At 35.4% G+C, this 246,072-nt stretch overlaps 1 protein-coding gene across 39 annotated transcripts; it reads right to left on the bottom strand.

Moving 5' to 3' along the window:
* Positions 1-22,998: 22,998 nt before the first annotated feature.
* On the bottom strand, positions 22,999-219,916 carry CLASP2 (cytoplasmic linker associated protein 2). 39 transcript variants are annotated; one of them, XM_079114191.1, is made up of 41 exons: positions 219,456-219,910; positions 202,381-202,459; positions 195,922-196,025; positions 193,213-193,304; positions 192,013-192,088; positions 190,168-190,265; positions 177,694-177,761; positions 153,586-153,732; positions 142,053-142,135; positions 136,346-136,438; positions 131,225-131,370; positions 129,558-129,693; positions 125,703-125,773; positions 121,886-121,945; positions 120,655-120,732; positions 119,834-120,001; positions 117,629-117,684; positions 116,655-116,828; positions 109,307-109,330; positions 106,713-106,730; positions 104,639-104,740; positions 98,615-98,785; positions 95,682-95,789; positions 90,827-90,889; positions 89,802-89,908; positions 87,946-87,969; positions 86,354-86,598; positions 83,682-83,745; positions 71,813-71,976; positions 70,540-70,618; positions 70,357-70,407; positions 64,173-64,316; positions 59,873-60,016; positions 58,651-58,757; positions 55,983-56,049; positions 52,630-52,858; positions 43,916-44,109; positions 43,084-43,212; positions 41,358-41,564; positions 26,793-26,909; positions 22,999-24,717 (listed from the first exon to the last, which is right to left on the bottom strand). In XM_079114191.1, exons 1-41 carry the CDS (start codon positions 219,648-219,650, stop codon positions 24,631-24,633), a joined length of 4,569 nt encoding a protein of 1,522 aa, XP_078970317.1. In that variant the 5' UTR covers positions 219,651-219,910; the 3' UTR covers positions 22,999-24,630. The 39 variants fall into 39 exon arrangements, with proteins under 39 accessions (XP_078970317.1, XP_078970311.1, XP_078970322.1 ...); XM_079114185.1 differs by having other exon boundaries at positions 55,983-56,136; positions 219,456-219,908; XM_079114196.1 differs by having other exon boundaries at positions 55,983-56,136; positions 142,053-142,132; positions 219,456-219,908.
* Positions 219,917-246,072: the final 26,156 nt, after the last annotated feature.

The following is a 246,072-nucleotide window of genomic DNA, read 5'->3' as shown; positions in this document are numbered from 1 at the left end:
GACCGCACAGGAGGAAGCGTTTGGAGGCACTGCTTCCGGGGGTTCTTTGCTCCTCTGGAATATTTCCCGATAGTCTCTGCTTTTGCACTGTTTAGTGAGAGACAACAGCTCAACTCACATATAGGGAGTGAAAGACTCGGTGTGCAGAAAATCTTGATCCGCATTAGAGTGAGCTAAACAACCCTCCCGAGAAAGCACGGTGAAGTCTTCCCCAACAGCTGTATTGCCGCGAGCAGGATAGAAAGCCTGAGTTACACCAAGTTTTGGCCATAATAACCGTAGACATTCTGCTGACCCTGTAGAGCTCCGAACCATTAGGAAACGCCACTGTAATCGCTTCGCTCCTCGGATCTCCCTCTGTGCTCAACCTGGGCACTCGCCACCCGGGCTGAAGCACGGAAATTTCTTTCCCCAGAAGCGAAAGAGGGAAGAGGCAGAGGCTGATTTACAAAAACCGCGTACGGATAAGAGCTGCAGAATACCTACCCAAGAGCACAAGGCCTGGATCGCGCCTATTTTCTCCAAATAAGGCCCAGAGGCCAAGCATTAGCCCTCCGCCCCATTTTGCCAGTTTAAATGCAAAAACAGATTTAACCAAATTTCAGCCTAATAAAACTTGCTTTCAGCCAGAAGAAATCATGCTTGCAGATTGTTTCTTTTTACGAAACATTTTTGTAGTCATTCCATTTGCTACAATTTCTGCAGTAGATACAAGTTAATGTCTTAACACATGAGGAAACTCAGGTACAAACATGTGAAATGATCTGCCCAAAGTCTCACAGGCAGGACTTTGACTAATCCAGATTTCTGAATTCCAGGTCAAATCATAGATCATTATTTCAGAAACTCAGTTCACCTATTACAAATTTCCACAACCAATCGTGCAGTCAGTGGAAACTCTCCTGTGCTTTCTAATCAGGGTCTTGATTATGACTTCATTACGTGGACAAATTCAGTGATCTTGCCTCACTCCCATAAACTAGTCTATAGCAAGATTGGTCAGATCTATTATTAATTGTTGGAAAATATGGAAAAGTAGGATGGGGGAAAGGGTCATTCTCTGATTCTTGGGATGAATGTAATATTCATCCCAAATTGTCATCAAAGTTTAAAACCAGTGTGTGTACCCTAAAGAAGTACCCAAGCACACATTTAGAAGTAGGGCTTCAGAAATCTAAGAAAGTACCAATTGTACTCAAGAGGTTGGAAAAACAACACAGGCTGTTGATTCCATCTTCAGAGCTATGTCAGTGGCTGAGGAGAAAAAGTTGATATGAGAAGCTAATGGGAAACAAACTATAAAAGACCCCTGAAGTGATTGAAAGTGGTTGGATCTTGGACTGAGAATGTGGCTCAGTGGTTAAGTGCCCCTGAGTTCAATCCCAGTACCAAAAAAATCCCAGTGACTCCAGAGGCTGAGGCAGGAGGCTTGAAAGTTAAAGGGTAGCCTCAGCAATTTACTGAGGCCCTAAGCAACTTCTCAAGACCCTCTCAAAATAAAAAATAAAAAAGGATGGGGACTTAGCTCCGTGGTGGGGTGTGCCCCTGGGTTCAATGCCTGGTACCAAAAAATAAAGAAAAACAGCATTAACCAAGTATTGATAGCATAAGGATAGAGCTTGATCTTGCAAGAATGAAGAGGATATAACAGTATTTGTCAGTCCCATACTGTTTCACTTGCCCTTCTATACCCTGAGGAAGACAGTGTTTAAAAGAAAGGAAGGGAAAAGGCTGTGGAGATTCCTTAAGGGACCAGATAAACACTAACTGCCTGAGGGAGCAGCAAAGCTGAGGTCTTAACATTAATGCTTCTCTCCAGAAACACAGAGCTATCCAAGATACCCATAACTAAAAGAATATGCAGTGAGAAGTTGGACTTGGGTCTAGTAATGCATTCATAAGTTGATAAGAATTGGGTTATTTCCACTTTTTTTTTTAACAATTGGTTTTTTTTTTAATTTTTTTATATGTTGGCAGACCTTTATTTTATTCATTTATTTATATGTGGTGCTGAGAATCAAACCTAGTGCCTCACACATGCTAGGCAAGTGCTCTAACACTGAGCCACAGCCACAGCCCCTATTTCCACTTTTTGACAAATAAAAATTATGCTGCTATGGGCATGTATGTAGAAGGTTTTTGGAAACATATGTTTTCCATTCTGTTGCTTATACACCTAGGAGTGGAATTATTGGTTTATATGGAAACTCTATCATAAACTTTTTGAGAAACTTCCAGACTTTATCAGAGCTCAAGCCTGTATTGTTTGAACCCAGATAGTCTGAGTCTATAGCCATCCCAGTTTAAAAAAAAAAAAAAATCTGTGTGTGGTGGCACATGTCTATAATTCCAGCTACTCACTGAGGCCAGAGGATCACAAGTTTGAGGTCAGCCTGGGCAGTTTAGCGAGACCCTGTCTCAAAAAAGACTTGGGGGGCTGGGGAGATAGCTCAGTTGGTAGAGTGTTTGCCTAGCAAGCACAAGGCCCTGGGTTCGATCCCCAACACCACCAAAAAAAAAAAAAAGGACTCGGGATGTGGCTCAGTGGTAGAGTGCCCCTGTTTCAATCCCCAGTATTGGAGGAAAGGAGGAGAGGGGGAGAAAAGAAAAAAGGGATGAACCACCTAATTTTGGAGGTGGGTATCAAATGTTCAAGGTCAAGGACAGTAGTGCACACCTATAATCCCAGTGACTCCAGTAAGGTGAGGCAGGAGAATTGCAAGTTCAAAGTCAACCTCTGTAACTTAGACCCTGTCTCAAAATAAATAAAACAAAAAGGGTTGGGGATGTGGCTGTGGCTCAGTGGTTAAGCACCCCTGGGTTCAATCCCTGGTACCAAAAAAAAAAAAAAAAAAAAAAATTCAATTCAAGGAAAGACAGTCCCTGTAATATAAATGGTTGTAGAAAATTAAAAAGGAGAAGAAAATCTGTCCACTTCACTTTTTAAAAACATTTTTTGGGGGCTGGGGAGATAGTTCAGTCGGTAGAGTGCTTGCCTTGCACTCAAGGCCCTGGGTTCGATCCCCAGCACCCAAAAATATATATATATATTTTTTTAGTTATAAGTGGACACAAAACCTTTATTTTATTTTTCTTACTTTTATGTGGTGCTGAGGATCAAACCCAGTGCCTCACACGTGCTAGCCAAGTGTTTTACCACTGAGCTACAGCCCCAGTACTGTCCACTTTACTTTATGAGGCCAGAATAGCCCTGGTTTTAAAAAGATCAAATAAACACCACATTTACTAATACATATAGATGCAAGATATTTAATTATAACATAATTGCATGAAATTTTAATGAAAATTACAGAAGCTTTTAGAGGAACTTGACAATAAAATTCAACACATCCTTTAGTAGTGCACTAGGAGAGTTGAACCACTCTTTCCAAAGTCAACTACAAAAGTTAGACAAAATGCAGAAAGCAACTCCTTATTAACAAGAAAGACCTAATGAGATACTGAGGAATTACCAAGATGGAAAACAGGGGAAAATATAAGAGCACAAACAAGCGAACTTAAGCAACTTAGCAACTTCTATCCTGAAGGCATTTCCTTATCCAGAAGAGGCAGCTGAATAGGGATAGTAAGTGGGACAGGGGGTTAGAGAACTGGGACTATCTAAAGCAAAGAGATTGGAGACTCATCCTCCTCACCTAGTTTTGCCCTGAAGCTATGTGTCAAAGGTGGGAAAGAATTTTGCCCAGACATGGAGCTGGAGCTTTGGGTTTAGTAATAAATTCCAGACAAAGAAAAACCTTAAAGTAGCACCTCTCTCTGGGGAGGAAACCAGAAGATGCACTCTGAAAAGTGAGAGTACAGAACTGTCCAAGGGGTCGTCTTTGATGCAAACTTGTTAGTGGCTTCAGGATTCTGCAAATAAACAAAAATTGTTCTAGAAGAAGATAACAAAATCCTGATCCTCAAATTATCTCTGAGAATACATATTTTTTATACAATATACAGCCCAAAGTGAAAGATTATAAAGAAATAAACTAACCTATCAAGAACCAATAAAGAAGCCAGGCACGGTCGTGCACTCCTATAATCCCAGCAGTTTGGGAGGCTAAGGCAGGAGGATCACAATTCAAAGCCAGCATCAGCAACTTAGCAAGGCTCTAAGCAACTCAGCAAGACTCTGTCTCTAAATAAAATATAAAAAAGGGCTGGGGATGTGGCTCAGTGGTTGAGCACCCCTGGATTCAATCCCCAGTACTGAAAACAAACAAATAAAAAACTGAAAAAGAACCTCATACATCCATACTATGATATAATTATATTTAACATGTCCATGGAACTTAATTTTTTTGTCAGCATGGAACCGGGCTGTGATTTAAAAGTTTTTTTTCCCCCAATCCAAAATTGAAATATAATCCCCCATGCAACAGTATTAAGATCTGGTGGGGCCTTTAGGAACCCACAGCCTCACAAGTTAGGCAAGCACTCTACTTCTAAGTAAGATACCCTACCCCGCTCCTCTAGACCTCTTCAAATTTCTCATTCCATAACAGCATCGAGCACAAGTTAGGGTCCAGGATCTTGTGAGGTCCTAGAGCAGGGTAGACTCTTTAACTCCCTGAATGATTCCTCTTCATGTGAAGATCTGTAATTAAAAAGTAAAGAAACCAGCCTCAACCACCACCATATACATCATATGTAATGGGGGAAAGGCAGAGAAAACTGCCATTGACATTTCCTTTCAAAGAATGGTGTTAAACAAAACTCTAGAGACTGAGGCTCCTCCAAAATAAATCAATTGAGCTTTTAGATGCTAAACAGAAAAAGACTAGGGAATCGAACCCAGTGCCTCACACATGCTAGACAAGTACTTACCACTGAGCCACAACCCCAGCACAGCACTAGCTCTTTACTTGGGCTTGCAAGCATACAAATTTAACATCTCTGACTCCATTTTGCACCCATCTCCCTTGCTCTGAGACAGTCACTTTGGATTCTAGGAACAACAGGTCTGATGATAAACATCTTACAAGGAGCTGAAATTATCCTTCTCCACCCTGGGAAACCCCAACTTTCTTATTGCAGCTGATCCCCCACTCCTACCCTACACTGTCTGACCAATCCTGAGGTAATGAGCAAGCCACAGTTTGACTGCATTTGTCCTTGGACGAGTTCTTTTGTGGTGCTGGGGATCGAACCCAGGGCCTTGTGCTTGCAAGGCAAGCACTCTACCAACTGAACTATCTCCCCAGCCCTGTCCTTGGACAAATTCTATAGCTACCAGCAGCAAGGCAAGAAGGCAGTTGGAAATATGTCTACCAGACCCAAAAGCCAAGAGCATTTTTATAATGAAAATTTGGGAAAAGGAAAGCATAAATTTTTTACATTGCTCCATATTGGTTATAGATAAGAAGAGCATAAAAATGCAAAGACAAATTTGGGATAGGAGGACAGTCCCTAAGGAGAAGTACCTGCTGCTCCTGGATTGGTTGGAATTAATAATCCAGAAAGCTCATTCATAAAATAGATGATGGTGGTCAACTGCCTGGGGTTATAAGTCAAGATTTTAACATAAAATCAGGAATGTGGAACAGTCTTTTGTTGATTTGGCCCACAGCTGCTAAATAATTCACCTCTTCTACATCTCCTCCCCTCCATCTTCCACACCTTAAAATTAAATTTAGGGCATCTCAGAATTTTTCTTTTATCAGGAGGAAGATGGAAGGTGTATGGCAGTTCAAAGTTTATAGAAATTCTGAAATTCAGTTGGATAGTTGATAGTTCTTTGATTAGGATTCTCTTATTTCCCCTGGACTCTGGGGTCTACCCTCTGAGTTATTCTTCCAGTTCCATAAAAAGTAGCACAGATTTACAGGTAGTTTTCTCAGCTCTTTCCAGTCTGTAATTGCACACTGTCTGAAGTCCTTTTTTCATTTTGTCCTGTCTATCCCTTTGAGTCCAAGCTGTACTGTCTGTCCCTTTGAGTGCAAACTGATACAATTAGTTTTTCAACATTGTGGAGATGTTGTGAATTCACTGATAATTATTCCAATAGACAAAAGCTGCAACAACACACATATCCTTGAGATAAGACCTTTTCTAATTTGGGATCCATTAAGACAATGCTTTAAGATTTTTAGAAGGCTGCTGAGCACAGTGGTGCATACCTGTAATCCCAGCAGTATGGGAGGCTGAGGTAGTAGGATCCCAAGTTCAAAGTGAGCCTGAGCATCTTAAAATAATAAAATGAAAAGGGCTAGGGGATGTAGCTTAGTGACAAATATATGAGGCACATGCCTAAAATCTCTAGAAATTTTTGTTTGACAGAGTCTCTGAAGTACCACTTTCTGAGGTCTTAACAAACGATCTTATTGTCCCACCCTAGATTTGATCTTCTTTTCTGGGAGTCTTTTTTTTTTTTTTTTTTTTTTTTTTTTTTTGAGACAGGGACTCAGTATATTTTCCAGGTGGGTCCCAACCTCCATGGCTCAAGTGACCTCCTTGCCTCAGCTTCCCAAGCAACTTGGTCTACAGGCACGTTACGTCCTCACTTTTCTTTTTTTTTTTTTGTACTGAGGATGAAACTGAGGGGCACTTAACCACTGAGCCACATCCTCAGCCCAAGATCCAACCACTTTCAATCACTTCAGTGGTCTTTTAGCGTTTGTTTCCCATTAGCTTCTCATATCATTTTTTTTCCTCAGTCACTGAGATAGCTCTGAAGTTGGAATGAGTACAAAAGTGTTTTGTAAAAAGCCACATCCCCAGCCCTTTATAATTTCTTTCTTATTTTCAGGCAGAGTTGCTTAGCACCTTACTAAGTTGCTGAGGTTGGCTTTGAATTTGGGATCCTCCTGCCTCAGTCTCCTAAACTGGGATTACAGGCGTGCACCACCATGCCTGGCTAGAAGACATTTCTGAATCTGAAAATTTCTTGTCATCTGTTGAGGGAGTGAGAAATAGTTTATCAACAATTTATCAAAACCATCAATGGGCTGGGGCAGTGGCTCAGTGGTAGAGCACTTGCCTAGCATGTGTGAGGCACTGGGTTTGATCTTTAGCACCATATAAATAAAGATATTGTGTCCATCTACAACTAAAAAAATACATATTAAAAAAATCAAGAAGTTCTGGTTCCTTTATATTTCCTCTAAATATTCCTTGAAAACTGAAGTGTTACTTTTTTTTTTTTTTTTTTTTTTCCCTCATCTCATTCCTCTTCTTATCAGAGTTTAGGCCAGAGACTGACTCTGAGGTTCTCAACAAATCAGGTCTGGCCACTGTCTCCAAAATCCAAACAAAAAGTAATGGGGAAAAGCAGGAAAGGAACTTCAGTCAGTATAGTTACACCAGAAGACAAAGGGACCAGCATTTTCAGCCTTGTCTTCAGGGGTACTGACATGAGCTCTCAGATTATAGACCAGGAGGATGAAGCATGCAGTAAGGAGGTCTTGGTCAAACTGTGGCTTGCTCATTACCTCAGGATTGGTCAGACAGTGTGGGGTAGGAGTGGGGGATCAGCTGCAATAAGAAAGTTGGGGTTTCCCAGGGTGGAGAAGGATAATTTCAGCTCCTTGCAAGATGTTTCAGACCTGTTGTTCCTAGAATCCAAAGTGACTGTCTCAGAGCAAGGGAGATGGGTGCAAAATGGAGTCAGAGATGTTAAATTTTTGTTTGCAAGCCCAAGTAAAGAGCTAGTGCTGTGCTGGGGTTGTGGCTCAGTGGTAAGTACTTGTCTAGCATGTCTGAGGCACTAGGTTTGATTCCCTGCACCACATAAAAAAAAAAAAAAAAATCAATGCTTGTAGCAAAGTGACCTCTAAATTCTTGGTACACTCTCACACTGAATCACGGGAAGTAGGAAGAAGCCAGATGGTACACTGAAAATTCTTCTTAGCTAGATCATTGACTTCATTAGTTCAATTTCCTTTTTTTCCACATTATCCAAGGCAACTGTGCTGCCCAACTTGCTACATCTACATAGCAAGGATTACTGTACAGTAACATTTTCCTCATTTCCTTTAAATCCCAAACTAAGAACTCCCACAATCTCCCTTGGGATCCCATTAACGTTCTCCTCAAAGCTTTTTATGTCTTTAGGAACATTCTCTTTTAGGATCGTCCAGCTTCCACTGCCTATTCCCAAAGCCAGCACCATAGGCTTTATATTTCTCTTCTAGCAACATCTGGATTCCAGGTACCAAAATCTATTGCTGTGATTTACTGTCATTTATAATTATGTAATAAATCACTCAAAAGCTTAGCGGCTTAGAATGATAATAATGTTACTGTTACTGTTTGTGGTTGTAGGGATTGACTGCAATCTACTAAGTAAATCTCACTCAGCGTTCCTCATGCAATTAAAGTTGCATTATGGCTGGTGGCTGGGGTTACAGTCATCTCAAAGGCTTCTATACTCATGTGCCTGAAGGTGAATGTCAACCGTCAGCTGGGATTCAGCTAGGGTGTCAACTGGAACACTTCAATGTGGCCTGGAATTCCTGAAAGTGTGGCTACTGGATTCAATGAAAAAACATTTCCAGAGACAGGAAGTAGGAGTTGCTATTTTTTGTTTGTTTGTTTGCTTTTTGCATTGGGCCAGGTTGGGGGTGGGGAGGTGGTTGCTGGAAGGGCAAGGGTCAGGGGTGGTATTGGGAATTGAACCCAGGAATATTTTACTACTGAGCTACATCCACAACCTTTTTTAAAATTTTGAGACACGGTCTCTTTATGTTTTAGGCCTTGCTAAGGCTGGCCTTGAATTTGCAATCCTCCTGCCTCAGCCTCCTGAGTGCCTCAGATTATAAGTGTGCACACTGGTGAAGCTCCTGTTTTTCAAAGGTCTGTGCCTAGAAACTGTCAATCATTACTTTTTCCATATTACATTGTTCAAGTCGTGACCAACCATCTACAACAGAGGGAACATACAAATTCCATCTCCTCAAGGGAGAATTATCAAAGAATTTGGAGTCCTTTTTTTTTTTTTTTTTTTTTACTGGGGATCGAACTCAGGGCCTTGTGCTTGCGAGGCAAGCACTCTACCAGCTGAGCTATCTCCCCAGCTGGAGTCCATTTTTTAAAACTACAACACAGAAAGCTAAAAAAAAAAAAAGAACAAAACTAAACAACTTCTAAAGGAATAAACTGAGTCAGCGTGCATTTCAGTTCTTGCACAATGAGGATGGTAAAGTTTCACATTCAATTTTGGGAAGGATGCATGCAGTACTTTTTAGGATGACAACTTAAGGAAAAGAGGTACAATAAAAGGAGGAATAAAGAATAAGAAAAATGCCCAACTAATCTAAAGAATGGAGAGAAAAGAAAGAAAAATAATGCAATGGGGTTAGACAAATGTAAGTTACATAGGAATACAATATAGTTAAATGAAGTACATAATTATATTCACTTATAAAAATTCTAACAAATTCCTAGTTTCAGTCTATAGCATATCTCTGTTTAATTTCTGAGTATAGTGTGAAGTACAAGTTAAGGATAATCTTTCCCCTTGTGGATCTCCAGTTGCTCTAGCAAGAATTGTTTAAAAGATTTTTCTTTCCCCTACTGAATCACTTTCATCACTTGATGGAAAAATCACTTTGCCATATATGCTCGGGTTTATTTCTGGTCTCTTTATTGCATTCCCTTGGTCTTTATGTTTGTCCTCACACCTGTATCTCGGTTAATTGTTATACTTAAGTAAATCTTGAAATCAAACACTGGTCGTTCCCGATTTACTATGGTTCAACTTACAGTTTTTCAAGTTTAAAGTGGTGCAAAGGTGATATGCATTTAGTAGAAACTGTACTGAGGGTTTTGGATTTTAATCATTCCCCAGGTAGCAACATGCAATCAATATTCTCTCACAATGCTGGGCAGCAGTAGTGGGCCGCAGCTCCAAGTTGGCCATACGAGATACTCAACACTTTATTATCAAATCAACTTAGATGACGTGTTAGATGATTTTTCCCAGCTGTAGGCTAATGTAAATATTCTGAGCTAGGCTAAGCTATGATATTTGGTAAGTTAGGAGTATTAATTGCATTTTGACTTATGATACTTTCAATTTACATAGGCTTATCAGGATATAACCACATTGCTAGGTTGAGGAACATCTATATTGCAATTTTCCATAGTTATTTGGGTTCCCTTATACACATATAAATACTAGAATTAGCTCGTAATTTTTTTTTTTTTTTTTTTTTTCCATGCTGGGGATCGAACCCAGGACCTTGTGCTTGCAAGGCAAAGCACTCTACCGACTAAGCTATCTCCCCAGCCCAGCTTGTAAATTAGTATCAAAAATCTGCTGGAATTTTGACCAGGTCTGCATTGAATCTATAGGTAAGTTTGGGAGAGCTGGCACCTTTTTTTTTTTTTTTAATTTTCTCTAGTTGGCAGTGGACCTTTATTTTATTAATTTGTTTGTGGTGCTGAGAATCGAACCCAGTGCCTTGCACATGGTAGGCAAGCACCCTGCCACTGAGCCACAACCCCATGCCGAGAGCTGGCACTTTAATGAGTCCTCTAATCCATTAACATGGATTTAATCAGATTTGATCATTTATTTAAATCTTCTTTCTTTTCTCTCATCAATGGCAATTTTTCAGTATATAAATCTTGTGCATATTTTTGGTACACTCATTCTTAAGCATTTTATGAGAACGAGTGTACCATTCTTAAGCATGAATGTTTTATTCTTCCGTAAAGGTATTTGTCTTTCAATTTCCCATTCCTTTGTTGCTAATACATTGACATACAACTGATTTGTATCTCAGTTTCTCAAAGTCAGGAAACAGGGAGCAGCTTAGCTGGAGTGTTCTGGTTTAGGGTCTCTCATGAGGTTATAATCAAGGTGTCAGCTGGGGCTATAATCATCCAAAGGCTTGCCTGGAGCAGGAAGATACACTTCCAAGCTCACTTATGTGACTCTTGACCAGATGTCTCAGTATCTCAACATGTGGAACTGTAGGACTGCTTGAGCATCTCAAGCAGTTGCCATGTTTTAAGGACAAGCAAACCAAGAGAGGGAAAAGAAGTTGTAGTGCCTTTATGACCTGGTTTCCAAAGTCACACACCATCCTTTCCACTTCATTTCTGATTGATAGAAGCACGTCTCCTAGTCCAGCCTCCATTCAAGAAGAAGGGAGTTAGGCTCTGTTTTTTGAAGATAGGAGTGTCAAAGAACTTTTGGACATGGTGCTAACTAGCACAGTCACGTTCCTCAGGTCACTTAATAGTTTTTAAAGGCACCAAACAATACAATTATCCTCCAAAGAATTTAGAATATAAAAATGAGAAAGGAGAAGTTTAAAATGATTACTGTTTATATGTTCTTATACTTGGGAAGCAAGTCAAAAAGAATCAATCATGACAGGATTAAAAAGATAAAACACCTAGGAACTAACCTAGTGTGAAATATAAAGAGGTATACCGGGAAAAATTATAAATGTTCAAAACGAACACAAAAGTACACTGAATATTATAATGATAGTTCTCCACAGCTGACTAATGCATTTAATGTGATTCCAATGAAAATAGCAACAGAATTTTTTAAAATGTATTTTTTTAGTTGTCAGTGGATCTTTTGTTCAATTTTATTTATATGTGGTGCTTAATTCCGAACCCAGGGCCTCGCACATGCCAGGCAAGCACTCTACCACTGAACCAAAATTCCAGCCCCCAGAACTTTTAAAATTGGGTAAATTTATTTTAAGATTAATATTAAAAAGTGAATGAGCAAAAATAGTTAAAAATGAAAAATATATTACAATATTATAAAACAAATATTTAAAGAAGTCTGTATGGGTGAATGAATATATGAGCAAAGGAAGAGAAAGAAAAATTCTAGGAACAGATTGATATGCATATGGAAATTTATTATTCAATTGAAAGCTGCAATAGAGTTATACAATAAAACTGTATCTCAAAATCAGTGGAGTATTCAACTAATCGTTTGAATATCAACATTTAACCATTTGGAAACCTCATATCAAACTACAGTCCAGTGGTACAGTCAGCGTACCAGGGATTGAACCCAGGGGCACTTAACCACTGAGTCACATCCCCTGCCCTTTTTTATTTTTTATTTTGAGACAGCAGCTCACTAAATTACTCAGGGCCTAGTTGAGTTGCTGAGACTGGCTTTAAACTTGCAATCCTCTTGCCTCAACCTCCTGAGATGCTAGGATTACAGGCATGTGTCACCATGCCCAGCCCCCAAAATATTTAAAACAACAAAACAGAAAAAGCAAAATCAGAAAATGCTAGAAGAAAATATGGGAGAAAAATTTTAGAAATTCAGAAGGAAGAAGGCTTTTTAAAAATATGATGACAAATCTAGAAATTTTAAGGAAGCAATACATTTGACTACATAAAACTTTACATTTCTTCATAGCAAACATCAGAGTATTAGTCCTTTTTTACTAATATAGGTATGTAAGGCAGGCTCAGTTTATAAAGAAAAGAGGTTTACTTAGTTTAGTTTATAGTTATAGAGGTTCCAAGGGCAAGGTACCAGCATCAGTTCTTCTCTGGTCTGGACAGTGTGGTGGACAGCGCCACAGTAGATGGAGCATGTGGAAGAGGGAGAGATCACACAATCAAAATGGAAGCTAGAGAACGATTTAGGGGTCAGACTCGGACTTTTATAACAACATGCTGTCTCGAGAACTGACTCAGAGTCCCACAAGAACTACCTTATCCCCTTGCAAGAGCATACCCCTAATAACCGAATCTTGGGCTCTACCTTTTAAAAAAAAGTTCCACTACTTTGACACTGCCACCCTGAGGACCACGCTTCCAAAGCAGAAATGCTTCAGGGACAAACCACTTCAGACTACTTCAGGGCAAGATCAAGAGAACAGGGAAAATGAAATTCTTTACAATATAGTGGGCAAACACACATTTCATTTTCCCCAGTAAAGAGTTCCTATAAATAGATTAAACAAAATACAGTGAAAATAGCATTTGAACACTGCAACCCCGAAGAACATACAAGTAAAAGGCATCTTTTTTTTCTTTTTGTACCAGGGATTGAACCTAGGGGCACTTAACCACTGAGTCACATCCCCAGCTCCTTTTTGTGTTTTATTTTGAAACAGGGACTTGCTAAAGTTGCTGAGGCTGGCTTTGAAACTGAGATCCTCCTGCCTCAGCCTTCTGAGTCACTGGGATTACAGGCATGCAACACTGTGCCCGGCTTGAGGGCATCTTTTTAAAATACACCCACATCGAAATTTTCACTGGGAAGAGCAACTAAGATGAGGAGCTGACTCTGGCAGGATAGTCTGAAACTTCACCACTAAAAATTCATGTTGCCAGTAATGGTGAAGATTAGCTGCATTTGAAGAACAGTCTGTTCCTGCTGTTTGCAAAATTGTGAAAGAAACTGATACAGACTTCACACAAAGGCTGCTATAGCCATTTTCAAGATCCCATCACTACCATTTTGTCCCAATTATATTTGACCCTGAGAATCAGCGAAAGGAAAAACTGCTCTCTGTACAGAGCCTTTGTCCAGTTAGCATTTAGTTACAGGGAGTGAACCACAAGATATTGCTCATAAACAGGAAGAACTCTTCATAGAAAAAATTAATTTTGTGTGTGTTGGTACTGGGGATTGAACCACAGGGAAACTTTACCACTAAGCTACATTCTCAGCCCTTTTTAAAATTTTGAGACAAGGTTTTGCTATCTTGCTTAGGGCCTTGTTAAGTTGTTGAGGCCAGTGTCAATCTTGCCATCCTCCTGTCTCGGCCTCCTGAGTTGCTGGGATTACAGGTGTGCACCACTGTACCTGGATGAAACATCAGGTTTTCCAAAAATGTTTACATTTGACTTCTGGGATTAAAAAACACCACCTCCTTGGATTTCTGTGCAATTTTTTCCTTCAAGAGAAGTTAATGATAAATGGTATAGTTTTCAAATGCTGACAAGTAGTAAAGATGCCTTTGTTTTTTAAAATGATTAAAAAAATTTTTTTAAGTTGTAGATGGACACAATATTTTACTTATTTTCACATGATGCTGAGGATCGAACCCAGTGCCTCACACATGTGAGGCAAGCGGGCTACCACTGAGCTACAACCCCAGCCCCAACCTTTGTTTTCTTTCCAGACTATGGGTTTGTCCATTGTAGACTGGGTTACGTTTGTGGAGCACTCCTTTTTGGAACAGTACCCATTTCCTTGGTATCTACAATATCACCTTTCTTGTTGGTTCACATGTATGTAGCCAAAGGAGCAACTCCATATTTCCTTTAAGGCCTAAAATATAATAATCAGGTGCCTCTCCTCTTCTGTGTTCACCATTTGGCAAGTTACTGGAAGACTATGGGGGCAGATAAGAGACAGCAAAGATGCTTTCTATATTGTGCTTTGTTCAACAATTTAAAAACATCAATTCTTTCAGTTTCTGTTTGTTAAGAAACAAGTCCTTGGGATACCTAGTATACTTTTAGGACATGACAAGGTTGTTGAAAAGCCAGCACAAAATATCCAATGAGCCAGAGAGTCATTTAGCTTTTGCTGGGTAACCAATCACCTCAGAATTTAGTGACCTCCAAACCCCAACCATCTATTTCATTCATGGGTATATGAGTGAATGGTACTGGATCATATGGTCTCTGACTAGTTCAGGCTTATTCTCTTGACAGTTGCAGAGATTCATGAGAGAGGCAGGGTGTAAGTTCTCAGTGCAGAACTGAGAACACTATAGCTGCCGCTGAATTCTCTTGGTCAAAGAAAGTCGCAACACCAGTCCAGATCTAAGAGATGGAGAAATAGTCTTTACCTCTTGATGGAAGGAGATACCAAAGCACATTACAAATACCATGTGGATATAAATGCTGATCAGGAGCAAAGATGCTTTCTGCTGAGGGGTTTTGAAAGACTTAATCATGACAAAATAGACATTTTAAAGGGTTTTCTCTGCCAAGAGAAATGAGGCAGGGGTTGGGAAATTGTGGTCATTTTTATAAATGATATATCAAAATTGTATAGACAGGAAGGTTTTTGAACTGCTTCAAAATACAAACTTGTTCCTAGAGTCATTAACAAATTTTCTCATTCTGAGGTTGGTGGATAAAGAAATCATTGGGTGGGGTTAGCTAAAAATAACTTTGCCTTTAAAAAGAGAATATTGGGTTGGAGATGTAGCTCAGTGGTAGAGCTAAGAATAGGCAAGGATCTGAGTTTGATCCCAGGATCACAAACAAACATAAATAAATAATATGATAATGTTAAATTCCTAGTTCTCTTTGTAGATGGGGAGAATGCCCTGCAACTGGATTTTGAGAATTGGGACTGTGACAAAAAGAATAAGAATGTCAGGTAGATTGCATAACCACAAATAAGGGTCAGGTACATTGGATTTTTTTGTTTTTGTTTTATCGTTTTTGGTGTTTTTGAGACAAGTGTCTTGCTATATTGTCTAGGGAGGCCTTGAACTCATATTCCTCCTGCCTCAGCCTCTGGAGTAACTGGGATTACAGGCTGCACCACCATGCCTGTCTCAGGTGGTCATTTTTTTGTGTGTTCATGTGTGTGGTACTGGGGATTGAACCCAGGGGTCCTCTACAGCTGAGTTACATTCCCAGCCCTTTTTATGATTTGAGACAGGGTTTCTCTAAATTGTCAAGGCTGGCCTTGAATTCGAAATCCTCCTATCCAGACTCCTGAGACACTGGGATTAAAGCTATGTGCCACCACTCCATGCTGCTCTTTTAGACAGTAGTTAGACTGCGTAGGTAGATTACCTGGGTTCAGATTCCAGGTCCGTTAATTATTAGTGTGTGATCGAAGATCCTCTTTACTTCAATTTCTTCAACTATAAAAAGAGATAATAGCATATCTTCCTCATGATACTTACATGGAATAAGTTTAGAACTCTAGCCAGAAATCCTTATGTGTTTGCTATTAAATGATAACGTAGACTATGAAGAACATTTAGCCATTTAGCTATCTCATCAAAAAGGAGTTGTCTTGGGCTAGGGATGTAGCTCAGTAATAGGGTGCTTCTCTAGTAGCCATGAAGTCCTGGTTCAACCCCAAAAACCACACAAAAAAATAGATTGTATATATTTAAAATGTTTTGTCTTGAGATGTCTTCTTTGCTCCATATGTTTAGAAGTATTTTGTTTAATCTTCAAATATTTGGGTATTATCCAGTATTGATTTATTTTGGTCCAAGAATAAACTTTGTATGATTTTATTCTTTTTTTTTTTTTTGGATATTGGGCATTGAACTCAGGGGCACTCGACCACTGAGCCACATCCCCAGCCCTATTTTGTATTTTATTTAAAGACAGGGTCTCACTGAATTGCTTAGCACCTTACTTTTGCTGAGGCTGACTTTGAACTTGCCATCCTCGTGCCTCAGCTTCCCTAGCTGCTGGAATTACAGTTGTGCATCACTGCACCTGGCTTGTATGATTTTATTCTTTACATTTAAATCTGATTATAGGGTTGGGGATATAGCTCAGTTGGTAGAAGCATGCCTTGCATGTACAAGGTCCTGGGTTCAATCCCCAACAGCACAAAAACAAAACATAAATCTGATTACAGTTTTAACTTGCATTTGTAATTGACAGTTCCACTGAATAATTCATTCTCTTTACTACTCTGCTACTTTACCTCTGTTGGGGAGGTGAGGAAATTCATGAGCTAGATACCAAGTCCTTGATGCAACCGAAGACCAAGCATGACAACAAGAAGTAGAGGGTAATGAATCCATTTCCCGTGTGAACCTTAAAGGAGATAGGGTTTAGATTCTATGTGCCAGATATGATACAACTCCAAGAGAGATCAGTGGTGAAGTCAGAATCAGTGAGTCTGACATCAGGGACAAAGTGAACCAAGAGGAAGTGAGAGAGGAAGCAAAGATCGAAATGTCGCAATTCCTGTGGGTAGGGACTCTCAACACAGCCTCTTTTCTTTTCCTTTTTTAAATAATTTTTAGTTGTAGATGAACACAATATCTTTAGCTTATTTATTTATTTTTATGCGGTGCTGAGGATCAAACCCAGTGCCTCACACCTGCTAGGCCAACGCTCTACCACTGAGCCACAACCCCAGCCTCAACACAGCCTCTTTTCAAGAAGAGTTGCTTTTCTGTTCTGTCATCTATATAGATATTGCATGTATTATCTATCTCGATATATTTACATATTACCAATCATTCACAGTCATCAGGTGGTAAGCAGGGTTCTAATCACAAGTTGAGCTGATTTTATTTTTATTTTTCTGCCATATTGGGGATCAAACCCAGGGCCTCATCTACATAAGTCCTGTACCATGGAACTACATCCCCAGCCTCTGAACTCATTTTAATGACCGAATCTAAACAAAATAATTGTAACGATATTAACCATCTTAATAAAGTATACAGCTCATACTGTTGGGCAGCCATTATTACCATCCATCTCCAGAATGTTCTCTACCATCCCAAACAGGAACTCTCTTTCACCTTCTTCCCAGCCCTTGGACCCCCTGGTAACCACTGGTTTCTTTTCTCTCTCTGACTTTGGCTACTCTAGGTACCTCATACCAGTGTAATCAAACAGCACTCAAACGACTGTTGAAGGTTTAGTACTGACCGACCAACCCTGAGCACATTCTTCTGGGTCTCCCCTGGTCCCCTACATGGCTGACCTTGGGTAAACCTCACTATAAGAAAATTCTCTGGCCTCTGGGACTTGCACGTCAATTTTCTGAAATACAAACCACCATTTCTTTTCATGAGAGCAAAATTTAAGAGACTAAACTAGTATTAAAGTGAAACTTCAAAATAGAATAAGCTGTGGGAAGAAAATGAGTAGAGTTTGGGTTGAGTTGGGACTCAATGATGTGCTTTGAATGTTTGGCATGTAAGTTTATATGTGTTCAAAAATGAGAAAATTTATCCTAAAAATCATGTAGTGAGAAGTGAGCTCTGGATTGTCCACTCTATTCAATAGTAGTGTGATAATTGATTGACTGCTTTTAACCCAGGCTGTATTGCCACAGAGGATCGTCTATGGCAACTCCTCTGCTTTAGGGCAATCTGGCCATTACTGCCATTTGAGGCAGATGATTCTTTGTTGTGGGGAGCTGTCCTGTGTATTTTAGGAAATTTAGTGGCCTCTTTGGCCTGTACCCACTAGGATGCTAGTAGTACCCCACATTAAACCAAGAACATCTCCAGATATTGCCAAATGTCCTCCCGTGAGCAAAAATTGTCCCCAGTTGCTTTATGAGAAGAAAAAAAATCATGCTTCTTGCTTCACTGAAGTAATCTAACTCTGAATTGAAGTTTCCACTCTGACCTAAAAACTTTGGTAATAACAAATGTTTTAAATTTGGCTTTAAACAATGACTAGCAAAACTGATTTTCAAGCAGTCTTTACACACTTCTGATAAATGACTTTTTTTTTTTTGCAGTGCTGGGGAATGAACCCAGGGCCTTGTGCTTGTGAGGTAGGCACTCTACCAACAGAGCTATATCCCCAGCCCTGTTTTACTTTTTTAAGGAAAAAAATACTGCTCTGTGTCTGATATTAACATTGAATACAAGGATGACTGACAAGAAGCAGCATCCCTTGCACTCTCTTACCCTGAGTACCAGGCCACCCCTCCAGCACCATTCCCACTTCTGAAGACACGTGAATGCATTTCTCCCATCATCAGATTCACTACGTATTTACAGCACGCAGATTTTAGGGATGTCAGATGCAATAGTGGGTACTTAAATATTTAATAATTGAATAAAGGAAATCAGAACCAAGTTAATTGAGGCCAATATGTTAAAAAAATGTAGCCTAAAAGTACTTCACTTCTGAAGCTTTCTGACTATGTATGTGATTTTTTTGGGGGGTGGGGTTAGTACTTGGTATTGAACCCAGGGGAACTTTACCACTGAGCGACATTCCCAGCCCTTTTTCTTCCCTTTTTTTTTTTTTTGGGTGGGTGGCGGGGTACCAGGGATTGAATTCAGCGGCACTCGACCCAGACTGAGTCACCCCAACCCTATTTTGTATTTGTTTAGAGACGGGGTCTCACTGAGTTGCTTTGCGCCTTGCTTTTGCTGAGGCTGGTTTTAAATTTGATATTCTTCTCTCTGTCTCCTGAGCTGCTGGAATTACAGGCTTGCACCACTAAGGCCAGCCCCAGCCCTTTTTATCAGGCACTTGTGATCCTCCTGCCGCAAATCATTGAGATTACAGGTATATCAGGCCTCTGTGCCTGACAGTGTTCAGACCATGTAAAACTGCAGCGTTTTACACTTCATGGTATAAAACGTTGCATGGTGGTGCATGCCTGTAATTTCAGCAACTCTTGGGAGGCTAAGGCAGGAGGAGTACATGTTCAAGGCCAGCCTTAGCAACTAAGCAAGGCCCTAAGCAACTTAGTGAGACCCTGTTGCAAACTAAAAAGACAAAATTGGCTGGGAATATGGCTCAGTGGTAAAAGGACCTGAGTTCAATCCCTAGTATAAAAAAAAAAAAAAAAAAAAAAAAAAAAAAAAAAAAAAGCTGGGTTTGTGTGGCCTGTACTCCCAGTTAGCTACTTTGGAGGCTGAGGTGGGAGTCTCACTTGAGTCCACCAGTTAAAGACCAGTCTGGGCAACATAGTGAGACCCCATCTCTCTCTCTCTCTCACACACACACACATACCCACTCACTCCCCCTTCTCTCAAAAATAGCTGGGTATAGTGATATGGGCTTGTAAGCTCAGCTCAGCTGTTTAGGATGTTGAGGCAGGATTGCTTGAGCAATCCTGAGCAACTGGCAAGACCCTGTCTCAAAAAAAGAAAAATCCGCAACAAAAAAAGTTAATCTGGAGTCAGATGCACTACCATTGAGCCATGAAAGCCCTCGCTTTTGCTAAGGCTGGCTTTGAACTCTCAATCCTCCTGCCTCAGCCTCCCGAGCTGCTGGGATTACAGGCGTGCCACTGCGCCCAGCCCACATTGACTTTTTAAAAAGCTTTCCCAGTGATGAATTTTTGCAGGCATATTTTCTATATTTATTGCCTGATCTGTTAAATAGATCTAATGTCAGGTTAGGACATTGGTTGTAAATCAATGCGATCCCTGCTTTAAGCATCCATTTGTGGTTTGATTCCTTAAAAGTTCTAATAATTCTTAAAGCTCTTAAAAACATAATTACAGTAGGAACATTTTAATTACTAAGGTGGTATTTTCAGACAATTACAAGATTTCGAAAAAGAATGAAAAACTTTTCAGAGCAAAATCCAGTAGGATCTTAATAATACTGGGCACACAAACTTAAACTCACACTGATTTGAGTAGCCTGGTTGACATTTCTGTATGCCTTTACACCTTGTTGGGAAAGCACTATACACCCTACAGCATGTCTTATATTATCTTATAATATCTTTTACCACCCAGGCATATTTGACCTGTGCAAGGAATGAACAATGATTACAAAATTAATAACGGGGGGGGGGGCGTTTAAAAGTTTGCAATTCTGTTTACCAACAATAAAAATGCAGACTGAAGAAGTCTAAAAAAAAAGTTAATCTGTGTATACAAGAAAACATGGGTATAGTTTCTTTCAGTGGTTTGTATTTGAAGTTTAAACTGTTCAATTTGCTTTTTAAAACTGAGCACAGCACTTTGTCTCCCCCCAACTGGTCATCATTACAGATTGGTTTTTATTTTGAGATAGGGTCTTGCTAAGTCACTGAGGCTGACCTCGAATTTGCAATCACTCCAGCCTCCTGGGTTGCATGGGATTTCGGGCATGTGACACTGCAATATGGCTCAACTTACCTTATTACACTTATGAATGGTTCAAAGAGTTCCACTGACAAAGTTCTAATGCTTCTGGCTACTTTATACATCACTGCCTTGCTACTTGTTTCCTTGGCTCTCCCAACACTGTGCCCCTCAATGCCTTCATGCTAAGCACCACTTTTTCTAGGAAGTCTTCAATGATGACTTTATGGGTACCTTTTCTCCCACCCCATTACAATGCCCTTTGTTTTTCTATCATAGCATGGATCACGCTGTATTATTTTATATCCTTTATATTCACACCTTGAAGGTGTGAATGTTGCAGATGAATGCAGATAATTCGAAATACTGAAAAATATGATAGGTATAAAGTAAATAAATCTTGCTTTATTTTCCTGTTCTATTTTAGATTACTATTAAAAGAATATCTTAAAACCAGCAATTTAAACAACTAGTATCTTCAAACAATGGTTTTCTGTATTTAGCAATTTCATATTAAAAACTTCTAAAAAAATGCCTACTATGAAAGAATGGGAGATTTGCTGAAGACATAGCTATTTGCTATAAAAATATTCAGTGAATAGCAACCATCCAAGTTTGCTGAACACATATAATGAAAAACTTGGCTGCCATTAGAAAAACAAATGAGGATTGACATATTCAAAAGTATCGAACACACCCATAAAAGAAAAGCATTCAAAATGTTAGCCAATTCTATTACTCTCATGTTTCTGTTTAACAAAATTTGATGTTTCCTTATAGTGTTCAGTATTAAATCAAATTCATTATTCGCAAAATGGCAATAAAGATGATCAAGTGGTGATTTTAGAGGTAATTTTTTTCTTATGTTTTTCAAATATTCTACAATAAAGGAGATAACTTTTTTTCTCAGCTGTATTTTAGAACTTTTATATAGTTGTGAAACTGTATTTACTGTAATAAAATGATCTGAAATACAGAAAGGTAAAACAATGTAAGAAAAAAATGTTATTGGAATTATGTACTAATTTGCGTTTTTATTGACTGTTAATGTTACTCTAAACTAATAATTATAAGACATGGTTGATTTACAAGTAGAGTTGGACTGATAAGATTCTAGTGTTTTATTTATTATAAGACCTAACTTGATGGTGTAGTCATTTTGATGTAAAATATTTAAGAATAATAAACGAAGGGACACTGCAGATTAACTCCAAATTGAAACCTGTTTTAAACCATATTTACTTGAAATGTCAGTAGTCTATTACTACTGAGAAGAGTTCAAGGTTTAAAATTATACATACATATATATATAATATTATATATACATATATATATATATATTTTTTTTTTAAAGAGATCTCACTATATTGCCCAGGCTGTCCTCCAAATCTTGTGCTCAAGCAATCCTCCTGCCTCAGTTTCCCAAGCAGCTGGGATTATAGGCGCATACCACATGACAGCCTATAATAATTCTTTTAATTATTTCTCAGCAGTGCAGTAAATGAATGACATTGATAATTGGTTTGGAGGAGAAAGCAGGAGGAAAAAAATTTTAAACAGGTGCTTTTTATGACCATTCTTTAATAGCTGACATCTAAGCATGGTTCTGGAATGAACAATTAAAGGTATACTGCATGTAGTGATTTGAATAATCAATAACTTTCTCATAGTCTTATCAAATGAAATTATAGAATTTTATTCATTATTTATTTATTTAGCAGTGCTGGGGATCAGACCCAGGGCCTTGTGCATGCTAGGCAAGTGCTCTATCTCTGAGCCACATCCCCAGCCCTGAAATTATAGAATTTTCAAGTTTATATACATTTGCTTTCATTTAGACACATTAAAACATACTTTTCTGTTATGTAGTTCATTAATTTCTTCAGTGCCTGCTGTTAGATGCCAGGTACTTGACCTACTTTTTCAGTTAGTGTTATTATTTAGCTTAAGTCATTCTACTTAGTTGTCAACAGTTAGAGCAATATCTTAAAGCAGAGGTCAAAATTAAATCAATACTCTGATTCAAAATAATAATAAAATATATCAAAGGTCATGGTACATAAAACACTACTGAGAAGAGTTCAATGTTTAAAATGCCTTTTCTTCTTAAAGATAAGCCATAATATATATATACACATGTGTAAATAGCTATGTACATTGGATTGTGGTTCCTACTCCCGATCTTTTCTCCTCAGATGCACTTACAAAATTCTTGAGAATATCATTGATACAAGACCTTCTAAAGTCAGAAAAACCCCATAATCTTTGTGACTTATTACACAGTAAGACAGAAAAACAGCTGTTATACATTATTAACTTTTTCAAGTAATGTTATGTACAGTTTTATTGCCAGTATATGCACAACAGTAAGCATAGAACTATAAATACACAATGTAATTAACAGTAGAAAACAAAATTGTTACAGGTAAGGGGGAGAGGAGATAGAGAAATTATTCTGTTGCTGCTAAAACAGAAACAAAGAAAGGGAAAAGCCTATGACAAATCATCCATTCAGTACTCTTGTCTTAAATTCTTTACATATATTTCTACAGTTTTTTTCATTTAAACAAAGTACAGATAACTGTAACAACAGCAAATTGCTTCCCTAGTAGCCATTTGCCTTTCCAGTCAAATTCACTTGATGTTACGATTAAAAAAAAAAAAAAAAAAAAAAAAAAAAAAAGTCATTAGTATCCTGGTTCCATATGATCTAATTTGGCCTTTCACCCAAACTGGTAATCTTAGAAAGTTGGCTGCACATGAAAAGAATAGTAATAGCAAAAGGTGATTGAAATTTTTGTTATAAAGTAACAGATAATCACCCTTTAAATAGTTTTCCAAAAGACATTACAGGCAGCAGCTCAGTTAAAGATATTAGCCCTGAAGAGGTAGAGAATTTGCGCCCATTATACAAGATAGCCTTGGCACCATCTTCTCTCTCATCAGGATCATGTTTTCAAGTAAGATAATTGCACGGTCAAAGGAAACCAGGTTCCACCATTTAGGTGCTGATCGACTCACGTGTCTCAATAATCAGTCTGTTTATTAAATGAGAAACAGAATACAGTCAAAGACACACACGCACTTGATTTTTTTGTCTATTTCCATTATCAAGTTTATTCATAAGTGAATTTGATATTAATAAATACAAAAAAGCATCATTCACAACAAAGATAACCAAAAAACCCTGCAATGAAACCTTCTATTTTAATAAGTATCAAGAAAAAACCAGGCAGATGATTTGGTGGAGCTTTCTTAAAGGATCATAGAGGGATGTGGTTTTAAATAAAGATGGCAAGATCAATAACCAACAAACAATATCAGTTTTACAGAACTGGCTGATTCTGTAACATTTCTCTTTGAGGTCTTAGTTTTAAACTACAGATCACCCCAAAGAATTTGCAACTAATGACATGTATCACCACCACACCAACAGAGTCTGGCTGAAGTTCAAATTAGTCTTGCTTTGTTTCACATCATTTTCAATATTTCTAGCATAGGACATGATACAGAACAAAACTCAAAGAAGCAATAAAATATTATTCTGCAGTTGAATAAAGGCAAAAAAATGTTTTAGACTGTTGAACTTTTAAAGCTTTAAGCATTCCTGTTTAACCAGCATTTAAAAAAATTTATACAATCATAACACTGGCAAAGGTTAATGGGAAGACAAAGAAGTACAAACATGTGAAAAGATGAATTAGATTTAAAAATTACTTTGTATTGATCAATTGATGTTAATACTGTTTCTTCTTGAATTTGGAATAACTATCATAAAAGTTACATGCAGACTGAGGATAGCCCTCTGTTACAGAAAATATAAAACAAAACAAGACAAAAAACTAAACTGGGAAACAATGGTTATGTTTCATAAGATGTATTTGAGAATTTCCTTTCATTGATGAGGGTAGTCTGTCTGTCCTTTCTCAGAGATTCCTGGTGACTTTGATGAACTTTACTAACTTTGTCCAGAAACGTCAGTAGTGGGATCAGCTCCTCCAGAACCTGTTTGTGCACGTTTGATGTAAAGATTCAGTAGCTTCATCTGTGGATTCAAGTCATAGTATGTCATTTGAGCAAGTTGCTCTAAATTATGATAAGACATTCATTAAAATGATTATATACCTACATGTGAGCTTTGAAGGACAGATTTTAGGCTGGGGGTAATTATAATGCCCAAGCTAGTACTGATAAAAAGGTTGTAGTGGTACCACATAAAACATTAAACCTTGGGTTCAATCCCCAGCACCGCAAAAAAAGAAAAAGAAAAAAAAAAAATTAAACTTATAAGAAATCACCATTGAAACAAAAATGGCAAACAACTGGGCACTCCATGCTATTTCATTTGCTAACTGCTTTATATTATCTCTTTATTTTCACATTTTATAGATGAGGCAATCAATATACAGAATGGGTAAGTAACTGCCTAAGGTCTTAGGGGTGGGTAAGAAGTGGGTCAGGAGGGGCTGGGGATATAGCTCAGTTGGTAGAGTACTTGCCTCACAAGCACAAGGACCTGGGTTCAATTTCCCAGCACCCAGATAAACAAACAAAAACAAAACAAAAAAACTCAAAGAAGTGGGTCAGGACAGAAATCATGGCAAATTGGTCCAGGACCCAAGATCTCAGGCCACTATGCCACTGACATCCTAACAAAAATGTTTTGATGTTTCAATGTCATTTTGTAGTTTTTACCTATATGAGATCAGATTTATGTGAAATTTGTAATCAACACATATATAATTCTGTTACATGTTTTTCATATAATGTTATTTAAAACCTACCTACTTTCTTCATATGTAACGTTATTTCTGGCTGCTTAATATTATGATCAAGTACTAAATTTTAATTGTTTAAAGTCTGTGTGCATGTGTGTGTACATACTGGGGATTGAACTCCGGGGTGCTTTATAATTAATCTACATCCCCAGACCTTCATATTTTTTATTTTGAGACAGAGTTTCACTAAATTGCCAAGGGTGGCCTCAAACTTGTGATGCTCTTGCCTCAGCCTCCTGAGTAGGTGGGATTATAGGTGCCACTATGCCTAGCTCCTTTGTCTGTATTTTAATTCTGCCTTTTTGGTATTTAAAAAAAAAGTGACCATGGTAATGGCAATCATTATGATTGTGGGAAACCATAAATGAAGGTGAATGCCTCCTGTTAGCTGGTTCAGTTCTGTCTTTTTTTTTTTTTTTTTGGGTGCTGGGGATCGAACCCAGGGCCTTGTTCTTACCAGGCAAGCACTCTACTGACTGAGCTATCTCCCCAGCCCCTGTTAGCTGGTTCAGTAACCATAATTCAACTATTAATGCTGCCAGGTGCAGCAGCATAAGCCTGTAACACCAGTGACTCAGGAGATTAAGGCAGGAGGATCACAAGTTTGGGGACAGCTTTGGCAATTTAGTAAGACTTTGCCTTAAAAAGAAAAAAAGGTGAAGGCTGGAATGTGGGTTAGTGGTAGAGTGATCCATGGTTCAATCTCCAGTACTGCAAAAAACACAAAAACAAAAAATAAACATGATTTATTCTCAACCCCTAGAATATATTCCAAAGTTCTGGTGGTACCAATAAAAGGAGGAAAGCAAGTCTTATTTTTTTTTTTAAGTTTTAAGGACTAATCAGAAATTTTTATGATACCAAGTCAAAGTTGCACATTAATCTGGTTCATAAGAATAAAGAGAGATCGAATATTTGATTATTACAGTTCTTATGGGGAAATCAGAGAAACTTTCAAGTGTGCCACATTTTGGGAGATAAAGAGTAATTCATGAATATATAACCATGACAATTTATTTATTCTTAAATAGTCCTTGGAGAGAAAGACTTGAGTGAGGGAAAAGAAAAGGAGTTGGTTAGCAGTTATAAATAACCAGAACATGTGGGTTTTTTTCTCTCACAGTAATCTGTCGACAACCCTGCCAAACTGCTGACCTTACCTGAGTGACAGATATTAGGAGCAGAAACAGCTAAAAGGCAAATTAGAAGGACTATGGGCAAGGTGTACGCAAAGCCTGATTTATTAAAAGCTGAGCAACAAATTTCCCCTTTAACACACACAGAAATGAATTTTAAAGAATGCACCACCACTACCACTTTAAATCCACGCAGCACCACTTACTTTACTGCCAGTGAGCTGACTGAGATGTGGTTTCAGTTCATCACCGATTACCGCATGAACAGCTACAAGGCAGAAGACACAAGCTTTCCGAACACTGCTCTCCGAATTATCATAACCCTAGGGAGAGAGCCCATTGTTAGTACTCCTGAGGAATCTGAGAGAATACCTTTGCAACAGAAGATGCAACTCAAAAATGACATCCTAAGAATACAGAGGTGAGAAAACTGCTGACCTAAGTTAATTTTTCGACCTCTGCAGACAAAGATACAACCTTCTCTCCTACTTCACGGCACTCTGCTCTACTCCTAGCTCATTATCAGTTTTTTTTCCTGATAGGCTGCATTTCTCTGATTCTGAGGTTGCCCCTTTGCCTACCACCTGACAAAAAGTCTCCAGATGAGCCTTAAAGAACTTACCTTCAGGGCAGCCATGGCCCTTCACTATCTAATAAAACATAAAATTCATTGTTTTGGCAGTCAGGGTACTCCTATGATCCAAGGCTAAGAATGTTTTACATCTGTCCCATCCCTGCGATTAACTTTGCAAATAAATCCCATCTATGTAAACTAATTCCCCTATGCTTTTTAAAATTCGTTCTTTCTAGATATACGACAGTAGTGTGTTTTGACATATTACACATACATGGAGAACAACTTCCCATTCTTTTTAAAAAATTTTTGTTTTTTAGTTGTAGATGGACACAATACTTTTACTTACTTGTTTATTTTACGTAGTGCTGAAGATCAAACCCAGTGCCTCACACATGCTGGCAAGCACTCTACCACTGAGCTATAATTGCAGCCCCCACTTCCCATTCTTGTCGTTGAACATTTGTACATGATGTGGAGTTAGTCTTGTATTTATATATGAGAACAGGAAAGTTATATCAGATTCATTCTACAGTCTTTCCTATTCCCATTCCCCCTGACTTCCATTCATTCCTGTGTCTAATCCAATGAACTTCTATTCTTCCCTCCCTCACCCTTATTGTGTGTTAGCATATCAGAGAGAACATTTGGTCTTTGGTTTTCTGGGGATTGGCTCATTAGCATGACAGTCTCCAGTTCCATCCATTTATAAGCAAATGCCATAATTTCACTCTTCTTTATGGCTGAGTAATATTCTAGTGTATATATACCACATTTTCTTTATCCATCTGTCAAAGGGCACCTAGGTTGGTTCCACAGCTTAGCTATTGTGAATTGAACTGCTATAAACACTGATGTGGTTGCATCACTATAGTATGCTGATTTCAAGTTCTTGGGGTATATACTGAGGAGTGGGATAACTGGGTCAAATGGTGGTTCCATTCCAAGTTTTCTGAGGCATCTCCAACCTGTTTCTCACAGTGGTTACACCAGGCTGCAGTCCCACCAGCAGTGTATGAGTGAACCTTTTTCCTCACAACCTCGCCAACATGTACTGCTGCTTGTATTTTTCTTTTTCTTTTTTTTTTTTTTTGTGGTACTGGGGATCGAACTCAGGGCCTTGTGCTTGCAAGGCAAGCACTCTACCAACTGAGCTATATCCCCAGCCCTGCTGCTTGTATTTTTAATAATTGCCATTCTGACTAGAGTGAGATGAAATCTCAGTGTAGTTTTTAAAAAAATATATAATTTTTAGTTATAGGTGAACACAATACCCTTATTTTATTTCTACGTGGTACAGAGGATCAAACCCAGGGCCTCACAAATGCTACCACTCTACCACTGAGCCACAACCCAGCACTTCAGTGTAGTTTTAATTTGCATTTCTCTAACTGTTGGAGATGGTGAACATTTTTTCATGTATTTGTTGACCATTTGTATTTCTTCTTTTGTGAAGTGTCTGTTCAGTTCCTTTGCTCATTTATTGACTGGGTTATTAGTTTAGTTGGTGTTAAGTTTTTTGAGTGCTTTATATGTCCTGGAGATTAATGCTCTATCTGAGGTGCAAATATCTTCTCCTGTTCTGTAGGGTCTCTCTTCACGTTCTTGATTGTTTCCTTTGCTGTGAAGAAGTTTTTTAGTTTGAATCCATCCCATATATTGATCTATTTGAATTCTTGTACTTTAGGAGTCTTGTTGAGGAATTTGGTTCCTAAGCTGACATGGTGGAGAGTTGGGCATTTTCTTCTAGTAGGCACAGGGTCTCTGGTCTAACACCTAGACCCTTGATCCTTAAAAATATGGAATGCTTCCAGAATTTGCATGTCATTCTTACGCAGGGGCCATTCTCTGTATCGTTCCAATTTAGTATATGTGCTACACACATATACTAAAATAAGCACTCCACCATGCTTTTGATTACAATAGCCCATAGTAATCTTATTCATAAAGTATTTTTGAGCCAGGCGCAGTGGCGCACGTCTGTAATCCCATCAGCTAGGAAGGCTGAGGCAAGAGGATCGTGAGTTCAAAGCCAGCCTCAGCAATTTAGTGAGGCCTTAAGCAACTCAGTGAGACCCTGTCTGTAAATAAAAAAATAATAGAGCTGGGGATGTGGCTCAGTGGTTGAGTGTCCCTGAGTTCAATCCCTGGTGCCCACCCCACCAAAGAAAGTATTTTTCAACAATTATCTGAATGTATATGCACATTTTATATAGGGGAAAAACAATCTCTATTAAAACCCTGATATTTTATTATTCTAAAAGAACTAAACTTACATTAAAATGTCAATATCAATAGATATGCAGCTAAAAGAAACCCCTTTTTTTTGGTGGTGTTGGGGACTGAACCCAAGGTCTCAAGATGTGCTATCACCCACACCCCTAACTTAAGAAATATATTCTTCATAAGTCATGATATTAAACAGTGTTCATTTAATTTTCTCTCATCACTTTGCTATAATAAAATTAATTGTTCTACATAGTCTTAATAATGATATAAGGTATTCATTTTGTACATATCCTTATTTAACCATTCTATAGTTGTAAACTGTTGTAGTGCTGGGAATGAACCTAGGGCCTCATGCATGCTAGGCAAGTGCTCTACCACTGAGCTACACCTCCAGCCCTACTGTTGTTAACTTTAAGTTTTCTCCCTGACAACTTTTTTTTTTTGGTACCAGGGATTGAACTCAGGGGCACTTAACCACTGAGCCACATCCCCAGTCCTTTTTTTGTATTTTTTAAAATTTAGAGACAAGGTCTCACTGAGTTGCTTGGGGCCTCACTAAATTGCTGAGGCTTCCTTTGAACTCACAATCCTCCTGCCTCAGCCTCCTGAGTCACTGGGATTACAGGTATGTGCCGCTGTGCCTGGCCACAACCTCCCTCTTGATATTACAAATAGCAGCGCAAAGAATATTGCATTTGATGTTCCAATATTTAATTATTTGCTATATGCAAAAACAGGCCACATAAATAACGTTCAGTGTCTATGTCCTATGAGATAAAAAGTAACCCTCCCAGAAAAGTTATGGAATCACATGGCCAGGATGGAGTGGGATAGGAACGTGATAATCAGAAAATACTTTACAAAACTGGGCATGGTGGCATGTACCTATAATCCCAGAATCATTGGAGGCTGAGGCAGGAGGATTGGGAGTTCAAAGATAGTCTGAGCAATTTAGCAAGGTCCTGAGCAACTTTGTGGGACTCTGTCTCAAAATGAAAGATAAGAAGGGCTGGGGATGTGGCTCAGTTGTTAAGTACCCCTGGGTTCAATCCCTAGTACCAAAGAACCAAAAATGAACAAAGAAAATACTCTGCAGAGACAAGTTAAATGGAGACCTGAGGATAAGAATAAATTAAGACTAAGGAAGGTGAGAATGAGTGTCCCAGACAGAGAGGAACATTTGCAGTCACCTCAAGAGACAGTTCAGTGATTTGCTTTCTCTTTCTTTCTTTCTTTTTTTTTTAATATATATATTTTAATTGTCAATACGTCTTTATTTTTCATTTATTTATATGTGGTGCTGAATAGCGAACCCAGGGTCTTGCACATGCCAGGCAAGTGCTCTACCACTAAGCCACAACTCCAATCACAGTTCAGTGCTTCCTATGAATGAAAAAATCATTATAGGAGCTCATAAAGTAGGAGGGAAAGTAAACAGGAGCCAGCTGAGACAACTGCAGCAAGACATATGGGCATATCAGTACTCACTCTTCTTTATGGCTGGATAATATTACATTGTATGGGTACTGTTTTGCTTATTCATTTATCAGTTAATGATCATTTCCACCTTTTGGCTATTATGAATTGTGCAGTTCTAAATATCTATGATAGCTAAGTATTTGCTCTGACTTCTTTTGGGTATGCACGTATGAATGGAATTGCTGGATTAAATGATGATTTTACATTAATTTTAAAAATTTGCTTTATTTATTTATTTCTGTACTGGTGATTGAACCTAAGGCCTCATGCATAGTAAGCAAGCAAAGCACTCTACCTCTGAGTTACATCTCCAGCACTTCATTAACTTTTTAAGGAATGGTTAAACTGCTTTTCATAACAGCTGCACTACTTTTCATTTCTATCAGCAATGTATAAGGATTTCAACTTCTGTACATCCTCACTAACACTTGTTTATTTTGTGTGATAGTCATCCCAGTGTGTGTGATGTCATAGAACATTTTTGTTTTTGGTACTAGGGATTGAACCCAGGGGCACTTAACCACTGAGCCATATCCCCAGCCCTTTTTCTTATATTTTATTTTGAGATAAGATCTCATTAAGTTGCTTAGGGCTTTGCTAAACTGCTGAGGCTGGCTTTGAACTCATGATCCTCCCATCTCAGCCTCCTAAGCCACTGGGATTATAGGCATGTGCCACCAAGGTCGGTTTATTACGGTCGGTTTATTATGGCTTCAATGCACATTTCTGCAACAAGCATTTTTTGATATGCTTGTTGGTCATTTGTGTATCTTCTCTGATGAAATGTCTATTCAAGTCCTTTGTCCATTTAAAAACTGCTGTTTTGTTAAGTTAGAACAGTTCTTTATATTCTAGATAGCAGACTCTTATTAAGTCCATAATTTGCAAAAATCTTTTCTTCAACTCTACGGGTTGTCTTTCCACTTTATTCTATGATGATATTATTGCAATGCTGGGCATCACACTCAGGGCCCTGTGCATACAAGGCATCACTCTACCCCTGAGCTACATTCCCAGCCCTAAAGTTATTAATTTTAATGAAGTCCAATCAATCTACTCTTCATTAATGCTTTGGGTGTCAAATCTAAGAATCCACTGCCATACCTAAAGTAAGAAAGATTTAACCCTGTTTTTTCCTAAGAGTTTTATAGTTTTAGCTCTTACGTCACTGACTCACTTCAGTTATTTTTATACATGGTGTATAGTCACTGAGATCTCTATGTTATCTCAGCAATCAGTAACCTGACTGAGATTCCTTAAGTGCCTAGAGCCAAAAACCAAATATTCTCCCAGTCTTTGAGAATTGTCTCTGAGTTGCAGTACACAGTCAATGCAAATGACATGATTTTGTACTTCTTTATGACTCAATAATTCTCCATTGTGTATACATACCACATATTTTTTATTCATTCATCTGTTGCCAGATACCTAGCTGATTCCATAACTTGGTTATTGTGAATTATGCCACCATAAACACAGGCATGTTCCTATCTCTAAAGTATGCTGACTTTAACTCTTTTGGCTAAGTACTGAGGAGTGGTGTAGTTGGATCAATGGCAGTTCTATTTTCAGTGTTTCTTTTTTGGTACTGGGGATTTAACCCAGGGGCACTTTGCCAGCAACCTAAATCCCCAGCCCTTTTTATTACTTATTTTGAGACAGGGTCTCACTAAGTTGCTTAGGACCTCACTAAATTGCTGAGGCTGGCCTTGAACTTGCAATCCTCTTGCCTCAGTATCTCATGTTGCTGGAATTACAGGCATGTGCCATCATGCCTATTTTAGTTTTTTTGAGAAATCTCCATACTGATTTCCATAGTGGCTATACAAATTTATATTCCCATCAACAGTGTGTAAGGGCTCCTTTCTCCCTGCATCCTCACCAGCATTTATTATTTTTTGTATTCTTGATGAGAGTCATTCTGGGGTGAAATGTATTTCCTTCTTTTTTTTCTATTTTCACCCTTTAATCAAAACACAAAGCAACATTACAGTTTTAGGACATTAAATAAACAAATTAAGTGATAAAGTGTTAACAAAAAGCATGATCTGAATTCTGAGAGTTAATTGGTTTTCTAGTTCAGAGAGAAGGAGAGAAAACAGGAGCAAGATCTCCAAAGGGGAAGAGAATCATTTAACTCAGTGAGTCACCAAAGGTTTTTGGCTTCAACTCATTATGGGCAAGAAGGAATGCCAGTCCTGATGTTTATCAAAGCAAATCATAAACTCCAATTTTTTTCAAACTAATTACAGACAGGAGAGAAAGTAACTCCAAACTGACTGACTGACTGGTCTGGATGACTACTTAAGTATTCTACATTCATGAGTTAGTAAAAATCTTCAGAGTGACTGTTAGAGAAAGGGGCCTTTTCATGTTTATGTGTTCCCAGTTGTTCTAGTCTGTTAAGTGTTAGGCCAGACAAACTTGTGCCACCTCTCAAAGACCACGTGTGTACTTATACGACGCTCCTGTTGTGGTTCTGGCTGGTACTGTGTCAAGGTCATCTTCTGCACCTCACCATTTCTCAATAGTAACACTAACTGCACTACAAAGCATAGCCAGAGAACCTAGAGTATTAGCCTGAAGTGCACATTGCCCAGTTAGTCACCATACTCAAAATCTGTACATTTCTTGGTTTGGATCAGGTCATGTTCTGGGTTTTCTTCGATCCTACTTGAAGACCATTCACTATTCCAAATACAATTCATGTCAAGCAACACCCTTCAATGGTAAGGAAGGCTAGTTCAAATCTGTCCTGAGTCTTATTAGCTTTAGTTGGTAAAACTCTTCTATTTTCTGAACAAGATATCATGGATCCACACTTAAATGGAGACAGAGGGTTCATACCAGTTAGTGGGATGCCAGCAAATCTGCATACAAGTAAACTGCTCTAATGGCTCTGAAAATAAATGGTTAACTCCCCTATGGCTTTGTCACCACTTCCCCTGCTGCATTCCATGGTGTCACAGCAAACCGTCATGGTCTTCCTGCCGCCTCCTCAGGCCAGGGTCATGTGCTTGGCTGTTGCTCCACTGTACCTGTGGAGTAGTCTTACTTCCTTTGAGAAGTGTCTGTTCAGGTCATGTGTTCATTTACTGATTCGGTCGTTGTTTTCAGTGTTAAGATTTTGAGTTCTTCTGATTTAATATTAATCATTTGTCAGAACAATAGCTGGCAAAGAATTTCTCTCATTCTGTAGGCTGTCTAATCACTCTGATTATTGACTCCTTTGCTGTAGAGAAGCCTTTTGATGCCATTCCATTTGTTGATTCTGGCTATTATATCCTGAGTTACTGGAGGCCTATTCAGGAAGTTGCAGCCTGTGCCTGTCTTGAAGTTTCCCCTAAATCTTCTTGAAGGAGTGTCAAAGTTTTGGGTCTTACATTTAAGTCTTTGATCCATTTTGAGTTGATTTTTGTGCAGCACCACTTGTTAAAGAGGCAGTCTTTCTGTAATATATATTTTTGGCATCTTTGTCAAAAATTGGATGGCTACAGGGCAAGATGGTATATACCTATAATCCCAGCAACTTGAGAGGCTGAAGCAGGAGGATTGCAAGTTCAAGGCTAGCCTAAGCAACTTAGCAGGACTCTGTCACCAAAACAAAACAAAACAAACAAACAAAAATAAATAATTAAAAATGGGCAGGGAAATGTAGCTCAGTGTTAAAGCAATCAACACCAAGAAAAACGGGGCTCTTTTGTTGCTATGGCTCTCTTGCATATTTTGAAATTAGGTATTGGGATGTCTCCAGCATTTTTTTTTTCTTTTTTCTTGAAGTAGGGATTGAACCCAGGGGTCCTTTACCAGTGAGCTACACCCCTAGACTTTCTTATATTTTAAAGTTTGAGATAGGGTCTTACTACGTTGCTGAGACTGGCTTTGGACTTGTGATCCTGCCACAGCTTCCCAAGTCCTGGGACTACAGGTGTATGCCATCATTCCTGGCCTCCAGCAGTACGTTTTGCTCAGGACTATTTTGGCTATTTGGGGTCTTCATTGCTTCCATATGAATTTTAAGACTTTTTTTTTTCTCTAGTTCTGTGAAGAATGATATTGGTATTTAGGTGTGAATTTATTAAACCTATAGATTACTTTTGGTCACGTGGCCATTTTAATGACATTAAATCTGCTGATCCATGACATGGGAGGTGTTTTCATCTAGTGTTTCTTCAATTTCTCTCTTCACTGGTTTATAATTTTTGCTGCAAAGGTCTTTCATCTCCTTCGTTATCTCTTATCCCTAGGTATCTTATTTTTTTTTAAGGCTGTTGTGAATGGTCTTGCTTTTCTAATTATTTAATATTGAATTTGTTTCCTGCTACTTTGCTGGATTTATTAGTTCTAAGTCTTTTGGTAGAATATATATGACTCTATCTTCCAAGTATAGAGTCATATAATTTGTAAACAGGAATAATTTGATTTCTTCCTCACCTGTTATTTGTATTCCTTTTATTTCTTTTCTTGCCCAAATGTTCTGACTAAAATTTCAAGGTCTACATTGGATCTAAGTGGTGAGAGTAGAAACCCTTGTCTTACTCCTGATTACACAGGAAATGCTTTCAGTCTTTCCCTAATCAGTATGATGTTGGCTATGGGTTTGTCACATACAGCCTTATGTTGAAATGTCACTGAGTCACACTGCTGGATCTTTTTATTTTTTATTTTCCTATAGGGTATTGCTAGGTTGCTAAAGGCCTCAGTAAGTTGTTAAGGCTGGCTTTGAACTTGTGATCCTGCTGCCTCAGCCTCTAAAATTGGTGGGATTACAAGTGGGTGCTACCACACCTCATCTTATTCATGCTTTTTATTAGCTTTTATTGTTTCCTACATTTACCCCTTTGTTTTCTTAAATTCAGGTTTAGGTTTTCATTTGGTTTGTGTCTACATTTTTCTAGTGTACCTAGAAAAACAGGTATACTGGATACCCTACAGATCATTACTTCTTCCTCTTTTTTGAAAGGGAGGGATATATACTTGTAATCCCAGCAACTTTTTTTTTGCGGGGGCGGGGCATGACCTACAACCCTTTTGTCATTTACATGTAAATGAAATGGGATTTTGTATATTCTATATTTAAAGCGAAGTCTTCTATTTAAGGTTTGGAGTGGGGCTATAAAAGCTTTTTAAGCACTACTGCTATAGAACTGCCTCTTCCTATTTACTAAAGGTATTAAAAATACAGCCTTTCTGTGAAGCTGCATCTCCCACACTATTGCTATGATGCTCAGTTTGGTGAGTGTCATATATCAAGGAGATTTTTGTAGATGAGGAGCTCTTTCTGGAAGATAATTTCTTTCTTTTCATTTAAATTGAAATTCATTTGATTCTTGTTCTCTCCCTCTCCTGCATCTTTCTCTTCCACTCCCTTCTCTCTCCTCTCTTTCTCTTCCACTTTTTTTTTTTTCCTTGATGGTACTGGGAGATTGAACCCAGGACTCTTATCACTGAGCTACATTCCCAGTCCTTTTATTTTTACACAGGGTCTTGGTAAATTGCTTAGGCTTGCAATCTTCCTTCCTCAGCCTGTGAGTACCCGGGATTATAGGAGTGTGCTACCACACCCAGCTATTTTATTTTTTAATTTGTTCTAATTAGTTATACATGACGGTAGAATGCATTTTGACACATTGTACACAAATGGAGCACAACTTCTCATTCCTCTGGCTGTACATGGTGCAGTCACACTGGTAGTGCAGTCATACATGTATACAGGATAATAAAGTCCATTCCATTCCACTGTCCTTCAGATCCCCACACCCCCTCCCTTTTCCACCCCTCACTCCCTTCTGCCCCCCTCAAAATTCTTTCATTCTTTCTACCACTTCTCCTCTGCCCTTATGGTTCAGTATCGGGTTATCAGAGAAAACATTCAGTCTTTGTTTTTTTGGATTTAGCTTATTTTGCTTAGCATGATATTTTCCAGCTCCATTCATTTACCTACAAATGCCATGATTTCATTCTTCTTCTTGTTTTAGAGGTGGGTACCAGGGATTGAACTCAGGGGCACTCGACCACTGAGCCACATCCCCAGCCCTATTTTGTATTTTATTTAGAGACAGGGTCTCACCGAGTTGCTTAGTGCTTTGCTTTTGCTGAGGATGGCTCTGAATTTGAGATCCTCCTGCCTCAGCCTCTCTAACTGCTGGGATTACAGGTGTGCGCCACTGGGCCCAGGCAATTTCATTTTTCTTTGAGGCTGAGTAATATTCCATTGTATATATGTACCACATTTTCTTTATCTATGAATCTGCTGAAGGGCATCTAGGTTGGTTCCACAGTTTAGTTATTGTGAACTGAGCTGCTATAAACATTGATTGTGATTGTGATGTGATTGTTGTCACAGTATGCTGATTTTAAGTCCTTTGGGACAGCTGGGTCAAATGGTGGTTCCATTCCAAGTTTCCTGAGGAATTTTCACACCATGTTCCATTACAGTTGCATCAATTGGTATTCCCACCAGCAGTCCTTTTTTCCCCCACATCCTTGCCAACACTTACTATTGCTTGTATTCCTTTTTTTTTTTTTTTTTGGCAGGGTGCTGGGGATCAAACCCAGGGCCTTGTGCTTGCAAGGCAAGCACTCTACCAACTGTGCTATCTCCCCAGCCTGCTTGTATTCTTGATAATTGCCATTCTGACTGGAGTGAGATGAAATCTTAGTTTTGATTTACATTTCTCTAATTGCTAGAGATAATGAACATTTTTTCCTGTTTGTCGATCAATTGTGTTTCTTCTGTGAAGTGTCTATTCAGTTCCTTAGCCCATTTATTGATTGGGTTAATCGTTTTTTTGGTGTTTTCTGAGTTCTTTATATATCCTGGAGATTAGTGCTCTATCTAAGGTAAGTGTGGTAAATATCTTCTCCCAATCTGTAGGCCCTCTCTTCATGTTCTTGATTATTTTCTTTGCCGAGAAGAAGCTTTTTAGTTTGAATTAATCCCATTTATTGATTCTTGATCTGAATTCTTGCACTTTAGGAGTCCTGTTAAGGAAGTCAGGTCCTAAGTCAACATGATGAAGATTTGGACCTAGTTTTTCTTCTGTTAGGCACAGGGTCTCTGTTCCAGTGCCTATTTGATCCACTTTGAGTTGAGTTTTGGGCAGGGTGAAAGATAGATAGAGGTTTAATTTCATTTTGCTACATTTCCAGTTTTCCGAGCAACGTTTGTTGAAGAGGTTATCTTTCCTCCAACGTATGTTTCTGGCATCTTTGTCTAGTATGAGATAACCGTATTTATGTGGGTTTGTCTCTGTGTGTTCTATTCTGTACCATTGGTATACAAGTCTATTTTGGTACCAATACCATGCTGTTTTTGTTACTGTTGCTCTGTAGTATAGTTTAAGATCTGATATTATGATGCCTCCTGCTTTACTCTTCTTGCTAAGGACTGCTTTGGCTATTCTGGGTCTCATTTTTTCAAATGAATTTCATGATTGCCTTTTCTAGTTCTCTGAAGAATGTCATTGGGATTTTCATAGAAATTGCATTAAATCTGAATAACACTTTTGGTAGTATGGCCATTTTGACAATATTAATTCTGCCTATCCAAGATCATGGTAGATCTTTTCATCTTCTAAAGTCTTCTTCAATTTTCTTTCTTTAGTGTTCTGTAGTAGAGGTCTTTCACCTATTTTGTTAGACTGATTCCCGGGTTTTTTCTTTTTCTTTCTTTTTTTTTTTTTTGAGGTTACTGTGAATGGGGCAGTTCTCCTAATTTCACTTGCAGTGGATTCATCACTGATGGTACAGAAATGCATTTGATTTATGGGTACTGATTTTATATCCTGCTACTTTTCTGAATTCATTAAATAGTTCTAGATGTTTTCTGGTGGAATTTTTTGGATCCTCTACATATAGAATCATGTCATTGGCAAATAGTAATAGTTTGAGTTCTTCTTTTCCTATTCATATCCCTCTACTTTCTTTTGTCTAACTGCTCTAGCTAGAGTTTGAGGACTATGTTGAATAGAAGTGTTGAAAGAAGGCATCCCTGTCTTGTTCCAGTTTTTAGAGGGAATACTTTCAATTTTTTTTCCACTTAGAATGATGTTGGTCTTGGGCTTAGCATTAATAGCTTTTACAATGTTGAGGTATATTCCTACTATCCCTACTTTTTCTAGTGGTTTGAACATGAAGAGGTGCTGTATTTTGTCAAATACTTTTTCTGCATCTATTGAGATGATCATATCATTCTTGCCTTTTAGTCTATTGATAAGATGAATTACTTTTATTGATTTCCATATGTTGAATCAATCTTGCATCCCTGGGATGAACACCACTTGATTGTGGTGCGCTACCTTTTTAATATTTTTGTATGTGATTTGCCAGAATTTTATTGAGAATTTTTGCTTCTATGTTCATCAGGGATATTGCACACCCTGTTACTTTTGCAAAGTATTTCAAAGAGTCCTGAGGATTCAGACCACCCCAGCATAATCCTCCTTGCCTGTAGAATTCATGCTTCCACCACAACCTTTCCTCAGCATTCTGAGAATGGGGACCTCTATTGTAGGGACAAGAATTTATGTGATTCTCTGGCTCCAAGGTCGTAAAAGTTGACTTTTGGTTTTTCTTTATACTCTTCTAAACCATAGGATCCAGACAGTAACCTACTGGTGGTGGTGATCTGGCTCTCCCTGCTTGCTTGTATTTTGGGGTTCAGTGGGGTATCTTTCCCTAATTGTGTTGAAGATGTTTTCATGTTTTCTTATATACAATCCTAGGTGCTCAGTGAGATGATGTTTTTGGTCAAAAAATTTAGAGAGATTCAGAAACTGTATTGTTATTGTCTCTTGCCTTTCTTTGTTCTTACCCTAATACCTGTAAAGCCTAACTTCAATGGTTTACGGAAAAAAAAAAGTTGAAATTTAAATTAATTTGAGTTCTTGTACTTTTTCAGGAATGTTCCCAATAATCATGTACACTATAAGATTTTTGCACCAAGCAGATAAGAGGAAATAAGAAATTCACAATTACTTAAAGCCAGAAGCACACTTTGCTAGTATTTTCATATTCAAAGTTATTCATCCTGTAAAATTTATTTGGCATTCATAATATCTATGAAATATACATACTACATAAGCTCTGTGCTTAAGTACCAAAACATAAATAAAAAAGAAAGAGATTTGAATTTTATTTTAGGACCTCACAATTTAGTAAGTAATAAGTTAGGACAGGGCAACAAATACAGTATTATAGATGTACAAAGAAATGAATGATTAATTTTCTTTAGGACCGTTCTTTTCTTTTTGGTACTAGGGATTGAACCCAGGGGCACTTAGCCACTGAGCCACATCCCCAACCCTTTTTTATATTTTATTAGACAGTGTTTTGCCGAGTTGCTTAGGGCCTTGCTAAGTTGCCGAAGGTGGCTTTGAATTCTTGATTCTCCTGCTTCAGCCTTTTGAGTCACAGGGATTACAGGCGTGTGCCACTGCACCTGGTTTAGGATGGTTCTTAGTATACCCTATGTAATATTAGCCAGCAATTAAAATTACATTGTAGAACATTATTCATTGGGTGAAAAAACTTCACAATGTATAGCTAAGTTAAAGCACATTACAAAATATTATCCCACTTTTGCTTAAATGCTTATATGCATGGGGATGGGTACACAGACAAAAAGAGATTACATCTATGACTAAATTAGTACAACTACGCTGGAGAGAAATCAGGTAACATCTAGAAACTCTGCTTCTAGATATATACATGTAAGTATAAGAAGATATTATAAGGAAGTGCACTGCAATATTTACACTAATTAAAAAACAGTAAACAACCCAAATATTCATCAACAGATGGACAGATAAACAAATGTAGGGCTGGGGAGATAGCTCAGTCGGTAGAGTGCTTGCCTTGCAAGCACAAGGCCCTGGGTTCAATCCCCAGCATGGCAAAAAAAAAAAAAAAAAAAAAAGAAAACAAAAAACAAATGTAGTATGTACCTAAATGGTATATTATTCAGCCATAAAAAGAAAGGAAATTCTGATACATGTTATAACATGAATGAACTGAAAACATGTTAAATGAAACAAGCCAGACACAAAAGGAAAAAACATTTATGATTTCACATATAAAGAAATCTAGAATAGATAAATTTTTAGAGACAGAAAATAGAAGAGAGATTTCTGTGGGCTGAGAGGGAGGGAGGAATGGGATATTATTGCTTACTGGGTACAGTGTTTTGTTTTGGGATGATGGAGAAGTTCTGGATATGGACAGTATTGATGGTTACACAAACCTGAGAATGTATTTAATGCCATTAAATTATATACTTAAAAATGGCTGAGCAGTGAATTTCATGTTATGTATATGTTACCACAACGATACACCCACTTACACCCACACCCCTAGTTATGGAAATACTGTCCTGAACAATGTAGACAGCAGGAAGGCTGGGTCATGCCACTAGTGCTGCTTGGAAAGTACCTAAAATAGCTGAATTACAAATGTATCATAGCTTATTCTTTCAAGCTTTGTTGCTTACCTGTATTAAGCCTGGCATTATCTCTGGCAAAAGCAGATTAAGAGTTTCCTTGGATACTCTTTCTATCACTTTTGTTTGCATTTTGATTGCAGCCAGATTAATTGGGTAATCTGCAGTTTGGATGATAGGACAAAGTACTTTGATGCACTGCTCTGGACTAATGGAAGTAGCCAATACTGATGCAGCTTCCTCAGCAGATCTCACCACCTAAAACAAATAGGAAATTAAGCCAGGAAGTAATTTTTAAAATCTTATAATACGTACTAAAATTATAAACTTTAGGAATATTTACTATGACATGAAATTTGAGGTTCACTCTGAAAATACTAAGTGAGTAATACTAAGTTAGTAATACTAAGTGAAAAAAATAAGTGAGAATAAAGATAAACAAATTAGCAGATGGCAATAACTTTTGAAGCTAGATGACGAATGCATGGGGCTTTATTTCACCATTCTCCCTTCTTCTGTGTTCTTTTACTCTTGGTTAAAGCAGTGCTAATTAGTTATTTATTTTTTTTGAGAAAGAGTCTATGTTATATTGCCCAGGCTGGTCTGGTGATCCTCCCACCTCAGCCTTCTGAGCCGCTGGAACTACAGGTGTGTACCACCATGCCTGGTTAAAGTAGTTTTTAAACTATACTAGTTTTGCTAAGGTGTGGAGGTTCTATTTACCTAGACTGCAATGTGAATGATGTTCCCTCCAATAGCCACAGTGAGGTCCTACTTATTATTTGGTAACCTTAATTGTTGATTTCTTTTCACTGTTGAGTTCTAGAAGTACTTTATACATTACAACTTGTCCCTTATCAGATACATGGTCTGCAAAAAATTTCTCCCATTCTGTACACTGCCTTTTCATTTTCCTGACAGTGGGTTTCTTTGTTTTGGTACTGGGGATTGAACTACGCAGTGCTTAACCACTGAGCCACATTCCCAGACCTTTTTAATATTTTATTTAGAGACAGGGTCTTGCTGCGTTGCTAAGTGCCTAAGCTGCTGAGGCTGGTTTTGAACTCTCAGTCTTCCTGTCTCAGCCTCCCTAGCCGCTGGGATTACAGGCATGCACCACCACACCTGGCCTGATAAGTTTTTTGAAGCACTAAAAATTTAATTTTGATAAAATCCAATTGACCTGTTTTTTTCCATTAGTTTCTTCTGCTTTTGGCATTATATTTAGAAACTACTGCCTAATCCAATGTAACAAAAATTTAGACCTTCACTTTCTTCTGAGTGTTTTATAGTTTTAACTCTTGCATTTAGCTTTGATTCATTAGCCTTAAAAACGAAATCAAATAAAGTATTTTCTAGAGTAGTCCTATTTTAGGTGAAAAGGCCATAATATTACCATAATTCATGTAACAGAAAAGCATATATGCTTCCATCTTCCCCCAGTGCTGGGGACTGAACCTAGACAATTGCACATGCTGGGCAAACATTCAACCACTGACTTGTATCTCCAGTCTATATGCCTGTATCTTAATTATGTATTACTTTGAATATAGAAAGCAAATGATTAATAAGGATGCTTTTAATACAATGCTTAGATGGTTTATGCAATAAAATGAGAAAATAATAATTTGTCTGATAACTTCTTTTTATACATGCATATATTTTTCGTTACAGATGGACACAATACCTTTATTTATTTCTGAGGACTGAACCAAGTGCCTCACATATGCTAGTCAAGTTCTCTACCACTGAGCCACTATCCCAGCCCATAACTTACTTCTTTATGAGGATCTTTGTGTGCTTCCAATGTTTTCATGACAGTCAGTTCTGCATAGTTTTTAAATCTTGCTGGTTGATGCCTTAAGATTTCTCTTAAAACCTTTAATGCCAAAGCCCTGATTGTAGGCTATGAAGAAACATATAATGTTTTTAATATTTTATGTGATAATGACAGACAATTTTCAACCTTTATTTTTTGTACTGGGGATTGATCCCAGGGGCACTTTACCACTGAGCCACATCCCCAGCCGTTTTTAAATGTTTTATTTAGAGACAGGTTCTTACTAGGTTGCTAAGGGCCTCACTAATTGCTGAGGCTGTCCTTGAACTAGTGAGCCTCAGCCTCTTGAGTTGCTGGGATTATAGGCATGAGCCACTACAACTGGAAACACTTTCAATTTCTACAACTTTAGCACCTTAATTTTGGGGAAATGGAAACTGTAGACAACTCTATGAAGTATGTAAGGATTTTACATCATTTTAGAATCTATAATTGAAAATTCATATCACACTTTTTATATTTGTTAAAAAAAAGTCAAGAAACAACTACGATGTGACTATTAACAGGATATTTTAATTCTGAATGACTAATTCATATTTGCAAAATAAGAATTCATTCTGTAATCTTTCATTTTTATTGTTGTCACCTGCTCAAAACTGTTGAGCTCTGGTTTAGAATAAAAAGTAATTTATGTTGAAAGTTTTATACAGAGAATGGCAGCAGAATAGACTCATTTTCCCAATTTCTGAACATGGGTAGTACCTGATTAATAGACAATCTGAAAGAGACAGGAAGGACAGAGAGCAGGTTTATGTATTCTGCCGTTTACCTCTTTATCACCAAGGGTTTCAAGCAATAAAAGCAATATTGTTTTGAAGTGTTCATCCCAAACACTGAAAGATTCTTCCTGTGTTAGTTTCATGAGTTCATAGAGGGCAATTTTTCTTTCTTCTACACGTTCATTATGGTTGGACAGCTCCTTCAACAACTCGGCAACTAGGTCAGAATGGTCTAGGGAAAGATCTGTCAAAGGGACACAATATTAATTTTTTTTTTTAATAGATCGTTTTCACAAGTATGGGAATGACAATTTTATAACATGAAATCCAGACATGATCAAGGTTGGTTTGTAGAAAAGACATTAATTTTCTTTTCAAAATTTTCATTCCCCAAACACCAGTGTTATTTAAACACTTTTTATAATAAAAACACTCAATAGTGTAATGAACTCCCATATACCCATTACCCAGATTTAATAATTACAAGATTTTACTATTCTTATTTCTTTCTCCCCTCCTTTTTCCTGAAGTAAATCCAAACATGTCTCTTCCTCCTGATGTATTTCAGTATGCAAGTCTACACTGTCAGATCAAGAGGCTCTTTATGTCTCTATATTTCACTTTCAGTGATGCTAATAACCATCACTGGATTTAAGTGGTGACAACCTGATCCCATCATTTTAAAGTGCCCCCCCCATCAACATTAACCTTCTAATTAAATGGTTTTGCACACTGATTGTTGCTCAATCAATGACCAGATTGAGAGTTAAAAATGGTAATCATCTAATCACAATATTCCTTCCACGGACCAGAATTCCTCCATAGAGAGTAACTTCATTAACTAGAGCTATTTTGATTACACTGAAATACAGTTTGCTAGAAAAGATAGAATAAATGCTTAATATACTTATCTTTTAGTTTCAAAGTGAAGAGTTGAACCCAGTGATTACCTAGGAGTTTTGATTTGCTTTTGCTTAAGTATGAACTCATGGATTGTGAGTGTTAAAGGACACTTACTGCTTATTTTTCAAAGACAGTAATCAAAATAGTGCTTTGAAGCATTTTTTAGGAAAATCTGAAGGTTGCACTAGAACACTGCAAAGTACCAGAATTCCTCCTGAATTCTTTTGACAAACAAGACACTGGAGGACCCAGGCAGTGGCCTGAGCTTATGCCTCAGACTCACTTTTCTTTCCTAACTCCTCTGGAATAAATCCACCACAAAGCATGCTGCACACCATTATTACAATACTGCTGACTTAACAAGAACTACTGCACCAAGATAAACATATCCATAAATCCTATAAAAATCACCCTAGAAAGTCTATCAAACTCTCACAGGTGTCAGAGGATCGTCAATGCAATTCACAAGAGAATACTTTTCAAAGGAAGACTTTTCCATGAAAATAAGTTTATAATTGCTCTAAGCAGATCTTTAGAAATTACTAAACAGATGACTGAAAAGAAAATAATTTACACTAGAGAAACCAAGAAGTTATTTGTTATCAAACTGAACTATTTATATCACACAAATGTGATAACTTTAAGATACTAATTTTTGGGGCTGGGTTATATATCTCAGTGGTAGAGCGCTCACCTAGCACATGTAAGACACTGGGTTCGACCCTCAGAACCACATAAAAAATAAATAAATAAAATAAAGGTATAAAAAAAGATACTAAATTTTTCCTTTTCTGACACAGTAGGGCACTGGGGTCAAGGGCAAAGAACAAAGGTTTTGTGGTTCACCAAACCTCTGCCTCTTACCCTCTAGTATGGCTGGGACATGTACTTATTTATTGCTGAGGTTGATTTCATATTAGTAAAATGGGAAAATATCATCCACCTCTTGGGGTCATGATTAAAACTTAGGTCTGAACTACAGTAAACATAATTTTATTAATTTTACATGGGTCCTTCTGACAGATATTGGAACATCTAGAATTCTGGTAGTATTTTTGTGAATGAAATGAAAATATACAATAAATGAAGACATGAGCTCTATGAAGCTTGGAACAATTACTATCATGGTTTAACTGAGGGCTTATCCATCTTTAGAAGGTGTTTATGGAACTTAAAACGGTGGCTTATGTTTCAAAAGTTAGTCAAGCATTATACTGTAATAATGTTCTTGAGATAAAAAAGACTCTACCTAGTTAATGTTTCAGTTATATAGTTTCCAAAGAAGTTTTTCAACAAAAGGAAAACATGATCTTTAGAAACAGAGAAGAAAATTAGACAAATAAGGGGGCAGGTGATCTTACTGAGGTATCATAAATTTGGCTCTGTAATGTTTGTGATATAGTGTCTTGACAGGAGAAGTTGGTAAAAATATGATTCCTCAACTTCACTGGTGATCAAGGAAATACAAAGAAAAACAAATGAAGGTATCTTTTCATTCATCAGAGTTACAAATAACCAGGAATGGGGTCACAGATTTCTGAGTCGAGTAAGGAAGAAAAGAGGGAGAGTATGGGTTTTCAAAGCCCAAGTAGAAAAGCAGCTTGTGCACATGGAGTGGCAATTGGGTGTGAGCTGTTGGAGCCCAACTGTAATGACAATGGCATCCATGGCTTTGGGTGAGGGTAGAATGGCAGAGGCCAGTAGGATGAGGTGTTCATCTGTGCAAGTAAGGAGGTGGTAGTGGAGATGAAGACTGGGTACATACAGGAGGATTGACCAAACAAGTAAATATATTAAAGATAATGGAAGCTAGGTTTTTTCCTGTCAGAAAAAGGGGTTAGCAGTATGGAAAAGAAGGAAACTAGAATTAACACCATATGCTTACAATGGAATTGAAGCTACTGACATAAATACGGGGCTGTTAACAGATATTCAAAGAAACAGAGATGTTAAGTTAATGTAAGTATATATTCCCTAGGTAAGGTCACTGAGAGGTTTGGAGAAGAGTTATATCCCATTAGCAAAGAGTACAGCTAATATCCAGTAGACTTTAAACATTGTTTTTCATTAAAAGGAACAATGGATCTTCAGAGAAATGGTTGATTCCAGGATTGAGGCAATAACAATACAACATGTTATTAGCCAGAATGCAAGGATGGGGACATTGGACAAAGAACACCAAAAGCTAGTTTAAACGGGGTCTTGCTGCTCATATCAAGGGCAATTTGAACATCAAAAATAAATAACAATAGTTACAAATTAAAAGCTACTGAATACAATAGGAAACTATAAGTACATACAGTAATCAATATGTACACCAAAAATTCTTTTTTTCCCCCCCATGTGGTGCTGGAGATTGAATTAAGGACCTCATGTATGCCAGGCAAAAAATTCTTAAATAAATAAATTTTAATTTAATGAGGTACAGGGATATTTACACTGAGTATTTCCTGATAAAACACCTCCTTTTTTTTTTTTTTTTTTGAGAGGGGATCTTGTAATTAATTAATTAATTAATTAATTAATTAATTTTTTTGGTGGTGCTGGGGATTGAACCCAGGGCCTTGTGCTTGCAAGGAACCTCTTGATTAAAGGAGAAAAACTAACTTCACAGTAAAGAAGTCTGTTTAAACACCACTGTAATCAAGTGAACAAAGTTAATATCACCATTTATGAAACACTGAAATTATGTGTTATTTGGTAGGGTGTAATGAAAAGAATGTACAATTGCATCTATGATACTGATGCAAGAATGCATAACCCGATTCTAAATAAGAGAAAATAGGTGGGTGTGGTGGCACATGTCTATAAACCTACAGATCAAGAGGCTGAGGCAAGAAGATCACACATTCAAGGCCAATCTTAGCAATTTAGTAAGGCCCTATCTCAAAATAAAAATGGGGGATGTAGTTCAGTGGTCAAGCACCCCTGGGTTCAATCCCCTGTACTAAAAAAACAAAAAAAAACCCCAAAACTCAAAAACCAAAAAAACTACCACCACCAACAAGAAAACATTAGACATATTTAAGCTGAATGAAATGCTACAAAATAACTGGTTTCTGACCTTCAGATGTGCCTTGGTCATGAGAGCCAAGGAAAGATTGAACGCTGGAGAATAGAAACATGATGACTGAAAGCAATGTGTGATTCTGAACTGGATCCTTGAGCTGTAAGATACTATAGTGAGGGAATCTGGAAAGACGGTGGAACAGGAAGTACCTGCAATCTGTCTTTTCACTTAGTAAACAATTGCAATGGTACTGTATTTGATTTACCTATTTTGAAGGCTTTCGACTTCCATTAATGGTTTGGATGGTAAAGTGTGTTTAAGTTTGATTAATTCCAACTCTTCACACAGTAGCAACAACCCATCCTCCACTCCCAGTTCCCTAGCAAGCACTTGTGGAGCATTTTGTGAACAGATTGTAGAAGGAAGGGGTAGGCTGAAAGGATCTTGTCCTCCAAACAGTGATGCTCTGTGCTCTCATCACTGCTGTTAAAGATCACAGGGGTGAAGACAAAGAGGTGGACAGCCGCTACTGTTGCACGTCTTCCCATTATTGTAAGCCCCTCACCCATATGGCTGAAGTGACTTTCAGAGAACTTAGAGGACTGGCACTCTTTTCCATCTTCACTCATTTTCCTCTTTTTTCACTTTTTGGGAGTCAAATATTAAAGAAAAGGATAATGAAAGAAAACAACTGTACATAAAGAAAAAATTAAAAAGTGACCTAGTATGCTCACGGAAAGGCTTGGACTCAGAAAAGATCTTAAGTTTATACCTCAGGCTAATTCTTGACCTAGAGACAACATAAAATAATCAATAAAACAAAAACAAAAACATATTAATAAAAGCAACAAAGACAGCAAACCCTAGGTTAGGGAAGAACTTGATTTCTAGAGTTACCCATTAGATTCATATGAACAGTTTTTGACATTAGAAAATCATAAGACATATAAAGAAATAGGAAAGTAGAGCAAATATATGAAGCAAAAACTGATAGAATTAAAGGGAGAAAGAGTTCCATAATAATAAGCGGAACTCTCACTACTGGATTCTCATTCTCAATAATGGATAAGGAAACAGGATTTAAACAACACAATAAACCAACTAGATCTAACAGATAAATACATAACACTAACCAACAAGAGTATACATACTGATCTCAAGCACACACAAGGTATTTCCCAGGATAATCCATATGTTAACTATAAGTTAAGTCTCAACAGATTCTAAAAGGCAGATGACATCATAGAAAGTATCTTCTCTCACCACACCATAAAGTCAGAAATCAATGACAAAAGTAAAACTGGAAAATTCACAACTTTGTGGAATTTAAGAAATCACAAAGGAAACTCTAACCATACTTAGAGACAATTAAAAAACAAAAACACAAGGTACCAAAACTTATGGGAGACCATGAAAACAGTGCCAAGGTGGAAATATACACCTATAAATGCCTACATTAAAAAACAAGAGCTGGAGGCTAGGGTTGTAGTTCAATGGTAGAGAGCTTGCTTACCACGTGTGAAGCACTGGGTTTGATCCTTAGCACCACATAAAATGAACAAATAAAATAAAGATATTGTGTCCATTTACAAGAAAAAACAAGAAAAAATAAGAGCTAGGTTCAGTAGTGCATGCCTGTAATCCCAGAGACTTGGGAGGCTGTGCCAAGAGGATCACCAAATTTGAGGCCAGCCTGGGTAACTTAACAAGATTGTAAGCAACTTACTGAGAACTTGTCTCAAAATATAAAAGGATAGGGATGATATGGCTCAAAGGTAAATGCCTCTGCATTCAATGCCCGGTACCAAACCACACTAAACAAAACAATAAAGATCTCAAATTAAAAAACTAACTTTAAACTTAAAGAGCGAGGTAAAGAAGAACAAACTAAACCTAAAGTTAGTAGAATGAAATAATAAAGATTAGAGATAAACAAAATATAGAGTAGAAAAACAAAAGTCAATGAAATAAAAAAAACTGTTTCTTTGAAAAGATTAAAATTGGTAAGCCTTTCGCTTGATGGACTAAGATGAAAAGAGAAGTCTTTCAAATTTCTGAAATCAGATATGAAAGTGGAGATATTACTTATGATTCTATAGAAATAAAAACAATTTTAATAGAGCACTGTGCACAACTGTATGCCAACAAATTCAGTATCTGAGATGAAAAGGACAAATTCCTAGAAACATAGAACCCTCCAAGCTGAAATCACAAAGAAAGAGAAAATCTGAACAAACTTATTTAACTATAAAGACACTGAATCAACAATCAAAACTCTACTGACAAAATTAAGTCCTAGACCTAAGGGCTTCACTGGTGAAAATTCTACCAAACATTTAGTCACTACTAATCCTTTTCAAACTTTTTCAAAAAATTGAAGAAAAAGGAACATTTTCTAATTCATTCTATGAGAACAGTATCACCCTGACACTGAAGCCAAAGACACTCTTTAAGAAAAGGAATTTGCAGACCATTTAATATTCCTTATGAACATTCATAAAAAATCCTCAACAAAATAGTAGCTAACTGAATTAAGCAACGTATTAAAAGGATTATGGTCAAGTGGGATTTATTCTTGGAATATAAGAATGGTTTAACAGGGGTTGGGGTTGTGGTTAAGTTGTAAAGCACTTGCCTAGCATGTGTGAGGCACTGGGTTTGATCCTCAGCACTGCATATAAATAAAATAAAGGTATTTTGTCCATCTACAATTAAAAATATTTAAAAAAAAGAATGGTTTAACATACAAAAATCGATTAATGTACACACATTAATCAAAGGGAAAAACCCATATGATTTTGATTTCTGCAGAAAAAGTGTTTTATAAAATTCAACACCTCTTCCTGAGTCCTAGCACCAAGCTAGACTTAGAAAAAACTATGTTTGCTTATTTATTTTGCAGTGCTAAGGATTGAACCCAGGGTCAATCTAACTGTATGCTAAGCAGTCATACTACCACTGACCTTTATTCCAGTCTGGTCAAAGGATTTTTGGCAGTGATGCTAAGTAGATTCAATGAGGAAAGGACAGTCTTTGAAACAAATGATACTAGGAAAACTGGGTATCCACATGAAAAAGAATTAATTTTAACCTCACCTCACACCACAAATACAAAAATTGACTCAAAATGGATCAAAAACCTAAATCTAAGACCAAAAAGAATAACACTCTTAGAAGAAAAATGGCAAATGCTTCACAACATCAGATTTGGCAATGGTTTCATGGATATGACAGACAGACAAGCAAAGCATGGTGGTATATGCCTATAAGCCCAGGGACTTGGAGGCTGAAGTAGGAGGATTCCAAGTTTGAAGCCAGCCTCAGAATAAAAACTATAAAATACAGGGGATGCAGCTCAGTGGTAGAGTTCCCCTGGGTTCAATTCCCACTTAAAAAATTTTTTCTTAAAATAATTATTTTAAAATAAAAAAAAATACATACATTGTGCAGTTGATCCAAGAAATGTCAATGGGCCCAATTCAGTCTGCCACTTTGTGACCCATGTGCATCAAAAATTTTTAAATGATGTAAAGCTGCTGAAGCTAAGTCTGAATTCACCAGGCTGTTGCTACTACATAGTGTTCCACAGATACTTTCTTGATGATCCAATTTATTCACTACTGTTATACTGATGTCATGACTAAACCTCAGTAACACAGTCAAATATTTGTGACAATTAGATTAAAACACATCAAAATCCATGAATGTGGCAATTTTATACATCCATATACAATTTAGACTTAAAACGATTGCTCAACCTCATGTCCATTCATCAAAATTACAAAAATCAAAAATTTTTTTCTAATTTCTCAATCTACTTAATAATCAAAGAAACACATTAGGATGGCCTATTTCGTATCCAACACAATCATAAAAAATTAAAAACATTCAAACATTCTGTGTTGGTGAGGAAATCAACACTGTTTAAACTGGCCAAACTTTAAATTCACATATCCCTTAATTAAACAACTCCATGTTTATAAATCTCTTAGGTGTGAATTACTTGTATAATGATAATTAAAAAGTTTATGCAAAAATATATTCACTGACAGGAATACTATGGGAATAAGAAAAATGAACTACTTAAATGGAGACTCATGGAATAATGCTGAGTGGGAGATTATCAAGTTGAAGTCTACATACAGTTATATATTGCTGGAATCATTAAAAAATGAATTGATTATATAATTCAGGGAGAAAAAATATAATTCCTTATTATTAAGTTTCCTAGAGGTGAAAACGGAGACTTAAGAGGGTCGACCATCTTACCAGGTAATGCAGCTTAGCTAGCGTCAGAACTTAGACCTAAGGCCACTTCACCTTACTTCACTAGAATTGACAGTTTTTCCTATATTTGGTCCTTAAATGTTTCTTCTTAATAAAATTTTATTTACACTTAGAGGGTCATTATAAAGAATGAGTAGTTCCTCAAAAGGTTTTGTCAAAAGGTTTGTTTGTGGTATAAAAATTGATGACTGAATAAACTGTGAATAGAGATAAACTAAATTTATAAGCTACAATTAGTTTGAATTGTTTCTAGGAGGATATTATTATTATTATTGCTGTGCTGGGGATTGAACCCAGGGCCTTGTGCTTGCAAGGCAAGCACTCTACCAATTGAGCTTTATCCTCAGCCCTATTATGATTTTCTTGATGATGATAACCCTATTTCTCATTCTGGGGAAGAAAACTATCAAACTAGGAATGAGCTCCTAAAAGATGGGAGAAAACATTTTCATTCCAAAGATCCTTACATTTTAGGGAGTTACAATAAAAGATTTGGAGGGCTGAATCTTTTATTGTAACTCCCTCCAAAAACACAGTGTAGTAGCAGCATGACCCAGAACATACCATCAGGAAACTGGTCAGCGTCATCATCAAACATGGCTTCCTTGAGGGCAGACTTGTTGAAGGGACTGATGCTATCTGAATAGTTATAGGGATTATAGTCTCGAGAGCGTGGAGAGGAGTGAACAGGCATCGGGTGGAGCAACGAAGCTTTATTATCAAGAGTTGTTTGGCTTGAGTCAGTAGCATCACCTCCTGCTCTTGGGTCTGACATCCCAGGACCACCACACATCTATTGATAGGAAGGGGAAGGCACAGTAAATTGACTTATTTTAATATATCTCTGTAACGTTCTCAAAAGAGGTTTTCCTACTGTTTAAAAGGCTATTTAAGAAAGTAACAATAACCAACTGAAAAAAAATCAATGACAGTCAATATAATTTAAAAATATATTTGAAATGACAAAGCTTAAATAAAGATGTAAAGAAACCACAACTGTGAGGGCAAATAAGAAACTATGAAAGAATGCTGTCTCCAATGATTATTGCAGTTCCTTTGCCAATGGTTTGACCAAATAATACATACAGTGTCATTAGTAATACTTTCTCCACGCTAGCTAAAAATGTGAAAGGACTTCATCACTACACAGAATTAGCTGCCAGATGCTACTGTCAAGGTAGTAAATTTTACAATGAAAAGTATGTTAACAAAGCCTAAGAAAAACATACTTTAAAAAGGCCTGCTTTAAAAAACAATTTTTTAAAAGAAGGCTTAAAAATCCTACATAACTTTTGGAAGGATGCCAACAGAGTTGAGTGACATTATCGCACTTGCCAAAAATATCAAAAATAATAATGATGCAGATACTAGTATTAAAATCATTACTGCCGTAAGTATCACCATCATTAGTCTACATACAACATAGTCTACTGAGTGACTATGTGCAAGGCCTTTTTCTAGACATTTCACAAATATTCTTCACATATTTAGTGTGCCAGTCATTGTTCTTGACCCTGGGACTAGAGTAGTGAATCAAAGAGAGAATGATGTACATCCTCATGGAGTTTACATTCCAGTGGAGGGTCAGAAACAATTTTAAAAAACGTAATGAGTAAAGTATATGGTATGGTAAAAGGTGATTAGTGGTTGAAAAAAAAGAATAGGTAGTGCAGTATTAAAGGATCATGAGTGCTGAGGTGGGAGAACAGGGTTGCAGGGGTCCACTGAGAAGCCATGAGAGGGAAGACTGGAAGAATGTGAAGGAATTAGCCAGGGGGCTATCTGGAAGAGTATTTCAGGCAGAGGAAACAGTCAAGCAAGGACCCTAAGGCAGGAACATGCAGAGTAAGTTCAAGGAACAGCAAGGAGACCTGTGTAGCAGGCACTGAGTGAATAAGGAGAAAAGTAGTAGGAGATGAGACCACAGAGGTAGTAGCAAAAAGAGCTTATTAAATAAAGCCAAGGGTAGAATCAAAGAAGCCAATTATATGCCTATTTTAATAACCTAGGGGAGAGAACTGATGATGATGGCTTGAATCAGATAGGCAGTGTTCAGAAGTGGGTGTATTCTAAAGGTAGAGCCAACAAGTTTCCTGATAGACTGGGCATGGATGATGAGAAAAAGGGAAGATTCAAAGACAACTCTTTGTCTAAGGTTTTTGCTGAGCAACTAGTGCTGCCATCAACCAAGATAGGGCAAAGTAGTCTCGGGGATAAAACCAGGATTTGAAATGGGTAGTTGAAAGTATCAACATGGACCTCAGGAGAGAGATCTGGGCTGGAAAAAACCATATGATGTTTCATATTTGCAACAACTTTTCAGGTAGATAGCAATATTCCTAATGTACCCAGTGAAGACCCTGAGGCTTAGAAATAATCCTCTCACTATCTAATAACTACTGGGAACTGGGATTTGAATTCACTTTTATCACATCCACTCTCTGAATTTTCCACCTTATACCATGATGTCTGAAAAAACAAAATGAGCCTGAATGTCAAATAAACCATCACTCTTACTAACCTGTTGTTGCTACAATATGTAACTTTTAGGATAGGGAGCCTCAAATAGGAATGCTAAGTTGGCTTTTTGCAGCCAGTTTATTAGCCCTAATACAAGTTAGCTCTGCTACAGGCATAGGACAAAATCAATAGTGGGAAAGGAGTCAGGAAAGCAGAAGAGAGCCCTCTATAGAATTGTGCCAAAATACTACAATGTTCTGCAACTTTGCAAACACTGAGAAACAATGAATTCCATAAGAAATAGTGTGATGGCTCTTTTAAAAGAAAAGTTGAAGTCATCAGAGAAAAGTCGAAGAAGAAGCAAAGTGAAAAACAACTACCCTGCCAGACACAGTGGTGCACACCAGTAATCCCAGCACTCTACAGGCTGAGGCAGCAGGATGATGGAGTTCAAAGCCAGACTCAGCAACTTAGCAAGGCCCTAAGCAACTCAGTGAGACTCTGTCTCTAAATAAAATATAAAAAAGGGCTGGGGATGTGGCTCAGTGGTAAAGCACCCTGGTACCAATAAATACATAATAATTAAAAACATATAAATAAATAAATAACCAACTACCCTTTTATAATGGAACAGGCAATCAATTAAATAATAATATTCACCTATGTCAAGAAAGACAGGTTGTAAGTCATTATTAATTACTATAATTAACAGAAGAAAAAATCATTTTAAACTCCTTATTTTATCTTACAAGACTCATGTGCTATATGGTCCATGTTCTACTACTTCTTTTATTCATAATGCTCCAACTACACTGGCTTTCTTCAACGTCTTCAAGTTTGCTCCTGTCACTGCACATGCCAATTCTGTCATGGAATTCTCCTCTACATTTTGTGTGGCTTTATTTAAATTAAATGCAAACATAATCTCCTGAAAGATGCCTTTCTTGACTCACACTAAAACAGATTCATTTTCTTCCAAGGAACGTTCTAAATTAAGACTCCACAGTAATCAACTCTATGCCAACATCTAAAAGGGACTTGAGGGCTACACATGGTGGCACACACCAGTAATCCCAGATAAGGCAGGAGGCTCACAAGTTCAAAGTCAGCCTCAGCAACTTAGAGAGACCCTGTTCAAAATAAAAAAATTTTTAAAAAGGCTGGGGATGTGGTTCAGTGGTTAAATGCTCCTGGGTTTATTTTCTGATACCAACAAACAAATAAACAGATAAATAAATAAGTAATAAAAGGGACTTGGAGGCAGCCACTTTTCTTGTAACTCTGACACATAAAATAGTGCCTGACACAGTAGATACTCAGTAAATAATTGTAGAGAGACATATCCCTAGAAAACCATGTTTGAAATGTCAGAAAACATAGTAAAACAAACAAGCAAACAAAACCAAATCTTAATGGAAACTAAATAGTCTGCAAAATAAGAATATTCAAATACTCACTGAATCACCATCGTCCTTTTTAGAATCCCTTTTCAATGGCTCATTCATGTCTTCTTGACTACGGAAGCTGAAATTTTGGATTGCTTCAGTGACACCTCTAAGAGAGCTATAAATATCTTCAGAGTTCATATTTTCTGTGTCATAATCAAATGCACTATGAAAAAGATAACACTAATTTTTATTTCTCTATAGTTTTATAATTCAAACACATTTGAGGAGATTATGTAGGATATAGTCAGAATTAGAGAATGCATATCCCCAAAACATCATTAATAAAATGTGGCAGGTATAAATGGTAAAGTACATGTCCCATTGTTCCCCAGCAGGGACTGCTTACAATGACTCTGGATTGTACAGCTTTTAACAACTAATTTATCTTCAGAAATGTTCTGTTTAATATTGGCCAAATTTTGTTATATTGTATGCATGTTATGAATGTGAAAGAACAACAAAAAAATCCCATCACTATGTACAACTATAATGCACCAATAAAAAATGTGGAAAGAGAAAAATAAATGTTCTAATTAATCTGGGACAGTAAACTATGGATAGCCTGCACGCTAAGAATATTTTTTACATTTTAAACGGCTGAAAAAAAATCAAAAGAATATCTTGACACATTAAAAATATATAAAATTTAAATTTCAGTGTACATCAATGGGATTTTGTTGAAACACAGTCATGCTTATTTATTTAGGTATTGTCTATGATTGCTTTTGTACTATAAAAGAAGAGTTAAATCGTGGTCACCAAGATGACATGGCTTAAAAAGCCTAAAATATTTACCCCTTGCCCTGTATAAAAATTCTTCAAATTCTCACAATCAACTCAAAAGAATGGTACTATGCTTGAAAAGGAAATAAGTGTATTTATACAAGTATTTAAGAAGTTATAGAACTTCCCTTCCTCAGAGGTGCCAGGGATTCGAACCACTGACTCTGTGCTTGCGAGGCAAGTGCTCTACAATAGGAGCTATTGCTTCAGCTCCAAAGTTAGAGAACTTTAAATATGGAACATAAATGTTAATGAAATGAATTCTATAATCAAAACTCAAAATTCAATTGAGGCTTAAGTTTAGCTATAAATTGTCTCATATGCATGTATAATATGGAAGAAATAGGCTACACAATAAGTTTGCAATATATTTTTCATTCTTAGATGCTGATATTATACCTACAATTTTAATAAATAAGCTGATAAAGCAAGCTATGGTATATAGCTAACAAAATCAAGCTAATAACTGTAAACATGAACTACTATTCAAAATCTTTAAATTTTGTTTTTTAGTTTAGATGGACACAGTACATTTATTTTATTTATTTATTTTTATGTGGTGCTGAGGATGGAAACCAGGCTTCACACGTGACAGTCAAGCACTCTACTACTGGGCTATAACCCCAGCCCCTGCAAATTCTTTTTTTTTTAATATATTTTTTAATTTGTTCTAATTAGTTATACATGACTGTAGAATTCAATTTGACACATCATACATAAATGGAGTATAACTTCTCATTTATCTGGTTGTACATGATGTAGAGTTACACAGGTCATGTAATCATATATGCACATAGGGTAATAATGTCTGATTCATTCCACTATCATTCCTACCCCAGCAAATTCTTTAGCAAAAGGCCAAGAAAAGGGAAAAAATAATACTCTACTAATGAATCCATAATTTAATCTGACATACTGCCCCATGCTTGAACTGCAAAGTGTAGAAAAATTACACATCTTATTTTCTGTATTAAGGATTAATCTCTCAGTGACAGGTTTTTTCTCAGAACTATATATAATGTCATTATACATACTTTGTATATTTAACATTTCCCTATTTGTTCTTCTTTTTATGCTTTATCTACAAGTTTAATTTCCCTGCCTCCTACTTTTAGAGGTGATTGGTCAATACTGGATCTAAATATCCATCATTTTAATTGACCTCATCATTTATACTGAGTGGTAGGTTATAAACAAAGATACAATTTACAATTTGCTAGGTTTACATATATCTATGACAAATACAACTATGCAATTTAATAAAACAAAAACTCAGTAAAAAAATCAGTAGTTTTACTTTTTCCTTCAAAAATTTCTATATCCAATACATTATCTTTTATTTTTTATTTTTTTGGGGTACTAGAGAATTGAACCCAGAGGCACTTTACTACTGAGCCACAACCCCAGTCCTTTTTATTTTTATTTTGAGACAGAGTCTTGCTAAGTTGTTTAGAGCCTTGCTTAGATGCTGAGTCTGGCTTCAAACTTACGATCCTCCTGCCTCAGCCTCCCAAGGTGCTGGGATTATAGGCACTCACCACCATGCCTGGCAAAACATTATCTTTTAAAGGGTTAGCTTTTGCATAAACTTAAAAAAATATTTTTCTTTTTTTTGGCAGTACTGGAAATTGAACCTAGGGATGCTACCACTGAGCTACATTCCCAGCCCTTTATATTTTGGGATGGGTCTTGCTAAATTGCTGAGGCTGACCTTGACCTTGTGATCCTCCTGCCACAGCCTCCTGAGTAGCTGGGGTTACAGGTATGCACCATTGCACCTGGCTCTGTTTCTACTATTTTAAGACCTTTCAAATCAAGTGAAATTATATTAACACTTTACTAAGAGTGAAAATTAGCAAATATAAAACATGATGGAAAGTTATCCTTTTATTACCTTGGCGATAAAGTATTTTGTGATGTATTGGTAGGAGAAGTAAGAGGACTGGACCAGTTGGCTGGTGATCGTGGTGTTGGTCTTGTCAAAGGACTCCCCATGGAACTCTGATGGAGGGAGTCAAATAAATATTAACAAATAATAAGTAGGTTCAGGTAAAAGGCTCTTAAGAAAGTGATACAATTGTGAGATAGGACACATGAAATAGCCACAGTGATGGGTCAGTATTTTAAATATTCATGTATTTTTATCTGGTTTCTGGGGGAAAGTTTTTCTCCTCATTTAGAAATCTAAATCTTTAGTCTTTACATCTTTTCTCCTTACCTGCTTCCTTCTCTCAAATATTATCAATATTCTTTCTTTTAAGAATTCAACAGGTTCCTAAACTAAAATTTTAAATGGGCTTTCTATTTTGAGATAATTATCTACCTACAACAATTACTAAGGTTCAAATTTTATTCCTCTTAGTCTGCTATGCAAATGATTTTCACAAAGACACCAATGGAGTAAAACGTGGTCATTTTATTAATTTATGTCTTATGATATAATGAAGCAATCCTTTTAAAATAATAACCAATTCACAAAAAAATATTCTCAAACTATTTTTCAACCTTAGACTTTGCCTCAAGTCTGCCATTGAGTGCCTCTACATTTTCTATATCTGTTATCAAAGATCTCTCTAAAATGTTAGTCTAATTCTTCAGATTTAATATATGAAAATTACTTATATACATATATATATCTTTATTTCAATGTTTTATTTACTCACACCTTTTTTCCTCAAAACAAAATCCAAGCACATATGAACTGACAAGCCTATAATTATTATGCACTACCCTCTTCAACCTTATTTGTTAACTGTGGAATAAGTCATCCCTGCTAATACTGAAGTAAGGATTGGTTCATCGGAAGAGCATATTTAATTTCCAATGGTTTCCAAAGCTGGTGTCCTCATACACATTCTGCTCACAATTGGCTTTCCTTATTCATAACCTGGTCAACATTCACCAATGCCCTAATGTACACAAATTATAATGTAAACATAGCAAGCTTAGGGCCTCTGTTGTTGTTTCCAAGACAATATATAGTTTTGCTCAGGAAACGCTGGCAAATGCAGATGCAAAAATCATATATTAGGACCAAGTTTATTTCATGTAAAGGAAAACAATTACTGTTAAACCATCACATTATACAGTAGCCAAGAAAGTAAGCCAAGAAATACCTGGGTTCCATTGCCAGTGTTTCGAAGGTGATTATGAAGAAGTTTGGTAGCACCATCTTGAAAAGTTTTTGGTAAAGCTCCTAGTAACATTGTAAACTCTGGGGTATTGAGTTCAAATAAAGAAATCAGCACTGATTGTGCTGCCTTAAAAAAAAAAAAGGCACAGTAAAGTCAATGAATGAACTTTGGTCATGCAAAGATGAGTTTTCTTCTCTTATATTTCTTTTTTTTTTTCAGTGCTGGGGATTTGAATCCAGGGCCTTGTGCTTGCGAGGCAAGCACTCTACCAGCTGAGCTATATCCCCAGCCCTTCTCTTACATTTCTATTCAATAGCTGGAGGCTACACTATCCCAGGTTAAAGGAAAATGTTCTTATTTAATTTCAATTTTTTTTTTTGGAAGGACGGGTTGGCTAGAGCATTTGCCTAGCACATTCAAGATTCTGGGTTCCATCTCCAGCACTGAAAAACAAAAGCAAACAAACAACAACAAAAAACAAAACACCCCTACTGTTTTGGAAAGATAGAAACAATCTACTACTTAGCTACATTCACAGCTCCAGGAAGGGATAAGAAATATTTAACCTACCATTTATTTATTTATTTATATATTGTTGTATACAGATACACAATACCTTTATTTTATTTATTTATTTTTATGTGGTGGTGAGGATCAAAACCAGTGCCTCCTATGTGCTAGGCAAGCACTCTACCACTGAGTCACAATCCCAGCCCCTACCATTTATTTTTTGAAATTAAAAGAGGATACAAAAAGTTTAACAAGAACAGAGGCAAAAGATAACCAGACCCTTTCTTCCCAAGCCTGTAATGCCACCTACTTAAGAGGTTGAGGCAGAAGGATTGCAAATTCAAGCAATTTAGTGACGCTCTGTCTTAAAATAAAAAAGGGATGGGGATAGTATTCAGTGGAAAAACACCCTTGGGTTCAATTCCCATTACAAAGGAAGAAAAAAAAAGTTAACCAGATACTTTCTATCAATATATATTACTACTTCAGTTTTCCTAATAAATGATTATAAGGAATAACAATATTTCAAATCCTACTTTCTCAATATGTGAATCTTAAATAAATCAACAGTATCTAGACTCTCAAATAGCTAGTCTAACAAATTCTACAATATGAAGAAGTTAAGCTATGGCTAACGTTTTGTGGAAATGGGCCAAAAAAAAAAAAAAAAAAAAAAAAAAACTACTCAGATTTGTTAAGAAATCTTATATCTTTCTTCTCCTGAGGTATCAACCGAGTTATTAAAAGACAAATACTAAAATTCACATTATATAGAAACTTAATTGAAAGTTCTGGAACTGTTCTGACACAATTCTATAAAAAGTACCAAGTGTTTTCATATTTACAGCATCTGAATATACAACAATGGGGGAATGGTTAAATTATGTTATATTGAAACCATGAAATATTACACTATACAGCAGTGGAATATAATGTAGGCCTATTTATACAGAAACCCAGAGTGGTCTGTTATATGCTGATTAAGGAGAATACATAAAATAGTGATAACACAAGTTCATTTTATTAAAAACAACAAAGCATACATTATATGGGAATATGCTTCAATACATTAGTTAATTTTGTGTGAACAAATTGATTATTAAACATAATTTACTCCAGCTATAGTTTATTTTGGTTTAGAGATTAACCTTCATCTCTTCATCTCTTATGGACAACTAAACTGTTCCCAAATTATTTACTGATGAGTACATCCTTACTTCATGATTTTAGGTGATACTCTTACCATGGACCGATATCCTACATAAATCTTTATTTCTAGACCATTCTTTATGTTCCATTGATATTTGTTTCTATACTAACATCATAAGATTTTAATTGCTATAGCTTTAGTATATTTTGATCAAGTCCTTTATTTCTGTTACTTTAAAAATCTTCTCTCATGTTTTACCAGATAAATTTAAAATTAATTTTCAACTCTTTACCCAGATGTGTTGGCACACACTTGTAATCCTAGTGACACAAGAGGCTAAGGCAGGAGGATCACAAGTTTGAGGGCAGCTTCAGCAACTTAGCAAGACCTTGTCTCAAAAGAAAATGAAAAGGGCTAGCTCAGTGGCAAAGCACCCCTGGATTCAATCCCCAGTACCAAAAGAAAGAAAGAAAAAAAAAAAATTCAGGTTTTTAAATCAAAGCAATATGCACATATGAGTTTTTTTAAAACCCATATTATAGAGAAGGTTTTTTGTATTCCTTAACTCCTCTTTGCAATGCTTGTTTTTACTGTTGGGCATTCACAGGTTTATATACTAATTTCTTATTAGCTTGAGATATTTTCTAGTGATTTTCTATAATACATGAGAACTTATGTTCTAAGCCTACCCTTTTCACTCTTTTCCCATTTATTTAAAACACCAACAAGAACATTTTTGTCACATTGGCTAGTATTTAAAAACATGAATCGTATCACATAATTCTCTTAATTAAAAATGTGCTAATGGGGCTGGGGCTGTGGCTCAGTGGTAGAGTGCTTGCCTAGCATGTTTGAGGCACTGGGTTTGATCCTCAGCACCACATATACATAAATAAAATAAAAGTCCATCAACAACTAAAAAAAATATTTAAAAAATGTGCTAATGATTTCCTTTTCTTCTGTGTGAGTGGTGCTGGGATAGAACCCAGGGCCTCATGCATGTAGGCAACTACTCTACCACTGAGTCACGTCCCAAACCCCCAAAATGAGCCAATGGTTTCTATAAGTCATTTTCTCTTGGTGAAGTTGGCTGACTTCCCCAAAGAACCAGCTTTTGGTTTCATTGGTTTCCTCTAATATTTTCCTTTTCTCATTTTGATTAATTTCTTTTTTAATCTTTTATTGGTTTCAGATAACCTTTTTTCCAATGTCTCAAGGTAGTGTGTTAGGTTACTAATTTGAGATCTTTCTTTTTCAGTATAAACATGAATAGCTATAGTTTTCTCTAAGCACTGCTTTAGATGCTATCCCATTTTGTTAGGTCACGTTTTTATTTTTATTATCGCAATGCATTTTATAATTCTCTTTTAATTTCTTCTTTAACCAAGAAAACACTGCAAACAGTAGCCAGGAGGTGATTGCCAGGCTGTGAATAAAGTCTTGAATTGTCAGTGTCATTGAGAATGGAAAGGAAGAAATTAAAATTAAAAAGGCTAATTAAAAAAAAAAAAAAAGGTGTGTTGATTAGGGACCATTTGACTCTTTTAAAATACTCACATTCAAAATAAGCCAATCTCAAAAAACCAAAGGTCAAATATCCTCTCTGATATGCAGATGCTAACACAGAGTAAATGGAGGGATAGAAGTTCATTGGATTAGACAAAGGGGAATGAAGGGATGGGGGGAAGGGAATAAGAAAGACAGTGGAATGAATGAGACATAACTTTCCTGTGTTCATATATGAATATATGACCAATGTAATTCTACATCATGTACAACTACAAGAATGGACAGTTATGCTCCATGTATGTATAATATGTCAAAATATGTTCTACTGTCATTTAAATCTAAAAAAAAACCAAATAATAATAAAAAATAAAATATTCTTTCAGAAAAAAAAAAAAAAAAAAAAAAGAAAGGAGACAGCAGCAAACCACTTGGTGTAAGAGTATACCTGTATAGCCAAATGTAAATCTTTTCTATTGACTACCAATAACTGAGTTATTAAGTATTTTGAAGATTATGGGGAAGGATACAGGAAAGTATGTGGGAAAGACGTGAAAGTTAAGTCCTCACGAAGATAGATAAATGTGTCCACATTTATCAACAGATTAATAAATAATGCTTAAAATGGATAAACCAAGAAACGGCATCAGCTCTTGTTTGAAATACATAGGTAAATGCAAGGAGAACAATTTGGAATATTTTGAATGGTTGAGGTTGGGAGAATTGTAGCAAAGACAGTTATTTTTTATTCTAATTTAAATAATTATGCTCATATTAACTGGATAAAATTTAAGATAATTTAAAAGAAGATTTTTTTTTAACCTTTATTTTATTTCTATGTAGTGCTGAGGATTGAACCCAGTGCCTCACACATGCCAGGCAAGCGCTCCACCACTGAGCCACGACCCAACTCCCTAAAAGATGTTTAAGAATAGTCCTTCATAACTCATTGCTAATTGGGTAGAATTCTAAAATATTCTTCCTTCACTGGCAATCCAAAACTATTAACTTGCTTTTTCAGCTCATCTTTTTCTTGTTTGTGGTGGTAGGCATTGAACCCAGGGCCTACAACCCGAACCCTCCATTAGATCTTTTAAACCTTATGTGAAAACATACCTTCCGAACATCAGAACTTTTGGGTTCTGTAGTCCAAGTGATGACCCTAGACACTGCCAGGCGAGTTTCACTGGAATTTATAAAATCTCCTGGATCCATTTGTTTGGCCAGAGTTTCTATGTATTTAAGGATGGCAACCTTTACCTGCAGAGGTAAACAAAATAAGACAGGATGATAAGATGGTCATTGTGAGGCACTGGAATAAGCTTCAGAAATAATCACAAGACTATTTTTGACAAGAAGAAAACAAACAATAAAAGAGATAATACAACTACCTACCTACCTGAGGTACAAATGTATGATAAGGTGATATTTTTGTTTTCACACATATTAGAACTTTTAGGTCCCAGGTATATCATTCCCCAACTATGAAAACTGCTGCAAACTTTCTTGACAAGACAATAAACTTTGCATGGTATCTATCTTTGCAGTGTGCAGCTGACTCTTAGCTAGACTCACCGGGAGTCGTATCAACTCAGTCATTTCATTTTTGGTGAAATGAACCCAAGTATTTGAAAATGAGGTATGGTAAATTCAGTCTATCAAGGCTGCAATTACGGTGGGCAATATAGTTGTTACTGTTTGTTTTTTTTTGGGGGGGGTGTAAAATAGGATAAAACTCACAAAATGAGATCAGGTTCTTTTTTATAAGTCCACCAACTGTTTGAACTGCCTTCCAAATGAAAAGTCACAAAAATATTTTAAATAAGTATCACTGGAGAAAAGATACTTATTTGCAAAAAGAAGTTACCATATGTAGGTATAAAAAGTCTCATTCTTGATGTGTGGGTGCATGAAAGATAGATGTGTGGTGGGATGAAAACTTCAAAATCAGCAGAAAATACAGTTATTTCCAAAGTACATATTCTTCTTTCTAGATTCAGCCATTTTTATCCTTCTGATAAACCACTATTAAAGTATATTCCTTCTCTCACATATGCTGGGGTGATAAAAAGGTTGAGAATCACTGTATTTAAAGTCATGTATTGCAACATTCTAGAATTTCTAATGATGGTTTTCTCAGACTTTATCTGCATACTTTATTTTTTAAAAAACTTATTTGTTTTGTGTGTGTGGTCCTAGGTATGGAACCCAGGACCTTATGCATGTTAGGCAAGCGCTCTACCAGTGAGCTACACCCCCAGCCCAATTTACTCTTTTAACTGACAAATAACAATTGTATATATTTAGGGTATATAATAAGATATTTTGAAATATTTATACATTGTGGAATGGTTAAATTGAGCTAATTACATTTGCTTTACTTCACACTCATTTTTTGAGGGTAGAACCCTTAAAATCTCTCAATTACTTTGTACATAGTGAAATGATTACTACAGTCAAGGAATGAACAAATACCTCATCTTACAGGGTTACTCCTTTTGTGTACAGGTGTGAAGAATACCTAAAATCAATTCTTATAGCAAAATATCTCAGTAACTATAGTCCTCCTATTGTTCATTACATATCTAAACTTATTCATCCTACATTATGTGGAAGTTGATATTCTTTCACTTTTATCTTCCCATATCCCCTTACTCCATTAGTACTTGCCCACTGTGTACAATCTTATTTATCACCACGTTATACCTGTGATAACTTTAGAAATAGCATGTGATATAGTAGTGCATAATTCTTGAATTCAGCAGATGCTAAACACATATTAAGGGCTGATTTGCTAACTCAGAAAGAGGAAAAAGTTTAAATGCATGACTAAAACAACTTGAGCCAGGCACCAGTAATCCCGGCTGGTCAGGAGGCTCAGGCAGGAGGATTGCAAGTTTAAGGCCACCCCAGGTAATGCAGCGAGACACAGAGGTCTCTGAAACAAAAATAAGCTATGCCCACCTGTAATCCCAGTGACTTGGGAGGCTGAGGCAGGAGGATCACAAGTTCAAGGCCAGCCTCAGCAATTCAGCAAGACCCTGTCTCAAAATAAAAAATAAAAGAACTGGGGATGTAGCTTGGTGGTAAAATGCCCCTGGGTTCAATCCCCAGTACGAAAAAATAAAACAAATAAAAAATCCCAAACCCTACCAATCTGAAATACTGTCCAGATTAATGCAATCTATTTTGCTATGTTCTTTCTTTCTTCCCTTATGGATTTCAATGTCATTTTTTATCACTCAGGCCAAGTATCTCTTGGAAATCTCTCATGCCAAATTAATAGGTAGAAAAGAAAATATCGAAATAAAGTTCTGCCTCTTATACATTTTCCCTTTCCTACTTCTAGTAACAAAAAAAGGGGACTATCAAGTTACGTTCTTCTTTCATAAGGAATAAACATTGAGATTTATAATTTTATATAGGCTACAAAAATAAAAATAGCAAACGGGAATACATTAAACTAAAAAAAATTCTTTTACACAGCAAACAAACAACAGAACAAAGCAACAACCTACAGAATGAAAGAATATTTTTGTGAAGCCACACATTTGATAAAGAATGAACATCCAAATATATAAAGACCTCAACTTAAACAGACCCCTAAATAACCTGATTTAAATGGCCAAATAACCTGAATAGACATTTCTCAAAGGAAAACATACAAAAGGCCAATAGCAAAATGAAAAAATGCTCAACATTAAAAATCATCATGTAAATGCAAATTAGAACCATAATGAGAGATCACTTCACCAAATGGCTATTATACAAAAGATAAAAGGTTAAGTGTTGGTGAAGATGTAGAGGAAGGGGATCATCTGCACACCACTGATATGAATGTAAATTAGTACAGTCATTATGGAAAACAGTATGCTTCCGTGAAAAATTAAAATAGAATACCATGTGATCCAGTAGTTCTAATAGGGAGTAACTATCTAAAAGACAATGAAAATTAGTATGGTGAAGAGCTATCTGTACTCTCATGTATTATGGCAGCGTTACACATAATAGCCAAGATATAAATCAATTTAAGTGTCCATCAAAGGTTGAACAGATCTTTATCTGTTTTATGGTATATATACACAATGGAATACTATTCATACTTATGGAAGGAAACCCTGCCATTTTGTGACAATACAGGTGAACCTGGAGGACAATATATTATGTGAAATAGGCCACATAAAGAAAGACAACTATTACATGATCTCACTTATATGTGGAGCATGACAAAGTCAAACTCAGAAACAGAGAGCAAAGTGGTAGTTACCTGAGGCTGGGGAATTAGAGAAAGACTGGTTGAAGGACACAAAATTTCAGTTAGATAAAAAGAATAATTTCAAGAGACCTAAGTACATCACAGGGTCCTAAGTACAGGATCCTAAGTACAATCTCCAGTACCCACCCCCCGACCTGGTACTGGAGATTGAACCCAGTATTGCTCTACCACTGAGCTACATTCCCAGCCCTTTTTATTTTTTATTTTGAGACAAGGTCTCAAAAAATTGCCCAGGCTAGCCTCCAGCCTGCCTCAGGTTCCCAAGGAGCTGGGTGTGCACCACCTGCCTGGTTATCATATACATATTAAATATTTAAAACTGCTGAGATGGGATTCTAAGTTTTTACCACACACACACACACACACACACACACACACACACACACACACGGTATGTGAGGTAATACAAATGTTAAATAGTTGATTTAGTCATTTCACAATCTATTTATCTACCTACCTACCTACCTACACACATACCAAAACATGTTGTATACTCTAAATACATACAATTTTTACTTATTATTTTAAAAAATGAATTGTAACTTTTAATATAAGACGTGGTAATTTTGTAGCAGCAGGCCCACCTAAATTATGGTAGCACATAATAATTCTGGATTCTTGAAGCCATGTACCCTCTGTCAGTGTGAACAGTGGAAAGATGACTATGTTAAATAAATAAATTAACAATGTATTCTTTTAAAGTTACCAACACAAATAACTGCATATACTGCTGGGGATAGTAGCAGATATTGGTATTCCCAGCTACTCAGGACACCAAGGCAAGTTCAAGGTGAGTCCAGGAAATTTAGTGAGACTCTATATTAAAATAAAAAGGGCTGGGTGAGGTGGTGCATGCCTGTAATTCCAGTGACTCAGGAGGGTGAGGCAGGAGGATTGCAACTTGGAGGCCAGTCTGGGCAATGTCTCAATACCCTGTCTCAAAATAAAAAATAAAAAGGGCTGGGAATGTAGATGGGTGGTAGAGCATATGATTAGCATACACAAGATCCTAAGTTCAATTCCCAGTAGAGAAGGGGGAAAAAAAGCAAACATTTATTTGCACTCTGTGAGATTCAATTGGTGCAGTGTCTTGGCAATTTATAGAGTCATCCAAAGTCTTAAAAATGTTTTACAGAACAGGCATATTTAAGAATAGACAAAATAATACACATATAATAATTTGAATTGTATATTTAAGTAGGATATTTTATGAGGTTCTATACAGTCTATAATTTCAATTATGCAAATACATACTCTTTCAGAGAAGGAAAAACAACTCAGTTACTAAGTATGTGTGATTCTTCAATGTTTGTGAAAGCCAGAAACTTCAGCAAAAATTACATTTATGTAAAAACATTAGTGATTCAAATTAAAATTCCTGATTTTATATTGTTATTTCCCTCACTGCTTCCTTTTTGATGTCTGATTACATGATAATCCACGAGAGAGATCAAATTTTATATGAACACCTTTTTTTTAATCTGAAAGATCATTTCTCAATAAAGATTTTTTTCAAGGTCTTTTTGCTAGATCTAGAACAAGTTATTTGTGTTTTTCTATAGCCTGCTAAGATTTTTAAACTTAACCCTGTCATCCACGTGAAAGTTGTTTTTACTTTTGCATAAAAACATAACTTCTCCCTGCTATCCTAATATATCTACTTAACAAAGAGTGATTTCTTCATATGGCTTTGCTACTGAAACTATACTTATATTAAATGTATATTTATAAATAATTTAGGCTTTTAGAGAAATAGTCTGGGATTCCAGTCTCCACTTTCCGAAAGGAAAGTCAATTTTAATTGTCTGTTTCCCATTTCACTATTCCCTTTAATTGTCTTCTTCAGGTCTTCAGCGACTTTATTCTGTCCCTCAAGTTACCTCTTATCCTTATTTCTTACGCTGGTGATTTTCCTTTGCACTGGCCCATGAAACACCTCTATATACATTTCAACAGCACTTGGAAATCTACCACAGGTAGATATATTTTATAGGTTATCATGTATTGTAGAAAATGATGATATAATTATAAGTTTTATATTCCCAGGAACACTGAGCACGATGCCTTGGATATGAGTTCAAAAACATTTATCACTAATATCAAGAAATTATTCTTCTGCAGGTCACTTTTCAAAGTAAAAACAGATGAAACCCCTTTCACAAAGTAATTCTGAGAAAATAACATTATGTTGAATGTATGTCCACCCTGGTAAGAAACATAATTGTGATTCTGAGACACAACCACATTCAGAAACGTAGGGGAAAATCAATCCTGGGCAGTAATGCTTGTGGAAATGTACTTCGTGCAGAATAGAGCAGAAGATAAAAGACTTATGGAAGCACATATGCTTGTTATTTCCCTGACTTTAATCTCATTTGATAAAGCTCACTAAAAAAAACACCGTTAGCAATATATTCAGGGGGATCTTCTTTAATATTAAGTAATTTTTTCTTTTATATTAAATTTCATCATTTAAAATCACAAATTAGAATCCATCTAGTTTTCACAAAAATTAACTGGAAAATGTGTGCAAATAAAAACTGAGAAAATTAATCCTGATTATAAATTTTGTGCACATCAGAAATATCACATTGCAAAAATAGTTATTTCAGTTACGGGAAATAGTACTGATTTTGAGATTTACTTGTTTATTAAAATATGCACTTAGGCAAAACTGGTATTTTGTTCAAAATACCGATTAAAACTCCTAGGATTACAAATAAGAAAAAAAAGTATTGGGAAATCACAAACATAAAATTAGGTTAAGACTTTATAAAGCAAGTTTGCATTACCAGCTTAGGGTTAGATGGCCATACTTGTGATGCCTTCTAAATGTCTATCCCCACCAGTAAGCTTCTCCAAAGATAGTGAGACATTTGAATAACATTTGAAATCAAATATGTGCATGCGTAAAAGGCTTACAAAGGTTAGTACTGGAATATAGATGCATACAAACATTATCTGAAACACTGCAGAGAGAGTTAAGAAAAGAAATAATGCAGATTAAAACAAAACAAAAAAAACCTTGGAGCTCCAAAAAGAGTGAAGATGGTCCCGAAGTGCTGGCTTGACTGTCTGAAAGTTCATAAAAACAAAACCCACTGATTGAACTGCTTCTTATGTGACAGAAATACAAATATTAACTTAACTTTATTCATAAAATACTTCAATTCCTTACAATGTTTTCAAAAGACCTCAATTTTTTACCTTCAGGCTTGGTGTTTGAGTCTGATCAACTGTAAATCTCATTAAAATATTAAACTGAAGATCATTTGGAAAAGATTCTCTGAAATAAAAACAAAGCAAACAAAAAAAATTAAGTCAACAAGTATGCATTTAACAAATTTCATGCAAAAAACTGCTTAATGTCAAAACAATGTCATATGATGTACTATACATCTATGGTACAGTTTATAATAAGAGCATTCCCAGATTACAAACATTTGAATTTATAATCAGTATTGGATTAAGAAGCAACATTATAGTAAATATCTATCTTGTAAATAGTAAATAGTCTATTCTTGCCTCAATTACAGATTCAACAAGAAAAATGTTAGAAAGTTCAGTAGTTTCTGACATTTTCCTCCACACCCAAAATCTAAATTTCTGATTCATTTCACCTCAGAAAATGGACATTTTGAAATAAAGTCACTTCAACAATATACATAGGAAAGAACTGGTTGGAAATCTTCTAAGAGGAGATTGTGAATATTCAGATGCATACTATATTTTTTAACACTTAGGAAATGATTTTATATTTATATTAGATAAAATTAATCTTCAGCCCAACTTTGCAGATATATCTATAGTTGATCTTTAGTCAAAAGGCCATGCTGCAACTATAGGTATTTTATTTTGGGTGTGGGGGAGTACTAGAGACCGAACCCAGGGGTGCTTAACCACTGAGTCACATCTCTAGCCCTTTTTTACTTTTTATTTTGAGATAGGGTCTCGTTAAATTGTTTAGGTCCTTGCTTAGTTATGGAGGCTGGCCTCAAACTTGAGATCTTCCTGCCTCAGCCTCCTGAACCACTGGGATTATAGGCATGTGTCACTATCACTATGACCAGCTTTTTCTTTTTCTTTTTCTTTTTTTTTTTTTTTTTTGAGATGGAATCTCACTGTTGCCCAGGCTGGTTTTGAACTACTGGGTTCAAATGATCCTCCTGCCTCAGTCTTCCCAGTTGTTGGGACTATAGGTGCATGCACGATGCCTAGTTCTAGATTAGTACTGATTAAGATAAAATACAATCTTGAATTACTTGAGCCAATAAAATTTTTATAAAAGAAATAAAAGATTTGATCTAAGAAAGAATGTGGCAATAAATATGCCACGTGATTGGTCAAAATTAACAATTTTCAAAGGTGCTTCGGCAGAATAAATTATTTGAAAGAACTCAGAAATCTAAACTTTTAATATAGGGACTAAATATTACTTATAATTATTAGGTAAATTTGAAATACATGCAGAAAATATTACCTTGTAACATCTAGGGCTTTCTGAACTTTTGCCTGAACAGACCCAAGCAAATCAGCACCCATTTTTTTAAGTAGCTGTGTCAGCAGTACAAATAACCAGTCTTGAAGATCATCTTTGTGGACTTGTATGAAGTCTACTAGAGTCTCCAAAAACATGCTGAATACCTATAATTGATAAAGGGGAGAGGTGGGAAGAAAAAGGAGGAAATATTGACCTTTATGCTCAGTTCAGAACTGAAATAGAAGGGAATACAGGAATCAGAGGCACAGCGATTGGCAGCCAAGCGGAAAAACAATCTCTCTTGCTTTTCATTGGACTCTGTGATACAAGAGTACATTTGAACCGTTATCCAACTTCTGCAGAAGTTCAACAATTAGCTATTCCATGCAGCATCACTTGGTAAAGAAACTTTGGCCATAATGGCTGGCACACCTAATGTAATCAACAATGTCACAGCTTAAGCTGTTCAAACTGAAATCCATTATTTATAAAATGTAGGGAAAGGATCTATAGTCTCACTAACTCTCAGTTTTTTGTAAGAGTGGCATTGAATAAATTAGAGGACGACAATACTAATAGCTACCTTAAGGTATAAAATTTACCTAACATAATGGACTAATTAGAGAATTCTCAGATTTCTCAAAATGACACTTGTCACAAACTTTCTGGCATGAGATGTTATTATTAAAACTGCCCCAAAAGTAATTTTAATTGACCTGTGATAACTAAAACTGTACCTAAAGTCAAATAAATTCAAGATAAAAATCTACATCTAAATTTTAGTGGATTGTTAAAAGGTCCTAGATGGCTTGCCATTAGTCTTCATTTATACTGTGTGTGTGGGGGGGGGGGGGGGAGGCTTTATTATCAGTTCTAACATTTATCTACCAATTTAAACAATTTCTAAAGCTGAAAAAAATTTTAAGGTGAAGAGAAACAACTATCCAAGAGGGATGTATCTCATGGAGGTATTTATGAAAAGCAACCTAACTAAGGTTATATCTCTTTACAAGAAATTCAATATCATACTGAAAAATTTATTTTTAGATAAGAGGAAAACACTGTTAACACTCTCAGTCATGCTGACTTGAGACAGATTATATCAAAACAGATGATTAAAAATATGGTTTTTGAAATAATCTCAAAAGTAACTATGCTAATTTGAGAATTAAAGAGTTTGACTTTCAATGTATTTTTCATTTCTTGAATTTCCTTCATATAGTCATACATGAAGTCTTTTCCTCTTCTAGAAATGAAGGATTTCTCTATTAGAACTATAACTAAGCTTTAACATTTGAATCTTAGTTAAAAATAAACTTTATCTATTTGCTTAAGCAGCTCTACATTTTTAAAAGCACAAAGTATGACTATCAAATGAGAAGTACTCAGGAAATTTGTGAAGTGTTCGGTAGCTTGAAATCAGCTGCAAGTAGGAGTCATCTACACTTTAGACATTGGCAAAACCTTGATTTATATCAAGGTCTCTTCTCTCCCAAAGCTAGTTTACCAATAGGCAACATTTTTTAAACATTTTTGTTTTAGTTGTAGGTGGACACAATTCCTTTATTCTATTTTTATGTGGTGCTGAGGATTGAATCCAGGGCTTCACGCATGCTAGGTGAGTGTTCTACCACTGAGTCACAACCCCAGTCCCATAAATGCTTTTTATTCTTTGGATCACTTGCACTCTTGTTTAAACTCTTCCCTGTTTTCTTTAGGATTCCAACCTGAAATTTTCCCATATGGAAACCCATTTAGAAAATAACAAGATATAAAAATACCTAAGTCGACTCTCCCATTTTATGTACAAGGAATTAGAAAACTAGAAAATTAAGTGACTTACCCAGTTTCACTGCTAGTCAATGGCTGGGTCAAAACTTAGCTAGGTCGCTTGGTTTTTCAGTTGTGTTTTACCTACTCTATTATGAAACTTGAGCGGCTCTTCCCTCAATTTCATTTCCTCTAACCCTAATGTTCTGATAATTATTTCTCTAAGAAAGAGTCAAATTTGTAAGACTAACTTTTCAGTTCCATATTTTTGCTCTCTAAAGTGTGGTCTCCTCTACTATATTTACTCTTCCATTTTCTACCTAGATCCTTTACTGACAGATGCAGAAGACACCATCCCAGTAGCTTCTCTTTCAGCTTCCACCCTATTGCTCCCACTACTTATATTCTAATTATAGTATGCAAATAGCTTATTCTTAAGTTCAGTATGGCTGGCCATTCTGTAGCTTGACACTGCTTGCCTCTTATTATTTCCCTTCTTTCTTTCTTTCTTTTTCTTTTTGTAGGCACTGTCCGTTTGCATCCTAAATGTTTTCATTCTGATTCGTTTTTCATCCCAAGTATGACCTCCTTCATTAGGTCTCTGATTCTATGAGGCTCCAGAATCTCCAGAACTGCTCTCTCTTTTGGCCTCCCCCAAATCTGTTTATCATAGCACTATTGTAGGCACCAAGCATTTCTGATTTTATGTATGGATTACTACAGTAGTCTGACCTTAGTCTTTATACTTCCTATATACCAAGGGTTATCAGATCATTTCTGTAACAGGCCAGATGGTATATATTTGAGGCTTTACAAGTGTAAGGTCTTGTAACTACTCAACAATATTATAGCATAGCCATAATTGTGGTCCAGTAGAACTTTACTTACAAAAAAAGGCAGCAGGACAGGTTTGCCCAGTAGGTTGTGTTTCTCAACTCATGCTTCTTTCTTACCATCAGATTGTGATAGTTTGTGATAGAAACAAAATTTTTAAATGTCTCTCACTGCCTATAGGATAATGTCTCAAACCCTCATATAAAGTTCTAACTCTAAACTAGACTATCCAGTAACATAAGACTCTTTATTCCTCTACTTTCATTCACATCTCACAGGAGTCCAATTTTCTACTACTGCTCCTTGACCTCCTGCTCACTTAAAAGTATGTGATTCCTTACTCAAGCTCCAGTCAAGAAACTTCTTAGGCTACTTTAGATCCCATCGTGGGATTAGCTATTTACATTATCATCCCGTCTGGAACATACAGTGTTATAGAATAAAGACTATAGTTTTATACAATTTTGTATCATCAACTGGAACCAAGCCCAAAGTTACCTAGTAGATGAAAACTCAATAAGAAGTTTTTCAATGAAAGTAAGGATTTTCTCTTAAGTAAAATTTACCCCGTAATTGGTAGTAAACACTTTTTCCTCCTAGAATCAAGACTTTCCATTAATTCTAGTCAAGATTAACTTGGTTTTTCTTTCCTACAAACGTTTTGGCACTAACCGCTTTCTTCATTGGACTCAGGCTAGCCATTTCTGGAAGGCCCTTTCTTCTCATGCTGACATAGCCAAGGTTTAAGTTTCCATCAAGATCTTAACTGTCATTTCCTTCAAGAGGACTTCTCTGAGTGTCTGAAGTGGAATTTTTTTTTTTGGTTAGATATAATGTGAGTAGCTGAATAAAAATGTTGACATGGGCTGGGGTTGTGGCTCAGTGGTAGAGCACTTGCCTAGTATGAATGAGGCACTGGGTTCGATTCTCAGCACCACATAAATAGAGGCATTGTGTCCATCTACAACTAAAATAAAAATTAAAAAAAAAAGTTGACATGGTATTTAAAGCATTCTACATATAGAATTTTACCATTACCTTTCAAAAATATTTATATTCTATAATAGTACTTAATAAATGATCATGTATACACATACATATAGATGTATATCCATATGCCTAATATATTGGAAATTTTACACAAAATTTTTTATTCCATTGCCCTAACATAAAGAGTTCCTCTCAGGTATTGATATTCTCCCATTTCTTTACCTAGAAATAAAGGAGAATGCTGAAAATCAGTTCTCCAAAAACTGCTGTTTGTTTTTATGAAATGACATTAACAGAATATTAAGAAAGTACATATGGGAACTTAGGGCCTAATGTTTTTTAAAAATAATTGTGAAATTTGGAAATTATTTTTTAACCTTCAATGGAATCATTTTATAATCCTATGTATCTCACATCTGTAATTTACTGAGAAAGGATTAAATATCTCAGCTATTACAATTGAGGCAGCCTTTTCCTAAACTCACTTATATCTTAGGTGTGCCAGTCAAAAAAAGAACAGAAGAACATGATCAAATTAGATTAATTAGTAGATTAAAAAAGCACATCTCCAAACAGAATGACAGTTTGCATATAGCATTTCGTGGATTGCAAAGGGTCCAACACTGCATGAACTCTTTGGGAGAGAAAACAGAGAAAAAGGGTTAATTTCACAGTCATGCAGTAAAGTTAGGTTTCCAACAAATATTGAACCAACTTACTCTCTATTGAGAGTTCCAACACAGGGGACAGCATGCAAAAAGAAAAAAAGAAAAAAAAGAAAAACACACAAATTAGTCGCCATCAATGCAAAGTTCCTGTATGGAAGAAAAACACTTAGAAAATAAAAAGTGACAAATGTTTTTCAAAGTTTTATGATAAACTCAAAATAGGTTTGGAAAACAAGAATTAAATGAATAGCATGGGAGAAGAATATGATTTTCCTGTGTTTCTCTTTTACCTCTTTGCAAAGGAAATTTAAGAAATAGAAACAAAAGCTCTTCTTTTGTACATCCTTCTAATCTTGAGGTTCAACAACTGGGAAAGAACCCAAGAATCACAGAAACTCATTCCCATTTCTGAAAAGTGTCAACAGTCTAGAATTTTTTCTCTTTCTTTTCTTATATCCTTTCCCCCCAGAATAAGTACTCTCGTAAGTTAAGTAATTTCTGTAAGGATCTGCATCAATTACTACTGTCTGGAGGTAAAAAAGGGGAACTGTTCATACTATCAATTTTTTAATTCCTCAGGTAAGATGTGTGACGGTCTCCTGCTCCAAAGACTATGAGAGCAGCTGTAGCTGCCTAGAATATTTATCAGAAGACCAGATGTGACCTTCTACGTAAGGTACTCAACTATGCCCCAGTTTAGTAGTAACAGAGTAAATTTCCTAGCAAGCCAAGACTTGAGGCATGATTCAAGAGGCAGAATCACAAAGACCATAAAAATCTAATTCATATAATACACCTCAGTGATGAAGGTGGCTCTTTTTTTCTTTTGGGGTACCTGGGATTGGACTTAGAAGCACTTAACCACTGAGCCACATCCCCAGCCTTATTTTATATTTTTATTTAGAGACAGGATTTCACTGAGTTGCTTAGTGCCTCACTGATGCTGAGGCTGGTTTTGGATTCTTGATCTTCCTGCCTCAGCCTTCCAAACGGTAGGATTATGGGTGTGTGCCACCATACCCGGCCATGGTGGTTCTTTTCAAAAAGATCTACCTCAGTTAAATTCAAGAACCATATGGGGTAACTTTTAGCATCTGATAATGCTTATACTTACAGGGGAACAAAATGTGTCCAAACCAGTCAAAATAAAAATCTGCTCTGAATGTCTTAATTTTTAGAACTACTATGGTACTGGTATATTCTAATGTCTTTATATGTATTAACTCATTTAATCATCATCACAACCTTATGAGGCATATATTACTATAAATTCTGTTTTACAGATTAAGAAACCAAGGCACACACTGCTAATAAGTCCTGGAGACAGAATTTGAACTTACCAGAATTTGAACTTAGGTTATCTAGCTCTATATTCATACTTGTTATGTGTTGCACTGTCTCTCTTATAAAAATATCAAAAAGGTTTTAATTAATATATTTGCTACTTTGTGATCTGCTACTATCCTTACATATACCATTGGTTAGACAACTAATCTTCATATCTGCAGGTCCTCTGAATCCACAGGATCCACATCAGTGGATTCAACTAACTGTGAACTGAACATATTTGGTGAAAAAAACCTGTATCTGTACTGAAGGTGTACACATTTTTCCCTTGTCATTATTCCCTAAATAATAGAGTGTAACAACTATTTACACAGCATTTACATTGAATTCATTATTATAAGTAAGCTAGAGATAATCTAAAGTGTTTGGATGTATGTAGGTTATATGCAAATACTGTGCTGCTTTATATAAGAGACTTAAGCATTTACATATTTTCCAATCTACATAATGCCCTGGAACCAATTCCCTATAGATACTGGGGGACAAATATACATAAGGTAAAAAGTTCATTTATCGAATTACAGACATTAAAAAAATGTCAACTTGCAAATTGCATTTACTATTTGCATTAATCCTATTCCAGGAAATATCCTGCCTCTGTATTTAGAAACAATTCTTTTCCAGGTGTTCCTTTCTGGGATCTCAGTACTGTACACCTAATATTCTGGTTGGATATAGATCTTTGGTCTGAAAAACAATAAGGGAAATATTATGGTGGCTGGAGCAGGAGGTCCTAACTGAAAGGATAAGAAGTGCTACTCACAACTTTGTTCTTTAAGTGTCCTGTTGCTGTTAAGGAAAAAAAGGTGGTCTCAACCATGTTGGGCAAATGTGAGAACAACTTTCACTTATGGAGGAAGCCTGCAACTCTAGAACCTGCTAACAAAGAATGAAATACTGACTTAAGCCTTAAAGGACATGGGGAAATTCACCCAACCAATGCTCATGTATAAGGTATAACCCAAATACACATAAAGGGGCAAGGCTTTATAAAGTTTCTGCCTGTGAGCTTTTGTGATAGTTGAAGTTACAGAGAAGCAATTCCAATTCAGAGTGGTGATCTACCACAGGCTTGAAGAAGATGTGCTAAGCAGAGTCTTAAGGATGCTGGGTTGAGGAAGAAAAGGATATGTCTCCGATAGTGTATTTCAAGCAATAAGGAAAAGTACAAGGCACATTTGGGAAAATGAACACAGTTCAGGCTGGGTTGAGAGTGAAGAGGGAATATAAGCAAAAATGATAAGCTTTGTTTGGCCATTTCCTTAAGGATTTTAACATAGTAGAGAAGATAATGCTTTTTAGAAAGGTTACTAGGGCATGCCATGTGGAGGATAATTTAGGGATAGGAGTGAGGGAGGTGGTACAGATGGCAAAAGGTGTGTCCTGAATAGCAATGAGAATGGAGAGAGATTCAGAGATGAATCAAGAGGATCCAGTGATATTTCTAGAATAATGACAAATTCCTCACTTGAATAATGGTGGTATCACCTAATCAGATAAAGCAATGCAGGAGGAAGAGTAGTTTTGAGGCTGAAGATACAGTAGGTTCTCTGGGTCTGTGGATTCTGCATCTATGGATTCAATCAACAATGGATCAAAAATATTTGGAAAAAACTGCTTCTGTACTGAACGTGTACAGACATTTTTTTCCTTGTCATTCCCTAAACAATAAAGTATAACAATTATTTACCATATTGCATTGTAATCTGGGGATGATGTGAAGTATATGGGAGGATCATATAGGTTACATACAAACACTATTCCATTTTAAATCAATGACTTGAGCATATGTGGATTTTGGTATCCAAGGGGTTGGGGTGGGGTGTGGAGCTGGTCCTGGAACCAATACCACACAGAAACTAAGGGATGAATGAAACTAATAGGTTTGTGATTAAGTACAGGAGAAAAACATGGGCTGGAAATACATCACATATCTGGTAGCCACTATGAAAGCATGTAACAGAAGTCTCATATAAGGGAGAGAGCAAAATTCTACATAACACCAACATTAGGGGAAAAAAAAAGAGGAACATAGGTATTTGAAAAGAAGAGTAAAAAAAAAAAAAAAAAAAAAAATGGCATGAGGGAGACTGGATTAAGTGTAACAGAAAACATACTTTTCCTCCTACCCCATACCCTTTCTTCCTTTCCTCCCTTCTTTCCACAGAAAACATACCTTTCCTCTCCTATTCCATACCTTCTTCCTCCTTGTATGTGTGTGTGTGTGTGTGTGTGTGTGTGTGTGTTACAACGGATTGACCCCAGGGCCTTACCACTTAGCTACATCCCCAGCCCAACCCATTCCTTAAAATGATAGAAAACGTACAACTGGATAAAAAAATAAACTCATTATGAAATTGAAAAATAACAAAAAAGGAAGTCAGTCAGTAACTTGAAATTTGAGGAATTCAGGAAATGAAGCAGATGAAACCATAATAGCAAGTGACAAGAATCATTTATGGTAGTTAACAATGCAGTTTCAAGGTGAGACCTCCTTCCATCTCAAAAGGAGAAAAGGTATAAAGAAGGAGTTGGGGATTCCGTCTTTGGGTCCCCTTCTTCCACCCGGGAGAAGTCTGCTTTTACTTTTCTGTAATAAAGCTTATATTCTACTCTTAAAAAAAAAAAAAAAAAAAGGAGAAGGAGTTGATGTGCAATTAAGCTTGTTGGTTGGAGGCAGGAAATGGGAGCTTCTGCTAGATGACTATTCTTGGTAAGCTACTCTAGAGGCAGGATATATGCTGGGACATGAGATGGGTGGGAGGTAAAGAGGGTTAAGGTTTTTAGGAGACAAAGTATCTATCAGTTTCCATGGAGGATAGAAGAAAAATCTGAAAGGTGGAAAACTATCAGGATGCACTGAGCACTCAAACAACAATCACAGATCTGATGCGGTGATTGCAGGAATAGGTGGGGATGTGTGCTTTCACCTATCGGGCCAGTATTACCACTTCCCTTCAGTAGTCCTGCTCTTCAACCAGGGGCATGAGCTGCAAGAGTACAGGTTCCTACTTATCTTTTCTTGTTTTAGTGTCAATGACAATGAGCGGATCATAAAGAATAGGGACAGCGAATTATGAACTTCAAGCTAAGAATTGTAGGGTGTGCCAGGCTAGCTCAGGCGCAGGTAAGAGCCGACGGAGTCATAACGCAGACCCCAGGAGTTGGGTAAAAGCAGGCTTGTGTGGGTCAAATCCATCACTGATATTAACACCAGTCATCTCAAGGTGTCGAAATAACTGGTGACTTTAATTTTCTCCTCCTTGTCTTGGTGTATTTCCTAGATTTTCTATAGTCACTATGTATTAGTTATAAGAAAAAAAATTAATTTTTAGTAAACTTTACGTATATAGAAAGTTTTAATACCTTTTTCCCTGCTTGTGGTGCTGGGGATCACACCCAGGGCCTTGTGGATGCTAGGCAAGTGCTCTACCAGTGAGCTACATTCCCAACCCCATTTTAATACTTTAATAAAGATATAATTATACAGAACTATAAGTTGACTTTATAATTACTTTATTACTATTATTGTTCTCAGAATAGTGACACTTCCATACTTTGACATCTACACATACATTTTATATACACACACATAATAGCTAGCTTTGAGAACTTGAAAAAAATATACATAGAGATTGTAAGCTTTTGGTAAAAGTTATAAATGAGTGTATCACCCTTTCATAATTGCTTAATAAATCCTAACTATCCTCTTAAAAAAAAAAAAAAAAAAAGGCAGGCTTGTGGCGAGCAACCTGCAAACTTGTGTATTGCAGGAGAAACCATACATTTTATAGACTTTTAACCCAATCACAAGGTGCAACGGAGGATCAAACCACCAGGCCCCTATACAGGTTCCCTTGGCAACACTAGGTAAATTTGGGGACAGTTGTTTCCTTTCCTAAGTGACCAGAGTGGAATGCTCCTCTCTGTAGGTATTCTTGACGGGTGAATGTGTGAAGGTTTTCCTTACACACTTGAGACATTCACAGCTGCTAGCCAAGACTTAGGATTTCTCCCAACAAAGAATAATTTTTGTAATTTTAAATGGTTTAAAAAACAAGACTAGGGACACATGAAAATTATATGAACATTCAAGTTTCAATGTTCATAAATAGTTTTATGGCAACCCAGTTGTGCTCCTGTGTCTACACATTGTCTATTAGGAATGACATGCTAAAATGGCAGACTTAAATAGCTGTGGGACAGAGACCATAATGGCCTGAAAAGTCACAAATATTTATAGAAATTAACAAATGATCCCTGATAATGAACAACAATGCATTTGGAAAGAAAAGAAAGGTTTTCTGTTGCTATTGTTGTTGTTTTATTTTGTTTTTTAAGTTGTTGGATCCTGAAGATGGAATTGGTGGTACTTAATTGTCAGAGTCAATGATGGACAATCACCAAACAAAAACTAAACAAAACCAAAAATTTTTCTATTACATCTGTCTTCATTGAACTGACTAAAAAAATCTAAATACCAAACAAACATACAAATAAAACCAGATGGGCCAGTAAGAATTTTATATTATTATACAACCCTAAGAAGAAAAACCAAAAGTCACCTTTCTGATTCAGTTCTAAGGAGAAGTATATAGCTAGTTCTCCCTAGGGAGAACCAACAACTGTTAACGGAGGCCAACATCTGTGTTCTGTTCAGTTCCTTTACCAGTGTCAAACAGCATTCCTATTTGATCTTTTAAAAAATTTTTTTCTCTATTACTGCATAGACACTGGCATTCAACTAACTTGCATTATTACCATAAAAAAATGGTCAAAAATAAATAAATAAATAAATTCAGCCTTGGTCTTATACTTTCCAGTAACAACAAATTAAGTCACTTACTAAAGATAGTTACCTGAATTTTCAAAATTGAATACACAGTTAATTAAAATATTCCTTAAGGAAAAAGGCTCATCCAGATAATTATCTTCTCTTTTGGCTTATATTGCCAACTACAATGACTAAAAAGTTAATTTATTTAGAATTTATAGAAATTTTTAGATTAAAGCAAGACCTACTAACTATAATTAGTGGTGGTAATATCAATATAAAATGGTAGAATTATCCAGTTTGTTTGAAAATTACAAACTTTAAAACACTTTAGTAAACAAATTGCTTATTAAATGTATTTTCTTTCTTTTTTTTGGGGGGTGCTGGGGATCGAACCCAGGGCTTTGTGCTTACAAGGCAAGCACTCTACCGACTGAGCTATCTCCCCAGCCTCTTCATTTTTATTTAATGGGATCTTTTATCCTCAGATAAAATAAAAATACCCCTGACAAAGGAGAATCTTTTTAAAATACTATTTTAAAGTATAAGCAATTTACTTAAATAAGTATATACACAATTGGATTTAATCTTTAGTTAGATTTTAGTTCATGTATAAAGTGGGATTTTAATATCTTTAAGGAGTGACACAAATAATGAAAATATCAAAATAAAAACAAAATGAAATGATGTATATAAAAATGAAGTGAAGATAATTAGAAAAAAACAATAAAGTAGAAGTCATTACTATTTTTCTTATAATTTCCTTGGTACATCTGTCATTAAGGTTAGAAATACACCTGCAGACACTTGACATCCTAAAGGAAGATACTTATAAACATAAGTTTACCACAGTCAAACACATTTTCTAGAAATAGAATAAGTAAACACATTTTTATAATAGTATTATTCATCAAGATAAACCAAAATTTCATGGTACACATGCCAATTATGCTTAAGTACTTAAATACATTTAAATCAACATTAAAAAGTAAACAAAGTTCTGAAAATTATGATTTTTATTCAATGTATAAAATGTTTCACTTTTATATTACTATCAAACTAACTATAATCATATTTTATGCTTTTATATTATTTAATGGCAATTCTCTTATAAAACTGTTCTTTCAAGAAAAGAATGTTTAAATTATGGTTTTAATAATCATAGAAGAAAATCAAATGAACTATCAGAAACTTTCTTAAACTTACCCCAATCACATTCTTTACAAATACTGAAATATTCTTAGTAGTACAAAATATACTCACCCTGGCTAAATTATTATCTTACTCTCAGACAATCTCTTTGGAGAAGTGCAAACGGTTACCAAAGAGCAATTTTTAAATTATGTATGATATCAAACACTTAATTATGTTTAAAAAATCACTACCATTTTGGGGTAATGATAAAACAAAAATGGTTACAGTTTTCTACTATTTTACTTCTTTTGGGGGTATATATGAGTAAATAATCTTAAATATTAAAACATACCTTGCCATGAGGATCAGCAAACATTCTTGTAAAAATTTCACATAATCTTTTCAGTTCAACTCGACTGCAAAATTAATAAAATGGATAATGAATATCTCTTCATAAAATGAAATCATCTTAAAGTAACCTTCCATATAATTAAATTTCTTAAGAACAACAAAAAGGTTAAGGGAAATAGCTATCAAAAATTTGAAATTTGTGGGATTTACAAGTTGGGGCTAAATACAAAGTTATCAAATTTGGCATTTTGCTATAACCTACGCTAGTTTTAAGTTGGAAGTTATGAAAAGAAGTACAAATGTATTTCATATCATGACAGGGAAAATACATGTGATATTCCTAATAAATGATTTTAGTTACTTAAGGGCTAAAATCTTTCTAAACTCTGCTTACTTTCTCTCTTTTTTTAATAAAATTCTTTTGTTATTAAATATTTCTTAGTTGTAGATGGACACAATACCTTTATTTTATTTATTTATTTATTTTTATTTATTTATTTTTTTGCGGTGTTGGGGATCGAACCCAGGGCTTTGTGCTTGTAAGGCAAGCACTCTACCAACTAAGCTATTTCCCCAGCCCTATTTATTTATTTTTATGTGGTGCTGAGGATCGAACCTAGTGCCTCACATGTGCTAGGCAAGTGCTCTACCACTAAGCCACAACCCCAGTCCCCTCTGCTTACTCTTTTACTACTTAAAATGACAGTGAACCTAATATTAAACTAATCTCGATGGGTCTGAGAATAATATTATGATGATTTACTTCAGTGAGGCATGAGACTGGATATAGTTACATTTGGTAATACGTAAATATTTATTTAAAATCATACAGGTCTAATACTTCCTAAACTAAATACACGACAGATATATCAAACCCTGATTTCAAAGGCATCAAGTCAGAAAGTAGCCCTCTATATTCTTTTTTTTTTTTTAATTGTAAACAAATGGGATACATGTTGTTTCTCTGTACATGGCATAAAGGCATACCATTTGTGTAATCATAAATTTACATAGAGTAATGTTGTTTGATTCATTCTGTTATTTTTTCCCTTCCCCCACCCCTCCCACCCCTCTTTTCCTTCTATACAGTCCTTCCTTCCTCCATTCCTGCCCCCCCTCCCTAACCCTAACACTAACCCTTCTCTCCCCCCATTATGTGTCATTATCCACTTAGTAGCGATATCATTCGTCTTTTGGCTTTTTGAGATTGGCTTATCTCACTTAGCATGATATTCTCCAATTTCATCCATTTGCCTGCAAATGCCATAATTTTATCATTCTTTATGGCTGAGTAATATTCCATTGTATATATATATACCACAGTTTCTTTATCCATTCATCAATTGAAGGACATCTAGGTTGGTTCCACAATCTGGCTATTGTGAATTGAGCAGCTATGAACATTGATGTGGCTGTATCTCTGTAGTATGCTGATTTTAAGTCCTTTGGGTATAGGCCAACGAGTGGGATAGCTGGGTCAAATGGTGATTCCATTCCAAGTTTTCTAAGGAATCTCCACACTGCTTTCCAGAGTGGCTGCACTAATTTGCAGCCCCACCAGCAATGTATGAGTGTACCTTTTTCCCCACATCCTCGCCAACACCTGTTGTTGCTTGTATTCTTGATAATCGCCATTCTAATCGGGGTGAGATGGAATCTTAGGGTGGTTCTGATTTGCATTTCTCTTATTACTAGAGATGTTGAACATTTTTAGCCCTCTATATTCTACCATACTCAGAACCTATGATATTATCTGAAGACAGGTTTTGTTTTGTTTTGTTTTAAATACCAGGGATTGAACCCAGAGGCACTTAACCATGAGCCACATCTCCAGCCCTTTTTTATTTTTTATTTTGAGACACGGTCTTGCTAAGTTTCTTAGGGCTTCACTAAAGTTGCTGAGGCTGGCTTTGAACTTGCACCTGCCTGCCTCAGCTTCCTGAGCCACTGAGCTTAAGATAGGTTTTTAAAGGGGCCAACTGTGAAAGTTTAAAACATCACACGAACAAAGACAATGAAAGATATGGGGAGGGATGGGGGAGCAAGATAAATCCAGTGGGAAAGGAAAAGAACCCCAAATCCCAGAGTCAAAATAAACTTTTGTCCTTAGAGAAATTCACTCCAATTTTATTTTACATTCTATCTCATATTACACAAAGAATCATACTTCCATGAACACTAAGAATATATCTTCATTTTGGAATAAACACAAGTATTCTTTCCTTTCACTGAAAGTTTATTAGGAATAAATTTTGATATACCAGTAAACTTTACTATTATACACTAATAATTATATACTAACAAATAGTTTATTATTTTTTCATTCTTTTTCTTTTGGCAGTTTTGGGGATCAAACAAACCCAGGGTTTTACATAGATTAGACAAGTGCCCACAAATCTACACCCCCCAGGACTAATTTTTTAGTTTCCAACACCACTTTTATGCAACCTTTTTTTTTTTTTTTTTTTTTTTGGGTGCTGGGGATCGAACCCAGGGCCTATGTGCTTACAAGGCAAGCACTCTACTGACTGAGCTATCTCCCCAGCCCCTTATGCAACCTTTGAATACAGGATACCTCTTTCTACACTAGTATCTTTAAACTGTTGTTTAAAAAAAGTAAAGATAAAAAGTCTGAACCTGACACAATAATTATTTTAAGACAACTCATCTCACCTTAGTGTTCTCTGATTTTTTAATAAGTTCTGCAGTCCCAGAAGGCCTTCCTTCCTTTCTGACCAATTGGAACTAGCACATCTATTGAGGACTTCTGCCACATCTTCTGTCTGCCTCATATAAGTAGGAATACTACCATTTCGAGAACTGTAGGAGCGTTCTGAACAAGCACTAGAAGCATCACTGTTGGCATCATCATCTGAATGCATTCCATATGATTCATATCTTCTTCGAGCAGGTTTTTTCTGTTACATATAAAGAATCTCATTAGCAGTAATTAAAAACATATATTGGTATTTCATAATATTTACTGACCACAAAAGGATTGAGTTTGGTCTTAAAATCAGTGCAAAGCATGCTACTAAATATTGTAATAAACAAATGCCAATAATTAAGTTTTTGTTTAGGAAACATGTTTTATAAGTTAGCATAAAGTGAAATATTCTTTAACTATGGGAAGTGGTAGAAGCAGAATAAGACCATATGGAAGTTCAGATGTGTAAAGTGAGAATTGTTAAAAAAATTTGGGTTTTCCTCCCATATCCTTTTCATGGAAAACCACGAACTACTAAAATGAAATTAATAGAAACTATTCTAGAAATTCAAATTGGTAAGAAGAAAATATGATCTTTTTAGAGTAGGATACAATGGATCAGAAAATGTTTGATTTCCCCTATGCAAAATCCCATTTTTTCCTGTCTCTACACCTTCTCTTTGTTATTCTCCTTTTACTTCCACTACCACTTTCCTTGCCACATTTCCATCCCTTGTATCCAATCCTGATGTCTCCTAGAAAAGTAAAATACAGAAAAAAATATGATGAGAAACTGTTTTTGCTCACTATTATTTTTAGGAGGAAATATCCTTTAGGGCCCTCCACATATTTCTCAATGTATCCATACTATTTCAATAAATAAGAGAAATCATGTATGGAGTCTTTTGATTTCTTTACTTCTAAGGTTTATATTTTAATATATGTAACTGGCAATTATACCTTGCATATTAGAAATGACATCAGGAAGAATGAATAGCTCATTTGAAATTTCCTTGGAAGAATCAGAAACAAATCTATGCAATCTGATATTTGGACTTGGGCTGGTAAGTGGTGAAGATATTTCTATGAAATATTAAGTGCAATAATTTAAAATAGTTCCAAAGTAGCTATAAGTTCTCCACAGTCTAAAATCTATAAGAAATATAATTTAAGCTTAAATCAAATTAGCTTTAAAATGATATTTGACACTAACTGACCTCATATTAACCTAGAGATACCAACCTAATTTAGAAAAGGGCAATACTGTGATGTTTCCTATGTTGGGCTCCAGGATCAGTTTTATTATAGAAATCAGTATAAATGACCTCATCTCATTTGTATAAAGTAGGTGGGCTGAAAAAACTAGTAACCCCGCAAGACATTCTATTCAAGCAGTATCTCCTTCTTGATAATCACAGTCACAGAAAAACAGATGTATGCCTAAGGATTTCATTACTTCTACTTTAATTTGTTATAGATGACCATCATCTGTTAAATTGATGGAGCAAAGAAAAAAGTTACGGTATCATAAGATGTCAGAAAATAGCAATGTTTATACCTTAGTCCGTATGTCTCCTAAGAGCTGAGAGCAGTGGATTTTTAAAGAGAAAAATTGAAAATAATGAAGAACATTTTGCTAAATGGCACAGTGAAAAGGCATTAATAATGCCCATGATCAGAAACATTGTTTTTTATCATACAGACACAAAAGAACTGCTTACTAGCAGGCTATATCTTTAGTCTTGTCAACGTCCTTTAGTTCACAGAGAAAATCTAAGCTACAAAAATATTCCCATAGCCAGTTTTCCCAAAGAATCTCAAATATTCTTTCTATTTGCATTCGTTTGCCATTCCCAAACTTAACTGTATTTCTCTGATTTTTCCTGGGTCCAAATTACACTTAAAGTTGGAATTTTTTTTTTCTTAAAAACTGACAGTAGCAACTGGAGTGTCTGTGCACTATGTAAATAATGAAAATAGAATCACATTACTAGGATTCATATTTAGTCTTCATGGTTAAATATTCCCATAATTCAAGCCTATCATCTTAGTATTACAAGCAATAGTTCAAGAATAACCCAGTTGGTTCATAAAATTGATAAGCAGAATTTAACTAGTAAATCATCCAATTAAAAAATTAGAAAATATGATTTATGAAATAGAGATAAGGAATAAATAGTAAACTTAAAAAACACCCAACTGATTAAACATTCAACATAAAAAAATTTGATTTTCATCATAAAAAGATTTGATCAATATATCCCAGGCCCAAGAGAACAAAGCCCTTAGTTATATTAAATGTATTTATAAAAAATAATCAAATGACTGAGGTAAAGGGAAAATTCAGCACAGACTGTTAAAGTGATGCCCAATAAATTAAAGCTATTACTAATGAACATTTTAAAAAACTTGTATTTCAAATCTACTGCAAAAATTGTATTGTGTCAACACTTGTTAAGATGTGACCCACATTTTTAGGGGCCATATATATTTATATATTTGTTTATATATAAATTTTTGTTTACTTCAAAATAAAGGTGAGACCATTTGTAAATTCTGGGTAAAAAAATCTGCATAGTCCAGGTTTCAATCCCTAATACTCTCTCCCACCAAAAACTGAGTAAAAGCTTCACAGACAGGGTTAATACTATAATTTATATTTTGATAGAGGAAGTATCATACTGAATTGACTTGGGAAATTAGCAAAATTATCCACATCATTTCAAAAGAATCTTCTTTCATAATTTCTTTCTTTTTTTTTTTGGTGGTGCTGGGGATTGAACCCAGGGCCTTGTGCTTGTGAGGCAAGCACTCTACCAACTGAGCTATATCCCTAGCCCTCTTGCTCTCTTCTTTCATAATTTAAGTGAGAAAAACAGTAGTGATATACGTACAGTACTCTTCTGACAAAATACTAAGAATCTGTAGAATGTTTTCAAACCTGTTTCTTATATTAGGCACAAAGAACCAGGACCTTAATTTTGTTTTGAGACTGTACTTTCTCTCAGCTCAAAAAATAAAAAATCCAACTCCAAACTAAAACAACCCATATGCACTCAAGGTTAAGCCAGCCTTGAAGTTTCACGCTCTTAAGTACCCATACTTACATACTAATCTATCTGCCCTTACATTCAGTATACTGCAGTGCATAAAACACATTACTATATTAAAGACATCAAAATTTTGTTCCTGACACCCAATCAGTACTATTGGCCCTGGCTTAAAATTCTCAGTAATAATAAGGCTCAAGAATTAATTATACTGCTCTGCTTTTTACATTGTTCACATTTTATCTTCCTAGATTTAATCCAGAAGAATTTTTTCATCTCCTTTCCCACACAGGGGGACTAGCTCACTCAGACATTTGTTTCATAATGGCAACATTTATAATGACAAGGAAATGGAGCAGGGTACCAAGGCATCTGCTACTGCCTCCTCCACGTCAGAACCTGTGTTCAGGACTCTCATGGCACTGACAGAAGATGATAGTCGACTTGACTGGCTGATTCCATAACCTGGACCTAATTCACCAAAAGAAGGAAAACCATTTTGAGAAAGTCATAAATATAAAAGTATCAGGTTGGAAAACTTCAAGATCCCTGGGGGTGGGGTAGGGGCAAAAAAACCAATGGGGCAAAGCATTTTAAAAGCAATATTGTACTTTTGGGCACACTGAGTTTTTGGTCAAATGAAAGGGTAAAAACAAAATTATTAATAATGAGTGGAAAACAAATTTCAAGAACAGTAGTATTATTCTTTATGACAAGATTGAAGAAAGCACAGCTGGCAAACTAAGGGCTTGTATATCTATAGCCCTGTAATCAATTCATCCAGCTCTGTCAGTTCAGGCAAATCTCTCCATACAGGTGAACCACAAAGTAAACCAGAACAAAGGGAGATCAATGAAGCCACACCAGGATTTCACTAGGAAGAAAAGTTCCAATTATAATATATCCTTGAAGATAGGTTAATTTTATTCTACGATAACTAAGACAGATTATTCAATGTCTGTTAAGTGGCTACTATGTGCCCAACATTCTGAGAAAACAAACCACAGATGAATTCTCCCCCTCAACTGCTTTGAATACCATCATTTACAATTAAAACACTTCATCCACCATTTTGGTTTTTTTTTTTTTAAACATATATACAAAGATGGAGTACATAAGTGAGAACATAAAACAACTCTATATTTCAAAATGACATAACGGGTTATACAAAAGAAAAACATCCATCTGCCAATGAGGGAAATGCTCAGTAAGGTTAAAGGGGAAAAAGTTACTTGGGGGAAAAGAAAGAAAATACAAGTGATTTATTTTCCAACAAATAAAATTTAAATAAAAACAAATTTTAAAAAATGAATATTATTCAGTGAAAACTGTAAAGAACAAAACTGAAATGAATGCATAGATGATAGTGAAAAGGTACTCATCCTTCACCTGAGGCCCCATACACATCGGGGGCGTAGAGGGCACCAGTAGATCTGGAATGGTGTCTGGAGGCTGGAATAACAGGACCATACAAACCTCATCTATTACCACAGAAACAAGGAATAGTGGCAGCACTACTGTCAGGCAAGGAGAGTTAGTTAACACTGGTGTTACTCTTATAGTTAATGATCAGAATATCGCCAAATATGGCAATGGAACATTAACACTGAAAGATCATCCCTGACACACAAATACAGCTTACACCTAAGTGGACAGACATAGGCCTACAGGAGACAAAAGAAAAAAAAGCAGGTATTCAAATGGAGGGAAATGTCAAAAATACAAGCATGAAAACAAACAAACAAAACAACAACAACAACAACAAAAAAAAAACCAAACACTGTTGTTAAAAAAAAACCACTATGGTAACTAGTAATTAATAATAATTTTACTTTCTTTAATCTTGGCACTCAATGAAGCAGCTATTACTATTCAATTTGATAGGTCTAAATATTTGTTACCCTCCACAGACTCATATGTTTAAAGCCTAATCCCAAGGATTAGGTAGTGGGAAGGTCCTTTGGGAGGCAATAAGGTCAAGGCGAAAGCTTCGTGATTGGGATTAGTGTAGTTATAAAGGAAACTCCAGAGAGTCAGGTAGCTAGCTCCTTCTAACATGTGAGGACACAGCCACAATCATGTATCAACCAGGACACCAAATCAGATACCATATCTGCTAGTGCCTCTATCTTGGACTTCCTAGCCTCTTAAACGTGAGAAATAAATTTCTGTCATTTGTAAGTTCCCAATCTGTGGTATTTATTACAGTAGCCTGAATAGATTAAGACGGATGAGGAAATTAGAGCACAGAAAAATCTTAATTTATATGACCGACACGGGACTACTAGAAAGTGATAAACCTCAGTAATTGTACTCTTTTAAGGCCTCTGCTCTACAGGAGTATACATATTACCTTCACATTGTTAAAAAGATAATATACCTTATTTTTGTTACCATAAGCATTTTTATTAATGGCTCACAAAATATAAATTTTACATTCAGTAATTATGTAAATATCAAAGCACATTTGAATACCAAATGTATCAATAATCTAAACAAAAAACCCTAAAAATTTGTGACATGTCTCTCTATATCTTGTTCTAGAATCTGAATGTCAGATGTTGCATTTTAGATCTTAAAATCCTAATTTTCATAACACCATAAAATCAATTTTTCTGACATATAAAAATAAGTTGCCAGGGAAAATCTATTTTAATATATATTATTATATGATTTAATATTCAAATATGTTACTTGTATTTTAAAAGTCTTCCTCAGCTATATTAATTAGAGCAGTTAAAATACTTTACTAGATAAATCTTTGCTAAAGGACAACCTTAAGGAAAATAATCAAAAAACTTGAGACAAAGAAGGATTTAAACAGAGAGAATGCTGTTCAAAATAGTCAAGTCCTGAAAGGTGATGAGTAAGTATTATTAACAAACTATACTAGTACACAGTTTTAATTTTACCTAAGGGAAATACTTTTTCTATTTTCAATTTTTAAAAAAAGAAATAATTTTTAAAATGGTGAAAAGGGCTTGAGCAAATCTGAAAAAGCCTAGCGGATGAAAATCTTTTAAAACTGTAAGGACTCAGTAGCTACCTGTGGTTGGAGATAAAAAGTAAGAGGCACCAGGCATGTGTTTGTCATAAAGTAAGCCTTTTTTAAAATTTTAGTTCCAGAAATAAATGAAAACTGAAGGGCGTAAGTTTCAGAGAATTTCAATTTTGCTCAGCTCTGATTTCTTTCTAATGCTTCAGGACTCACCCTGTCCTTGTGATATAAGCAGATGCATAACATGCTACAGTATTCATGTGCTAAATACCAATATTCTAAGTCAAAGATGACAAAAAGATTCCACCAAGTAAGGATACATAGTAACAACTGGAATTTGCAAGCAAATGTAGCGGAAAATGGGAATGGTGAGGACAAAACTGAAATCTCTGAAAATGCCACTCTCCACTCCTGTGAAACACACTGGGCTAACAACCTTACACCTCTGCTATGCAAAATCCTATGTAAATAAAAGACTCATTAAAAAACCCACTCCAGCAAATTGATCAAGGGATTGAAAAAAGTATCAGTTTTTATAACACTACATGATTAAAAGGTTTAATCATCTTTACCTCAACAAGTTTTTTTTTTTTTTTTTTTTGGGGGGTGCTAGGGATCGAACCCAGGGCCTTGTGCTTACAAGGCAAGCACTCTACTGACTGAGCTTTCTCCCCAGCCCCTCAACAAGAAGTTTTACGAGGGCTGGTGTTGTGGCTCAGTGGTAGAGTGCTTGCCTAGGATGTGTGAGTCATTGAGTTCGATTTTCAGCACCGCATATAAATAAATAAATAAATAAATAAATAAATAAATAAATACATACATACATACATAAACAAAATGTCCATTGACAACTAAAATATATTAAAAAAGAAGTTTTATGAGAAAGCTACTTCCCTTAATAATAAAATTTAAACTGTCAAATAGAAACTTTGAAATGAATTTAGAAAATTAGTGAATTGGTAATATTTCTCTTTAAAACTGGCTTTTTGGGCTGGGATGTCGCTCAGTGGTACAGCCTTGCCTAGCACACGTGAGGCACTGGGTTTGATCCTCAGCACCAAAATAAATAAATAAAATAAAGATATTGCGTCCATCTGCAACTAAAAAAAATTTTTTTTTAAAAAACTGGCCCATTAACTGCTTACATTTTAAGTGATTAGTAGTTGATTATAAATCTCCTCTAATCTCTATACACAGGTTTAAAAAGGTACAGAAACATTTTAGTTTCTTTTTGATATGTTTTCTAGTAATTCTCTTTGTACTAGCAATATGTAAATGCAGGCGTGTGACATCCTTGCTGTTAAAGCCTGGTTGGGGGAGAAGCAGCAGCAGCAGAGATGGCAATAATGATGACCACATGACCATGGCAATTAAATGCTCACTGTGCCACGCCCGGTCCTGAGGGATTTTTGTTTTGTTTTGTTTTCATATATTTTCTCTTTCTGGAGGGTTGGGGACTGAACCCAGGACCTCACACATGCTCAGTAAGTGCTCTATCACTGAGCTACATCCCTAGCCTTCATGTATTTTCTCACTGATAGAGCTAAAGAATCCTAAGATGTATGTGTTACTAGTTTCCTTATCTTACAGATGAAGACACACAGGTATAGAATGATTACAGAACTGGACCATATGACCCTAAAGCATATGTTCTTAAACCATCACATGTGCACTACTTCTCTCGGCTTCTCAACATGACATGCTTATTTTATATGAATGTAGGATTTATTTCTTTATGAACATATCTATGAGGATACATATGTGTGTGTGTATGTGCATATTTTCCTGCAAGTGCATATACAGAAATTCTATAGACTTAAGTATTTTAGATGAACTAAAAACATCTCTGGCAAAATAGTAACCACTTGACCTTAGTGATGCAGACTTCTTTCTATCTTGGCACCTTCCTATAGGGGAAAGAGAAAGTGAGAAACTCTCTGGTACCTAATGCCAGAACATGAACAAAGGTTGAGAATTTCCTTATATATCCCTAGCTAATGGAGTTTCTCAGATCAGTGCAGGTCAGCTCAGGGGTATATTATAGCCAAATGGACCCACAGAATTAGGAATTAATCATTAGACATTCTATATTAACATGTCTATTTAAAGAAATAAAAATTCTAATAGACAACTGGTAGAGCTGTGTTATACTTAATCATTCCAAACTTCTAAAGAGCAGCTTTCTTAGTACTACAGTTTACTATATGTGTCAAGGAAAAAAAATGTGAAATGGTTATAGGAATGTCACATATAAACAAAGTACCAGTTAAAATGCTGAAGGACTGCCAGGTGCATAGTACATGTCTGTTACCCAGCCACTCAGGAGGCTGAGGCAGGAGGATCCCAAGTTGGAGGCTGTACTCAGCAACCTAGTGAGACCCTATCTTAAAAAAAAAAAAAAAAAAAAAAAAAAGTGTGTGTGTGTGTGTGTGTGTGCTAGGAATATAGCTCAGTGGTAAAGTGCCCCTGGGTTCAAGTCCAACTATGAGAAAAAAGGAAGACAACAACAACAATAACAAAACAAAACGAAACAAAAAAAGCTAAAGGATCATGAAGAAATTCTAAAGATTCTCAATGAAAAAATTATGCCTCTCAGGTTTTACTAAAAATACTAAAGAATTTTTAAAAATATTTAATACTTTAATAAATGAGGTAAGTATAGTATTATAATCAAGGTTATGATACCACCTCTATTCTTAGGAACAAAAAAGTTTTATACCAGTGACAGAACATGGGTTAATAAATAGGAAATGACTATTAAACTGTAAAATACTATAAAAATTTAGTCCCTCCTACTGATAATAAGTTGTTCGCATATTGTTTTATAGCATTCTTTCTACTAATCAATGTTAAATGATCTAAGTTGAAAAAAGTCAAGAAAAGGATAAAATGTATCAAACCAAACAGTTCACATTTCACTTGTGATTATTTAAATATCATCTTTAAATTCTGTAGGTTTATTTATTAAGAAAACTCTTAGAGGTTTAGAACTATGTTACTTAGTTAGTTGTTTATGAAAGCATTTTTGTTTATGCAATGACTGACCTCTTCATTTAAGTTAAGTCCATAAGGTCAAAGGTATTTCCCAAACATACCATTTCCTTTTGACTCGTTCCTCAAAATGACAGAAAAGAAGGGCAAAGACACAGTAGATTGAAAAACGCTAAACTTCAAGTATACTGAGGTCATCATATAGTGGTAACACAAAGAGAAGGCAATGTACCTCACATCTGCCTAAATGCTTACCGAGGGGCTGAAAAGAGCGAACAGGACTAGTGTCCCTACTACTCTCCCGACTAGCTTCCCGGCTGCATCCTTGACTCACACTTGGTCGAGGAATACGACTGCTTCGAGCTGGTAGAAAGAAAACAGGCATGGCAAGGGAGAAAACAGGAGACAGTTTAACATATTTTTAAATTTTGGTTTTATTTTTTTTTTGAAACTGATCGATAACTTTAAAGAAAATTTTTTTTGTAGTTATAGATGGACAACATGTCTTTATTTTGTTTATTTTTATGTGGTGCTGAGGATCAAACCCAGTGCCTCACACATGCGAGGCAAGTGCTTTGCCACTGTGCTACAGTCCTAGTCCCATAAGTTTTTTAAAGTTTTTAAGTTTTTTAAAGGTTAAAAAGATATTGCTCTTGATGAAACATTACTAGGAATACAGTTAAATTTCTTAGATTATACTCAGTCTGTAGGGGATTAGAAGGCTGCAAGTAAAAAAGGAGACTTACATATAACATACACAATAAGACAATTTTTCTCTTAACTATAGACTCCTATCACTTTTGGTACCTTAGGTCAAAACCCTATTTATTTATTTTTTTTAACATGCCAAATATTAAGCTAAAATACAATCCCCATTCTTTAGTTCTTGATGCAAACTAAAGAAAAAATACACCAATGCTTGCAATTCCCATGCCTTTTCTCATTCCTCCTAAACAAAAAAACACAAATAAAGAAATACACAAGTAACAGAAAATCTAGAAATGAGGCTGGGTGTGATGGCCTGTAAACCCAGCAATTCAGAAGGCTGAGGCAGGAGGATGGCAAATTCAAGGCCAGCCTCAGCTACTTAGTGAGACTCTCAGAAACTTATTTAGATCCTGTCTCAAAATAAAAAATAAAAATGAACTGGGAGAGCAGTTCAGTGGTAAAAGCTCCCTTGGAGTCAATCTCTAATAAAAAAAAAATCTAAGAGTGAGAACTGATTAAAAGTGAAGTAGAGAATTTAAAATAATATCTAGAAAACAAACAGAAGTGAATTAGCCTATGTGATAACTCCAGAGGCTATGGGCCAAATAACAAGCACATCATTAGTAAAAAGTGCTGTTAAAGACATTAATTCAAAATCTGTAGGCCTAAAAGAAATCTGTGACATCTACTGAATGAAGACATTCTCAAACAAGTAAGGCTTCAAAAACCTTAATTTCTACATACAATTTTTTTCTATTTTTTATTGGTGCATTATACTTGTATATAATGATGGGATTTGTTGTTACATATCTGTACATGCACATAATATAACAATACAGTCTTGCCAATAACACTCCTCAGCATATCCTCCTTCTTCCCTGCCTCCCACTCTTTTCTACATGTGATTTATTTATTTGAGAATGTGAATGAGGCTAAGCAAAAGAGTAAATTAAAGGGTGGGCGGTGGGGGAGAGGATCCAGGAAAGAGTGCATTCAATCCAGGAAAGAAGTAAATCAGACTCTCAAGATGATAGCTGATCAATAAAGCAGACTGCAACCAATCCACAGAATATTAAAAAGAATGTCCCCAGAAAATAAGAAACTCCATACAATAGCATTACTGAAAAGACAGCAATACCAAGGGATATGAGATAAGCACATTATTCTTTTATGAACTATTAAAAAAGAAATATAATTTAAAATTCTGGAAAAAGTTATACAGGAAAGTTGTTTTCCAAATAGAAAGAAAACCAAAATGTGGCATAATTTTAAGCAACTGACAGGACTATATATAAGAAAAGAGAATTCATTTCTGCATCACAGGAACATTCTTCAAGGGGTCTCTAACACTTAACATTCAGAGTTCATTCAGGAAGAAATGAGGCCATAGCACACTATGTGTCTTGGCAGCAAACAACTTTATTTCTCCCTAACATAGTAAATGTTCTTTACAGTTTTTCAATTTTTAAAGTCAATTTAGGGAGCAAGTGTGTAAGACTGACTTGTGAATGCAAAAGAGAATGTATATGTAAACTTTAATGATGGAAAAGCTGATAACTAAAAGAACAGAAGGTGAAGGGAAAGGTATGGGAGCTGAGATACTGGTTGAAGTTGATGAAACAAAAAACAGAAACAGCAGAATATTCTTTGAAGTTATAGAAGTAATTTAGGAAATACTTAAAAATGATGAACAAATGATTAAACAAAATTGGAGTAAGGAGGGGATTTCTGCTTTGGAAATGACAGACTAAGTACCAGGTATCCTAGGGACAAAGTCATTGACAGAGCAGAAAGGATAGAAGGGAGGGAGGGAAAATATATAAATGCAGAGATTCTGGGTCCACAAAGGCAATGTTAATCAATCAAGGCCTGGATCAATGAACCCTGAGGGCTGTACAATCTCCCAACACTTCAGCTAAAAGAGCCAAGCAATTCCTTTTTCCTTTCTGAGCTTGCCCCAATTATAATTCATCTAAAATTGGAAGTATCCTAATCAACAGATAGAGAAATTAAAAGCTTTAGAATTTAAATGAGGCTGACCTACAATACAGCTTATACACCTACATTACTTATGCACATATACACATATGACAAATATGTTAATCTATAATAATCTTTTGCTTTCAATTAGTAGCTATATTTTTCAAAGCTCCTATGAATTATATTATCAAAATTCAACTCAAGACTGGGGTCGTGGCTCAATAGTAAAGTGCTTGTCTATCACATGTGAGGCCCTGGGTTCGATCCTCAGCACCACATAAAAATAAATAAATAAAATAAAGGTATTGTCCCTCTACAATTAAAAAATATTTTAAAAAAAATTCAACTCATAACATATTACTTCAATTCTCCTTGAATTTTTAAGTTGTTTTCCTCTAACTTATAAGTGCCTAGTTATTTCCTAAAGTATTCAGTGCTACCAAAATATGAAATATGAAAGAAATACAAGATAAGTAGTTCTCACATATAGAGAATCTTACCTACTGAAAGCCTAGATGGACTAGCCTCTCTGCTACAGCCCTGGCTCCTTGGTATCTTGCTTCTTTTCTGTGTGGAGGCTGAATTGACCAGGACTCTTTGAACACCAGAGCTCACAGTAGAGAGGGCTGTTGTGGTCAAAACTCTTCCTGGAGACCCAGATCTGCTGCCAGCTAAACACCAAACACATACACAAATATTAAGATGTGAATACCAAGAGAACTTGCTGACAGGATAAAAATTCAAGAAACACATCTGAGAAAACTATTATAGTATGATAGGTTCTAAGTTCAAAGAAAATGGACTGAGGAAGATTTATACATAATTGTAACCTGGGAGAAAAAAGTATACCATATATAACTAGCACTGAACACTAAATCACCTAAAACACATTTTCAGTTTTGGGAAGTATATGATACTATATTTGATAATGATAATACTATTATAATTTTTTAGAACACAAAGAGTAAAAAAGATTTCCAAAACCATCATGTATCTGAAAATATATTTCATGTGGTTAATATGCTCTGTGAGAAAAAGTTATATATTTAAAAGGAAAAAAAACCCATTATTCCATTACTGCTATTATTTTTGTTAAGTATATAATGGTAATTTGCCTTATCTTAAAATAGTTTGCCTGAGATGCCTCTGAACAAGTACATAGCAATGTTATCTATTTTGATATTATGTATATATTTTTAAATTTTATAAAATTAAAAATTTAAATATTGACAAATTTGGGCCTAGTGAAAAAACAAAATTTGTTTTTGCCATTTGCTTTCAAATAGCAAAGGGCTCTTTGAGTGGCCATATTCTGGGATATACAAGTACTGGTGGTAGAATAGGACTATGGGACAAATATTAAAAAAAGGGATCAGGGAGATAGAGAGTGGGTACTAGACAAAAATTTTGTCACAGACTGGGCATGGGCATGTTAAGAAACATGGTTTTAAATTAGAAATGCATGGGTTAACTTTTATGGGAATGAGTTCCTTTGTCAATGAAAGCACTTTATGTTTACAATGAACAAGAAATGGGCTAGATAACTCCAAGATTAAATCTAATTCTAAATTCTAAAAATTAACATTATGGTGAAATTAAACTTGCACTTAAATAAATCTTGATGATGTGAACTTTTCCCTTTGCTGGGCACCATTTCTACCTAGTAGGAGAGTCATTACTCAAGCTGTACAATCTTACCCAAATATGCTTCATTTGCACAGAGCAGATTAAAGATTCAAATGCCAATGGGGACAAACAGAGAATGTCAAAAAGAGGAACACTGAATACAGGGTAGGGAGTGCTACGAGGACTGTGATCAAGAGGACAGTGTTTGTCCTTTCCTAAGGGAGAGGTGACTTTTTAGTTCTAGCCAGCTTTGTCTTGAGGTGATACTGACTAGGTCCTTCAATTTTTTAGAATTTCCTGATTTTGGTCATGTTGTACAGGTCAAACAATACACAAATGAAAGAGGCTTGATGTGGTCCATGAGCTGCTGATTTATGACCCTTGCTATTTCTTTTCTTGGCAAGGTCTTGCTGAATAAAATTTATACTCCTTAATTCTTCATCAGCAAAGTAAAACTTATCTTCTACTAGTGATTGAGATATTGTAAAATGAAGCTGCTTTTCCATGAATTTAATAATTTACTATTTGAGTAGAAGGAATTCTAAATATATCAGGGAAATTATCCAAGTCTACTTTAAAATGACCACTTATTTGAATGCTTCACGATGATTCAGGTGAAGAATCTTCAAATCCGGTTTCTTTCAGTTGTAACCTTAAGGATAGTTATAAGGCACCTGTTTTCTCCATGCAGTATCTAAACTAAACATACACACCAAAACATCCAAACACTCAACATGCCACAAACTCACAATGCAAGAGAGGCTAATGGAGTACTTTATGGGAAAACTCGCAATAGTATAAAAGGTATAAATAATGAACTGAGCACATACAATATGGTATTCTATTAAAACCAATATAAATTTGTGGAGGTAAAGGTGTTGGTAGGAGAAACTGGAGAATTTTTTGAAATCTGGGTCTATTCAGCAGATAGGAAACATGCAGTTTAGGAGCAGAGTAACTGCTCTTTCTATTCTAGATTATTGAATTTATTAAAGTTATGCAAACTCACTCTCTAATATTTAAATTCATTCATTCCATCTCCTAAGAAATGAAGCAGCACTGTTCAATCACTACCCTTTGTTTTCTACTACCACTCTGGTATCCACTAAGATTATGATAATTCCAGTGCCTATGACTCATTTGGAAGTGTTGATGTTTAGAAGAAAATACCAAGGCTCTTTCCCTAACAAAGAGCCACCAAGGTTAATTACTTCCTTTAGAAAACCACAGAGCTAAGGAAAAAGGGCATGATGTAACCAGGGAACAGCATGTTAAACAGAAAACACACTAATGGCAAAATTTGAAATTAAATACAGTTTTTTCTTGTGCTTCCTACAAGTTACCATTTTATACTTTTTATGGCATTTCAAAGGATCACTAAAGCTCCTTTTCTTCTGAATGTTTATATAGGGTCAACTTGGATAATTTTTAAAATGCAGGGTTTGGTAATATAATAAAGACAGGTCAAAGAAAAATCATGACTAGTAATTTTTACCCCAATATGAGTATAGAATGATGGTATATTAAATGTTAAGAATTTCTGCTGAATAGAACCCATTTTTGGTAATGAAAATAGGTGATCAAACAATAGATGCATACATAAAGTCTATAGATTCTTACCACCAATGGTATTAGCAGATTGTGATCCTGAACAAGTATAAAGGCAGAATTAGGGTAAGGGTTATAATAATCCATGAAGAGGGAAGAAGCAGTTTTTAAATGGATGGCGGATGAAAATAAGAAAGCTTTAGTCAGTTCTCAGGGAAAAAAAATTCCCTAAAGCAAAAACAAAAAACCAACCAACAAACAAAAAACACTTTAAAAACTCCCAAAGCACAGATGTCTTTAACAAAACCGTACATTTAGTAGTTTTATAGCGGATAAACAGAAATCAGACACTCATGTACAAAGCAGATGAAATGAAGCTGCAAAGATAAATGTAAATTCTTCAGCTCTTCTATTACTGGCAGTTCAAAATTTAATAATTAAATGTTTAAGTTTTTATTGTTTAAACATTTAATTTAAAACTAGATGTAAGGAATAACTACAACATTGTATAGCTGAAGAAAAATTAGATGAAAAAGCTACAAATTGCATCTTTATTAATATTCACAGAAAAAAAACAAGAGGTGAGAGGAGGGGAGACAGTTTCTGACAGGCTGTACAATCATCTGTACACAACCAGTCGCTACCAACTAAGAAAGAACACAATTCCTTCATAAATATAAATCTAGAAGTCTCTCCACTGGGTCTGCTTTCATTTACTTTGATTAGCCATCTGTAGACACCTGCTTTGATCCAAGAGATTTTTCTAAATGAGGACACAAAAACATGGAAGACCATGCAAACCCTAATGAATTACTTTACAACAAAGTAAAGATGAAGATCACAGTAATATTTCCATGTAGATATGTTGTAAAGAAACTTGCATACAAATTATGTATCTATACGAAAGACTTTGGAATGGAACATATAATCATTCAAATAAATAAGCAAGCAAACAAACAAAAACTCCCCAACATGATTTACAATCTAAGTGACTTCTTGATCTTAATATCCTGCTTGGGCTAGCTAATCACTGTGTTTTCACATTTCAGGAAAGGATGTGGAGTATTAAAGATTGGATTTCAAAGTAAAAAACAAATGCACAAAAATTATTCTATTCTCTCTTGAAGTGGTTTGAAGTTATAATGACCTAAAAAGCAGGTCCTTCAAGTAACATAAAAAGAAGAAAAACAAACAAAAACAACAACAAAAAAACCACATTGAAATCTTTTACTCTGAAGTCAGCCTTAGTAGTTTTAAAAGACAACTAATAAAGCTGGGTGAGGTGGCACACACCTGTAACCCCAGCAGCTTGGGAGGCTGAGGCAGGAGGATTATGTGTTCAAAGCCAGCCTCAACAATTTAGCAAGACCCTAAGCAACTGGGCAAGACCCTGTCTCTAAATAAAACATAAAAAAGGATTGGGGATGTGGCTCAGTGGTTGAGAGTACCTGGGTTCAATACCCAGTACCAAAAAAGATAACTAATATCTCACACGTTTTATCCTTAGATTCTGGACATGGACAGTCTCTGGTTTTTATTTTTCTTTATACATTAAACTTCTTATCTTTACCAATACTTATTTCATTTTCCTGAAGGCAATAAGAATAACAAAGTATAGAAATACACAATAGTGGTATAAAATTCAGTAGACATTTGATTAATAATAATGAGGAAAAATTTATATACACAGGGCTTACTCTGGGCCAGGCATTGTTTTAAGTGTATTAAATATACTACATCATTTTATCTTCATGGCAACCCTATGAAGAAGACACTACTAATCTCTTCATTTTACAAGTGAGTATATACAAATACGGTAAACTTTGACCCAGAAGAACCAACATTCGAACCTGGGCAGTATGGTTTCAAATTCATGATCTAAACAAGTACTTCTTAAACTCCACTATGACACAAATCACTTGGTGATCTTACTGAAAATCAGATTTGGTAATAATGTGATGTTACATAAAATTCTTCATTTCTAAGTAGCTCCCATGTGATGCTAATGCTGCTCTGGGCAGCATAAATGGAGGAGTGAGGCTCCAACTACTACTATGCTACACCACTAAAGACTAATGTACTCTAAATATCACTCCAAAAATACACAGAATCAGGGAAGAATATGACCCAATAGTAGAATATGATCTATTCTTGACTTAGTTGAGAAGAAAGTCCTTGTCTAGAGGACATCTATCCTTTTTTTTTTAATTTGTAAATAATCTTCAGTTTGAAAAACAACTGTACTGAGTATTTCTGCTTATGTTTAGAACTCCTGTTGAGTGCTCCCATTGTTATTCTGTCTGGATATTCTTACTCTGGAAAGAGGAGAATCTGTCAGGCACAGTTGGGTAATCACCGCCCTGTTCCCTCCGAGCCTTGGCCTTTCCCAACTCTAAGATCCAGGTATCAGGTTATAAAAACAAATAGGATATCCAAATACTAATAAATATCTAAATAACAATAGAAGACAGCTAAATCTCTTTCCAAAATAGCCAGGCATACAGAATAATCCTCATAATTAATTTCCTTAGAGTTTAATGCTAATGAAAATCTCTTGGCAAAGAAGAAATGGGAACAAATTACTTTGAATTAATAATGCCATAAATGTATGTGTTATTATTCTGGAACACATAAAAAGAGATCATTTATTGTACCTTGACCTTAAAAGAGTGCTTTCAGTAAATGTCTTTGCTAGGAATTCAGCTTTTGATGAAACAACAGAAACATAAATCTTTAATTTAACAAGAACACAACAGAATCAGTCATTTCAGTTTATTTATCCTCACTATAAATCAGTCTATACCTACCAAAACTGCTAACTGCACTCCCAACAAAAAAACAATATTATGGTAGATTTGGGGAGAGTAAGAAGATAACACTTATCTGCCTTTGAATGGCAATAGCCAGAAGCAACCAGATTTTTACTTTAATATATGGCAAGTATGTTTTCCACACTTGCAAGTTTCTGAGTAGAATGTAAAAACCTTAATGCTAAGAATTTGTGCTATTTAAGATACTTCCATGCAAACGTTTGTATAGCAGATGAAGTTTTTCTTTGTAAGTGGCAGATATCAATGATGCAGCCCTAATAACACAAAGACAAGACAACACCCACTCAAAATATTCCAAAACATGCACAACAACTGACCCAAAACATTGAAAAAAAATACCTTCATTTTTGTCAGGTGATGATGAACCTAAAGTACAGAACAAGAACTCAGTATGTGGCTTGTCTTTTTTGAAATCAGCTTTGTCTTTATCCACTGGTCAATCTCCTAATACAGTAATATACAAGCAACACACTTATCCTAACACTGGCAAATAGAGGAGGCCTGATAAACACTACTTACGCTGTGACTGAGACACCATTTTTGTTCGACTTCTTCCTCTAGAATCTGTCTTGGCATTTCCCATGCCAGCAAGTGGTGCTGAAAGCTTTGCCCTCACTCGGCCTGAGGAATAAAATATTTATATCATTAAAACATTTTTCTAAAAGAATACAGAAATAGTATAATGTTAAGGGGAAAAAAACCTCACTATTTTCAAGAATTATTAAATCCTATAATAATGTAACTATCACAGGTTATATTTCTCTTACATTTTTAAAAATTCATACTGGGTTTTTGTTTATTGTTGCTGTTTTGCTTTGCTTTCTTTTTTGAGATGGGGTCTTGCTAGGTAACCCAGGCTAGTTTTGAACTCCTGGATTCCAGTGATCTTCCTACCTCAGTCTCCTGGGTAGCTGGACTACAGGTGCATGCCTCATACACATCTTCATACTGTTTTTTATGTGTTGTACTCTATGTTAACTTTCCTTAGAAGTTAAGAACACAAACTAGAAAGCTTTCAAAAAGCTTTCATTCTTAAAAGTTGGATATTTTTAGTTTAATAGTTATAACTGAGATAATTACTATAGGCATGCCACTTGTTTCTTAATTGGTAGTTTTAATTCTAAAATTTCAGTTTCTAGGAAATTTAGATTATTCTCTAATTCACTCCATAGTTTAAAATATCAGGCTATCTTAGAAACAATAACCCTTTTGACTGAAAATGGACTTCTAAAGGAGTTTGCAGGAAGAGATATTATTGGAAAAATATTTAATCTTTTATGTATCAGGTTACAACACATGTATATGGATATGTTCAATGCTTTCTCTAACCAATTTCACTTAGAAAATGATTTGAGGAACTACATATCACATAAGGATTGGCACATTTTAAAATATATTTCTTTTCTCCCTCCCAGCTGCATTCTTTTCTCCTCTATCTTTGCCTTATCCCCCTCTACAAAATATCCTCACACTATTTCTCAGAGCTCTTGAACTGAAGGAAATACATTTATCCAAGTGCTGCCATCAGTAAAAACAAGGTGATGGTAAAATATATCACTAGCAAGTATTTTGATGTTCTCAAGTTATCACTGCAACCAATATCAAACATAATGAAAAAGAGGGCTCAGAATCCTTTTTAATTAAAAGGTAAAATCTGTAGGGAATACACAAGAATTTGGCTAGCCTGATATAGCTATATTAATTAGGAAGAAGCACACTAAAGAATAGGGATAACTTTTAAAAACTAAGAAATTAGCAAGAGAAAATAAGAGAATAAGAAAAGGGAATAAAACAGAGGCAAAATTGGTGGAGTCCTAGCATTCTAACAACTTCAAGAGCCCTAATAAGCTATGCTTCAGTCCTCAAAGGCTTTTACAGAGTCTATTTTGAGTAGGATATAATGTCCTTTTGACTAACAAGTAAAACTAAAAGATCCCACTTTTTTTTTTAAAGCAGTACCAGGGATTGAACCAGTGTGCTCTACCACTAAACTACATCCCCAACCCTTTTTTATTTTTTAATTGTGGTACTCTGTATAAATTAAAATAAAATATTATTTTTAAGGTGAACTGACTCAGTAAAATATATGCAATTTAATATCAAATTCAATTTGAATCACAGACCAAGTCCCCAGTTTCTGATTCAAAACAAGATAAATCTCAAAATGGACTAGATAAAAGCATTTAAAAGCATTTAAATGCCAATGACAAAGCAATGATGCATGCTTCCACAAAGTAGAAATAAACTAAAAAAACAAAATACAAAAGAAAAGCATTTTAATATCAATCCAGGAAAAAAAAATTATGTACTAACTCTATACTAGATATTATTAAACATGTTAAGCAATACGTTTTCCAGCAAGAAATGATCCAAGGTACAAAGCAAAACTGCAGGATGAAGAATTAAAAAAAAAAAAAAAAAAAAAAAATCCACACTAATAACCAACACAACCAAATGCAGAAGCTATTACAGCTGGTAAATTATAACGATTTGCAAATACATTAGCCTATAATTTTAGTTTTAATATTTAATCCCTAACAATGAAAATATTAATATAAAGGCATTTGTTACTAACAAAATGTATAGCTCTTACCATCTTCAGATGCTGTTCCTAAATAAGAGAAATAAAACAATATTTCAACAAATACTGTCAATGCGGCTACCTCACACCTCCCACCCAAGACTAAAAAAAAAAGGTGAAGACAAAAAAATAACTTAATCGAGTTCTGATAATTTAATCATTTTACCTCTGAATGTGTCTGCATTAGCATGAGCTTTGAAAAAGGTATTTGATGTAAAAAAAAAAAACAGTAATATACCATGTCAATACAATAACCCCAAAACTCACAGTACAATCTCAATAGAAAAAGAAAATGAATTTGACAATACTAGCATCCTTTCAGGATAAAAGAGTCACTTTGTGGTAACTGTATGCATGTGGGGCATGGTTAGAGGACATGGGTCACTGGGGCATGGCCTACTTGGATTGTTCTTCCCTGCAGATCCTTTTCCCCCTCTCTCTGCTTCCTGATACCACAATGATTTGGGCAACTTGCCTCCACTGGGCCCTTCCCCCATGATGCTAGAGTCATTGAGCTTACAGTATATGGACTGAGATCTCTGAAGTCGTGAGCTCCCAAATAAATTTTTTCTCCTCCAAGTTATTCTTGTGGTTACACAAATGCAAAAGATGAATAAAGCAATCATGTTAAATAATTTTTGGCTCCTAAACCAACTTGTGTTCCTTGGATGAATCCAAATTGATTATGAAGTATAAATATTTTCTCATATTGCTGTTTTCTTGTATTTTTGAACAAAGTTGCAACTGTATTTTTAAGATTAAAAAAAAAACTTAGTCTAATAGATTAAATTAACTTTGAAAAGATTCATTTTCAGGAAAATAAAATGAGATAACCATATTCACAACTCACAAAAAAAGGTTGAAATAGTCAAGTGAAAATTGCAAAATTCTACAGGGAACACTTCTTCTACATTTCATTTTTAAATTTTAAAATGTTTTTTTAAAAGAAATTAATGACTCAAGAAAAATGTAACTGTAACTATTCTTTGCAAATGAAGATCTTCATTGACTTCGGTTCCAGAGTAGTAATATTTTCTGTGCATTTTTGAAAGGTAGCCCAAAGAAGAACGTGAAATAGTCAAATCCATGACATAGGCTTCATTTGCTCATGTAAGACCAAACATTAGTGGGAGGAACTCATGATGTAACAGAGGTGACTTCTCAAATAGGCTGATATTTCTGACCCAAATAAGCTTGTATGTAGCGGGAATAACAGGTGTGTACCACTACACTCTGCCAAAACCAGGCTTTGCTTGGAAAGTGATATAAAAAAAAAAAAAAAAAAAAAGGTGCCTAAAGGTTCCAGGAATATTAATGTTAGAAAGGATAGCCATAAGTTTGATGTATACAAACCATCTCTTTTTTGGTGGTACTGGGGATTGAATCCCGGGGCACTCTACTTCTGAGCTACGCCCCCAGTTCTTTTAATTTTTTTAAATTAAAAAAAAAACAAAAAACAAAAAAAAAAAACATTTTATTTGTTCTAATTGGTTATACATTAGAGTCCTTTTTATTTTTTATTTTAAGATAAGGTCTTGCCAAGTTGCTGAGGCTGTCCTCAAGCTTGCAATCCTCCTGCCTCAGACTCCCAAGTTTCTGGGATTATAGGCATGCACCTCCACATCTAGCAGAAAACCTTTCTTGATGGCTGTTATTCCAGCCACATATACAAAAAAGGAGAGACTAATGTAATTAACACACATACTTAACTGAAATTCTCCATTTCATTAAAAAGGAAGATATACTACAGATCAATTTTTATAGTTTATGTGATAAATGCTCAAAAACATAAAAATGTCTCAAGTTTTCCTATATCTCAAGTAAAGTAACTCACAGATTGTATTATCTTATTATGAGTTATTTTAAAGAGCTCATACTTATAGATAACATGGGATCTGATAAAGTGAAGGTATAAATAATATACTATCCAGTATCAGATAAAAATAAACATAGGTTTGTTGCTGAATTCAGAAACTTCAGATAAACTTAATAATTTGGATACAGCAATCTAAAAAGCAAAGCTTAAAGTAATTTCAGTTTTGATTAAATCTTGGTTTAAATTCACTGTGAAAAAAGATAGCATCTGCAATTTGCATTTCGTTCTCGTAAATAATCATTTGAACCTATGAAATAAGTCATTTATCTCTCTCTACATCAAAGTTAGTAAACTAAAGTGCTGAATCAAATGAATTTTGAGATTCTTTTCCACCCTTATTTTGGTGGTGCTGGGGATTGAACCCAGAGCCTTGTGCATGATAGGCAAGCACTCTACCAACTGAGTTTTCATACTTCTTAACCCAATATTGTAGAGGAAGACAAGAACTTGAAAATATTTAGAGGCATATTTCTAAAAGTCTCTAAATGTTTAAAATAATGGATTTAAGTTACAACAAGTAGTAACCTACTATTTGAGCAGAACAGAAAATCTGAAAATGTTTATACCTAATCTAAAATTTGACCAAATAATTATGTACCCATTTTCACATTAAGATTCTTGGCAATTAAGTAGGATAGGTTCAGAAATTTAAGGAAGAATGAATAAGGATATAAGGTAGAACCCAAGAACCATAAATATGTGTAGCAGAATTATAAAAGCAAGTTCTTACCATCCATCTTGTCAGAAGTATCCTCTTTGATGAAAGAGCAAGCAAAGAACAGAGGAAAACTTAGTGTATTAGAAAAAAATAATTTAATGATCCCTAGAAAAGTTTTTAAAAAGATAGAACTCATTGTACAGGCATAATTTACCACCACAGTATAACCTCACCTCTGGCTAAACCTAAGAACTCACTTTCTCTATTTCACTACTTGATAGAGAAGACCACGCTGAATGTATTCATTCATGCATACTGGTACAAGTACTAAAGAGGTGGCCTTTGGTGCCTGTGCAGGCAGAGCCCATGTGGCAGGATTGTTGTTGTTCTTAGGAGGTTTTGCTTGTGAGGTTGGCTTCCGGTAACTTGGTTTTGAATACCCTTTGTGTTAATAAGGTAATTTTAAGTGAGGATGGGAGCACCAGACTCTGCTGTACCAGTTTGCTTAAACTGATTTTGCAAACAGTGTGATTTACAGTAAACACCTGCTTTCTTTTTGGGAGTTTGGAGTTGTGATGATTGTAGTTGACTGTGCAAGCAGAGTGCCTATGTGACTGTCCTCCACTCCCCATACCACCTTGGACTAAATCTTAAGCGAGTTTCCCAAGGCAAAAAAAAACTGCATGTTTCCATAGTCCCATTTTACCTGTGGGAGGGAGAACTTTTTTTTTTTTAAATATATATTTTTAGTTGTAAATAGACACAACACATTTATTTTATTTATTTATTTATTTTTATGTGGTGCTGAGGATTGAACCCAGTGCATCACATGTGCTAGGCAAATGCTCCACCACTGAGCTAGAGCCCCGGCCTCAAGGGAGAACTTTGAAAGTCTACAAATTTCTCTTGCCATTTCTGCTTGTATTCTTTTTCTCTAGTAAACATCAGTCATGAGTACAGCTGATTTCGACTCCTAGAGTCCTTCTAGCAAGTCCCCAAATGTGTGGGTAGTTTAGAGGTCCAAAAGGTACCACTCTCTTTGTGCCTCCTCAATGGATGTTCTAAACCTCAAGTCACCTCTTGGCACATGATCCTGACTATGAATACTCAGGACAAAAATCACAACCTTCCTGATCTCATTCTTCTTAACAACCACTCCCCATAAATACCACATCCAAATCTACCACATCTAAGGCTAACTCCCAAGCTAGGTTTCTCTATATTCCATTCCTCATGCCTTCCATGGGAATTTTGTCAAGAAGTATCTCCTCACATTCTTGCACTTCTTTGTTTCTCTACTGACTTACTACGTTAGTATATAAACATACTGAATTCCACCAGTCTTAAAAAACAGTAAGTCCCTTAACTTTACAGGTAATTCGTATAGTTCTCTTTCACTCCTTTCCTTGACCATCAAGTCAAAAGTAATTCATAGAGATTCTTCTTTTCAACTTCTTCCTCAACCAACTGAAATTTGTCTTCTCTCTATAATGACCTCATTGAAAATATCTATTTTCTTTTCTATATAAGCAATTACATTGACAATATTTGTAAATATGCATTCACAAATATTAAATTATAAATGCATATTTATAAATGTTAAATCAAGGTTTCCTGAACTTGAATTCCCCTATCTTATAGGACACCAAGTTTCCTCTTCAGAAAGTTAAATGATAAATTTCAAAACACTTGTAATCTCTGCCACCAAAGCATTCAGGACTGTAGGGAAAATGAAAACAAAAACAAACCAGTGGTAATGGCTTTGTGGAATATTTGGAGCTTAATACTGATCTCTCTTCTCCCCCAAATTCTATTACCATTATAACTAAGCTGTTTCCTAAGCACTTCCAGTTTGAGACTTCAAACTCAGGATGCGTAACATACAACAAACCTTTAGCTGCTCAGTCCTTAGCAACTGCCCAACAGACTGAGAGACTCAGCATAGAAGCATATACCTCTGGATCCCTGGTTCCTCACAGTGTGCCTATTGAAAATTCAGTGCTCAGAAAAGAATAAAATACTCTTTCTGAACCATACATGTTCAGTCATAAGTAAGGATCAAAGTTCAAGAAAACAGTCCACCTCTTGCAAGGGTATAAGAAGGTACATAACAGGCAGAGGGTGAGGTTGGGCTGAGGGAGAAAGGGCGAGAAGGAGAGAACAGGAACATCTTTTACTGAACCCCTGGAAAGAGCCATAGGCAGTTAACTGATTGTCTCTGAGTATGAAGCTGGGCTAGATGAAGAAAAGAGAAAAAGGTGTTACAATGAAATGTATGTTCAGTTTAAACCCTAAACAATCAAAAGGAATAAATTAAGTCAATCTTATGGTACTACTGTAGGTTTTCTTATGACAAATCATTGCAAAAAATTGGCTTTTGGTTTACATTAAAACATTTTAAATATAATATTTTTATTTGGTAGTAAAAATAACTATTCAATATAACATTAATTCTTAAAGTTTGAGATGAATAAGTTTTTATTTTTTCCTAGTTTTCTTTTTACTTAATTTTTTAAGATATAATCATACATACAAAAAATTCACCTTTCTATAGTATACAACTGAGTGTTTTAAATAAAGTCACAGGATTATACAACCTCACTACTAACTACAGAACATTTTTTACCACCTCAAAAAAAAAAAAAAAAAATTCCTGCACTCATTAGCTATCACTATTTCTTCCACTCTACTCCCTGGCAACAACTAATTTAGTTTGTGACTATGGGTTTACTACCTATTTTAGTCATTTCACATAGCTGGAATCATACAGCATACAGCTATCTATATCTAACTTCATAATGATTTCAAGGTTGATCCAACTTGTAACAGAATTTTTTATGTAACATGCTCCCTTGTGGCTGAATTCATTTCATTATATGGACATATCCCATTTAATTTATATATTCACCAGCTAATAGACATTTGGATTGTCCCATTTTTTTCCTTTTCTTTTTTTTTAACTTTAAAAAAAATTTGTTTTAGTTGCAGGTGGACACAATATCTTTATTTTATTTTTATGTGGTGTTGAGGATCAAACCCAGGGCCTCACGCATCATGTTAGGCGAGTGATCTACCACTGAGCCACAATCCCAGCCCCAGTTCTTGCTATTATAAATAATGTTGCTGTGAACATTCACATATGAGTTTTTGTGAGAATATATAATTTCATATCTCTTGTTTATATAGTTAGGAGTGGAACTGCTAGGTTACATGGCAATTCTATGCTTAACTTTTTGAGAAATTGCCAAATCATTTCCAGAGTACCTCTATCTTTTTATATTTGATCAGCAGTATATAAAGGTTCTCCACATCCTCACCTGCAATTACTGATTTTTTTTTTTTTTTTTCTTTTTCAAATTTCTTGGCAGTGCTGGGGATCAAACCCAAGGTCTAACACATGCCAGGCAAGCACTTTACCACTGAGTTACACGCCCAGCCAGTTTTGTCTGCATTTTTTATTTGTAGGCATTACAATGAACGTGAAGTGGTAATGCATTATGCTCTTGATTTGGACTTTCCTAATAATTAACGATATTGAGTATACTTTCATTCTTTATATCTTAACTGGAAAAAAGTCTCAACAAACCCTTGTTCATCTTTAAAAATGGAGGTGTCTTTTTTGTTACTGAGTTCTAATAGATCTTTATATATTTGGGACACAAGTCCCTATTTGGTTATATAAGTTGCAAATAATTTCTTATTCTATGTGATATTTTTTCATTTTCTTCATTGTGTCCTTTGAAGCAAAAAAGTTTTAATTTTAATGAAGTCTAATCTATCTTTTTTTTTTTTTGGTTGCTTATGTGCTTGCTATCAAGATCTGAGAAACCACTGCCTCATACAAGGTTACAAAGATTTATGCCCATGTTTCCTTCTGCTCTATTTTGAGTTTGTGAGACAAGAGTCCAAATTCTTTTGCATCCAGTTGTCCTAGTATCACTTGTTGAAAAGAGAATTCTTTCTGCATTGGGTGGTCTTTGCATCCCTTTTGAAAATCAATTGACCATAAACATTATGAGCTTATTTCTAGACTCTCAATTCTATTGCATTGGACTATAAGTATATCCTTACAGCAGTACCTCAAAGACTAAAGTATCTCCTCACATTCTTGCATTTCTTTCTTTCTCTACTGACTTACTACTTTAGTATATAAACATACTGAATTTTAAACTGGGAAGTGTAAATCCTCCAATTATGTTGTTCTTTTTTTCAGATTATTTCAGTCATTTTTCTGTTCCTTGCATATTTGTATGAATTTTTAGGATCCTCTTCCCAACTTGTATTAAAGGAAGATGGATAGGGATTGCATTGAATCTATACATCAATTTGACATCTTATTAATATTACCCTTTAAAATTTTGAGCCTAGAATCTCTTTTCATTTTTTTTTTTGGGGGGGTCTACTTTAATTTCTTTTAAAAGTACAATTTTTTTCTATACATTATCCCATAAATATTTTGTTATATGTATTCCTAAGAATTCTATTCTGTGTAATGCAATTATAAATATAATTGTTTTGGTAATTTAATTTTGGATTATTCAATTGCTTGAGAAATACAAAAGATCCTAAGAAGTCATGTAAAGGTATATGAGATTCATTATCAAATAAACCAAGCAAACTGCTTACCAGTATAAAATAAAAAATTTAACAAATTAAAAATCTTGGGGCTGGGGTGGTTGCTCAGTGGTAGAGTGTTTGCTTAGCACGTGTGAGGTACTGAGTTCAATCCTCAGCACTACACAAAAAATATAATAATCTTCTTATGTTCATCTACAACTAAAAATATTTTTAAATCTTCATATACTCATATGGAATTCTGCAACCTTGCTGAACCAGTTAATCAGCACTAATATTCTGTTTTTTAATGGATTCCTTAGGATTTTTTTTTTTTTTTTTTGTACTGGGGATTGAACTCAGGGGCACTTTACCACTGAGCCACATCCCCAGCCCTATTTTGTATTTTATTTAGAGCTAGAGTCTCACTGAATTGCTTAGTACCTCACCATTGCTGAGGCTGGCTTTGAACTCGAAATCCTCCTGTCTCAGCCTCCCAAGCTGCTGGGATTACAGGTGTGCGCCACTGTGCACAGCTACTTAGGATTTTTTAATATAGAAGATCATATTTTCTATAAATAGAGGTAATTTTACTTCTTCCTTTCCAATCTGTCCTATTTTTCCACCTTGCCTACCTGTCCTAGCTAAAACCTCCATGATAATGTTTAATCGAAAAGGTAAAAATGGCCATGCTTGCATTTTTATTGATAATAGGTAAAAGTATTTAGTGTTTCACACCAAGTAAGGATGTTAACTGTGGATATTCCAAAGATATTCTTCATCAGGAGAAAGTTCTCCTCTATTCCTAGTTTGTATTTTTTATCATAAAAGGACTTAAGATTTTGTCAAATGCTTTTTCTGCAGGTACTGAAGTGACCATGTGGTTTTTGGCCTTTATTAATATGTGCATTATGTTGATTAACTTCCACATATTGAAATGTCATTCTGGACAACATGTTTCTAAACAAAAATGTTTCCTGAAAATCAAAAGCACTAATCAACCCACCATTAACATCTTTATATGTATTATCTCTAGTCCTTTACATAAAGTAATGAATTTACCACACACTGAAAATCTGTATCATTCTATCTTACTGGAAAATATGCTTTTTTAATGTCTGCAGAATTTATATAAGTATATAAAATAACAATCATTAATTTGTTACATATAAAATCGACTCTAAAATATCTACTATAACGAATACTTTTCATTTCTTTTTTTAAAAATATTTTTGGTTGTAGATGGACATAATACATTTATTTAATTTATTTTAATTGGTGCTGAGGATCAAAGTCAGTGCCTCATGTGCTTGGCAAGCACTCTACCAATGAGCTACACCCACCCCACTTTTTATTTCCTGATATAATTATCTAAACTTTGGACTACTAGGTCAAAATTTCTGAGGATTTCAAAATGCTCCATGGGTATTATTAAAATTATCACTCAAAAAATAACTATAATTCACATCAATCTGAATTAATGACCTGCTTAGTAAGATCCTATTTATCACATTCTTATCAAATATGGGCACTAAGCTAAACATTTTTGTTATATTTATAATTCTTCTGATTTGCATTTGTTCCATTATAAGTCAGGTTCAACAACAGTGGTGTTCACTATTTTTTTTTAAATGAGTCTTTTTAAAAAATTTTGTTCATTTATTTATCTGCAGTGCTGAAAATCGAATCCAGTGCCTCACACGTGCTAGGCAAGTGCTCTAACACCAACTCACAACCTCAGCCCCACTAGCTATTTTAATACATATCTTTTCTTTTCTTTTGGTCCTAGGTGTGCTTTACCAATGAGCCACATCCCCTGCCCTTTTTATTTTCAGATAGAGTCTCACCAAATTATTGAAGGTCTTGCTAAATTTCTGAGGCTGGCCTCGAACTTGTGATCTTCCTGAGCCTCCTAAGCCACTGGAGTGACAGGCATGTGCCACTGCACCTGGCCATATTATTATCTTTCTTTCTTTTTTTTAAATTTATTTTTATTTTTATATTTAGTTGTTAGTGGACCTTTATTTTACTTATTTATATGTGGTGATAAGAATTGAACCCAGTGAGTCACACATGCTAGGCAAGTGCTCTACCATTGAGCCACAACCCTAGCCCCATATTATTTTCTTAATATACATATATAATCTTTCCTGTAAAAATAAGCTTATGTTTCTCAGAGACTTGAAATATTTCTTGCCATTTAAACTTTTTTATACTATCTGGCAAAAACTTTTCCCAGGTTTTCAACCACTTAATTTCAGATTTTCACATACATTTAACTCAAGAGATTTTGCTCTCATAGTTTTTTAGAAAGAAAAATGAAGTATGGAACAGATACACAACATGGATAGCCAACCTCGAAGTTTCAAAATGATGGGCATAAAAACAAAAACCAAACTCCAAATAGCTTTTCGAATATATACTTAAGCTTTGGTTAGATATATACGAGCTCTGAGTTCTCTCAGATTTCTAAAGGCTTTAAAATCTTGGTAAGGGACAAGAAGCAAGAGAAAGAAAAGAGATGCTGGTTACAAGGCTGATACCATCCCCAAACTTATTTTAGTAATCCATGGCTGAATGTGGCAGAACTGCAGACTTATAAGTTCTATTGACAATCATGGAGTTAAGAACTGTTTCTTTGATCAAGATGATAATGAGAAGAAGGTAAAAAAAAAAAAAGGTGAGGAGGAAGGTGAAGAGGGAAAAGAAGAAACCTCAGAACTGTCCCCAATGCAGAATCATATTAAAACATATGGTTTATCCTTAACATGCAAGAATAACATGGCAATGATTAAGACAGATCACTTTGTTTTCACTGAGACCAGAGGGAGAACACTGTACAATTTCCCATAATTAGTTGCCTTACCCAATGATGCATAGGAACCTGGATTCAAGGCACCTGCACCTAACCGCCCACTTCGCACAGATTGTCCAGCAGCATGATGTGCCTTGGCACCAGCAGCAGCATTCACATCAATGTCACTTCGAGAACGCTGCAGGCTTCCTGGAAGGGAACTGGCTTTGTTGTTGCCTGCGGATACTATGGAAGACACAACAAAAGTGACTAGTATTATTTAAATAACTGTAAATAACATAAAAATTATATAAACTTGAAATCATCATGAGCTAATAAACCACGATGATATAGTCAGCAAGGAAGCAGCAGCCAAATGAACAGTACCATATTAATATCAGAATGCCTCAGTTTCAATCCTGACACAACTAAGATTTCTTGGTCAATTTTTGATATTTCTCTGCCTTATTTTTTCTCCTATAAAATTGGTAAAATGACCAATTTTGACGTAAAATTCACAGAACTGTTAGGTAGATTAAAGAGATGTTTATGACTGATTTATGAAAAATGAAAGAGTATATAAGATAAATACATGGAAGTAATGTTATTTTTACTATCAGAAAAATGCAAAAAAACTGGTATAGAAATAGGGATATTCAGAAATTAATGGAGGTTCTGCCACTCTTGGGCAATGAGAGTTAAATTGTTAAATTTCTGAAATTTAGTTTTTTAGTTTAAAAAAAAAGAGGAGTTTGATAAGCCATGAATCATAATCCAGTAACAGGTTGTGAAATCAATTGAATGAGTCATGACTAACATTTGAAAGAAATGAAACAGAATAGAAAGCAGTGTATTACATGTAAGGGTAAGTACTGCTTCATGGAACTTCAGTTTATACTATATATGTATATATGCAATTTTATAGTATATATGTGTGGTGCTGCATTATGAAAATGATTTTTTTCATTGTGGGTTACATCAAAACAGTACAAAGGCTACTGCTTAGAGATAAAATAGGCTATGACTCTTATTTAAAAGGCAATTACCTCTTCCAGCCACACTTGATGGATTTGCTGTAGACCATTTAGAAGAAAAAGGGCGACTGCAAGGTAAAAAGAAATGCTTTAAGTACACAACTTAGTTTACCATTGCTCTGATGGCCACTAACGAGATACTAGTTTTCTGAAAAGATGGGAAACTTCTTCCCCACTCCCAAAAGAGGGTCTTGCTAAATTGCTAAGATTGGCCTCAAACTGTAATTCTTTTGTCTCAGCCTCCTGAGTCACTGGGATTACAGGTATGAAGAAAGTTAAGCTTCTTTTTAAAAATCACTCAAACATGTCATCAAATATTAATGGGATCTCAGTTAGCTGTGAATCAACAATAAAATAATTGGCTATGAGTAAAGGGTAAGCTCTAAAGAGAGATCAGGTTGCTTTTATTCACTCTGGTCTTTAGTGCACATCATGGTGCCCACCACAGAGGACTCAATATTAGCATTATCAAGCACTTAGATCCTGAGGTATTTTACTTAAAAGAGAAAGAGGCGGTGTTATTATTAACATATACCAGCATATCAAAGACTTTCACCTAAGTCTTAGCACTGTGGTCATCAACAATTCATGCATGGGCTGGGGATATAGTCAGTGGTAGAGTGCTTGCCTCACAAGCACAAAGCCCTGGGTTCAATCACGAGCACCACACATCAAAACCAAACCAAACCAAAACAAAACAAAACAAAAAACCCCAATTCATGCAGTTATAATGCAGCATGCAGTGTGGGGGTATCACCCCCCCACAATACTACTGAATGGTATTCTGTGGAATGAAAAACACAGGCTAAGAGGATATCACATATGATTAGAGAATGTTAACAAAATATCTCTAATCATCTCAAAGAACTTACCATCTTCCTTAATATTTTAAAAAACTAGTTTTAAAAACTAGACTTTAGTATTCACACAACCCTCCTTAAATGACTCTTTATGTGCCTTGGTGCCTCACCCTAATCCCTGCCCTGCTTCAGAGTTACCAAGGCAACTAGCAATGTGTATAGGGCATTGAGGACCCAAAGATAAACAAATTACCAAAAGGTAAACTGATATTCTGTGAGTTGCTCTTTCCTAAGGAAATATGCAAATAACTTGACACAGGACAAGGGGCCATGAAGATGACAGAGGATCACAGTAAGGAAGAGAAAAGGCTTAAACATTTTTAGCAATCTCAGAGGCCTAGAGAGACAGAAAATACAGTTATTATTGCCAAAGCAGCAAGAATTTGAAGTAGCCAACTGGGCGCAGTGGTGCACACCTGTAATCCCAGCAACTCAGCAGGCTGAGGCAGGAGGGTTCCAAATTTGAGGCCAGTCTCGGCAACTTAGTGAGGTCTTGTCTCAAAATAAAAAATAGGGCCAGGCATGGTGGCACATGCCAGTTATTCCAGCATCTCGGGAGGCTGAGGCAGGAGGATTGCCAAGCATGAAGCCAGCCTCAACAACTAAGCAAGGTCCTAAGCAACATAGTGAGACCCTGTCTCAAGATAAAGAATAAAAAGGGTTGGGGATATATGTAGCTCAGTGGTAAAGTACCCCTGGGTTCGATTCTCTAGTACCAATTTAAAAAAAAATACAATCTGAAGTAGCCAACATTACAATGAGAACAGTTACAGAGAAGAGAGCTATTAAATCATTTTGCCCCCTAAAGCATTTATGGAATTTTTAAGCTGTGCAAAAGATTATGAAGGAAAGCAGTAGAGTTTTTTATAAGTTGCACAGATTTGTATAAGAACTCAGAAGATAATTTCTCAATCTCTTACAATTACTCCACTATAATGTCTTAAAAATGGGCTATTTACTGTATGAATTATTTTTATAGTATCTAATCAGTGCTTCCCAGATTTTCACAGACCATGAACACGTAGAAACAAAATATGAATCATTACACTCTTTCTCCAAAGAGAAGAAGTTAAATCTAGCATATAATACAGCCCTTGAAACAATAGCATATTTGAGTTCTTCAAAAGTAGGTTTGAGGGCTAGGGAAGTAGCTGTGTTGGTAGAGTGCTTGCCTTGCAAGCACAAGGCCCTGGGTTCGATCCCCAGCACCACAAAAAAAAAAAAAAAAGGTAGGCTTGAGTTGCCATTTTTTTAAGATTTTAGGTGAAAGCAAGCAGAAAGTCAACCATTCAACTCAAAGAATGCTGGGGAGTTGGGGAGAACAATAGATCAGTAACTATCACTTGCATGATCTTACTTCAGACTTTCTTGTGAGCTAGATGAGGATCTGTCTGATTGTGGAAGAGATGCTACACTGCCAGAACTCTTCAAGTAAGTTTGAAGACTTTTCTGATAAGATGGCTCAAGGGAATTATATAAAGTTTCAGCTTCACCAGGAAAGTGGTTTCTGAGGCCCATATATGTCCTGTAAATAAAAGAAGAAGGGGAAAAAGGATAAAAGAAAGAAAAGTATATTCAGGAACAGTTTTACATGATTAGGCTCTAACAATAAAATGTGCACATTCAAGGATGAAGATGAACTTGGTTTTTTTTTTAAACACATTACCATGTGTCAAAGTGAATATATTCTAAATTGAACAAGTTCCAGAAGAAAGACTGCAAGATTTTGGCAAAACAGATTTCAGTTCAAAACCTGGCAATGTCACTTAAGGGTTAATGTGGACTTGGGTAAATTCCAAATATCCAGACTTTGGTTGGCTTACTGAGGTAATACCACCTTTGCTGGATTATTTTAAAGATTAGAAGGAAACATAGGCCAAGCAACTCACACAGTATTAGGTTCACAATATATACTCAATAAGTGATTTTTTTTATTCATAATAAAAGTGAATAGCTTATGATGGAATAAAAATACTGATCATTACACAAATGAAAAATTCAAACAGGATGTAAGATGTCTAGTACAGGTTTAATGAACAACCTCAATCTCAATTTTACTGAAGTGGTAGTGACCTAGAATACTTGGGACACCTCTGACATTTTCATTTTCTCAGTACAATTCCTTTTTAAAAAGATCAAAGTATGTTTAAAGTGTCACAAAATACACCATAGACTTACTTTCTTGCCTCCACTCTGGCCTCAGCATCAGCATCATGAATTCCTTTCTTTATAGTTTCAACCAAGACAGCTGCATGTCTATGAAATAAATACATTTTTAAATTCATGGAGTAAGCTGTCCATTTTACCATAAATGATACTTACTCATATATGTTACATATCCATCACAGAGGGGCAGAAGAGGTGAAAAGATTAATTAGTACACAATAATAAACCTAAGATTGCAAGATCTTCTAATAATCTCCCTACATTTCATTCACATATGGTTTCCTTCTGATAATTCAAACAATATAATCTGACAGCAATTATTTTTATAATGTGCAGATAATGTATAAATATATAATGCCTAAGTTTAAATTTTTTAAATGAATTTGAGGGGAAAAAACTTTGTGTGGCTCTTTGTTAACTCATCACTGTAGAAAATGATTTGCTAAGAGTATGATCAGTTTTGATCTGACCATATGAAATAATAGCTACCACAGAAGAACTAAAAAGAAAACTTGGAATTATTTCATGCCATCAATAACAAATTCAATTTATTAAAAACCAGATATGAAGAGATTTAAGGATTTCCGTGAAAACAGAAAATCAGCTATACACTCAATGTAAATGTAAACAATCACTGAAGTATCAAACTTGAGAATAAGAAATACAACTGCACAAATGGCCAGTGTCTGATGATCAAAATATGCTGTATGCATGTAAGAATATGCCACAACAGAACACCTTATTCTATATAATTAATATGCACTAATGAAAAAAATACCCAATGACCAACTAACTTCCCATATTTTCCTTTCCTTCACCTCAGAATTACATTAGATAATACACAGATATTACTTGACCAATGACACCAGGTACTGGTATCTTTTTTTAATGAAATTTTTTCCCTCTAAAAGGAAGCTCCTTCCTTTCCCCTATATTAAATTATTCGTTAGGTGATTGCAGCTCAGAAAAATCTATCTCACATGATTAAAAATATTTTTAAAATTTTGCCTAATTTAAGTCTCTTATATAATCCATTCTACTTAAGGGACCCTCACCCACTCCACAGAGAAAATCGTATTACCATAGCTGCAATGAGTAACAGCACAACACCATAGTTTTGAAGTAAAACCTGAACAAATAATCTTTAAGGAAAAATGAGAAATAATGGAAAACCAATACCAACAGGTTCTAAAGAACTGGTGACAACTGGGAGGAGAGAGGAAGGAGGGAGAGGCAAGCATACCTTTCCAATGAATGAGTCTGCCACTCTTGCAACAACAAATCTAAAAATTCAAATGAACGCCTGAAAAATGAAAAGTTAAATTTTAACTAAATGTTGTATTGAGAAACACATTAACACTTTCTTTTTTAATACTGTAAACTTTGCCCCCTGAATTGAAGCATGTTTTATATGTCTTAACTATGGAATATCTGATTTTAAGGATCCAACTATTTCTACAATAAATAGTTGAAAAGTACTTAGAATTCCCTAATACCTTAAAAAGGTTTGTTTAGTGTAAAATTTAATGGTTTTCATTTAAAAATATTTCTTACATATCTTATTATGCACTAGACATTGGAGATATATGCCACGATGACCAAGAAAGTCATGACAATCTAGATCTTTCATTTCTACATTATTTCCTTAAATATGGATGCACACCATTTTAAATCAACTTTGTTTTTTATCTAAGCTCTCCAATTTCCACCTTTAACTGCTTCAATCTTGGCTCTCCTGTTTGTTCGTTTTTTTAATACAGTACATTTTCTTGTCTGTTTATTTGACCAAGTACTTTCTGATGTTTTCAATTACATCTAGCAAGTTACACACCTGCAGAAACTATTAAAAAACAGAAGGTCTTAAGTATTTTCCCAGTACCTATAAAATACTAAAATACAATGACTTTGTGATTTTTGTCCAATATAAGAAAAACAACATCCTTAGGATATATATATTGATAATATATATATTTTTGGATATATCAGATATCTAATAAGGAAGTTTATAAATCTTTTAAGTTGTTAATGGATCTTATCTATCTATCTATCTATCTATCTATCTATCTATCTATCTATCTATCTATCTATCTATCTATCTATCTATCTATTGTGCTGAGTATCGAACCCAGAGCCTCACACGTCAGGCAAATGCTCTACCTCTGAGCCACGACTCTAGTCCAAAAATTTTTATATATATTTTTTATTTGTTCTAATTAGTTATACATGACAGTAGAATGCATTTTGACACATTATACATGAATGGAGTATAACTTCTCATTCCTTACACAGGTCATGTAATCATATATGCACACAGGGTATTAATGTCCGATTCATTCTACTATCATTTCCACTCCCGTGCTCCCTCCCCTCCCTTTACTCCCTTGACTAGTCCAAAATACCTCTCCTCCCACCCCATCTAAACATTCAGCCTTTGGTTCTTTAGGATTGGCTTATTTCACTTAGCATAATATTCACCAGTTCCATCCATTTACTGGCAAATGTCATAATTTCATTCTTTTTTTAAGGCTGAGTAATATTGCACTGTGTATATATACCACAGTTTCTTTATCCATTCATCTGTTGAAGGGAACCTAAGTTGGTTCCATAGTTTAGCTATTATGAATTGAGCTGCTATAAACATTGATATATCTGTGTCACTGTAGCAAGCTGATTTTAAGTTCTCTGGGTATACACCTACAAGTGGGATGATTGGGTCAAATGGTTCCATTCCCAGTTTTCTGAAGAATCTCCATACTGCTTTCTAAAGTGGTTGCACCAATTTGCAGCCCCACCAGCAATGTATGAGTGTAGCTTTTCCCCCACATCCTCGCCAACATTTATTATTACTTGTATTCTTGACGACTGTCTTGGCTTTTTTTGATGGCACTACTCTCATATCATTTTCCTTCCTTTATAACCACTTTTTCTGCACTTATCCTTAAAAGGGTACTCATCTGGTTGGTGCCAATCTTAGCCTATTTGTCTTTGATAGTCTTTTTACTTCATAACATCGTCCATATCCAGCTCTGTCAGATATAATTCCCACATCTATAACCAGATATAATTCTCATATCTTAGTCCTGTATCTCCAGCATTAGTTCTTTGCTTCAGTTATTAAGTCAAAGTTCTAATAAGCTTAGGGTCATCACATGGGCTCCGAGCGTCAACTCCAACACCACACACAAAAGAATAAACTAACTTAGACCTTCTCAAAGCTACTCTTTTAGGGGTTGGGGGTGTAGCTCAGTAGTAGAGTGCTTGACTAGCATATGCAAGGTCCTGGGTTCAATTCATAGTACCGCAAAAAAGGAAAAACAAAATCCACTCTTTTGTTCCATATCATACAGATTAGGAAATAAGAAACTGAACGGTTAAATTAACTTGCCCAAAGTGAAGGAGCTAGGACTTAAACTCTTGCATTCTGACTCTAGAGCTCAGTCTAAAGACCCCTTCTCTTTCATCCCTATTCATTTATCAAGTGTCATTTCCACACATGAAAGATATTTTGAATTCTATTAAACAAACTCTCTTTCAATCAATTATCAATATAGCTAAAGTTCACATCCTGCCTTTCTCTTACATGAATTATAACAACTCCTACTTAATTAACCCAAAGCTTCTCATTATTCCTTTTCAATCATTGTTTATGGCTGGAATAAAAACTAGGCTAGATGAAATTACTTACTCACCAAAAAACTACTGTTGTCAATCACTCCTACTACCTAATTAGCAATGTCAAAATTCCTCTTCATGACATATAAAGCCATCCACATTGTGACTTTACCTAGTCTCCACTCCACTCCCCAAATAGTCTCATTTACACTGAAACATCCTATTTATTATGGGATCTGGGTTCAATGCAGCATGTGGCAAAACTTTACATCTCTGCTTAGTGCACCCCTCACGTCCACTAGTTAATGGATCATTCTCCGTTTTCAATGCAATTCTGATACAATTCTTCATTCCCTCTTCTCTGTCACATTCCATTTCTCTATCATTCTCCTCCATATAAGACGGATTAGTAAATCTTTCCTGCAAAGGGCCAGACAGTAAATATTTTAGGCTTTAAGGACCACAGACAGTAAATATTTTAGGCTTTATGGACCATACACAGTCTTGGTCATATTCTTCTTCCCCGCTCCATACTCTTTTAAAAACTACCTTGTGGGCTGGGGATATAGCTCGGTTGGTAGAGTTGCTTGCCTCGCATGCACAAGGCCCTGGGTTCAATACCCTGCACCACAAAAACAAACAAACAAACAAAAAACTACCTTGTAAGATATTAAAAACAACAACAACATTTTGTTGTAGGTATTACTAAGACAGGTTATTAACAGACTGGACCCATGGACTGATTCCTGACATGAGAGGTAATTAAACAACTGTGGCCAAAACTCTGAGCCACTCAAAGGAAATAATGTCTTAATCAGCTTCTGTCTAACATTCAAAGTATTTAAATAAATATGCTTATCAAGTTTAAAAAAGGACAGAGTTCTTAATAAAATTTCTTAAGGATTAAATGCACAAATCTTTTTCCTGTCTTTATAACTGATGGTGATTTTAAAAACAATAGATATCATATAGAGAGAAAGAGAGGGACTAATGGCAGACATGGTTTGGCTATTTACTCTGTTCCAACCACTAGGTTAGGTTCTATTAATGTGTACCTCATTTAATCTTCACATTCTATGGAGTTCACATCAGTAACCCTACCAATACACATGACTCTGAGGTTTAGGGCAGTTAAATAATTGCCCAAGGTAGGACAGTCAATCAGTGATGCTTGCAGAATTCTAGTCTAGTCCTGATTCTAGACTCTGAAAATCAATGCAAGCAGCAGCCCAGAGAAATCAAAGCTTATGATAAAACTGAGAAATGTGAGTGGTTGTAATAAGCGCTTCATCTGTACTCCTTTACATGAGATATAAAAGGTTTTATTTTGGATTTTTTGGAAGGCAATTTTAGGAAATTAATGATAATCAACTTTTACACCATACCAAGAATTAAACATTATGCAATGTTAAAATTAAGACCAAAAAATATTTTTTTTCAAAACTTACCTTCTTACAGGAACTGATTTTGATGTGCAATTGCTTGTTATTAAAGGGATAAGTCTGGGTACATGAGTATGCTGAAAAAGATGTATTAGAAAAGGATGAAAAATACTGTGCACTGCACGTAGTTCTTTCTTCAAAGTAACTTACATTGTAAGACAAAGAACAAATTTTGAAATAAATAAAGCAAAGTTTTCCAAAGCAAAGTAAAAATAATAGTGACACAGTTTCAAAAGGACACTGTGAATGCCTTAAGATATAACAAAGACAAGTTAACTGTGTAACTGTGAAGAACTGTGAGGACCGTCTAGCTCATGGCAGAGGGAACACAAAGAACTGGGCTTGAACTGACCATACATCCTTTAAAGTACCAGGGTTACTGTTGGTAAAAAGTTACAATTACACATCATCGAAGCAGCTGGTTAGAGTAGATCTGTATTCCTAACTTTTGAAATGGTGATTTTAATAGAAGTTTCATTCTGGCTAACCCATGCCACTTTAGAATTCAAGTATAAGTTCAACAGACATAATCTTCTAACTTCTATTAGTAATTCTTATGCTCTTCTTTAGTGAAGCAAACACTATAAAATTCATAGTATAACATAAAATAGTATCACACATATATATGTATTTGATGCTGTAAATATCCTATTTTTCTTCTGAACTAATGAATGGGTCACCTAGGAAGCAAGCTCTGAGATAGAGCTTAGCATGCACAACATTTATTAAGAAGAGTCCTTGGTATCAATATGGGTGAAAGAGAGAAGGAAAGAGGGTACAAGAAAGTCAAACCTTTACATTTCCACATCATTCATTTAATGAATATGACTCATAATAGAAAGGCGCAAGGCAATGGAAAAGGTAGCTTTCTGAAAATGAAGCAATCCTTGAAGAGGTTGTCAGCTGGAGACTGTCTACCAATAGTGCTCCCAGCAGTGGAAAAACGAGACTTTCACTGATGGAAAATATGCATCTGATATGCCGTATCAGTGTCTGTAACAGCTAACTGAATCAAAAATAAAAGGAAAAAAAAGTTTTAGCCACTGGAGAAGGAAATACCTACGGGTGTAAAGTTGTACAAGATGGGATTAATGTCAGAGAATATGTCCAACTGTTATTCAACTGTTGACAATCATGAAAACACCTTGTGGACATGCTCCCTATAGCATCTGGCAGAGTCCATTCCCCGAACATTACGAGTGATAAAAGTCCATGGAGACCCTCCACACTCATCATACTACATGGGAGGTCTCTCCTACTACCAACCTCCTCTTCCTTTATAACCCCCCAAAATCCCGACTACTAGATTAAATACATCCACAACAGTGGCAAAGATGGTGAGAGACTAGCCTAAATATTGTTACACCATCTTTAGGGGAACTGTACAAAGGAAAATAAATAGTAACCTTCATAATACAGATGAAGTATTTGACCAAATACCAAGTCAGAATAATTTAGATTTGACTTTAATAATACAAGCTGACAGGTGGGAAAAAAAAGTCTCTAAAATTAAAAGAATTACAAAGCAAGAAGAATACTCTAATGAAGGAGTTCCCTGAGAAAAAAATGAAACACAGAAAACAGAAGATAACATTTTTAAAAAAAATCACTGATTTATATTTTTGTAAAGATGATAGAATATGAATTACATGAGACAATTTTATGTAAAACATGCAATTTGAAAGCAAAGTACAAAGCCTGATAATGGCAAAATGGGTACTGCCAAATAGAATTTAAATACTTTTTCCTAAGAACACTAATAGCTGTTAGACAAAGAGATAAAACTTATTCAAGAAATGATAAATGACATTGGGGATTTTAGAATCTGTATAATTAAAAGAAGGAAAAACCCTGGGAAAATAAGACAGAAAACCCAAGTAAAGAAATGACCCATGAAAATTAATATAAATTCAAGGAAAATTCATTTTAGTCAGAAATTCTTATCTACTATATAAGATCAGCACTACTGAAAGACAATCAGACCTACTACATAAAGGAAATAGTGCATAAGGCTTCCTAAATGCTGTTTTCCTATTGTTGTTTAGCTATAAAATAATCAAATAGCCAGGCACGGTGGCTCACGCTTGTAATCATAAGCACCCGGGAGGCTGAGGCGGGAGGACCACAAGTTAGACCTGTCTTTAAAAAAAAAAAAAAAAAAACTGGGGGCACGATGCAGTGGTTCATGCCTGTAATCCCAGTGGCTTGGGAGGCCAAGGCAGAAGCATCAAGAGCTCAAAGCCAGCCTCAGCAAAAGCAAGGTGCTGAGCAACTCGGTGAGACCTGTCTCTAAATAAAATACAAAATAGGGTTGGGGATGTGGCTCAGAGGTCAAGGTTCCCCGAGTACAATCCTCAGTACCCGCTGACTGCCCCCAAAAAAGGACTGGGGTATGTAGCTCAATAGTAGAGCACCCTGGGTTCAATCTCCATACTGCCAAAAAACAATAAGAATTAAATAACAGGGCTGGGGTTGTGGCTCAGTGATACAGCATTTGCCTAGCACATGTGAGGCACTGGGTTTGATCCTCAGCAATAAATAAAACAAATGTACTGTGTCCACCTACAACTAAATTTTTTTTAAAAGAATCAAATAATAGGGGTTGGGGATATAGCTCAGTCTGTAGAGTGCTTGCCACGCAAGCCCAAGGCCCTGGGTACAAATCCCCAGCCCTGCAAAAAAAAAAAAAAAAAAAAAAAAAAGAATCAAATAATACCTCACTTTTTAGAGACAACAATAAAGAAATTTAGAAAATAATTCAGAGTGATGCGAAACGTAAACCTAAAGTTCAACAGTCAAATTTTCAGTGCTGTATAAAGGGAAAATAATACAGTCATTTTAAAATATGCAGATATAACAATATATGTGAGAACTGACAAAACACTAAAGCCAAACAAGAATGATCCAGAAGCAATTAAAAATGAAAAGTAAGGGGCTGGGGCTATAGCTCAGTGGTAGATGGCTGAGCATGTGTGAGGCACTGGGCTCAATACTCAGCACCACATAAAAATAAATAAATAAATAAATAAAACAAAGATGTTGTGTCCATCTACAGCTAAAAAATTTTTTAAAAAAAGAAAGAAAAGTGAGTTTATCAATAAACACTGGCCAAGAACAGAAGCAATAAAAAAAAAAAACTACAGTTAATTTTCAATTGTTGAAAATGAAACTGTATTTGTTAACTGTAATTAACTGGTTAAGGGAGAAACTGACATAAATAAGAGAAAATGTACATATACATAGATATATATATAATTTTCATTTTCTGTTTGTGTGGCAAATATGTTTGTATTGGTACAGAATGTAAGTTTGGAAAAGTATACACATTAAATGGTTACAGTGTTTAGTTATACAACAGTAGAATTCAAGGGGAGAGATTTATTTATTTTATATACATAATTTTTTATTTGTATACACAATACCTTTATTTTATTTATTTACCTTTATGTAGTGCTGAGGATTGCAGCCAGTGACTCACACATGCTAGGCAAGTGCTCTACCACCAAGCTACAACCACAGCCCAGCTTTTATTTTTTTAACTCTGTTTTTTTTTTGGACATTCTCAAGATATGCTTGATGAAAAATAAGAAGAATTTGCTGCCTGTAACATTTGTGATTTTACACTCACATATACACATATATGTACAAGCATATGTGTATTATATTATATATTGAGGCATGTTTATGATCTTCTGTATTCCTTACATGCTTTCTAATGACTATAATGATAATATATTACTTGTACTACCAGAAATAATTCAGAAGTGATTTTCTACTTTTGGAGTAACAAACAAACAAAAAAACCCACTAATGACTTATTTAAGTATAGTGAACTGGGAGAAGGAGGGAGATGGAATTTACCCGAATGATGAATCTGATTGCTGCACATCCAGAAGTTGCCATGACTTTTGCACTATTGGGGACAAGGTTAAAAAGTGTAGGTACAATGGCTTCAGCCCCATGATCAAACTTGTTTCCCAAAACTGTTGAAAGATGGCTAAAAAAAAGACAAAAATTTATTTTAATAGTTTAATATTAAGGAAAGATAGGACCATAGATTTTAAATTCTTTTACTGAATTAACTTAGGAATTTTTATTTTAATTCTGTTCTTAGGGTGGAGCAGTACTGGTGATTGAACACACAGCATTGTGCATGCTAGGCAAGTGCTCTACCACTGAGCAACATCTCCAGTCCTATTTTAATTAGGCCTAATGGCAGAAAATAAAAGAAAGAGAAGCCCATCTCCTAGGTAGGATTTCTTTCTCCTTCTCAGAGAGTTACATCTTTTACACACAGAGACTGATATTCAGCTAGATTTGAGATTATATAGATTTCTATAGGTTATTTTCTCCAGCATTCTAATACACATAAATTTTGGCCACATTAGCATCCTGAAACTGTAACCTCAACTCAATGAAAGTTGTTAGGTTCCTCCTGCTTTCCCCATGGTTTAGAAAGTGCTTCTTGGTCTAAAATGCTCTCATCATACTGCTCAATCACTTTCAGGAATCCCAGACTTACTCTTTACCTTGTGTTATCTGATAACAGTTATTTTACAAATTTTGTTTTGAGTATATTTTCAAAGGTTATATCCTATGGATTCTTTTTTTCTATTTTGTTTTGCTAGAGATATTTGATCATTTTAGTACACTGGTCTACTGACTTGCATCTAGCACCTTGATCACCTGATGATTCCCTTGTGGTTTTCCACCTGGGTAATTATGTCATCTATTAATAATGGTAGTTTTATTTTCTTGTAATCATCATAATTTTATCTCTTTCCCACTTTCCAGCTGTGACTTAGAACATCTGACACAATCCTAATTAGAAATATTGATAACAAGCACCTTTGTGTTTCCTATATTCAGAGGAATACTCAAACAACACATACAACAAGGTGTCTAGATCTCAAGTAGTAATAAAGAAATTTATATGTTCTACCGTCCTTACTGTTTTGTGAAAGACCATAAAAACATAGATTTGGATAAGTTAATGATGCCTGTTACAATTACACGACGATTTGCTAAAATATCAGAAATAGAGTGCTTGATAAACAAATTACTAATGAGGAAAGTGAACATGGTCTGTTTCCAGACCCATAATTTTCTTCTTATACTAGTAGAGTTGATACAAAATCAACCAGTAGGCTTTAGACATATAAACATATTTAAAATTTTTAAAAAAAATTTTTTATTTGTTCTTTTTAGATATATATGACAGTAGAGTGTATTTTGACATATTATACAAACATGCAGTATAACTTATTCTAACTAGGATCCTATTTTTGTGATTGTAAATGATGTGCAGTTTCACTAGTGGTGATGTATTCACTCTATTAACAATATTTTAATATTGATATGAAAAGGTTTTTTAAGAATCATACAAATTGAATCCTAAGTATAATAAAGATAATTTCTGAACCATACATACTTTTTTGAGTTATCCTGTTACTGTTTTACTCAGTATTGAATCAGTAAGGCCTGAATTCATTCACTAAAAAATACTATCAGAAAAGGAATATACTTACGCTACAGTAATGCAAGCTTCTCGAACAACCTGGGATCTAAGATCCTTAGCTGATAGTTTAAGAGCGCCATCCAACAAGCGTAAATGCTGAAAAAAGCAATCATACTGTGCAGCTCCAGCAACAAGCAGTGATCGAATTTTCTTAAGCTAAAATAAAGAGAATTTTGTTATTGATATTAAAGGTGGCACTGCGAAAGAAAATAAAAAGGAATGTTACCTAAGTTACATTATTAAAACAATTGTTTAAAAAATAAGGCACATGTTTCATTATATTTATAACCATATTCACACTGTATTTTATATAAAATATAAAACTATATTTTAGAGGCATTAAATGCCCACCACTTCTTTCTGTGATGAGGGATGGAACCCAGGGCATTATGCATGCTCAGCAAGTACCTACCAATGACCTATAGTCCTTAAATGTCATTTTGTAAATAAGCATACAAACAGATAAAAAGCTTTCTGAAAAACAACATTATAGAATTAGTTATGTTTAATAGGTACACATAATGTGTAAGTAAAGAAGAAAACTTTTAAAGTTTTAAGGATGTGTTTCTTTTTAATTACAGTTAAAATTGAAATAATATTAATCATTTTAAAGTACATAATTCAGTTACATTAAGTACATTCACAATGTTGTATAATCATTACCACTCTTTACTAAGGAAGCCTACTTTTAAAAGGGTCAAGTTTGCAAACTCTTTTCATCTATAAGCAATGGTACAAAATCAAAATGACTAACCATCAGTCATTATCATGTCCACAAGTTAACATTATCAAGCTTTGTAAGCAAAAAGCAAATGGCTTTTTCTACTTACATTCCTTTACCTTTAAATATTAGTGTATGATTGTCATATGTTTTCTACATGAACACAGACATAAATAATAAACTTAATCAAGAGAAATAGACATGAATGTGCACCAATGCTCACATATTCAGAAGCTAAATTATGACTATTAGTATATATAATCTTAGTTAACTTAATCTTAAAATACACCTTTAAAATTAAATAAGATGGATTAAAGATGTAAATATAAAAACAGCTATGGTTATTTTTAAAAACTGAAAGAATAGTTACATAACTTTAGAGTATATAAGGAAGAAAAAGTTATTATAAACAGAATTTCCAAAAGTCATGTAAACAAGATTAACTAAAAAAAGGTTTTTTAAAAAATCATAACCTGTTAGGAAAAATTTACTTGTGACATGAAAGAATACATGACAAATAACAGTAAGAAAAAGGCAACCCAATATTACCTTGGGTAAATATATGAATATGTAACCTTCAACTTGTTGGCTTAGGATCAGACTTCCTTAACAGGACTCCCATAGCACAAGAAATAAAAGCAAGAGTCAACAACTGGGATAGATTCAAACTAAAAAGCTTCTCTCAGCAAAGGAAACTATCAGTAATGTGAAGAGAGAGCCTACAGAGTGGGAGAATATCTTTGCCACTCATACTTCAGATAGAGCGCTTGTTTCCAGAATCTATAAAGAACTCAAAAAACTCTACTTCAATAATACAAATAATCCAATCAACAAATGGGCTAAGAAAATGAACAGACACTTCACAGAAGAAGATGTACAAGCAATCAACAGATATATGAAAAAATGTTCAACATCTCTAGTAATAAGAGAAATGCAAATCAAAACTACCCTAAGATTTCATCTCACCCCAATTAGAATGGCGATTATCAAGAACACAAGCAACAACAGGTGTTGGAGAGGATGTGGGGAAAAAGGTACACTCATACATTGCTGGTGGGGTTGCAAATTAGTGCAGCCACTCTGGAAAGCAGTGTGGAGATTCCTCAGAAAGCTTGGAATGGAATCACCATTTGACCCAGCTATCCCACTCGTTGGCCTATACCCAAAGGACTTAAAATCAGCATACTACAGAGATACAGCCACATCAATGTTCATAGCTGCTCAATTGACTATAGCCAGATTGTGGAACCAACCTAGATGCCCTTCAGTTGATAAATGGATAAAGAAACTGTTGCATATATATACAATGGAATATTACTCTGCCATGAAGAATGATAAAATTATGGCATTTGCAGGCAAATGGATGAAATTGGAGAATATCATGCTAAGTGAGATAAGCCAATCTCAAAAAACTAAAGGACGAATGATCTCGCTGATAAGCGGATGAGGACACATAATGGGGGGTAGAAGGGGTTAGCGTTAGGGTTAGGGTTAGGGTTAGGTTTAGGGTTAGGGATAAGGAGGGTGGTAAGAATGGAGGAAGGAAGGACTGTATAGAGGGAAAAGAGGGGTGGGAGGGGTGGGGGAGAAGGGAAAAAAATAACAGAATGAATCAAACAACATTGCCCTATGTAAATTTATGATTACACAAATGGTATGCCTTGACTCCATGTACAAATAGAGAAACAACATGTATCCCATTTGTTTAAATAATAAAAAAAAAAGAAATGAACACTCATACAAAAGCAGTTACAAAGGTGAAGAAACGAGTTGCTAAAATTCCATCTTTTTCTGTAACCACTTAGATCTTTAAATTTTTTGAAATTTAAGACAGTGAAACAATGTAACATTTGAGGTATTGTATTTTTGTTAAATGTAAATTCAGTTAATTCATATTTTTACTGAATACTAATATCACTAAATGGAAAATTATTTTTTCATTTTTCTCACTTTAGAACTGTTTTCATTATTATTATAATATACCATGGGTCAGTATTAGTTTTTTATTAACTAAAAAATGAATTATAATAGATTAAATCTATTATTGATTTTCTTTTATGTATTATAATATATATTTACTTTTTACTGGTATATGTATATATCTATGTATACATACACACATTTTTTACAGAATTGTTACAAGGATTTTAATTTTAATTAGTTAGCTCATGTACATATTATATATAGAACATACATAGATAGATAATATATCATATATATATATGGAATACTTGTTACAACTTTTTTTTTTGAGCAGTTGTTTAATTACATGTGAAGCAGTTTCTAGATGATTGTTAAAATTATTTTGGGGAAAATAATAAAATGTTTTAAAGGTTGAGACCTAAAAAAATGATACTAGAATTAACAAAAATCAGAACAGAAGAGTAGGAAGAAATGTGTAAGGGATAATTATTTTCTCATAGCAGAGGCAAATGAAATTGCCTAAAATCAGGATATGAATGTAAAAGAAATGTAGTTATTCCAAAATCATAAAACTTGTTATGATGTCTTTCTTAATTGCCTTGAGGAACTTTTCTAGGAAATAAAATTTCTTGCCTTGAAGAAGTTATGTGAATTTTAACCATCTCTTCACTTTCTTTTTTTGTTTTTAATTCATTTTCATTGTAAACAAATGGGATACATCTTGTTTCTCTGTACATGAAGTAGAGGCATACCATTTGTGTAATCATACATTTACCTAGGGTAATAGATTTTGATTCAGACTGTTATTTTAAAAAATAAAAATTCCACTATCTGTGAAAAAAAAAAAAATATATGAATATGTGTTTGACCTTACTAGTGGTAGGCAAATCCAGTGACGAGACACATTATTTTCCCTTATCAGGGATGAAAATTTTAAAAACTTGAAAGCATTCAGTACCAGAAAGAAAACAAATGCTTTCAAAACATGCAAGTAAGATTATGAATGACTAACACTTTTGTTCAAAATATTTTGGGGGCTGGGGATATAGCTCAGTTGGTAGAGTGCTTGCCTTGCAAGCACAAGGCCCTGGGTTCAATCCCCAGCACCGCAAAAAAAAAAAATTTTTTTTGGCAGGGGCTAGGGGTTGTGGCTCAGGGGCACAGCCCTTGCTTAGCATGCATGAGGCACTGAGTTGGATCCTCAGCACCACATACAAAACTAAATTTAAAAAATAAAAGTCATTATAAAAAATATTTTGGCAGCACCTACTAAAATAAATTTATGTTTACTCTTTATCCAACAACCCATATTACTAATCTAATCTATAAAACACTACTATTACTATAGGGCTATTGAATGGGAAATGGTTAAATAAATTACGTGTACATATGTTAAACTAAGGAATACATATACATAATGATCTGTATTCAATAAATTGCTGAGCACTAATTACATGCCTGACCTCTGTACTAGGCATAATGAATGTGAATGATTTGTTCATGGAAGAAAAATAAGTTATTAAGTATTCTGTACAATCTCATTTCAAAAAGGGAAAGACTGGTTATTTTGTCATATATGTTGGAATACTATACAGAAAAGATTATATATATTTTTTAAAAAGTAATTAAAAGACCATCTATTATTTCCAAGTGGGTACTTACAAAGTAAAACAAAAAACCCTCAAGCACAAAGTTTGTTTTATGCTGATAATATTTAATCTTTCATGTTTCCCTTCAGATCACCTGTAAAAAAGATCTTTTTATATTTGACTTGGAATTGAAGAAAGAATATGAACCATATTTAACAAATTGGGAGTAACACTTTCTCTTAAACATTTAAGATATGCAGACATTCTAACAAAGAGATGAAAAACCATTTTCTGTTCATGAAAGTAGTGAACAGTAGTGTCATAAAAGTCATTTGTCAGAAAGCCCTCTCTAATTTAATTCATTGAAAAAACAGATTTTCATGATCTATTAGATTCAGAGTTCTAAGAATAGGAGTCTTCAAATGGAACAGCTTCTCTGGCTTATAGAGGACTCTAAGCTACTCAGTGTATGTAATTTGGTCATATAATTTTTTTTCTTTCTTTTTTTTTTTTTTTTGCGGTGCTGGGGATTGAACCCAGGGCTTTGTGCTTGCGAGACAAATACTCTACCAACTGAGCTATATCCCCAGCCCTGGTTATATAAATTTGACAAATTCCCAAAATTTAAAATAAAATATACAGTCCACTGTCAATACAAAAATTATTTAAAACTTTAGCATATAATTTCCTCAAGGAACTTAGGGTAAATATATTCTTAATTCAAGAATATTTAATCTTTTAAAAATATGCCTTACTTCAATACGATTTCCAGAAAGAAATGTTACATATTTCTGTATTTTATTAGTGAGTACCAGAGAGTATTACTACTGAATGTCCATGTTTTTTAAAAGAACACTGGAAAGGAAGAGGATAAGAAAAGAAAAAAGAAAAAACTTACTGCATTGGCACGTTGATCCCAGTCATGTTTGTCATCTGACAAAATTTCCCTGATTTTATTTAATGTTTCTTCAAGTTCTCGACTAGAATAGATCTTAAAAAAAAAAAAGATTCAAAATTTTAACAGTATTTCTTACCATGAACAATATCAAAATTGTGCGCTGATGTTTAAAATATTTTTTCATATAGTAAGGTTATATCCTTTTGTAGCATTATTTTTAAATGGAGAATACTTAGTAATAATAATAATAAATTAAGATGCTTTGTTTTTCTTCCTTGTTAACTCTTGCAATTTCTCACCTCATAAATAACTTCAAATACACTCTTAAAATGCTTTGTAAATTAAAAACAGGATGCAAATGTCTAAGAATTAATATGAATGCAAAACTGCATTCATATACTTATATAATATTGTCAAAAGACATGTTTTGAGTTAGCTGTTGTGACAGACTGACTAAGATAGCTACGTGCTTTGTTCCTCTGGAACCAAGTGACTACCAAATAGCTATATATTCATTATTCTCTCATTCATTTGACTAATATTCACACAACAGGGATAAATAAAGCCAGGCACTAGGGAGACTACGGTGGGTAAAAACAGGCATAAAATATTTCATGCCTTTGCCTTATGGGCCTTAAAATCTATAGTCAGAGAGATTAAAATATTAATCGAATGACATAAATATGAAATAACAAATAATAGGTACCACAAAACCACGTAAGTCTACATAGCCTTTTTCTGACCTAGTAAAGGAAAGTCAAGTTTGAGCTGAGAGTTAAGGATAAGCAAGACAGAGATTTGTTTTCCCTTAAGAGTGAATAGCACCTGCAAAGGTTCTTCAGCAGAAAGAAATAGAAATAAGACCACAATACAGGCATAAAGAATGGAAAGGGGACTGGCAGAAGAGTCAATGAGTCATTCCTAAGTAAAGAGTACACAGAATCCTTACACTAGTTGAGGTTCAGAGGTGGGCATGTGACTTAAATCTGTGTAATCAGAATGAATCCCACAAGTTTTACTGGATCAACTGGAAAAAAGGCAGAAAGTAGCAAGGATGTGAGGCTAGAACAGTTGTAGCCATGTTGCTGACCATGAGGGAAGGCAATGTAGAAGAATCAGAAATGAAAGATGGAGAGACAAGAAGTCTGGTAAATAATATGAGTCTCTTTACCAAACAGTTGTACATTTATATCTTTCGCTTTCAACAACTATTAAATTCCCTTTTAGAGACAGAGAAAGAAACACACAAAAGGTAGAAAAACATGAGATAAGATAAGATGGGGAACCAGACAACATTGTTAGACAAGCATTCCTGAAGTTGCTAGCTAGCTTTTTCCTGCCTCCCACATACCCTTCACGGTAGGCCTTCTGGTCTTTTCCAGAAAAAAAGAAAAAGGTTCCTTTGCCACTCCTAATCTTATTATAATGTACTGCTATACAATACAATGCAAAGCTCCTCTTCTCTCACCAAGGAAAATAAAGAGATAAAAAATTTACTTCAGGGGCTGGGGATATAGCTCAGTTGGTATAGTGCTCACCTCGCAAGCACAAGGCCCTGGGTTCGATCCCCAGTACCCCCCCCCAAAAAAAAAATTTTACTTCAGTAAGGGGGTACATAATTTTTTAAAAACATTCCTTCAGGGAATATAAAATCAAAAGAAGTTTGGAGACCTCTAAGTTAGGAATCTTGTAGTAGGTGATTCACACATTTCTAATTTTTCTAATTGATTAAGTATGGTTTTCATACAAAGAACACTGGAAGATTAAGTTTTGAGGGGAGATTATTATTCCAATTTCATACAAGTTAAGTTTCAGATGTCTCTGAGACACATGAAATGAGGTGTCAATCTCAATCATAGTGGATAAATGTTTTTGTTCCTCAAGCCATGCCTGGGTTGGAGACTAAAAACCTGAGTGTTATCTACATAAATGTGGGTGCCAAAGTCATGGGTTTTAATGAGGTGACTCAGCAAGAAATGGAAAGTGAGAAAAGAAGGCTCAAAAGTAACCCTTAATAAATTCCAATACTCAGTGGCCAAGTAGAGAAGCTGTTTATATAGGAAACAGATGAAGCAGACAAAGATGTAGGAGGGGAAAAATGGAAGAACACTGTACCACATCCACTACAATAAAACATGGCTGAATGCATCCACTGTTTTGTTAGATGCTATTAGAAGAAGAAGAAAAAAAGAAAAAAGAAAAGAAAAAGGGCACTAAATAAAATAATTTGATTTTGAAATAATTTTATTTTGGTGCTATGATAAATGATCTACTCCAGACTTGTTTCCATGGAGGAGAAAGATGGAAGAAAGCAAGATGAAGTGAATACAGATGAAATTAAAGAAAAAGCACATACAGATAACTCTTCTGAAAAGGCTGTGTGGACAAAAATAACAATATTTGGAAGATATAGAATCCAATATGATTTTTATTAATCTCTTGTGGCAGTGAGGTTCAAACCCAGGGCCTTGTACATTCTAGACAAGCACTCTACCACTAAGCTATACCCTGACCCAGATTTTTGTTCTCTTAATTTGTTTTTAAATTAAGAAACCCAGCCATGTTTAATAAACAGTGAGAAGGTTCGAGAAAAAGAAAGAGTGTGTGCTCAGTGATTGTGCAAATCTGTTAAGAAACATGGGAAATAACAGATTTTGGAACAAAACTAGAGGTACTGGCTGCCTTTGAAGAAGGATGAAGGGACTCGTCCTGGAGCAAAAGAACAGGAGTTCTGCTGTGGGGAAGGAAATAGGCAGAAATATGGTGTTCCTACTTGATGGTGACTAGTTAGTAAAGAGAGAAAGCCACAAACTGAAGAAAGAGCTGAAGAGTGCCATTGGTGGTTGAAAATAAAGAAACACTCCTAATAGCTGAGGAAAGCAGAGGAGTAATTTAATATAACCAGGAAGTCAGATTGTTATGGGCTCACTTTATGTGAATTCACTACAAATCATGAGCTTTAACACGTAGCTTTCTCTAGTAGCACTGTTTCTGGGCTGTGAGTATAGAAACAAATTTAAGTCAGGAATCATCCAGAGTTGTACTTTTATAAAACAGGTACTAAAAAAATCAGAGAAGCAAGGGATTTTAATGTTTTATGTGCAACTTTACTGCAAGAAATGCCAGTATCAAATCTTAGATGAGAAGGAAAGTAGAAGTGAGAGATGATTAATTGAGATGGTGTAGAAAAGACATGGACTGAATATACTCAATATCATGGAGAAGTAGTTGTCAAGAATACTTGGAAAAAGCATGGAGACTATGATCAATAGGGAAATGTTTTATTTAATGACTCTGGACACAAAGCAGTAACATTCAGGTGACATTAAAATCCAAATAATGCCTAAAAAGTGGATAACTAAGATGAAGGTATAGAGAAAGTCTAGAAATTGCTGGGTCATCCAAATGGAAATGAAGTCATGAAGAATGTGTAAAAGTTTAGTACGATAATAACAGCAATAGCTAATGTGCTTACCATAACTTTATCTAACATGCTTACCATACACTTTATCTACACTGTAATACTTAATCCTCTCAACAATAATAATTCCTAATTTAGGATGAGGAAACTGAAGTACAATGGATAAAGAAATCTATCCAAGGTTACATAGCTAGTATGGCAGAGCTGAGATTCAAATCTAGGAAACAGTGGGATGTTGTCCAAATTAATACATGGCAATAATAAGGAAGCTGGCCAGAGAACATGAACCTCAAATAAGTGGGTGTAGGGATAATGATCACCAAGAGACAATGATGAAATCAAGCGCAATTAACTTATTATCAATTATTAAGGACACATGAGTAAAGAGTAATAAAAAGCCTTTAAAGAGCTTTAAAAAAAGAAATCAAATTTTCATTAAAGTAAGAACATTGAGGGTAAAAGGACTGGGAGTTTCTGTTTATGAAACAGATATTCCAGAGGGCACAATGAAAGGTAAGGAACATTTGGGGATGGCAGAGCCTCAGTAGCCAGGATCCAAGGGGCAATTGTGAAATAGCTTTTTCTTCTCCATAAAGGAGGGTAGCTCCTGACTTTAGTGATACTATGATATTACCATTCTGACAAGAATACACTGAACAATAAAAAAATGTTCAGGTTCAACTAAATTTTACCAGTTTTTCCTATAACACTAATCTGTCCCTTACATGAAAATTATAAAATATAAACAGGGGTACTGTTTTCCTGTTCTCTAAAAATGGGGAAAAAAATCAATAAAAAGATAAAACACATTTAAATCACAGACATTTTTAATGCTTTCTTACAACTTCATAAGACCTTCAATAGCTTAAGGACAACTTTTTGTTCAGAAAGCTAAACAGAAAATAACATGCAGTGAAAGGCAGTTTGCAAACAAAGCAATGGGAAATATTTTTTTAAAAAAATTCAGTATCTATACCCATTATGCTAGAAAAAAATATTCTGAAATGACATCAAGTGTTGGCAAGGATATGAAGAAATGAGAATTATCACAACTTTCTCACAGGAGTTTTTGCAAAGAATTCTACAGCATAATATCTAGTAAAGTTGAAAGATTATAACCATGCAACTTCCCTCCTTGTGTTTACACCCTGAAGAAACTCCTACAATCAAGACCATAGTTACAAAAATCATCAATGAAGCAGGATATGTAATAGCAAAAAGTTAGAAACAATCTAAATATTCATCAACAGAGAGGATAAATGAATTGTGACATGTTCAGGAAAAAGAATATCGTCCATCAATTCAAATGAATGAACCAGAATCAGAAATTTTAAGTTGTGGAAAATGTATTTAAAATTCTGAATAAAAAGGCTATATACCAATGTATAATATAAGATTTATGTGTATACATAAAAAATAAATACATGGAAATAATACTCAATTATAATAAGTATGTCCACTTTGACTACTTTAATAACTTTGATGTGAATGTATTTCAAAGTTTTTAGTCAAAGTTTTTAGTCAAAGTTTAATCTCCAACATTTTCTGGACTCAAATTTTGTCAGCATTTTTAAAAAAATCACTAATTTTGTCAATATGAATATTTCTTTTTGAAGCATTTTCATTCTTATGTAGTCGTTTCTCAACTTTTTCTTTTCCTCTTTTTGGTTCCCTGAGTAACTTTGTTTTTGTTATTTTCATGCTGTTACAATAAAAGGGAATAATAAACACAATAAAACATTAATTCAAGAATGTGAATTTCTGGGGCTGGGGAGATAGCTCAGTTGGTAGAGTGCTTGCCTTGCAAGCACAAGGCCCTGGGTTCAATTCCCAGCACTGCAAAAAAAAAAAAAAAAAAAAAAGAATGTGAACTTCAAGTTGGACATGACAATGTAATGTGATGCAACAAATATAGATTCCATTTTATTTTAGCCTTACTGGAGGGGAGCACTAGACAATCTATACCAACAAACAATAGCTTTTTTTCTTTTAAATTTTTTTTTTTAGTTGTTGATAGACCTTTATTTTATTCATTTATTTATATGCGGTGCTGAGTCTCAAACCCAGTGCTTCATACATGCTAGGCGAGTACTCTGCCACTGAGCCACGACCCCAGCCACCAAACAGTAGCTTTGTACTAAGTCAAATATATAATTTATATAGTCATTTAAAGAAAAAATAATTTTTAAAAATGGACAGATTAAAAAAAAAGGGGGGGGACAAAACAAATGATGAACAGGCATACAGGCAATATTCATGGGGAGAGTCACTTCACAGTAGCTTTACCTGAATAGAGGGGACATCTGTAAAAGCTTTTATAAAATCATCTTCATCAACTGCTCCAGCACCTCCTTCTTTCGAAGCACCTGCTAATTAAAAGGAAATCAATTTCCTAAGGTTCATTTTAAAGTATTTTAGCACTATGGACTACATGGAAAATTTATGCCTTTGATATAAACAAAGGTATGATTTTGAGGGATATTCCACTTTATAAGAAATCATTAAGAAAAAAACTCTAACTTTCAGAAAATAAAAGTACATGAAATAGTTAATTAACTCTTTATAAGGAACTAGGCTAAATTGATTGGATAAAAATTCAAATTACTAAAGCACATCCCCCATTCAGTGCATTAGCAAGGATACAAATACAATAAAAGAATAAATACTTAAAAAATTGAAGAGCAACTTAAAATAATGCCATCAGTAAATGATGGCAAATCAGTGAGACACAGGATCTGGGTATGGTCTTGTGGTAAGAAAAGCATATATAGAAAAAATGAGGGTCCCAAAATTAAATTATACAAACAAACCTTCCTTTATTGTATATATTAAATACAAAAGGAAACAATAGGTATTACAGGTATTTAAGAGCCAGTAATTAAGCGATTATCTTTCCAAACTTATTCTTCTTTGACATGCTGGGCCTAGTATTCACCAAACCATTATTTTTCAGTTGATTCTAATAGTTTCCAGTTAAGCTCTGCCCAGAGACTGGAAAGTGAAGGTAGAAGGGATCAGCTCCCTCCTGAATGCTTCCTGTTCTTGTCAGTCAAACTGTAGTAACTCTGGAAGACCATTCATTCCAGAGCAGTGCCTAATCCATATGTGAAGTTTACCTAGCACTCACTGAATCAGCTCACTGCCGCCCACTCCTTAGACCTGTAAGTCCCAGATCTCCAGAGGGTCCCTCCTCTAAGTCCTTAAGTTTTTGTTTGTTTCTGAGATGGGTATCACCAAACTGGTCTTGAGCTCCTGGTCTTAAGTGATCCTGTGGCAAACACTTGAAGTCCCAAATGCTGAAGTATGGTGCAGGCCACCACACCGGGCTTTAAGACTCTAAGTTTTAATAATTCTAACCTCCTCATTTTGTTCCTCCAGTTCTGAGCATGGTATCTGCTCCATGTAATTGCTATCTTCATATTTTAGTGTTATTCTTTTCACATTTTTAAGTCATCAAAAGCCATTTAACAGTTCTTTATATAGGCTGAGTGTCCCTAAACTGAAATTCTGAAATGTGAAATGTTTCAAAATCTGAAACTTTTTACTAACATGATGCCACAAATGAAAATTCTACACCATGAAACTGTTTCATGAACAAAAACATTTAAAGTATCATATAAAATTACCTTCAGACTGTGAGTATAAGGTGTATATAAAACATAAATAAATTTTATGTGTTGACATATGTCCCATTCCCAATATCTTATTATATATACTCAAATATTCCAAAATCCACAAAATACAAAATATGAAAAACATTTCTGGTCCCAAACATTTGGATAAGAGATATTCGACCTATATTAAATATTCTGTAAAAATATTTGGTGTATTTTCTCCTTCCTAACAGAATCCTGATTAATGCTGGTGATATTGGTTTCTAACTCTATATCACTATTTCTTTCTTCTTGGTATGAATTCAGCACATGAAACAGACTCCATCTACATAAGAATACATCCAAAGGGATGAGTTACTTTAAAATCTCTCCAATTAAAAATTTTAAAACATTTCCTCAATTAAGTTTTATCAAAGTACTCCGGACTTCCAAAGGTAAGAAGTTCCTTGTGTTTAAAAAAAAAAAAAAAAAAAACTTTTGCAGACTTTTATGAGTTTTAACAGTGATAAGAGATAAAACAGAGAACAGTATAACAAAATTATAAAGTAACAAAACTACAACTTAAAATTAACAGTAATTAGATTAATAAAAAGGGAACTAATTCATGCTTGCTACAGAATAGTCCAATAATGAATTTAATATCTAAAAACTTATTTTCTAGATATTAAAAAGTTCAATGAAAACAAATGTGCTCTCAATTCCATCTCCATCATCAAATCAGCCTCTGCAACTAACTGGTTAACTAAAAATTTAAATCATATATTGTACATCTTAAAATAGACTATTTTTAATTTGCCAACTGAAAAAGCCCCAACGTAATAGATAGAAAAATCATTAGAAATTAAAGTTGAAATAAAGGTGGCTGGATATAAAATATATAAAAATCAATTTCGTCTCTAAGTACTGGCGACAAAAATTACAAACTTTAACTTGGAAAAATACTTAGTTCAATAGTAACTAATACTTTGAGGTATCTGAATAAACTAATCAAACAAAAACAAAAGTAAAAAATTGGGGGGGGGGCAGATAATATATTTTAGTAAAACATTTAGAACACTAAAGTGGAGGGCTATTCCATGTTCATGAACAGAAATAATCAGTATTATAAAGATGTCTAGTCTTTTCTAAGTAACACATGAATAATCATGCTAATAATCAGACTTTTGAAAGGGTTTCTTTTCTTGTGGAACTTGTCAAAATTAACTCTAAAATCATTTGCAAGAGCAATTGGCCAAGAATTGTTAAGACATTCCTGCAGAAAAAAACAGAGTACTTACTCTACCACATATAAAGACTTACAAAGCTAAAATAATTATATCTAGGTTTTAGTACAGGGATTGAACAGATAACCAAAAGAATAAGATGTAAAGTTCAAAAACAAAGCCACAAATAAATGATGCTTTAATAATAAGACAAATGTATTAACCCATTTTCTGTTATCATAACAAAACACCTGAGGTTTATTTAGCTCCCAGTTTCAGTGGCTGAAAGTCCAAACAGCATAATGCCAGCTCTGACAAAAGCCTCGTAACAAATGACATGGTGGTGATATATGTAAGAGGAAGAGATTACATGAATAGGCAGGAAGCCAAACAGAACCAGAGACCAGTCTCTCTTTTATAGCAATCCTCTCACGAAAACTAACCAAGGGATTCTTGAGAATTATGTACTCCCTTACAAAGGCAGCACCCCTAGTGACCTAAACTGCTCCCACTAGGCCCCACCTCTTAAAGGTTTCACATCACCTCTCAATGTTTCCACAGTGGAGAATAAGCTCTCAATACATGAACTGTTGGGGAACACACTCAAACCATATCAAAACATACCAACAAAGAAGGGATTCAGATCAATAGAGAAAACAGGACTTATTTAATAATAACATAACCAAATTCAACAAAATGCTGAGACAATGTATTATCCAATTTTTAAAAATGTTTTTATCGGGTATTAAAACATAGTAAACATTCTGATTCCCATGAAAATGTAGGCATCCAGATTCAAAGCATCTATTCACATGAATACACTAAAAACCCAGAGATCAAAGAAAAAAAGAACTAATGAAATAATCTTATAATATTTCAATCTTCAATTTACAAGTAAATGGGGAAAGTACAAACATCCAAGACCAGCAATGTCAACTACAGAGGCCTTACTGGGGAGAAGAAATCAGAAGAAGCTGCAGAGAAGAGGAGGATCCTAGTAGTTGCATAATAAACATCAACTTAAGGTTTTCCCGGGACCTGAGTTACGTGGCATACTCAGAAAAGGAAAAGTATCCATTTTTTTTTTTTTAACCTTGGTGGATAAAGGAAAGAAAGAAATAAAAGATAAGTGAGGTTCTAAAACAAGAGAACCCCAGAATCAGTACAAAGCCCCACGTATTTAATAAAGAAGCTGCATTTCTATATGCCAACAGAAGAGGGCATTCTTAAATTGAGAAACAACACAACTTTCTTTCTGGCCCCTATATCACCTGTTAACTTGTAGTTCAAGAAAATCCAACACATTATCAGACAAAGAATAAATAATCTGACATCTATAATAGACTATAATAAGAAGGAAACAAAATAAGAATGAACATCTTTTATGCTGATAAAAGTATCTACTTAAAACAAAAAATCCAACAACTAAGTAGAGGAGAAACACAATATTCCAACACAAATCAATATAACTAAATAGCAATTATACATATGAAAGAATAGATTAATTAGAATGTCAAAAATTCTGAATAGATATAGAAGATACCAAAAGACAACTGGCTAAAGTCTGGAAAGAAATGAATACTAAAGCACCAACTATGCAAGGAAGAGTTGATATAACCTGGTTTGAATAAGGGAAGTTTTAAAGATATTCTTAGGACATTTGGGGAAATTTAAATATATAAATGAGGTGCTGAAAGGGAGGTGAGCATATAGTTTAAGAATAAATTTACAGAAATTAAAAAGGACTGTCACAAAGAAATGAGACAAATCCAGAACATCAGACAATCTAAAAAGACAACTGACTTCAGATTCAAAATATTAGTGTCACAGAGACAAAATCTGGTTAGGGAGTATTTTATAAATACTATTACAGAATTTTCTCACATAAGATAAAAAATGAATATGTGTGAGTGTATATATATATATATATATATATATATATATAAAGAATTCAGATATGGGAAAACAGATTATAAATAGAGGTGATTAGTGTTAACTGTATATCAAGTTTGCTGTAGGCTCAAAATTCTTCACAATAAAAAATATGGGAAACCATTCACCATAAAGCTAGAGTAGATAAAATTACATCAGCAAAAGAAGAGAGAAACTCCAGACACGGACCAAGATACATAAGGTCATATTTCAGTTGAGTAAAGGATATTTTACTTAACTGCAGACTTAACTAGTCATGAATAAAGAAGAAATAAATGTAAACAGATACACTACCACTTTATATAAATTATGATGTACAAAACACGTTAAATGGGGGCTGGGATTGAAGTTCACTGCTAGAGTGCTTGCCTAGCACGTGTGAGTCACTGGGTTTGATCCTCAGCACCACATAAAAATAAATAAATAAATAAATAAAGGTATTTGTCTATCTACAACTAAATATATTTCGTTTTTTAAAAAAAAGTTAAATGTGAAATAATGTTTTAGAATAAACCACTTTTTGTATTCTTGGAACTGAACAGCAGTCCTCTTATTCAAGATAGTAAATTTGAAAGTCAAAAAGAAAAGGACAGATGTTTTACCTACCATGACAAAAAAAAAAATAGAATTTAACACAAAAAACATGATATACAGGAGAGACTGAGGAAATGCTTGCAACTTTAATAGAAAATAAAATGCCTAATATGGCAACTTGAATAACATTAAGAGGGACAGTTTATTAAGTCATGGTGCAACAATAATGTAGAATATAGTTGCTATGGTTTGAATGTGTTCCTCAAAAGTTCATGTGTTAGAAACATATTCCCAAATTCATGTTGATACCTCATTTGAGAGGTAATTATTTAGATGCATCATGAGGAAGGGACCCCTATTATAGTGGCTTTGTAAGAGAGAGATCTGGGCACTCTCATCATGGGAAGCCTAGGAAGGCCCTCATCAGATGTCACCACCCTGATGTTGGACTTCCCAGTCTCCAGAACTGTAAGAAATAACTCTCTATTCTGTATTTTATCCAGTCTCAGGTATTCTGTTACAGCAACAGAAAACAGACTAAGACAATTGGAGGCTCTTAGAAGTATGTAATAATTTTCCTTCTTGATGCTGATGGATGTTCTGGGATGGGGAAAAAAAACATGTTGCAAAATATTTACTAGAACATTTAATGGGAGGATTTGAGTACCTACATAAATTAACATGGAGTAATATAACACAGAAGCATACATATCAAACTTAACATTGTTTATCTCAGGTTGATGAGATTAGAGGCAAGCTATTACTAAAGATTCTTTTAAATGTATTGTTTGACTTAACAATGAGCATGGCTTTTATATTTAAAACAATCATTTGTCTTTCAATTATTTTCATTAGTAAAAAACATTGGATTTTAAAAAGACAAATGATAAGTTAATGGGAAAATTTTCTTAATTCACAATATGCCCATTATAAAAAAAAGTTTATCAATTATGTTAGAATGTATGTGATGGATATAATATAAGCATGGAATTGTAGTTATTATAAGCTTCTACTTGATACTTTATACTTGATCTCTGAATCAAGTAAGACTATAGCTTAATTTTTTTGATCCATGTAGTTTTTCTTTTTATTTGATCCAGAGTAAACTACACAGATCAAAAACATTAAGTTACAATATTAAAAATTGCATTATTACATTTAAATTATATTGTCAATTTTAAGGATCAAAAATTATACGGATCAAGTGTAAAGAAAAATTCCTCATGTGTGAGATCTTGATTAATTATTTGTCAAATCTTTTCTGAGGTAAAATTTGAATCAATCTGTGTTCCTATGGGGCTTTACAATTTTCTAACACCTAGATTTTAGTCAAAAAGTACAGAGCCAAAATGCTAACAATAGTGGAATAATGAGCAGGTACTGCAATTATAAGTTTAAAACCTTAAACTGAACATTCTATATGGCCTTCTAGGTGCACAACATAGAGACTTGTATACATTGAAATCTACAAATAGCTGTATAGAGGGACAATAACTTTCCTGTGAGAAGTTTGACTTTTCAATGTCAATTAAAATTGTTTATATTATTTCCTCTCTTATCAACATTCTGAATGCCTCAAAAAATAAACTTTGTACAAAAAAATGTCTGCCATTTTAGGTTTTGTAGAGGAGGTAAAATGAAAGCAGGGTCAAAAATAACTACAGCAAATGACCTACATTCTTATATGTAAGTAAGAAAGTAGGCAACTTACACTAATTTACCTGTTACTTACTCAAATAGAATTCATCTTAAAACCAAAGTTAAGACAGACTACATCAGAGTATTATATGATAGGTAGTCAAGATTGAGTATTCATAGTAATTTAAGACAGAATGGTGACCGGTCAAACTCTAAATCAACATGGGATAAAATAAAAAATATGTACTATATGCACTATTAACTAAGAAATGACTTATAGATGATCCAAAAGGAAGCCTTTGACAGTGGGCCAAACACTATGTTCTCATCTCATCCCCAGCATTGAAAGTTCTGAGGCTTACACTGTGGATTTAAGTCAGATCATCTTTAAGGATCCTTCAGGGCTAAAATCTGAGTTTAGGATCTTTTCCTGTCAGTAAGGAAGGAGGAAGAGGAATAAAAAACTAACACAATGTTATTTGATTTTTAAATAAGGCTCAAAACCAAAAAATAGTCTACTAGTCAAAAGAACTGGATTCCAGGATTCAACAAAAAGTTCTTCAGATTTATGAAGTATTATGATTCTTGTTATGTTTATCTGTTCAAAAGAAAAAACAGTGGCACATGCATACAATTCCAGCAGCTTGGGAGGCAAAGGCAGTGGAAGCAGGAGGATCATTCAAAGCTAGGCTTAGCAACTTAATGAGGCTCTATGCAAGTCAGCAAGACTCTGTCTCTAACTAAAATATAAAAAGGGCTGGGAATGTGGCTCAGTGGTTAAACACCCTGGGCTCACTCCCCAGTACCAGGAAACAAACAAACAAACAAACAAACAGAAAAAGAAAAAAAAAAAAACGTGTTGTTTGCATGATGGGAAAATAGTAATTTGTAGAAAACAGATATTTAAATATTCTTAATAAAATCTCAAGTGAGGCATAAATAAAGTAAATATAAAATATCCTAAGTGAGCCTTACTGAATTTGAAATGGGAGTAATTATAGGAACATTTCCAGGTAGTCTTTAACATTAGATGGAAATAATGGAGAGAAAGTAGTCTGCTCATATGAATGAATGAATGGGAGAGTAAGAAAACTTTGGGAACTGATAATTTGGTTAACTTTTCTTAAGGATTATGTATAAGCTGAAATGACAAATGACTGACCTCAAAATCTCATACTAAATATAAAAATGACACTCAAACTGTCATTTTTAAAAATTAAGTCAAAATAACTGATAGAGAAATAGGGATATAGTAACAGAAAAAAATAAGCTATCAGAAGATAATTTCAGCAAGAAAATACTAAAAAGTATTTCTACTTACAATGTAAAAATTATTGGTTTGCTTATTTCCAAGTATTCTATTTTGCTGGGAATCATACTAGCTAAACTTTAAAATGACCACACAGGGATTTTAATCATTTCTACAGATTATAATCTCAGAGGTACAAAAGTTGGAAGATTCCTATTTACCAGCAGAGCAAATATTGCAAAATGATTTTTGTGCTTTGCCCACTTATTAGATGGGTGACTTCCAGGAAGTTACTTAATTTCTCCAAATTTCAGTTTACTCATCAGGATAAACCCCTTAAATAAGAGAATGTATATAAGAAAACACTCAATTTTTTAAAATTGTTAACTACAACACTTAAAGAAATGTAAGTATTTATAATAATCAGGTACCTTAAGCCATTGTAATTCAAACCATTGAGCCAAAGAAAGGAAAATGTGTTCATCTAAATTCCTAGTAAGAAGGTACAAATTCTATTCAGGAAATGGACTATTAAAAAGAATTTATTTTATGCCATTTTAATGAGTAAAGCACACTGGTAACAGTTTTGATGTCCATATAATATGAGTTTTTAAAGCAATAATATATTGGTTTGGATGTAACCACAGCCTTTATTTCAATTCTCCTTGGCTTAAAGACCACAGAATTATAGTATGACTAGAGCAGGACAGCACACCAAGACCAAAGTACAAAGCAAACTGACACATATTACAGATTGTACACAGGTCTTACTAGCTTTAATTAATTAGGGTGGTTTGCTAAAAATAGCATATATCTCTTTTATTATGATATGTATATTATATTTAATTCTAAAACTTTAAAAGTAGGTTTAGCAGGATTCTAAAGAAGCTCCTTTTACTTTTATTTGGTAATTTCACCAAAGGAAATTTGTCAATCTCAGTAGGGCTGTAACCAGAAAACAGATCACTCATAAAGAGAGAAAAAGCAACCTTCAAGTATTTGAAAGCATTATGTTGACAAATAATTCCATCAATTCAAGGAGGCAGATTTTAATGCAACATTAAAAAAAGAAATTATCCAGCAATGAAATGGGTTTATAACCTTTCTGGAAAACACTTTGCCAAATTCTAAAAATCCTGCATCTTCTGATCATGAACTTTAGTAGAAACTTAATGACTGAGATGGTACATAAAAGAATAACAGCACAGTTTATAACAGCAGAAAAGACTGAAGACAACCTAGATGTAATGTAGCAATGAATAATTTTCTATTAATAATTTAAGAAAATGAGAAAATGCTCAGGGTAAAATATTAGGTAGGAAAAAGGTATTGAAAACTATATAATGAATAACACCAATTTTGTCCTCTCAAATTATTTATTTGTATATGTAAAAATAACTGGAAAAGCAACTATAAAGTACGTGGAAGAAAGTACAACAAATTTTCAGCTGATTATGTCTACATGTATTCATACAGCAGATGGTTGTGCTCTGAATTTTAATCTAGAACTTATCTATCATGATTTTTATGGAAAATCTATGATACCCAAGTTTCATTCTAATTTATAGATTCTGCAACTCTAAGAAAATGTCTTATGATTAATTTAAAAATCAATAAGTCTATGTCAATACCAGAAAATATAAAGTTAAAATTTCAAAGTTAAGACAGCCAAGAATGACATTAATTTCAGAAACAACATCAATATCCTCTGGCAAGTAGCTCTTTTCTTAGATAGAAAAATGGGCAGAGGACCTAAATGAGCTGTGGCACACAAATGAAACAAGAATGAATCTCCAGCTGCCAAAAAAGAGGAGGAGACAGCATAATAAGAAAAAGGAGAAAAGAACAAAAATTTTTCTTTTATTATTATCGAAAGGGCCATTGCCTAGACGGGTGATAAAATCTGAGTGATTAATGACTACAAATATGAAAACTAACATCTTTGTATCTGGTAGGACTACAGTTTATCGAGTGAAGGACATTCAGAAACATTATTAAAAATCTGATTATATTCATTTGATTAATATCAGAATTTAGTGACTTGTGTGGGAGGTAAACTACCATTTTAATATTCACCTAAGAAAAGACTTTAAGCCATGAAAAAACAAAGCTAATTATAAACCACTAGTCCAGATTCTCAAAAATGCTAAATATCACCATATATTTTATCTATTCATCTATTTTAAGTGAAATAAGACAGTTTCATAAAATTATATATCATAGGTAAAATTCTATAAATCAAAATTTTTAAAAAATTTCCTTGTAATGAATGAAGATAGTCATTTGTTACAAAAGGAAGAAACCACTGAATGTGATGTATTTTTTTTTTTTTTACTAGAGACAGGTAATAATGCATAATAGAAAATATCATGTAATGACATCATAAGTAACATTTGGATAAGAACAAAATTCTATAACTGCAAAACAAAATAATTAAAAATTTAAAGTGTGAGATATTTATTCTGAGAAATATTCTGAGAAACAGGGAAGACATTTTAATTTCACAGGTCATTTATTTACGTGTGTGTGTGTGTATACAGACACATACACATATATCATTCCATCTTTCTAGTTAGTTACATGACACATCAGGGAGTTAAAGAAAGTTAAAATGAAATACTATGATAGTTTCTTTATATTTAGATACCATATGACTTACAAAAAAATAATACTGGGTTGCACTGAAATATTAAAGAAGTATGACTCATATAAAACCTGATCAAAATATACAGTTTTTATTTTTTCTTTTCTTTTTAATTAAAGTACTATAAACAGAAAGAGAAAAACCAAAAATCCTCAAGGCCATGATTTTCTCACAAGTTATTGTAAATAAGAAAATACCTGATCTTCCAAGATATAACATTTATTTTTAAAATAATGGATTAATGTCCCTTTAGCATTAACTTTTTATCCTTATTCTTATAGATTCATTCCATAAGAATAATCCAACAGAAACTAACACCTGAAAGGTACCAGGCTTTCTAATTAGCATATGAAAAATACCATTTAAAATTGTAAAGAAAGGCAATAAGCTAAGAACAGTTCAAATATATTCAAAGAACACACTATGTGCTGTATAACTGTATAAAATCTGCTTTTTCCTATTTATTATTATCTAATCCAGAAACCATTTTTTGAAAAAATTTTACTTGACCACCACCCATTTCCTATTGTGACAAGTGATTCAGGAATCAGTATCTTCAACCATTTTTTAAACATTGGAGTATTTAAGATTTACTACCTAGACAAATGTGTAAATTCATTACATAATGCAGCATTTCATAGGTGTAACAGCTATAGTACAGTAAAATTAATTGCCAAATTCTAAAAAAACTCTCCTTTAAAACACACACACACACACACACACAACACACACACTGACCTTCCTAGAATCTTTCCTTCTAAAAACGGCAACTAGAAAATACATATCATCAAGGAGATACTAATCACATACGTTCTTATAGGAAATAACAATATACAATATTTTAACATTTCAAAAAGGTAGTACATTATGTGTGTTGCAATGGACTCTCCAGATCTGCAATAGTGCTGCAATCATGAATAAACATATTCCTCCGAAGTTCTAAGTATGTGTGCTCATATCAAGGGCAGGGAGCATGCACATCAGATTTGAAATGGATTTACATTACCTCCAACCTTAGGGCCACCTGCTGAACCAGGCTTCCTTGCACTGTTGACAGGATTTCCGGATGTTTTAGGTGCAGGAACCTTGAAGGCTGAAGCAGCTGATGATGGCCTATTTCCATCCACTGATTCCTCATCATCAAAGCTTTTATCTACACAAAGCATTAGAAAAATGTATTTAAAGGAAATTAAGCTTTGTTCCATTTTCCATAAGACTCAAAAATCAAATAATGTCATATATAAAATCATGACTTTGTTAAGATATATAATACAAAATAAAGGTCTTTTGAATAAGCATATATACTTTGGTTAACACTATATGAAATAACCCTCAGAAATTTAAAATCAAAATGCAGTATTATAATTTTTCCTACCTATATGTGTTAAGGCAAAAGACAAACATTATCTCTAAGAGCAGTAAGAAGCATTTTTCATTTTTTTGCTACTCATACAAGCATTTTCTGCCAGCTCCTCCCATAGTGCATCTTCCAGCACGCCCTGCCTTATTCCTTATACCCAGATTCTGCAACTTACAATCACAGATCCGCTTGCAAATCAGTCGCCTCATTCCTCTGAAAGCTCTTAATTTCCCTCACCCTAGGATGCTCCCAATAGTTCACATGGCCAAATACAGTAAATTCGATACTAATCAAGGATTCTATCAAAAATAGATAGAAACAACCACAGAACCACCACTGAGGTTTGTGCCGGCATTTTTCTTTCTCTTCCCTGCCCTAGGTGCTGTAACAGCCAATCAGCTACAAGGTGACATCATCTTATGGCAGCTACTGCTAGATGAAAGGTAAAAATTCTCCATGCATCTAAAAAAATTCTCTATGCACCTATAATCTTTATTCTACTCAAAATCTGAAAGGCAATTAATACTAACAGTTTGTGTGTCTTTGTTTTCTTTTACTTAATTAACATAGATTTACATAAATAAAAAATATGGTTTTCTGCAATATTCATTGTGCTGAGGTGCTTATGATTGCATCAGTAATATAACAGCTCATTACTGTACATAATTAACTCCATAATCTCACAATCTGCTGTTTATATAGGCCACAGAAACCAAACTGAACAATTTGTTCTCATAAATGATTCTCTAATATCCTACAAGGCTCCTTTGAGAATATGATGACCACACTAGCATCATCATCTCATATACAAATGAAACAGCCCAAGACCACCTCCTCCACCCAAATAAACAAACGACAACAACAAAAAAAATCACAAGATATATTCAGTTTTACTCTTCTGAGAAAATGGTTTTCTCTAGGACCCTGCACAAACCAATTATGACAAACAAGATGGGCGAGGCAGAAAAGCAGCTTCACCACAAGCTTCAGATCAATATGCCAGAATCTCCTTCCTTTCAAACCATTCTTTACCTGTAAAATATCCAACCACCTGGAATGAAATCATCCAGATGACGGGGTAATATCAGTACAACTATTAAACATATTTGAAAGAAAATACCTCAAAAAAGTTTTAAGTCTTATTTATTGGGGAAAAAACAAAAGGATCAAAGACACCCTAACAAAAAGCCATATTTCATATCAGTATTTTTCTTAAATAACACTATATATAGAAAAAAAGAGTAAATTTCTAGTTAAAAAATAATTATTTTAGTATAAAACAATTAGAGTCAGTTTAGATAAAGTAATGGGTTTAAAACCTGTGCTTTACATAGATTGCTCTGTTAAGAACATTAATAACAATTTCAAATAAACTTTTTTTTTGCCACCATTATGTAAAAAATGCAGCTCAGAAAGAGTTGACACAAAAATCTACAGAAAGTTAGGTACTGAAACACACAGTAGCCAGAAGTTCCCATGGAAACAGTGTTCTGTTCCTATACACACACAAGAACTGAAAAGAGTAAATGTCCCTACCATTAAAACAAATTAACATTCTCAAAATGACTGAGAAATTAATTTTTAACTTTTCAAACAAAATAGAGTCAAGTATACAGATCTGGAGTTTGCAGTTCGATGAATTTTCATAAAATGAACATGCTGATGTAACCATTGTCCAGAATAATATATTACCTACATCCTGAAAACACCTTAGAGACCCCTAAAAGTCATTATTTTGTAACAAAGCTAACTACTAGTTCTGAATTCTACATCCTAGTTGGTTTTGCTCATTTATGAACTTTGTATAAAAGGAACCACACAACTTGAACTCAGGTATCTAGTTTCTTTTCCTAAGAAATATGAAAATAATGATTGGAAGATTCATCTTCATTGCTTAGAGTTCTCAAGTGTATGAATGTACCACAATTTATTAGTATCTATTCTGCTGACAAGACATTCGGGTCGTTGCCAACTGGTAATTATTATAAAATGGTGCTCCTAAGAGATCAGCAAACAAAGTTAAAAGGTTCTAAGGATTCTGCATTATTGGGGAAGTATTAAACATAGTACAGGTTGAGTATCCCTAATCTAAAAACTGAAATTTGACATGCTCCAAAATTTAACACTTTTTCAAAGATGATATGATGCTCAAGCAGTTTTAGATTTTTAGAGCACTCTGAATTTTGGATTTGGGGATCACAGATGCTCAACTGATAAAGTTCAGAAAATATATATTTTTTTAAATTCACATCTGCAACACTTCTTGTCCCAAACATTTCAGATAAGGGATACTCAATATGTAATTGACTCTAGATTATAATATATCAAAGATGCTATATCATAATACCTGGCTAGGGCAGTGTTCCTCAAAATCTAGTCAGTAGTTGAGCATGACCAGTGGCTTGTTAGAAATGTAAATTATTGGGCCCCAACCCAATTCTGGAGATGCAACCCAGTAATTTGCCCATTAAGAAGCCCTCCTAAAGATTCTGGTGATCAAGTTTAAGAAAGACTCCACTAAAGCAGGGTTGATGAACTTTTTCCAAAAAGGATCAGAGAACAAAATATGCTAGGCTTTGCAACTAATACACATTATGTCTTTCTATGATACATAATATGTAAACAAATAACTGTGGCTGTGTTTCAATACAATTTTATGTACAAAAACAGGAGGACAGCTGGATGTGATCTGCAAGCAAGAATGTGCCAATTCTTGCTTTAGGATAATCAATAGAAGAAGGCTAAATATATACATAAATGAAAGAGAAGAAAAATAGAATATTAAAAATATCTGGTTTACTAAAAAGAAGTAGGAGACAACTAGACACAATTAAAAAATAAAATGGTAAGTATAAAACCATATATGCCAAAAGTTACCTTAAATGTATAGTAGAAGTAAAAAGGTCAAAATTGAATTTCTTAAAAATAGATGGCTTCATTGAAATACTTTTCATATACAGTTATATAAAGGTTAAAAGTAAAATGACAAAGACAGATCTTGTCAAACACCAACCAAAAAAGCTGGTTTCACACAAAGCAGGTTTTAAAAGCATTATAAGAGATACAAACATTTAGAATGGTTAAGGGGTCAATCTGACAGGAACAAGGAACCCTAAATATTTACGTAAACAATAACATAACTTCATATATGTTACATGGAAACTGAAGAACTCTTTAAAAGGAAAAACAAGGTCTGGAGACGTGACTCAGTGGCAAAGCATTTGCCTAGCATGCAAAAAGCCCTGGGTTTGATCCTCAGCACCACAATCAAACCAATCACTAAATAATCAATCAGTCAATGGAAAATCTACAAGCATGAAAATGTATTTTGCCCATTGCCACTAAGGTTAGAATTTTTTAAAACCATAAATCAATGGAATTCATGAAACTCATTCATCATCATAAGTCTTAAAATTAAAAAGTTTGTTTTACAATTTATGTAGGAGCTATAAATATTCTGGGTTTCAAACATTCTTTGGAACTATATAATAAAATAGCAGAATAAATCCTAATTATTTTCTTTGTAGCAGTTATTACTTCCCAATAAAATTATAAAGTCATAAAGCTGATTTCTTGAAGCTTCCTAAGGGCAGGAAGCTATTGTTCATGTAATAACCCCAGTACCTATAACAATTCATGGATAATTATCACAGTCAACTCTTCTTCCTGCTTCTCACCTTTGTCTCCAAGTATTTATTCCTGGCACAGCATTCTAAGGTGAACAAAATCACATCATATCATGTTCAAAATTCTCCTATGATTCCATAAAAAGGCCTACCAGGACTCTAAGTCTTAAGATATCACATAAGTCTCTCCAACGTCATCTCCTACAGCAATTGCTCCCTCCCTCTTTCTCTCCAATCCAACCCCACTAGTTTCTTTGCTGGCATCCATGTCAGGGCCTCTTGGCTTGTTCCTCCTGCCTAGAATGCTTTCTCCAAGTCCCCTGTTCCCCAGTCCATACTATTTCCTCACCATCTTCATGTCTTTATTCATCTGTCACCTTCCAACACTTTGATGATCTACCCCTATCTCCCTGCTTCATTTCATTTATCCAGCATTTACCATGTACATATTTCATTAATTTTGTTTGCCTTTTTTTTTTCCCCACTAAAATTCACCATCTATGAGGGTGGGATCATTTGTGTATTCTGCCTACTGCTATATATTCCCTATGTGGAATAGTGCCTGGAACAGCACCTCTCACTAAATAAGATACATAATTTTAAGAACCTTAAAAGCAACAATTGTTTGACAAGACAGTAAGAAATACAAGGATAAACCCAGTACATTAAAACTTCTATTTTGGGGGCTGGGTTGTGGCTCAGTGGTAGAGTACTCACCTAGCACGTGTGAGGCCCTGGGTTCGATCCTCAGCACCACATAAAAATGAAATAAAGGTATTGTGTCTACCTATAACCTATATATATATATAAACTACTATTTTGAAGGCTACGTGGGGAAAAGGGAACAGAAATCAAAACCCACATAAAATGCGAAGTCACCACATGACTATACCCTCAAGGTTAAATTGAAATACGTACGTAAGCTCTTACTTTCCATTGACTATTCTTTTCAAACTTTCTCAAAAGAGAGCAGAATGGAAATAAATCAAATGGAATGCTTCATTAAAATCAAATGCTTGGGCAATCCAGACACTCAAATTATGGAACTCTATGGGTTCAGACTGACAGTACTTCCAACAGACAAAACAAAAGCAAAATATCCACAGAAGAGGATTTCTGGCCTCAAATCATTACCACAATTTTCTATAGGAGACCAGGCACAATGACACAATGAACAAGAACATATAGAAAGAAACAGATATTAAAAATAGACCTACATAAAATCTTAAGGTTCTGTTATCAAGCACAGACTAACAAAATATCTATACTTGCTTACTGGGAAAATTTTAACAATTTGGAGGATCAGAAAATTATAAAAAGTGACAGATTTTTTTAAAAAAGAATCAAATAGAACTTCTAAAAATGAAAATACAGTAAATGAAATTTAAATTCTCTGGGAGGGCATAACAGAAGATTAGATATAGCTTAAGGAATCATTATTAGTAAATAGGATGATAAATCAGAAGACACCACCTAGGACCTATATAGTAGGTGGCTCCACTTTTTACTGAAGGATCTAAACAAAAAAAGCAAACTGTAAATTGACTATGTTGATGACTTGTGTTCTTATTTCAATGTTTTGAAAAGAGAATACTAGGGTTGAGTGCAAAAGCAGAACAAGATAAGCATATTAAAAGGCACTAGGAGTAGAAATTAATAAAGCGAATAGACTGGGGGGGAGCTATTTATATGATGGAGATGGAAAAGAAGAGATGGAGAATGGGAGAAATGCACAAAGACAAAGGAGGAACAGGAATAGGAGGAACAGATGATAGAAACAGAAAGAAGAGACAGAAATGAAGGAGGTGCAAAAAGAGGATGAGTACATGGAGGAAAAACGGAGAAGAAGAAGGGAAAGGGGAGGTTAAGGAAGAATAGGACAACTACTCTGGATCCTTGAGTATGGCTTCCCAAATTTTGGATTAATTCTTTGTAACCTAGTTAAAAGAAGCTCTTTATAAGTTTTTATTATGTTTAATTCCATTCATAGATTACATATACTTCTATTTTGCACTTTATTATTCAGATGAGAGAAAGGAACAAAGAATGGGGCATAAAATGGAGTATAGCAACGTTTTCCCCAAATATCTGAAGTAAATTATGACAAAATATTAATACCTATCAAATCTACATAATGGGTATACGGAAATCTGTTATTTTCTGTAATTCTTTGGTGTGTTTTAAAAATATTTTATAATGAAATAATTTTTAAAGTTTTTTCTTCTTTAAAGATTACAATAAACTCCTTGAAAGTATCACTGAGACAGAGAGGAGGAAAAGAGAGGGAAGCAGGAAGGATATTGAGCCAACAGGTAAGAAGAATTCATAGAAGAATGAAGTTTAATGGGTGCTAGGTCTGAAGAAGTAACCTGACACAGGATCTGTTGGGCCTTAAATGCATGCTGCCATGCAAAATAATAAAAACAAACTTCTCTGTTGTCAAAAATAATAATAATAAAGTACAGGACGTGGAAAAGGAGGAGGACATGCAAATGCAGAAAAAGAAAGGGAGAAAGAGATGGAAATAGAGGAGGAAACTGGAAGAAGAAAGCTAGAAGGGGAGGGACAGGAAAAAGAGGAGGAGGAGGAGAAAAAAGACAAAGGAAAAAAGATCAGGCTTTGCCTTCTGTCACCTTCAAATAACACTTGGAAACCATCCTCAGAAAGCACTGAGAAACTACAGGCCCACTGTTCCACATAGGCATGGCTAAAGTCAAAAAGTAATGAAAACCTAGTTTTTCTTTTGTCTTTTAAACTCAGTTGATAGCAAAATCTGAACTGACCTAACTCAGTTCATGGCAAAACAATGTGAACTGACATGGGGCTATTTTTTGTTTTTATTTATTCTACTCTGTGAATGTGCACACATTTAACTGCAAAAGTATTAACATAATTATAGGTTGCTATCCCAGGCTCAGCAGGAGTTGTTACATAATATATGGAATGTGATCATATTACTTTTCTAAAATCCGAAGTATTCTGAATTCTAAAACACAATTGGTCACCAAGGTTTCAGATAATGATGTGTGAATTCAGATTATTTTAATTAAGTTCTACTGCTTTTTTTCTTCTCTTTTTCTCACTGAAGAGATGTCATATAATCAAATGGCTTATTAAATTTTTCACTTCAGTTTTAGAGGTACACATACTAAAAAACCCTAAACTTCTGCTTTTAAGACTCATTCCATAGATGAAAAAATGTTCCCTCTTACAAGGCAAAAAAAAGAGCAAGTCAAAACTTCACGTCTCACAGAATTCATTTTGTATGAATTTTCTTCAGTGAAACAATTAGTTTAATAAGAACCACCTTCAATATTGTGGATTTTCAGTCACAAAATACACTCCATTTCATATTAACTAGTTTCTTATAGCAAAGTTCCTCTTTTCACTTGAAACTGTATCCTTCCGTATTCCTTAATCCTTAGTCCTATTGCTAAATGAGCAATAGAACTATGGATTTCTGAACTGTTTCACACTTTTTTAAAAAAATATTTTTTAGTTGTCAATGGATCTTTTATTTTATTTATTTATATGTGGTGCTAAGTATCAAACCCAGGGCCTCACATATGCCAGGCAAGTGCTCTACCACTGAACCACAACTCAGCTTTTGTTTAATATCCAGCAATGACCATGGTCATATCTAACAGCTAATTACTAACTGAGATTAGGAAACAATCGTCTCTAAAAAACTACTGTACCACTGATTCTCATATAACACAAATTTTAATTATTTACACTCCCTATCCCATGCTTTTACAAGAGGCAACTCCCACTGGCTTTCCTCTGACATCAAAGGCACCTTTAGCTCAGTCTCTTCTTTCAATTCTTCCTCTTTTACCCAACCTCTAGAAGTTGAACATCCTCCTCTCCAGACTACACCTTTTCTCAACAGCTTCTCATCCATTCTCCATGGTTTCAAATATCTCCTATAGGCTGCCAACTCCCAAGTGTTCATCTCTAGCCTAGACTGATCTCTGAATTCAAACCTATATGTTGAACTGCTTTTGATGATCTTGAAGGCATCTCTAGCTTGACATAGGTAACAACACCACCACCTCCAAAACTATTCTTCCCCTAAATCTTCCCCCATCCAATATGATAAATATCACCATCTATCTCAGCTGCTCAAGCTCACAGTGTAGGAATTACATCCTAAATTTTCTTCTGTCCTACACAGATAGTTTTATTTTACCAACAATTTTTAGGTAAAAACTCCAAGTTAAATCTTTAAAAATTTTTCTAGTTGTAGATGGACACAACATCTTTATTTACTTTCTATGTGGTGCTGAGGACTGAACCCAGTGCCTCACGCATGCTAGGCAAGTGCTCTGCCACTGAGCTACAATCCCAGCCCCCAAGTTATATCTTAAATGCACCTATTTTTCTTTACCTTTGCTGCAACTTAAGACCAGTAAGACCAGACCAGTACCATCTCTGCCTATATTACCACAACCTCTTAACTGGCTTCCTTGCTTCATTCTGAACCTTCTTCCCTCCCTTCCAAACCACAAAGTGGACAATGCAATCTTCTTTTTTTAAAAAAAAAAATGCAATGGATCAATGGTTGCTGAAATCATAAATGAAAGACCAATGGGGAGCTTTATAAAGGATGAATTAGGCTGATAACAACTAAATCCATTGTCCAAGATTAACATCACAAAGAAAGACAATTAGACAATGTATGCCTCTGAAAGAAATCCAAAATATCACACAAAATACCACCTATGAAGTATCTGTATCAACAAAACAAAACTTCAAATTGGGACCTGATTTGAGCAAACCATTAGAATTTCCAGGGGCTGGGGTTGTAGCTCAGTGGTAGCGCACTTGCCTAGCACATGCGAGGCACCGGGTTCTGTCCTCACTCAGCACCACATAAATGAAATAAAGGTACTGTGTCCATCTACAACTGAAAAAATAAAATGTTAAAAAAAGAATTTTCAATTTTCAGGAAATATGGAAGATATATAACATTTTTAAAAGGGTGAAAAGCAGCATGGTGATACAATCAATAAAATCTAGTGTATGAAAAAAACTCTACCTAACAGACATTATTCTCTTCAACAAATAAAATGGCAAAAGAAAAAAGAGAGACAAATGCTTTGGATGAATAGATCCCTAATAGATATATCAACCAACTACAATAGTGAACCCTGTTGGAGTCCCAATGCAAACAAATTATTAAAAGATATTCATGAAAGTGAAAATCTGAACACCAACTATTTGATACTAAGGGGTTTTTATAGATGTGATAAATATACCATGATTGTATTTTTAATAGACACTTTCATTTTATACACATAAACGAGTACACATGCACATATATACACATACACACCTCAATCCAGCAAGATGATGGGGCTGGGGTAAAGATGGAATAAGAAAACAGATGGTCCCTGTTCGCTGATGACATGATTATATATTTAGAGGAACCTGGAAATTCCACCAGAAAACTCTTAGAACTCATAAGTGAATTCAGTAAAGTAGCAGGTTACAAGATCAATGCCCATAAATCCAACGCATTTTTATACATAAGTGATGAATCTTCAGAAAGAGAAATTAGGAAAACTACCCCATTCACAATAGCCTCGAAAAAAATAAAATACTTGGGAATCAATCTCACAAAAGAGGTGAAAGACCTCTACAATGAGAACTATACAACACTAAAGAAAGAAATTAAAGAACACCTTAGAAGATGGAAAGATCTTCCATGTTCTTGGATAGGAAGAATTAATATTGTCAAAATGGCCATACTACCTAAAGTGCTATACAAATTCAATGCAATTCCAATTAAAATCCCAATGACGTACCTTACAGAAATAGAGCAAGCAATTATGAAATTCATCTGGAAGAATAAGAAACCCAGAATAGCTAAAGCAATCCTTAGCAGGAAGAGTGAAACAGGGGGTATTGCAATACCAGATCTTGAACTCCACTACAAAGCAATAGTAACAAAAACGGCATGGTATCGGTACCAAAATAGAAAGGTAGATCAATGGTACAGAATAGAGGACACGGACACAAACCCAAATAAATACAATTTTCTCATACTAGACAAAGGTGCCAAAAATATGCAATGGAGAAAAGATAGCCTCTTCAACAAATGGTGCTGGGAGAATTGGAAATCCATATGCAACAGAATGAAACTAAACCCATATCTCTCACCATGCACGAAACTAAACTCAAAATGGATTAAGGACCTTGGAATCAGACCAGAGACCCTGCAGATTATAGAAGAAAAAGTAGGTCCAAATCTTCACCTTGTTGGTCTAGGATCAGACTTCCTTAACAGGACTCCCGTAGCACAAGAAATATAAGCTAGAATCAACTACTGGGATAGATTCAAACTAAAAAGCTTTCTCTCAGCAAAGGAAACTATCAGCAATGCGAAGAAAGAGCCTACAGAGTGGGAGAATATCTTTGCCAATCATACTTCAGATAGAGCACTAATCTCCAGAATCTATAAAGAACTCAAAAAACTTTACTCCAAGAATTCAAATAATCCAGTCGACAAATGGGCTAAGGAAATGAATAGACACTTCACAGAAGAAGATCTACAAGCAATCAACAAACATATGGAAAAATGTTCAACATCTCTAGTAATAAGAGAAATGCAAATCAAAACCACCCTAAGATTCCATCTCACCCCAATTAGAATGGCGATTATCAAGAATACGAGCAACAACAGGTGTTGGCGAGGATGTGGGGAGAAAGGTACACTCATACATTGCTGGTGGGGCTGCAAATTAGTGCAGCCACTCTGGAAAGCAGTGTGGAGATTCCTTAGAAAACTTGGAACGGACCCTCCATTTGACCCAGCTATCCCACTCGTTGGCCTATACCCAAAGGACTTAAAATCAGCATACTACAGAGATACAGCCACATCAATGTTCATAGCTGCTCAATTCACAATAGCCAGACTGTGGAACCAACCTAGATGCCCTTCAATTGATGAGTGGATAAAGAAACTGTGGCATATATATATACAATGGAATATTACTCAGCCATAAAGAATGATAAAATTATGGCATTTGCAGGCAAATGGATGAAATTGGAGAATATCATGCTACGTGAGATAAGCCAATCTCAAAAAGCCAAAGGACGAATGATATCGCTAATAAGTGGAGGATGACACATAATGGGGGGGAAGGAAGGGTTAGTGTTAGGGTTAGAGTTAGGGTTAGGGAGGGGGGCAAGTATGGAGGAAGAAAGTACTGTATAGAGGGTAAAGAGGGGTGGGAGGGGTGGGGGGAAGGGAAAAAATAACAGAATGAATCAAACAACATTACTCTATGTAAATTTATGATTACACAAATAGTATGCCTTTACGCCATGTACAAACAGAGAAACAACATGTATCCCATTTGTTTACAATAAAAAAAAAATAAAAAAAAACAAAAAAAAAGAACACAGATGGATTAAGACTGGCTATGTAGTGATAATTTCTTCAAGTTGAATGACAAGTAGTAATAAACATTCACTACAATATTATCTGTTCCTGGGTATGTTTGAATTTTTTTTGCTTAAAAAAGTAATAATTTTCACCACTTTGCTCCCTGCTTTTTAAAACCATATAATGGAACCCCAATAAAATAACCACATCATAAGAGCTAAGAAAGTGAGGTGGGGCTGGATGTGGTGACACACCAGTAATCCTAGCAGCTCAGGAGGCTGAGACAGGAGGATCACGAGTTCAAAGCCAGCCTCAGCAACTTAAGTGATGCCCTATGCAACTCTTTCTCTAAATAAAGAAAGTGAAGTAGGGCAGAGATATGTGAAATCGGCACCTAAAAGAAGGCAATAAATTCTCAAAAGATGCAAACTTTTATAAAAATTAAAGGTCATTAAGAAATAACAGACTGGGATTGTGGCTCAGCAGCAGAGCACTTGCCTAGCATGTGTGAGGCACTGGGTTCAATTCTCAGCACTGCCTATAAATAAAATAATGGTCCATCAACAACTAAAAAAAGAAAGAAAAGAAAGAAATAATACATCAAAGCTGCAACTTATTTCTAAGAAGCTGCCTAAAACAGCAGGGAATTGATCTACCTTGCAGAATGACACAGAAGTGACAATTTTTAAGCCAGAAGTACAGAAATAAATACAAGGAGTAACTAAAAATCTATGAAAAGATTTCATCGTTAAGTTCTTCCCTATCTCCAACTCAGGGAGCTCAATATACAAGTGTGCACATACACACTTGCATAAACATGTTTGTGTGCACACACATACATATGCATGATTTTGTAAAAATGGAACCACCGGGGCTGGGGATATAGCACATACCTCAGTTGGTAGAGTGCCTGCCTCGCAAGCACAAGGTCCTGGGTTCAATTCCCAGCACCACCACCAAAAAAAAAAAAAAAAAAAAAAAAAAGGAACCACCAGAAATGGAAAGAGAAACTTCTGAGAACCATTTAAACTTCTGTTTGCCAAAGTTAAAAGTTAATGGATGGTTTGGATGACAAAGTAAAGAGTATCTCTCAGAATATGGATTCAAAGAGAAAGATGAAAAACTCAAGAGAGAAGACAAAGCATAAAAGGCACAGCGAATCAACCCAAGAAGTCCAATGTGTGACTAATACCTATTCTGTAAGAAGAGACTAAAGCTCATACAGGAAGAAAATGTATCAAAAAAAAAAAATAGGAGAAAATTTCCCAGAGCTAAAGAATATCACAAGCCATCAAAAGTAAGAATCAAGTGGCAAAAATTTAAAATGTATTAAATTTAAACTAAAATTTTCAGAATTATTAAAAATTGAAAATTCAAGTGCTTCAAAATAAGATAATAGTTAAATTTTAACATTCATACAAAGATGCTATTCTCAGCAATTGTTTACAAAAATAAAGTTGATTCCATACAAAGTTTAGGAGAGCCCAATAAATTTGATAAGGTCCCTTAAAATATCTAGGTAAATATAATTGATTAAAACTATATTTGAGGGGCTGGCGTATAGCTCAGTGGCAGAGCACTTGCCTAGCAGGTGTGGGGCACTGGGTTCAATCCTCAGCACCACATAAAAACAAACAAATGAAGGCATTCTGAAAATCTACAACTACAAAATTAAAAAACAAAATATTTGAAGCCAGGTGTATACCTGCAATCCTAGTGATTCAGGAGACTGAGACAGGAATATTGCAAATCTGAGACCAACCTCAGGAACGCAGCAAGGCCAGGTTTCAATATAAAAATAAAAAGGACTGGGAATGATGCTCAGTGGTGAAGAGCCTCTGGGTTCACTCCCCAGAACAAAACTACCACACACATAAATAAAAATCTTTATCTTTTTTAAAGAAGTGCTTTAAAAATTCAAAACCTTCAACAGTTCAAAGCAGTAAACAGACAATGACAATTTACACTATCATCTGGATTTAATAAAATTAAATAACAGCATGTCACGATAACCATTATATCAAACTGATTATCATGAGACTCATAGTAAGGTCTATTTAGAACCTTTACAAACTCTATTCACTTTGGCACCTAAACCTTCAACACAGTTATAATCTGATTATAATATCCCTTAAAATCATTAACTGAAACCAGGCACCATGGTGGTACGTGTTTGTAATCCCAGCTACTTGGGAGGTTGAGGCAGGGATTCAAGGCCAGCCTGGGTAATTTAGCAAGACCCTATCTCAAAACAAAAATAAAAAGGACTGAGAATATAGTTTAGTGGTACAGCGACCCTGGGTTCAATCCTGAGTGTGGTGAAAAGAAAGGAAGAAAGAAAATCAACTGTACCACACTACAAGTACAAAAAAAAAGAAAAAAAGATATAAATATTTCCTTGAAGATCCAAGTCCATTAGCAACATCAAATTTGAGATATGATGCTACTGGTGCCTAATATTTTGCACCCAATGGGTAAATAGGACTACCTCAAGAAAGTTATTATTTATTTAAAGGTACAGCATATGTGACTAGATGCCCCTAATACAGACCTAAACCATAGGATGATTGGTCAAGGCTTTCAATCTCTAAGACAAGGAGCTGCTATAGGGTAGCTTTATTTTAATCACTGGCTCTTTTCAATTTTTGTTATTTGCTATTTATTGCCTATACTGCTGCTACTGCCCAATCTTTTGCCCCTTGTAATTTACTTTTTTTTTCTTATAGACTCTTTTTACCCCTAACATTTGTACTTAAAAACAAAAACAAAAACAGGAACAACAACAACGAAAAAGTTTCAAGAAGGTTTGAGGACTAGGCATGTGTCTCACTGATTTTGTATGAGGCCCTGGTATTACCAAAAAAAAAAAAAAAAAAAAAAAAAAAAAAAAAGGTTTGGCCTTTTATGTCAGTAAGTCAAAAGATGTATTTTCCTGTAATTTAAATTACCTAATCCTAATGTATCACAAAGAATATACAAGACATGGAAGAAGAAAGATCTAATCAGCATTAATTTCTTTTTTAAAATTTTAGATGTAGATGGACACAATATCTTTATTTTTTTTAATGTAGTGCTGAGGATTGAATCCAGTGCCTCACACACACTAGAAAATCGTTCTACCATTGAGCCACAACCCCAGCCCCAGCATCAATTTCTTGCTAAATCAAGTTTTATGTCAGTTTGCAGCAGTCCCAGAAGCCAGGGGATCCCACAAAAGGTTGGCCTTGTTTTTTTGTTTTGCTTTTTGTTTTTGGGGTGCTGGGGACTGAACCCAGGGCCTTGTGCTTGCAAGGCAAGCACTCTACCTACTGAGCTATATCCCCAGCCCTAGAAAGCCATGTTTATTCCATCACTTGCATATATTTTTAAAGACTCATTTTAGGAATAATAGATTGTGTTGAAATGTTAAGTTTAGAAACAGTCTATTTGCAACAAAATCTTATTTCTTTCCAGTCATTCTGTAGCAACAACAAAAGGCCAAATTCCTCTCTCACGCTTTTGAGGCAGATTGCAGGGCTCAGCATCACATAATAATCCTACAGGTTTTTAACCCTATTTGCTTTGACTGCCCAGAGTTATACACAATCGAGTGACTATTTGGTTTTATACCCCTGAGTAAGAATGAAGACAACAAAACTAAAAAGCACCCCAAAGCCAACCAACAATTCTTCTAAGTTTTAGCAATCACAGTGCTTCATAAATCTGTTTACCAAAAAAGAAAACTGCTGAACAAATCTTTTACATAACCTTGGAGTTAAACTTACATGACATATTCCACAGATAATAGATCACCAACTATAATACATAAAGAGCAACTATAAATCACAAAAGAAGTCTAAGGGGTTGAGGTTGTGACTCAGGGGTAGAGCGCTTGCCTCGCATGTGTGAGGAACTGGGTTTGATTCTCAGCACAGCGTATAAATAAATGAATAAAACAAAGGTCCAACAACAACCAAAAAAAAAGCCTAAGAACCAAAAAATTAGCTAAGGATACCAAAAGGCAATCTACAGAAAAGAAATATATAATCAAATATATAAAGACAACCAACTTTATCAGAAAGCCAAGGTGATTTATAAAGGGTGAGATAGTCTGCACACATCAAATTGGCAAATTTTTAAAAGATTAATAATAAGAACTGCAAAAAATGTAGGATAATAGGCACTACTGGTGGAAATTTTGATAAAAAACTCTTGGAGCAAATGATTATAGTTAACACAAATTAAAATAAAAACTTTGATAAAGAAATGCCACTTTCAGGCTATTTTAAGAAATACATGTGTATGTATACAAACACATACAGTTTATGCAAAAAGTGTTTACCTCAAAATCATCTACAAGAATTATATATGGAAATAATCTGAACTTCCATAAAAGATTAACTGATTATGATACATTCTTATAATAGAATACTATACAACAGTTTAAACAAATGAGGCAGAGTAACACATGATGGCATTTAAAAAAAATCTCCATGGCATACTGAGTTGACATTGGAAATGATAAAAATATATTCAGAATATCATGTTATTTAAACACAGTCAAAACAAAACCACTTATTTTGATAATGTGTGAATTAAGGCACAATAAAAAAGTAATGAAAAAACTGGGAATGGTGGCATATGCTTGTAATCCCAGCATTCAGGAAGCTGAGGCAGGAGGATCATAAGCTTGAGGCCAGTCTCAGCATCTCAGGGCCCTAAGCAATTTAGGAACACCCTGTCTCAAAAAATAAAAAGGTCTGGGGATGTGACTCAGTGGTTAAACACCCCCTAGGTTCAATTCCCAGAACCAAAAATAAAACAAAACAAAACAACACACTCCACTGAAATAAAGATGCTCACCTCTGTTTATACCTAGGCTTGGGGCTTAGAGGTGTTTCTGAAGGGGTTTTTGTTTTATCATCATTATTTGAATGTTGAAAAGGAGACGATATTTCATACTGTCTGTAATTATAATTTAAAAATAAGAGGTCATAAAACTTAAGATTAATGTAATCTACTTGATATATATGCTCACATGATTCTGGTATGGTACATGTGCATTATATGTAAGAAAAACTAATATGCAGAGGAGTGTATATCGAACTTTTAAGAACTATAAATCCCATAGCCCGTTACTACAAATATGCATTTATTGTTTTGATTTTTAAATATTTATACAAATATATTATCTAACAAAAGTAATTATTTTAAAGAAGAAAATTAGTTGAAAGGTTACCCTCTAAGCTTGTGATTGTTACTTTGATTTAAAAAAAAAAATCAATACATTTCTAAATTGTCTGGATGTATTTATATATTATTTGAAAAAAGGAAAACTAAGTAAATCTACACAGCTAGCCAATGAACCTAAAGTGTTTAAGAGAATGATATCTGGATCCGGTCCAAATCAAATACAACATTTAGAGATGCCTGAAAATTAAGGTTGGTTGGTTTGTGTTTTTTAAAGGAAAGAAACTTGGCAATATCCTTAACTATATAAGAACTTAATTTTGCCTTAAAATTAAGTAGTAAAATTGCACTCTTATTTATTTCCATAAGGTCATATAAAAAGTTACATAAATTCTTGAAATAAATTCTTGGAATAAATAATAACAATGTGCAAAACCAAATTTTCTAAATTTCCATTTGAATGTATGTAATAGTTTAAATGACTGTCTACCAATACCATCATTTTGGTGAGTTTACATCCTATTGGGCATAGCTCCAAGGAGACAAACTCCTTAGATAAAAGAGGTCATTATATAGTCCGAAGAAGACTGAAATTGTTAAGAGTTAAAACATCCAAATACAAGCAAGTCTTCCTGAGGAGCCTAGTATAAAAAATGCAAAGCATTTTTTGAGAAACTTCATAGTCCCCTTTGTACACATCTCTCATACTGGTGTGATCACAAAATATACCTCTAAGCATCTTAACAAAAGGTTTAACACTGGGGAAAAAAAGATTCAAGGATTAAGTGTTATAAAGAACAATATCACATGCTCATTAGGGACTTTAGATTTGGTCTAGTTTGTTTTCTCTGTCTGGATCTGGGACATATCTTCAGCAAGCCTCAGTTTCCTAATCTGTGAAATGGAAATACCAAAATACTCTGTACACTTCACAGAGTGATCTATACCTGAGTTAAAATATTTTAAGTACATGAAAGTCTTTTGCAAACTATAAAGCACTGTAGAAATGTTTTTACAATTATCCTTACCAAAATAAAAATACTGAAAAAATCAATTTTAATTAAATTAAATCCTGTAGAGAATTCTTAAAAGGCTATTTTCTGGAGAACTGTTTACTAGATACACTGACAAATCACAAGCATATTAATTAAAATAGTGTCCATGGCAAGCCATTTTGCTTCTTTAAATATTTGATTAGCACAGAATTCTACTTGTATCAAATACAACAGGAAAGATGCCAAGCTAGCTAATCAAATCTTCCTGCCAAAATCTGTCATTCTTCCAAAGGCCATGTTCTCCCTTCAAAGCTTTTGCATACATTCCACGTTTCTTCCAATATTCCTTCGTATCTAACACCAAAGACTGAAGGCTTGCTTAGATTGCAAGGTAAATTTGTCACCTTCTGTTTGCAAGATCCCATACAGACACATCAAGTGAATAAAGATACCAAATGACAAGCATACACATGCATATATGTACACACAAGCGTACACACACATACGCAAACACATAAATGTCCTTCATTCTTTAGGGAGAAATACGTTTCTTAATAGCAAATGATCGTCACCTTAAAAGGAAGTGTATAACACAGCAAAAGAGGAAAAATAAATCTTACTCACCATCTCCCATAGCCATTCAGATGGTCCAGGGAGCTCTCCCAAACCAAGAGGTCAAACAGCACAGCAAATAAGTGTTGCTCAGTGCCTGCGCCACTGGGCTCGGCCTGCAGCCTGCATACACCCGGAGCACTGTGTGACCCAGGCCGCGCTGCAGCTCTGCACCGCAATAGCCAACAGCTGCTACTCCACTTCAAAATAAAAGTCTGGGGTCTTGCTGAAAACCCTCATTTATTTAGCAGAGCCTAGCAGGGCTTGATCAAGATTATTCTTTAACTGTACATATGGTATTAGATAGAGGTGGTGATGTTTCTCCTTGTATTGGCTGCCTGAAATTTAATCTAAGAAAAGCTCCGGGAGTCAATAAATGCCATCCCACTGGGGGACTTTTAATGCAATCATCAAAACACAAGGCATGTGTTCAGCAATCATTTTCTGCTTCCCTAAAGATACCCATGTAATCAGTAGCAATCACATGATCGGATTGATTAACTGATTTGCACCTTTTTAAGAAGGTTTTCATCCCTTTGTCATTACCTTTTAATATTTACAACAGAAGACTGCTAGAAGTACACAAACAGGAATAGCCCAGTTTCCATGATTAACTGCTTTCATTATGCAGGAAGCATTTCTGGCTGCCGTAAACAAATCACGTCAAAGGCAGCCCATCAAAGGCTGCTCTGTGTGGGGACAACAGGGCCACACGAAACAAAGCTTGCTTCTGGTGGAAACAGAACCTAGCCAGTGCGCAGCTGCAGGAGCGCAGAGCACCCTCTATCCAAGCTGCACAACCATCAGCATGTTATCAAGCTCTAAGGCAGTCCTGGGGTTCATGGTCCCAGACAGATATGTTTTTAAGTCAGCCTAAAAAAAGAACTGCTATGCTTTTCACTAAATGGTACATTATAAAAATAAACAAAAATAAACTGGAAGTTACCAAGTATCAAGGTAATTACAAAGCCTAAGGTCCATGCTTTATTTTATGGCTAGTCTCTAGCCATAGTTTCTAGCAACTATTTCAAACAGAGAAACTGGAAAATACTTAACCATGATTACATACCAAACTGTGTGAGGTCCTATACACACACTAAGCAAATCAGAATTATGTAGTATTTTTCACAGTGAAAAAAAGACTCACAGTCGGAGTCCCCAACACTGCTGATGATTACATCTTGGTTGGTATAGGATATTGTCTAGAAAGCTCTATGATGATACTAGACTCTGCCATAATCACAGAGAGCCTCCAAATTTCAGTTTTTTTCCTTCCTACTGGGGTAGTGTTGCCTCCTTTCAGTCACAATCTGATTAATTTCAGTTTCAGTTCCTTCTAATTCTGCACTTCGGGACTAACTTAACTTTTGTAATATGAGAAATAAAGTCATGCTTGAAAAATCCTCAAAACATTAAAAAAAACAAACCACATTTCTCACTATTTCTAAATTAAATGATAACACTCAAAGTTTTGATGATAAAATTTACTTAGTCTTCTTGAGTGTGCTGAACTAATGCTTTGGAAAATCAAGTCAAAGAATTCAATCAGAACTTAAAAGTACCGATATGGCAATTATGAAAAGAATTGGAGGTGAAAGTATGAGATGTAAAAGTTATGTATCAGGACATACATGAGGAAAGAGGAGGCTGAAGATGGAGAAAAAAGTAGAGACTAATTCCCTGAATAATAAATGTATATAAGTGTTAGGCATGTCATTCCCAATCACCATGTCCCTCTCTAGTCTAAAATCCTTTATGGGCATCCTACTTCTAGAAACCCATCAAAACTCCTATCACCACCTAACAAAGCTATTATGCTATGGTTCCTACTTACCTGTCCAACTACATCTCATACACAGTCTCCCCTCCAGTCCATCCTGGGCTTCAGGTATCCTGGCCTCTCTCTATTCTTCAAATTTACCAGTCCATTTCCATCTTTGAACTTTTATGGTCACTGTTTTCTCTGCCCAAAGTGTTTTTGTACCATTTATCCCAAGCCTGACTCATTCTAATTTATCAGGTCTCAATGCAAATGTCACCTCTGGGAGGCTTATGCCACAATCCTAACTAAAGTTTCTAACTAGAGTGATATACCAAATTATGATCTCAGTATCCTATTTTCTTCCTTAATGACTGTTTAGATAACTTTTAGCTATAATGGCTCTAAAAATTTACACTACCTTTAAAACAAATCCTATGGGTTTTTTAAAATCTGTATTTAGTAAAATGACTTTTCCAATCACAAATACTGTAAACCAATACAATATAAGATGTGAAATGTTTCATTATTATGTCTTCAGGCAAAGACATACAAAAAAATTTATTTACCATAAGTTTATGGTCACAGAACAGCATGTGAAAATTTTGAAATGTGTGCCATGTTTCTATGAACCCAAAATAATTTGCTTTGTATAAGTACACCAAGTGAGAGAGAGGGGCAGCATCTTCAATTGTTCTTCATTTTGTTGTGCACATGAACTATTGCCATAGGTTTTTCATGCTGAGCCTCTATTTTGCCCTAAAATGTTTTCCTATTCTATAATTTTATTTTACAGTGTTAGTTGAAGTTAGAAATAAAATTGTACCAACAAAGGACTGAAGTTTTGTAGGAAAAAATTGTGCAGAAATTTAAAAAGAAAACTGAATTAAACATCATTGCATTACTTTATGCACAAACTATTTGTCTTCCAATTGTCACAAAAATTTGTTTTCAGAGCACAACTGACATTTATCTACCTATGAAAATTACTCAAGTATCTTGGGTTAGAATGAAACACAACATAGTTTTTCTCATTAATATTAGTGACAATATTTTTTTTTCATTTAATGGTCTCCCACTTGGTAGCAAGAAATTTAGGAATAATTAAAATTTGTTCAATAAGGAATAGTTGTATTTCTTCTGCTACCCACTGTAACCACATTATATCTCTACTTATTTACTTATTTATGATTCTATCTCCCTCACTCACTAGAATACAGGATCCTTAAAGGCAGAAACTTTAATTATCTTCCTTAGTGTTATGACATGATCTAATAGACATTTTTAAAAGCTGACTCTGATTTCTAGGTAGCAAAGAAGATTCCAAGGGGCAAATATAGAACAGAAATCTACTGTAGTGGTCTAGGTAAAAGTTAAAGAAATCTTAGCTTAGGGTATTGGCAGTACAGATGGGAAAAAATGGAAAATTTTGAGATATGTTAGTATTTCACAGGCAGAAATGATTAGTTAGAATGAGAAATCAAGTCAGGTTTCCATTTTGAGCTATGGTAGTACCACTGACTGAAAAGGGCAAGACTGCTGCATAAGAAACATATTTAAGGTGGAAGAAATGAAATACGGTTCCACTTCTGGATATGTTAAGCCTGAAATGTCTATTAGACATCCAAATAGAAATTTCACTGAGGGCACAGGCTACCAAGACTGTGGCAAGAGGAATGAAGGAGAGATGAATGATGACTAGAACTATGTATCTGGGAGTCATCCACAAACAGTTATTTAAAGCATTTGGGCTAGATTTCATCTGAAAAGAAACAGAATAAAATCGGTGGTGGGGGGAGCAGGGGACAGGAGAAAGAGAAAAAATAAAAACAGGAGGAGGAAGATTGGGCCCTGGGATTTGACAACACAACATATGGGCTTCCTTCTGGTTTCTTCCTTTGTTAACTAATTTATTAAAGTATTTTTCAATAACAACACAATATCGTCAACCTTTGGTATTCTCAGATTGGTTTCAAGACCTCTCATGGATACTAAATTCCAAGGATGTTCAAATCCCTTATGTAAATGGGGCAATATTTGCATATAACCAACACATGCCCTCTAATATACTTTAAATCATCTGTAGATTACTCATGATAGCTACATAATGTAAAAGGAAGTTATACTGTATTGTTTAGGGAATAATGACAAGGAAAAAAAAGTCTGTACATGTTCAGTACAGAGGCAACCATCGCAAGGCAAATTACATTTTTTATCTGCAGCTGTTTACCTGAGGATACCAACTCCACAGATGTAGAAACAGCTGATACAGAAAGCCAAATGTATTCAAAAACATCTTAACTATATTTTTACCCCCAAAATGTTCATTATAGACTAATACTTTCACATACTTACATCAAATACAAGTATATTTAGATTATAATTCCCAGTACAATCTCTGATACTCCAAGAAAAATAAATGCCAGATACTAACCTCAAAACTCTATTTATGGAGAGATACACAAGACAAAAAGAAATGAATCAAGGGAAAAAAATGCTTCCATTCCAAAGATAACATAAATAACCTCCTTAAATATAAGAACGAGGAGTTGGGGAGATAGCTCAGTTGGTAAAGTGCCTGGGGTTTGATCCCCCGCACCGCCAAAAAAATAAATAAATAAATAAAATTTTAAAAAAATAAATATAAGAACGATAGTGCTTTCAAAATAAACCATATCCAAACAATGAGTCCTTTAATTTTATAATATGTATTATACATTTTGCCTTAAAATTGTAAATAGAGTTTGCAATACACAAAAGAGAATGTTATAAAAACCCACACATCTCAGTTCAAGGAATTTTAACAATTCTGACTCTTGCTGTTGTTTCTGGGTTTCTATAGACATGAACAGAGGTAACTGTTACAAAATTAGAAGGAATTTAAACACCTATTCAGAAGAGAAGTGAGAAATAGCTGGCAGTCAGGGTGAGAACTGGTAGCACTGAAGACAATTTATGCTTTGGAATCAGGTTTAAATTAAGGTAGACACAATATTTATAACACCAAATTCTCACTCCATTTGACTTTTTGCAACACAATGAAACTCAGTCTTGGTTTAAACTAGAGGGAAAAAAAAAACCCCTACATTATATTTTTAACTAGCTTTATTATTCCTTGACTATTACACATACACCAAATTTTTTCTCCAACATCACTTACATGACCAAGCTAACTATTCTAATATGAAGTTACTTTCCTAGGGGGTAAAAAAATCATCTATATATCTATGGAAATAATTCTTCACACGCCTCACTAATTAACACTTAATGACTGAAGTCTAGGTAAGTACTACCCAATAAAAACTAAACACAGTTTATCGACCTAACCACAAAAATCAAATAACAGACAACTGATTTGTGGATGTGGATGCTAACTCCAAATCTCCCAAAATTACAACTTTGTCTCATTTCACTTAAGAAGCCAAAGATTATTATTCTAGTGAACTTCTAAAGGATTCACCAGTACCATCACTGAGCGTCTGCACACAGGTTTGATGAAGCCCATCACTATTCAATTTCTAGTAAAAACAACTAAGTAAAACAATTACTCTGGGCATAAAAACATACTTCATTTATATAACATGAAGGACATGAGGGTTATCACACCTTCACCCCATACACAACACAAAGGCAAAAGAATGACATTATTGTACACTACAACCCTGTTGTGATTAGACGTGAGGTGTCCCCCAAAAGCTCACATGTGAGACAATGCAGGAAGGTTCAGAGGAGAAATGATTGGGTTGTAAGTCTTAAACCAACCAGTGAATTATTCCCTGATGGGATTAATTGAAGTGGTAGGGTGTGGCTGGAGGAGGTGGGAATTGGGGTGTGGCTACGGGGCATGTATTTTTGTATCTGGAGAGTAGAGTCTCTCTCTCTGCTTCCTGATGATGTAAGCTGCTTCCCTCTGCCATGCTCTTCCACCATGATGTTCTGCCTCACCTCCAGTCCCACGGAGCCAGTCTTCTATGGACTCAGACTTCTGAAACCTTGAATCCTCAAATAAACCTTTCCTCTTCCATAATTGTGTTGGTTACATGAATTTAGTCACAGCAGTGAAAACAATCTCATTATTAAAATCGCACTAACTCCAAAAACAGTCCAAGGGTAGGTAATATCAGCAAAATATAAATTTTTTTATTATTGTACCCAGTTAAGTTTTCAAGCTACAAAATCAACTCTTTTAATTACTCTTACCTTTGCAGACATTCAATATACCGCCCGAATTGTATACTTCATCAAATTTGGCAAATATCCTTTCTAATCTGAGAATAAAGAATAAATTGTTTTTACACAGATGAATAGAAACAATTTTCATCACCATCTCTCTCAGAAAAAAAAAAAAAAACACTTCTAGGGATTCAATTGGCTCTCTATACAACTCTCATTTATAAGTAATTCACTTACTGAAAGAAGACACAAAACCCAACCTCACTTCAATTAAGAGAAAAAAACAAATACAGGTAGGATTCTACATTCTTGCAGGTATATATGTAAAAAGACAACTTCCCACAAAGTAGTTTCAATGTTAAACTATTTCTCCAAAACCGGTAAAAATTTTCCAGTTCCAACCTTATAACACATCTACTTAGTCACCAAAACATTTTTTTAGAAATCATGCCAATGACACTTAAAGGCAAACATAAAAACAATAAAATTAAAACATTAGAACTAAAGTAATGCTGATGTGACTGATAGTCTGATGCTTTCCCAGTCAATGTATTTTCATACAAAACCAATTCCACTGGTACTACTAATTTTATATTCAGGATAATTACTCTTTCTATACTACTGCTATCACCCCTTTCAATCAAAAAGTTATTATTATTATAAAAGTAATACTTATTATAAAAGGAATTTAGGAACAATAAACAGAAAAAAATACAACACACATTCCCACCATCCAGAGAACTTAATTGTATTTCTGATGCTTTTATATTCATATATAAATTTTCTTCAGAGTGATCATGATGATAGTGATTTTATTTTATTTTTTTTTTTAGTTTTTTTCTTCAACTTTATAATGTATCATGCTATGGTTTATTATTGAATTCATGACATTGATTTGGGGAAGGGAGGAGAGCATTGTCGTTAAATGTCAAATATTTTTCTCTGGCTTACCATGATATTTCTGTCACAAGTTTACCTTGTAACCATTATGTAAGCCTTAGTCTACATTCTGTTATTTCTTATAAAATCACAGACAGAGGTATTTTTTGAAATTAACCTTTAGCTAATTTCAGTAAGAAATAACAAAAAAAATTTTTTTTTTAGTTGAAAATCCTCTAGGGATTCATTATAACAGACTTCTAAACCTTAACCTCACCTGCTATCCTCACTAATTAAACAAACCCAACTATTTACATATCTGAAAGCACTTCAGTGGAAAGACACAGGTCCCTTCATCCTACAGAGTAGTATCTTCCAGAAGATTGAACAGATACTAGGCAGGTTGCCCAGAGGTAAGACGTGGACATGAGACAGAAGAGAGCATTGTATATTGGAAGCTGGCAGCTCAGAATGAAATCCAGACAGGCCAGGAACAGAAAGGAGAGAATTTAGGAGAGCTGTTTAAGAAAAAAAGCAGAAGACATTAAGAAGAATGAGACTAGGTTGGGAATGTAATTCAGTGGTATAGTGCTTGCCTAGCCTATGTGAAGCCATGGACTCAAACTCCAGTACTCCAAAATAAATAAATAAATAAAGTATTCACTTTAATTGTTATTAATATATCCATAGAGTTGTGCAAGTATTCTCATAATCAGGTTTATAATATTTCGAACCTCCCAAAACAACCACACACCCATTACCATCACTCCCCACTGCCCCTCTTCTCTCCAGTCCTAAGCAACCACTGATCTACTTCCTGCTGCTGGAGACCATACTTAGCCAAAGAGTCACTGTAACTAACCATTTCATACAAACGAAATCATAAAATATGCACCCTTTTGTGACTGGTTTCTTTCATGGCTCATGCATGTTGTAGCCATCCCTATTAAGGATCAAGTAATATTCCATTGTATGAATATACTGTGTTTTATGTATCTGCTCATTAGGACATACAGATGAAAAGTATTTCTATTTTTCAGCCATTACGAATAATGTGTTAAGAACACCTATGTAAGGGTTTTTGTGAAGACACATTTTCATATCTCTTCAGTATGTGCCTAGGAGTAGAACTGCTGAATCACGTGCTAATTCTACATTTAACATTTGGAGGAATTACAAACTTTTCCAAAGTTGCTGCGCCATTTTATATTCCTGTGAATGTTTCAATTGTTCTACATCCTCATCAATATTTGTCTTTTTTATTTTAGCTGTCCTAGGGGAATGTGAAACAGTATCTCATTGCAGTTTGATCAGTATTCTCAGACAGCTAAAATTTTTTAAGTATTTTTTTATGTTCTTATGGCCATTTGAATATTCTTTTTGAAGAAACATCTATTTAAATCCTTTGTTCATTTTTAAAATTGGGTTTCTGTCCTTTTATTACTGAGTTGTGAGAGTCCCTTATATATTCAAGATGTGATTTGCAAATATTTCCCATTATATGGGTTTTCTTTTTCTTTCCTGATAGTGTCACCTGAAACCAGTTTTTTTTTAACTGTGATGAAATCGAATTTATTTAATTTTTTAAATTGCATATGCTTTTGGTGTCATATCTTTAAAACACTAGTATTTTTAAGAGTTTCATTATTGTAAGTCCTACTTTTAGTTCTATGCTCCTTTCTGAGTTAATTTTGGGATATGGTAGGAGAAAGAGATGTAATTTCATTCTTTTACATGTGGACATTCACATTTTAAAGCAACATTTGTTGAAATGACTAGTCTTTCCCCATTGAATGGTCTTGATATGTTTGATGAAACCAATGGACTGTAATTATGAGTTTATTTTGAACTCTCAGTTCAGTTTCATTGATGTATATCTAGTGTTATGCTACAAGCATACTATCAGAAATTATATTTTTAAAAATATATGACAAAGAAAAAGTAAGATTATTACCTTTAAACTATTTTGATTTAATGGCTTTATGAATTGTATTTCAGTTTTTTAACAAAGAAGAATGGCTTTGATATAAATATAAGGGTAAACAAATATAGAACTTTAACTTTAGAGGGCTGTATCCAACAGGAAATTCCGAAACCACAAAAGGAACAGTATTTGAGAGGCAAAAATATCTTGTTCTGAAAAACCAAAAATTGTAACCACTATGACAAAAGAATATATTGTTTCAAATGAATGTAACAGTACAAAGTTAACTCTTGAGACTATACACCGTGGAAAAAGTGAAATATCTGGTAAAACTGCGGGGGGGGGGGGAGGGCAAAATTAATCCATGCTTTACCCTGCAAAGTTAAAGAACTCTTTAATATGCATCCAGTATCTTGAGGATTCAAAGTACTACTTATAAAACAATAAGGGTTTATACCAAAAGAAAATACTTGATTCTTGAAAAAGCAAAGCTTCAATAAACACTTGAAATAGCAAAGCTTGTACACCCACAGAGTTGTTCCTGGGCTCAGTGGTAGAGTGCTTGCCTAGCATGTGTGAGGCACTAAGTTTGATTCTCAGCACCACGTAAAAATGAATAAATAAAGGTACAGTGTCCATTTACAACATTAAAAAAAAAAGAGAGAGAGAGTTGTTCCCATTCCCTATGCCTGCTAGCAAAGTATCACCCAGAAGAACAATATAAGCACAGCATAGAGGAAAGAACAATGACCTGGAAGTCAGGAAGCCTTCAACTTCTCACCAACTCCCTACCACAACTCTGGGCCTCAGAGTCTTCATCTGCCAAGTGACTAGCCATGTAGAGGAAGGAAAAATGACAAATAAGAATGCTACCTACATATGATAAACCCTAATGAGTTTTTTTCTTTACTCTAAGCACATATGTATGCATTCAGTTTAAAACAACAGAAGCACTGAAGAAAGAAGTTTTCAGCAAATGGTGTTCTATATGGGAGAAAAAGTATCTGAACTCCTGTTATACCACATACAAAAAATTGCAGTTGAATAAAACTTTAAGGTAATTACACAAAAGAATATCTTTGTGACCAAGAAGACATTCTCAAAGACAAAGATTTCTCAAACAGGGCAAAGAAATCTCCATTCATAAAGGAAATGACCAAGAACTACATTAAGAACTTAAACACATCAAAGCCAGTTGCGGTGGAGCCCCTGTAATCCCAGCAGCTCAGGAGGTTGAGGCAGGAGGATCATGAGTTCAAAGCCACCTCAGCAAAAGTGAGGCGCTAAGCAACTCAGACTCTGTCTCTAAATAAAATACAAAATAGGGCTGGGGATGCGGCTCAGTGGTTGAATGCCCCTGAGTTCAATTCCTTGTTATCCCCCCCCCCAAAAAAACTTACATACATCAAATGACATGAAGTAAAAAATTGTTGCAAAGTAGAAGATATTTGAAACACATATATAATGTGACTGAGGATACAAGTCAGCAATCTAGCAAGGCCCTAAGCAATCCAGCAAGACACTGTATCAAAAATAAAAAGGGCTAGAGATACAGCCCATTGGTAGAGCACCCTGCATTCAATTCTGGTACACATCCCTTTCCCCCCAAAAAGAAACCAGACACAAAGGATAAACACTGTATGATTCTATGTCTATAAAGTTCAAAAATATGAAAAAACTAATCTGTGGTGTTAGAAGTAAGCATTAGAGTTACTTTTGGGAAAGAGTAGTAGTAAAGATTAAAAGGGATATAGGGAGGTTTCTGAGATGAAATGTTTGACTTCTTCACTTATATGATGGATACGTGAGTGTATTCACTCTATTAAAATTTACAAATTCACATATTAATGATTCATGACTTTTCCCATGGACATCATACTATAATAAAATTTTAAATATTTTAATAAAAAGTAATTTCCATTTCCTAGTTCTAGTCTGATATGTAAGAAGCTTGGAAGTTGCTACTTTGCCCTAACAACAACTAGGAAGTTAAAATAACTAAAAAATCAATTTTTCTTAGATCTAACAATAAGAGAAACAGGGTCATTGGCATATATGGCTAGGAGTAGAATTGCTGGATTACATTATAATTCCATATTTAATATTTTAAGGACTTACAAACTATATTTCAAAGTTGGTACACCATTTCACATTCTCACAATGGTTTCAAATTGGAACAGGCAAAATCAAACAACCAGAATGATCCCGGCAGATATCCATCAGCAGAAACCTCTCCAGGAACCTATGTCAAGGCAGGAAAACCTGAACTGTAGTTGACAAACTGCTGAAAGCTCAAAGTGGATAAGTCTAGGCCTTAATAACTCCAGAGCATCCAACACTAGGGGAACACCCTCTCTAATCCCCTCCCTACATACATACTTACTTTGTTTACTTTCAGAAGCTCAACCTAGTTTTCAGCACAGGGAATGGGAAAGAAATCAGTTTTAAAGATGCAAGAGCATTCTGTTTTTCTTAAGGTCTGCCCTTAAGAGAAACTACATAAGCAGAGCCTAATCTTCTGGAGTTTTATCAGTCTAAATGACCTGGGGGGGAATGGAAATAGCCAATTCCAGCCACTACAGCTTTCCACAAGGAAGAAAGAAAATACCCAGCTCCAGACTCCTACGGTCTTCTACAAAGACAAGGCAAAGAGCTGGCTCCAGCCCACTCAACAGCCATCCTGTCTTACATGGGGGAGGGAGGAGGATAAGGCAAAATGAGAAACTGAGATTTCACAGATCAGAGTCACAAGCTCGTGAAATTACTGAGACCTACTCAAAAGGACTATGCCTTACCTCCCCTGCCCGCTATACTTTACCATCATATTGTTTTTAAAGACCTGTTTACGGCAGAACCTTTTATCTGGTAGTTATGTCTAGATTTTTTAAAAGGGGAGGGGGCATATAAAAAGGGGGAAAAATATTTTTGAAAAACCAGAACTATCAGAACCAGACTCAAATACAGAAGGTATATTGGAATTATCAAACCAGGAATTTTTTAAAACTATGATTAACAAGTTATGATCTCTAATAAAGCATGCAAAAAACAGATAAGTATGCAAAAAGATGGAAATTCTAAGAACAAAAAAAAAAAAAAAAACCAACAACAACAAAACAAAACACCCTTCTAGCGATAAATACAGTAACAGAAATAAAGAATGCCTTCAGATGGGCTTTTTCATAGACCAGACACTACAGAGGAAAGAATCTCTGGGCTTGAGGCTATCTCAATAAAATTCTCTAATACTGAGAAGCAAAAAAGAAAAGAGACTTAAAAAACACAGAATATTCAAGAAACTGCTGTTGGCAGCTACAAAATTAGTAATATACATGTAACGGCAATAGCAAAACAAGAAACAGAGAAAGGAACAGAAGAAATGTTATGAAACAATAATCACTGAGAATTTCCCCCAACTTTATGTCATTGCAATCCACAGAACCAAGGATGCTCAGAGAACACTGAGCACAATAAATGTCAAAGTCATTACACCTAAGCATGTTATATTCAGATTATAGAAAAATCAAAGATAAAGAGAAATACTCAAAGCAGCCAGAGGAAAAATATATTTTACCTATACAAGGTCAAAGATAAAAAGTACATCCAACTTCTCAGAAACTATTTAAGGCATAAAAAGAAAGAAAAAAAAAAGTGGAGTTTAAAAAAACTGATAGGACTGGCTGGGGTTGTGTGTCAGTGGTAGAGCACTTGCCTAGCATGTGTGAGGCACTGTGTTGGATTCTCAGCACCAAATATAAATAAATAAAAAATAAAGGTCCATCAACAACTAAAAAAAATGGAAAAAAAAAAAAAAACTGATAGGAAAAAACCCACAAATCCAGAATTCTGTACCTAATAAAACTGTCCTGCAAAAGCGAAAGGGAACTGAACATTTTCTCAAATAAAAATTGAGGGAATTTGTTGCCAGTAATCCTGCCTTGAAAGCAAATGATAAAAAGGAGTTCTTCAGAGAGAAGAAAAATGATATAGATCAGTACAAACAGAGAAACAACATGTATCCCATTTGTTTACAATAAAAAAAAGAAAAAAAAGAAAAAAATGATATAGATCAGAGACTCAGATCTACATAAAGAAATCACAGACATTAGAAGTGAAGGTTAAAAAAAAACTTAATTTTTCTTTTTGTTAATTTATCTAACAGATTTTTTTCCAAATAATAACAGCAACAATGAATTCAATTATATATTTCAATGATATATACTTGTATGTGTGGATGTGGATGTATGCAGGTATGTTTATGTATGTTCATGTGTAAGTGAAATGAATAAAAGCAATCAGAAATGTGAGAAGAAATTAGGATCACTTTACTAGAAGGTACTCACCCTCTCCATGAAGTAGTATAGTGTTATTTGAAAGTGAACTTGAATTAGTTATAAAAAAATGTATATTGCAAACTCTAAGAAACCACTAAAATGATGTTTAGTGCTAAGAGAGTAAATAAAATGGAATATATTAAAAACTCAACTTTATTGAAAGAAACTACAGAAGACAGAAAAATAGTGGAAGACAGAAAATTAAATCTAAAATAAGCAGAAGGAAATAACAAAAGTTAGAGCAGAAATCAATGAAATCAAAAACAAGAAACCAATCGAGAAAAATCAACAAAATCAAAAACTGTTTCTCTGAAAAGATCAATAACACTGATAAGCCTCTAGCAAGACAAACTCAGAAAAAAAGAAAACACGTACTACTGATAGAAAAAATGAAAGAGGAAGGACATCAATATATATTCCATGGACATTATAAAGATAATTTAAACGATTCTTTCAACAAATGAATTTGACAAAACCCAACATCCATTAATAATTTATTTTAAAACAGTGAAGTAGAAATAAAGGGGAACTTGCTCAAACTGATAAAAGAATACCTACCAAAAAATCTAAAGCTAACATAACACTATTGGTTAAAAAAAACAAAAACAAAAACTAGAAAATTTCTTAAGATTAGGACAAAGCAAGCAAGTTATCCCTGCCTTGTCCCTTCTTTGCAACATCATACTGGAAGACCTAGTCCTACTCACTACTGGAGTAAGCCAAGAAAAGGAAATAAAAGGTATACTTATTGAGAACCAAGAAATAAAACTGTCTTTGTCTTACCTATTCACCTAGTATTTACATTGTATTAGATGAAATACATAATCTAGAGATGATTTAAAATATGTGGCAGGATTTGTATAAATCATATACAAATACTGTGACGTTTTATATAAAGGACTTGAGCATCTGCAGATTTTAGTATCCAAGGGGGTTTCCTGAAATCAGTCCCCTGGAGATAGCCAAGGGCCGAAAATTCAAATTAACTAACAAAAAAATCTGGAATAACCAATTATGTGACAAGGTTGCAGGACACAAGGATAAAAGAGTCAAATAACTTCCTTTACAGCTGGCCCTTGGCTATCTCCAGGGGACTGATTTCAGGACACCCCCTTGGATATTAAAATCTGCAGATGCTCAAGTCCTTTATATAAAATGTCACAGTATTTGTATATGATTTATACAAATCCTGCCACATATTTTAAATCATCTCTAGATTATGTATTTCATCTAATACAATGTAAATACTAGGTGAACAGGTGTTATACTTTACTGTTCAGGGAATAATGATAACAGCCTGTATCTGTTCAGTAAAGATACAGTTTTTTTTTCCCAAAAATATTTTTGATAAATATTTCAATAAATATTTCAACCAACTATTTTTGGATTGAATATGTGGATGCAGAAACCAAGAACACAGAATGACACAAGTAGAATTTGAAAATTTAAAAAAAATACTATTTATATTAGAACTCCACAAAAATGAAATACTTAGGTATAAATCTAACAAAATATGTATATGAACTATATGAGAAGAGGTTGAAACCGGAGAAGGATGAAATACAGACATACTCCACATTTGTGGATAGGAAGACTCAATACTGTCAAGAAGTTAGTTCTTCCCAACTTGATCTATAAATTTTATGCAAGCTCAGTCAACATCCCAGAAAGTTATTTTGTGGATATAACAAACTGATTCTAAAGTTAAAATGAACAAGCAAAAGACCTAGAATAGCTAACATAATGTGGAAGGAAAGCAACAAAATTGGAAGATGTTTTAGTCAGCTTTTTCACTGTGACCAAAAGACCTGATAAGAACAATTTTAGAGGAGGAAAAGTTTATTTGGCACTCACCATTTCAGAGGTCTCAGTCCACAGATGGCTGACTCCATTGCTCTGGGCCCAAGATGAGGCAGAACATCAGGGCAGAAGGGTGTGGTGGAGGAAAGAAGCTCAGGACATGACAATCAAGAAGCAGTGAGAGAGACTCCTCTACTCACCAGGGACAAACTATATACCCCAAAGGCATGCTCCCCAATGACCAACCTCCTCCAGCCACATCCTACCTGCCACCACGTGGATGAATGAACTGATTAGATTAAGGCTCTCATAACCCAATTGTTTCACCTCTAAACTTTATTGCATTGTCTCGCACAGGAGCTCTTAGGGGACAGTTTATATCTGAACTATAACAGAAGACTTGCACTACCTAACCTTAAGACTTACTATAAAACTCATAGAATGTAGAAAAAAATCTAGTTGACCTTGGGTTTGGTGACGACCTTTTTTTTAATGACACCCATGACAGAAATAATTAACAGGCTGGACTTAAAACTAAAAACTTGCATTCTGCAAAGATGGTTGATAAGACAAGCACAGATTAGGACATTTATTTGCAAACAATATATCTGATGAAGACTGCTACCCAAAATGCACAAAGAATTCTTAAAACAGAAAATGAACAAAAATTTTTAAAGAGGCAAAAGATATGGATATCTCACCAAAAAAACACTGATAGCAATTAAGCATATGAAAAAATATTCAAAAACATAGGTCATCAGGAAAATTCAAATTGAAATGACTAGATACCATTAAGAACCTGTTAGAAAGGTCAAAACCTAAAAAAGTGACAATAACAAATGCTGGAAACGACAGAGCAACAAGAACCCTCATTCGCAGCTGGTAGGAATGCAAAATGAAACTGGTGTTTTGGAAGATAGTTTGCATTTTCTTATAATATTAAACGTACTCTTTCACAAAAAGACCATGATAATTATAGCCCTTGATATTTAAACAAAGGATATGAAAACTTAGCTCCATTTAAAAAAAAAACTGACAATATTTTTAGCACTTTTTATCATAACTGCCCAAACTCAGGAGCAACCAAGATGTCTCTCAGTAGGTAAGTAGATAAACTGGTACATCCAGAAAACAGACGAGTATTCAGAACTACAAAGAAATATGCTATGAAGCCATGAAAAGACATATGACCGAAGAAGCCAATCTTAGGGTTACATACTACATGATTCCAACTACTGATACTCTGCAGAAGTTAAAACTATGGAGATAGTAAAATGACCAGGGGATAGGGGGAAAGGAGGAATGAACTGGTGAAGCAAAGACTTTTTTAAGACAGTGAAATTATTCCATACATTAGTATAATAGTAGATAGATATCACTACACATCAATCTAAACTCATAAAATATACAGCATCAGGGGCTGGAGTCGTGGCTCAGTGGTAGAGCACTTGCCTAGCATGTGTGAGGCACTGGGCTTGATCATCAGTACCACATAAAAATAAATAAATAAATAAAGGTTAAAAAAAAGTACCTCACATAAAAATATATACATATATATATATACATATATATATATATATATATATCATCAAGGGTATTGCAAATTATGGTCTTTGGGAGATAATGATTTGTCAATGTAGGTCTGTCAATTACTGAATAATAAACATACAACCCTGGTGGAGTAAATTGAGAACAGGATGCTGTGTATATGTGGGAACAAGAATATATTTAGAAATCCTCTGTGCTTCCAATTTTTCTATGAACTTAAAATTGCCCTAAAAATAAAAGTTAGGAAAAATAGTAATTTCAATACAATTTTTAAATATGTAATATACACATATATATACACACATACATACATTCATACACAAATATATGTATGCTGCCAATATTTCTTACATCCACATAATGCTGCACAATTTACTCAAATGAAATTCCTGTTAGCTCTGAAAGTAAAAAGTGAATAGATGAACAAGTCAACAAAAAGCACATTTACTGGACAATTTTGTTATCAGAAATTAACTGGTACTGAGAAAACTCCAGATGGTTAAGAGAGACAACCAGATATGATAAAATTCATGATAGAACACACTACCACCTATGAAGTAGTCTTACTCTTCTCAACCTCCCCTCCCCAAAAAAGTCTGATGCAATCTCTAGATTCAACTATAAATTTACAGGATATGAAGAGAAAAGAATATGTTGAACCATACCACAGGAAAAGAATCACCAAAATCCAGAATATGGGACTTTTTGGGGGGTGCTACTAAGTATTGAATCCGAGGGCATCCTACCTCTGAGCTACATTCCCAACCCTTTCTTTAAAATTTTATTTTGAGACAGGGTCTCACTAAGTTGCTGCAGCTGGCCTCAAACTTGCAATCCTACCTCAAGCAACCAAGTCATGGGGTTTACAGACATGCATCACCATGCCTGGCATTGAACATGGGAAATTTTATAGATAAACTACTGGCTTATCCAACAAGTAAAATGTAAGAAATAAAGAAAGTTGAAAAAAAAAAAAGAAAGTTGAGGTACATAAAGATTTAAAAAGACTTACAAAATATATCAACTTATTGAAACATTGGACTTTACTTGGATACTGATTCAACCAAACTGCTAAAAATACATACATTACTCACACATAGGAAGCAACTGGAAAAGTAAGCTCTGACTAGATAATTGACACTACAGATTTGAAAACAAATAAGGTGTGATGGTGATATTACTGTTGTGAATAAATTTTTTTTTCTTTTAGAAATATTTAAACATAAAATGTTAAGACAATTTATATTTACTTCAAACAACTAAGACAATTTATATTTACTTCAGAACAAAGGTAAATAGGCCTGTGTATAACACACAAAACTGGCAATGGGTTGATAATTGTTAAAGTTGGGTAATGCATACACAAAGGTTCATTATGTTATTCTATTTTAGTATTTATTTTAAATATCAAATACCACAATACAAAGGGGAAAAATCATTGTAAAGAATCGCCTTGGAGAATAAATTTCATTATGAAAAGAAGAGAATTTGGTTGGAATATCTTCAATAAAATAAACTCTAATAAGTAATAAAGAAAAAGTTTCTCTTACAACAAATATCAAATAGGTCTCTAGTGATCTAATGCTTTACTACTCAGATATTCTTGATTTTCTTTTTATTTGACTAGGTTTTAAGAGCAGTGACTGATTCTTATACATCTTTGTTACCCAATAACTCATATTATACATTCAATAGTAGATACTACTTTACAAATATTTACTTAATCAATGGATTAATTTTTTAATAAATTCTTACACAAGAATCTTCCAAATAATGACTTTTACCACCTTCAAAGGACACCTAATGATGGTATTTAATTATATTCTAAATAATATATGAATATATAATAAAACTGACCAGAAATAAGAAAATTCCAAGAACTCTGTAAATAGTGCTACTTTATATATATATCCTTTCATATCTTTTGAATTTTAAAAATTTGAACCTTCTTAAAATCAACAAATAAAATAAAACTTTAAAAACTTGAAGCAATAAATAAATAAATTTAGCAAGACTTACCTAGCAGGGGGGATTCCTCTCTCATAAAGATCAATCCTCACTTTCTCTCCAACATGTTTGTAAATCTCCACTATAGCCAATATTGCAGCATCTCTCACCTGTTAAGGAATTCAGAATTTTTAAAGAAACTTATATATGACAAAATAAAATACTTCACCTCAAGGTAACATTACACTAGCAGACCAAATTGAAGCTCCAACTTGGTTTTAATGCCTCTAAACTCCTAGGGAAATTATAACATGTCATTAACAGAAAACCAAGAGGATTTGCCAAAAAACCTTTAAAGACAGCTCATTTAAAAATGTTTTTAAAGATTTTATAGAAATCTAAGAAACCTGTGAATAAACATTACCAATTAATTTTCAAAAATTTTATATGTAATAAATTATGTAAACAAATATCAATAACTAATATTAATTATTATTAATTTATTTTCCTGGAATAAAATTACCTTTCAAGAATGTGGCCTGAACTCAAATAGGTATTTTTACACCAAAAGTTCATAAAAGCCTTATTCTAATAGTTAAAACATAGAAACAACCCAAATATCCATCCACAAATGAATGCATAAACAAAATGTGGTATGCAAATGTGTATATATTAGAATATTATTAAGACTTAAATAGAAAGGAAATTCTTAAACATATTACAACATAGATGAACCCTGCAGACGTTATGCTAACTGAAATAAGTCAAAACAAAAGGACAGATATTGCATGATTTTACTTCCATAAGGTACCTAGAATAGTTAACTCCATACAAAAAATCAAAATGGTGGTTTGCCAGCAGCTGGAGAACACCAGGAAAAGAATGGAAAGCTGTCTAATGGGTACAAAATTTCAGTCTGGGAAGATGAAAATGTTCTGCAGATGGATGATGGTGATGGTTGCAAAACAATGTAAATGTATTTAATCACACTGAAATGTGAAACATACACTTGAAAATGGTTAGAATGGTAAATTTTATGTTGTACATATTTTACCACAATTAAAAGGAAAAAATAAAACAGAATTCAAAAGAGAATAAGTTTTTAAAAAACTCTAGTTCCCTCAGCTCACTTGTCAAAAAGCAACTGAAAGCTGGATGTGGTGGTACACATGTGTAGTCCCAGCTTCTTAGGAGACTGAGGAAAGAGAATCACTTGAGCCCAGGAGTATGAGACCAGCCTGGGCAACACAGTAAGACACTGTCTCAAAAAACAAAAAAAAACAAAAAAAACAAACAAAAAAACCACACACAGCAACTGAACAGAACATTCTACAAACCTGTTAAGGGGCAGCTGGGACCTGAAAGAAGGGAAAACCCTACTTAGGGTCATTCATATGCCCGAGCTGTGCCAAAAATATCACAGCTAAGGTTCAACTTCAACAGAAGAGATCTAGAACATACCCTTGTATTAAGCCTATAATAGAGACAGCTAAGAAAAACAAATAATGTACCACTAACACAAATTCTCCCTGTTAAATAAGGTTATAACTACTACAAAAAAAATGTTAGGTAAAAAAGTTTTTATATTCAGGAATAAAGAAAGCTGACAACCTGTCCTCACAATTAATATACGGGAGGACTAAAAGGAAACCCAGGATCTTTGTGACTCAAACTTAAAAACTATCATTAAATTTCATCTATCCTTCCTTAATACTAGCAAAACTACAGACAAACTTAAGCAACATATGTGAATATGTTTTTTTAAAACTAATTTGATATATTTAAAAAGAAGTCAGGTAAAAATCTTGATTTTATGGCCACCCCTCCACCCTCTTTCTTCTTTTTGTAAAATGGGATAAGAGCACAGAAAAGAAAGGGTAGCCAACAGTCAATACTTGAATGTAAATAAAATTTTACCTGAGTATTGGAATCACCAAATAGGATACACAAATGTGGTACCAACTTGCTGATGGCTAGTGGCTGAGCCCCAAAACTAAATATAATTTGAGAAAAAGAGAATTTGGTTTCAATAAAATAGTAAACAAAATATCTTTATGCCTTCTGCTCGTCTATATCAATATGACAATTATGGTAGAGAGGATGGGCACACTATTAAAACATGAAGAATATGAGACACAAGCAAAACATAATTCTAAACAATGTGAAATATGCAAACTTGAATAATCATGACAAACACTGAAAACTGTCCATGACCCAAAAAAGCAAAATGCTTAACAAATGGCACTTTTAAACCTAGCAACCTCTCCACTACTTAAGAATTCCAAGCATTTGCTTTTGAGTGATTTTTTTTTTTTTTTTTGCCTTGGGGTTTCAAATAAATACACAATTCAATGAAATAAGTATATTAAAACATCTTTATTTATGATTATTAATATTTTGATGAGTTTGTGGGTTGAAAGCAAATGATAGTAGCATCAAGAACCATAAAAATTGTAGAGACTAGATGCATTTACAAGCTCTAGATGGCAGAAACGACCACAGAGCAGTAAAAGAAAACAAATGAAAGAAACTTTTCAATGGAAAAAGTTGAAAACTACTACACGTTACCTATCATATTGCATAGAATCTGAAAAAAGTCTGTAAGACAAACAAAAGTCCCAGTTTAGACTAGAGTCACAACTCTGTAACATCTATGATGTCTATGCTGTCTAGTTACCTAGAAGAATCTTGTTCAATGTATGATTTTGGTAGCCACCCACAGTGCTCCAGGAAGCTTAGGGGCAACTGGCAAAAGTGGGATGGAGGGAAATGGCTGTAATATGTGAAATACCACTGAGTTAAAAACAAATTGGATCCAGAACAGAAACAGATCCTAAGTTATACACCTGTCAGTTCTATGACCATCTCTTTTGGGTGGCTCCTATAAACATATGAAGAAAAAGAGAGAAATACTTCTTATCACTAATTGATAATTTAAAAATTAACAACATGAATAACATACATAAAAAGATTAATAATAAAGCTATTAATTTTTGTGCTGGAAATTAATGAACAATTATTTATAATTTATTCCCATAACTTTCCCTAACCTTGTGAAATGGATTTTTGTTTTTGAGAAATGAAAAAGAGGTTGTTTTTAGTAATCATAAAACTTACATGTTCAAGGTTTCAATAAGACATAGACACACTCCTTCTCGAGATCGAAAATTCTTGTGCTTAAAACCAGAAGCCAACTGTTCCCAAACATACTATTTGAAAGAAGAGTAAACATGTAAAATGAAAAATTAAATTATCCATGATATAATATTTTAACACTTCCCAACCTTATTATCAGCTTTACTGTGTCACTGAATTTTTTCATCAGACTGTTTACTTCTCCACTACAGAGCAACCCTTATCCAAAATACTTGGGACCATAAGTGTCTCAAGTTTAGGAATTTTTCAGATCTTGGAATATTTGCATTTACATAAGATATCTTGGGGATGGGACCCAAATGTAAATCCAAAACTCCTTTATGTTTCACATACACTTTATACACAGAACCTGAAGATAATTTTATACAATATTTTTAGTGCACTGTTTTTGGAGTAGGACCTGTCACATAAGGTCAGGTGTGGAATTTTCCATTTGTGATGTCATGTCAATGCTCAAAAAGTTTTAGACTTTGGAGCATTTTGGATTTTGGATTTTTGGGTTAGGGATACTTAATCTTTACTTAGAATTTTTCTAAGCCAAATTTATACTGCAGCTGTTTCTACTCATTTTTAGTGTCTTAATCATATTTTTAGTTTTTATTTACATATAATTTTTAACTTTTTTCAATTATTATCAGAAAAAACAGGCTTAGTATCTAAAAACCTTAGCATTTCCAAATGACTTCTTGTATGCTTTAAAACATTCAATAACAATGCTACCATTTTAAGTCCCGTAAGCATTTAAGTAAGTCCAGTAAGCATTTAAGAGGTCCACATTGCCTAGCAACTACTACAGACTGTCACATGGAATATGCTTTTTCAAGATTTTATAATTAAGTCTTTTCTACTTTTAATCCTGGATCCACATACAAAAACATTTCAGGGCAAGTCATTTTATGGTTACCTAATTTGTGTAAGTTTAATTATGAAGAAAATATAAACATACAAATATTGAAAAGCATAATGAGAAATTCGGTTTGGCATAATGAGAAATTCAGCTTTATTTTTTCCAAACAAAGAGCCAAACATCCCAATTAATCTTTCTTCCACATTCAGAAACACTTTTACCATCTATCAAATTCACACACATACACACTTTTTTCCCAGATTCAATATTCTTTCTGGAGTCTGTATTCAGTTTTATTAATATATTTCTCTCTCAGGGCCAAATTTTCAAGAAGATAAATTTTTAAAAATCTAAAACAGGAGCCAGGTGCAGTGTCATGTATTTATAATCCCAGCAACTCAGGAAGCTAATGCAGGAGGATCCCAAGTTCAAAGCCAGCCAGGGCAACTTAGCTAGACCCTGTTTCCAAATAAAAGCAAAAGGTCTGGAGATGCAGGTCAATGGTAAAGTAACCCTTTGAATAACCTGACTCAGACAACACCATCTCTGGAATTCTACTCAATAAAATGTGATCTATTGCAGTGTCACCAATAGAAATATAATACATATGTGAACACAAGGATGTTCCTTATGGTATACTTTGTAATAACTGAAAGCCAACAACTTAAAATACAAATCAATAAATACAAAACAAAGAATATCCATCAAACTATAAAGTTTTAATTCTGAGGTTTAAAATACCTGAAACAGTAGTTTACTTTTAACAATCCAGAATTGGATTTTTTTAGTAAAAAATACATTATAAGTTGCATTTTAAGTATCACATATCACTGTACATATTATATATTCTGATTTGTTTTCTACTTGAGCTACTCTCTCCATCTCTGTAAGTTAATTTATTTTTACTCTCCTTTCAAAATACCTCCATGCCTTGGTTTAGATGTGGTTTGTCGCCTGAGGGTTCAAGTGTTAGAGGCTTGATCTTTTTTTTTTTTTTGTGTGTGTGGTACTGGGGATCGAACCCAGGGCCTTGTGCTTGCAAGGCAAGCACTCTACGGACTGAGCTATCTCCCCAGCCCAAGAGGCTTGATCTTTAGTGACAGTATTGAGATGGTGGGACTCTTAAGAGGTGGGGCCTAACAGGATATCAAAAAGACGGACCACTCTCCCTCATTCTTGGATTTGTCCCACCATGTGATGATGCAGCTAGGAATGCCTACACCAGAACCTGTGTTATGTTGTTTGCACTTTCAGTCTCCAAAACTATGAGCTAAATAAATATATTTTCTATTAGTATCCAGCTCCAGGTATTTTTTTATAGTAATGGAAAACAAATACATTACATAAGGTCAAATTATTTGTACTAAATTCATAAAGTGCAGGTTGCTATTATAGAATATATGGCTTTATATAATTAATAACCACTTATTAAAACAATTTCTTCCTGTCTCTGGAAGAATTAGAGAAGTAACATAATATTCAGTAGTTCTCAAAATTAGCTTTCTCACTAAACATTTTATAATTTGCAAACCAGGAAATCCTAAAGTATAACATAAACAGTTTCTGTCAAATAACTTACATCTATGAATTAGGCTTTTTTAAAAGCATAAAGAGTAGAAGAAAAGGAAAAATAAAAAAACAAAAATTAAATCTTGACATTGCACCTTAAATTTCAATTTCTTTACAGCATTAACATCAATTCACTGCCTAAAATTTCAGTTTTCATGCCTCCTGCAGCTTTACTAACTTGCTGTGATTACCACTGAGCTTTACAGATACTCTGTCATGAATCAGGAAATCAGAATTTTAAAATGTAGGCCTACCATGGGTGGTGCAACTTGATCCATTAATTTCAATATCAGAGCCTGAGCTTCATCTCGAACTTTGTCTTTGGCATCTCCCAATCTGTCTATTAAAGCTACAATAACTAAAGAGAGGGAAGGGAAGAAAAGAGTAAATATTTACAACTCATCTCCATCATAAACTTTATTTTACAAACCACAAATAGCAATTATTTCCACAAATAAAGAGTTGTGAAGTAAAGAAATTGTTTTAAGTTCTTTATTCATGAAAATCAAAAATTTCTGAAAGCAAGGTTAAACAGGGTATTACAATGGCATTCACTTTTGATGATGGTCAAACAACAAGCAAAACTAAATATAATTATATTTAGAGATACGTATAAATGGTTGTACTCTACAGACAGGCAAGGGAATGTTTCTTCCCAAAATCATGACGGGTGACCTCTGGAAGAGAGCGAGAAGGTATCATCAGGAAATGCAGAGAGGAAAAGTCTACAGTATTGGCAGAGTTTTAGCTTCTTAACTCAGAAATGGTTTTATAACTTTCCTTTAAATTGTACATGTTTGCTATGCAGTCTTCTCATGTATGACATATTCCACAAGTGACAGAAGCAAAAAGCCTAGGCCTATGGGGTTGAGGTTTTTCTCTACCAAACCCCAGACTTTGATACTATTCCTCTATTAGAAGCAGGAAAGGCAAGTTAATATCAATTCTGGAAGAGTTTTTAGGATCAAGAGTTTTGTAACTGTACATTGACGCATGTACCACAAAGAAGTTACATCCTAAATGGGAGGGCAGGGGACAAGAGAGGTAGAATTCAGAAGGAACAGGTTCTCACATCAGATTATTGAGCAAAAATCTCAGTCAAAATTAAGGTCTATATTTCCTTAAATTACCACTGCCATTTAGTGTCATTTTACTAGAAGTGCAACCCTGAACACATTTTTATCTATTTCCTCACAAAATGTGGGTAGCAATACTATCTCAGAGAGATTATTGAAAATTAAAAGATAAAATGAAAACAACTCAGAGAATGTACAGTACAGAGTACTATCTACAACATGTCACCTACTATCACTATTATCATTCTCCTTGTTCAAATACAGAGAACACTTTTGTTTCTCTTTTATCATTACATCTATATGTCCCTTCTTTCTCAAAGGTACTGTAGGCCCAAGCCTAGTTTAAATAAGGGAAGTAGGAAGAAATTAAGTGAAGAAGGAGTATTTCCTACCTTATTTATAGGCAGATGTAATTAAATGTGCATGTAATTTGATGCCAATATATTTGTCTACACTGCAAGAAGCAAAACTGATGTAACAGGGTTCAACGACACTTGAGGTAAAACAAGTTTCATTCTTTTTGGAAGGAAATGACTTGAGTAAAGTCCAACTATACCAAATGGGGTTTCATCCAAAAATCTTAAGCTTAATCAAGGAAATGACTGTGTAAGGAAATAAAAGTCCTCACCATAAAAACAATAAGCCTAATCACAAGGTCAGTGGGAACAATTTAAATCTAAATCTTTCTCATCCTACTTGGATGTACTATTAAAACTAATAATGTCTGTAAGATTGGCTTTTATGACACTATGGTTCTAATAGCTTCTGATGGCAGAAGACAATAATATCTAAATGTTAGATATTATATAATAATATCTCAGTTAATCTTTGCAACAATCCTAAGAAACGGAAAGCCCATTTCATAAAGAAGGCCCAGAGGGATTAAACAGCTTGTCCCAAGTCACATAAATGGCAAGTAGTGAAACCAGGATTCAGATGGTTTCACTAGACAATATGAGGTCCCACTCATAAAAACCAACCTCCATTAACTTGCTATTTGAAGTGTTTAAGTATATGTGCATTTTCATATGTTAACAAACATATAAGAGATATGGAAAAAATAAACTTTATTCCTGAGTTTAACTCAGGAATTTAACTCAGCATTTAACTCCAAAAAACCCCTTCAAATGTTGGCTCAAAAAGGGGTCATTTTTCAAAATTAGAAATAATGTGAGCTTAATCTTACATATATGTAAAGTTCACAGGCTTAGTACATGGTAAAAAGTAGGCATTAAAAAATGGTGGCAAATCAATAAATGGGCTAAGGAACTAAGCAGACACTTCACAGAATAAGATACACAATCGATTAACAAATGTATGAAAAAATGTTCAACATATCTAATAATTAGAGAAATGAAAATCAAAACCACCCTAAGATTCATCTCATTCCAATTAGAATGGCTATTATCAAGAATACAAGCAACAATAGCTGTTGTCGAGGATGTGGGGAAAAAGGCACACTCACATCACTGGTGGGATTGCAAATTGGTGCAGTCACTCTGGAAAGCAGTAGGGAGATTCCTTACAAAACTTGGGATGGAACTACCATTTGACCCAGCTACCCCACTTCTTGGCCTATACCCAAAGGGCTTAAAATCAGCATACTAAAGTGATGCAGCCACATCAATGTTCATAGCAGCTCAATTCACAATAGCTAGATTATGGAACCAACCTAGATGCCCTTCAACAGATGAATGGATAAAGAAATCATGGTATATATACATAATGGAATATTACTCAGCCATAAAGAAGAATAAAACTATGGCATCTGCAGGTAAATGGATGGAGTTGGAGAATATCATGCTAAGCAAGATAAGCCAATCCCCAAAACCAAAGGCCAAATGTTTTCTCTGATAAGTGTATACTGATACATAACAGAGGGAGGAGGGGAGTGGAAGAACTGTGGATTGTGCAGAAGGAAATGAGGGGAGGGGAGGGGGCAGAGGGTGGAAAAGATGGTGGAATGAGACTGGCACCATCACCCTATGTACATGCATGACTACATGAATGGCGTGACTCTACATCGTGTACAACCATAGAAACGAAAAGTTGTACCCCATTTGTGTACAATGAATCAAAATGCAGTCTGTAAAAATAAATTTAAAAAATAAAAAAAATAAGGTCCAGGGCTGGGGTTGTGGCTCAGTGATAGAACACTCACCTAGCATGTGTGAGGCACTGGGTTCAATTCTCAGCACCACATTAAATAAAGGTAAAGGTCCATTAACAACAACAAAAAATAAAAATTAAAAAAAAAATAAAGGTTCAATGACAACTAAAAAAATATTTTTAAAAAAATGGTGGCAAGTTAGGCTTACAAATATTTCTATTATACCAAATCAATCCTCAAGTAATAACAGGTTCAAGTTTCATTAAGAGCAATGAAAGTCCCTCAAAGTGAAAACAATATTGACTAACAGTAAATGGAGAGAAAAGGTAGATTAAAGGAAAAATCCATATCTTTTAAGTTCATGAATGGGCATGTGGCATCTAGTTGGGTAAACTCTCTCCCAAAAAAGCAACTACATGTGATTATTAAATAGTTAAGGGTATAAAAACACAGAGTTAAAAAAAATTGGGGATGAGATGAGGTCAATCTTAAAAGCTCCCAGATACTGAAATCTGAAGTACATTTCTAGAAGGGAAAGAAAAGAACCACAGAGAAGAAGAAAGAATTTCATAAAGAAGTAACAGCACAACAGAAGCATAAACAAGGTAAGCTACACCTAAAAAGAGCAAGAAAGTTTCTGCTAAGTTAAGGTGCAGAGAGAATGCTTCCTGAATATTATGAAGAAAACAATTACAGAGATGCAGAAAAGACATAGAAAGCAAGAGAAGTGGAACACCAAGGACAATATAACAAAAGTTCTGAAAGGAGGACAGTACTAAGAGTCAATAACTAGAACTCTAAACCCATTATTGCTCCTTCCTCAATATAAGCAGTCAGTGTATCTAACCCCACTGGCCTTCCTGGTTGTTGAAAAACAAGTAAGATACATAATACCCAGAATTACTCTCAAATCTAAAATGCTCTCCGTAACAATTAATAACAGGGAGCTGCTACAGGGCAGAGATTACACATACAAATGCCAATAGTCATGGAGACACAAGATATGCCAAAACTGAGCCAGTTTAAGTACAATATTCCATTCTTACTATACGAAAGCCAGCATTCTGTTATAAGAAGACAACATGACTTAAGAATTAGAAAGCTCATGACCCAGACAAAAAGTAATCTACCACACAGCTTACATGTCAGAATGGAAGAATGACACATTGGCCAGTTTCTCAAAGTCAGAAATATGAATTTTTATGTAAAACTTTCCAATTTTAAATGCTTATTCAAACATTTTAAGAAAATACAAAAGTAAAATATGTTTTTAAAGCATAGTTTTTACCATCTACTACACAGTTTTAAACAGAACATTGACAGAAAAAATCTTTTCAGAAGATAAGAATATAAAAGAGAGGCTGAAATAAAAATATGATTAAGAATGAATACTGGGGGGTGAGAAGGGTTAGTGTTAGGGTTAGGGTTAGGGAGGGGGGCAAGAATGGAGGAAGGACTGTATAGAGGGAAAAGAGGGGTGGAAGGGGTGGAGGGAAGGGAAAAAATAACAGAATGAATCAAACAACATTGCCCTATGTAAATTTATGATTACACAAATGGCATGCCTTTACTCCATGTACAAACAGAGAAACAACATGTATCCCATTTGTTTACAATAATAAAAAGAAAAAGGAAAAAAAAAAAAAAAAAGAGTGAATACTGGGCTGGGGATATAGCTCAGCTGGTAGCATGCTTGCCTTGCAAGCACAAGGCCCTGCGTTCAATCCCCAGCACTGCAAAAAAAAAAAAAAAAAAAAAGTGTGAATACTACAGAGAAACCCATTATATGCTTATGTTGAGAGAACAGGTAGGAAAAAGAAAAAAAAAAGAAAGAAAGAAATAAGACCTGAGACCTGACTGGATTTGGTGGCATACCAAACATAATAAAAAAGATGAACTAAGATATTTGAAAATAAGTGTGATGATACACTTACATATGAAGCATGAACTGAATCCACGAAAGAAATCACTAACATTCAAGTTATGAGGCTATGTAATTGGACCAAATTCACTCATATAGCATTCATTTTAAAAGGCACATTTTAGAAATGTGACTCAGGTGACTCAGGTTTAGAAAATAAGTTAGAGGAAACTTTGTAAGTAGAACTACAATACAAAGAAAAGGTTTGTACTATCAAATTATAGTACATAGCAAAATATAGCAAACACAAAGTAAGTGCCAAAGTACAGTCAGCAGCTCAGGACCAGTCTACGAACTTTAATAAAGAAATTGAGGGGCTGGGGTTGCAGCTCAGTGGTAGAGCGCTTGCCTAGCACCTGTAAGGCACCAGGTTCAATTCTCAACACCACATAAAAATAAATAAATAAAGATATTGTGTCCTTCTACAACTAAAAAATAAAAAAAAAAAATTTGAGAATGTTGGTGAGTGTGGTGGCACATGACTATAACCCCAGCAGCAAATCGGTGAGACCCTGTCTCTAAATAATAAAGACAAAATAGGGCTGGGGATGTGGCTCATTGGTCAAGTGTCCCTGAGTCCAATCCCCAGTACCGTCCCACCTCAAAAAAAAAAAGAAATCGAGAGTGTTTAGGAAATGTTTTTAAAGCTTTCTAACCCAACTGATTTTGTTTGCTGAATCTAATAAAACACTGAGTTCAGTTCAGGAATTCAGAATACAGTGGTACATGCCTATAATTCCAACTACTGAGAAGGCTAAAGCAGGAAGACTGCAAGTTTGAAAACAGCTTCAGCAACTTAACGAGACCCTGTCTCAAACTTAAAAAATAAAAAGGGCTGGGGATGTAGTTCAATGGTAGAAGGTCTCTAGATTCAATACCTAGTGCCACCAAAAAAAAAAAAAATCAGGGAGACCTAGGTTCAATCCCCAGCATCAAAACCAAACCAAAAAACAAAAGTAAGTCTATGAGGTACTGGGGAACAAAACTGGCCAAACTATATTGTTCTATTGTGTGCATGCACAAATATGTAATAATAAATTCCACTATTATGCATGATTATGTACCAATACAAAATGCGACTTTCATTTTTTTCATCTAATTTTGTTTTTTTTTTTTTTGGTGTGTTTGTGTGTGTGGTGCTGCAGATTGAGCCCAGGGACTTGTGCATGCAAGGCATGTACTCTACCAACTGAGCTATGTTCCCAGCCCTGTAATTTATTTTTGTTATATTCTATAAAATACTGATCCGAACAGTATTGGCAATGAAAAGAACTGATCATTCCCCATAGACTATAAGCTTTATTATAAACTTCAGTAAAAGATACAATAAAAAAATCTGAAAATATGACATAAAAAATCTATTAATAGTACTTAATTCTTTTGTTTCATTTTTTGTTTCTTAGGGTTATTTGCTTTTTCCTCAAAGGGGATATACTTATTTAAATAGGTCAAAATCTTAGGGTAAACTAAAATACTAAGTAGCAGTTCCCTGGGTTATGCAAAACCATGTTTTTTAATTTACAAAGAACTAATACTGTTCAAAAACTAGGAGAAAAAAAGTTACTATGTCAAACTCTACAAAGATTTTTAAATAAAGTTAACTTACCCATTGCTACATAGGATTTAAATCGTGTTGATAATCTGTCCACAAAGGCACTTAAAATTTCCAATCCCATTAATGATACCTACAGACAGAAAGTTTTAATAAATATAAATTATTGATGCACATCAGTGTATATTTTTTGACATACAGAAATCTTCATAGATTACCAAGTTTTTAAAAACTGAGACTGAGGTATTCAGAGGTAAAAAGCCATGAGGCTGAAGTACCCTATTCCCAAATGGTTCAATAATAATTTATTAATAATCAGGAAGATAGTAATAAAGCATTATTTGACCAAAAAAATGCTAAAAACTGGGAAATTAGGTGAAGGTTATAAGGAATTCAGAATATACTTACAACTTTAATTTTGAAATATTTCCTAAATGAAAGTTAAAAATTCAAAAGAGTATCTTTAATTACAAAGGAATTTCAGCCTCAGCCTAGAATGTAGAAACTGGAAGAACAACACACCCACTCCAACAACAAAAAGTCAAGTAATCCACAAAAACATAAGTGTTCTGCAGAATAACCAGCTAATCTTAGAAAAAAAAAAGACAACATGAGCACAAGCAGGTCACATGTCACAGAAGACAGAAGGAAAATAAAGCTGCAATAGGAGTAAGAAAAATCCAACCATATTTAACACATTGTTAATAAATGAGTGAGGCTAGAATGAAAATACAGAATCTCTGGTAGTTACACACACAAGAGAGTTTGTACCCACTTGGAGTATCTAGTTAGCACCCACTTGGAGGTTTTCTCCACAAACCTCCACACTCATAATTAAGACTGAGGGCTGGCGGGGAGACTGGAGAAAGTATTTCTTGGTGTACAGGTCTGGGGGAAGGGAGAAGCTGCATTTACAAGAAAGGGACTAATGCTGCCAATACCTTTGTCCTATAAGAAATAAAAGTTTAAAATACTGAGGAAAGGGTATCAAACATTGTTATCCCAAGGGCACACGTAAAACAAACTGTTCCCAGGCACCACACCATGGCGCATGCCTGTGTTCCCAAGCAACTCTGGAGGCCAGGCAAGAAAACTGCCACCACATCAGCAGTCTTGGCAACTAAGGCAAGACTGTCTCAAAAATGAAAAATAAAATTGAAAAGGGATGGAGATGTAGCTCAATGATAGAGCACCTCTGGGTTCAATCCTCAGCACCACCACTAACAACCAAACCTACTTCTGTTGAAGAAAGGAAAAATACAAAAAAGCCTTTCACCTCGGGTCTGTAAATTAGTACAACCCCTATGGAAATCAGTACTCAAGTTTCTCAAAAGACTAGGAATGGAATCACCGTGTGACCTCTGCTATACAACTCCTTGGTATTTTATCCTCAAGAATTAAAGTCAGCATACCACTGCCACACAAACATACCCAAACTATGGAACCAGCCTAGGTGTTCAGCAACTAATGAATAAAGAAAATGTGATATATATAAACAAAGGAGCTTTATTCAGCCATAAAGAAGAATGAAATTATGTCATTTGCAGAAAAAAAATGGATGGAACTTGAGACCACATGTTAATAAGCCAAATTCAAAAGGTCAAGGGTTGTATATTTTCTCTCATATGTAGAAGCTAGAGAGAGAAAAGAAAGGTGTGTGTGTGGGATCTCATGAAAATCAAAGGGAGATCAGTAGAAAAGAGGAAAGGGGTGGAGATGGGGCATCAGAGGGTTTGGCTTGGGATATATATTTGTATCTGGCAAGTGGAGATCTCTCTCTCTATCTCTCTCTCTCTCTCTCTCTCTCTCTCTCTCTCTCTCTCTGTCTGTGTGTGTGTGTGTGTGTGTGTGTGTGTGTGTGCGTGCTTCCTGATCACCATGTGGGCCACACACTCTTCTACCATGATGTTCTGCCTCACCTTGAGCCCCAAGGAATAGAGCCAGCCTCATATGGACTAAGACCTCTGAAACCATGAGCCCTCAAATAAACTTTTCCTCCTCTACAATTGTTCTGGTCAGGTCTTTTAGTTGCAGCAGCTAAAAAGTTAACTAAAACGCTAAGGAAAAGAATTATCTCGAGATCCAAGATGGCAGACTAGAGGGAGGCTGCATTCCTTGTCGCTCTGTAACTCTGGTTTCAAGCACAGGATATCTGTTTCTTGGTAAGGCAGTTTCTACTGCTTTATCCATCCGCTACTGTTTACCCCATTTGTCTGCTGTGATCACCTGCAGTCTGCCAGCATATCGACGCCTTTTTTGAGTGCAGATTGCTCACTGTCAGGAGCCTACCATCCTCCATTTGCCTGCCTCTCTCCTGTCCATTGCCTGCCTTACACCTATCCATCACCCAATGCATGAGGTTCACCTCCCCATCGTCCGACAACAGTCAGCAAACTGAATACTGACCGCCAGTGGAGCACCAGCTGCCTGCTGTTGCCTGGAAGTTCACTGTTACAGTACCTGCAGGTTTGATTACAGTGGCTGCCGCCATTTTGAGACAACAGCCAGGCCCCGTAGGACCCCTGGCCGGACTGACTGAGCCCCGTCTACAGGATCCCTCAGCCTGACCGATCACTCCCTATCTCCGGGGGCCCTCACATCAACTATCACTGACTGCTCCCTGCCACCAGAAAAGAGGAAAGGGACCAGGGGAAGGAGGAGGGAAGGAAAGGGGAAATAGTGGGGAATACTGACCAAATGATATTGTTATACTGTATACATTATGAATATGTAACAACAAATCCCACCATGATTTACAACTACAATGCACCAATAAAAAATATGGTGTAAAAAAGCCCTCCACCTCAGTGGGAGGACATAAAGAGTTCAAATAATAGAGGTTTCCAGGAGGGGAGGTACACAATCTTTGATAAAGCCTGACCCCGAGACTCAAGGACAAAGAGCTTCCTAAGGCTAAAGCTGGACCAGAAAAACAAGAGAATGACCACACTCTTCCCAACCAGGCTAGCAAGCACAAGAAAGCAGCAACCACAGGAGTCTACCACTAGGGAAAGAACTGGAACATGAGGGAAAAGCCCTCTATGAAAGAGGAAAATAAAGAAGGCTTAAGTGCAGAGTAGAGCAAAAACATTAAAGAAAACCCTGAATCAAATCAACCAAGTAACAGAGCAACCTGAAGTAAATATGAACTAAAGGTAAGTGTAGCAACCACAATATGCAAATCTAACTCAACTTGTGCCTAGACTGATTACATAGCTCCACACTATAAGCTTCACAAAAAAGCATGCCATTTCCAAGCATAAATACTATTTAACTTAGTCTTAAATTTCTTGAATACTATCTAGCTTTCAACTAAAAGTTAAGAGGCACACAAAAGAGCAAAGGGAGAAAATTTCAATGTCAATAGCACAAGGAACAGAAAACAATAAATTAATAATCCAAAGAATGGAACCATCAGGGTTTAAAAATAACAAGTGTGTTAAAAAGAGCAGACAACCAGCATGAATAAATGAGGAATTTTAGTACAAAGATAAAAATCTTGAGAGTCAAATGCAACTGATAAAAAAGCATAAAATGCATTTTTAAAGAGTGATAAAAGGGATTAAGAATTCTTTTGATGGCCCAGGTATAGTGTTGTACACTTGCAATCCCAGAGACTCTGGAGGCAGAGGCAGGAGGATTGCAAGTTCGAGACTAACCTCAGCAACTTAGTGAGGCCCACAATTTAGTGAGACCCTGCCTCAAAATAAAATAAAATATAAAGGGCTAGGGATATAGCTCAGTAGTAAAGCGTTTCTGGATTCAATCCTCAGTAACAAAAATAAGGAAGAGGAGGAGGAGATTCTTTTGATGTACTCATCAACATGTTTGTCGTAGGAAAAAAAAGAATGAGTGAACTTGAAAAGAAGTCAAAATTACCCAAATGAAAATATAAAATGGGAAGAAAGGGGGAGCAAGAACAGCAGAACAATATCAAATTGTCTAGCATATGTCAGAGGAATTCTAGAGGAAAAGAAAAAGACAAGACAAAAGTAGTTATTTGGAGAAAATGGCCAAGAATTTGGTAAAAATAATGAAAGGTATCAAACCCCATAAAAGTCTCAGAGAACCTCCAAAAGGAAAATTCCAAAAAAAAAAAAAAGGAACATGATATTCATACTGTTAAAACCAAAAGAAAGGAAAATCAAAGTCGATAAGAAAGAAAGTTTAAAAAAAAAAGTTGCAATCTTTCTGTCAACAGGTATGCGAATCAGGAATCAATGACATCTTCACAGTATTGGGGAAAGAATTCTATCAACTAATATTTCTATACCTAATGTAAAAAAATCTTTCAAAAAAAGGAGAAAGACATTTTCAAACAAAACACAGACTTCATTATGACAGATCTGTATTATAAGAAATGATAAGGACAAAAATCTTCAGACAAAAAAACACAATAGCAAACAAACGAAGATCTACACAAAGAAAAATGACTCAGTAAATAAGTGAAATTAAATATTATTTAATATGTACACATATACAAATATAAAATCTCTAAAAAAATTGACACTCTAAAGCAAATACTAGTACTAGAAAGTTTAGTAAAGTCAGGATAAAAAATTACTATAAAATTCAATTGTGGGCTGGGGTTGTGGCTTGGTGGTAGAGCACTTGCCTAGCACATGTGAGGCACTGGGTTTGATCCTCAGCACCACAAAAAATAAATAAATAAAGGTATTGTGCCCATCTACCACTAAAAATATTTTTTAAAAAAATCAAGTGTCGTTGGGTGCAATGGCACACAACTATAAATTCCAGCTATTCAGGATGCTAAGGCAGTAGGATCACGAGTTCAAGGCCAGGCTTGGTAATTTAGCAAAAGATCCTGTCTCAAAAAAAGGTCTGGGGATGCAGTTCAGTGGTACAATGCTTGCCTAGTTTGCATGAAGCCCTGGATTCAATCCATAGCAACACACACACACACACAAGCCAAGTTTCTTCATACCAGCACTCAACAAATGGGGCTTGAAATGTATCAAACTAATACCATTTACAAAATCAGAACCCACAAATACTTCAGACCTGTCCTTTTTTTTTTTTTTGGTACCAAGGATTGAACCCAAGGGCGCTTAACCACTGAGCCACATCCTCAGTCTTTTTTTATGTTTTATTAGAGACAGAGTCTCTCTAAGTTGCTTAGGACCTCACCAAAAGGCTGGTCTTGAACTTTCGGATCCTCCTGCCTCAGACTTCTGAGCAACTGGAATTACAGGCATATGCCACCATGCCTGGACCCTTAGAATATAAACATAAAAATGTCCAAAAGCTAAATGCTGAAATTACAAAATGCTAATGAAAGAGATATAGGTTGAATTAAATTAAATGGATAGATATACCAAGTTCATGGGCTGTAGGACTCATTATTAAGATTTCAAACTTCAGCTGGGTTCAGTGGCTCCCACCTGTAATCCTAGCAGCTTGGGAAGCAGAGGCAGGAAGGTTGGAATTGAAAGCGAACCTCAGCAACTTAGTGAAGCCCTAAGCAACTCAGCAAAACCCTGTCTTTAAATAAAATATTAAAAAGGGCTGGGGATGTGGTTCAATGATTTATCACTCCTGGGTTCAACCCCCCGTACCCCCCCACAAAAAAAATATTTTAAATTCCAAAAAAAAGAGACAAAACGTTCAGAAATTTAAAAAAAAAAAGATTTCAAACTCCATGAATTATTTTATAGAGTGAATACAATCCCAATCAAATTCCCAACAGAATTTGTTGCAGAAATTGACAAGCTGATCTTGGGGAAGGGGGAGATATAAATATATAAATTACACACATACATATACAAAAAAGGTTCATGGATTAGAATGCCCATACAAATACTGAATAAGAAAAACAAAGTCAAATTACCTGATTTTAAGACTCAATAAAGTTAGAGTAATAAAGACAGTGTGGTATTAATAGAAGGATAGACAGATTAATGTAACAGAAAAGTGAGTACAAAATAGAATCATGTAGTCAACTGATAACCAACAACCGTGCAATGGCAATTCCATGAAGAAAAATCTTTCAACAAATGATATTAAAGTCAGACAATCACATGCAAAAAACACTGAACCTCAACTTAATCATCACATCAGTTACAAAAAATGGATCAAGAAACATAAATGTAACATTTACAACTACTTTTCTTTGGAAATGAAATAAAATAAATGAACCTAAATATTATTCAGTTAGCAGTATAACCACACAAGACCATTTTAAGTGACTTTGAAATATAGTAATTTGACTTTATCTTTCCACTGAGATATGCACTATAAAAATAAAACTATGCAAAAAGAAAACTTAGTTATTTTTATAAATATTATTGGTGCTAATAAAAAGAGGTATACACAAAAGATAGGTAGAAGTTAAGTGAAAGTTGTAGTCCTGAATCTGAACTAGAAACAACAGTATCAACTCATGAAGTGTTTTCTTCCTTCCTTCCTCCTCTGTGTCCCTTTCTTCTTTCCTTCCTTTCCTTCTCGTAGTACTGGGGATTAAACCCAAGGATGCTCTATCACTGAACCTCAGATCTACACCCTTTTTTTCGTTTTTATTTTGAGACAGTGTCTTGCTAAATTGCTAAGACTGGCCTTGAACCTGCAATCCTCTTGTTTTAAGCTTCTCTAGTCACGGTGATTATAGGCATACACCACCACACCTGGCTTCATGATACAGTTTTCTTTAAAATAAAATCTACTCTGTCCACTAGGAAAAAATCTTAAAAACAATGACTAACCAAGTAACAATAAGTACCACTAGCACCACATCATAGTTTCCAGACAGTTTCCCACTAAAAGGAAACAGCTTCTGGAGAAGTGGTTAATTCTAGGGCTGGAGTAGGAAACATGACAACATCTTGTGATACTACAGAACGAAGATGCTATCAAAGAAAACTAAGGCCATGTCAAGGTAGGGCAGTTTGAATATCAAAAAGGAACAAATACATTGTTTTGAAATACATCAGATATGTTTAAATACAAGAGCTCATAATGATAGCAAAAACAAAAACAGGCTGGGGCTAGGGCTGCGGTTCAGCAGTGGAGTGCTTGCCTCACTGGCATGAGGCCCTGGGTTCAATCCTCAGCACCACATTAAAATAAATAAATAAGATAAAGGTACTGTATTCATCTACAACTAACTAACTAACTAAATAAATAAAAAGCAGTTCAAACAACATTGAAGGACAGTGGGGGAAAAAAATCACATTTTCACAATTAGTAAATAAAAGGAAAGAATCACATAAACAATTCTTCCATTCTACATAAACTATATCACTAGGTAACCAAACAGTTGTAAATGGGAAAAATTTGTCTTTATAAAAGAATTAAACATTAATGGTTGCTAACATCACAAAAAAGAGATTCAGACCTTATGTACTTCCTGATGGATAGAGAGCATTATCTATGAAATAGTGTTTTTATAATTTTTTAATTTTATTATCTTTTATTTGTTCTCATTAATTATACATGACTAGAATGAATTCTGACACATCATACATAAACGGAATATAACTTCTCCTTTTTCTGGTTGTATATGATACAGATTAACACTGAATGTGTAGTCATATATGCACATAGAGTCCTATGAAATAGTCTTAATTAAAAAAAAAAAAAAACTGACTGATTAAGCTTTAGATCCAACAAGTTACCAGTATATAGGAAATACAGGGGGGAAGAAAAGGTTAAACATCATTACAAGAATGAAATCAGCAAAATTCAGACTACTGGAAACTCCACCACAAATAAAATCCAAGAACTTTTAAAAACAGAGAGGACTGAAAGGAAAACAGATTGATAAGTACTTAATGGATATGTTAACTCTGGCAGCAGAATAGTGGTCTCCCAAAGATGTTCACATCCTAACCCCAGAATGGGTAAAGATGTTATCATACATTACAAAAGGAACTTTGCAGGGGGAATTAAAGGTCTTCAGAGGGGGAGACATTCACGTGGATAATCCTACGCCCAATGTAAGGTAAGAACACTTGAGATCTAATCTCTCTTAGCAAATTTCAAGTATACATTACTAACAATTTTCAACATGTTATATATTAAGTTTCCAGAACTAATTCATCTTATAACTGAAAGTGTATACCCTCTGAATAGCATTTCCCCTTTTCCCGTTCTATTTGTCTACCTCTTTTCCTTTAGATGCCACATACAAGTAGGATCATAGAGTATTTGTCTTTCCAAGTCTGGCTTATTTCACTTAGCATGATGTTCTTCAGGTTGATTCATTTGTTCCAAGTGATAGGATTTCCCTTTTTTTTTTTTTTTTAAAGCTGAATAATGTTTCATATGTATATCACATTTTCTTTATTCATCCGTTAATAAAAATAGGTTGTTTCCATACCTTGGCTATTGCAAATAATGCTTCTATGAACATGATAGTGCAAATATCTCTCTATGATTGTGATTTTACTTCTTTTAGCTATATACTAAGAGTGGGATTGCTGGATCATATGGTAGGTCTATTTTCTTTTTGTTTTGTTTTGTTTGTTTTTGGGGGTTTTGTCAATACTGCAGATTGAACCCAGAGCCTCAAGAATGCTAGACAAGCACTCTACCACAGAGCTATATCCCTAGTCCTTTTTTATTTTGAGACAGGGTCTTACTGAGTTATCCAGGCTGACCTCAAATTTGCAATCCTAAGACCTCAGTCTCTCAAAAGTTCCTCTTTGTCTACATCCTCACCATCACCACTTGTTATATTTTGACATCTTGGTAACAGACGCCCTAACAGGTATTAGGTAATATCCCATTGTGGCTCTGATTTGCATTTCCCTGACGATTACTGATGTTGAGTATTTTTTTTATATACCTGGTTGGCCAGTTATATGTCCACTTTTGAAAAATATCTATTCGGGTCTTTTGCCTATTTTTTAAGTGGGGTGATTTGTTGGTTTGGGGTTTATTTGTCTGCTTTTAAATTATATGGGCTCCTTTTACATTTGGGATATTAACTCCTTGACAAATAAAGGGTTTTTGCAAGTATTTTCTCCATTCAGCTGACTGCTTTTCATTTTATTGTTTCTTTTGCTGAGCAGAAACTTTTTAGTTTGATGTAGTCCCATTTGTTTATTTTTTCTTTTGTTGCCTGTGCATTTGGTGTCAAATCCAAAAAAATAAACACCAAGACCAATGCTAAAGAAATTTCCCGTTTTCTTCAAAGATTTTTCCTGTTACAAGTCTTACATTTAAGTCTTTAACCCATTTTTATTTATTTTTTGTGTATGGTATAAAATAAATGTTCAACTTCATTCTTTTGCATGTAGGTATCATGTTCCCAATATCATTAAATGAAAAGACTGTCTTTTCCTCAATGTGTATACTTTCTATCTTTGTCAAAAATCAGTTGACCATAAATGTCTGGGTTTATTTCAAGAGTCCTTATAAGAGGGAGTCCTTATAAGTACAAGTCTTTATAAGAAGGAAGTCAAGAATCCAAATCAGAGGAGATGTGATGATGTAAGCAGAGGTCAGAAAGAAAGTTTTCAAGATGCTGCACTGCTGGCTTTGATGACGGAAAAAGGTACCATGAGCCAAAGAATGCAAGTGGCCTCTAGAAAAGCTCAAAGAGTCTCTCTTAACGTCTCCCATAGTATCTCTAGAATACAATCCTATTGGTACCTTGAATTTATCCCAGTAAAATTCATTTCAAACTTCTGATCTCCAGAACTATAAAAGAATACTGGATATTGTCATAAGCAACTAAGTTTGTAGTAATTTGTTAAGACAACAGTAAGAAACTAATAAATTAACAAACACAACATGTGAATCTTATTTGGATCCTTATTTCTCAAAACTACTTTAAAACTTTGAAAATTTGAACTCTGGATATTTGGTATAAAGGAACTGTTTTAGTACTTGTGACAATGAGATTCAGGTTGTGATAATTTTTAAACAGAGCTTATCCTTGAGACAATGACTAGACTAACTACAAAGTCTTATGGATGGACAACATGACATCTATGATTTGTGACAAGGTGATGGAGTAGGGTTGGCTATGGGATGATGAGTAGTGTTATGGCTGAGTTTATTTTACTGTTCACCTTTATATGTGTTCAAAGTCCTCCATGATCATTTTGTTGTTTGTGTTTAATTATAGCAAGCATGATTCCTAATGGTGACATGTTAGAACATACCTTTGAAACCTGAAAACAGAAGAATGCCCACTTTCCTTTTTTCATCCCCATCTTATGGATCCTAGCCAATACACCAAAATCAAGCAAAACTATGAAATGAAAAGAAGCAAAGCTGTCATTATTCTTTGATATTATTATAGTAAGAGAAAAACCCACAAATTGCAGGAGGGGAAAAAAGCTTTTAAATATATAACAAGTAGGCTGGTCATAAAAATCAAAGTAAATCTAACAAAAAACTTGCATAAGACCTATTTGGAGAAAATAATTAAAACATTATTGAAAACCATTAAAGAATACCTAAAAAACTTTCATGGATAAAAAGAGGTAAGTATTATAAAGACATTGATTCTTCCAAAAGAGAATATTCAATATAAATGAAGTAAAAATCCCCCATGTTCTGGTGCCTACCTGATCCTGAAATTCACATGGGATAATAGATAAAGACCCACCCAGGTGTGGTGGCACAGGCCTGTAATCCCAGCAGCTCAGGAGCCTAGCAAGCTCAAAGCCAGACTCAACAACTTAGCAAGGCCCTAAGCAACTTAATGAGACCCTGTAATCAAAATAAAAAGGGCTGGGGATACGGCTCAGTGGTTATGCACCCTGGGTTTAATCCATAGTACCAATCAATCAATCAATATGCAGTAACAACCAATGCATTTCTAAAGAATATGGTAGGTGAGCCAGGAGCAGTGGTACACACCTGTAATTCTAGCATTCTAGCATGTTGAGAGGTTAGGCAAAAAGACTACAAATTTGTGGTTGTCTGGGCAACTTAGCATGATCCTGTCTCCAAAAAAAAAAAAAAGGGCTGGGATGTGGCACCTCTGGGTTCAATCTCTAGTACCAAACCAAAAAATAGAGTTACAGTTGGTGAATGTGATGTAGCAAATAACAAGATTTACATATGAAGCTACACATACCATTTCTGAACTTCCAAGTGGACATCTTTCAACTTGCCTGCATCTTGCCTAAAGGTATACTCAGTAGTAAAATACTAAAGTTCTCAAAAGAAAAGAAAACAAAGCAATACTCTAATTTGCTCCTCATCACTTCCTTAAAAATCCAAATGCCTCTGCTCATATCCCTTAAAATATAAAAGGTATAGCATCTCTCCCTAAAAGAAAGAATAACATACTTCCGAACAGTAGAAAAACTCTTAAAAAGTAGACAGGTATGGTGGCTCACATCTGTAATCCCAGAAATTCTGGGAAGCTGACTGAGGCAGGAGGCTCCCAAGTTCAAGGCTACCCTCAGTAATTTAGGAAGACCCTAAGCAACTTAATGAGACCCTGTCTCAAAATAAAAACTAGGACTGGGGATACAGCTCATAGGGTGGCAAACTGCCCCCCGACCCCCGTTCAACTTCTGCTACCAAAAAAAAAAAAAAAAGAAAATGCTAAAAAAGCAAATTTGGAACTAAGATCAAACAAATTTTAGGGTGTTTTTAAATCATAAAACCATAAAACTCAAATTTTAAAAATTTATTGAAATGTTATTAACCCTGAGAAGTCCCAGAACTCTAGAGTCATTCCTCCATTTTCTTTCTCTCAGACCCAATTTCTCTCCCTCTGCCCCTACCTTCTCACCTCTGCATCACAAGTAGTTGAACATATGTGAGCAATCAATAAACTCAAATGCAAGCTGTTGCCTTTGCTAGAGAGTTTCAAGTCAACAGAATGTAAAAAATTCCAAACAGTTTATACAACAAATGTTGTCATCAACAATACTATTAATTGCAAGGGATAGTAATAACTACACTCAATTTAAGAATCACAACTAAGGGGCTGGGGCTAGGGCTGTAGCTCAGTGGCAGAGTACTTGCCTGGCATGAGTGAGGCACTTGGTTCGATCCTCAGCACCACATAAAAATAAATAAAGATACTGTGTCCACCTATAGTCAAAAAATACTTGAAAAAATAAGATAGTGATGAATGCTAAATAGAATGAGGTAGACAGAACAAGGGAAATACAACCCAATATTTCCCTTCTAGACATATGCCCAAGAACAAGGGTTCTCAAGGACGGTGGAAATGGGGGACACAAATATTACTCTCTGGTGATGTGTAGCCTATATGTACATGGTTATACATGACAGCCCTGTTTACAGATAAAAACTCTATTTGAAATTCTGTGACCCTAAAATTTAATTTTGCCCCACCAAGCACCTTTTTTGGGGGGAGGAAGGCCATGATTTTAGTGTATAAATTTTCCAGGAATGCAACCAACGGTTAAATCAAGGGACAAATGTGCTTTCATTTACTAATGCAACAAATACTGAGAGACTGTCATGGGTGTAAATGCTGGAAGGTGAGTAGATAAAGTATGGTAGAATTAAAAAATTCTAACTCCCTCAATTTTCTCAGTGAAGTAAGGAAGGACTTAGCTGACAGCGATGGTGGAAGAAGAGATATTGGTGCTCTGAGTGGAGAGAAAAAGATGTTAAACAGCTGTGTAAGTGCAAAAATGAATGAACTAAAAAATATAGTATGATGCCAGGTAGTATTAAAGGCCAACTTGCAGTCTACAAATTTAAAATGAAGCCAGTTAAAAAAATTGTTTTCCTCCATCCATCTTCAGTTCCACTGGTGCAGGTATAAGGTAGGCAGAGCTGGGTTAGTTGATACTAAACTTTATTAAATAATAAATCAAGAATGAGAAGGAAGACAAAAATTAAGAATGAAATAAGGGTGTGGTTAATAACTGACCATGATATTTAGCTCAGTCAAGAGTGTAGGATAGCCGGGCGAAGTGGTGCACGCCTATAATCCCAGCGGCTCAGGAGGCTAGAGTAGGAGGATCATGAATTCAAAGCCGGCTCAGCAATGTTGAGGTGCTAATCAACTCAGTGAGACCCCGTCTCTAAATAAAATACAAAATAGGGCTGGGGATGTGGCTGAGTGGTTGTGTACTCCTGAGTTCAATCTCCAGTACCCCCAAAAAAAGAGGATAGCATAGGGGCTGGGGCTGTAGCTCAGTGGCAGAGCACCTGCCTAGCACATGTGAGGCACTGGGTTCAATTCTCAACACCACATAAAAATAAATAAATAAAATAAAGGTATTGTGTCCATCTACAACTAAAAACGAACTTTTTCAAAAAATAATATAGGGTAGTTAAAAGCTTCATGAAAAGGATGTCATGTGGGATGATCAAACTCTATAAGGTGGTATACAGAAGAAATTTAAATTACAGAGTATCACAGTCATCAACAATAACTTCACTTGGGAAGACTGAATCACCAGCAACTACACATCTGTAGTGGTCTGAATTGGTAGCAATAGCATTATAGCTATTACATGTACAGTTGCAGCCATGTGACTATCATGTCTTATTGATCAGTCTGGTTGGCACATTTACACATGGAAATACAGTCTGTCCTCCAAATCTATGGGTTGCACATACTCAGATTCAACCAATCTCAGGTAAAAAAAAAAATTTGAAAAATATATATTGTGGGTCTATACTGAACATCACACTTTTTTCCTTGTCATTATTCCCTAAATAATATAACAACTATTTACATGGCATTTACATAGTATTAACTAATCTAGAAATGATTTCAAGTATATAGAAGGATGTGTAGGTTATGTATAAATACTACACCATTTTATATAAGATATTTGAACACCTGTGGATTTTAGTATATAAGGGAGAGAGGGTTATGAAACCAATTCCCTGTTCAAACTAAGGGAAAACAATATATTTTATCTCATTATAAATTATGTGCAATTTTCCTTTATACTACAGTTAGGACACTATAGGGATTTTTCTTTAATTATGTGTATCGGTATTCTTACACATTTTATTTCAAGATTATAAAGGGGGCATTAAAGGAAGACACTGAATCTAACAGATTAGAGACTAGCCTAGAGCAATTCTCATGCATATGTACCAAGTAACAAGATAAAGACAATGTTAACAGTAAAAATATTAAAAACAACCTGGAAAGAACAGGCCCAGATCCAATACATTAGTTGACAGATACACATCACTTGGGGGTGGGGGGATACTAAAAATGGTAACCCAGTGTAATGGCACATGCCTATAATCCCAAAGACACAGGAGGCTAAGGCAGGGGAATCACAAGTTCAAGATGAGTCTGAGCAACTCAGCAAGATCCTGTCTCAATATAAAAAATAAAAAGGTCTGGAAATGTAGCTCAGCAGTACAGCAACCCTAGGTTTGATCACCAGTTTAAAAAAAAAAAAAAATATATATATATATATATTAGTGATAGTTTATAGGAAAGATAATTGAGATGAAGCTGATGTTGGGAAATACCATCCTCAGAAAGTCACAGAGGCTGTGATTTTGGGTTCCCAGAAGACATGAAATCCTAGCACATTACTTGGTCAGCACTACATAATTATAATATAAATACTACTATTTGTTTTCTTCATTTTTAGAGTAAATTTACTGCTACAGATGCAGACGGAATGTAAATGTTACTAATGCTCACAATGTACAAAAGTGAAAATAAAGCTGACAAATAAAACAAGTTTTAAAAAGGAGAGAAAAGGGGTATGGATATCCTAATCTCCTTAGGCTTAATCCTGCCTAAAATTCCCTATTCCCTTCACAATTTTTCTCCAAACCATTCATTACCATTTAGCATACTATAGATTTTATTTACTTATCCTGCTTATTCCCCAGTAGAATGTAAGTCCACAAAGACAAGGATGTCTCTTTTTCACTATTGTATCTGCAGTGCATAGAATGGTAAGTGCCTGCACGTGGTAGGTCATCAATAATTATCTACATGAATGAATCTTGCCTGTCTGGTTCACAGCTGGATCCTCAGCATCAAGAACAATACCCAGCATATAGATGGGATTCAAATGTATCAAAGCAACGACTGTTAAGACACAAATTCTAAAGTACCAAAACCAAAAAAAAAAATTACATTTTGTTCAGAACAATTTAACATTTAAGTACAATTCTATTTGTATGTTCCTTACAATACACTTTTAAAAAAAGACTTTAGTGTGGGCTGAGATTTAGTGAATGAGTATCTGGGACAGTGACAGAATATCTGCCTGGCATGTAAAAGGCTCTGGGTTCAAAACCCAGAAATGCCCATAATTAATTTTTAAAAAATTTGGTGTGTTTTATTATATCTTGAGGAAAAAAAAAAAAAAGATGCAATTTATTTTATAAAACCCAAATAGCAAACTAATTAGAAAACCCTCTCCCTAACAATGTCAGAAGTTTTTATATTAGAGAATTTAGTAGAAAGAAAAGAATCAATGATTCAGGAAGGAGAAAGAATTGATGGATCAACATCCTTAAGTAGATAAGAGAACATGGGATCTAAAACTCCTGAGGAGGGATTGGTTTAAGTGAGGAAGACAGGCAGTTCATCCATTATAACAGGAAAAAAGGTAGACTGTTGGGCAGAGCTACCAGGAAGTGTGGAACTAAGGTGGTGGGAGCCTATGGCAGATCTCTTCTGATTGCTGAAATTGTCTCAGTCTACAGTATCTGGTGAACAGCATGGAAAGGATGTACAGTAAAAACAGACGAAAACCTGAGGCAGACCCCTGAAGGGTTCTAACTCTTAAGGACCAGTTAAAAACAGCACCAAGCAGAAATAGAGCTCAAAGGCGTTAACAGAAAAACTAGGATAATGTGTTATCACAGAAGCCAGGGGTGTTTCAAGAGATGGACTGCTCAACCATCATTCACTGATGGTACATCTGAGGAGTAAAATGGCTCAGCGCCAATTAGCTACAGTCAATACAGAAGGTGGCACATCAATCACTTGAGAAGGTGAATGCACACTGCCAAAAAGCTATTTTTCTACAAGGGCCTGTGCTGCAACATAAAATCAACTATCTTGAGCATGCCTTTCTTACAGAGTAAATAAATCTAATAGTCCCAAATGGCAATGATACATTAGTAAACAGTAACTTTTCCCGAACTTTTTATGAATAGGAACAATAAAGATATAAAATGGAGCACAGAATTGGTGAATTTTCAGATAGCTTTTGCCATTAAATTTGCATCATAATTCTAGAGTTTGCCTTTCTTCTCTGTGTAGCTTTCAAAGTACAGCCTATTCGCTGAATATAAGGATATATTACTAAGAAAAATCACTTCATTCACAGGAGGTTCCCGCCAGCATTATAAAGCAACACTGCCACCAGAAGACGGGAAAGAAAAGTAACAGCTAACAACTACAGAACAGGCTAATTACAGAATATTTACCTGGCCTCTCTACGTGGCTACATTACTGTCTGCTACTACTACTGACTCTAAATAAACATTCATTCCTTCTTGTACCTCATCCTCCCCCTCGCCAAAGTCTAAATAAACCTGGTAGCACATGGTTTCAAACCCGAGTCCATCTTCAACTGCATTAAAACAAAATGAAGAGTCTTCAACTGCTTTCTGTCGTCAATAAGGAAAAGCAAATCATGTCATGGGATCCTCAGATTTTCATTAGATTTAACGGTAAACACAATCGGACACCTAGTTAAGCCCTTAAAATCATTTAGAGACGAAGTAAAAATTATGAAAGAATAAAGAACCGGGAGATTAAGTAGGATAAAAATCAGTAGGAGGGGATTAATTTGACATCTCTTTCCAGCTCAAAATAGTAATTTAATGTCCTAGGTCTTCGTAGTGTTTACACTGGTGTGAACAAATGTGAAAAAGTCTTGCATCCCTTGCATCTATGCTGTCACTGATTTTTTTTTTTTTTAAAGTAAGTGATAAACTTTGTGCCCCAGTGCCAAGTAACTCCGCAACGTGTCACGGAATAGCTGAATCTGTCATTGTTTAACAAGAGTGGAAAAACTTGGTCGTGGTGGAAAGGCAGTCCTCGGCTGGGCTCGCGTACGGAAAGGCGGGCGCGCCCCAGACCCCCGGGTTCCCCCTTCGCCGGTGCTTCTGCCGCGCCGGCGCTGCTCGGGAGCGCCCAGCCAGACGCGCACGTCCGGGATTAAAGGGCCGGCCCGGAGCGAGGGCGTGCCCTGCCGCGCCGCGCCGCCGCCACTTACCCGGTAGTTGCTCGAGCCCACCCAGCCGGTGAGCGCGTCCACGGTCTTGCCCAGGCGGCTCAGGTCGTCCCCCAGGTCCGGAATGGCGCCAGGGGCACCGAGGTAGAGTAGGAGCTCCTGGCCCACCTGCAGCCGGCTGCCCACGTCCTTCTGCAGCACCTGGGTGCTGAAGTACTCCATGCTGCGGGGCTCCATGGCTGCGGCCGCCGCCCGCCCGCCGGCCAGCCCTCCCGTGAGGGGCCAACTTTCGCCGAGCGCCGCCCAGCCGCCAGGGCGAGTCCCCGCGGGAGCCCGCGGGATGCGCTCGGCCCGCCCGAGGCGCGGCTCCCGGGGCGCGGGGATGGGCGGAAGCTGCGCCAAGCGTCCAGTGGACCCCAAACCAGTCAAACTCGGCGCCCCCCGAGCCCCAGCCCGCTCTAGAAGCCGCGGCCGCCGGCGACGTCAGCACGCGCGTGACGTCAGCGCGACGCCGGCGAGCGCCCGCCTGCCAGGGCTCGTGCTTCCCGGTGGAGGTGGCGGTGGTTGCGAGAACCGCTGAGGGCGGTGGTCCTGTCGCTTGGGGGTTTTGAGGGCCTGCTTGGGCGAACACTGCCAGCGGGTGCCAACAGTTTTCCGCCAGCGGATTTTGCAGCACCCTGTCTTCACTGTGTAATATTCGGACCAACACCAAGTTTTCTTCCACATAAACCAATACTGGTGCTTGGAATCTCCTTCCCCTTTTCCCGGACAATTTTCTTTCTTTCTTAAAAAAATTATTTTTTAAATTGGTGGGTTAGAGTTATATATGAAAGTGGAATTGTAATATATATGTTCATACATGCAGTTGCCATAGTTTGGTTCACTTCATTCTGTTTCTCTTTTCCATTCCTCCTCCCTCCCTCTCTTTATTCCCCTTCTTCTATTCCACACTCCACTGTTCTCCCTTTTGTTTGCATGAGAGCCCTCTGCCCCTTTTTAATCCTTATTCCTCTCCAGCTTCTGCATATAAGAAAACATTCAACCCTTGTCTTTCTGCGTCTGGCTTATTTCAATCAGCATAACATTCTCCTGACCATTTTTTTCTAAAACTGGAATACATTGTAATATTCTTTATTGAGAGCTAGCTATGGGATTAACAAACCTAACACTCTCTTCCCACAATGTCAGAATTAATTCGCAAGCTACACCACTTTAATTGGTTGCAATCTACTGAGTACTTGTGGGTGACTTGAAGTCAGAAGTCCAGCAATCAGAGTTGCTTTTTAGTTACTTTATTAAACATTATATTCAATGTAAATGTGTTAACCATTATAATCACCATAATACAATGTGTGTGTGTGTGTGTGTGTGTGTGTGTGTGTGTGTGTGTAAAGGGAAAAATACCCAGTGGACATGTTTTTAGAGGTATGTTTAGAAACCTATACAATGTGAAATATAATTTGACATTAAAAAAAAAACTAGAAAAGCATGAAAGCCAGTGGATTATTTGAAAAGAGCCTATTACTGCTTCTGGAATTATTTTACGTATGTCCCTAGTCACTAGTGATGTTGGATTTGTTCAGTTTTGATTGGAGTAATACTGTTCCACAATACTAATTTTTTTTTTTTTAAATTTTGGTACTGTTCGAATCCTGGGCCTCATGCTTAAAGTAAGCACTGCCACTGAGCTACATCCCCAGCCCCCACAACACTAATTCCAAAGTACATCTGAACAGTTTCTTGCTTAAACTCTGCTTGATCTTCACCAAAAGGAGCAACATCAACCATGCTGGTGCCCTTTTCTCCAATTCTTATTTTACCTTTTTTAATTCCTCTGTAACTTCAGACAGGAGTCCCGTCCTTTCATTTACTCCACTATTTCCCTGCTGGTGTCACTCACTCCCTTTCCTCACTCAGCTGAGCTTGTGCTGCAGGGTAGTGGTGTGGTGACCCAAGTGCTCAAGTTGGTTGTTCAAGTGCTTTACTCAGCTACCAGTCTTTTCCAGAGTCCTACTAATTTCATTATGGAGTTTGTCCAAAAATCCTTTGGTTTCCTTCAGCAGAGATTCGATTCCACTTTTGTGCTGGTGTATTTAGTCAAATGGATTCTCCAATCCATTTCAGAGGTTTCATTCCATGGCTGGCTGGCTTTGAGGCAGAAACTCCATGGTGGAAGGGCATGTCGGAAGAAAGCTGCTAACTTTGTGGCTACCAGGAAGGAGAGAGAGGACAAGCATGCAATCACAGGTTCTATTATGCCAATCTTAATTGCAAATATTTATAATGTCCAGTCACACTTCAGGGGGCTGAACAAAGTACAAAAGCAGAGAGCAGATACAAATGGAAGAGTCACTGAATGTAGTCAGATAAGACAAACTGCAGAAGAACTTGTTGAGGGTGCAAATTGTCAGAGCACACAGAGTCAGGTTGGCAGGCAATTTCAAAGTGGGTCATCAAGCAGGAAGATTGAGCTGAGGGAACTCCAGGAACAGAAGGTTGGAGGTTCATCATCTCCATCTCAGGATGCATTCATCAGATGTTCTGATGATGGATGGGTCAGTGTGTACAGCACCAGCCATGCTTGGGTTGTTCCTCTTTTTATGGTCAATAAATAAGTTGATGCATGATTTATTTCATTAAGTTCACAGGTGGTCTTTTTTTTTTTTTTTCTTTTTTTTTCTTTTTCTTTTTTGCAGTGCTGGGGATTGAACCCAGGGCCTTGTGCTTGCAAGGCAAGCACTCTACCAACTGAGCTATCTCCCCAGCCCCGTGGTCATTTTTTTTTAACACAATTTATCAGTTTGTGCCTTATGGCCGTGCTATGCAGATGGCAGTAGTTCACTTGTACAAACCAAGTATAGAGTCATTCTATCTTGGCACTTTTACTTAAAATGGAATAACTTTTGGCAAACCAATGTTTTACATGATGGAGTTACTGAGTTAGGCATAGCCAGAAAACCGCTGTTCTATACATCATCGAGAAATTCAGAGCCAAGCCTAACCTCTCCACATTCTTCCTCATCAAAACATCATGATTCCCAGCTTCCAGCCATCACCACACAGACCATGTAGTACTTTTTTTTCTTTAATCTGAGGTTTGAAGTGCATGCTCCATGAATTTTGGCAAATGCATTCACTCATGAAACCATCATCCAATGAAGGTATCACACATTTCTATCAGCCCAGAAGTTCCCAGACACTTTCCAGTCAGTAACCACCTCCACCCTAGGCAATTCTAATTTGATTTCTTTTTTTTTTTTTCTTTCTTTTTTTTTTTTTTTTTTTTTTTTGGTACTGGGGATTGAACTCAGGGCCTTGTGCTTATGAGGCAAGCACTCTACCAGCTGAGCTATCTCCCCAGCCCTCTAATTTGATTTCTAATAGGGTTTTCCGTGTTCCCAAACTTACAAAACTTCATACAATCTGTACTCCTTTTGAATCTGGCTTTTTTCTATTAGCAGTGTTTCAAGATTTCAAGATTTTCTCTGGGTGCTCTGGTGTCTTAGAAGTCCCTTCCATTTTATTGCCAAACAGTATTCCATTGTACTGATCTGTGGATCCATTCACCTAGTGATAGGCATTTGGGTTGTTTCCAATTTTTTAGACACATGAAAAAAGCTGCTATAATGGTTAGTGTCCAAGCTGTTGTGTGGACATGGTTTTCATTTCTCTTATGTAAATAGCAAGGACTGGAATTACTAGGTCTTATGAAAGATGTGTATGTAACTTTAGAAGAAATTGTCAAACTGTTTACTGAAGTGGCTGCACCATACTAAGTTCCTACTAGCTGTGCTCAAGAATTCCAATTGCTCCACAACTTTTACAATATTCAAAATGGTTAAGGTTATTCAGCATAGCCATTCTAGTGAGAGTAGAGTGCTCTATAATATATTATACATATACATGGTGTTTGTCTTTCTGCTAATTATTCCCAACAACAATTAAACAATTATTTATATAGTATCTGACTCCTCCGATACACAGAAAGCTCTGGGAACATTTGCATTTTCCTTAGGATGGTAATTGGCTTATAATGGGTGCTCAATTAACTTAAGTTGAATAAGTGAATGAATTCAATGAAAATGGACATTTGAAATATAATAACTGAATATTAATAATATGCTTTCCAAATACAAAGAAACCTGACCTTTCTGTGTTAGTTCTGAAGTTTTTTTCTATATTTGTTTTTTATCTTGTGTTGTAAATTTTTTCCATCTTTTACTGGTTTTAAGTCCCCTGAGACTGTGCATCAATCAAATAAACTATGTGCTATGGTTAATTTTATGTGTACACTCATCTGGACTAAGGGGCAACCAGCTAGCTGATAAAATAGTAGTTTTGGTTTCATCAGTGAGGATGTTTCTGGAAGAATTAGCATTTGATTAGTTGATCTGAGTAAAGCAGATGTTTTCCCCAATATGGGTGAATATTATCCAATCCATTGAGAATGTGAGCAGAACAAAATGGTGGAAGAAGGGTGAATTTGCTCTCTACTTGTGAGAAAGCCATCTTCTCCTACCCTTAGATGTAAGCAAAAATAACCAAAATGGTTTTAGCACCATAAGGGAAAGCACAGATAACCAGGACAGGAGCAAACTTCATGGATCAACAGTGCCTTTTATTCAGCAGTGTAGTCAGGCATTGGAGGGGTTCACTTTCTGGGTAGAAAATGGCCCCTGGTTACAGAAGGGGGTTCTGGGTTTTTACAGGTCACACTGAGACACCACTTAATCTCTTTAACAGAATGTATCAGTTTGGGCATTCAGGAAACAAGTTGTGAGAGTATGAAACTTGTTTTTACTGGTTGAGGATGGAGGGTCCAGCATTCAGTGCTTATTTCTTTCCCTCCAGGGTCTATTGTACTGTCACTGGGAAAGGATTTATTGGGGAAGGATCAATGTTTCGCCTTCTTCCCGGGGATCGTCATTTCTCATATCCTTCATTAGACATTGACCCTCCTGTTTCTCCAACTTTTAGACTCAGACCAAGATTTATATCATCAACTCCCTAATTCTCTGACTTTCAGACTAGGATTGAATTACACACCAGCTTTGTTGGTTCTTCAATTGCAGACAGTGGATAATGGGATTTTTTAGCCTCTATCTGTAGATAGTCTGTTGGTTTTGTTTCTTTGGAGAACCCTAACTACTACATGCTGATGACTATTCTTTGGGTATCTCTAAAGATTCTGTTCTTAAAGGGTTGCAAGACAATGTAAAAAGGGGATCCTGTGAATAAGAAATTTATACTTCAGATTATTGGATTGGCATGAGGACAGGGACCAAGCTTTCAGTAACAAACTGTCAACCTACATGGAACCTGAAAGCAGCCCCTTCTGCAGTTTTCTTGGACATGTTTGGCTCTCCAGACAAACCCATTTCCATGCTGAGGATACAAGGAGACTCGTGAGCTTGTTGAGAGCTGACTGCTGGAAAATTCGGAGAGGGGTGAGTTTGCCTTGGGTTGAAATGGAGAAGCTATTCCTGTGAGTAAAGGGAGGAACCGTGGAACTGTCCCAGTAGCTGTTGAAGCACCTTTTGCTTCAGGGAACTCCTGCCTTCTCTTCCTGAAAGGTATAGGTTGCTCCATTTTGGTTCACTTCAAGAAAAAGAAAACTGAATGCGGTAAAGTCACAATACCCTTGGTCATCTGCACGGTATCTGCACTGTGTATACCTTGTCTAGTCACCTGCCAACTGCCATCATGGACCTTGGATGGCTCTGATGCTGAATTCCCTTAAGTGTCCATGCCCCACTTGATAGAGAACAAGGACTTTGAGTCATTTCCCCCAACTTTGCCCTCTCTCAGCAGGAAGCAGCTTGGAGATGTCGTCACCCATTTTTCCATAGAAATGGAATTTAGAAATTGACAGTGAGGAAATATAGCAGTGGTCCATTTTATGCTTTGAAATATAACACTTGCTTCTCTGCCAGTGATTTATTTTATAAGGGGACATGTTCTTCCTCTTCTGATCTCCCTTCCCCTCCTTGTCCCTAACCTGGGACTGGGGGTGGTTGGCAACAGGATTACCTTTCTTCCCATCCTAAACGGAGGAAGCGTTATCTCTTGGGCACACACGAACAAAGTACTTCAGATTTGGGATGGCACCAAAAGAGCTAAGAAATTTTCTATCTCCTAAATCAACAAGTGAATTACAACTCCAGACAGAGAATATGTGAAATGAAGTCTGTGAATCGCCTCTTTAAAATCCCCTGTTCTGCTGGCTGGGTGTGGTACCCCACACCTGTGATCCCAGTGGTTCAGGAGGTTGAGGCAGGAGGATGGCCAATTCAAAGCCAGCCTCAGCAATTTAGTGAGGCCCTGTCTCAAAATAATAAATAAAAAGGGTTGGGGATGTACTTCTATGTTTGAGTGCCCCTGGGTTCAATCTCCATTACCAAAAATAAATAAATAGATAGATAGATAAATAAATAAATAAACCCATGTTCCCCGGGATAGGAAGAATCACAGTCCCTGGGACAGAAGTTCCTTGTGTTTCTCCTTTGGTAGCAAAACATTAAAATGTCTTTTTCCTTTTTCTAAAAAAAAAAAAAAAAAAAAAAAAAAAAAAAAAAAAAAGTGACTACTACTCTTCACCTTCAGTTGTCTTCATTCACCCTTTTGAATTCATGTAAACTTAGGATCATACTAGATGGTCTTTAAGTTATAAGACACCTAAATTGTCTTCAGGTTATAACTATAATTATGATTGCATTTGAGTAGCCCTGAAAGCAACTGAAAACTTCTTAAGTACAGGTTACTATTATTTATGTATCCTTTTTATTGTGGTTTGGATCTTAAATGGCCCCTAAAAGTTCATGTGTCGAAGACTTGGTCCCCAGCTGATGGTGCTATTGGGAGGTGATGGACACTTTAGGCTGTGGGGCCTCGTTGGAGGAAGTAGATAATTGGAGGTGAGCCATTGAAGGGTATATTAGGACCCCAGGCTCTTCCTCTCTCCCTCTTTGCTTCCTCGCCACCATAAGGCGACCAACTCTCCTCTGCCGCTTGCTTCTTCTGCCACTTTATGCCCAAAAGACACCTGGTGAAGTGACCATGAAACCTTTTAAACTATAAAATAAATCTTTTATAAAGTTGTTTACTTGATGTATTTTGTCACAGTGATAGAAAACTAATAAACTCTCTGTTTCATTAATGCATTAACAAATATCTTCAGAGTACCTGTAATGTGTTAGAGACACTGTCCCAAGTTCCACAGATACACAGACCATTTGTATTTGGCCTCTGCCCACAATAAGTTCACACAGACAAGAAAATCAACATTTCTGGTATGGTATGGTAGGATCAACAAAGAATTTTTGAAAAAAAAAAAAACTTCTTATCTAGACTCCACTAAGTATGGAGTAGGAGAGTTATAAATTACAGATGGATTCCTGGAGGTGGTTATATTTAAATTGAGTTTTAAGTATAATTAGGAATGAAGTCATTTAAGAAGTGTTATCCTGAGGATAGCATGTTTATCTACAAGATGTAGTCTTGAGTATTTGACTCAACATTTGTTATAGTCATATATCTAAAAAAATTTATGTCTTTTTCTATATCACTATTGTCTGTCATAGGTTTAATTAACATTGTTGGAGCAAAAGGTTCCCAACTTTTAAGTTACACAGACTTAGTGTCTCAGTCATATTTTCATAGCACTTCAGACCCAAAGAAATACCTAAGCAATACCACCTATTGAATTGAGAGATCTAATGAGTAAGCCAGGTGTGGTGGCACGTGCGGATAATCCCAGAGACATAGGAGGCTGAGACAGGAGGATCTCAAGTTCAAAGCCAGCCTCAGAAACTTAGTGAGGCCCTAAGAAACTTAGTGAGACTTTGTCTCCAAATAAAAAATTTAAAAAGGCTGGGGATGTTGCTCAGTGGTAAAGTGCTTTTGGATTCACTCCACAATATTAAAAAAAAAAAAAAATTAGTAAGAGTATGCGTGTCCTAACAACTTAATAGCCATATGAAAAAATTAATACTCATAAACAAAAAACAATTTTTATTTCAATTTAAATACTTAAATACTTACACTTAATCATGAATAGAATATCTGTGCTAGTTGGTCACTGCTCCATTCCTTGAACCTTGGAATAAGACTGATGCCATGATTTTCATACTGTTGTACACTGATTCTCTGGCTGTATTTTTGTTTTTATCATAGCAACCATAGAAGACACAGCCTTGCAAGGTTACAACCTTAATGGAAGAAACATACCACGATCGAACTGTGAACTTCTTGGAGTCACTTTATGTCTGACAAATGCTAAGTATCACCATTTCCCTTTAAAATTGAAAGTGTCCTGGTATGCTCTTGGTGAGTACTCTGAGTGCCCTGGTTCCTTTATGAAGTTATCAGAGAGACAGAACATAAAATACAAATAGTTCATTCAGGAGGAATGTGTGGACTTACTGAGAACTGGACTTCTAAAAGTCTTGGCTGTGTGTGTGGTCTTTTAATCCTCCAAACAATGCTATATGGAAAATATTATACCATCAACTTAGAAGCAAGAAAGCTGGGGCTCAGAAATTAGGTCCCTAGACACATTTATAATTCGGATTCATGATTTGAATCGAAGATGTTTGGCTTCTGTTATTTTCCAGATACAATTAAAGGAAAGAAAATTAGGTGGGAAAGTTTTGAATAAACTACCATAATAATAACACTACTTACATAATACATTGCTTTGTTTTGTTTTTTTGGTACCAGGATTTTGAACCAATAAGCCACACCCCCAGCCCTTTTTATTTATTTTTTATTTTCACATAGGGTCTCACTAAATTGCTTAGGACCTGCCTAAATTCCTGAGGCCAGCTTTGAACTTGTAATTCTTCTGCCTCAGCCTCCCGAGCCTCTAGGATTACAGGTGTGTGCCACCACACCCAACTACTTTGTGTTTCTTTGAATATTTATATTTCCACTTAGGACCTGCCATTCTCTGAATTGCTATTAAAAGAAAAGGGTAAGGAGATGAAGGAATTAGGTAGAAATTTTAGGAAAGAAAATGGTATAGGAAACATCTATATTCTTTCACGAATATTCACTAAAATGTATTTGGGAGCATGTGTGTATTTTTAACTGTCAACAAGACTAAAATAGATCATTTTAAATCTAGTGGACTGGATTCCTGACCTATTTATTTGTTCATTACTTGCATTAATAGTGGAAACTTTGAGTAGACTTTGTTCTGACACTGGAGTTTATCTTCTATTGAAAGATTAGGAAACAAATCTCCATGCTGCTAGTTTGAAACCATATTTCAACAAAGATTTACCAGGAAAGCCATTATGTTAGGTTCTGGGGTGAGGGTAAAAAGTGGGAGTGGTTTACCAAAAATAGATCATAATCTCTCCTGAAAAGTTAAGAGGGATGTACATAAAAGTTGATGGTAGCTATTCATAATAGTCCAACTGTAAACAAATACCTACCAAGTGGAAAATTAATAACTGTGTTGCAGGGTATGGTGGTGCATACCTGTAATCCCAGTGACTTCCTCAGCAATTTAGCTAGGACTTAAGCAACTCAGTGAGATCCTCTCTCTAAATAAAATATAACTAAAGCAGGGTAGGGATGTGGCTCAGTGGTTAAGTGCCCCTGGGTTCAATCCCCAGTACCAAAAATAAAATAAAGGAAAATCAATGTGTTAACTATATAATGGAATTCTACAAAGCAATAAAAGCCAACTTACTCAGTGAGGACAAATCACAAAAAACATAATACTGAGCACAAGAAGCCAGACACAAAAATTCATGAAGTTGTGCTAAAGATAAGTGCACAATGCATGTACTATATTTGAGTTATACCTACTAAAAAAGAAAACAAAGCCAGGTATGGTGGAGCATAGCTGTGATTCCCGCCATTTGGGAGGCTGAGGCAGGAGGATCTCAAGCTGGATGCCATCCTTGGCAATTTAGTGAGACCATGTCTCAAAATAAATAATAACAAGTGCTGGGGATGTATGTAGTTTGGTAGTAGAATACATCTGGATTCAATCTCCAATATCATAAAAACAAATAAATAAGTTAGGGAAAAATTAATAAAAATAAGGAAATAAAAAGGTTAAGAAAAGGGGATTTAAAGAGGGAAATATGATAAAGCAGTCATGATCTATTGCAGTGTCACCAATAGAAATATAATATATATGTGAACACATAAAAGATGTATTTTAATTTTTTCTTTTAGTTACATTTTAAAAGATAAAAAGAGGGCAAGAATGGAGGAAGGAAGGACTGTATAGAGGGAAAAGAGGGGTGGGAGGGGTGGGAGGGGTGGGAGGGATGGGGGAAGGGAAAAAAAAGATAAAGATAAAAAGAAATATGTGGGGCTGGGGGTGAAGCTCAGTGGTACAAGCATGTGCAAGAGACCCTGGGTTTAATCTCTACCATACCACACATAAAATGTTGAGGGGGGATTTGTAGTTGAAGTGGGGATTGAGTTGAGAATGCACTGGGGATCGTGGAGTTTCTGCAATATTTCCTGTTGGGAAGGCTTTTCCCAGCTCTGCACCACCCATTATTCTTCCAACTTCTCACCAACTTCTCACCATGTCCCAGGATGCAGTAGGACTTATTCATGTAACCCTACAATTGAGAAGTGCCTTTGGGCCTCCTACCATTTTTAAGAATTTGGGTTAAACTCCTATGAAGAATAATTCAAAAATGGAAGGAATTTAAATTCTAGGGAAGAAGAATTTTTTTATTATTTATTTATTTATTTTAATTAAAAATCATAAATTTACATAGGGCAATATTGTTTGATTCATTCTGTTATTTTTCCCTTCCCCCCACCCCTCCCACCCCTCTTTTCCCTCTATACAGTCCTTCCTTCCTCCATTCTTACCACCCTCCTTATCCCTAACCCTAAACCCAACCCTAACCCTAACACTAACCCCTCCTACCTCCACTTATATGTCCTCATCCGCTTATCAGCGAGATCATTCGTCCTTTAGTTTTTTGAGATTGGCTTATCTCACTTAGCATGATATTCTCCAATTTCATCCATTTGCCTGCAAATGCCATAATTTTATCATTCTTCATGGCAGAGTAATATTCCATTGTATATATATGCCACAGTTTCTTTATCCATTCATCAACTGAAGGGCATCTAGGTTGGTTCCACAATCTGGCTATAGTCAATTGAGCAGCTATGAACATTGATGTGGCTGTATCTCTGTAGTATGCTGATTTTAAGTCCTTTGGGTATAGGCCAAGGAGTGGGATAGCTGGGTCAAATGGTGGTTCCATTCCAAGCTTTCTGAGGAATCTCCACACTGCTTTCCAGAGTGGCTGCACTAATTTGCAACCCCACCAGCAATGTATGAGTGTACCTTTTTCCCCCACATCCTCGCCAACACCTATTGTTGCTTGTGTTCTTGATAATCGCCATTCTAATTGGGGTGAGATGGAATCTTAGTGTAGTTTTGATTTGCATTTCTCTTATTACTAGAGATGTTGAACATTTTTTCATATATCTGGTGATTGCTTGTACATCTTCTTCTGTGAAGTGCCTGTACATTTCCTTAGCCCATTTGTTGATTGGATTATTTGTATTCTTGGTGTAGAGTTTTTTGAGTTCTTTATAGATTCTGGAAATTAGCGCTCTATCTGAAGTATGAGTGGCAAAGATATTCTCCCACTCTGTAGGCTCTCTCTTCACATTACTGATAGTTTCCTTTGCTGAGAGAAAGCTTTTTAGTTTGAATCTATCCCAGTTGTTGATTCTTGCTTTTATTTCTTGTGCTATGGGAGTCCTGTTAAGGAAGTCTGATCCTAAGCCAACAAGTTGAAGGTTTGGACCTACTTTTTCTTCTATAAGATGCAGGGTCTTTGGTCTGATTCCGAGGTCCTTGATCCATTGTGATTTGAGTTTTGTGCAGGGTGAGAGATAGGGGTTTAATTTGGGGAGAAGAATTTAACACCAAAGTTCCAATTCCAAAAATGTAAATATTTCACAAGCTAAATGTGAATGATCCCAAGTGGGAAAGATTACTTTTATGTAGAAGATTCAAGAGAAGTTTTTTGATAGGGGAGCAAATGAGTGATAGCATGGGCATGATTTTAGCAGAGAAGGGTAGAGAAAGAATTTCAGGGATGAGAAGTAGTCTGGACACAGGGGCAGGAAATGCCAAACAGAGTTCAGCAATTGTGACCACGTTGATTCAGGTGGTTCCTGGAACCTATATAAGGGCGTTCTTATTGGAATTTTTAAGTGACATGCATGCAACATGGAAAATTATACGCCATCTTTTCAGAGAAGTCAAAGTCTTATTTTCCATAAAAACATGGAAAACAAAAATTTGATGTGCAATAAATGATAGGAAAATTTGGTGCTTTGATGTTGTCAGGGAATTCAGTGATGTTTTCCTGTCAAATGTGTCAAGGACATGTTAAATGATGGTAAAGACAGACCATAATGACATCACTGGGACTCATTATATTAATAGGAGGTTTCCTGTTAAATCTGAAGGCTGCACCCAGTCAGTCAGTATTTACATAAATAAATTTCCTACCTTATGAAAAGCCATTTAAAGTATTCTTATGACAAAAAAAATTATCTTTTCACTTCCATAAAATAAATTTTTATCCCAGTTACCCGGAGCCACATTCACAGCCCTTTATTTTTTATTTTGAAAGAGTGTCACTAAGTTGCTTAGGGCCTCACTAAATTACTGAGGCTGGCTTTGGACTTGTGATCCTCCTGCTTCAGCCTCCTGAGTCATTGGGATTACAGGTCATTGTGCCTGGCCTGTGACTGGATGTTTCGTTTTAAATGGCACTTTTCCATTTGATTTAGCAGAGTTTTCTGATAAGAAAAAAACAGTACTAAGAGGTTTATGCTGCAACTTCGCTTTCTGCCTGATTTTCTCTGTTAGTCATCTCTTGCTGAGTCATAGGTTGCCTCAGCATTAATGGTTAAAAAAACTATGCATTGATGATCTCACAGATTTTGGTGAGCTAGGAGAAGCTTACCTGAATGATTTGGCTCTAGTTCTTTCATGAGGTTACAATGAAGATATTAGCCAGGGATGCAGTAATCTGAAGACTAGACTGGAGTCAGAGGATCAGCTTTCAAGGTGGTTCATTCACTGGGCTGTTATCAGGGGGCCACAGTTCCTCACCTTATAGATCTCTCCTCAGGCTCTCATGATCGCCTTCATGACATGGAAGCTGATTTCCTCCAAAGCAAATAATTCAAGAAACACAAAGGAGAAAGTCACAATATCTTTTACCACTTAGTATCATAGTCAAACACCATTATTTCCACAGTAAGCCTATTATTTTCACAGAGCAACCCTATTCAGTATGAGAAAGAACTATATGGGACATGAAACTATACTGAGGCAAGGACGGGAACCTGTTTCAGTCAGTTTTGTTTTATTTTTTATTTATTTATTTATTTACTTATTTATTTATTTTTATTTATTTTGTTGTTGTCACTGTGACCAAAACATTTGACAAGAACAAATTAAAGGAGGAAAAGTTTATTTGGGGCTCATGGTTTCATAGGTTTCAGTTCAAAGAGAGGGACTCCATTGCTCTGGGCACATGATGGAGGAAGGGTCCAGCAGAAGAAAGCTGCTCAGCTCATGGTGGGGTTAGGAAGCAAAGAAAGAGAAGAGGGGAGGGAGAGCGAGAGGAAGGAAAGAGGAGAGAAGAAGAAAGAGAAGGGAGGGGAAGAGAAGGGAAGGAAGGGAAGGGGAGAAGAGACAGTTGGGGAAGGAGTCACGGGAAGATGCACCCTTTCAGGGAAGCCCCCATTGATCCACCTTCTCCAGTCACTCCCCCACTTGCCTACAGTTACCAACCAGTGAGTCCATTCAAACTAGGATGGATTGATGAGGTCACAGCTCTCCCAATCCAATCACTTTACCTCTGAACATTCCTGCATTAAAATAGGAGCTTTTGGAGGGACACCTCAAATCCAATTTATAATAGGACCATTTTTGGAGGCTGACTACCACATTTATTTATAAGACTTTTTATATTGAATTTTCAAATGGGAACATGAGGCAGTGGTTAAAAGGAACAAATTTTGATTGTAACTCTGTAACAGTGAAATTATAAGAAATTTAGAAAAACGTGAATATCTGAGATTATTGACAGTTTGAACTGCCCAGGACTTCCTACAATTATTTTGGCAGTGATATATTCCAATTACCATTATAGAGCTGAAGTTCATTCAAAATGCACAGAATATATTCATATGTCTTCTTATAATACAAATTTCTATTATTGTAGAGAGACATGTTTAAAATTTGGTATCTGCTTTTTTAAAAAAAGAAAATTGAGCTAAAATTACTTGAAACCATTATATTAGAAGGAACATTGAAGCTGGACATGGTGGCATGTGCCTGAAATCCCATCAATTCAGGAGGCTGATGCAAGAGGATCTCAAGACAAAGGCCAGCCTTGGCAACTTAACAAGACCCTCAGCAACATACAAAGACCCTGTCTCAAAATAAAAAATAAAAAGAACTGGGAATGTAGCTCAGTGGTAAAGTTTGCATGGGCTAAATTCCTAGTTAAAAAAACAATGCAATTAACACATTTGAGTTCGTGTGTGTGTGTGTGTGTGTGTGTATGTATGTGTTTTGATGATATATAACCCAGTTCTTTTTTTAAATATTTGGATAATGTCTGTTTCTTATTGATGAAGCAATTATTTATTATATTTATAATGGTGAAGTCGATAAAGGTGTGTATTGGTAAAACATTTTCAACCAGATAGTGAAGGATTTTAGCATTCAGCATTTTCTGGAAGCAAATGTACAGGAGCATATAGATATGAAATCAAATATATGACAGACTTCTAGCACTAATAACACCAAATCAAGTTTCTTACCTTGTTATGGTTTAGATGTGCACATCCCAAAAAAATTCATGCGTGGGACAATACAAGACGGTTTTGAGGAGAAATGATTGGGTTATGAAAGTCTTAGCCCAGTCAGTGAATTAATTCCCTGACAGGATTAACTTAAGTAGTAACTGAGGGCAGGTAGGGTGTGGTTGGAGGAGGGGGGTCACTGGGGACATGACTTTGGGGTATACATTTACATCTGGAGAATGGAGTCTCTCTCTCTCTCTCTCTCTCTCTCTCTCTGCTTTCTGATCATCATGTGAGCCACTTCCCTCTGCCATATTCTTCTACCATGATGTTCTGCTTCACCTCCAGCCCTGAGGAATGGAGCTGGCTGTCTATGGATTGAGACCTCAGAAACCGTGAGCCCCCAAATAAATTTTTCCTCCTCTACAATTGTTCTTGTTGGATTTTTTTAGTCACAGTAGCAAAAAAACTAAAACATATACCAAGAACACTTTATTGCAAATAATTTGTTCTTGTATTTTCTCAAAAGGATAACAAAGAAGTAATTGTTGCTTTAAGAAAATCAGTGGTTTGACAACACTGACAAGCAGTACAGAGATTCCTCAAAAAACTAGAAATGGAATCTCCATATGACCAGCTCTCACACTCCTTGGTATTTATCTAAAAGAAACAAAATCAGCATATAATAGTGATACAACCACATTAATGTTTAGAGTAGTGCAGTTCATAATACCCAAGATATGGAACCAATCCAGGTACCTGTCAACAGACGGATGGATAGAGAAGATGTAGTATATTACATAATCGAGTTATACTCAGCCTTAATGAAATGGTCCTAGAAATGGAGAGCAAAAGCCCTAATCATATGATCCCTGGAAATAGTCACAAATGAAACTAGGTGTAAACATGGATTTCCAACTTACTAATTTCTTTCTCTGTTTAAGCTGATATGAGTTTTTATTGCTTGCGATCATAAGAATCCTGACTTCCATAACCTATCAACATGAAGACACATTTATTAAAATTTTAACCAACAGTATCCTGATAATGTTGTACTGATCTCTGTCAGAATTCAGGGTATCTCTACTTAATAATTATCCCATGTAGACCCAAAGTAGTTAAAAAGTACACACTTAAGTGTCTGGATTATAGAAATACTGTGATACAAGCAGTAATCAGATCATGATTCTGTGTACAAAACAAAGTCTCAAAGTGGAAGTGGGGAGCCTGTTTGCTTTTGTGTGTCAAAATGTCCAGAATATAGGTGCCCAAATATTTGGTTAAACATTCTGGGTGTATCTGTTAGGATGTTTCTGGATGAGATTAACATTAGCATCAGTAGACTGATTATGGCATGTTGCCTTCCCCAGAGTGAACAGGCCTCATCCAATCCACTGAAGGCCTGAGTAGAACAAAAGGCTGAGCAAGACAGAGTTTGTTTTCTAAGTGAAGATCTTTGAGTTAGGGGATGGATCCTCTCCTGCATTCAGACTGAGACTGAATCACACCATTGGCTCTTCTGGTTCCCAGGCCTTTGTCCTGGGACTGGAACTAACACCAACTGAGGTTTCCAGGCCTTTCCAAAATTCATATGCCCTAACACTCTATGTGATGTTATAAGGATCTGAGACCTTTAGGAGGTTATTAGGTTTAGATGAAGTCCTGAGTATGAAGTCTTCCTGACAAGACTAATGCCCTGATAAAGGAAACTTTCTGTGAGCTCCTAAATTTAGTTGCTAGGATTAGAGGATGGAGAGGCTGGGATAAGAGAAAGTAATAAGTTAACAACTACCAGATGAAACCAACAAAAGTTTGTTCCACATTCCTGAAAGTAGGTTGAAACCTTAGCTCAAACTCCAACTGGGGGGCTAAGGCTGTAGCTCAGTGGTAGGACATTTGCCTTGTATGTGTGAGGCAGTGGGTTCAATCCCCAGCACCACATAGAAATAAATAAATAAAATAAAGACATACTGTCCTTCTACAACTACAAAACAAACAAACAAACAAAAACCCAAGTGGTAGACCACCAAGTGCTACTACATCCAGCTTATGCGTGCATTTTCCAGATTATTGACTCTAGAACCAGCAAGTACTTTTCCTTATGAACTGTCCTCCTGTCCCCAAAATGCTCTCACTTCATGTTATCCTGCCTCCCTTTGTCTATAATGTCAGTGCAATGTAAACAATTCATGCTCTCCTCCAATTTTGTTATAAAAATGCTCTAAGGTCCACTGGACAACTTTTTCAGTTGCTGACTAGCCCTGCTACAAGTATTTTCAGAACTTGTTCTAGGTCCTGTTCCTTTTCTAACATTTACAATGGCTCAATAAACACTTTTATTTCAGAAAGCCTTAAGTCTTACATGTCTTGGTTTAATAGCCCTTATAAAAAGAGACCAGAGAGTAGACTCCCACCCATCACTTCTTCATCCATCTCTTCACAGCAAGAGAGCTATCATCTATAGGAAGAGGACACTTACCATAACCTAACTTTACTGACAGTGTAACTTTAGACTTTCCAGTCTTTGTAACTTTGGGAAATAGATGTCTATTGTTTAAACCTATGGTATTTTTGTTACAGCAGCCCAAACTAAGAAAACTGACTTCCTTTTGACTTGTTCTATACTTTGCAACCAGTGATATTTCTCATTCAAGATCTAATATTCCAGGCTGGGGTTGTAGCTCAGTGGTAGAGCACTTGCCTAGCATGTGTGAGGCACTGGGTTCGATCCTCAGCATCACATAAAAATAAATATATACAAAAAGGGATATTGTGTCCTTCTACAACTAAAAAATTTTTTTAAAAGATATAATGTTACTCTTATTCTCAAAAGTCTTTAGTAACCTATTGCCAGAAGATGGATTATGAATCCCCTGGTCTCTAGTCTTCATACACCTTTCATCTCTAATCACAGAAAAGTAATTGATGTTTCTAAAAAGCCCCAAAGTCTCCTCACTTCCATAGAATACATACAGTAACTCCTCTGGTCTTAGGGATTGCTCTGCACCATTCTAAAAGTTTTCAGGTCTTGAACAGCCTTCTTTGCTGTGATACCAAAACCTTAAAATAAAAAAGAAAATTAGAGGCCAGGCATGGTGGCACAGGCCTTTAATCCCAATCCCATTGACTCAAGGAGACTGAGGCAGAAGGATCGCAAGTTTGAGACCAAAAAAAAAAGGAAGAAGTATAAACAAGATCAAGTTGCAGCCGTTTAGCAAGACCCTAAGCAGCTTAGTGAGATCTTGTCTTTAAATAAATAAATAATAAAAAGGGCTGGGGACGTGGCTCAGTGGTAAAGCATCTCTGGGTTCAATCCCTAGTACCAAAAACAAACAAACAAACAAACAAAAAAAAAAAAAGAAAGAAAGAAAGAAACAGAAAAGAAAATTTTGTATAACACTGAATAGAGAGGCCAGCCCAGGCGGTACACATCTGTAATCCTATTCCCAGGGACTCGAGAGGCTGAGGCTGAAGGATTGCAAGTTCAAGGCCAGTCTTAACAATTTAACGAGATCCTGTTTCAAAATAAAAAATAAAAAGGACTGGGAGTATAGCTCAGTGGTAAAGCACCCCTGGGTTCAATTCCCAGTATGAGAACAAATAAATAAATAAAATTTTAAAAATTTTAAAAGGAGAGAATGGAAGAAATTTAATGCATCGTGGAAAAGGAAATTTTAGCCAGCAATTTTACCAAGTTCATAGAGCAGCTTGGATTTTAGCCACGTGAGTAGGAGAACAGCTTCTCAGACAGCTATGACACAGAGAGGATTTAAACTCATTTTTTAGATGCTCTGTTTATTATTAAAGTTTTCAGAAAAGCCTCAGACATGGTCAGTAACTTGGCCTCTGCCACTGCAAGTTGCTCCTGGAAACAATCATGTACAGGCTGGACTAGGAATCTGAACTCTTGGGTTCTGGTTTTGTCTTCGTCTCTTCCTTGTTTTGTGTTTTTTCACAATTCAAGTATCTTCTCCCATATGGATTGTATGTTATTTTATAAAACATCTCAAAGGGATGAAGTGCTTTAGCTTCCCTAGTTATCAGATGGATCTAGATAAACGGGCTTGTGTGTTCCTATTCCACGCCGTGGGGGAAAGGAAACCCAGTACTCTGGCCAAGACTGCTGTGTATTCCCTGTGGAGTCATGGTCTCCTGGTCCTCTGGCTTAGGCTGAATTCTTGCTCTCCATTCAGCAATTTGATCTCTACTCTGTCTTCATTCCATTCCTTAGTTTTCATACCAAAACCAACTCCGATTTACTGGAAGTTTTGAGTAGGTGGTACAATGTATGTTTAGGGAGGTGGGGCCACATACGCATCTTAAAATCAAGCATCAGATTCTCTTGCTCTCAGCAGTCTTTTGGCTTCATTCCTTGTTTCTGTACTCACCCCTCACTCCTCCGTGTTTGCCCTCTTGGAATAGAAAAAAACAAACAGAAAAAAAAAAAAATTCTTTCCATTTCCTTGTGTGGAGCCATTTGACCTTCTCAAGCTCCTACTTCCCAAAGCAGCCTAAGCCTTCATCCAGGACTTTTATGGTTTCCTTTTTTAGATCCAAATATTCGGATTTTCTGGTATTTTGGTTTAAGATTTTTATTTTTATTTTTTGTTTTGTTTCGTATAAACCGATATACAAAGCAGTAGGATGTTAATTAGCCAACAGACCAAAAAAGAAAAAAAGAAAAAAAAAAAAAAGACTAAAATACAAGGGTCAACAGGATCACATTGGTCAGAATGAATCAAAGAAACCCTCAAAAACCATTATCAGGTGCAGTGCATACACTGGTACTCTGCTCACACACCCTGAAAATCTCCTGAGTCTACACCACCAACCTTCTTTAAAGGATTACCGGATTGCCCTGCAGCTATGTATAGAGCCATTTTCAGTTGGAAGGTTGGAGATGCTTGGGAGCTTACATTCCCCAAGGTGGCTGGTAGCCAGCCACTGACTTGTCAGGACATACAAAAAGTCCAGTTCCAGGGCTGGGGAGATAGCTCAGTTGGTAGAGTGCTTGCCTCATAAACACAAAGCCCTGGGTTCAATCCCCAACACCAAAAAAAAAAAAAAAAAAAAAAAAAAAGAAAGATTAGATGGACTCAGGGGTGTAACCTATACTCCAGAGTTCTCTTCAGACTCAGACCAACTCTAGAAATTTATCTAAATGTATATATACTTGTCTGTTTATCTCCCTTTCTCTATTCCATTTCCCCCATTCACTTTTACTAATCTGTCCTGGGAGCACTTAATAAATCTCTTCCACTTGAAACTTTGGCTCAGAGTCTGCTTCTGGAAAAACCCAATCTAAGGACGGTAGGCATTCCATTTTGTTGGAGGGACAACCTGGGAATTCATTTTTTGATGCACATACATTAAACAACACTTTCATGATGATATTGGGTCTATTAAAACACCTTTTAATTATGTATATGATACAGTCCATACCCTCACAAAAAGTACGAACTGCCTAGTGTGATAAGACATGGAAAGTCCTAGTACAATATGAGACCACATGTCACATATTCATGCAAAAATTATACTATCTTGTGAATACTTATGGAATCCCAAGGAGACAGAAAAGTCGTGCTCACAACTTCATGATCAGGAAGGTCTTGAAGTGGTTTTATATGCTGGGTGGTTAGAGGGCAAACAAGAAGTTGGAAGGGGAGAGGATATGAAATCAGGAAAATAAATTCGGGGACATTCAATATGATATTAGACATGGTAATTAAGACTTTTGTGCTGGCTTCCTTATCTATAAAATGGAAATGATGGTATCTATATTCTGGAAGTCTGGTAAGCATTAACCTATAAAAGTTTTTTTTTTCTTGTTCTGATTGTTTTCTTATATTGTTTGAATCATACCCAGGGTGTGGTGCATGCTAAATAAGCACTCTAACCCTGAACTATATACATCTCCATTCCTAAAAGACTGGCATGATGTAGCAAGCCTGGCACTTAAACAAGGCGTTGTTTTTTTTGTTTGTTTGTTTGTTTTAATACTCTTTTAGTTGTTGATGGACCTTTATTTATTTACATGTGGTACTGAGAATCGAACCCAGGACCTTACACATGCTAGGTAATTGCTCTACCACTAAGGGACAACCCCAGTCGCTTAATGTTTCAATTTTGTGTTAGTTTTTACAAAACGTAATCAAATTATGTATGCTGAATAATATTTTTATGGGAAAGGTCATTTTGAGTTTTGCTCACTCTCATGTAGCCTCTTATGACTCATGAGGCTAGAAAGTGGGAATCCCCTACAGAATAGAGGACATGGACACAAACCCAAATAAATACAATTTTCTCATACTAGACAAAGGTGCCAAAAATATGCAATGGAGAAAAGATAGCCTCTTCAACAAATGGTGCTGGGAAAACTGGAAAACCATATGCAACAGAATGAAATTAAACCCCTATCTCTCACCCTGCACAAAACTCAAATCACAATGGATCAAGGACCTCGGAATCAGACCAGAGACCCTGCATCTTATAGAAGAAAAAGTAGGTCCAAACCTTCAACTTGTTGGCTTAGGATCAGACTTCCTTAACAGGACTCCCATAGCACAAGAAATAAAAGCAAGAATCAACAACTGGGATAGATTCAAACTAAAAAGCTTTCTCTCAGCAAAGGAAACTATCAGTAATGTGAAGAGAGAGCCTACAGAGTGGGAGAATATCTTTGCCACTCATATTTCAGATAGAGCGCTAATTTCCAGAATCTATAAAGAACTCAAAAAACTCTACACCAAGAATACAAATAATCCAATCAACAAATGGGCTAAGGAAATGAACAGACACTTCACAGAAGAAGATGTACAAGCAATCAACAGATATATGAAAAAATGTTCAACATCTCTAGTAATAAGAGAAATGCAAATCAAAACTACACTAAGATTCCATCTCACCCCAATTAGAATGGCGATTATCAAGAACACAAGCAACAATAGGTGTTGGCGAGGATGTGAGGAAAAAGGTACACTCATACATTGCTGGTGGGGTTGCAAATTAGTGCAGCCACTCTGGAAAGCAGTGTGGAGATTCCTCAGAAAGCTTGGAATGGAACCACCATTTGACCCAGCTATCCCACTCGTTGGCCTATACCCAAAGGACTTAAAATCAGCATACTACAGAGATACAGCCACATCAATGTTCATAGCTGCTCAATTGACTATAGCCAGATTGTGGAACCAACCTAGATGCCCTTCAGTTGATGAATGGATAAAGAAACTGTGGCATATATATACAATGGAATATTACTCTGCCATGAAGAATGATAAAATTATGGCATTTGCAGGCAAATGGATGAAATTGGAGAATATCATGCTAAGTGAGATAAGCCAATCTCAAAAAACTAAAGGACGAATGATCTCGCTGATAAGCGGATGAGGACATATAATGGGGGGTAGGAGGGGTTAGCGTTAGGGTTAGGGTTAGGTTTAGGGTTAGGGATAAGGAGGGTGGTCAGAATGGAGGAAGGAAGGACTGTATAGAGGGAAAAGAGGGGTGGGAAGGGTGGTGGGAAAGGAAAAAAAATAACAGAATGAATCAAACAACATTGCCCTATGTAAATTTATGATTTTTAATAAAAAAAAATGGGAAGAAAAAGAAAAAATAAAATTAAAAATAAAAGTATGCAAAATGAAACTAAAATATACTAATAAAAATAAATAAATAAATAATATAGAATATATTATACTAGAGTAGATGTAGTTTATAATATTCAATGTACAATATATACAGAATATATTACATAGTAATATCGAATATATAGTAAACATTATATATTATAAATTTTTAATATGCATTTTATGTAATCTTATAGAATATCTAACTTTATAGAGTATATTACAGAAGATCTAAATGACATAATATGTTCTTTGAAATAGGAGTACAAAATTGTGGCAATAAATGAGTAAGCAAAATTTGTCAACACAATAAATGTATTATGAATGAAAACATATAGATGCTACAGTGATAAAGATTAAGAAGAGTGAAATAACACATCTGCTCTTCTTAGTTCTTGCTTTTCTCTATGGCATCCTGGCATTGTCACTTGGTCAAAATAACTCTTGATATATTCAGAAAATTAGTGATTAGCAGGTTACTCTGTATAACCCAGTCAGTGACCAGGTTGTATTCAACTGCCAGCCTCATTTAAAAGATGGAGATGGTTGGCAAGTCACCGGAGAAGTCCGCTTTATTACAAGATGAGGCTTACATATATACTCTTGGGGCTTCCGGGTTAAGGGAGAAAGTGGCGTGTGGGTTTCTGATTGGTCCGGCTTGCCGCCGGCGGGAAAATAGGTGGCGGGAAGCCGAGACTTATGGGAGGAAGAAGCCACTCAGGGGCCATCTTTGGTGTGGATCGGACTGCATATGGAACCTTACATCATTAAAAAAAGAAATTAAAAAAAAAAAAAAAAAAGAAAGTGGGAATCCCACTCAAAAGTCATGTTGGCTGCTAAAACATGGAAGATATCTTCACAGTGCCAATGAAGAAAACGACCTTGCCTTGTCCTAGAATAAAGTCCCATTAAAGGATTGATTTAACAGAGTTTTACTCCATATGAAACAGACAAGTAAATGATTTTTAGTATGTGAGAGTAAAATACTAGATGTCAGAGGTGCTGTTGAAAGTGTGGAAAATTCAGAATAGTAAATATCATTTAGAGCTGGGAACATAGCTCAGTGGTAGGGCACTTGCCTACCATGTGTGAGACCCTGGGTTTGAGCTCCAGCACTACAAATAAAGAAAAGAAAAAGAAAGGAAAGAAAAAAAAAGATAAGTTTGGTCTGAATTTCTGTTTGTTTGTGGATGTATGGTAGGGGCTGTTGAACCCAGGGATGCTATACCAGTAAGTGACATCTCCAGCCCTTTCTATTAAGTTGCCAAGGTTAGTCATGAACTTGTGATCTTCCTGCCTCAACCTCCTGAGGCACTGGGCTCAGTCCTTATTTTTAATTTTTTATTTTGAGATAAAATCAAGCTGTTAGATGTTGCCCAGGCTGACCTCAAACTTGTGATTCTTCTATCTCAACTCTTGAGTAGCTGGGATTATAGGTGTGTACTACCTTACCTTCCTACCCTGAATTTCTTTATGTTCAGGTATAATTTCTACATGCGTTTTATAGATATAGTCTACACTATGCACGATCTATTTATGTCTGTAATGTGTACAGAAGATCATTCATCATTAAGAAAGTCTTGAATTTGGAGGAGGGGAGAACAGGACGCTACAGCTGGAAGCTGGTGAGGCAAAGCGGCAGGTCTGGATCAAGAGTATGGTGAAGAAGCTGGACCTTGAGGAGATGATGCAGGAGGTGCGTGAGGTGGTGCTTGCCTCCCTGTGGAACTTTCTCATTTACGTGGTCCTGCTGCAAGTCACTCCGTTTACCTTAAAGAAATTGGACAGCATACAAAGATTGGGCATCAGGTGTACATGCATGATATGAAGAACCTTGTTACATTTTCTCCTCCTATCTGCAAACGAATGGACCCAGAATTGTATAAGAGACTCTTTGATTCAATGGACATAAAAATTCTACTTTTTGAAGAACAAGTTGGGCTATGATAACTGGCCTTCTTGGCTAAAATATACAACTATTTGAGAAATATGAAAAGATGTTTTATAGTCATAATTTGCCCTGTCCTTGTCATACTCAGCCTCCATTAATGATGGTATGATTGTAGATAATGTCAAACTCCATTTATTAATTATAAAGGGATTTTGTCTGAAATGGCACTGTCTTGTCAATCATTTCTGTTTACATTTTTACTTCTGTCCAGAGTGTATTTGGGGAGTCCCTTACAATGATGTCTTATGAAGTCAGCCCCCAACCACAATGACATTTTGTCACGGGGCCACTAGTGTACATTTTTAATAAACATAACAATTAAGAAAAAGAGAAAGCACTGAATTCTCAGGAATTGCTCTTCTCAATATGATTTTCTTGAAAGCTTATATACTTGATATTAAAAATTACATGCCGTGTGAAAACAAATGAGGATTATAAATATATCAATGAGGTGTGCCACTCAAGCAAGCCACTTGAAAACTGGCTTTATAAGTGACATACAGATATTATGTTCAGGCAATCCTTCATTAAGAGACTGATTCGAGAACCTGCTCCCTCAATAGGAAAGATGCTTCAGTGGGGAAACTCAGTCACATTTGTTGTCCTTCATTCCCACCCCCTTTTAAAAGGACTCCCCCCCCTTCAGCTTTTTTGAAGTATAACTAATAAAAAATTGTATATATTTACAGTATACAAGGCATTTATATATATACATAAATATATATATATATATATAGTGAAATGATTACCACAACAAACACCTTACATGGTTATTTGTGTGTGTGTGTGTGGTGAAAACATTTATGATCTACTTTCTTAGCAAATTTCAACTACATTATACGGTATTATTTTGCGTAGTCAGCATGCTGTGCAATTGGTCTCCAGAACTTACTCATCTTGCTTACTGAACCTTGGTACTTACTCATTGACCATCAGGGCCTAGGTGAGGAAGACAGGGAGATGCTGGTAAACAAAACAAAACAAAACAAAACAAAACAAAACAAAACAAAATCAATGCTTTATTTATCAGAAAAGTTTTAGGTTCACAGAAGAATTGAACAAAAACTAGAGAATTCCCAGATACCTACTATCCTACATATTCACAATCTCCCCACCTATCACCATCTCTCAGCAGAGATACAATCAATAAACCTACATTTATAAATCTTTATCACCCCAAACCATAGTTTATATTAGGGTTCACCCATAGTGTGGAACATTCTGTGGGCTTAACAAAAGTACGACACTTATCAACACTATAGTATCATATAGAATAGTTTCAGAGCCTTAAAAATCCTATGTGCTTCATCGTCCCTTCCTGCTAACCCCTGGACACTGCTGATTTTTGTTTGTTTGGTTGTTGTTGTTGTTTATTGGCTCTAAAGTTTTGCTTTTTCTAAAATGTCATATAGTAGGAGTCATGAATCTGTAGTAAACACTATGTTGGAGGTTCCTCTGTATCTATCATGTATGCATGATATTTCATTCTTTTTAGTGCTGTGTACTATTCCATTGTGTGGATATATCACAGTTTTCTCATCTATTCACCTAAAGAACACTTTGGTTGTTTTCAAGTTTTGGCAATTTTGAATAAAGCTGCTATAAATATGAGTGTGTAGGTTTTGTGTAGACTTAAGTTTTTGTCTCCTTTGGGTAAATACCAAGGACAATTACTGGACAGTTTTCTAAGAGTATGCTAAATTTTGCAAGAAACTGCCAGAATGTCTTCCAAAGAGGATGTCTTATTTTACAATGAATGAAAATATCTGTTGCTCCACATCTTTGTCAGCATGTGGCATTATCAGTGTTTCATGGTCTTTTTAATAAATATTAGACTCTCTGTTTTAATCTGCAGTTCCCTAATGACATAATGTGAAGCATCTTTTCAAATGTGTATTTGATGTCTGTGTTTGTCTTATTTGTTTACTTTTTCATTTACTCAGTAGTGCTGGGGATTAAACCCAGGGCCTCACTCATGCTAGGCAGGCGCTCTATACCACAGAACTACATTCCCAGCCCTGTTTGTCTTCTTTAATGAAGTGTCTATTTAGATCTTTTGTCCATTTTCCCCAGATTTATTGAGGTATAATGACAAAAAAAAAGTGTGTACTTAAGGTATATAGTGTAATTTTTTGACATACATACAAAATGAGAAATGACTACCATTATCAAGCTAATTAACTGTATTCTATCTCTTCACAGTTACGTTTTTATTTGGTGAGAACATTTAAAATCTACTTTCTTAGCAAAC

Source organism: Sciurus vulgaris (genome assembly GCF_902686455.1).
Source record: "Sciurus vulgaris genome assembly, chromosome: 16".
Taxonomy (NCBI): Eukaryota; Metazoa; Chordata; class Mammalia; order Rodentia; family Sciuridae; genus Sciurus; species Sciurus vulgaris.
The sequence above is the reverse complement of the archived record's forward strand: the minus strand, read 5'-3'. Positions and strand labels throughout refer to the sequence as shown.

Bases quoted from the DNA above. Each gene is read 5' to 3' on its own strand.
- CLASP2 (XM_079114185.1), bottom strand. From the start codon at position 219,650: ATGGAGCCCCGCAGCATGGAGTACTTCAGCACCCAGGTGCTGCAGAAG. The intron at 87,970-89,801 runs GTACCCTGCTCC...CACTGCTCTCAG, and splicing joins AGGCAGTAGCAGATGCCTTG to CTCTTAGGAGACATACGGAC. The intron at 26,910-41,357 runs GTAAGCAACAAA...CTCTCTCCCTAG, and splicing joins TAATGCCAGGCTTAATACAG to GGTTATGATAATTCGGAGAG.